At 42.8% G+C, this 243,793-nt stretch overlaps 1 protein-coding gene across 17 annotated transcripts; it reads right to left on the bottom strand.

The window, feature by feature from the left end:
* Window positions 1-1,571: 1,571 nt before the first annotated feature.
* Window positions 1,572-182,713, bottom strand: ANKRD7 (ankyrin repeat domain 7). 17 transcript variants are annotated; one of them, XR_012903777.2, is made up of 42 exons: window positions 182,223-182,710; window positions 181,279-181,393; window positions 179,445-179,618; window positions 169,454-169,560; window positions 166,258-166,395; window positions 162,929-163,077; window positions 151,586-151,636; window positions 147,861-147,894; window positions 147,703-147,772; window positions 141,474-141,534; window positions 141,157-141,356; window positions 139,042-139,168; window positions 136,285-136,346; window positions 134,481-134,580; window positions 132,359-132,387; window positions 132,171-132,258; window positions 132,016-132,060; window positions 127,517-127,771; window positions 108,920-108,960; window positions 104,686-105,732; window positions 103,560-103,810; window positions 100,640-100,798; window positions 93,398-93,431; window positions 92,995-93,136; window positions 82,712-82,928; window positions 77,783-77,966; window positions 67,625-67,771; window positions 64,467-65,423; window positions 60,553-60,705; window positions 59,286-59,461; window positions 58,926-59,019; window positions 54,214-54,291; window positions 47,824-47,958; window positions 39,421-39,533; window positions 38,807-38,948; window positions 34,367-34,657; window positions 32,060-32,295; window positions 22,738-22,984; window positions 20,193-20,297; window positions 10,252-10,309; window positions 5,248-5,293; window positions 2,886-2,905 (listed from the first exon to the last, which is right to left on the bottom strand). XR_012903777.2 is itself a non-coding variant. In XM_075929145.2 (41 exons), exons 1-40 carry the CDS (start codon window positions 182,423-182,425, stop codon window positions 5,262-5,264), a joined length of 6,942 nt encoding a protein of 2,313 aa, XP_075785260.2. In that variant the 5' UTR covers window positions 182,426-182,710; the 3' UTR covers window positions 2,768-2,905; window positions 5,248-5,261. The 17 variants fall into 17 exon arrangements, 13 of the variants coding, with proteins under 13 accessions (XP_089635298.1, XP_075785223.2, XP_014428846.3 ...); XR_012903785.2 differs by having other exon boundaries at window positions 20,193-20,294; XM_075929145.2 differs by lacking the exon at window positions 20,193-20,297 and having other exon boundaries at window positions 2,768-2,905.
* Between the last annotated feature and the right edge of the window lie 61,080 nt (window positions 182,714-243,793).

Here is a 243,793-nt window from a genome sequence, read left to right as displayed (position 1 = left end):
TGCCAGAGGTCCCAGGTGTCTCTGCCTGGCTGTCCCTGCCATTAAAGGCAGCTGGCAGGGATCTTGCTGGGGACAGCATCATTCTCTTCTGAAGTCTGCAGCAGGGGAGGAAGCCCGGCGCTGAAGAGGCTGCTGACTCAAGTCAGCTTGCAGCGACTGCAGGGCTGTATCCAAGAGGAGCATAGAAGGCGCCTCTCCCTGTCTTTTCTGGCTCTGGAGGTGAGCCTAGAGCAATGGTGGCACTTTTGGGGGATGTGAGAGTCCCCCAGGCAACGGATACATTCTGCATGGCCGTCCGAGGCAGGCATTGCCTCCTAGCAGAAGCCGCATTTTTTTAAAGCCGGTCCCTGACATTTTCCGGCAGCCTGCTGACTTTTATCTTTTGTTTTATTGAACAGTAAGGGCTGATAGCCTGGTAATGGCTCTGCCCAGGTATCTTTTGTTGTTTCTTTATCTTAACAGTCTGTTTCTTTTTTTTTTTTTTTAAGGTAAATGGAACTATATAGAGAGAGCTGACAGGAGAGCAGCTGAGAGGCGGGAGGTAAGAGCAGTCTGTGCTTTCCTCCTGATAGTTCTTTCCTTGTCCTTACTCTCTTGAAAGAAACTCTCTTTTTTTTTTTTTTACTTTATGGGGAAAAAGAGGGGAGAGAGGAAAAAGGAAATTTTATATACAAAGGGAGAACTAGAAGCAGTCTAGTTCTGTGGAGAGAGAGCGCAGTTACAAGCGTCTGCAGCCTGAGGCGGTGAAGAGGAACTGGCGGGCGGCCGGACTGCGCGACAGAAAGAGCACGAAAGCTGCGAGCCTGCGGCACATGCGTGGTCCGGCCAGATACTGCTACTGACAAGTCTCCGTCTGCAGCGCCGGGGCAAGCCCAGCACCCATAGTGGAGCACCTGCGGGGACATCCCCAAAGAAGAAATTAACGTTGCCTGTCTACACCTGCCTTTTGTGCAAGAATATTTGTGCAAGAAGGCTTATCCCTGAGCGGGAGCGTCAGAGTATTTGCGCAAGAAGCACAGTACATTAGAACGTCAGTGTTCTTGTGCAAATACTCGTGGCCAGTGTAGACAGGCGGCAAGATTTTGCGCAAAAGCAGTTACTTTTGCGTAAAATCTTGCCAATGTAGACACAGCCTATGTGTATGAGGTTTTAAAAAGTTACTCTCAGGGTGAGCAGAAGTTTTGTATTGAACTCAATAGGGGCCATTTTCCCTGGTTCACTGAGCAGCTGTTCCTTTAGTGAGAAGTAAGGAGAAGACCAGCGAGCAAGAATTATGTGGATAAACATGAACATGAATGTGAAGGAAAGAGAGGTAAGGGAATGACAGTTTGTGTGGAGAAAAGAAAGGCAAGAGTATTAGAGATAAGAGCAATTGTGAGGGAGGGGCAGAAGATAGGAAAGAGAATAAAAGATGGTAAGAGAAGGAATGAAAGAAAGATCAGACACTGAAAACACCAGAGAAAATGATACACAAGTACAGTCCAAAAGAGAAACAAAAGTGACACGTTACATTTAAAAATTTATTAAACAATTGGAATGGAGTATTTTACAAGTAAAGACAGGACACCAACTGTACAAAGCTGTTTTATTCCTTTAAAACTGGTAAGAGATGGGGAGGCATGTTTTTTTCCCACCCTGTCTAGTTAGTTTAGTTCTTGGCTATTGGGAATAGTCCACAAATTTTTCAAGTCCTGCCCATTTCAGTATAATCATTGTCCCTAGTTTTTGTAGTGGGGAGTTTTTTCTTTGTTTCAGCATCTTGAACTATATTAGTGCCACATATATAATGGCAGAAATATAGCTCTTCAATAACAGTGGATGAATTGCTGAAGTAAGTAAAATTACCTTTATCATTAACACAAACTCCCTGCAAGTCCCCTGTTTGCTAAGTTTATGATGAAGGTGTCTTCTGATTTTAGTAATAATAAAAAAAGGTTTCTTGTGTACCAACTTTGGAAAATATCAAGAAAATTGGAGGTAGGCACAAACAATATAGATATAGATTTACTCTATTTCATCCACAGAAGAGTTGTACGTGTAATATAGCAGTGATTTACTAACACCTCAGAATGCCCCAAGTTGCTATATTTTTAATTAAAAATTCAGTGCATTGTATTGATAAGTTTCCCTAACATATAAAACTACGCATCGCAAATTTCTTGGCACTATTACAGATATGTAGTATCTTTTAAACTCAAACACAATGGACTAAAAGCAATAACTATGTCAAGTGCCCAATTCTGCAAACCTAATGCAGGTAAATCTTACAGTAAATCAACAGTTTTCCCCATGTCAGGACTACAGAACTGGGCACAAACCAGATGCATCAGATATGAACATGCTAGTGGCTACTTAAGACAAAATTTAAAAACATTAAATACATATAAAAGAAAAAAGACACAAAGTCAGGGAATGTGTTGGTTAAATACATCAGAGAAAACAAATGGTACAAGACTCAGAACAGCTGTTGTAACAACTAACATTCGGGCAGTTTTGTCAAACTCAAGAACACTGGTCTGTATTTCCTTTGCTACTTACAAATGAAAATAAGGTATGGCTTTTATAATTAATTTATAATAAGACTATATAACTATGTGGTGTTCCTCTAAAGACAAGTGCAAATGTGCCTGATATTCATAAAATACCTTTATATTAAAAACTGTAATTAAGATTTTTCACATCTGAATCCATTTAATGGGAAACCATTAAAATATTATGTAAACAGTCATTTCCTCAAACTTGCTTTAGTGTTTTGTTCAAATCATATAATTTTTCTTTAAAACATCTAGATATTGCTGTGTTGCCCTGGAAACTGGATCCTGATCCACATTCAGATTTTTTGAAGATCCATCCGTAGATCCTACAGGAGAGACTCTTACAGACCCAGTTTCAAGTTCAACTGTGGCTAGAAAGAACAAGAAAAAAAAGATCATATATGGTCTGTGTTATGTTGTATAATAGTTTTATAGTAAACTTTGTTGTAAGCCTATCAATTTTTTTTCATTGACAACAGTAGGCATTATATCAGGTCCAGAGAAAGCAGATACATGTTTTAAATCAAATCAAAAGAAACACTATGAAAATGACATAAAAGGTAATTTCACAAAGGAAGAAACCAGATTTTTCAAAGTTATATAAAGATTACATTAGCCGTTTTGCTAATCATAACAGTTAGTTAGTTAAATAACTGTTAGTATTTCTAGGGCTACTGAAAATAAGAGGTCAAATCCACACATGCTGTAAGCACAAAAAATTCTAATGAAGGCTACAGCATGATAACTGCTACTCCAATGATAAATTTTGAAGAATATCAATTATATGCAATAATACTCATTAAAATATATATGAGAAGGGACGTGGTTTTTTTTTTTTGGTATTCTTTAGTGGGATCACGAGAGAGGTTTGTAGAATCTGTTGTTGGTAAGTTTTCTGGTTGCCTCCTGTTCAGAATCTGTTCTGTTCATGACGACTACAGTGCCCCCTTTGTCAACCTCTTTGATTATGATGTTAGAATTGTTTTTCAGGCTGTGTAAAGCATTGTGTTCTGTATGATCGAGGTTATATGTTATATGATGTCGTTTGCTGACCATGTCAGCTCAACCACATTTACGGAAGCAGTCAATGTAGAAGTCAAGACTCTCATTATGACTGTTAATGGGGATCCACATAGAGGCTTTCCTCTTGTGGACCCACACATCTACACTACTCATCACTGGACCCAACCACATCAGCCACCAAATCAGAGGCTCATTTAAATGCATATCCACTAATGTGATCTATGCCATCAAATACCAACAATTCCCCACTACCATGTAAATTGGCCAAACTGGACAGTCTCTATGGAAAAGAATTAATGGACACAAATCAGATATCCAAAAATGCAACACACAAAAACGTGTTGGAGAACACTTTAATCTGCCTGGACACTCATTAATGGATCTCCAGGTCACAATTTTCTTTCAGACCAATTCCACAAGCCAAATACACAGAGAAAGATTGGAACTTAACATCATTTACAAGTTTAATTCTTATACAAATGGTATGAACAGGGACATTGTCTGGCTCGCACACCACCTTTCACATCCTAGGATGTGTCTAGACTACAGGGTTTTGTCGACAAAAGTGGACTTTTGTTGACAAAACTATCCCTGCGACCAGTAGGTCAAAAGAATGTGGGAGTTTTTTCGACAGCGGTAAACCTCATTCTATGAGGAATAACGCCTTTTGTCGACAGAGTTCTGTCGACAAAAGGCGCTATTGCATCCATGCTGCTTTTTCAAAAGAGAGCGTCTAGACCAGTGGTTCCCAAACTTTTTGGCATCACATCCCCTTTTTGATTTTTGAGAAACCCTCAACTTCCCCTCCCCCCAAAATAGCAGCAAAACTTGGGGTGGGATTGACGGGGGTGTGTGTGGCTGGGTCGCCTCTCACCCCTCTGGAAGTTCTTCATGCCCCCCAGTTTGGGAACCCATGGTCTAGACTCTGTTGAAAAAGCGGCTTGCTTTGTCTACAGAACTGGCTGTAGTCTAGACACTCTTTGTAGATAGAAGCTTTGTCGACAGTATCTGTTGACAAAGCCTCTGTCGAGAAAAGCCTGTTGTCTAGATGTACCCCTAATGACTTAACCAACCAACCCAACAATGGAAGTGCTAATTGTTCTTATCAGCCTCTTGTAACTACTTGAACCATCTACTCTCTCTCTCTCTCTTTTTCTTTTTCTTTTCCCCTCCTTTTTTCCCTCTCCCCTCCTCTTCCCTTATTTATTCTAAGATCTGAACTTCTAACACTCCTGTCATCTGAAGAAGTGGGTTTCACCCATGAAAGCTCATGACACCATCTATATGTTTTGTTAGTTTTTAATGTTCTACTAGTCCATTTGTTGTTTAAGTTTTTCCTGTTACAGACTAACTGGGCTACCCCTCTGATGTGATTTTTAAAGTTTGTGTAAAATCTTAAAAGGATTAACTGTATTTATGTCAATCCTATCTGTGTTACTTGGAAGTTTAAGCAAAATTGTCCTCAAATTAAGACTTTATTTGGGAGAAATTGCATAATATTCTGAACAGCACTTTCCTAAGTGGGGAGTGCCTGCAAAAAGAACTTTACTAAATTTAAAAATCAGTAGAAACAGCAATAGTGTAGGACATAACAGCCCGATACTAATTTTGAATTACAACACAAAATCATAATGGATATTTAATAACAATCAGTTTTTGAAAAAAATGTTAACATGCTCTGACAAATTACCTTGGTCAAGTTCTTTAGTGATACTTTTTTCTAGTTCCTGCTGCATCTGAAATTAAATATTAACAATATTTAATATGTAAACAATTTATAGGATAGTTAGTGCACGAAAATAATGCTACATATTTAAAAGCAACTACAGTGTGTAACTTCAAAAAATGAAGCCAAAATCCTGAACAGAGATTTAGTTTTGTTTTGGACAATTGAACAATAGCAGCTGCATTATAAAACAATTATACCTTCAAAGACATAATAGAAATGTAAGGCTGGAAGTGACTTCAAGAGATCATCAAGTCCCACCTCCTGTGCTGAAGCAGAACAAAATAAACCAGACCATTCTGATTAACTAGATGATTACTAACTAGTCACTTCTGCCCCTATAAAGCAGTTTTAAAATTATAATTAGCTACTCCATAGATCAAGAGTATAGGACTTGTGGCTTTTCTTCCCCTTCATGCACCTTCTGCTTAATATACCATCCTCTACTAGTTGGTGACTTAATATATTTACCTAATAATACATTAATATGGTATTAAACACATACAAACAAGCACAATCAATTAATAATGGAAGATTAAACACTATCTTCAGATATATGACTAAAACTACAATTTAATTCCTCAGTGAATATATATAGCTAATTCTGAGTTTGGCCTGCTTAAAAATATGGACTGATGGGTAGGGGATTGGAGAACAAGTTCTGCTCCTTTATATTAAGTGGCTTAAATCGGCTAGAGGGAACAGAAAGGTGTTTTCCTGCCTCAAGGGAATCAGTTACTGTCACTTTTACAATTTTGATTGTAAACTCTTCCTCAGCATTTTATTTATTCAAACTCATGGTATTGCGTAGTTATTGTTATTCATAACTTATATTTCTGTAGTATTCACAATAGACTTTCCATTAAGACAGTCAATTACCTGAGGACTTTAAAATCTAAAAATATCACAACAGCCAGAATATAAGGCGGCATAATTTCTAAATATATGGAACTTGCACTCAGATGACAGTGATGAGTATCTCACAAACAGTAATTAATAATTGTACAAATTACAAGATTTACTCATCTTATATGCTTAGAAACAATGAAGGAATTTAAATACTGATTAATATCTATTTTTTTCTTTACAAGGCTCATTTAGCCACCAGTTTTCCATTTTGGGGATAAGAAACTGATTTTGTAAGGGCAAAAGGTACCTAGAGTACAGAGTCTGACTAGCACTGTTAAGAAGGTACATACGTGTCTTGTGCTGGATTGCAGGGATAACAGAAGATAAATTAAGCAGCATGCCAGTGGAAAGAACCACAAGAAAGCTAAGATCGGGGTATTCTGAAAATTCTGTGCCTTAACAGGCAAAGAAGGGAATTGGAGAAAAAGAGCCCTTAAAGCCCTTCTGTCTTATGGGCAGGAAAAAGCAACAGCAAAGCCTTGGGAAGGAAGAGGCTGTTAGAGTTGAGGAGTAGAAGCTGAAGGAGCAGAAGACAGCAAGAAGTGGGGAGTCAGCCCTCCACAAGAGGAGATTAGCCAAGATGGGTCAAATCTCTGGGAAAGGAGAACTTATGCAGTTATGCATATCCACAATCTGTTTCTAGGGTCTGCACAAACAGGTTCATTGCGTACACAGATTACTGTGTGTCTGCACTACTGGTACAGAATCATCAGTTAGGATCTTCCTTGGCCTACCCTTGACAAATTTCATCCTATTTTCTTTTTCTCTTCCCAAAGCTTGAAGTCAGCCCTCTTATTTTTATCCATATCTGTCAAAGTGGAACCACCAAATGGAAAGAAAAAGCTGAGAACAGATGGCTAATAGTTGTGTTTCACAATTCCAGGACAAAAAGTAAAGAATACCAAAAGGGTGGTCAGGGGTCAAGCTACATACATCATGGGCATTATTCTTGTACAGCCTCTCTTCTGATGCTCTTAGGTTATGTCTACACTGGAGGCTTCTTGCGCAAGAACTGTTTCGCGCAAGTGTTCTTGTGCAAAAGGTCTTCCACAAGAGCGCATCTACACTGGCATGTGCTTTTGCACAAGAGCGCCAATGGCAGTATGGACACTCTATTGCGCAAGAATGCTCGGATGGTCATTTTAGCCATAGGGGTTTCTTGCGCAAGAAATTCATGTTGCCTGTCTTGCGCAAGAGGGCTTATTCCTTGTGTAGAGAGGAATAACTCTTCTGGAAGAAGCCCTGTTTTCCAACGCTGTACTGGAAATTTACTTGTGCAAGAATGTGTGTGCACTGCAGACACTCTGCAAGTTTTTGCACAAGAACTACTGTTCCTGCGCAAAAAGCCTGCAGTGTAGATGGAGCCTATTTGTCTCTTCCTCAGCTTCAATTGTGGACTATCATCAGAGAAATCAGGGAACTCTTCTTTAACTTTATCATGAACCTGTGTGACTCAAATATAGAGAGAGTCACCTGGGTCACTTCCTATGAGATTCTTGGGGATTATTCGATGAGTATGTCACTGAAGAATTAGTACAGATGAGTCCTTAGACTCACATGATTTATTATCAGTGTCAATACCCTTAAGAACTTGAGTAGAGACAGACAGACAAAAGCAGTATTTGTATTTCTGTGGGGGGTGGAGTAAAAAATATTGAAGAAATTGCTAGTGAGGGGATAAAGGAGAATATGCAAATAAGCTTTTCGGATATGCTGGGAGAGACTGAAAAAATAATGGAAGCTAAAATCCCATCTTGAATTTAATTCTTCTTCATTGCACCCATTCAGCTTCATGAGATGGCTTAGACTCTTCCTGGTCTTTCTCTTACTATAAAAACATGGAATAGAACTTTGGAAATGTTTAGTCTTGAGAGAGATGCTCTACTACCCAAAGCTCTGGGAGCTGAGAAATCTACTTCAAGATAGCTTGCTGTCACTTAAGGCTGGAGAATGGATAAAGATGTAGAAAAACATGAGCATTGGAGATTATCAATGTTGCACTCCAACGTTGACTGGAACCATGTGTCTAAGTGCCCTCTATGAGTATTTCTGGAATCAGGCACAGTTGCAGCCATAATAAACAGGACTATGTAGCACTTTAAAGACTAACAAAATGGTTTATTAGGTGATGAGCGTTCGTGGGCCAGACCCACTTCCTCAGATCAAATTGTGGAAGAAAATTGTCACAACCATATATACCAAAGGATACAATTAAAAAAATGAACACATATGAAAAGGACAAATCAAATTTCAGAACAGAAGCGGGATGGGTGGGGGGAAGGTAAATGTCTGTGAGCTAATGATATTAGAGGTGATAATTGGGGAAGCTATCTTTGTAATGGGTAAGATAATTAATGTCTTTGTTTAAACCTAAGTGTAAAGTGTCGAATTTAAGCATGAATGACAGTTCAGAGGATTCTCTTTCAAGTGTGGTCTGAAAAGGTCTTTGAAGCAGGATGCAGGTAATCAAGTCGTTGAGACAACGTCCTTTCTGGTTGAAATGGCAAGAAACTGTTTTTTCTTTGTGATCCTATCTAATATTTGTTTTGTGGGCATCGATCCTTTGGCGAAGTGTCTGAGACGTCTCTCCAATGTACATAGCAGACGGACACTTTCGGCACATGATTGCATAAATTATATTTCTGGATGCGCAGGAATATGTGTTCTTGATCTTATAACTCACTTGGTTAGGTCCAATAATGGTATCAGCAGAGTGAATATGTGGACAAAGCTGGCAACGGGGTTTGTTGCAAGGGAAGGTACCAGGGTTGGTATTAGTGTGGTATGTCCTGTGGTTGTTGGTAAGAATCATCTTGAGGTTAGGTGGTTGTCTATAGGAGACTATGGGTCTGTCTCCCAGAGTCTCTCGGAGTTTAGTATCCTGTTCCAGTATAGGCTGTAGTTTATTGATAATGTGTTGGATAGGTTTAAGTTGGGGGCTGTAGGTGATGACAAGTGGTGTTCTATTGGTGGTTCAGAATGCAGGCTTCCCTGGGGAGAAAGGACTACTCCAGCCCTCTCTCACTGCAGCAGCCTGGGGCCAGGTAAAAAGTGTCAGTCCATGGCTGCTGCAGCTCTAGCAGGCATAGCTGGAGGAAGGGTGCATTTTCCCCAGCTGGGGCAGGTCCAGGTTCATCTGTCCCTGGGGCTCCCCAGCCAGATTGAGGAATGGAGCAAACTGTGCACTTTCTCCTTGCTCCCTAATGAAGAACAGTCAGCAATGATCCAGTACAAATGGGGGGGGGGGGAGGGCAGCTGCAGTCACCCTTCTCTGCCCTCCCTAAAGGATGGGAGGCTCAGGGCTGCAGCAGTTGAGGACGGGGGGCACCCCGCAGCCAGCCACTTTCACCTGCCTGTTGATTTTGTCTCTTTTCTGTATGGTTTTCTGTATCCCCATACAAATCAGAGGGGAAAGAGGGAAGCTTCTTCCTCCACTCGCACACAACCTAACCCTGACCTTACTTTAAGTTATGATAAGAGGAAGCTGAATACCAAATGTGGTCCTATCTCTTACTGTTTAGGAGGAGTTCTTGAACAAACAGATGGACAAACAGACTTGCTCGCTTACAAACAAAATCTTTCAAATATATAGTAGATATAGTAGACACTATTCAATACACAGTAAGTGCATGACTGATGGGTTTTTCTAGGATTCAGTGGATTAGATAAGTATAAAGCAGTGGGTTTTACAAAAGAAAGACTAAGTTGGAAAATAGCTTTTAATCTAAAGATAAAAAATGGTATCCACCAACTCCTGCAATTAAAGATAGTCACAATTCAAATATACTAAGTATGATCCTGCACATTCCATTCTTCAGTACTGATCAATGGTATCATTTTAGATATTGTTGAGTTACACACAAATATATGAAGTACAGCAGTTCTGCCTCGCTAATTTAAATAATTATGGCATTCCATTTTGTAAAGTATAGCAAAAGGATAAACTGAGCTTTTAAATTTGCAATATTATGGAAATCCAGATAAAATTTAAGCAACATAAACAGATAAATATGTCCAGTACAAAGAACTACATAATATTAAGCAATACTGACTACACACCTTGCCATGTATCTGGTTGCAGAGAAGAGAAGGAAGAAACAGACTTTTGATCAAGGAGCTGAAGAAAGTAAGAACAAAAACCATAAGTTTATAGGTTTTGGAAGTCAGAACTGAAAAATGACTCTATATAAATGAAAAATATAAAATTACGTAGGATTTTTTAATACTACAAGAGAGTACAGATGGAAAAAGATTAGAAACTGAACAGAAATTTAGAGATAAAGGAAGGTGATTTCCTCTATTTTTACAGATTAAAAGATGTGCTTTATAACTATACTAACTCATGCTTAGTGTGGTTGACAAAGATCACTATTGTTTTCCAAGATAAACTTTTAATGTTTATTTTTATTAATTATGTTTTAAAATATTTATTTACTAGCACATTTACCTAATGTTGCTCAAGTCCTTAAAGAGGAGTTCAGGGCAGAGGGTTGAGGATGTGAGAGTGGGGATGGTGCAGGAGTCAGGGTTGGGGGGTGAGGAGAGGTTCTGGGCAGACTAAACGGCTACTCCTCTGTACCTCATTATCTTTTCTTTTGTGTAGGTAAATGAAAATACCATTTTTTTAATTTAGTAGGGCAGACAAGGTTACCAAATTATTAAATCAAAGGAATGACTAGCACTGAACAAACTAATAATGGCTTCTGCAGAATAATGTCTTATTCAGTTGTATCTGGTAGTGTATTTCCATTCAGTATGTTGCCAATATAGCCATGGATGCATGTACAGTACAGCGTATCAAAATGGAACGTTAGTAAAAAGTGCCAAAAAGTTGACATATTAAGTGTCTATTTCAAGGCTGAAATCTAGGTATTTTATCTTAATTACAGAATTGTTGTCTATAATATTAGGACAATCTGCTTCCCTGCCAAGTCACCGAACCTTTCTGTTGTGCGTTAGTTGTCCCATCTTAAAAGTGTGATTAAGAATGCTTTGCACGTACATAAAACACTAGTTCATATATACATTTCAAAGCCTTTTATACATAGCTGAGCAAGCATTCTCATCTCCAATTTAGGACCTAAGCAACCACTTTTGAAACAATCTGTATGAGAGGAATGTGTCCCAATCCTCTAAATCTGTAGAAGAACCTTGGAAAATCAGAATTTTGGGAGGACTGTAAGAAGGTTAATAGCAAATAAAGGAATCACACGGTAGCTGTAGGTTTAGTAAAATCATCCTTATTTAGTGTTAGAAGAAGATACCATTTGTCATTATTTCAAGCATAGGGGTTATTATTAGTTAAGATATGGTTCTATTCTGAGCTCTGGCACAAACTTCCTATAATATCTTTGGGAATTAATTTAAACTCTGTATTCCTCAGTTACCAAAAAGGACAATAGATCCATATTTATTTGCCATAAACAAAAAGGTATTTTGATCAGGAAAGCATCCAAGGATTTTGACAAAAATATTTTCTAAGAACATAAAAATGGCCATACTGGGTCAGATCAAAGTTCCATTTAGCCCAGTATCCTGTCTTCTGATAGTGGCCAGTACCAGATGCCCCCAAGGGAATGAACAGAACAGCGATCCATTCCCTGTTGTTCATTCCCAGCTTCTTGCGCAAACAGGCTAGGGACACCATTCCCATCCATCCTAACAGCCACTGATAGACCTATCCTCCATGAATTTATCTAGCTCTTTTGAACTCCATTATAGTCTTGGCTTTCACAACATCCTATGGCAGGGGTGGCCAACCTGTTACAGATGAAGAGCCAAAATAGCATTGCCCTTTTAAGGGCGGCCATTTTGAAGTCTGCACTAGCATCCGGTGCACACAGAAATACATAGCCTCTTTTACAGCCACAAGTGCGGGTGCTGCAATTTTTTCTTTGAAGAGCCGCATGTGGCTTGTGAGCCATAGGTTGGCCACTCCTGACCTATGGCAAAGAGTTCCACAGACTGGCTGTATGTTTTGTGTAGAAATACTTCTTTTGATTTGTTTTAAATCTATTGCCTATTAATTTCATTTGGTGACCCACAGTTCCTGTGTTATGAGAAAGAACACAGAACTTTCTTAATTACTTTCTCTACAGCAGCCATGATTTTATAAGGACTTAATCATATCTCCCCCTTAGTCACCTCTTTTCCAAGCTGAAGTCATAGTCTTTCCTCATACAGAAGCCATTTCATACATTTAATCATTTTGGTTGCCTTTTTTGGAACAGTTTCTAGTTCCAATAAAACTTGTTTGAGGTGGGCAACCATGTCTGCATTCAGTATTTTAGATGTGGGCTTACTATGGATTTATAAAGGAAGCAATATGATATTTTCTGTTTTATTACCGATCTCTTTCTTAATGATTCTCAATAATCTGTTAGTGTCATTGAATGCTGTTGTACACAATGTATTTTTTCAGAGAACTATCCACAATGACAACAAAATCTCTTTCTTGAGCTGTAACAGCTAATTAGATCATCATTTTATATCTACAGTTGGGATTATATTTTCCAATGTGCATTACTTTGAATTTATCAACATTGAATTTCATCTGCCAATTTGTTGCCCTGTTACCCAGTTTTGAGAGATCTTTTTGTAGTGCTTTATAGTCTGCATGGGACTTACCTATCTTGAGTAGTTTTGAATCATCTGCGAAGTTTGCCACCTCACTGTTTGTTCCCTTTTCTAGATCATTTATGAATATGTTGAATAAGAATAGTCCCAAAACAGACCCCCTGGAAACACTATTATTTCTCTCCATTCTGAAAACTGACCATTTATACCTAACCCATCCTTTTAACCAGTTATCTATCTATGAAAGGACCTTCCCTATTATCCCATAGCAGCTTACTTTGTTCAAGAGCCTTTAGTAAGGGACCTTATCAAAGGATTTCTGAAAACCTAAGTATATTATCCACTGAACCCCCTTCAAAGAATTTTAGCAGATTGGTGAGGCATGATTTCCTTTACAAAAACCATGTTCCTTTACAAAACCCATGTTTTCCCCCAACAAATTATGTCACAACCAGGTCTGTTTGTGGTCACAGGTGAAAAATGTGTTGCAATATTTCATCATTCAGTACCCATTCAAGCTCTTGGGAAAGATATCCAGATGACTGTAACCCACCAATGTAATATGCCATAAAAAGGCAAATGTGATCCTTGGATATATTGGGAAAATACATTGCACAAGCAATAATACCTTGTCTAGAATGGTGTACACAATTCTGGTTAACCATGTTCAAGAAAGATTAAAACTAGAGTAGGTGCACAGAAAGGATAGTAAGATGACCAGGGAATAGACAGACGATATTATGAGAGGAGATTAAAAGAGCTTGACTTTAGTCTAATAAAATAAAGACTAAGAGGTAATATGACTGCTTTCTAAAAATACATCAGGGGAGCAAATACCAGAGAGACAGAAAAGTTATTTAAGCTTAAAGACCATGGTGGCAAAAGAACAAATGGGTATACACTGGCAATGACAACATTCAGGCTGGAATTTAGAGGAAAGCTTCTAACAGTCGAAAGCATAGAGTTCTGCACAGAAGCAAATTTATACCCAGGGACGCGGATTTCTGTCAATATAAAATCAGTCTCTGCAAAACCACAGGATTCTCCCAGGAACCGCAGTAGCAAAAGGAGCAGAGCATGGGTCTGTGTTCCTAGGAGCTAGTGCTCCATGCTGGCAGCTCCTCTGGTGCCATTTTTACTGCTTCCAGCCCTTCCCATTGGGTGGGCCCAAGGCTCATTAGCACACCTCTGACAGGAGATGCAGGTATGTTCAAGAAAGGGACATGGGAAGGGCTGGGGGTGGGGGTGGAGCTGTACCAGAGGAGTTGTTGGCACTGGCTCTTGGGCACTGCAGAATGAAAGGAGCAGAACATGGAGCTGCCACTCCCAAGGGAGCCCTAGAGATAATAATTTATATCTGCAGATAACTGCATCCATAGGTATACATTTTGCATCTGCACAGAACTCTACAGAAGGGGAGTGAGGTTCTAGAATAGCCTTCCAATAGGAAGAGTAGGGCAAACAATCTAACCAATGTTTGAAATGATTAATCCAACAGCAAAATTAATTACATTCATGAAACCTCAAGAGATATCTGGAAAATACCACTGATTTAAAACTTAAAGGAAAGAATTGTTTAGACAATTTCTCTGTAATAAATGCAATACAAGGACTCCCATCAAAGATGGTATGACATGATTGCCACACAATTATAGACCATGGTATACTGCACTAATTAAATGTGAAACCTGGCACCTGAAATTGAAAGCAACTGAATGCTACGGGTTCCTTCTTTCTTTAAACAAATAGGTGGTGTGGAAGCAGACTAAAGAGAGATATTCATCTATGTAAAGTACCTATCAAAGGTAACTAAGTGCATATAATAATTAAGCAGCATTGAGAATGCTAAGAAAAGGCTATAATTTCACATTTTTAGGAAGACTGACAATTGATGAATCCTATTGAAAAGGATTATTCATTAGAAAATAACTTAGAAAAAATCTCATGAAGAGCTGCATGCTGTGAATCTTGAAGACCTTTGCTATTTTGTGAAACACATATAGAAAGGAAGCTAATCACCATAGAAGTTTTCATAAGGGATCTTTAAAACATATTCCTTCTTTCTGAAAATCAACAATCAGAATATGAGATGACAAAAGGGTTGATGCTGTATTATCATTTGTGCAGACAGGTCTGGAACATCATTCTTAACAGATGACTTGATGATGCAAAGTAAGCTAATGAATGATACATTTACAGTATTTTATATTCCATAATGCATGAACAAAAATACCCCAGATTCTTAGATTAATCCAATGAATCGCTACAAGAAGTCATCATCTGATGGAGTCAAAATTCAGTTTATAAATTGAACTCCACTGCAGAGGCTCAGCTTGACTTCTATTTAGTCTCTCAGAGTATGTCTACACTACAGTGTTATTTCAAAATAAGATATTTCGAATAGCATTTTGCTATTTCGAAATAGCGGTGAACACTGAGTGGACTCTGAATCGTATTTAAGGCTGGCCAGAACCAGTTCTGGCAGGGCACCAGGTCAGGACTTACTGTGTGGGGCTGCTGCCTGAGGCTATCTGAGGTCTGTGCTTAAAGGGACCCACCCTGGACAGCCGGTTCTCAGGTTTCTCTGCCTGTTTGCATACCTTGATAAGGGACAGCAAAGTTTTTTGTCTCTGTGTGCTCTGGTTGCCCTCACTCAGGACACCCCAGCACTCCTCAACATGGAGCCAGAGCTGCCTCTGGGCACTCTGGTGCTTCTCTTGGACACATTGCTGTGAGCCTGGCTGCACTTTCTGCAGGCTGCCATTTGGGAGGTTCATCGGGGGGCTGTCAGTATCCTGGAGGCCCTGCAGGAGAGCTTCCACCCTGAGGAGCACTAAGAGCCTCCCTGGTCTGCCCCACCGGGGGCTTGTGCCTCATTCCTCCCTCACGTCCTTCCACTTACCTCTCCCTAATGTCAAATAAAATACATGTATTTTCATATACACAAACTCTCTTTATTGAACAAAAACTGGGGGAAGGGGGGAAATGAAATTCTGGTGAGACTGGGGAAAGGAGGTGGGAGAGGGGAGAAGAGAGGGTGGAAGAGAGAAGGGGAAAATCTGGGAGGAGGGAGCTGGAAGGGGGAAGCAAGGGGAACAAGGGGGAGGGGAAGCTCAGGGCTCAGGATTGGGGGGGGTCTCACTGGACCAACTTGATTTTCATGCAAACCTGCTCCTGGGTTCGCATGTGGCCTTTGGTGGACAGGCTGGCAGCTATCCTGCCATAGATGGCCACGTTCCTCCATCTAGTGCGGAGATCATGGACGTTGGGGGCATCCCCCCCCCAAACCTGAATAAGGTCCATGATCTCCACCCTGGACCAGGAAGGCACCTACCTTCTTTGGGCTCTGGCAGGCTTCTGGGAGCTGGCAGACTGCTCCTGGGGAGTAGTGGAGGGCTGGCTGGCTGTCAGTGACTTGTCAGTGGCTCATGTTTTGGGGCCACTGGATCAGGGGCAGTGACTGCTGGCTCTGGGCTGGCAGACTTGGAGCTGGCACGTACACTGTGGCCAGAGTCAACCCCTTTAAGGGCTCTGGGGAGGCAGGAAGGGAGAGGAGTGTTCTTGGTTGAGGCTGGAGTGGCCACCAGGGCTACCTGGGAAAGCTGGAGGCCCTCTATTTCGATATAAGTGTCTACACAGAACTTATTTCGAAATAGCTATTTTGAATTTGGCATTATTCCTCATGGAATGAGGTTTACCAAATTTGAAATAAGTGCTCTGCTATTTCGAATTAATTTCGAAATAGTGGTTTGGTTGTGTTGACGCTTGGAAAGTTATTTCGAAATAACGGTTATTTCGAAATAACTTTGCTGTGTAGACATACCCTCAGAGAGTCTGACAGCCTTCTATGAAAAAAATGGAGGCTTAATCTTGTTGGCACCAATGATGTCCCTGAAGGGATCTCCAGGGTTCCATGAAGACCTACCTCAGTCTTGTACCTGGCACCACAGCTAGTGTTGGCACCATTTACTGTTGATGTTAGCTTATTTAGTGTCACTTTCTTGAAAAAGGGATAAAGTGACCTCCTCTTGATAGAATAATTTCTTTTCTGTTAGGCAGTGCCTCTATGTTTGCAACCATGTCTGCTCTCTCCTCAGCCCTTCTTTTCAGCATCATCCTAGAGTTGGGACACTGATGAAGTCACTGCTGGTGTTGGAGAAGCTTGTTCTAAGGCTAGTGCCCAGTCTTTTAAGAATGATAATGAACTGGCAATGGTGCCAAAATATTGTCCTGTACCAGGCAATCAGCATGTATGCCACTGATGTCTGTTTCAACAGAGTTTATTCACAGACTTTATTTCACTGGTAGGCCCTGGGGTGATGTTTCTGCTTGGAAAAGCACTCACTGAGGTGAAGTATTTAGGTGACTTGCAGGTGAATGTCTCCTAAGGTGACATGCACCTCTTGCACAATACCAGTTGTTTCAGCAACACATGAGAGTCCACAGCAGGAGGGATTTCAAACTTATCAGGAGTAAGATGTCCCTCAGAGAGAAAAGACATTAACTATGTTCATCAAACAGGGGAGTAAGTCCATCAGAGATTGGGCAGGGCTTAAAGCCTGAGTCCACTATGGCAGTTGCCATTAGCACCTTGTCTTACTATACAGAATGCTACCTTTCTGTTTGTTTGTTTTTAAATGTCTAAATTGGAAAATTAATCAAAGGTAAAGAGGTAAATCAAACTAATTCTAAAAGATTAATCTGAAGCTACAGGAAAGTTAACATGTCAGACATCTGCTATCTCCCATCTGATTATCATATGAAATAAGAGAACTAAGGAAAAGTCACAGGCTACTCCACTGCCTTTATGCTCTTACACAAGAGCTTGAGGAAGCAGAGGTCACATATATGGCCAAGATAGACATTTCTATTATTTCTCTCTATATATAAAAAAGTTTTTCCTGCTGCACGACACAATAATGTCATTGGGTTCTCTGGCCAGAAAGGTGGCCAGAGTGGGGAGGTTGGTGAGCATGGAGCAGGATAGCCTGCTAGCCTTTTTTTTTTCTTTCTTAAGAGTAAGATTCTCCAGGGATGCCCCAAAAGAAAATGAGATCATAATTATACCAAGCAGCAGCAAGGACAATGTCTTGAGAAGTAGCTTATTTAAAACAGAGTTTTCACTCCCCTCCTTGAAAACAAGTTCTGGAAGATGAAGAATCTGAAATAGGATATTTTCCTACAGGCCAAATCCAAGCAGTAATGTGGAGAGAGTGCCAAGTAACTGTATTTGTCTGGACAGATGGAGATGTCAGTAAGATAAAACTGTGGTAGCAGCCTCACCTTGGATCAAGTAAGCCCTGACAAAGCTTTTAGGTTTGGCCAGCTGAATCACAGAAATGAACATACAATCTGACATCCATAATTCTGTCCTTGATTTCAGGGTTTTGCTGTGTGGAAATATACTGGTGCTCTACTTCTTTAAGAAAAGGTGATGGCTGCGACATCTTTAGAGGGAAAATAGTGAAGTAAAACTTCGTTGCTGCTTCCTCTTCCCATGCTACAGGAATAAATGATACTGGATTCTGCTCAAAGGACCCTCATTCAGAACAGAGATAACACCCCATCACCACCAATACAAGTTCGCATGAATGCTAACGGAAGTTTAGCTCTGATTGAGTGGGTGGAGGAAGAGTGAGAGGAACAACAGGAGAAACTAACACAACTTTGTGATATAATACAAAACAAAACATTTATTTCTGACAGTTCCATTTAGAACTTCAGAGGGTAGCAGAGTTAGTCTGTAACTAGAAAAACTTAAAAAATGATGAATAGTTTAGTGGAACTATTTTAGTGGTCCAGTGGAACTTTAATGCACCATTCACCTGAAGAAGTGGGTTGTGCCCACGAAAGCTCATGATACCATTTCCATGTTTTGTTAGTCTTTAAGGTGTTGCTAGACTATTTGTTGTTTTTTTAAGATTTTCCATTTAGAACTGTGTGGAACATTCTGACACTAGTTCAGTAGGATTTATTGGATTCCACTATTTTCCAATTTTGGTTCAAGATTGGCTCTGCTATATGCAGACACAAGCCTGATTTTCCTCACCATCTTCCTTTACATGCTGCAAAAATATTTGGGCTGGCACAAATATTCAGTCTGAAATTGGGAGACTACAGGATATTGCTGGTTGTCAGCAAACTACCGGAGAACTAGCCCTGTTTTTGTTTTCCACAGTTTTTGCATCACCTTGACTTTCAAGTTTGAATGCTAGCCAGACTGGGGTATGTTGCCTGTTTTTTTATCCAAAACCATAATTCTGGCCCCAGCTTTCTCAAAATTCAACCCAAGCTCACTGTAAAGGTTGCAAGCTAAGCTTGTGATAAGATCTGAGGTGGTAATATAACCTGAAATCAGAGAACATTTGCCTAATTTTGGGGTTCTTTGTGAAAGTTCTAGTTAGTCTCCTTTTGGTAATGGCACTGCCCAGGGCAAACAGAGCACCCCCTCAAGAAGTGCTCTCCTAGACACTAAAGGAAACTGGTGTGCTGGTTCTTTACAGAAATTTCATTATCACATGGCACATACCATTTAACGGTAGATATTTTATCTGGATGTGGTAAGAAATTAATCAAACTTTAAATCAGGAAACTGATTAGAACTAACCAACTTAAAACAGTATTAATGCTACTTAAGGTTTTAAAAATATTTTAATTGAATTTACAGTTAACTTACAATATAAAATGATATAGATATAGATCTAACCCCCATGCTGCAGTACAGCTGAAGCTAGTTATTTTGAAAACTACTGACTATGGTGGAAGCAGTCCTGGATCCCCAATATATAGTAACAAACAAATCAGTGAGCAGCTCTTGTATTCTTCGTGATTTGGGACTTGTAGCCCAAGAATGTAGATCTGTCAAGACAACTCTTAGCAGTGAAATTATTATGTCTGCTGCAATTATTAACTACCTATTGTTAACAATGTTCTCAGATCTCAGAGCCCATTAAATAGGAAAAGAATATAAACTTACTGGTTTATCACTTGGCCTCATTTCAACCAGTAATGAGTTAGTTCATGGAGAAAAAAAATCCTGTAAATGGTTTTATTTATTTCTTTAAAATAAGTTAAGAACAAAGCATTTAAATACAGTATTATAAAAACCCTTAAGGTAAGGCAACATTTAAGTAATTCTGCAGTAAGAAGCTCACCAATTCTGGTGGCTGTTGCCAAAGATCTCCATCGCATGTGCAGCTTTGAGATGGCATTATTTGGTGGCCATGTGAGTCATTAGGAGATAGGACAAGGAATTCATGTTCCCACTCAGGTCAAAGCAGGAAAGAAAGCACGTGTATTGTAAGCACACATGCACATGTGTGCACTGTCAGGAGCAGCGTAGAAGAACATCCCTTGTGTTTCCCTTCTCTGTATCTTATATATACGCACTACAAAATCTAGTAAAGCAGAAAATAATCACTAACCTAAAAGTTGCCTGTGTCTTCTCTTCCTGCTTACATGTCTTTATTCTGATTTTCTCTACTTCCATTTCCACTTTCTTTCCCTCCTCTGTCTCTCTTTTTCTGCTTCTTCAAAAAAACACACAATTCTTACCCCTGTTGGTTTAAACTGGAACAGCATTCTTTCTTTTATCTGTACAGAACAGATTCTTCCCTTCCCCTTGTTTTTCCTGTTATTTCTCTGTTCCATTTTCTCCCTGCTGCTCTTCATTCCCTCCATTCTAACTCTATTCCAACTCCTAGTCTTCCTTGTTTGGCTGCTTCATCCCCCTTTCCCTCCAACTTTTGTTTCACCCACTTTTAATTTTTGCCTTTTGAAATCCTGTTGACATCCCCTTTCTTACTTCCTTCTTTTTGGATCCTGCCTGTTCCCTAGCTGCTTGCCATAGGTTAGTTCTTCAATAGTAAACATGTCCTCTATTGTGCCCAAAATATATGCTCAACATTATCTAAAGAATTATGCCCAATGCTCCTCATTAATTGATATTAGTTTGTCCTGGTGCCATTTTTGTTAGGTACAGTACACAGACATATATTGTAACAGGAAGCTGATTAAATGGATTTTAATGTAGAACTATTCTAAAGAACTTGTCACTGAAATGAGAAAAAAAATTCTCAACTCATACCAATGGTGGTGGAGGGAAGATGGAGAGAAAGATTGGGGTGAAAGCAAAGTTTAATTCATACAAGGAAACAGACCAGTATTTTGTGAAGAATCCTGTACTCAAGTGATCTAAATATATTTTGTTAGTTCCTGACCCTCATAGTAGGAGACCAATGCATTTTTCATAGGGTGAAAATCAGGCATTGGACAAATGCTCCCAGTATCAGTAAATGCCAAGCAGTTCAGGAGATTCAGTGAAGCTATTTAAAGAAGAAAATAGTTACTTACCTTTCTGTAACTGTGTTTTGGGGATGTGCTCTCTACACAAATTCTACCTTAAGTGTGCATGTACTCCATGTGTACAATATCAGATTATTTTAAAATATCAATGTCCTTTGGGGCTGCACCTCAGTTCTGGGAGCTCTCAAATAAACTGTAGTGAAGGATATAAGGGATATGACAGCCTCAACCACTTTTCAAGTTCTTCATCGATAAAGAATCCCAGGTGACAGGACTCTGGATTAGCAATGGCAGGTTGTGGAATCAGTGTGAACAATACATCCTGAAGAACCTCGCTTTACTGATGGTAAAGTTAAATAATTTTTCTTTTCAGAGTGACTTTCTATACAGATTTCACTGTTGGTGATAAACAAGCAGTATCCCATGCCCAGATGTGTACAAAAAAGTCCTATTTAAGTATTAACTGAAGAATCACCTGACCAAAGCTTGTATCTGATCTAAAGGCCTGAGTAGTAAAAATATGGACCAAATACCAGATAGTTCCCTCCACATATCTCAGTCAATAGGACTGTTAAAGAGAAAGTTTAGGCCTGCTAGACTGGAATCAAATGAGATCAGATATGCCTGGGGAAATTTTATTCTTTAATAATATATTTCAAGTATTTATATAATTCAAAATCTATTTAGAAAATCTCTGCAAGGATATCTGTTGTACTCTCAATCTGTTCTACAAAAAAAGTACTAAGCAGTGTCAGAGAAGCTCTAATCAGTGTAGTCGTGTCCAGATAAAAAGATTGCTCTAACTATTACTTCCAGTGTATAAAGTTTTGCTTTGCAGGTGAAGAATGAGATTTGAGGACAAAGAATGGCAGATGAAGAAACTAAGATGAAGAAACTTGTCCTTGTGTAAGATGGTATCAAAAGGGCCTACCACCTTAATCACACCCATTCTTCTGGACAGAGGTATGGCTATCAGGAAGGCCACATCTTCATTGAGATGTGATGGAAGAAGCAGGTAGTCATGGGCTTGAAATAGGCAGACTTACACCAGACAATACTGAAATCAGATCACAAAGTACAGGAATTGATGTAAAAGCTTGGAAAAATCATTTTAGAAATTTATCCACAGTATAGTGACAAAATATCATGTAGCTTTTTACTGGGGAACAATTTGCAGAGTTCACAGCCAACTGGACTCTGATCAAGCACAGGGATAGTACTGCCAGATTTAACAAGAGCAAATCATCTATATTTTAGAACTGTTTAGGGAAGTGAGCAGGGATGTTGTTCAATCCAAATAGACAATTTTTTCGATTTGCATCTGCGTTAGGTGTTTCCTGTAACCTAGGATAAATAGTCTTAATATTTTTTTCTTCTTCTTGTTAGATATTAATTGCTAGATATTTTTGTTTGTGTGCATGCTTATTTGTAAACAGAGCCACATGGACCACAATATGCAAGTACAGTCTCTCTTTACCCTTTATAATTATATATTTATTTATTTTCATGATTAATTATTGTGGTTTTTACACTATTAGCTTACAAGATCTGGGATATATATCTGGCATTTAAAATGAATACTCAATAATAAGACTAAGACAGACTATGGTTTCTCAAACTTAAAATTATGTAAAATAATTTAGAGTAATACCTAGAATTGCTCACCTTAGCCAGATAAGCTTCCACTCTGTTTTTTGAAGATAGTGCATTTCCAGTTGTATTTATGAAACTTCCTCCAAGACCAAGACTTCTATTTAGCGTTAAATTATTGCCGAGATTGCCAAGCTGAGTTGGATCCAGGACTGGACTTGCAGAAAGACTCCCATTTACAATGCTGTTGGCAATTAAAGATTTGCTCCTGTGGCGCTCATGAAGGAGTTTAGCATTGGCTTCTGCTATCCTTTCATTAGCTCTGTGAAAAATATAGATGTGGCTTTTACTCATCCTTTCACAAATGAGTGTTATCCAAATTTCAAACTATTTTTATTATATTTCTATAACTGTAAATGGTTAAGAATATTAGAAATTGGAAATACTACTCAATCCTCTCAGAGTTTTCTGAGAAACCAATCTTGCAATATTGAATAACTCCTGGGAATGAACATCAGTTAGAGATGCTCAGCACTTCTTAAAATTTGACTGAGACACAATTAATCTTAGATCATTACTTGTACTGATTACTATAATCTTTAAACCTCTAGACAAAGTGCTTGCAAGCCTTTTAGGAATCTTTTTGTGATGAGATGTTCAAAAGATTGAGGAATCCGCTATCTTAAGGTGAAAAGTTGTTATAGCAGCCAAGTGTACCTTGATGGAACTATCAGCCAGGCATGATTGTTTAAGGTTCAATAAGTACTCAAGGATAAGGGGTATGGAGGCCGCTGACAGGGTGACAATTCAAGCACCAGGGGGAAAATAAGGAAGTTACCTAGTACAGTAACGAGTGTTCTTCGAGGTGTGTGTCCACGTGGGTACTCCACGCAAGGAGTAGGGATGTCCTGGAGCCATGGAGCGGAGCTTTTTCTAGCAGTATCTGTGAGTGGCTCACCATTTGAGTAATTAGGACTCTGAACAGAGGGGAGTGTGGAAGAAAACACTGTCCTCACTCTGCGTTTGTAAGCAACAAGTAGCCAAAGGCAGTTTTATTAAGAGCTGCAGCAAGGGAAAAACTGGTTCGGACGGGGGGGGGGGGGGGGGGGGGGGAGCCCCCTCCCTCTGAGGCAGATCTTCGAATACAAGTAATTATGATTCAGTTTATATACTGTCCATTAGATGTAATAACAATAACAATTAGTCTCCTTCCCATTACAAAACACCAATGGCTAACAGTTATTTTAGTTCCACCCAGATGCTCCTTATCTCAAGGTCCCTGCCAGAGTCAGCATTCTATCCTTATCTCTGTATGGAAGCGAGAGGCAAAGGCAGCATCTCATTACAGACCTCGCGTTGTCAGGCCACAGACTTAGCCTGACTCTTGCTCTCTTGTTAACAAGACCAAGATGGCTGCACACAAATTCCCTTATTTCCTTTTCCTGCCTCCACAGATATACGTTGCGTTGAGATAGGCACACCCTTTGAGTGAGGTGTGATGGATATGAACAAGCATGAAGATTTAGGGAATGATCGTATTCTGTCTATATAGAAGGCCAATGCTCGTCGTACGTCAAGTGTGTGGAGCATAGCATGCCTGGGGGATGCGTGAGGCTTCGGAAAGAATGCTGGTAGCACTATAGGTTCGTTGATGTGGAAGGACATGCACACTTTGGATAAAAATGTTGGATGTGGGCGTAATGTGACTCTGTCCTTAGTGAAGATTGTATACGGTAGGTCCACCATGAGGGCTCCTATTTCACTAACCCTCCTCATGGGGGTGATAGCTGTAAGGAATACCACCTTCATTAGTAAAAGCTGAAGTGGGCAAGTGGCCAAAGGTTTGAAAGGGGAACTCATGAGACAATCTAAGACAAAATTTAGATCCCACGTAGGGGAAGGCACTCTGACGGGGGGAAAAAGGTTTTGGAGACTCTTCAGAAGTCTTCTAGTTGTTGGGTGCACAAATACGGATGAGCCATCTATGTGTTCAGGAAGAGCCAATATTGCTATAAGGTGTACCCTCACAGAGGGATTTGATAGACCCCCGGTTTTGAGACGATATAGAGATACTTGAGAATCTGGTAGAGCGGTATGGTGTGAGGATCCACGCCGGACAATTGACACCAGGCTGAAAATCTTTTCTATTTTTGCATATAGGTAGCCCTGGTGGATGGCCTTGTGCTTTGTAGGAGGATTGCTTTTACTTGTTCTGAACATAGGGATTCCGTACCCTGAAACCAGATAGGAGCCACGTGTATAGGTGAAGTGTCTGTGGTTTGCCCGTCCTGAGATAGGATGTTGTGATGGGATGGGAGAGGATATGACATAGCCACAGACATTGCGTGCAGAAATGGGAACCAGGTCTGCCAGGCCCATGATGGTGCTATTAGTATGACTAGAGCTTCGTTGATCTGGATTTTTCATAGAACTCTGGGTATGAGTGGAATTCATGGGTGGGAAGGCATAGTGAAGTGGCTCATTCCAACGGATGAGGAATGCATTGTCCAGAGATCCCCTGCCTACTCTGGCTCGAACAAAAATGAGGACACTTGGTAGTGTCAGGAGTCGCAAAGAGGTCTATAGTTGGGACTCCCCAGTGGTAAAAAATGGAGGTGAGTATGGCTGGGTGTAATTCCCATTTGTGGTCAGATTTGAAATTGCAGCTCAGGGCATCTGCCCAAACATTGTTTATTCCAGGTAAGTATGAGGCCTTCAGGGTGATACAATGAAGGATGCACTAATTCCAGAGGCAGATCACCATGGTGCACAGTGACGGGGAGTGGGCTCCTCTCTATCTATGTAAAACATGGCTGTCATGTTGTTGGTAAGTATGTGAACAGGCTGGTCAGCGATGAGGGAAAGGAAATGGTTGCACGTATTCCTTCACAGACCTGAGTTCGAGGAGGCTGATATGTAGTGAGGACTTGTGTGCTGACCACCTGCCCTGAACTGTGTGTTGAAAGAGGTGTGTGCCCAGCTGATAATGGAGGCGTCTGTGATGATCTGCCTGGATGGTTTGGGCTGGTAGAAGGGCACACCTGTTAGAAGGTTGGTGGGAACTGTCCACCATGTAAGTGAGTCCAGCACCTTCTTTAGAAGCAGGACCTGTTTTGTGCAAGGGGTGGAGGCCAGGCTTGTAAACTGACTCTAGCCAGTGTTGTAGGGCTCTGAAATGGAGGCAAGCATACTGCACGACGTAGGTAGCAGCAGCCATGTGATCCATTAGTTGGAGGCAGGTAAGAACCGTAGTGGTAGGAGTGGTTAGTACAGTCACAAGGTCGCGTAGTGCTGAAAATCGGTGCAGGGGGAAGATAAGCTCTGGTTGTCAACTAATCAAGGCGAGCCCCAATGAACTCTATGCCTTGTGTGGGTAGCAGGGTTGATTTTTGCTTGTTTATTAGGAGACCTAGAGAGTTGAAGATCTGCATGGTATTGGAGATCATGTCGGCAGTAGGCACCTGAAATCAGCCTTTTATAGACAGTCATCTAAGTATGGGAAGATGACGACACCCTGTTGACGCAGATAGGCTGTTACTATGGCCAGGACCCTTGAGAAGACCCTGGGGGCAGACGATAAGACAAAGGGGAGGACTCTGTATTGGTAGTGGTCGTCTCCTGCAGTAAATTGAAGACATTGTCTGTGTGATGGGTGTAAGGTGATGTGAAAGTATGTGTCCTGCAGGTTGAGGGCTGCGAACCAGTCTCCTTCACCCAAAGCCAGTATAATCGATGCCGGTGTTACCATTCTGAAGTGTTGTTTCCACAGATATTTGTTTAGTTTGCATAGATCTAATATGGGTCTCCATCCCCCTATGCGCTTTTGTGTCAGGAAATATTTGGAATAAAATCCTCTCCCCCAAAAGGCGTGGGGAACCCTCTCTATTGCATCCAAGTGGAGAAGGCAGTTGATTTTCTGTCTGAGAAGCATCTTGTGAGAGGGGTCCCTGAAGAGGGACAGGGAATGGGGATAGCAGGGGGAAGCAACATAAAGGGGAGGGTGTATCCTGTGCAGATCTCCAAGAACCATTGATCTGATGTTATGACATCCCACTGATGGTAAAAGGGATGAAGTCTGTTGGGCTATGTCTAGACTACAAGCCTCTTTCGAAAGAGGCTTTTTCAAAAGAATCTTTAGAAAAAGCCTCTTCGAAAGAGAGCGTCTCGACTGCAACCACTTCTTTCGAAAAAGTGAGTCACTTTTTCGAAAAAGAGCACCCAGGATGCTCTCTTTCGAAAAAGCCGTTTGCATTCAAGAATGCCTTTTTTCAAAAGAGCACTTTCGAAAAAAGGCATTCTTCCTCATAAAATGAGGTTTACTGCTGTCGAAAAAACAGCTGAGTTCTTTCAATTTAATTTTGAAAGAATGCGGCAGCAGTCTAGAAACAGGTGAAGTTTTTTTAAAAAAAGGCCACTTTTTCCAAAAAAAACCCCCATACTCTAGACACTCACAGTGTGAAGAGATGGTATTGGCTTATTAGCAGAGGTCAAAGTGGGAGGTAGGGCAGGCCCCCAACCAAATCCTCAAACCTGCTGTTTTGTTCCCTGGGAGCCTGAGGAGCAAGTTGGAGGTGGGTGCCTCCTCTGAGGACGTTGTCTAGGACGACTGTAGTCATACTGTCATTGCTGGACTCAGTTGTAGTAGCTGTCCCTATTTTTGTTGTATGGAGTATAATGCCTTCGACAATATGGCGGGGTATACATGCCAAGCACACGGAGGGTAGTGCAGGAGTCCTTGCTACTACATAGGGCTTCATCCTTGCTACTACATAGGGCTTCATCATGGCTTCATCCATAGCCGCAAAAAGCTTGAACTTATCAAAGGGGAGGTCTTCTATCCTGGACTAGAGTTCTTTGGGTACCCCAGCTGATAAGAGCCAAGAGGCTCGTCTCATTACCATGGCTGTAGCAGTTGCCCTGGCTGCTGTGTCGGCTACATCTATGGAGGAAAGGAGTGCTATATGAGCAATCGTGTGACCCTCATGTGTGATTGCCCTGACAATGGTCCTTCTGGATTCAGGCAGGTGTTCCATCAACTCGATCAGTTTGTAATAGTTGTCGAAGTCATGGTTTGCCAGCAAGGCTGTGTAGTTGGCAATTCCTAATTGAAGAGTGGCAAAGAATAGACTTTTTTCCCGAAGAGGTCTAACTTCTTGTGTTCTTTGTCATTGGACACTGGTTTGGTGCAGGAGGCTTCTGCACATTGGTTGGCAGCATCGACGACAAAAGAGTTAGGTTGTGGATGAGAGAAAAGGAAGTCTAGGTCTTTTGGTGGTACGAAGTACTTCCTGTCAGATCTCTTACATGTTGGCTGAATCGAGGCAGGGGTTCACCAGATTTCATTGAGACCTCAATTATTGCCTCATCGATCAGAAATGTGATTCTTCCCTCTGAGGAGGGGCAGATATTTTTCAAAAGTCAGTGCTATTTCTCCCCTACCTCCTGGAGGCAGACCTCCTGTGTTGTTGCTACCCTCTTAAACAACTCCTGAAATTGATTTAGGTCGTCCAATGGGTGAGTATCGTTCGGTATTACTGCTTCTTCGAGATATGAGGAAGTATTATCGGGGTGAATCCGCTTGGCGTAACTCAGTTTATTTATCGGAGAGTTGACCTTCCTCCTCATCGTCAGAGTCTGTGGCGACTGGCACAGTGCGAGACGGGGAGGGTGGAGGCAGTCTCTGCTTTGATGTAGACAATGAAGCAGAGCGTCTTTTCCGTTAGCCCCAGTGGTCCCATGATGCCCAGCAGGGTCGGCGTGTTTCAATGCTGGGATAATGGTACTGAGTGTCACCATTTTGAATAATTGTTTCTGCATGTACTTATTCAAAACTCTCAGGTCTAAGACTGGCTGCCATCCCCCTGATTTCTTCTCAGTGAGGAAGTAGTGAGAATAAAAACCTTTTCCAAAGAACTGTGAGGGAACTGTTTCTATTGCTCCCAGGTGGAGGAGGGACCTATTATATTGTATCTCCTGTTGGAGAAAAGACTTGTGAGAGTGGTCCCTGAAGAGGGATGGGGTAGGGAGTAGGAAGGGGATATAGTCATGAAAGGAATCGTGTACCCATGTTTGATTATCTGAAACACCCATCTATCTGATGTCATGGCTAACCAGTCATGACAGAATGGGAGGAGGCAGTGTTGGAAGAATTTGTGAGAGAATGATGGCATTGGAGAAGGTGAGTAGCTTTTCAGGCCCTCGACATACATCACAAATCTGCTTATCGGTCTGCTGGGATTGTTGCGTGGTATTGGAAGGTGGGAGACGTCACTATGATCTATTTCTATTTCGCTGTTATTGCTGCTGATCTTGTCCGGGGTAGTTTTGGGTATATTAAGGGTATCTTGGTCTAGGGATATGGCTGATACCTACATTGTTGTCTCCCAGGTGCCAGATTGTGGATGCCGAGGGATCTGAGTGTCATCCTGGAATCCTTTATTGTATGCAGCACCTCATTGGTGTTGGATGCAAACAGTTTCTTGGAATCAAATGAGTGATCTACAAAGGTGGATTGGATCTGCTTAGGGAAAAAGGCAGAGTAGAACCAAGAAGCTCGCCTCATCATGACCATGGTAGCCATAGATCTTGCAGCTGTCTCTGCAGCATCTAAGGCTACCTGCAAAGCTGTTCTAGAAACTGTACGTCTCTCAATGATTACGGCTTTGTACTGTTTTTTCATAGTCTCTGGTATATCGAGTTTTGAATAATTTCTGTGGTCGTATTTACTTAGTAAGGCTGCATAATTAGAGACATGGAACTGCAACGTGGATGACATGTCAACCTTGCGCCCATATAAATCAAGCCTTTTACTGTCATGGTCAGCTGGCGTGGATTTAAAGTGCTGTTTATTTTTCTGGTGGGCAGCCTCTACCACCAGTGAGTTGGGTCCTGGGTGAGTAAAGAGGAACTCAGAGCTTTTTGGGTAGGACATAGTATTTTTAATCTGTTGTCTTGCACATGGGTGTGGCTGTGATGGGTGTTTGCCAGATGGTTTTAGCTGGTTCCATGATAGCAGTATTGATTGCTAAGACTATTTTCGAGAATGTTACTGACTGTAGGATGTCTGTAAGTTTGTGTTGGTTTTGTGTGAGCTCTTGCAATGGGACGATGAGTTCCACAGAGACCCATTTGAAGAGGTCCTTAGAGTGTGAAAAGCTGTAAGCGGTGGTAGGTAGAGGAGGCACGATGGCTTCATCAGGTGAGGAAGATGCATTTGTGTCAGGAGACGTATCTGGAGATGGGTCATTGTAGGCATCCTCTGAGTCCCGTTGGTACTGAGATGGTGATTGTGGTGAAGGATAGTGTTGCAGTATCGTGCCATGTTTTCTGGTATCCTGGTGTCTATGATGTGACTGCCATGGATGCCAATAGTGCCTCTGTGGTGGGTAGGGCATTGGCATCCATAGGTTTCCATACCTGTGTGGCATGTCTCTATGTCTGGTGTATGTTGGATGAGTTTTGGTGGAATAGATGGAGTGATCTGCAGCGAGAAGAGTTCTGCGGAGAGAAAACTACCTCCACATCATCATTGTCCTCACTTGAGAATTGTTCTGGCAAAAGCATTTGGTGTAGTGCCAAGGTGCCTGAAGAGCAATCAGGACCAAGGAAAGGTGAATTGAACATGGAGGAAATGAGTAAGTCTCTGTGCTGCATATACTACAGTACAGGTGTTGATGGTGCCGTGGTTGGCTGTACCAGTGACTTGTGGTGCCGGATGTATTCTCAGCACCGAGTAAGCTGGTAATGTTGTCAGGGGCATCATAGTACCGGCAGTCATCACGGAAGTAGTGATCGGCACTGGAGGTGCTTGTGGTGCTGTTGTGGCATCATCGGTGCCTACTGGTGCTGTTGCATGCAAGGCAAGCAACTTAAAACCTATGGCCTCGGCTCAGGTTTTCTGTACACGTAGTCTTGTAGTAGTGCTGGCAGTGCCTGAGACGCAGAGTGTGTCATAAGTACCGAGATACATAGGTGCAGCTGATCTTGACACTGAAGTTGGTGAGCACTTTTTCGGTGCCATATGGTTCTGTGAGAATGAAAAAAGCCTGCAAAAAAGCAAGCTTTCTATCTCTATGCCCCTGAGAGACCTCAGAATCTTGCCCAGGGTCAGAGGCAGGACATAATGATTTTTCTAATGATATAAGCTTGAGCCGTAGGTCTCCGTCACGACAAGCTCTTGAGTTCAATTTTGCGCAATGGGGGCACTTTTGAGAGACATATGCTTTAGGCAGCAGACACATTGTGAGTGTCCGTCTGACACTGGAATAGGGTCATTGCATCATGAGTAGTGTTTAAACCCCGGTGCATCTGGCATAATGTTAAAACGAACTACTATCTAACTAGGGAAAAAAGATGGATTTTTTTTTTAAACAGGGAAGGAAAGAACAAATAACTGACTAAACTAAGAAAGTGATGAAACAGGATTATTTATCTAGATATACACAACAAAGTCAGGAACACTGCAGTGGTTTGTCTCCAGATGGAGTCAGTAGAAAGAGAACTGAGGCAGCTCAGGATCTGCATGGCCCCAGGGACACTGCTCTGAAGACTCCGATCCACAGTGCGAGGGTGCACCAACACCTGGTGCGCCAGCACCTGATGGTACCCATAGGGACATCTTTCAAAGAAGAACCTCTCTTTCTCCTTTGGGTAATATTCCTATGGGTGCTCTACTTTAGGTAACTCCTGAGCAGTAGCGTCATAAGGAGGAGGAAGCTCAGAATTGTGTTCAGCACAGAAGAAAAATGCGCTACCAAGTGCTACATCAGCTCTAGAGACACTACCTCAGGAGCAGAACTTGGAGAAGACAGTTTTCAGGTTGGAATTATGTGGTTATGGATAGAATATTGGCAGGTAAATGAGCTGACACACACAAAATTCAGAATACATTTTAGGAAAAAATCTGGTGTATTGTAAAGTAATTTAGCTCTTGCAGAATACTGTGAAAGGAGGGTCTACTATCTCTCCCGTCTGTGGGCTGAGATAATAGTCGCTAAAAGGCTGTTTTCATGGACAAATTCAGTAAGGAGCATGTTACCATCAAGATTTCCAATTCCAATTTCAATTTCCAAGGAGTTTTCAAAAGACTTCTAAGAAAAATTAAGATTCCAGATTGGGGTGGGGATTTTCACAGGCGGGAAGAGATTATCTAGAGGAGATTACAACAGACCAGTCAGAAGACATGCCTGTTAAAATCAAAAGAATTTTATAATATACTCTATAAAATTAATTAAATTTTTTCTACTTATGGTATTCACAACTAACTGGAAAACTACTGCATCCACAGATACCTGTTCTTGTATTAATGCTTATTCCAGGGAGCAGGTTCAGGAGTGATGCATTTTAGGGAAAAAGTAATATTTTATCATTTTTTTTTAAAGTAAGTATTTTGACTTACCTATCCAGTTTACTTGCTAAGGATTTTCTAATTTTTAATTCTTCCAAATAAAGTTCTTTGTATCTTTCCAGTTCTGCCTGTGTAGACTGTTTTTGAAAGACACCATCTTCTTGTGTGCTTTTTATTCTAGCCAGTTCAGATTCTAGATCTCTAATTCTGTGCTCCAGTTGGTTTCTCAGTGAAGCATTATTAGTTGTTCTTATTTGTTCTAATGTCTCTTGGGAGGCTGCCTGTGTCTAAAGCAAATAATATAACTTTAATACACTGGGAGAAAAAGGAATTTTTCCCATCAATTAATCATATTCAATAATAGAATAGCTACCCAACATTGCTCAGGTCTTTAACTGAAGGGCAACTAAATGAAAAATGTATGTGCTTTATTTCAGTGATTGTATTTTTTTAATGATGGAAAATGAAGTCTGGAGTGAGGATTGGGGGCAATGATAGACAGGGGTGGGTGGCTTAGGGCAGAGGGTTGGTAGGTGTGGAGAGGACTCAAGGCAGGAGGTGAGGGCCTCAGGGCAGAGGGAAGGACGGGGAAGGAGGTGGGAGGGTCCAGGGGAAGGAGGTGGGAGGTGCAGGACTCAGGACAGGAGGCTGGGAGGTGCTTATCAGGGACACCCATGGTGGCGAGGATGGTACTTCTCTGGTGATGCATCCCAGGTGGCCCTGGCAGTGCTCCCCAGCCAGCAGCTCCTCCTGAGAGGCGGGAGCTGCACTACCCAGAGGGTGGCTACTCCTGGGGGAGGGGGAAGATCCAGGTCTGTACTCTTGCTTGTTGGATGGGAGTTAGGGTTCTGTGGGTTAGACCCAGCCTCCAGGTGCCCCTCCAAGGCCTGCAGCCTGTCTGGGGTGGGCAGCCCCTGGCCTGCTGGGGCTCTCCTGACCTGTAGCTGCTCCAGGGAGGGGCCTTGCATGTAGCAGTGGTCCTCCTCCTCCTCTCCCCCCCGTTGGGGGGTGGAGGGGGAAGTGGCGCTCTGCTGGCTGGCCCCAGCCTCCAGATGCCCCCTTACCCTGCTGCTGGTGTAGAGGTTGTGGTGCTTTCAGCACTACCCTCGGCCTCCAGTGGCTCCTACATCCTGTTCCTGGGGGGCTGGCCAGGCTCTGTGGGCTGCCCCCAGCCTTCAGCCCCCTGCCCTCCAACTGCAGACTATCTGGGGCAGGTTAGGCTCTGGGGGCTGCCTCCAGCTTCCAGAGGTTGCTCTATGGCCAGCACCTTCCTCCAGTGCTTCCCCCCCTCACAGCTTGTAGGCTGTCTTGAGGGTGAAGGCTCTGGGGGCTTCCCTTGGCCTCCAGTGGCCCCCCCCATGTGGTCTGTAGTCTGTTTGGGGCATGGGCGAGGCTCTGGGGGCTACCCCTGATCTCCAGCAGCCCTTCTGTGGACTGTGGGCTGTCTGGACAGTGGTGAGGCTCTGAGGGTTGCCCCCCACCTATAGCACTCCTCTGTGGACTGCAGGCTGTCTGAGTGGGGTGAGGCTCCGGGGGATGTCCCCTCCTCCAGTGCCCCCACTCCCCATTCTGCAGGCTGTGTGGGTAGGGGCCAGGCTATGGGGGCTGCTCCCCCCCCAGTAGCCAGCAGAAGCACAGATAAATGGTCCCACAGACATAGATAGATAGGTACATAGAGAACTACTCTTCCTTAGTGCCATCAACTATACAGTGAGACTTAAAGTCACTACACAATAGAAAGATCTCAGCTGAAAAAGAAACTGTCCCTTATTAAGGATCTGTTCCAGTAAAGTATGCACTACACTACTTTCAATCTTATAGGATAATAGTCTAATTGATATTGATCCCCCTGCTAGAGCCAGAATTCCATGTGATCTATATACAGATGTAGATAGTACATCCAGCAATGAAATAACAATATGGAATCAGTGCAGCTCTACAAAATATAAAGAACAAAAGCTACTTTGGTCAGGATGAAAGGATCCTATTCCTGGATGAGTAAGACAAACTGAATATCACCTCTAGGGTTTAAAAAAAAAAAAAAGTCTCGTAAGATGGAAAGTCATTCTGGGGAAGGGTTTGTGATAGAATGACCTGCAGGCGTTACTGTAAGGGATTGTGCTCAATTTTACTTTTTTTGTATTTTTTTTTCCTGCCTTCTACTGTATTTCTAGTTTCCTAACTATCAAACTGGAAACATATGTAAATAGTATATACATAGCTTTTATGATGAAAACCAACTATCTAAGATCAAACATCTAAAATATAAATTTCAACTTGGAAATCAATATATAAAAAGTGTGGAATATAAAGCATAAAGCGCCAATTTACAGAGTAGTAAGTAGTAAATAAATTAACCTGCAAAAAGAGATTGACTTCTTCCAGTTTTTGCCTTATTTCTTGTCTAGCTCGTTCTTCAATCTCCCTTTTATACTGTTCTATTTGACTGTGGTCCATCATATTAGTTCCTACTTGTCGTTTGAGGTTAGCTACTTCTTCTTCCAGCTGCCATTTGCTCTTCTCCAGCTTTTCATGATTCTTATGCAGTATCTTCACTGAAGACAACTGTTCTCGCAGATCACGATTTGTAGATTCTAACTGCATTGATTTTTTTGACTCTATATCCAGCTTTCTTGAAAGTTCATCTGTCTGTACACATTGAGAAAAATTAAACTCAATTATCAAAAAAGGAGTTCAAAATTTCTCTAAATCAATGAAAATCAAGATAATGTTACAAGTTATTAATTTTACATTTAAAATTAACATAAATAATTCCAAACTTAGTAAAAGCAGATCTTTTAAATTATTTTTCATAGGACAGCTTAAATCCTCTTCTTTCTCAACCTATATAAAGTAGTTTGTAGAAATACTTAAAAAAACTTAAATAATTAAAGACCCAAACCCACAAGCATTATACGTATGCATTTGGCTTTAAATGCATGAATATTCCCAATAAAGTCATGGGATTAGTCATATGCTTTAAGGTAAGTAGAACATAAGAGATGGGGCTTTGTTATGTATCAAAAATGCTATGAAGCCATTTAAAACTTGTAAAATTGGATTGTAAGAAGGCTTTTATTTTAGCTGAGAAATAAAATATATTTATGGTAAATCAAAAGGTAGATTGTATATAAGAATTTAAAAGAAAATGTGAAATCTTTCAGTAGGATCTGAAACCTGAATAAAACTCACTGGAAAAACTGTTAATCTCTTCTGTGATTACTGCATATTTTAAGGTTGCCTTGTGCTTTTCAACATAAAAAAAAGAAAACAGGATAATAAATAAAATAAACACTATGTAAAAATATGTAGACTGTACTGATATATATAAATTCAACTGTAAGGAAGGAAATACATAAAAATCCCCTTTCTTGATGTTCAAATATAATTTTTACATTTTAATTGCAAAGTCATATAAACACACTAATTTTATTTATAAAAATGCCCTGTTGTGAAGGCATTCATAGCATTAAATACTTAATAAAAAGGTTACTTAATTTTTAAAATATAGTACATTATAGCAACAAAGATACACTCATAAAATAAGGGGAACAGACTGTAGTAAGTTAAGCCCTAGCTTGGATGGGTGGAAATGTTTCTAAATGAAAGCAACAGAGTTAATAAAAGCTAATACTAGGACACACTTTCAGGTGTTTAACATTAGGCCAGGAAGAGCTGAAATAGCAGTTACGGGGAAGCACATTTTGCTACCTACAGGTCCAACTCATTGACTGTTGATTTAAAATATGATGGTGGAATCCCTAAAAGGCAGGTGGCATCAGAGCCCTAACAAGTGATAAGATTTAAGATCATAGTCTGGAACAAAGCTAATTATGTTCACTGGCAAAAAACTACATTAACACAGATTTAAGGTTGCTTGGGGTATATTGTCCCCATGCAGAAAGTTGAGTTAAGCAAAACTCAAATTTATGAAAGCCAAGAAATGCAGTTAAGGTTGTCCATGCAGCTTTAACTTTGCCCTCTGTCAGCAATTCCTTAATATACCCACGTCTAGACTACAGGCTTCTTTCAGAAGAAGCTTTTCCGGAAGAGATCTTCTGGAAAAACTTCTTTCGAAAGAGAGAGTCCACAAAGCAAAAAGTACATTGAAAAAGCGATTTGCTTTTTCAAAAGACAGCATCTGCCTTGATTGGATGCTATCTTGCATTTAAGTTGTGATTACTATGGATGGAGTGGCCACCAGGGCACCTGTGCTTTTTCCTGGAGGCCTCTTCTTAAAAAAAAAAACAAACAAACAAAACAAACAAACAAACAAAACCTCCTCTTCCCCTCTTTCAGAAAAAGGCTTCTTTGTAGAAAGAGGTTTACTGTTGTCAGAAAACCCTCTCTTTTCTTTCAACTTTCTGTGGAAAGAACACAATTGCAATGTGGATGTAAGTATAGTTTTTCCGGAAAAACAACCATTTTTCTGAAAAAACTCTGCAGTGTAGACATACCCTGGGAGTGGAGAGGGGAGGGGATAGGAGAAGGTTGCCCAGATCACTTGCTGTGTTTCCCTGGAGATGACAGCAGTCGAGGGGAACTATTTGCATATAAATAGTGTTAGATATACCTATGGTAAATAGTGGAAGGCATAGTGTTACCATGACAAAGGACATTGTCAGTATTGAGGGGAAATATGAGAGGATTATACTGCTTTAATTATGTTTAAATGAAAATGATGATTGAGATGATGACTTCTGAGCAAAAGGGAGTTGTAAAAGTCTATGAAATAGACTGTGCCTACATTAAGGACCTTTCAGATGTATCACTACAGCTGAGCTACTGTTAACAGAGTTAGATGAAAATCATAAGATAAGAGTGAAGGAATTGTAAATGAAGTGAACAGCTTGTACATTTCAGCACCTAAGGGATTGGCAGAGTAAAAATATGTATATTTATGGACATATTGGACATTACTGAAAGAGGGCAGAGAAAGGTTGCATTGGCTTAACTTCGCATTTCCTGATTTTTAGAAATTTGAGTTTTGCACAGTTGAACATTCTGTAAGGGGACAACATAGTAACAAACAAGGGTTAACTCTGCATGAAAAGTTTTTTGCCAATTAATTTCCTAGTTTTTTGAATAGGATAAGACACATTGTTGATAGGAGTTAGTAGTCACATAGGCAGTTGTTCATATCCTATCCTGTATTTTGCATACTGAGTCACAGAAGATTAGGGTTGGAATAAGCCTCAGGAGGTCATCTAGTACAACCCCTTGTCCAAAGCAAGACCAACCCCAACTAAATCATCCCACCCAAGGCTTTGCCATACATGGACTTAAAAACCTCTGAGAATGGAGATTTCTCCACCTTCCTAAGTAACCCATTCCAGTGCTTCATGACTCTCCTAGTAAAATAGTTTTTCCTAATATCCAACCTAGACTGCCTCCACAGCAACTTGAAACCATTGTTCCTTGTTCTTTCAGTCAAATCAGCCTGTCAGCAATCTCTATATTGTGGTGTACTCCATACTTTGCCACAAACTTCTTTGGAAGTATCACCCAGAAACTATGCATCTTGACAGAACACATTTTTCTCTTCCCTCAGCAGTCAAAGCACCTGTGCTGTCTGTTCTGTACTGTGTGTTTTAGGAAATACCATGTTAATTTACTCCAAGACCAGAAAGTAGTCCTTTGCCCTTGCTTCCCCAGATGCTAGTAAAATGAGAAAAATCTGTAAACAACCAATGTAAGGCTCACCTATCATCCATCCTTGCTGCTCTCCCCTTCTGGAACTACAACCCCTCTCCTTGTCCCTGTTCTTCCTTCTAACCCACAACTCCTCTGTCATCAGCTCCTACCTACTCTAAATAACAGAGATTGCTTAAATCAGCTAATGACTATTCTGCTGTGTTCACAGGAGACCTCCCCATAAAATACAAACACATGATATTATTATAGACAACTTGCAACAAGCAAAGTGAGATATTAAATCTTTATTGCACAGTTATATAAAGATTAGGAATAGAAACATCAGTGGAGGGCTGCTGACTGCTGTAAGGGCGTTGACTGCTGCAAGGGCATTGATACATTCCCTCAAACTATCTAAGCAAGAATAACGAAGTTGTATAGACACCGGTTCACACTTTCATCTTTACTTGGGCATTGTACACTGTAATCTTTCCAGACTGCACAACTACACAACTGAAGAAACGAGCACTTTCTTAAATTCCCTAAAGACCTCCACTACTGGGATTAACCACTGATGAACTGAGAACATTTTGAGATGTCACACCAGTAGTTTATTCTCTGTCTCCATGTAAAAAAGTTTACATAGGACTTATATATGTGAAATAATTGTCACTAATGTTCCAAAATGCCCATAATTCCTAGAAAGCAATGCAAATTTCAAGGAAATCTGTGCAAGCATGCAGATTTTAGAGAACTGAGAAGGGTAATCAGGAAGGGTAGAGGGATGAAGGAGGGACAGAGCCCTACACATCTTCCTTCAGCACAGGAGTCTCTGAAAGGTCTGAAAGTGGCTCACTCATCTCCATGTGATCATCTGAGGAGAATGAGAACATTCAACTAAGATGAGTACAATCTGAAACAATAACTGAGGCATGTGACCCTATCCATTTAACTCAGTGGGTGTCCCATCCCTCTCCTGAGTAGAGCCTGTGAGATGCATAATTACCTCATTAGGCTTTTTAGGTGGGGATCTGTATATTTCTTTAAAAACTTAAACCAGAATTAAAACAATAAAAAGCTCATTCAAAATGTAGCCACTACAATTATAGCAATTCCGAAAAGAATAAATGCAGAATAATGTGAGTTTCAAACAAGAGAACCTACCTTTGACCTTAATCTACTAACTTCATTATCCATTTCAGAATATCTGTTCTTCAGCTCTCCCTGGAAACTAAACTGGGACACACTCTCCCCATTCTCATATTCCTTCAGTTTCTTCTTAGCTGCTTTTAAAAGTTTCTTCATTCTGCATAGTAAGTATAGTAGAAAGACAAACAGACTTGTTTATGTATTTTTAGACACCATAGCCAATCCCCTCAAATCCAATTTTAATATGTTTGATAGACATAAATCTAAGGAATCATCCTCTCAGTCTCAGAAATCATTCTAAGGGCAAACTTCAACCTGTCCCAATGAGGATGTCTATATGTGTAGCTGTGAGGAATAAGGACCTTTACTCCTTCCCTACCCGAAGCATTGCATGGCAGCCTGGTTTAACATACCTGTTCACTGCACTTTGCAACAGGTGCTCAATTATAAAAACAAACAACATTTAAACTTTAGCATTATACAAGCAATTTGTGAAGTCAATTGTGTACATTTTTCAGTTAAAGTTTTAACTGTGTAACATTTGCTTGCAGAACTTTAATTTTGTAAACAGAACAAAGGCAAGTTTTGGTTAGTGGATATTTTCTTGAAAGTGCTGAAAATAACTGTACCCATTACATTCTTTTTGTAATTCACTGTTTCTCTTCATTTCTTGATCCAGCCGAACTTCCACTGATCGTTTTAACTCTACCAGCTTCTTCATTTTTTTCCTTTCACTCTCGAACTTTCAAAATGAAAAAAACCATATACAGGTTACTACATATAGTATTCATGGAAGTTTTCATTTACTCTATATGATACATACAGGAAGCAGAATTTTCCATTCCTTACAGAGAAGCTGAAATATATATTTGTTTTAAAATGTTAGTGTTTTAACATAAAAGTCTATTGAACATACATTAATGGCCAATTAGAAAGCAGATACAACTGATGTTAGGTCTTGTTAACCTTATTAATTCACTCTTCATTATTATAAAATACTTATTTCAGTGTTGCTCACATTGTGGTAGGTGATGTCCATATACATATTAAGATAACCTTTGCATCTCCAATTAACTCTCATTGAAGGTGCAGAGTTTTCATTAGCTGCTATTATTCCAGACACAGAAAATCTATTTCATCTCCTTAGTTAAAAATTACATTTTGTCTTGAATCCTTACAGTATGGACTGAAATGAATACACTGCTTTCTTCCCTGTTCTAACTGAAAAAATGGGATCAAATTGCCACAATGGAATTTTTATACTTCCTGAAGTAGTAGTAGTGAGAGATCAAGACCATCGGCCCCAAATCTTGATTACGGTATGTAGTGGGATTTCCAGACCAGGGAAGATCTTCTTAGAAATCCATTTCAGAGGAAAAGTTGCCAATTTATGTTTAATTTGGTTGCATCAGAGACTAATGGGTTTAATCTAACAGTAACACAGTGGATTCAGAGAAGGCTACCGCATGACAAACACTTTGTGTTTTCTGGGATTAACAAACTAAAATCTTCCAAATGTGGCACAAGGAGTACCTTCCATCAAAATGGTGCTGGATAGTGGAAGAGTGTGGACTGAGCACGATGTTGCTTTCTGGAAGATTTCTAGCACTAAGATAGACTACTATTACCATCAAGAAGCTACTATGGCTCTCCCAAAACATCCTTTGCCCCTGCAAGGAGCTAAAGACTTAAGCAAATAAGGTTTCTCAATATAAGTTCTTAGTCACTTAGCTACGGCAGAACAAGAAACTGGCTGCCTTCTCCAAGAATTTAAGCCCCTACTTGTAGGCTCAGTTTAGCATTGTTACATTAATCTTACTCATGGTTTATATTTTCAGGCTCTGGTGGGATATATTTGTTGGGGGAGGTCATGATCATGTAAATGGTGCCTTAGATAACATGGACAGTCCCTGGAGGCTTTTGAAGATGAGGGCTGAAATTTGAAGTTTGTTTCGGTATTTATCAATGAATTAATGAGAGGGGAGCATTATGGTGATGTATCTTTGGAGGTCTGTGGCTCTTTAGGCAGGCTGCTATTCTGAACTAATCAATTTAAAAAAGAGTTTAATTCCTAGCTAAGTATACCCCAGTAATCAAGCCTGGAGTGCATAAATGCTTAGTTTGAATCTAAAAGGATTTTTGGTCAACAGTGAATAGGAAAATCATTTTTTGGATAACACCTTCCACCGCCAAACAAAAAAAACTTGTGCCTAATGAGGTTCCAGTATAACAAGGAGATCAAGTGAACATATACATCTCTATGATCTGAGGTCAAATAGCCTCAAAGAAGCATGATGATATGGAGGTAGCAAGTTCTTGAAACTTTCTGTCCCTCTGACATTAGTTCTTTCTTGGACCCTCTAGATTCAGTTTCAATCAGCTCTTACTTTTCATCCAGACAGATTCTTGGAGAGCTGGAAAACTACACTGCTTGAATATGATGTGGTACTTGTGATTTTTTTTGATCTATGAAGGCATGGCATGACCTGACGGAACTGCAGAACATGTTTGCCTTCTTGGTATTACTGGTTTAACCTCTCTAGTCCAGCACTCTTTGGCCTGGCAACATCCATGGTTCAGCATGGTTTTATTTATCCAGAGTTTCATTTATCATGGCTGTGGCCAAATTTCCTGCGGTCCCATAAAATTTGTTTATAGCCACCAGTCCTGGATCTCAGTGTTCTGTGCAGTTATTTAGATATAATTTACCCCACCAAGCAATGGAAGTGTTGGTAATGCTGCTAGAAAAAAATCGCTCTTCTATGGTTTGGCAAATTGCTTGGTGTGGCACCAATCAGGTCCCAAAGGTACCTGACTAGAGAGATTCAACCTGTAGTATCATTAGCCTTAACTGGTTTGCATCATGAGGTAGCAGGCTCTTAAGCTTCTGTTTGATCTATTTTTGAAGGTCAGATACTTGCAGAAACAATTCATGTCTATAGGCATCTGGTTCCAGAGGGAATTGCTCTTACTGCGATATCTACAATATCAAGCAACCTTCCAACTGCCTTCATAACATTTCTAAATTCTTTCTGGTGTTCCACAAGGAAAATATATATGACCTGGCAAGACCTGCCCACTTTTTGTACTTATAGTAGCCTACAGGACACTGGTAGTTTTCTATGCAAGTGTGAAACATTGTGGACTTAGCAAACTATGTTTCTGAGGAAATCAGCATGTGGAATTATGGCAAGGAAATGAAATAAATGGGTAGATGTATTGTGTTATTTATCTGGCTGTGGTGGCATATATGTAGTCTACTGAGGTATTTACTTGCCCAGCAAGGTGGAACTGGAGAGTTTTTAGCTCTACCTGTCAGGGAATGTGCCTCATCTTCCCTCCTGAATGAGGATAAATGCAATGCCATCCTAACAATCCCTCAGTTCTTTTACAATGGAATATGGTGGATCAGGTCTCCAAGGCAAAGGGGATCCTGGCATACATGTGAAGGTGAGTCCTGGCATACAAGTGTGCAACTATATCTCTAAAGGACAATCATTACAGGTATATGCTTTTTTTCCTCCTCTGAATGGTCGTATACACATATTTCATTCAGATGCCTCAAAAGCAGTGCTATTAAGAGGTAAGCCTTGGAGTCTACTTAAATAATGACTGCAATACTCTTTTCCTAAAGTAAGCTGCAGCAGATCTTGAAGCTGTTGTGCTTGCATAATTATCACTGAAGGTACACAAGGAGGGTCAAGTAGCAGCCCTACAGCCCATAGCTCTCAGGAAAGCTACTGAAATAGCTTAAGTTCTTGCTGAATGAGCCAAATCTCTGTGGGGAGAGTTATTTGCTATCTGTTATGTCATTATGATACAGAAAATAATCCATCTGGAAAGTGTCCATGCTGAAACAGCTTGACCTCTTACTTTGTCAGAATACAGAATGAAGAGCTAAACCAAACTGACAACCTAACACATCAGAGTCACTAATACAGAGTTCAGGACCCAAAGTGGTATGTTATCTTTAACGGGAGGAAAACATCTAAACCATCCCTTTTAAAAATCTAGCAACCATTACATCCTTTCAACATTGCTGTTGGCACACACGGTGGAAATGAGTCTCTTCCATTCCTCTCTCTTATTTGCTGCTGGTTCCATTTGCTCTGTGGAGGTATCAACTATTCTGCCCTCTCTGCTAAGAGTTCTTCTTAAGATTTCTCTTGGGTACCTTTGTTTCCTCACACCAGTTGGTTTCTGCTTGACAACTTCATGTGGATGTCTGTGTTGACATTTGAAGTTCATGTCCCAGATCTGTCCCGCATTTCTTTTTGATACTAATGGAAACAAGTTGCTTGTGGTGATTTCTCAGATCTCCACTAGTGATGAAATCTCACCAACTTATATACAGAATCTTTCACAGACAGAGGAGGCACAGCTGGCTTCCAGCCTGATTGCAAGACATACCAGCAAACACAGCTACCTCAGTGAGTCCCTTCCCAATGGCTGCTCTTACTGACTGGGTAAGGGAGCCACTGGTCTGCCATCTGGGCCATGTAGCATCTGCAGTGCAGGAGTTGCTCAATGCATACCATGCCCACACTTGCACTTACCACTTTCAGCTTCAAACACAGCTCCCACTCTAGCCTCAGCCTTCTTATCTTGGAAGACCTCTACTTGGTCTCACTCTTGACTATGTCCCTGACTTCAACTCTGATTCACCCTTTACCTTAGGCTTGGGCTTCTGACCCTGGTTCTAAGCTTTACCTTGTTCCTTGATCCAGACTCTAAATTTGCTTTTGTACTGGTGATTGATCTCGGGATCTTCACTTGTGTATTACACACAATGCCACCACAACTACCAGGCAAAGTCCTGCTTTGCAGGCCCAGGGGCAAATTCACGAAATGAAAGCCCAGGTGAATGCAGTACAGAACTGAAAAGCTGCCCTCCAGGCCCAGGAGCAAACCCAGGCAGTGGCTAAAGTCCCCTTGACTCTCACAGTGATTATATAGGAATCCAAGGTTCCTGTACTGGAAAAGTTCAAGGGGTACTGGATGAAATTCCAGGAATTCTTGAATGAATGTCAAGCCTTGTTTGTAGCATTACCACACTCACACCCCACTGATTACTCCCTGAGTACGAATCTTGATTAATCAGTTTACTGGACAGACCTGGCATGGGCTTCCCCACTACTGGAGATGTCACTTTTCAAACTTTTTGAGGCAATGGAAGGCATTTTTGACATCCCTAATAAAGATCACACTGCAGAGGCTGTGCTCCAATGCCCTCCAGCTGGAGTCCTGGTCTATCACCAGATACACCACTAAGTTTCGTTGCCAGGCAGCCAACATTTACTGGATGAAAGCTGTATAATGATACCACTTCTGGTAAGAACTCAGTGATTCTATTAAAGATGAATCAGGAGTGACGAGTGGCTCTGTTTCGTCTGTGCATCATACTGATGGCTGACTGAGAATGAGACAAGGAAAGTAGTGCATCCCTTGACACTCATCTAGCCATACTTTTCCATCTTATGTGACTCTGAGTAGCCTATCATACACCGAGCCAATGTAGACTGACCAATTTCAACTTCACCTCTCCATCAATGAGAAGAACAGATGCTGGGCTCTAGGACTCTGCCTGTACTATGGGGAATCTTGGCATTTTGTTGTGGAATTACCATCCCACTGAGTCAAGAAATCCCAGAAACTGACTCAAGTAGCAGGGCCAGAGCTGGGTCAGTATATCACTCTGCCATGAACTGCTCTGATGGAATCCAGACCACCTCAGCCAGTGGACCACAACACTATCTTTTCTTCAGCACCTGTGACATGCAACCTCCGTTTTGAGGCCCTAAGATTTTAGTGTAACTTCATCAACCAGGAAGTTTACCAGGATTATCGGTACCCTACCCTCCACAAGAACTGAGATAACTGATGAGTTACACTTCTCTTTAGGATTTATCACATCTCAAATGACACTCCAGAGTCATCAGCATCAATGGTCAGCTAGAAGTCATGCAGTTTGGGGTGATCCATGACTTTCGTTAACAAGCCCTTCAGGAATATCTAGAAGAAAACCCACAGATGAGATTTATTCATCCTTCACCTCTCCAGCTGGCACCTCTCTATTCTTCATAGTCAGGAAAGATGGTTATCTTCAACTCTGCATTGACTGCTGGGCACTAAATGAAATCATGGTGCACAAGCTGATATCCTCTTCTCTTTTTAATGAGCTCCTGGAGAAAATCCTCTCAGTTCAGTTTCTTATGAAATTGACTTGGGGGGAACATAACTTCTTCAGAATACAGTAAGTGGGATGATTTTGAATATTTGTCTACACTGTCTTGCCTCTGAGATGCTTCTGCTACCTTTCAGCATTTTATGAATGAAGTCTTTAGGGATATTCCAGCTCAGTTCATAGTCACCTATTTAGCTGACATTATCATTTTCTCCAAAAATCAAGAGCTTAGATCTCTACAATTCTACACTGGTTTAGTCATAACCAACTCTTTCTCAAATCAGAGAAATATGAATGTGAGAACACCACAATAAAGTTTCTGGGTTACGTCATGTCTCTAGCAGGACCCACTATGGACTCCTGCAACGTAGTGATGATCACAGACATTTCCTTTTTTGAACGTTTCCAGTTCCTATTATTAGTTCTTTTGGGGGGAAGCCCAAGAAAAGACAGACAACTCCTCTTTCTCTAAGGGGAAAAATCCAAGTCCAGGGATCTGTCAAAGAACACTATAGTTTTGGTAGTGAACTGTGTGCAGGTGACAGAGTGTTAAGATGAGGGCCCTGGAAGAGAGAAAAGTTTCATTGGCTGTTCCATAAGGTGTTCCTTGAGGCCTAGATCTCTGGAAAATTCTGTTCTTTTCTTGAAAGAATGACTGATACTGCATCTCTCTTTAATGTATCTATCCAAAAGACACCAAGAGATAGCACATGTAGAGAGCACTATTTGAGACAGACACTCCATGATAGGCAGTGCTTAAAGCTCAGTGTGTGCTCATGCCATTGAGGCCTAGCATGGAAAACCCAAGTACTACATACTTTAAAAACAAAAAATCATAAATGAAGCCTAGCAACTGGATACTAACAGTTAAGCAACTATATATGAAAAAGGCAACATGTTCTCTCCTCACTGACTATGCAGAGAAACAACGATGAGGTAAACCACAAAGGGCATTCTGATTCAGGCCACACGAAATGAGAAGCAACAGATTATGGGTGCGGTTGCATCCACACCAAAACCTACCATCACCTCAGCAGAGGCTATGAGGAAGCATAGGGTATGTGCACCATTTCACCAGGTACTGCTGCAGAAAACAGTCTGGCTCCTGTGCATCACGCACGCACGCACACGCACACACGTCCAGATTTACACCTTAGGCACTCCTAGGCTGAGCATCTTCAGTGCATCCCTGCTAGCAGCTAACCTAAGTATAGGGGTGCAGACCAATTTGGGGTTCCCCAGAAAAATGGGTGCCTGAACCAAAGCAGGAGCTGCAAAGGGGCAGAAGGCTGACTGGAACTACAGGGACAGGGGGAGTGGAAGCCCTGAGCCCCAGCTGGAGCGGCTGGACAGAAGCCCTGAGCCTGGTGCCCAGATCCTATGCAGGAATGGGGGCAAAGGGAGGTGGAAGCTCTGAGCACTGACATCCTGACTGAAGCAATGGAGTGGATGCCCCAAGCCCATGTGCCAAGAGTCCCGGCTGCAAATGTGGGGACTGAAGCCTCAAATCACTGCTGTAGCCACGAGTTGGAGGCCCTGAGCCTGGATACCTTGGGTTGAGCTCTGGGGGAGGGTTGAAGCCCTGAGCTTGGCTGCCTAAAGCCCCACAGGCAGGAACAGGAGTAGGGCAGATGGCAGAAGCTGGCGGGGGTGGGGGAAGAGAGGGGCTGAGCACAACACTGGGACTGCTGCAGCATATAAGTTTTAACCCACTTTTAAGTGTGATGCATGTGTGTGCAGACACTCAAAGAAGAACCATATATTCTGCAAATCTGAATTCCTGGCTATTGAAGAACATTGCCTGGCAAATCTGACCAAAATAGACTCCTTTTATTCTATAAAAATAGTGTTCCCACATAAACACATTTGGAGGAAATTTGGTTATAAACCAAATGGTCTCATTTACAGATGAGCTATAGGCATTACATATGGGGAAGAGGATATAAGCCTCATTAGTCTCAAGAAGAATCCCACTGAGACTGAGGCTGTTTTAAGATCAGTGAAACAGATTGGTAAATATCTTTGAATCTCACTCCTGAAAGATTTTGTCCAGATCCAAATCCAGTATGACGCTATGAAGGATAATCTTAAATAGGAACAAAAATGGAATTGTCCCAATTTAGATGAACAGCTAAGGATGGTGTACATGTCATGCTGAAGAAATATTTTAATGCTGTTTGAGAATAATGAAATCTTTCTAATAATTTTTATTGTTTCCCAAGTATCTGGCAATGCAGATTCTGGAACAGGTTATCAGAAAACATAGGGCAAGGATCAGGATCAAAACTGATGTTGTTCCAAGGTTTATTACCTTTTGGAAAAAGAACATTTTTACGGTAATTTTTAACAAATTTATCTGTACAGAAAGTAGTATGATAAGGAAAAACTTGTTTTTATTATAAATTAACTACGAAGTATAACTGAGGCAATCATCAAGACTTCCTGGGAGTTTCCTCCAGTCTTACTGCACACAGTGAAGCTGCAAGTTTAGGAAATAAAGGGTTGCTGTGATTCCTCTCCAGAAGAGGTGCACAAAACATACTAGTCAAATCAGAGCTGCGTGACTTTCTTGGCAATCTAATACAAAGAGCATGCACCAAAGATCATAGATATATCCTATTTTGCAGCTTTACTGGCTATAGTATCATCGTATCATATACCACATCATCCCTCAAGAGAAACCACATTTTTCAAATTTTTAAGAGGTTCTCAGCCTTCTGTTATAAACCTGCCAGTTTGGCCTCCCAGATGATAGGTCACGATAAGCATGAATTTTACAGGATACGAAGAAGAGTGAAATAAAATGAAAATGTACAATACAAATTATTTGGGTATTTTGTTAACTTACTTGTTCCAACATCTCAGCCTTCTCCCTGTCAAGCTGAGATAGACGAACTCCAAGTTTGGATCTTGACTTCAATTCTTCCTCCCACATATTATGTGTATCTTTTGCAGACATTGACAACATGGTTTGCTTTTGGACCTACAGAGTAAGCAACATGTAACAAAGAAATGAAAAGATTATTGTCGTGCTGGAAGTTATAGAAATTTAAGTCATACATGAAGGCCCTAACTATCAGTACCAGTCTATTTATGGGCTATTTTTTCTCTTAAGAAGCCCATCCAACAATCTGTAACAAGAGGACTGTCTTGTTACTTATGACCAGGAAGTAGCAACAAAGTAATTAGAGGAATAAACTCACAGGGGCCCAACTCCAACTCAACTCTCCATAATGAGGTCTTCCACAGCTGAAGATCACATGAAGTACACAGTTAACTCAAGAAAGAAAACTAAGAGCAATACTGGAGAACCGATTAACTGAAATGACATGCCATATTATATACTTGGCGGAAACTCAGAAGTTGAAATTTCTCTAAATCTCATAAAGGCAGCCATTGATGATTACAGGCGAACATTAAAAACCTCTCACTCCAACTATCTCACAAATTTTGATATTATATATAGATTTCCTGTCAGCCTTACACAGACTTACAAGACTTCTGCTAGCGGTTGTATTAAACAAAGTTAAACTGATACAGCCTGGTAAAATTATGGATATGCTTGACCATGTTGTAAACTTACAAATTTCTTGTATGTGGCCCTTTCACTTGGTAATAATGATTATGCTTTCTGGGAGAAATTCCTTATGTAGTGGGCTTCCACAACAATTCCTGATCCAATTAGAGATAAAAAGCTTTGTAGCTCTGTGGCCTACAAGAACATAAGAATAGCCATACTGGGTCAGACCAAAGGTCCACCTCCCAGTATCCTGTCTGCCGACAGTGGCCAATACCAGGTGCCCCAGAGGGAGGGATCACAACAGGTAATCTTCACGTGATCCCTCCCTTGTCTCCCACTTCCAGAGAAACAGAGGCTAGAGACACCATTCCTACCCATCCTCGCTAATAGCCATTGATGGACCTAACCTCCATGAATCTATCTAGCACTTTTTTGAACCCTGTTAAAGTTCTAGCCTTCATCGCATTCTCTGGCAAGGAGTTCCACAGGCTGACTCAACAAATTATGGCATAATTTGTTGAGTCCTTCTGCATGTTCTTGGGTACCCACTTCCATACTCCAAAATTATGGAATAGATAAAAATAATGGTACATAATTTGCACTTACCATTAATTCAATGATCTCAAAATAATTAATAAACAATTATTTTGGCCTCAACCTGCTTTGAGGTATGAAAGAACTATTCCCATTAGCACAGACTAGCATATTCAATCCACAACTGAGCCAAAAACAGAATGTAAGTTTCCCCAGTTCTACTTTGTGTCTTATTTACATAAGCATTTCTTCCTTTCAAGCCACAAAACATGCTATGCATGAAACTGCTCATGTAGGTGAAAACATCATGTTTGTTTGCTGGGGCCTCATAGACTTTAAAGTCAGAAGGGAACACCCTGGGCATCTAGTATGACCTCCTGAACATTGCAGGCCACACAACTTCACCCTCCCACCTTAGGAAAAAAAAAAAAAAGGTTAAACCAGGGGTTCATAGAATCATAGAATACTAGGACTGGAAGGGACCTTGAGAGTTCATCGAGTCCAGTCCCCTGCCCTCATGACAGGACCAAATACTGTCTAGACCATCCCTGATAGACATTTATCTAACCTACCCTTAAATATCTCCACAGATGGGGATTCCACAACCTCCCTGAGCAATTTTTTCAAGTGTCTGACCACCCTGACTGTTAGGAACTTTTTCCTAATGTCCAACCTAAACCTCCCTTGCTGCAGTTTAAGCCCATTGCTTCTTGTTCTATCCTCAGAGGCCAAGATGAACAAGTTTTCTCCCTCCTTCTTATGACACCCTTTTAGATATCTGAAAACTGCTATCATGTACCCTCCTCAATCTTCTCTTTTCTAAACTAAACAAACCCAATTCCTTCAGCCTTCCCTCATAGGTCATGTTCTCTAGACCTTTAATCATTCTCGTTGCTCTTTTCTGGACCTTCTCCAATTTTTCCACATCTTTCTTGAAATGCGGTGCCCAGAACTGGACACAGTACTCCAATTGAGGCCTAACCAGCGCAGAGTAGAGGAGAAGAATGACTTCTCGTGTCTTGCTCACAACAAACTTGTTAATTCATCCCAGAATCATGTTTGCTTTTTTTGCAACAGCATCACACTGCTGACTCATACTTAACTTGTGGTCCACTATAACCCCTAGATCCCTTTCTGCCGTACTCCTTCCCTGACCATCGCTTCCCATTCTGTATGTGTGAAACTGATTGTTCCTTCCTAAGTGGAGCACTTTGCATTTATCTTTATTAAACTTCATCCTATTTATCTCAGACCATTTCTCCAATTTGTCCAGGTCATTTTGAATTATGACCCTATCCTCCAGATTAGTCGCAATCCCTCCCAGCTTGCTATCATCTGCAAACTTAATAAGCGTACTTTCTATGCCAATATCTAAATCGTTGATGAAGATATTGAACAGAGCCGGTCCCAAAACAGACCCCCATGGAACCCCACTTGTTATGCCTTTCCAGCAGGATTGTGAACCATTAATAACTACTCTCTGAGTACGGTTATCCAGCCAGTTATGCACCCACCTTATAGTAGCCCCATCTAAGTTGTATTTACCTAGTTTATTGATAAGAATATCATGCGAGACCGTATCAAATGCCTTACTAAAGTCTAGGTATACCACATCCACTGCTTCTCCCTTATCCACAAGACTTGTTATCCTATTAAAGAAAGCTATCAGATTGGTTTGACATGATTTGTTCTTTACATATCCATGCTGGCTGTTCCCTATCACCTTGCCACTTTCCAAGTGTTTACAGATGATTTCCTTAATTACTTGCTCCATTATCTTCCCTGGCACAGAAGTTAAACTAATTGGTCTGTAGTTTCCTGGATTGTTCTTATTTCCCTTTTTATGGATGGGCACTATATTTGCCCTTTTCCAGTCCTCTGGAATCTCTCCTGTCTCCCATGATTTTCCAAAGATGATAGAGGAGGTATCTGAGCCTCTAGCTATCAGCTCTTTGAGTATTCTAGGATGCATTTCATCAGGCCCTGGTGACTTGCAGGCATCTAACTTTTATAAGGGTATGTCTACACTACAAAGTTAATTCAAACTAACAAACGTTAGTTTCGAATTAACTTTGATAAGCGCTACACAGGCAAACCGCTAGTTTGAACTTAATTCGAACTAGTGGAGTGCTTAATTCGAACTAGATAAACCTCATTCTACGAGGACTAACGCTGAGTTCGAATGAAGTAGTTCGAATTAAGGGCTGTGTAGCCACTTAATTCGAACTAGTGGGAGGCTAGCCCTTCCCAGCTTTCCCTGGTGGCCACTCTGGGCACCACCAGGGAAACTCTTCTGCCCCCCTCCTGGCCCCGGAACCCTTAAAGGGGCACAGGCTGGCTACGGTGCCCATGCTAGGTACAAGCCTGCCAGCACCCAGCCAGCAGACCCTGCACCTGGCACGGCACGAGCCAACCACCCGCTGCCACCCAACCCTCCGCCTCTTCCCGGGACCAGGCTGGCGGCTCCCAGGCTCCTGCCTGGTCTAGTGCGGACATCGTGGACCTCATCCACGACCTCCGCACTAGGCACAGGAAAGTGGCTGTCTAGGGCAGGAGAGCTGCCAGCCTGGCCACCCAGGAGCAGGTGTGCATGAAAATCAAGGTGGTCCAGTGACACACCCGACCCTAAGCCCTGAGCTTAGCACGGCCATACTGGGTCAGACCAAAGGTCCATCTAGCCCAGTAGCCTGTCTGCCGACAGCAGCCAACACCAGCTACCCCGGAGGGGATGGACCGAAGACAATGACCAAGCCATTTGTCTCGTGCCATCCATCTCCAGCCTTCCAAAACAGAGGCCACGGACACCATTTCTATCCCCTGGCTAATAGCACTCCATGAACCCAGCCTCCATGAATTTATCTAACTTCTCTTTAAACTCTGTTCTAGTTGTAGCCTTCACAGCCTCCTGCAGCAAGGAGTTCCACAGGTTGACTATTTGCTTTGTGAAGAAGAACTTTCTGTTATTAGTTTGAAGCCTGCTACCCATTCATTTCATTTGGTGTCCTCTAGTCCTTCTATTATGGGAACTAATGAAGAACTTTTCTTTATGCACCCTCTCCACACCACTCATGCTTTTATTGACCTTTATCATATGCCCCCTCAGTCTCCTCTTTTCTAAGCTGAAAAGTCCCAGTCTCTTTAGCCTCTTTTCATATGGGACCTGTTCCAAACCCCTGATCATTTTAGTTGCCCTCCCCTCTCCCACCCTCTCTCTTTCCCTCTCCCACCTCCTTTTCCCAGTCTCCCCGAGTTTTGTTCAATAAAGAGAGTTTCTATTTTTGAACACGTGTCCTTTATTTTGTACATCAGGAAGGGGGACTAGGGAGGGGTAAGTGGAAGGAGGTGAGGGATGAATGGGGTACGAGCCCCCGATGGGGAGGACTGGGATGGCTCTGCGGGCTCCTCTCCTGCAGCCCTCCGATTGACCCCCCCCCCCGGATGGCAGCCTGAAGCAAGTGCAGCCGGGCTGATGGCTGAGTGCTGTGATGTGCCCAGTGTGGGTACTCTGGGCACTCCAAGACAGGACTGCTTTGCAAGCGGGGAACCCCTGAGAACTGTCTGTCCAGGGTGGGGGTCGGGACCCTTTAAGCACAGCCCTCGGCTAGCCTGAGACAGCAGCTCCACGCTCTAAGTCCTAATCTGATGCCCTGCCGGCACTGCTTCCGGCCATCCTTAACCTCGGTTCAGGGTCCACTCAATGTGGACATGCTAGTTCGAATTAACAAAATGCTAATTCGAACTAGTTTTTAGGTCTAGATGCACTAGTTTGAATTAGCTTAGTTCGAATTAACTAATTCGAATTAAGTTAGTTCGAATTAGTGCTGTAGTGTAGACATACCCTCAGTGATTTTTAACTTGTTCTTTTTTTATTTTACCTTCTAAAATTACCCTCTTTCCACTAAAATTCCTACAAACTTCTCGGTAAAGACCGAAACAAAGAAGTCATTGAGCATCTCTGCCATTTCCAAGTTTCCTGTTACTGTTTCTCCCTCTTCACTGACCAGTGGGCCTACCCTCTGCTTGGTCTTCCTCTTGCTTCTAATGGATTTATAAAATGTCTTCTTGTTTCCCTTTATTCCCGTAGCTAGTTTGAGCTCATTCTGTTCCTTTGCCTTTCTAATCTTGCCCCTGCATTCCTGTGCTGTTTGCCTATATTCATCCTTTGTAATTTGTCCTACTTTCCATTTTTTACATGACACCTTTTTTATTTTTAGATCATTCAAGATCTCGTGGTTAAGCTAAGGTGGTCTTTTGCCATATTTTCTATCTTTCCGACACATCAGAATAGCTTGCTTTTGGGCCCTTAACAATGTCCCTTTGAAAAACTGCCAACTCTCCTCAGTTGTTTTTCCTCTCAATCTCGATTCTCATGGGACCTTACCTATCAGCTCTCTGAGCTTACCAAAATCCGCCTTCCCAAAATCCATTGTCTCTATTTTGCTGTTCTCCCTTCTACCCTTCCTTAGAATTGTGAACTCTATGATTTCACAATCACTTTCACACAACCTGCCTTCCACTTTCAAATTCTCAACCAGTTCCTCCCTATTTGTTAGGATCAAATCTAGAACAGCTTTCTTCCTGGTAGCTTTCTCAACCTTCTGAAATGAAGTCCAACTTTTTGATACTGCAACTCCCTAAAATGCTCATTGAATTTGTATGACATCCCTCCCCCATCAAAGTTGTTAAGCAAAAAGAAAGAAAAAAAAAAAAGCCCCACTCGCTCTTGACTCACCCCTCCTGCAGTCACTGTGCAGCAGGGAAGCTGCCGGCGCCATGCTCTTCCTCCGGGGCTGACACTCCCTCCCGCAGTGTGCCCGCATGCTACACAGCTGTGGGAGGAAAGCACACTTCCGGAATTCCCGGAAGTGGCGTGAAGGACCCTGGGGAAGCCAGCAGCTGCAACCCCCCTGTAAGTAGGTCGCGACCGCCCTGGGTCTTTGAGAAACGCTGGGTTAAACCCATAATATGGCTCTTAAGAAACATACAAAGAAGTGATTACTAGGACACTTTGGTCTATAATAAGGTTTCCAATGCAAATTCCTCTAGGTACCTTGCAATTCCTCCCATCCATATAGAGCCTCCCAAACCAAAACACAGTTATTTAATTCCTGCCTAAAACCAGGATCATTTATAATAGTTTGAAGAGGAGATAAATTAAACAATTCATATGGCCTTAAGTTTTACCTGCTGATTTAGCTGTTCTTCTAAATTGATTTTTGCTGTCTGTAAGCCTGTTATCAAGTCTTCTAGGCGATTATGAACCTATACAAACATAAAAAAAATCAGATCTGTAACTTTCCACATTTAAGTTCAGATCTAATTAAAAAAGAAAAGTGGTATAAAGAAACAAATGATATTTTTAGGGCACCCAGAATATTCAAAGAATATTTTCCTTTTTATTACATACCAGTCATATTTTTTTCTTTAAGTGCTTTCTCATATCAATTCCAGTTGGGTGTGCAGCTGTAAGAATTTTTCCCCTAGCAGCTACCCGTTGTGTAGGTAGCAAAGCCCCCTGGAGTATGTTGGTATGGCGCACTATATATGATCCTGTTCAATCAGCCTATCTTCAGTTCCTTCCTCTCACTCAGAAAGGGCTTCAGAGACCTCAGAGAAATCCAGGGATACTTTGCCAGGTTCAGCACAGGATACTACAGTGCCCTTATGGCCTCTGCACTGACACTTTTAGATTCTGAACCTTTCATCAGGCTCAAGGCAGTCCTTGCTCATACCCACCATGGTTATACATCCACCTCCCAGACACGTAACAGCTTTGGTGCCAACTCTGCATGCCCTGTTACTCTGTGCCACCCTGGGGCTATGTGAAACCTTAGTTCTGCAAGAGCCACACAGTGAGACTCAAGGGCAGCTACAGACAGTCCCCCCAGTGGCCTCCTCCTCAGTCTCCCCAAACAAGGTGATGGCTGGAACTTTGGCATTGGGACTACCACCAATGGACTACAGGGCCCTGAGGGACCTATTATATGAGGTGACCAAAAACATGAAGATCCAAATGGAGGTGCGCATAAAAACAGAGGATCCAATGGTTGATATCTTGGTGCCAGATGTCCACTGCAGGATAGCACTTTCTCTGATTAAGACTGTCTAATCTAATTGTCGTGTCCATTGTCGACACCCATCTCTCCTCCCTTATAGCCAAGGGAATGGAGTGAAAATATTTTGTGATCACAAAAGCGTATGAATATCTCTGTACCCACCCACAGCTGTGCTCACTGGTCATCAAGGTGGTCAACAACAAGGCACGAGAGGCCAAATGCCTGGACTTATCTGGTCACAAAGTTTATTTGATCAGGGGACCGATTCTCAGGAATGCAAACCAATTGGTGATCCTGAGTAGATACAGCTAGAACTCCTGGGTTCAGTCCTGAAATTTAAGGAAGCCCTTCCATCGGAGTCATGCACCAAGTTCATGGCACTGCCAGAAGGTAGCAAGGTGGTTGCCCATATGTCCCTGTAGGCTTCTCTCCATGTAGCAGTCTCTGCTGGGTCGGTGCTGTTCTTGGGAGTTGCTATGCACCACACTTCAAGCCACAGTCCTCCCAACAATGGTCACACCCTCCAAGACCACAACAGGACTATTTGCATAGGAACAGTAGATACAGCAGACAGAATCCATCCTGTGACTCTTCTGGACATTGCCAGCACCAACCTCAACTTTCTTGGGGATCCAACAACTCTTTTGAAGGTGCGCTCAATGACAGAATACTGGATCTTTCTCCTCCCTTTCTGGACTGTTCATTCCTTTGTGCATGATCTCAAACTACCTTAGATCAATGGGTACTCCTCAGGGTAGAAGTGGGATATTCTATCCAGTTCTACTCATTCCTCGTTCCACCCCCGTACCTGTCCCTCTTCAAGGGCCCTCTTCATGAGCATCTTCTGATACAAGAGGCTCCTGACCTTATGTATGTGATCCCACATGCCAGATTAAGATTCAGGCCCATCCACTAGTGACTCACAGCAGTATATCTGCCAACCCATGACAGCCTGGACACGGTGGTGATGATTTCTCCCTACATCCTCAAGTTGCTCCACTGGTGGCTGGACATGTAGAAGGTGTGTGTGTGGGGGGTGCACCTAGGCATTATAATAACCCAGGGACTGTTGAAACTGGAGATTTCCCTCCACATCCAAGTCAGACAACTCAGAGCAGTCCACCTCATGTGCCAAGCTTTCTTCTCTCATTTCCAAAGCAGATGTGCAGTATAACAGATGGACAATATGTTCACCGTATTTTATATCAACAAACAAGATAGCACGTGATCACCCACACTCCAGTTGTGGGAAGCCCTCCAGCAATGGGAGTTCTGCAGAGCCTACTCCATCCACCTAAATGGTTTATATCTTCTAGGGGCTCAGGGCTGGAAGCTGTGCCCAGGGAAGTGGCTGCCCCAGGTTGCTTCTTGTAGGGCTGGCTGTGAGTCCCCACCTGGGGCAGAGGGAAGCTGCTGCCAGTGCCCAGGATTTGCAGGGAGAGAGGTACTGGGGATGAAGCAGTGACATGTGGGAAGTGGGAGGGGGGAAGCCAACACAGAGCTGTGGGGGAGCAGGGTGAGGGGGAGAGGAGAGAGCCCTGAGAGGCGGAAGAGAGGTGCAGGAGGGAGGAAAGAGATATTCAGGGGGCCCCAGCCTCAGGAACAGCTGCACCACAGCCCGGCTCTAGCTTTGGGTAGCCACTACGTGGCCCTGGCCACAGCTTCCAGCCCTGAACCCTTAGAAGATATAAACTCTTTAGATGGATGAAGTAGGCTATGCGGAACTCCCATCGCTGGAGGGTTTCCCACAGCTGTACTTGGGGTCTCTGTGCTGGAAGAGTATCTTGCGGAGTGACATCACAGTGGCACACAGCTGAACAAGCACACATGACCTCATTATTGGTGTGAAAGACAAACTCACTCTGCTCGTGGATGAAAAATCTTAGCGGAAACACTGTCCATTACATATAAAATCTCTTCCACAGTATGCCCAGGAAAAGTTTAATGGTATCTTCTTCCCACCCCCCAAACTACTTCTCACTGATTCCAGTGATAGAATCTTCTCCCATAATTGAAACAGACTGTGAATATAGAGACTAATTCTTCTTGGAATAGCTTGTTTCTGCTAGCATTTCTTCTCAATTTACAAATAGTCCAAAACAGGGAGCTATACGACTTTGTGATAAAAGGTCTATCTTTGAGGAAGAAGTATCATATATATAAAAGCCCAATATCTGTGGCTCTGTCACGCTGTAATGCCTCTGTAATGCTGTAATGTTCTCTGTTGCTTCTGAGTGGCGCCTGTGCCTCTATAAAGTTTTCTGCTGCCTCTGAGCGGCGCGTGGCATTGATCAGTAGACGGAGAGGAGCATTGAGCGCCATGTGACGGAGCAGGATCACCCCACGGTGGCGAGGGCGATCCACCCTGCACTCAAGCAGCACCGATCCCCGTGCTGCATAGGGATCACGGAGCCCAAACAGCTGTTTGTGCTGCTTGCTCCCGCGCGGCGGCCAGGTTGAGTGGCACAGAAGTCAGCGGAGCACCATGGCGGGAGGCAGAGGGGGACGGGGCAGTAATGTACACGGCCAAGGGGTGGGGCCTGGACGAGCGTGCCTCTCTGACGTCAAGAAAGGGTGCCAGATTCAAAAGGAGGAAAGCGGAGGAGACAAAGAGGAAGCGGAGGAGATAGAGAGGAGGCAGAGAGGAGAGCGGAAGAGACAGAGGGGAGGTGGAGGAGAGCGGACGAGAGCGGAGGAGACAGAGAGGAAAGCTGAGGAGAACGAGAGGAAAGCAGAGAGGAGGCGGAGAGAGAGAGATAGAGAGAGCAAGAGGCAGGAGGGGGAGAAGAGAAAGAGAGAGATGGAGAGAGAGGCAGGAGGCAGACGAAAGCTGAGAGAGAGGGAGGGGGAGGCAGCAGGAGGAGGTGAGAGAGAGAGAGACGGAGCGAGAGACCGGATGCTCAGGAGAGAAGACCAAGATAGAAAGGGAATAGGACGTGGAAGAGACATCCGAGGGCAGGGCGAAGAGGTGGGGCAGGGAGACACTCGATCCCCACGAAGACACACCTGTCTTATGATTTCCAGGTTCCTTGAAAAATCCTGTCTTATGATGGGCTATTGGCAAGTATAGTAAAATTATCCTATAAAACAATGTATCTTAAACAAGAAAAATGTATCAAACAAAAGGATACCTGTAAAGTCAAAATCTCATAAAAAATATTGCAAATGGTACCACAAGGATCCAACTTTGTTGTTTATTGCACGTCACTAAATACAGTATTAGGAAACAAATGGTAAAGCAGCTATACCCAGCAAAACCAACCTCTTCTTATTAAATCAGCTAACAACCTAAAAATGATTTTTCTTTTCTATTCATGTGTTATTTATCTATTAATTGCATATGTATACCTTTTGAGTTCTTTAAAAATCCTACTCATGAAATCATTAAAATCTGAGAAGCTGACATATAATACAGGAGATATAATTCTATTCATAGGTTCTGATTATATAACTTAGCATCATCAAACTAGTGCTGGAAGTATTGTGTCATCAAAATCCCAAGGGAATTTCAATTGGTTAGCTTGTTAAATGTTTTTAACTATATTCATGTTTAATTAATGAATGTTTGAAAACTTTTCTGATTTAAAGTCTTAGACATTCGCATTAGTATTAATAATAAAATATATCAAATTGAAACTAATAAATAGTCAAATTTATTATAATAATGCAGTCTCAAAATTCTCCAACACCAAAAACCTAGCTATATTAGACTGGGATTTTCATAAGGGCATGGCTCCATCAAAATTGAGAATCTATTTCCCTTACGCTCATTTACAATTCCCAGCTTTAATGAACAGATGCAATAAACTCACAAGAAAGTTAAGCCTGTGGGTGACTTACGGAAGCAGAATCCTGCAGATCTTTCTGAAGTACCTCAATTCTGCTTGTTTGCTGTTTGGTTGTAGCTTCTAGTCTGGCATTTTCAATTTCAAGTCTTAAAAGCAAATATACTTTTTAATATGTAACAATAAATTTTCTGGACAAGTCTCTAAAACCATAAGAGCAAAAAAAACTTTAAAATTGCTTTGAAATAATCATTTACATAAGAAGTTAATGATCTAAACCTCATTTAAAAATTGCATTTAGTATTTAATTCTTCCTATTGTTGTTGAAGAATTCTTTAATTCTTCAACAATCTTCCTAATTCTGGCCATATTTTAAAAATAAAGCCTGGTTTCAACATATTGGCCATTTTCTTACCTTTGTATATGTTCTTCCAGTTGTTTTATAGCATTATTTGTTCCAGAGGATGCTATTAGAAGGTCTTGCAATTTCTGTGAAGAAGCATTCACTTCTCGTTCCTTACCGTCCAATGCATTCTTCAAATCATGAACATGTCGTTCAGACTGAATATACTGATCTTCTGATTCTTGAAGCTGTAAACAAATCGAATTGAAGATAACTGACATTTAAATCACTGTGTAATTTCAGATGAAAATTCAACTTCGTGTACATACACATTTATTTTAAATAAATCCCTGGCCCATTTCCTTTATATTCTGTCCAGATCTGAAAGCCTTATCCATGCCTTACCTTCTTCCTCAGTTATTACTGCAACATTCTCCAAACTGACCTTACCAGACCCATATTGCACCTCTCCAATTTGTCCCATAACCTAATTCCTAAAAAAAGGGAAACTGTCATTGGTCCTGTTCTCCTTGCCTGCAAAGAGCACTTTGGAACTGGCTGGAGAGAAGCTAGATTTTAGCACAAATATGCATCTCTTTCTGGCTTCCAGAGCTACCTGTACTTCCAAGACTAGAAGTGTGGTAAAGAGGACTGAAGATACATGTGAAATGAACTTCCAAAGCTGCCCCATTTCTCCACACCTCAGTCTGAGGCAGAGCCAGAGTACTTATTGCTATGAGGACAGACATCTTGCAGAACATTTTTCTTGAGTGCTTAGAGAAGCAAAACTCATGTTATAAACCAGAACCCAACTGAACTATCCAATTACTTTACATTTAAAGAAAAAATATGAAAATTTTAAAAGGCCAATTTTGTGTTCTCTCATTTTGTTCCAAGTCGTTAGCATGACCATAATGGTGAAAATAAAGTTACTATTAGAGGACAAGGTATTACCTTCCCTCATAAGATTAAAATCAAAGAAAGGTGTACCTGTTTGACCACAAGGTGACTGTTGTGACAAACCATCAACAAAACAGCAGCAACAGAAATCAGCTTTTGATTATATGTGACAAAGACAGACAGTAGATATACTTATATTTGAAATATGCTATTATTATCTTTGAAACAGACTCCTAGAGAGAAAGATTCCATTTAGTTTCATGAATTACTTGGGACACTCCTAATATCCATTTGTGTATAAGAGTAAATTAATTTAAGAATACAAATGTATTGCTATTATTCTCAAAATAAGCAGAACAGGTCATGTTTTTTACCATTTGTACAATCAATGAACCAACCACCGATTTGCCACTGTATGAAGTGAATAGATTTTGTATACCTTGGTTTTAATCTTGTCTATTTCCTTTTGCAAATGTAGTTTGTCCTCTTCCAAGTCATTACGATAACGTGTTGTAACCTCAAGTGAAGCTTCTGACATTGATTGCTTTTTAAGAGCATCAGCAAGTTCTTGCTGCAGTTGTCTTACTGTACTCTAATAAAATATATTTAGGACAATATTAAAAATTGCTATAAACTTAGTATGAAGAATCCAGACCAGGATTTAAATATATTATTTGATTTGTTAGGTTATATATCTCAATTGATCTATTCAGGAGCGCATCAAATGGTAAACAATTACATCTGCTCATGATGCACCTAAATAGCTGTAAGCTTCCTCCTACCTGACCATCGTCAATCCAAGATAGTTGGACAGCTGGTGCCAATGAATATAGATTGCCATTCCTAGAGAGTTTAAATGTTTTAGATTGTTCAGGATGTTTATGGAGTATCTTTGGCTTGTGGTAATGTAAAAAGAAAGGGTTTTGGTCGTTCCAGTGATGTAAGAAAGGACTTATACATAACATTTTCAATGTTAATTCTGGTTTTGTTTTGTTTTTTTAAAGACATACCAAAATACAGGTTTCTCCATTTAGGCATAAAAGACACAGTTTGAATGAGTGCATAATTAGGATATTTAGCGCTTAATTTATTTTTTTAAACCAGATACCAATCTTTATTATCTTCCTTACCAGGACATTGAGATTGTTCACAAATTTTCTGAGCAATTAGTGACCTCGTTGGTTATAAAAAACATGAGTCATCACTTCATATTCACAATCCCTTCACTATTCCTTTCTCTAGGTTTCCCAGTCCACTAAAGAAAAAAGCTTCACATTTTAAAATTCTCCTGAGGTTTCCACAAAAAAAAGAGTGTGTCATATCAAAATCTTCTAATTTTTCTACCAGCTTATTTTAGAACAATATTGCCCCTTTCCACACGGACATATTGTACTTAAAATCTGGGTAACTCAGGTTATTCTTAGCATCTCCTGATGGAATCTATTATTTTAACTTAGCATTTAAGACCTACAAAAAAGACTCCAGGATAAAGTGGCTAACTGCCCTGCTGTGATTTTTTTTCTTTTAAGTAACCTTGACAAATTAGTCATTAAGTAGGACTTAAACACCTTAAACACCTGACCATTTCAGAATTTCTGGCATCTTAATACATAAAGGTAAATGCAATTTCAGAGTATCAATAACTTCCTAGAAGCAGGAAACTTAGGGCAGAAATCTACCTAAGAATGGCTGCCATTCAAGGTTTATTTTCAAAAAGACAAGAGATAGGAGAAATGTCTGAAAGAACATTGCCAACTTAAAAATAACAACTCTGGAAAATTTTCATGTAATCTTCTTATGCATAGCACGTAAAAAGACTACAACAGAAAGAGAATACAGGATAAAAGTAGTTCTCTCAAAGATTGTTTGTTTACTTTAAGTGTAGTTCACCCCACTACGGATGGCCAACATATGGCTTTTGCATCACTTAAATTCCAATTCTGAGGACTTAAATAGGATCTCAGATGTACACAGACTTTTGCTGGCTTCTGCTCAGAAATAATTTTCTCTCCTGTGCATTTACAAGCACTTTGGTTATGGTTAGTTTTAGCTGTTTTCCTATTCAGTCATTCACTTTCCCTTTTTTTGTTCAGTCTCCCATACAGCCACAAAAGAGTAAAAACATGCTTGAATCTCAGTGGAAAAACAAAAAAACAGTGTGAGAAGCTTGAATTGATTATGCAGGTTGTACCTCCCTGGTCTGGCACCCTGGGGACCCAACTGGTCCCAGACCAAGGAATTTGCCGGACCAGGGGAGGTCACAGCTTCAGCCCGGGGCTCTGCTCTCCTTGCAGTGGCTCAGAACTCCACTGCCGTCTGGAGCTCTACTCTCTCTGGTAGAGACTCACTGCTTCCAGGGGCTTTGCTTTCTCTGCTCTGGGCTCCACTATTGCCTGGTGGCTCTGTGCTCCTTCCGGCACCCTGCATCCACCTGGGTCTTCATGCTCCACCCAGCAGCTTTGCTTCTGCCTGGGGGATGCCATATTCCCCTTAGCAGTCCCACTGTTGCCTGCGGCTGTGCATTCCGCCCAGCAGTTCCGTGCTCCTCCCGGAAGCCCTGGAGTTTTTTATTAGAAAATTTTAAAAATCTAGTCAAAAACCAACACTTGGGGGGGGGGGGGGGTTCTGTGCTCCTCTGTGCTTTCCCCAGCACCCTCACCATGGCCCTGGGGACTCTGTACTCCCCTCCAGCAGTTGTGCGCCACTTCCCCCTACCCCCTAGAGACTGGGGACTCTGCACTCCTCCTGGTGACTCTGCTGCCCCGGGACTTGTCTCGGCACCCTAGTTTGGCAAAGCTCCTGGCCCCAGCCCAGCAGTTTATCCTGTGAGCGTTATAAGGGAAACACCCAAGGATGCTGGACCAGGGGTATTTCTGGACCAGACCATGGATGTCCAGATTACGGAGTTTCAACCTATAATACTTGAAACAAACTCATTTATGAAGAACCTTAAAAAACAACAAATAGTCTTGCAGCACCTTAGAGATTAACAAAACATGTAGATAGCATCAAGAGCTTTCGTGGGCACAAACCACTTCTTCATCACATCTGACGAATGTGGGTCATGCATCTGACAAAGTGGGTCTTTGCCCATGAAAGCTTATGCTCCTACACTTCAGTTAGTCTATAAGGACTCCTCGCCGCTCTTCACATTTGTAACTGGGTTTTTCCAGATACAGACTAACTGGGCTACCCCTATGAATTATTTATGAAGGTGACTAGATTTCAGATTGCCAGCATATTCTCCTCTCCACCCAATTCTCTCATCAATTATCTACCTTTGATTCTCAATTGATTTCCACCCATGCCCAAATCTAGTTTAATCTCTCGTGTTCAGATTCTTAATCTTTTGCTTCTCTTATTTCTCCAGTATTCTTCTCTGACCTAATAACTCACTTCCTCCCTTCTAATTTTTTGCCTCTCTGGTTTTCCTTTGTTCCATGCCACTCCAGTCTAATGCTACCTGGAACTTCTTAAATTGTTTGGCAAGTGTTACCTTCCATTCCATGATGCACAAATAACAGTAGGAAAAAAAAACAAAAACTAACCAACCAATCAACCCACACCCCCCAAAAAACAAACAAGACAAAACAAAACCCTGAAAAGAGACCACACTTGTAGACAAAATGGTTTATCTTTGAAGAGTCTGAATTCTGAAGTCATTGCCCAAATCCTCTGAGCAGAACAGACAAAATGGAAACCAGAGATGGATATATCTGCCACAAACTATAATTCCAAGAAAAAAACAACAACCAAAATCCAGGAAGTGCATTCCCCTGAAAATAATGTATTCAATTACATTTTTCCAAATGGTATATTTTAAAATTTTACAAAGGTTAATTTTAAACTTTATTATGGGACCTTTAGCCTGGGTCTACACTACACTACGGGGGAGCGGCTATTTTGAAATAGCCGCTACCCCCCGCCACCCAAGTCAAATATATATGTGGTGTTTCCACACTATCAAGCCTATTATTTCAAAATAACAGGCCGAAAATTTGAACTCTGAACTCCTGCTTTTCATCAGGAGTAATGCTAATTCTGAAATAGTAATTTCAAAGCAGCAGCAGTGTGGATGTTCCGGTGCTGCTAATTCAAACTTACTGGCCTCCGGGAAGCTTCCTCAGCTCCCCAGAGTGCTTCCTGGGGCTCTACGTCCAAGGTAACATGTCCACATTGACGGAGCCTCTGACTACTTTGATGCTTCCCTGTAGTGAGGGCACACTAGTTCGAATTTGTCAAAATTAGGAGTTCTTAAGTCAAATTTAATAATTTTGACAGTTTTCTAGTGTGACGTGACTTTAGTGAATAAATCGTAAAATTCAAATCACTGTTTGAAATTTTTACACTTACCTCTCTTTCTACTTTCTCTGTTTCATATTTAAAGATTTGCTCCCTTAAATTATTACATTTTGTGATTAATTCTTTATTTCTCTCTTCCATCATATGAATTTGCTTTTCAGTATCAGCTCTAAGTTTACTGAATATATCACTAAATTTGTCTTGGACATCACTCACTACTTTTTCTTTGATGATCCCCTTGTTTTGCATATCTTCCAGTTGCTGCCGGAGTAAGACATTTTCACTTTGAAGTTGTGCCAATCGTTCTTGCATAGATTCCTGTTTTACAATATATTTGCTCATTTGATCCTTCTCAATTTGTCGAGCATGATCATGTTCCTTTGCCTGACATTGTGCATGATTTAGATCTCTTTGGGCGCTTTCTAAAAGCAAAGTTTTTTCTCTAAGTGTGTGTGTTGCATGGTGAAGTTCATTTTCTAGACTGTTAGCTTTACTTTCAACTTTACTAAGCTGTTGAGACAAACTATTGTTGGTATCTCGCAGATTGGAGAGGTCATGATTGAGCTTGTCTTGCAAACGAAGCCACTCATCACGCTCTCTTTGTAGCATTCGTTCAACATCATTTTTTGATTTGTGACAGCATTCGAGTTCTTGAACAGCAGAATTTAGACGGGAACGGAATGATTCCATCTCTGTCTCCAGCCTATCTTTATTTTCTTTTGCATGCTCTATTTTGGAAGTTAGCATTGCAGATTCTGTCTTTAATACATTCAGCTGTCCATTGTACTGAAAAACTGTTTGTGTCAAAGCCTCCTCATTTAGTTTTAGCTCCTTCTTAAGATCTTCATTTTTTTCTTTCAAAACCTCATTTTCTTCTAAATATTTGGTTTCTTCCTCCTGGTGCCGAATTCTTATTTGATCAAGCTCTAGTCTTAGTATAGCAATTTCATCTTGCAGTATCTGATTTTTGTGTAACAGATCTTTTTCTCTGTCATGATTATCAGGTACCTGAGTAATTGAGAACATATAAACATAGAGGTGAGAGGGGGACAGAAAGAAAGAGAGGAATTAAATTTCAAAAAACTGAAAACAAACTTGCATATTATGTTTTCTACTAATCAAATTTGATTTACTTAAAATAGTGTTATAAATTACAGTCTAATTGGTTGAAAAGGCTCTGAATTTATTTTATCTGTCAGTGAATGAACTCAGAGGAACTATAAGATACCATGCAGCACCAAATCAGTAAGTCACATTAAAGTTTCTTTTTTATATAAAAAATAATATAAATCCTTGAAAACATAGGACAGTGTTACAGTATTCCATTAAAAAAAAAGTGATTTAGGCTTGTTATCCCATTTGGAGAATCAGCAACAGAATCTAGACCTCCTGAATCAATGTGTACTAACTTCCTTATTTATTAGCTCCTTTTCTGACTTCTATTTGAAAATATGTCCTATGTATTTTAACTTTATGTATTATCTTGCCATTAAAGTGTGGTTTTTCTATGTATCCTTCATGTTTCTTCCCTCTTTCTTCTTTCCCATATGCTGCTTAGGTATGTAGTCTTCCAATCATTCTAAGAATATATTGTACCCAGATAATCATCAAATACCAGACACAACTACATATGTAATCTCTTTTGCTCTGAAGAAGGATATTCATGTACTTTATTGAGAATTTTGGATAGTATGGAGTGACGGGGCAGCCCCGCCCCGCACTCAAGCCCAGGGAAACCACACAGCCGTACTAGGCATGCTCCCAGGGGAGCCAAGGTATAAAAGGCTGCAGGCCTGCTCAGAAGGGGCAGATCGCCATCGGATCCGGAGCTAGCACCCAACCTCCCGAGTTGCAGACCAGACTGCCAGAGAGGGAGTTGTCCGGACCACTGGACGTGCCGCTGCCAGGCCCAAGCCGGGCTTGACCCCAACGACGGAGCCGCCAGCCAGCCCCCTGCGACCCAGGCACCGGACCTGCCACCACAAATCCTGACGCTGACTTGGGAGGTGCCGCTACCACCACCCAACTCACACCAACAGGCAGGACCACTACAGGCCGGGGGAAAGGGGTAGGAAGTGACCCAGGGCAGGGAGCTGGAAAAGCCCCTGAGGGCTCGGCGCGTTGCGGGGAGGAACCCCCGCCGAGCCAGTGGTGGGAGCCGCCTGCCACTGATAGGGCCCTGGGTCAGGGCCTGGTGGAGAAGGAGGGCCCGGTCCCCCCTACCCTTCCTGCCCTGAACCCTAGCGAGTTGGGGCTCGGCTGAAGGACTAGGCCTCAGAGCCTGCATACAAAGGACTAGGCCGGGAGGCTGTATATCCCCTGAGACAGGGGCATCATACTTTAAGACTAGGCCAGTGGGCCATAGATCCCCTAATACAGGGGCAGCGTACTGTGAGACTAGGCCAGTTGGCCATATTTCCCCTAATACAGGGGCAGCGTACTTTAAGACTAGGCCCGAGTGGTCTAAACTATGCCCCGGACATGGGCGGCACCCCCCGAGGGGGTGGAGGAGGGGCAGCCCCCTGACATATGGTGAGGAAGCAATACAAATTAAAAGTTGGGGTAAAACTGCCAAAAAGTTTCTTATTGTGATAGCCTCAGGCATGTTAAATGTAATCATATTATTTTGAAGATGTTACTGTTTCAAAAGTGACTTTAAAAATGGTGTTGATGGATTCTACTTTTGTCTCTCAATAGTTTCTATATTAAATTTGCTCTGTTTACAAAAAACAGCTGTTTTCTCATCACTACCATTAGTAAGGAACTCAAATGGGAACTCTGTTATCTAGTATGATAGACAGTACCAGAGGCAGAAAAAAATCAAGATCAATCACCCTTAGCTTTGCACTGCTAGCAAAAGTAATAAAATAAATAATAAAATAATAATAATAATAATAATAAAAGAAAACATTTCAGAATATTGGCAGAAAAATAAGCAGATGACCTAAGTTGAGAAAAGTGTTATTTTTATTTTAAAAAATTTCTAAGAGTATTTGATGGTTTCTGTGGATTCACAGCATATCAATTTACAATTCGGAAGCAAAACGAACAAAGATAGCAATGTTTAAAATATATATAACTTTCATATATTGTAAATATTCTGGCAAAGGATTTCATTTTAAGCTAACACAATAAGCAAAACATCTTTTGTTTATACTTAATATTGAACATTGTATAATTTTACTTGAACTGGACATAACATTGCTTACTTCTGAACTCTTAGCTACAGTTCTTTTAGTTTCTTCTTCTATTTCTTTCTGTCTCCAAAGATGGCTGTTCAAAATACCCTCTTGTAGAGCTCTAGCACTCTGTTCTTGAGAGAGCTGTCTCTGGGTTTCATTACGCTCTTCTTCAACCTAACACAAACATATTTTAAACATTTTAATATTGGAAAAATACACTAGATACAATAATAATTGTCCTTTTCATCATGGTTTTCTCACCCATAGAAAAAGAGTTTCTGTACATGTGCCCAAAGAACACCTCTTTGGGATACATCAGCTTCCTTAGGATGTATATATGATGGAAGTCCATCTTGCAAAGACAGAGTTTAATATTGTTTTTAACTGACATACTTTTAACAGTAATATGGAAAGAATTTCCAATTTAGATCACCCCAAGACAATAAGAAAAACTCTTTTTTGTAATAAAATTTTCCTGCAAGAAACTAGTCACCAGTAAACATAGCTACACATTTTCAAAAACATGTCCCCAAATTGTGGGCTTAAAGTTGCAAATATAGTTACTGCACCTGCAGCAATTACTGATTCAACTCTGGATTGTCACAGAAAATACACAAATAATTGCATTTGCAGTCTTGGAGCTTTAACTGAGATCCCGCTAAGTCAGGTTCTTAATATCACTACCCAGTTATGTTAGAACAGAATTTAGTTCAAATATTGAAAATCTGAATTTAGTTCATATACTAAACTGCAAAATGTACAGCAACTTGATTTCAGTAGGACTTAGCTATGTGCTTAAATGTACATACTTAAATGCTGTGCACAATAGTGCTTTGCTGAAATGAGATTTATATATTTGTGCTCAATCCAAGACTTTGTCAAACTTGCAGATACAGGTGAGTGTGTCCATACTAGCCATACTTACTGGTACGCTGAAGTGTAGCATTTCTCACAACAACTACAAGGTACCATTGTATCATTTCAGATACCCTTTGGTTAGCTATCATACAGTTCCTGGCATAGCTTCCAGAAACAATTGATTCTAAGAGATTTCAAAATATTCATTATGCAACATAGGACAGTAACAGAACAACCACCCGAACCATATTAGTTCCATCCACATTTGCATTTAACTTGTAGAAGTTGAAACTGTTCAGACTAACCTCGTATTTATTTCTATTGAAAGTAAATCTAATCTAAATGGTACAGGTTGAACCCTCTGTGGTCCAGGTCTCTCTGGTCCAGCAACATCCGTGGTCTAGAAAGCCCCAGCACAAAGTCCATGTTGGACTAGAAAGCCCCAGCACAAAGGTTGCCAGCGGCTGGGAGCAGAGCTGTCCAGTGGGGCAGTGGAGCCCACAAGGCACCGCAGACTATAGCCAGCCGGGCTGGGAAGCTAGCAGGGGTGCCATAGCCCATGGGGGAAAGGGAGGTCAGCAGAGCTTGCAGTGGGCTGGAAAACCAGCGGGGCCATAGGAGTCCACAGGGTGGTGGGACCACAGCCAGAGGAGCTGGGGAGACTGCAGAGACCACAGCTGGTGGAACTGCAAGAGCCCGCAGGGCTGCTGCAGCTAGGGGGATGAAAGCAATGTTGCCAGTTAGGTGGGAAGAGAAGCCCAGCAGAGAGGCTAGCACCCTGCTCCCCAGGCATTTCCTGGTCAGGAAAACTCCTTTGTCCGGGACCAGTTAGGTCTTGAGGGAGCCAGACCAGGGAGATGCAACCTGTAGTTGGTAGGTTCCAATAAAAACAATATGAATCTCATATGTTTAAGAATAGGATGCGTTCTGCTAGTGTGGTAGGAGGACCACATTGTTATTAGCATAGTAAGTTTCTCTAGAGATGACAAGTCCCAAAAATTGCAATGGGGAATAATGTTTTGAGGATAAGTTGGTATGCAGGCTGAACTTAAGAATGCTCAATGGTAAAGAAGCCTTAATGTGTTAAATACATTTCAACATTGAAGGTTATAAGTCGGTCAAGCCTAATGATCCATGAGATTACGTGCAGACAGCTGACTTATATACATTGTGTACATATGACTGTTTAAACAGCTTAATTATCATATCTGAAATAGTCAATGAAGCTCTTATAAAATAAGAATAATAAATTCTACAGTAAAGCATTGGCTTATCAACTATCTGTCAGAAATAGAAACTGTGAATTTGTAGCTTTATATGTTTTGCTTTTTTTAAAAAAAATTGTTAATATTAAGCGAAGATTGGAACTGACATGCCAATTAGAAACATACAAAATTTCTGTGTGTTTTCAGAAAATAAGATAAAAAAATAAATTAAATGAATGACATTTCCAATTGAAAGTAATATTCTCAATATTCTCTGCCATGGATTTTTTAAGTTCAACTAGTTGGGACAATTTTAGATTATATCTGACACTATACCAATAAAAACAGTCCTCTCTGATGAACAAGTTATTTTGCCTGGAAAATAATTTGGTATTGAAAATGTAAGAAATCGACAACTGAACAAGTTGAGTACCTACTATTAAATAAGGGCAAATTAATTTTGCAGTGTGATACTGAATAAAGAACCATTTTCCAGGAATAGACACCCTGATACCATTTTAAAACTTTAAATAATTAGAGCCCAGCAAACATACAAAATGTGTGTCCTGCTTCCATCCATGATCTGTAAACAAAATTGCAGGTCTCTATGAATAAGAGCTAGGGTGTCAGCAAGGGATACAAAATTCTTACCATCTGTCGAACAGAATTCAGAAGGTCTCGTATTTCCTGAGGTGTTTTCCTCTTGACCCCCAGGTCTAATGTAGTTGAAGGAAAATTAATCCTTTTAAGAGAATTCTCTCTCACAGGAGGAATGGAAAATGACAGAAGAGGGGAAAGAAATCTGTTGTCCTGTCTGGGGGATACGTGTGCTTTGCACAAAGGAGTAGAGGCAGCTGAGCCTCTAAGAGGAGGACTAGAGAAAGAAGAAATGGGCTCCCGATGTGGCTGAATAACTTTCTTCATTATATTAATTTTAGATCTGGCAGATCATTTGCTACAATCCATGCAGACAAATGTCAAAAGGAAACTTCCTAGAACTCTAAATTCTGAGAATATCCATTTTCTAGCAATACAATTGCAGTCTCCACAAATATTTCTTAAGTCAACATTTTTTTCGAATTCCCAAACGAAATATTAAGCTGGCGATAACAGGATTCCAGGAAAAAAATATAAAAGAAAATACAAGACCAGGGGAACTTGACAGAGTGTCCTGGAGTGAGATTAAAAACCTTCATTAATTTCTTTATGTTTGTTCATTATTTCTACCTCTCTTTCTGACTCTGTATGAAAGAGATGAAAAATAGGCAGGTATTTCAACTATTCTTAAAACTGAATACAAACAGGGAAATCTGGCAAATTGAAAATAAAAGCAGTAACTAACAACGTTGCTCAACTTAATATTAGAAATTTGTAATCAATTTATTACAGAAAAAAAATCTGGAAATACTATGAATAATAATACATCCATATCGGCATCTGTCTCTCTCTCTGTGTTCATCTGACATCATAAACCACTAGAGCTTTGTTTTCATGGTTAATTATGATGTCACTAAAAATTTTCCACACTTGCATATCTTTATAAACCAAATTTCTTATTTGTTCTCAATCATACAGTTACAAAGAAACATGACATACATTTGTCATTCCTCTAAATTCAACTAAGCTGGATGAAATAAATATTTTTGTCAAGAACCAAAACAGAACAATCATCAGATATTAATCTTCTTCACTTTAGGGCAGGAGCAGGCAATAAAGCAGTGGCAGTTCACAGGGGTTAAACCCTCGTAAGCCACTGCTACTATATTTACCTGCATATTCACAGGTACAGGTGATTGCAGCTCCCATTGGCTGGGAACAGAAATCCGCAGCCAACGGGAGCTGTGATCCCCATACCTACAGAGGCGCAGGTAAAGATGGTGATGTGGAGGCCCACGGATCTGATCTGGCCTGCAGGCTGGTATTTGCACATCCCTGCTTTAGAGTCAATAAGAAGACTAAGGGTATGTCTACACTACAGCGCTAATTCGAACTAAGCTAATTCGAACTAGCGCGTCCACACTGATTGGACGCAGGGGCGCATTTAAGGGCGGCTGAAACCGGTTCTGGCAGGGCATCAGGTCAGTAGTTGCTTTGTGTGGCTGCTGTCTGAGGCTATCTGAGGCTCGTGCTTAAAGGGACCCCCCTGGACAGCTGGTTCTCAGCTTTTCCGCTTGCTTGCCTACCTCACCGAGGGACAGCAAAGCGTTTTTCTCTGCGCCCGTCTGTGTCAGTGCTTCCCTTTGGGGACGCCGCCGCAGGTGGCAACATGGAGCCAGAGCTCGCCCTGCACTTTCTGGTGCAGTTTATGGACTTGCTGCTGCAAGCCTGCCAGCAATGGCTGGAGGCTGCCTGGTTCCACCTGGTGCACATCAGCCCCCTGCCTCTCTGCCTGGTCACCCTGGGGGCCATGGTGCAGCTGCGGCGGCGCCCGGGCGCCAGCGTGGCCCGCTGCATTTGGCCTCTTGACACCAGCAGCGACTGGTGGGACCGCATCGTCCTGGAGCGCTGGGGAGACCAACACTGGACCCAGAACTTCAGGATGAAGAGGGACACCTTCCTGGAGCTCTGCGAGTGGCTAGCCCTGCTCTGCTCAGAAGGGACACTCGCATGAGGCCCGCCATCCCCCTCCAGAAGCATGTGGCCATCGCCCTCTGGAAGCTCTCCACGCCGGACAGCTACCGATCCGTCGGGAACCAGTTCGGCGTGGGGAAATCCACCGTTGAAGCGGTGCTCATGCAGGTACGGCACTCACCGGCCACTGGGCCAGGGGTAAGGGGGGCTGCAAGGAGGGGATGGGCTGTCCCAGGGAAAACGGGGGGAACAGGGAGGGGAGGAGGCAAATGTGCCCCGCACCGGAGGGGCAGGTCTTTCCTGGCCGTGCTACATGCCGCCCGGGGGGGTTGCTCCCGGGAGTGGGGTGCGGGGCACTGCCAGGGCACGAGCACTCCCAGCCACCTGGGCGCCCCACTGATTCGCGCTTTGCTGTGTCTCTCCACAGGTGGTCAAGGCCATCAACCAGGTGCTGCTCCGCAGGGTGGTCCGCCTCGCCGACCCGGACGCCGTCATCTGGGGGTTCGGCGCCCTCGGCTTACCCAACTGCGGGGGGGCCATCGACGGGACACACATCACCATCCGTGCCCCGGAACACCAGGCCTCCCAGTACATGAACCGCAAGGGGTACTTCTCCGTGATCCTGCAGGCCGTGTGTGACCACTGGGGACAGTTCACGGACATTAATGTGGGCTGGTCTGGCAAGGCACACGACGCCAGGGTGTACCGGAAATCCTCTGTGTGCCAGAGGCTGCACACCGGGACCTTCTTCCCCGACCGCCACATCAGGGTCGGGGACGTGGACATGCCCGTCTGCCTGGTGGGGGATGCGGCCTATCCCCTACAGCCCTGGCTCATGAAGCCCTACACGGGGCACCTCAACCCCTCCTGCCAGGCCTTCAATGCGAGGCTCACCAGGGCCCGCATCATCATTGAGGGGGCCTTCGGGCGACTGAAAGACCGATTTAGGTGCCTCCTCACCCGCCTCGACCTCGCCGAGCACAACATCCCTCCCATGGTGGCAGCATGTTGTGTGCTGCACAATTTGTGTGAGAGGTAGGGAGAGGCTTTCCTGCCAGCCTGGATGGCTGAGGCTGACCACATCACTTGCCAGTATGCTCAGCCCTGCACCGCCGCCGTCCGGGAAGCCCAGCGGGGGGCCGTCCGGATCCGGGAAGCCCTGCGGGAGAGCTTCCAGGTGGAGGAGGAGGACTGAACTCTCCCTGCATGCCCCACTGGGGCCTTCTTCCACCCTCCCCCCCCTTCCCTTTTCCCCTCCCTAACCTCCCTTCCTAATGTCAAATAAAGACACCTGTTTTGGCAAAAAAAACCTCTCTTTATTTTACATAACTGGGGTGGGGGGAGGGAGGAGTGAAGGTGGGAGAGGGGATGGGGAAACCTGGGAGGAGGGAGCTGGAAGGGGGTGGAAGGGGAGGAAGGGAAGGGAAAGCTCAGGCTTGGTGGTCCAGCTGGCTCTCCCGTCTCACAACACTGTGGGTGCGGAGGTCTCGGGGGGGGGGGGGGAGCAGGTGTGGAGGGTGCGGCAAGAGGGATGGGGGGTGCGGAGGAAGCGAGAGAGGGAGCAGGGGCAGCAGAGGGAGCAGGGACAGCAGGGGTGGGAGGAGGAGCGAGAGCTGGGGCAGCCGCAGGAGCCGGAGCAGGAGGAGGCAGGAACTGGTCCACCAGGGTCTGGAGGTGGCCTCTGAGGGCACGGCCCTGCTCCTCCAGCGCATCCACACTCCGCTGGCGCAGCCGAAGGTCCTCCCAGACCCAGTGCTCCTGGTTGCGGAGCAGCTGCTCCATGAACCGGAGGTGCCGCCGCTGGTAGTCCTTCTGGTTTCTGGCACGCCTGCTGGCCCGGGCGCGGGTGGCTGTTGCAGGCGGGGTGGTGTGCCCTGCAATCCCAGGTGCTGCGGCTGTGGTGAAAGAAGAGCAGCTGTCAGTTCTCCCTGGGGACAAGGTGGGTGAAACCCAGCCCCCCTCTGCAAGGCCAAGGCCCCTGCATGACACCCAGCTGCTGCTCCATGGTGGGCAAGGCCCAGGCGGACAGTCCCTGGGCTCCCTCTCCCCCCCATTCCCCGTACACGTAAGGGGAGCATGATGGTACTCACAGGTGGAGGCCTCCCCGTCCTTGGACAACACAGGAGATGTTGTCTGTGGGGTTCCTCGGGGATCCTGGGTCCTCGGCAGGCTCCTGGCTCGCGGCATCCTCCGGCTCCTCCTCCTCGGTGTCCAGGACCGTTCCCTCTGCCCTGGGGTCGATGACCACCCGGGGGGCATGGATGGCGTGAGCCCCCAGGATGCGGTCCAGGGCGTGAAAGTGGGGGCAGGCCTCCGGGTCGGCCCCTGGCAGGCAGGCCCGGGAGTAGGACTGCCGCAGGTCCTTTATTTTGCAGCGGACCCGCTCCTGGGTCCGCTGGTGGCCAGGCTGTCAGCCATGCGGCCGTAGACAGCCGCGTTCCTGTGGCTAGTGCAGAGATCGTGGACATTGGAGGCTTCCCCCCAAACCTCGGTGAGGTCCACGATCTCCGCACTAGACCAAGCGGGCGCCCACCTCTTGCGGCCCCGGGCAGGCTCCTGGGAGCCGCCAGGCTGGTCCCGGGAAGTGGCGGAGGGCTGGGCAGCATCGGGTGGCTGGCTCATGGCTTGCCAGGTGCAGGGTCTGCTGGCTGGGTGCTGGCAGCCTTGCAACTGGCACAAACTGTGTAGCCAGCCCGTTGCCTTTTAAGGGCTCCGGGACCGGGAGGGGGGCAGACAAGTTTCCCTGGTGTTGGCCAGAGTGGCCACCAGGGCAAGCTGGGAAGGGTTAGCCTCCCACTAGTTCGAATTAAGTGGCTACACAGCCCTTAATTCGAACTAGTTAATTCGAATTAGGCGTTAGTCCTCGTAGAATGAGGTTTACCTAGTTCGAATTAAGCGCTCCGCTAGTTTGAATTAAGTTTGAACTAGCAGAGCACTAGTGTAGCGCCTATCAAAGTTAATTCGAACTAATGTCTGTTAGTTCGAATTAACTTTGTAGTGTAGACATACCCTAAGATAGTGGTGGGAAACCTGTGGGCCCATCAGGGTTCTCTATACGTGGGCTGCGAGACATTTTATTTACTATTGGTCACACACAGGGTTGCCAGATTCCGTCTGTTTTCTGTTTTTTCACACTAGTATTACTAAAGCAAGCACACATTAGGGATGTTAAATTGTGGGTAATCAGCTAATCGAGTAGTCGATGGAATTTCCATTGACTACTTAATTGATAAGGGGGAAAAACAGCATATCCGCAGAGGAGGGGACCACTTCATGGCTCTTAATACATTTGAAAAGCAGAGGGACAGTGTCTGGGACCAGGTCTGAGCCGAGAATCAGCTGATTCCTGGCAAGTTCCTGGTCCCCAGCTATGCCTCTGCCTCCTCTGTCCCCTGGAGATGGTACTGGCTCTCACCAGCACCTACTCCGCCCCTTGATACCTCTCTCTGATAGAGGCAGCAAAGTGGGAGGAGGTGGGAGCAACCAGTAGAATCATTACACACCTATCCAATAAGCATATGCTTATTGTGTAGTTGACTAGTCGCTTACACCTCTAGCACACATAAAAGCAAGGGCACATGAAGCGAGGTGCATGCTGACTGAACAGAATATTGATTGTGAGAGTTGTGCACTCCCTTGGCACCCAGTCAAAGTGCTGCTACGGTTCAACTGGCACATCCCACGAATTCTAGGTACACAAGTGCAGTTCACATAACTATCCTACCCCAGGGGACTGTCCTGGTTACAAACATTTTGCGGCCCACTGAGATGGAGGAGAGCGACTCATGTGGTTCACTCACTAGTCTAGGTTGTCCATCTCTGCTCTAAGAAGTTCACAGAGCATGTCACCCCTGCATACACATATTTTTGAACATGGGTTAGTGCCACAATCTCAATAGCAACTAGAAAGAAGTGATCATTGGAGGTCTTAATAAATCTCCCCACAGATCAAGACAGTTGTTGTTAGATAAGAGAACTGAAGGTTGCTGGGTCTATAGTCTCTTTTGTGATTGTTTTCAATAAACAATATGATCTGACAAAAAAAAACATTAATATCGAGCACATCTGTAGAAATACTGTATTGTGAGAATGTACATGCTGAGTGCTGGAATCTGTAAAGACAGCTCTTGAAAGAGAATCATTACCTGCATCTTGAACTGGAGGGTACTTGTCTGGCTGACTGAAAGAGGAGACCAATTTTGGATGGATTAGGGAGAAAAGGGGGGATGTAAAACTGTTGGAAAAGGGGGGATCATCATGGTGGCTGACTCTGTATCCAGGAATAAGGGGTTTTAAAAAGTCAGCCGATCCTGGGTTCACTCTTTACACGGTGCAGGCCAGGCAGCACCCATCTTCCCTCCCTATTCAGGTGATAAACGTACCAGATTTGTGGCTGTATCTGCTGTAGATATTACACTAGCCACCCTGTTGAGGACTAGAACTGGAAGGGACCTCGAGAGGTCATTGAGTCCAGTCCCCTGCCCTCGCGGCAGGACCAAATACTGTCTAGACCATCCCTGATAGACATTTATCTAACCTCTTAAATATCTCCAGAGATGGGGATTTCACAACCTCCCTGGGCAATTTATTCCTGTGTTTGACTACCCTGACAGTTAGGAACTTTTTGCTAATGTCCAACCTAAACCACTCTTGCTGAAGTTTAAGCCCATTGCTTCTTGTTCTATCCTCAGAGGCCAAGATGAACAAGTTTTCTCCCTCCTCCTTAAGACATCCTTTTAGATACCTGAAAATGGCTATCATGTCCCCCCTCAATCTTCTCTTTTCTAAACTAAAGAAACCCAATTCTGTCAGCCTGCCTTCATAGGTCATGTTCTCTAGACCTTTAATCATTCTTGTTGCTCTTCTCTGGACCGTCTCCAATTTCTCCACATATTTCTTGAAATGCGGTATCCAGAACTGGACACAATACCCCAACTGAGGCCTAACCAGTGCAGAGTAGAGCAGAAGAATGACGTCTCCTGTCTTTCTCACAACACACCCATTAATGCATCCCAGAATCATGTTTGCTTTTTTTGCAACAGCATCACACTGCTGACTCATATGCAGCTTGTGGTCCACTATAACCCCTAGATTAATACAGCAAGGAACCAATCCTCCTCCCTGTTCATCATTATGCTCCACCTTACCCCTTCCTAAGAATGCGATGGTTGATAGGGACCTGGGAATGGAATTGCTGGAAGGATAAGAGTGGAAAAAAAGGGGAGGAGCACTAATAAAAGCACCTCCCCAGTTAATTATATGAGAAATAAGGGGGTGTTGCCTGCACTGTACATATTATTTACTAGGTAGTCCCAGATATTTAATAATAAAATTGTGGCCTGATTAAAACTAAATCGTTCACTATAGCTGGGCAACTGTAGTTTCAAGCACATAGACCATTATACTTCCACTGTAAATGTCTGACTTCATATTGTAAAATTCATTCCTTAAAACACATTGGAACACCATATCTGAATTGAAACAAACTAGAAGACACATATAATATAAAACTGTATTCAGTTCTGTTCTTTAAGATGTAATAAACAATAACCTGTTTCAAGTGATTTCTCAATGTTCTCAACTCCATTTCTAGACTCCTCAGAGCTAGTTCAAGCTGCTGTTTTTCCTCCATCTCTTTAGAGTACTTATCTTCTTTCTTTCTAAGCAGTTCTCGGTTTTTTTCATACAGCATTTCTGTACTCATTCTCTTTTCTTCTTCTTGTTTCAAAGTAAACCTGGTATTCAACACAATATTATTTTAAAACAAAACCCTTAAACATCCTTGCAACCATCATGCATTTCATTTGTTGATATTTCAGCCACTTAAAAATTGGTAAAATGAAATATTCCACATTATTCAGCTTGAAGAACAAACAGAATAAGCACATTTTTAAAAACACCCACCACCTTCAATTCTTATTTTGTGACTCTGAAACTGACCTCTAACACAAATTGTACCCTCCTTCAAAGCTGTCAGTTGTACAAAAGTTTTGATGAAGATACATAATACGCAAACTCACCAGTACGTTAAACTCTGTAACAAACTAAACCAGCACAATTTTTGGTTATAAAATTATAAAAGATAAAGTTGTAAACCATATTTCTTTACATAATGAACACAAAGTCGTATTTAATACTAAGGATTATCTTATGCAATAAGAGTCAAATCCTATAATTTATTCAAAACCATGGAGATGGGAAAGGAAGGGATTCTCCCTGCTCCTTTCCAGAAATGTACTACTCAAAAAAGTTAAGTCATTCTACTAATAATATGGAACAAAGCATATTAAAACAGATCAGTTAACTTAGATAAAAAACATATGGACAAATCTGCAACTAGTATAAACTGATAGAGCTATAACAGTTTAACATAGTTGAAGATACGGCTCACTGAATCTAAATAAGGTAAAACTTGAAAATACTTGAAAAATATATTTACTCTGAACCTGTAATAGTCACTAGGAATTCTAAATAGTAGGTACAGCTAATACTACCAGTCAAGTAATTAAGACAAAATTTTAAACACGACTTTTCTATAAATCAATCGTCTCCACACTTTGTAATAAAAGCAAATAGAATGTTTTCTCCTCTACGAAGTCCAACTTCCCCCCAATAATGGAATGTACTTAATAAAAATTAAGTCAATAATCTAAAATAAGTTTAGAAAAGTCTTGCTAGTTAATGTGAGAAAGTGACAAGCATTTTTTTAAACACATGTAACTAAACATTAAGATACAACATTGATTTAATTTTTGGGTTAAAAGAGATTGAAGGCCTTCAGGAGAGTTCAGCAGTCTTATTTATTTTTTAATCCGATTGCCAATAAATGTAGAGAAAGTGAAAAATGAAAAACACAATGCAGGATATTGTTCCTTGTTCCCATAAATGAATAATAAAACGTTTGAATATTGGGTGACATTTAAGATATTTTAATTTATACCACTCACTAATCATATGAACAGGAAAAATCTGATTTTATATGAGGAAATGGTTGCTTTAAATTTGTGCTAAATATTTTCCAAGTATTTGTAACTACCAAAATACAAGTAATTCATATTTCAGAGTTTACCTCTGAAAAATCTACAAATAGTAAGGAAGAAAAGATATCCTTTGATTTAAAACAAAAACCAAACCACTGACATGTAACATTTAAGTCTGAACTATAAAGATTAAGTGTTAATGCCATATTTATAGTGGTAGAAATGTAGCCGTGTTAGTCTGGTGCAGCTGAAACAAAAAACAGGACTGTGTAGCACTTTAAAGATTAACAAGATGGTTTAATAGGTGATGAGCTTTCGTGGGCCAGACCCACTTCCTCAGATCAAATAGTGGAAGAAAATTGTCACAACCATATATACCAAAGGATACAATTTAAAAAAATGAACACATATGAAAAGGACAAATCAAATTTCAGAACAGAAGGGGGATGGAGGGGGGGAAGGGAAGGAGGTATATGTCTGAGAGCTAATGATATTAGAGGTGATAACTGGGGAAGCTATCTTTGTAATGGGTAAGATAATTAGCGTCTTTATTCAAATTTGCATGTAAAGTGTCGAATTTAAGCATGAATGACAGTTCAGAGGATTCTCTTTGAAGTGCAGTCTTAAAAGGTCTTTGAAGCAGGATGCAGGTAATCAAGTCGTTGAGACAATGTCCTTTCTGGTTGAAGTGGCAAGAAACTGCAAATTTGAATAAAGACGTTAATTATCTTACCCATTACAAAGTTAGACTGAAGCCGCAGCCGCGGGGGGGTGAGAAAGCCCCGTTCGTAAGTGCGGATCCGACATAAGTCGGATCCGCGTAAGTCGGGGACTGCCTGTAGATGCTTTTTGAAAACTTTTAGTTCCATTTAAATAGCATTCGAGAACTCTTTTTGCATCTAATATGTAAAACAGATACCCCCTTCTTAGTACATAGCATTAGAAGAAACAGCAGAAAAATCAACTGACTGGTGTGAAATTCAGAAATCATTTTTGGCAAAAATCTAAGATCAGGTCTAAGAAACATAAACAGTAAATCAGCCATCAAGGAATTTAATTCACTTACCCTTCTGGTTGACATTATGGCAATAATGAATGCCATCTTTAGAGACAGATGACCTAAAAAACACTTGGGCAAGGGTTCAAAAGGTAGATAAATGCTTCATGTATGTAGATAAAACCAAATTAAGATCTCAAGGAGGGGAAGGGCTCCTTAAAGAGTGATACATTTTAGATAATCCCTTCTAAGATAGTAAACTGAGGAAGCTGAAGAAGGGAAAAGTACCATTAACTAATACTTGTTCTTAAGAATTTGTGTTAGGCTGTCAAGTGATTAAAAAAATTAATCGTGATTAATCACACTGTAAAACAGTAAGAAGAATACTATCTATTTAAATATTTTTGGATTTTTCTACGTCTTCTAATATATTGATTTCAATTACAACACAATACAAGTGTATTGTATAGTGCTCACTTCATATTCATTTTTTATTACAAAACATTTACACTGTAAAAAAACCCTTGAGTTCACCTCACTGAAGTATTGTAGTGCAAATTCTATCACGAAACATAAGAACGGCCGTACTGAGTCAGACCAAAGGTCCATCTAGCCCAGTATCCTGTCTGCCGACAGTGGCCAGCACCAGGTACCCCAGAGAGGGTGGACCGAAGACAATGATCAAGCAATTTGTCTCCTGCCACCCTTCTCCAGCCTCTGACAAACAGAGGCCAGGGACACCATTTCAATCCCCTGACTAATAGACTTTTACGGACCTAACCTCCATGAAATTATCTAGCTTCTCTTTAAACTCTGTTATAGTCCTAGCCTTCACAGCCTCCTCTGGCAAGGAGTTCCACAGGTTGGCTACAGGCTGTGTGAAGAAGAACTTTCTCTTATTAGTTTTAAACCTGCTACCCATTAACTTCATTTGGTGTCCTCTAGTTCTTCTATTATGGGAACTAATAAATAACTTTTCTTTAAAGTTGAAAGCTGATCTAAAATTCTTCTATATAATCTATATATTTGTGTCCTATTCAAAAGAGTCTTTTTTAGCTCAGCCCCAGCTGCGGGCAGCACATGGCCGGGGGGGGGGGGTAGACTCTGCCATGGGCAGTGCAGAGTTCAGGGGGCATCAACCCCCAACTGAAGGTGGCATAGGACGCGGGGTGGTGGTCAGCCCTCAAGCTTAGGGGTGGGGTCGGCCCTTGGGCTGGGGGGAGGTAGACCCCACCATGGGCAGTACAGAGTTCGGGAGGGTGGACTCAGCCCAGAATCAGATGTGGGGGAGGGTCAGTCCCAGCCCCAGGAGGCAAAGAGAGGGTGGCTTTGGTGAGCCCTGCTCGGGGGGGAGAGGGGGGCAGGGGAAACGGGCGGAGGATAGATAGTTTGGGCAAGCCCCCCCCCAGCTGTTTTATTTTAAAAAATATGGTCACCTGGGAGGGGAGAGGGACAGGTGTCAGGGGCTTTATTTTTCTTGTTTACTTCACTGGAGCTGAACCACAACTCCAATTTTTTCCCCTCTTTATGGCTGCTTTGTTTTTCCATGTACCCCCTGGTGGCGATTTGCATTACTGCACCTTACCAGAGAGGGTGTCTGAAGCAGCTCATGCTAGTTTGCTGATCCCTGAAATAACGCAAGTTAATTTTTTTAATGCATTAATTCTTCCCTGTGTTAATCGCAGGTGTTAATGGCCACTACCAACAGCCCTAATTTTTGTACACCTTTTTAAAAATAAAGCTAGCAAGTTTGACATCATGGGCTTTTTATCTGCAATCTATCAGAACACAAATGCTCTTTCAATGTACATACATGCTATGCACAGTGACAGACTTGGAGTATGGAAAGAAAGCTCTTTTTGGAGACTCTATAGGAGTCTTAGAAGGAAGTGCAGGTGAATCAAGAGAAAGTCCAATAATCTTCTTTGTTCTTTTCTTTTTTTAGGTGAAGACAATGAAGACCTTACCTCTTCTTCAAGACACTCACACCTGAGGAATGCTTAGAAGTCAAATAGTCCTAAATAGATAGCATGGCACATGTGCACCAGTACAGAGGGCACCTGAGCTGATTCCCTTATGGGTACTGCTAAGATAAAATCTTCTGGCATGAGCAATCACTTAAAGAAGAACTGTATGGAATGAGATTTACCTGAGCAAGAGTGAGCAGAGAGAGGCAAAAGGGCAGATGCATTCTTCTCCTCACTTTAGGCCCAAGTAAATCACTCCCTCCCTTTACACAATGCACCAATTAGCTGAAAAAAATATTGCATGGAAAATATCTGGTAGATAGCATTTCTGTCTGGAAAACAGTAAGATTTTGAATTTCAAAACTGTTGAATAATTTTGAGCTTGATGCTGTAAAGTGCTAAGAACCTGTCCAATCCAGCAAAATACTAACACCGAAGAACATGTTAAATGTCGTATTGACTTTAATTCCAGCATCCCTCACATTATTTGCATTCTGACAATACTAAACTGCTTATTAGAATTTAAGATTCCATACTTGAGACTGCCGACATCACTTTCCCATTCCATTTTTTGGTGATCCATCATGGATTTCAATTCTCTGGTTTCTTCCAATACTGATTGTAGCTCTCTCTTTTCATTCTCCAGCTTTTTTACTTTTCCCAATAGCTGTGTATAGCGGCCCTTTTCATGTTCTATTAATCGTTCATATCCATGAAGTAAGTTTTGAATTTTCAAGACAGTAATTGAATCTGCTTTGTGAAGAAAATCACTAATGTAAAGATATGTGCAGATTTCATTTGGTAAGAAAATTGCTTTAATTTCATATACTACATCTGGAAGCAAATGTGTCTCTTTCAGTGCTGCTATTTGATATACAATATAACAAATGCTTGTACAATACTTAGTTATAGATTTCTTTTTCATCTCTGAGAAAAAAGAAATATTTCACTGTATAATTTATATAAACTATCATTTATATTAAAAGTGCAACTTTATTTTCATTTTTATTTCATTATGCAAAGTACTAACTGGAGTATACTCACATATTGTGAGCATGAATGTATGTGTACACACAAAACATTTTACATCTCAATGACTAAATGCATGATTTAATTCCAATTCAGTAACTAATATATACTACAAAAATGCATGCTTGTACAGTTAGGGGGAGATTTTCTCAGTCATACAGAATAGGGAAGTTAGCATATAGTCATTTAAATGATTAACCAATAAGCCTGGGTTTATTGGTTAATCCAAATGACTAGATGCAGATAACTCACGTCCTGTTGCCTCTGTATCAGAGGCAAAAAGAAGTGGGGGAAGGTGGGAGCCATTACCTGTGGGGAGCTGGCTTTTAAGCTGGTACTTGAAAAGCTGGCTCCCCACAAGTACCGGCTCTGCAGAGCTGCCACCCCTCCCGCCTGGGCTGCTCAGTATCAGAGGCAGCAGGACGGGGATGGGGGAGGAGGCAGTGGAGAAGGGATGTCGAAGCAGCTTCTGTCCATGACAGGCCCAGGCTCGCTGCAGATAGCGGCTGCTCCATGGGATGCTGAAGCAGCATCTGTTCAGAGGGAGCTCAGGCCCCACGCAGATAGAGGCTGCAGTCACCCCGTGCTGCTGCGTCTGTATGAGAGGCAGCAGCGCAGAGTGACAGGCGGGACCCAGTCTGCACAAGGAATTGATTTTTAAATCAGCTCTGCCTGTCACCCAGCACTGCTGCCTCTGATTCTGAGGCAGCAGGGCGAGGTGGCAGGGGGCTTCCCTGGGAAAGGGGCTCCCCTGAGAATGGGGCTGGGAGAACACTGACTGCTGGTTCCACCCCCGGATGGGGGGAGATTTTAGTAACCGTGTAACTGCTAAAAATTGTTGCGGCTCCACAGTTACTAACATAAATGACATCTAATATCCCTAATACAGAGGACTCGGGCATCTAACTGTATTTAATGCTTTTGAAAAGCTTCCCTTAGTATCTAATAGAAAAATTCTGTGAAGAGAAATAAACTTAAAAAACAGCAAATGGTCTGGTATCATTTTATAGACTAAAAAAACCATGTAGATGATATCATGAGCTTTCGTGAGCACAGCCCACTTCTTCAGATGACTGGAGTTTTGAGTTTAGGATATGCAGACCCAAACTAAACAAAGGAGAGGGAGGAAGGGAAAAAAAAGGAAGAGGGTGGGAAACAAGGAGCAGAGGGTATGGAGATATCAAAGGGAAAAAGAAGTAGGCAGAATGATAAGCTATAAGCACCTAAAGATTGGATAGTTACAAGGAGCAGATAAGGATCATATGATAGCAATTAGATTGGAAGGGTACTAATGCAAGAATCTACACAGACAAAGAACTTTTGGCACCTTCACTGAATGTTAGGTTGATAATGTGCCTTCCATCCATCATCTCGATTGGGGAGGTTATCAGTGTGAGAACTGAATTTGTGGATGAATTGCAATTCCAACGCCTCTCTGAGTATTTGGCTTGTAGAATTGGTTTGTAGCAAGACAGCCACCTGGAGATCTTTTAAAGAGTGATTAGGTAGACTGAAGTGTTCTCCAACAGGTCCCCTTTACATATATCTGATTTGTGTCCATTGATTCTTTCTTGTAGGGACTGTTCAGTTTGTCCAATACATATAGCAGCGGGGCACTGCTGGCATTTGATGGCATAGATCAAATTACAGGATGTGCAGTTAAATGAGCCTTTGATTTGGTAGCTTATGTTGTTGGCTCCAGTAATGAATTCACTTGTATAGATATGTGGGCAGAGTTGACACTGCGGCTGACTGCAGGGCTGGGTTCCTGGATGCTTATAATGTGGTAGCATGGTGACCGGAAAGAATTTGTTTTCAGATTATGGGGTTGTCTGTAAACAAGAATAGGCTTTTCCCCCCAAGGCCTCAGAGTGAGGGATCATTTTCCAAGATGGGTTGCAGACTGTGTATAATGCGTTGGAGTGGTTTGAGTTGTGGACTGTAGGCAATGGCAAGTGGAATTCTGTTATTTTCTCTTTTGCATCTGTCTTGAAGTAGTTTGTATCTGGGTACTTTTTTGGCTCTGTCAATCTCTTTTTTTACTTCTCCAAGTGGGTATTTCAGTTTTAAGAATGCTCTATAAAGATCCTGTAGGTGTTTGTCTCTGTCTGTGGGATCTACATGTTTTGTTAGTCTATAAAGTGTTATCAGACCATTTGTTGTTTTTTTAAGTTTATCCTTTACAGACTAACTCGGCTACCCCCTGAAGCTGTGAAGAGAGTGTTATTCACCTTGTGCAGTAACGGGAGTTCTTTGAGATGTGTGTCTCCATACGTGCTCCACTCTAGATGTCCCCATGGGTGTTCCACTTTAGGGTCTGGTCTGTCCTTCAGCTGGCGACTGTAAATTTCTTTTAGCAGTACCCTGCTGTGCATGCGCAGTGGTGTTCCCTCGTGCTGTTAGTGTCCATTAGGTGTGCATGTGGCACAGTGCCTCCGTTCCTTCTCTACCTTGTTTATAACCTTGAAGAGGCTCCAAAGTAGGGGAGGAAAGAGGCTAGTGAAACACCCACGGGGACACACATGTCTAAGAACTCCTATTACTGCACAAGGTGAGCAACTCTCTCTTCTTCTTTGAATGATGTCCCCTTGGGGGCTCCACTCTAGGTGACTGAAGAGCAGTGTCCATCCTATGAAGGTGGGTTTCGGAGCCCTGCCCCGGGGACTGTAGATAAGACTTGGCCCATTGATATGGTTGGAATTAGGCCAGAGATTGGAGCATAATGTTTGGCAAATGTATGCTCAGAGGACCAGACTGTTACTCTGCAGATGTCCTCTAGTGGAACATTGTTCAAGAAGGCTATGGTGGAAGCCAATGCTCTGGTGGAATGAGCTGTAATGACATGTGGGGGTTGACTGTCACAGATGCATGAGGAGATTCATTTTGATATTCTCTGGTAAAAAAAACAGCTTGTCCCTTCAAGCATTCTGCAAAGATGATGAAAAATCTCGTGAATTTACTCCAGGGCTTCGTCCTGTTGAGGCATAAGGTGATCACTTGCCTGACATCTAGGGTGTGTAGCGCTGCCGGAATCGAATCTTTGTGAGGCTTGGGACAGAATGCAGATAAGTGTATCAGTTCGTTAATATGGAAAGATGTGGGAACTTTTGAGAGAAATTTAGGGTAGGTTGAGTGCTATTTTGTCTTTGGAGAAGATAGGGGGAGAGCGGTTCTGCCATCAAAGCTGCTATTTCCCCCACTAATCTGCTGGAAGTGATGGCTATGAGAAAAGCCAGGAGCAAGTAGCAAGTGATTCAAAGGACATGATTGAGGTCCCACAAAGAAGCAGGAGGTCTCACTATAGGGAACAAGTTTTGGAATCCTGTTAAAACTCGCTTAGTCATGGGATGTGAGAAAAGCGAGCTCCCGTAGGTTTGCAAAACACAGTCCTGACTCCCATAGCTTGAAGAGGCAATTCAGTACAATTAGTAGAAGGATGGTAGGGGTGGGATGATGTGTTTTTCCCATATCCACTCAGAAAATCTTCTCCATTTGTAGGTGTAAGTCTTTCTAGAAGACCCCATCGACTGTTGATTAATATTTGCTTTACCCTGTCAGAGCAGGATGTTTTGGCATCATAGAGCCATGAAGGAGCCAGGCTTTTGAGGTGAAGTTTGACCAGATCTGGGGGGAAGAGTCCTGCCATGATGTTGAGAAAAAAGATTGTGATGTGGAGGGAATATGAGGAGTGGAGATTGCCAACCAGTGCAGGTAAATAAACCATATCTGTCTGGACCATCATGGTCTTGTCTGATTTTTATGATTACTCAATGGATCGAAGGTCATGGAGGGAACACATATAGGAGTAGGACTTCCCATTTGAGAAGAAAAGCATCCCTGAGAGATCCCTTGCCCAGGGCTTCCCTGGAGCAGAACTAGTGACACTTGCAATTGGATATGGTCGCAAAAAAGTCTATGTTGGGTTGGTCTCACTTGACAAATACTTCCTGAAGGGCTGTTACATCCATTTCCCACTCATGCTGGTCTGAAAATAGGCGGCGGAGCTTGTCTGCCATAATATTGAGCACTTCTGGTACGTATGTTGCAATGAGAGTGATATGCTGCCCGGTGCACTAATTTCAGAATTTCATCACCTCTATGCAGAGGGAAGTGGATCACACTCCTCTCCCTGGTGACTGATATAATACACGCATGCTGTATTATCTGTCATGATGCTGATGGTCTTGTGTTTGATCTATGGAAGGAAGTGAAGGCAGGCATACCGTATTGCTCATAGTTCCAGAAGACTGATGTGAAGTGATTGTTTGTGGTAGGACAACTTGCCCTTTATCATATGGAAGTTCAGACACACTCCCTAACCCACGAGGGAGTCATCTGTTATTATGGTGACCGTAGTGGAAGGCTCTAGAAAGGGAACGCCTTCTAACATATTGTGTGGTTGCGTCCACCATTGTAGTGAGGTCAAAATGTGGTGTGGTAATGCTGACTGTCTTGTGTAGAGTCCTTGGGATATAAACAGAGGCTAGCCATGCTTGGAGGCATCTCATATGGAGTCTGGCTAGTCTCAGCACATACGTTGTGGCTACCATGTGGCCAAAGGTTTGGAGGCAGTTGCATACTGTCATGAGTGGCACTGTCTGCACAGAGTGTATGAGAGTAGCGAGAGAGTAGAATCGGTGTTTGTGTAGTGTTGTTCTGGCTGTTATTTAATCTAGTTGAGCACCTATAAACTTGAGAGTCTATGTGGGCTGTAGCATGTATTTCTGGTAGTTGATATAGTATCTGAGGCTGAGTGATTGTTTTGTTGACCATATCCTGAGTGTATCGACATGATGTGCCTTTCATGAGACAACTATCCAAATAAGGAAATATTGTCACCCCCGTACATCTAAGGTGTGCAGCTACAACAACCAGAGTTTTTTAAAAGACTCTTGGTGCTGCTGAAAGGCCAAATGGAGGATGAGGTATTGTTAAATTTTTTTTCTGACCGTGAAGCGTAGAAAGTGTCTGTATGCTGAATGGATCATTATATGGAAATAGGCATCTTGGAGGTTGAGGGCTGAGAACCAATCTTCATCGGTATGGTTGCTAAAGTGACTATCTTGAATCTATGGTATGTTACATACTTGTTCAGTGTTCTGAGATCTAGTATGGGTCTCTCTCCCCCATCTTCTTCTGCATGAGGAAATACTTTGAATAAAAGCCTCTCCCTTGGTAGTCTGGTGGAACTGGTTCTATGGCCCCAATTTGCAGAAGATGTTGAACCTCTAGTTGTAGGAGGCTTTTGTGAGCAGGGCCCCTGAAGAGGGACAGGAAGGGGTGGGTGAGTAGGGGAAAAGGATATGATAGGTGTGGAGTAACCCAGACTGATGATTTCTAAAACCCACTGGTCAGATTTTATCTCGGCCCATTGTTGGAAATGCATAGCTGGGGGGTAAAGTGAAGGTTGGATAGTGCCAGTGATGGTATGGTGGGGATGTTGCTCGAGCCCTTGACCATAACTTCAAATTTGCTGTTTTGATGTCGAAAGTTGGTTCAAATTGTGGCTGGTATTGTGGTTAGCGCCTCTGCTGTATGAGCCTTTGTCTGAAGTCATACCGTCTGCTTGGTTGTCTGGTCTGTATGACTCTCTAGGCCTTGAATAGGTGTTATACCTCTGTTGTTCGTTCACGGGCATGTACATACCCAGTATTCTTGGGGTCATTCAAGAATCTTTTATGGAATGCAAAATCTCATTGGTTTTGCTGGCAGAGAGGTTGGTTCTATCAAACGGGAGGTCCTCCACCTTGAGCTGTAACTCTCCGGGTATTCCCGATGCTTGGAGCCAAGAGGCTCTATGCATGACAACTGCGGTGACTGTGCTGCAAGTGGTTGTGTTTGCAAACTCCAGGGCTGACAGGAAAGCAGTACAAGCGATGGTATGGACCTCCTGAATTATATTCTGAAGCTGAGGTCGCTTTTGTTCTGGAAGGAACTGTAAAAGTCTTATAGTTTTGAGTAATTGGTGTAATCATAATTGGCAAGGAGTGCCGAGTAGCTGGCTACCTGGAGTTGTAGGGTGGCAGAGGACTAGACTTTTCTGCCAAGAACGTTGAGACGTTTGTGATCTTTGTCCTGATGGGTGAATCTCAATTGTAGGTGTTTTGCTCTGTGGAGTACTGGATCAACTACTAAGAAGTTTAGAGGGGGTTGTGAAAAAAGGAAAGCCATCCCTTTGGCAGGAACGAAATATTTTCTGTCTGCCCTCTTATTTGTGAGTGTGACAGAAGCAGGTGTCTGCCAGATCGTATTGGCAGGATCCAGGATGGCTTTGTCCATATTTTTGAGGCTGTAGCAGGCTGTAAAATGCAAAGGAGCCTATGCTGCTTCTCTTGTAATTCCTGGAGGTCCAGCTCCTGTGCACAGGCTACTGTCTTGAACTTCTGAAATTGTTGTGTGTCATCTGTTGGAGTTAAAGTGGTGGGAATTACGGCCTCATCAGGAGATGAGGAGGAATCGTGTGGAGGGGATCAATCTTCCTCTTCAGACAAGGAATCTTCCTCCTTGGACTGATGTTATTCCGGGGAGTTCAGTGTGGTGTCACAGAACTGGTGTGTTGGGGACTTGGGTGGCCATCTTGCTAGAGTTGAAGGAGCTGTGTCATGGCTCCTGTGGGCTGACCATGCATTCCATGGAGGCAACAGGCCAGGATATGGTGGTGGAGGGTATGGTCACTGATGACTATGCCATCCTGGCAAAGATGGCACATGGTTCAAACGCATGGATTGTGACTCCCAGGCTGGACACCTCTGTGTGGGTAAGGAATGATGCGAGGAGAAGCAGCTTCATGGCCCTGTGTCAGCCTCACCGATTGAAATTGATGGAACTGGGGACCAAGGCGAATATATAGAATTTGCAGAAAACACCAATAAATGTAGTACCAATGGGATGTGCTCAATTGGTGCTGGAGTGTGTCTTGGTGTGTCTTTATGTGGTACCGACTTGGTCAGTGGCAATGATAGTGACGACAGTACAGGAGGTGGTGTTGGAGTCCTCAGAAGCGGCATGCCAGCATGGGTTTCCTTCGGTGTCATCTTCGGTGTCAACTTGTGTGCTTTGAGTACTGCATCGGGCAATGGTGCCAATGCTGCCAATGACTTGTGCATAGGCTCCAAATGTGCCCGTTTGTGTGGCATGCTTTATTTTGTCAGCACAGTATCGGAGGTCCTGCACTTGTCAGCAATGCTCACTCTTGAGGAGGTTGGTGCCAAGGGCAGGGACTTAGCTGGAGAAATCTTGGCCTTCATCTTTGTCTTCTCTGATGACTAGGAGGGACATATTTTGTCTGGACCAGGGACATTTTCCTTTTCTTTAGACCTCAATGATGAGGAAGAGTCTTTGCAAGTTGGCTGAAGTGACTTTTCATAGAGAAAGGTCTTTAGTCGGTTGACTCTGTCCCATCTTGCCCTCTCAGTGAGGATGGAGCACAGTGAGGATGGAGCACTGGGAAGGTATTTCTGAAAGAGGTGGCCTTCTACCCAGCTTTTTATGCATGAAGAGTGGCCATCAGAGTCAGGCATGGTGTCTCTACATGAGTCACACCTCTTGATGCCTGGTGAACCAGGCATATTGAAAGCAGGGAAAAAATGCAGTAGAACAAAGAGGGTTTGGGGGGTTTTTTTGGGATGAAAAAACTGGGGAGAAGGGTTGAAAAACTTGGAGAACAAGAAAAACTGAAGAACTTTATACTTTTTTTGTTTTTTTAAGTTGAAGAAGGGAAGCTGCAGAGGAGGTCTGTTTGCTACCGAGGACGGTAGAGAAGGAACTGAGGTGCCACGTGGCGTGTGCAACTAATGGACACTAATGGCACAAGAAGACACCACTGTGTGTGCATGGCATGGCAGGGCACTTCTAGAAGAAATCTCCAGTTGCACCACAACGCACCAGCATCTAGAGTGAAGCACCCATGGGGACTTCTAGAGTGAAGCAACCACGGGGATATCACTCAAAGAAGTAGTCACTGCTTGATCGAAGTAAAGATACTGTAAAGACTATACAGTAAAACTATATGCAAACTGGAGACAGATACTTAGTTTGAGCTCAACTTCCCTTAACAAAAGGTATTACAAAAGCCACATACCCAGTATTGGGGGTGGGATAAATGAGCCCTCTGCTTTGCACTGTCTCTAACTCAAAAAAAGTTTGAAAACCATTCTCATGACCCAATTACAGAAAACTGTTGATGCCAGTGACCCAACATAATTTGCCTAGAGTGTGGGCTCCAAGGTGGGGCTGAGGACTAGAGCTTTGGGCTATAGGAAGGGAATCATGCTTTTTGCAGGGGAGAATCCAGGGCTGGGGCAAGAGGAGCTTACCTCAAGTGGCTCCCAATCAGCAATGCAGTGGGGGTGCTAACACAGGATTCCTGTCTGTCCTGACAACGCAGACCAAACTGAGCCACTGAAACAGTCAACAGGTTCCCAGCCAATAGGCATGTGGAGTTAGTGCTTAGGACAGGGGCAGTGCATGGAGCCTCTTTTCCCCTCTCCCGCAAGAAATGAACCTGCTGATGGCCGATTCTGGTGTGCAGTACAGTCTGTAGTGCCAAGACAGGCAGGAAGTCTGCCTTAGTACCCCTGCTGATCACCTTGCAGCAAAAAGACCCCAGTACCTGACATTCCATGGTCCAGGACTGCGCTGCAACCCCTAGTTTGAAAACCACTGCTTTAAGTAACAATGCTAACAGGTGACCCGTCTGTAGGTTTGGCTGTTACTTGTGGAAGCTACATAAATAATAGGAGAAAAGGAAAATATCTAGCTAAACCTCAGTATATCTATAGAAAATAGGGAGGAGATTCTGTGCTGTCTCTCTATAGATGTGTCTACTCTGCAATTAAAACGCAGCAGTTGACCCCTGGCAGCTGATTCAGGCTTGCAGGGTGTGGGTAACAGCAATTTAATTGTGGGGTAGTCAGGCTTGGGTTGAAGCCCAGGTTCTAGGACCCTGCATCCTGAGCCAAACATCTACACTGGAATTAAGCATCCCCTTAGCTTGAATCCTGTGAGCCCGAGTCTGCCGGCACGAGCCAGTTGTATGTTTTTAACTGCTGTGTAGACATATTCTAAGAGGCTCTCTCCCTTAATATCTGTGCTGGTGATTTTCCTTCCCCCTGCTTTGTGGCTGGTTCTAGGGCTTTTAGGGACCCTTTAGAAGGTAGAATAAGACACTTTAGCCAGTCTATGAGAGTTATCTTGGCTTACTATCCTGAATCAGTGCTTCAGACAAACAGGGTTCTCACTTTCTTTATGATCAAAGGAGATAATGGCTACATTTACATTGGCATGATTTTCCCTAAAATGCTTTTAACGGAAAAGTTTTCCGTTAAAAGCATTTTCAGAAAAGCATGTCTAGATTGGCAGGATGCTTTTCCGCAAAAGCACTTTTTGTGGAAAAGCGTCCGTGGCCAATCTAGACGCGGTTTTCCGCAAAAAAGCCCCTATCGCCATTTTCGCGATCGGGGCTTTTTTGCGGAAAACACTACTGTGCTGTTTACACTGGCCCTTTTGCGCAAAAGTCTTTCGGAAAAAGACTTTTGCCCAAACGGGAGCAGCATAGTATTTCTGGAAAATCACTGATGATCTTACATGAGATCGTCATGTAAGTTTTTCCGAAAAACTTTCCAGTCTAGACACAGCCAATATGTTTGGGAACAAATAGCTAAAAACACCTAGGATTTAAAATGATCTTGAATTTACAATGAGAATTCCAAAATACACAGATGAAAAACAGTAATGTCCCGATAATTGAAATCACTTGTCTTCAGTTGTTATTGAAACAACATTCTTTTACCTTTGCCATCCATATTAAGCTGTTCTATCAGCAACATAGCATCTCTGTAGTTTGAAGAAGGCAATTCAAAGTCCTCTGTAGCAGTATCAGAAGATTGAGTTAATTCATCAAAATCATCTGCAACATCCATCTGTTTGCCAATCTACAAATAAGACATAATTTCATGAGTAAAAAAATATTGTAAATTACCGTACATTATAACAAAAACAGGATTATTATTCATTTAATCAACTATTTCCCCACACAATGTGGTCTCAAACAGGCTATACTGTAAGCTCTTCAGAGAAGGAACAGTGATTTACCTATTTGTTGAAACACCGAGCCCATTTCTGAATACACAAAGTGCTTTGTAAGTGCTTAAAATTTAAAGCAATATTTTTGTTTAGTAAGCAACGTTACATACCTTGTTCTTTTCATCTACTGTTCTGGCTCTAGGTCTAGAAAACAAAAATAAATATTGGCATTTGAAAATTGATGTTAACATAGAAGTAAAATCATATATGTGTTCTGAACACATTGATCTATTTATTTAGCAAGTGTGAATTCTTTTATTGTCAATTCTGCATGAGATGTGGACAAGGGCTCACAGTCATAGTGGCTAGTTCTCTGAAGCCATCTGCTCAAAGTGCAGCAGCAGTTAAAAAAAAAAAACTCATACATGTTGGATCTCCCTGGTCCAGCACCTTCAGGACCTGACTGATTCCAGGATGAGGAATTTTTCCAGACGAGGGAAGGTCATTTCAGGCTCCCTGCTGCCATCTCCTCCCCCAGAGCTGTCTACTTCCCCATGCCAGGCTTCCTGGCCCCTCCCCCGCTCAGCTGAGCCACGCACTAGCTCCTGTTCTCCCTGCAGCCCAGATGAGCCACTTGCTAATTCCCGGCCCTCCCTCACAGCCCAAATGAGCTCCATGCTAGCTTCCGACCCTTCCCCGCGGCTCCCAGTTTCCCACCCCCCTGCAGCACACCAGGCCTCTCTGACCCTGGAACATTCATGGTCATGCTGGACCACAGATATTGCCAGATCAGAGAATCCCGGATTTTAGAGGTGCAACCTGTAGAATCTTAGGAACAACTAGGAAAGGGATAGATAAGACAGAAAATATCACAATGCCACTATATAAATCCATAACATACCACCACCTTGAACCCTGTGTGTGGTTCTGGTTGCCCCATCTCAGAGAGGGTTAACTCACCCGCTGCAGTAACTAAGGTTCTTTGATAAGGGTGTCCCTGTGGGTGCTCCACCTTCGGTTTTTGGGTGCCATAGCACGGCTGGCTGGAAGATTTCAATAGCATTGCTAGTGACAGGTAGTTTGTGCATGCGCAGCATACGCCACGTGCCAGGCAGCTCATGCACAGTCTACAATCCTTTCAGTTCCTTCTCTGCCCCAGTAGGGATGAGTGATGATACACGGAAGCAGAGGGGAGGAAGGGTTGGTGGTGGAGCACCCACAGGGACACACAACTCGAAGAACCTCAGTTACTGCAGAGTAACCCTCTCTTCTTCAAGGAGTGTCCCTGTAGTGCTCTACCTTATGTGATTATGAAGCAGTGTGTTCACTGGAGGAAAGAGCTTCGGTTGGCGTAGTGTCCTTATGGACAGCCATGAGGATAGAGTGACCAAACAGGGTTCCCCTAGAGGGATGGGTGTCGAGGGCATAATGGGTCACAAAAGTACGGGTGGACAACCAGGTAGCTGATTTATAGATATCTGACAGGGGAATGCTCTGAACATACGCAGTGGATGCAGCCACGGCTCTTGTTGTGTGTGCACGAAGTCGTGGAGGCAATTCCTTGCCAAAGGCTGCTTATGCCACTCTTATGCACTCCACTATCCATTTGGAGAGTCTCTGGGAGGAAATGGGGAGTCCTGGAGATGGTTCAGCAGTCAAAATGAATAATTTATTGGTTCTGCGGATATGTGTGGTTCTATCTATGTAGAACATGACGGCCCAGCGGAGATCGAGGGTATGGAGCACTGCTTGCGTCTCGTTGTTGTGAGGTTTAGGAAAGAAGACAGGTCAGTTGATGGGTACATTGCAATGGAACGCAGAGGGGACCTTTGGCATGAACTTGGGGTGAGGCTGAAGTACTACCTTGTCTTTATGGATGACCGTAAATGGTGGGTCTGTCATGAGGGCCCAAATTTCTCCAACCCTTCTGGTGGATGTTATTGGCACAAGGAAGGCCACCTTCATGGAGAGGTGGAGCAACAAGCAGGTTTTCATTGGCTCGAAGGGCGTTTTTGTTAGGGCCCTAAGGATGAGACTGAGTTCCGGGTAGGTGTTTTGCAGACCTTTAAGAAAACTTTTAGTTGTTATCAGGTGTGTGAACACCATTGTATCGTCTATTGATTGGTGAAGAGCTGCAATTGAAGCAAGATGGACTTTAAGGGAGCTCAGGGAAAGGCCTGAATTCTTAAGCTCCATGATGTATTGCAGGACAGCAGAAAGTGGAGCTTAGGCCACACTGAGGTTGTTTCTTTGGGACCAAGCAGAGAAGCATCCCCATTTGTACAGATGACATGTCCATGTGGATGTTCTGCAGCTGTTGAGGAGAATTTCTTGGACTTGATTTGTGCATTGTGATTCTAGTGGAGGGAGTCACTGCGAAACCATGCCTGGAGCTGGAGAGTGGTGAGCTGTGGGTGATGGAGGCGACTGCAGTGCTTGATGAGGAGATGCGGGAGCCAGGGAAGACGCCATGGCCGCTTGGATGACATTTGGAGCAGGTAAGTATGCCATGTCTGTCTTGGCCAATCCGGAGCCATGAGAAAAACGTTGGCCCTGTCCATTCAGATCTTGTTGACCACTCGATGGAGAAGTAGTATAAGTGGAAAAGCACAGAGGAGTGCTATGCCCCAGTGGATCGTGAATGCGTCTCCCAGGAAGTGCGAGCCGATGCCCACACATTACCAGTACTGCAAGAATTTTTTGTTGGTATGGGTCACAAATAGGTCTATTTGGGGAAAACCCCATCATTGTAAGATTTGGTAAAAGATGGTAGGATCTATTTTCCACCCATGGTTGAAGGAGAAGTTCCTGCTGAGAGAGTCCGATGTTATGTTGTCTTTGCCTGCAAGGTGTGAGGCAACTAAGATTATGTTGTGTCCACCTTGTCCAGAAGCGGATTGCTTCCTTGCAGAGGGGGTAAGATCTGGCCCCTCCCTGTTGATGTAGAATATTGCAGCTTGGTTGTCTGTAAAAATCTGCACAGTGGAGTTGGAGATGTGGTTCTTGAAATACTGGCAGGCGTAGAATACTGCACAAAGCTTGAGTAGTCTCTGCAGGTGACCATAGGGCTTGTGTGGTAAGAGTGCTGAGGGGGGCTTCCCAGCCTACTTGGGATGTATTCAAGGTGATCGTAGTGCAGGGGGCACATTTTTGGAAGGGGACCCCGGCGCACACGTTTTGTGCATTCAACCACCATTGGAGCGAGTTTCTGATGGTGAGTGGCACCGAGAACAGCTTGAGAAGCTGTGTCTTCTTGGTCTGTATACTGTACTGAGCCAGTGTTGTAGTGGCCTCATGTGGCATGAAGGACTACAGTGGGGGCTGCTGCCATGTGGCATAAGAGCTGGAAACATGCTGTGGCAGGTAGCTGGGGAGCTGTGGAGCATGGGGCAGAGATGCAGTGTGTGTGTGTGTGTGTGTGGGGGGGGGTGCCCTATGAAATTTTGCACCAGGGTTGGTTAGAGTTGACATTTTGAGAATGAAAGCGTTCCATGGTGGTACTGACTGCGTTTTTGTGTTTCTTGAAGGGAGTCATCCAGATAAGGGAAGATGGACACTCTGGGCCTACACAGATGAGCTGCTATTACTGCCAGTACCTTGGATAATACCCTCGCTGCAGTGGAAAGGCTGAAGGGGAGTACCATGTACTGGAAGTGGTGTCCACTCGTGGTAAATCTGAGATATTTCCCGTGCGCGGGGTGGATAGGCACATGGAAATACGCATCTTGGAGGTCGAGAGTCGCCAACCAGTCGTCTTTGTTGAGGGATGGGATGATGGTGGAGAGGGTAACTATACGGAAGCGTTGGGAAAGGACATGCTTGTTAAGGCCTCTGAGATCTAAGATTGGCCTCCATCCCCCTGACTTCTTTTCCATGAGAAAATACCGGGAATAGAAACCAGTGTTGTGGTACTGGTGGGGAACATGTTCCACTACTTTGATGGAGAGCAGGTGGTCAATTTCTTGGCTTAGGATAGACTCGTGAGATGGGTTCCCTGAAGAGGGATGGGGTGAATGGTTGGGGTTGGGGGATGGACAGAAACTGTATGCAGTACCCGTTCTTTATGATGTTCAACACCCATCTGTCAGATTTTACGAGTACCAGTGATGACAGAACGGTGCAAGGTGTCGTCTGGATATTGGAGTACCATGAACGATGGGAGGGGAGGGATGAATTTGACGACTTCCGACCTGAGCTTCAAAACATTTATCTATTATTAGAGGGCTGGGACGGGGTGGGCTGGTCGGCGGATTGCTGCCTTCTCTGGTCATACTGCCTCTGTGGTTGAGTAAAAAAGGCAGGTCTGTATCTCTGTGTATAGCCTTGGTTTTGTTTTCATTTTGGCACAGGAACCTGAATGCCCAGCTTATGAAAAGTGGTTCTGGAATCTTTCAGGGAGTGTAACGAAGTGTCGGTAGAGTCCACGAAGAGCTTTGGGCCCTCAAATGGGAAGTCTTCGACCCTTATCTGGACTCCTCTGGGAAGCCAGATATTTAGAGCCAGGATACTCTTCTCATCATGACCGCAGCTGCAAGGGAATAAACAGCAATGTCGGCAGAGTTAAGGGCGGACTATAAGGCTGTCCTGGCTATTAGTGAGCCTTCAATTGTGTTGCCTTTAAACTGCTCTTTTTTCTGTATTGGAAGATACTGAATAAAAGTTGATATCCTCTTAAAGATGTGATGTGTATGTTTTGCCAGCATAACTGTGTAGTTCGAGATGCGAAGCTGGAGGAGTAAGCTTTTATACCCATAAGGTCAAGTCGTTTCCACTCCTTATCAGGAGGAGTGGATTTTGATAAGGTATGTTTGGCCCTCTGGCTGGCAGCGTCAACTACGAGGGAATTGGCAGGAGGGTGTGTGAAGAGGAACTCCGCATCTTGTGAGGAGACATAATATTTTCTATCTGCCTTTTTGCCCAATGGGGACATGGTGGCGTGTGTTTATTGAGACCCATGAGGGCAGGGTCCATGGGTAGTGCTAATTTAACCGCTGGTGTGGTATATAGGATGCTGGTGAGCTTCTGTTGGGCGTCAGGCTGTGTCATTAATGAAATTTCTAACACTTCAGCTACCCTTCTAAAGAGGTCCTGGAAAGCCCTAGAATCATCACCTGCTGCGGGAGGCAGTGGTATGAGGGCATCCTCCAGAGGGAAAGATGACAAATGAGTTGATGGGAGTGTATTGGGGGTGGGGGAAGGTCTCCTGAAACTCTCCAATGCAAAATAGCAACCCTCCCACCATTACTATCTGCAAATCAGATGCTAAGCAAGGGAGAAACTTTCCAGCTACACCTCTGCAGCTCCCTCAACCCCAGTTCCCTCCCTCAAAACTCCTTCTCTTCCAGACCTTCTCCCTACACACATTCTCCACACAGATTCTGTCAGGCAGGACAAGTGGATAGGGATGTGTTCCCTGAAACTTTGCTGAAGGGCCAAGGTAGCAAATGGAGTGGAAGGGTGCAGTTGGGGGGGATGGGGAGGCAATGTCCCTGGATGTAACATCACAAATGTTGCTTTTACATGGGCAGCTATATTGCTGTTACCAAAAGCATTCCCAGGGGAAATGTTGCTCATAAGCAGCAGTTGTTTTTACAAGATATTGCTGTAAATAAGTGTCAACTCTATTACTGATAGCTGAAGAGTAACTTTATCACCCAACAGAATTACAGAGCAACAAAAATAAGCAAAAAATGACTGACGTTATGCTATTAATTTTATGTCATGAAATGATGTTGAAAGGGCAGCCACAAATTAAGTAAGGGCCTCTTTAAAAGCCTTCCCTAGGGAGCAGCACGGGGGAGAGCTGAGAAGGAGTTTGGAGAGTGAAGGAGTTTGGAGGTGGAGAAAGACAAACAACTGATAAGAAGACCAGAGGAGCCAAGCAGAACAGCACCAGCCCTGGTAAAGGCTGCAGAGAGAGGTGAGGGGCGTGGGCAGGGAGTGTTTGAAGACTCCCTTTTTCCAAGTGGACAGAGGAGGACTGCCTACTCAGCCCAGACTGATCCAGGGCACTGGCCCCATTACTTTGTTGTTTTGCTGCAGGACAGAAGGCCAAACGCCAAAACCAGGCAAGTGAGTCTTGTACTACAGCCTCTAAACTGTGGGATAGTGGACTGAATAGGGGTCAAGGGCCCAGGAGTGGGACTGACCCTGTCACATGCTTTAGTAATTCAGAGTTGTGGTGACTGAATCAAACTTGCTAACTGCCACTTTAAAAATGTTGTTTGGAACAAAGAATCAGGATGATACAAAAACCTAAGGTTTTTGGAGCCTGTCCTCTTTTCAACAGAAGCTATCTTGAACTGAGTTGCTGTTAGACTTGAAGACCAGAGTATGTGACTTGTTTTTAAATCTGAAAATATATATTCTATATTGTCATTCTTTGTCCTTATTAAATAATGGTTCCTAGGTGTGTGTGTGTGTGTGTGTGGTGTTTTTTTTTTTTTTTTTGGCCGTGTGATCTGTTCAACATGGAAACAGCAACTTCAAGCTGTATTTGACCATCAGACCAAGTATTTTCAAAAAAGAGAGCCGCTTTTTCAATGAGAGCACCCAGGCTGTCTGGATGCTCTCTTTCAAAAAAGCACTGTGTTCAATAACGCCTTTTTTCGAAAGAGCGCTTTCGAAAAAAGGCATTATTCCTCATAAAATGAGGTTTTCCGTGGTCGAAAAAACTGCCACGTTCTTTCAATTTAATTTTGAAAGAATGCGACAGCAGTCTAGATGCAGGTGAAGTTTTTTCGAAAAAAAAGTCCACTTTTTCGAAAAAAAGCCTATAGTCTAGACACATCCTTTGGGTTTAATTTGCATAGAACAAAGTAACCTGCTGTATTGTTTTTATTGTTTAGCTGTACTTTCTATAGCCTAGAATCTAAAGTTACTTCTACATAGACTTAATGTTGGTATCTGTACCAGTCAATCCCTTCAGTAAACTTATACCAGCTTTTGCCAAGTACCATTAAATAGGTCTTCATAGTACTTTTTAATACTTAAAGGTTTGTAAAAGCTATTCATGAAGGGAAAGCTACGCAGCATGGATAAGTGACAGTATCCCAGAACTATTTTTGTCTCCTTGCAAAGTGCCATAAGAAGTTTAAAAAAAAGGTTTGACAAGGGAAGGAAATACTTTCTATGCTGGTTTCATTTTAATTAAGATGGTTAAAAGCAGCATTTTTGTTCTACACAATGCTTCAAAGCTGTATTAAATTACTGTTCACTTATAAACTCTTGAAAGAGCAACCCATAATATTTTGTTCAGAGTTATGAATATGTCCGTTACCAACAACTTCCTTTCGTGAGATGTTCATAAACTCTGAAGTTTTACTGCAGTGATTATTTTTAATGTCAGTTCTCAAGCAACATATATTTCTAACAATCATGCATGAGAAGTACAGCATTGTTATATTCTGTACCTTCCTTCATCCTGAGATGTTTCGCTCAAAGTGCTATCATCAACTCCTTGGAATTGATTTCCATTGGTGGAATTCATTTGCTGATTAGTTCTCTGCTTTGAAATCCGCTTTTTGTTTTCATTTTTCTTTACATCCTTCACATTCAAGGCAGAATTACTACTTTAAACAAGAATAAAGAAACAAACCAGGGCTTAAGTATCTTCACATAAAAATCTTTGTAAAAGAGACAAATACAAAAATAATATAGAAGGCAATATTCAGGCACTCTGAAGCACGTAAAAGAAAATTTCTTCTATGATAAAGTACTGAAGCTGATTCCACCAAATAGCGAAGGACACGCCAACAGTCTATGCACACATAATATGTTGCCACAAGCATTAGAATTCTTGGGCCAGATACAGTCCAACAGCAGCAAATTTCACTCTTCTGGGCTCATGGAAGCATATGCTCTGGAATGGGGATTCACCTTGAAGGACAAATGGCACTAATGAAGCTCTTTATCATGGAAGAACTGCTTTTAAAACCTAAAGCAGAACATCTTTCAGCTGATTTACCCCCCCCCCCCCCATCTCCTTTTTGACTAGCCATACTACGATGAGTGATCTGCATGGCTCTAGTTCCCCTGCAGAACAGAAACTGTAGGTGTTTTGCATCATTCTGTCCACCCACTCCACTGGTGGATTTTCTGCTACTAAGGCCAAATAGCTCAGGTTCCACCAAGTAAATCTAGCCCTTTCTATTCCAAGTGAAACAGAGAGCCATTTTATTAGAATGGTGTGAAAAGGATTGATTAAATTATTTCTTCTCTTTTGACATTCATTAATAAGAGAATAAAAATAACCACATGATAGATTGATTAAAATAGCAATTTATAAAAACTAAGCACTGCTTATATTTGAATAAAAAAAGGAATTCTAATAATCTACAAAATATTTTAAGAACATAAGGATGGCCATACTGAGTCAGACCAAAGGTCCATCAGCCCAGTACCCTGTCTGCCGAGAGTAGCCAATGCCAGGTGTCCCAGAGGGAGTGAATCAAACAAGTAATGATCAAGCGATCTCTCTCCTGCCAGCCATCTCCACCCTCTGACAAACAGAGGTTAGGGACACCATTCCTTACCCATACTGGCTAATAGTCATTTAGGGACTTAACCTTCATGAATGTATCTAGTTCTCTTTTAAATCCTGTTATAGTCCTAGCCTTCACAATATCCTCAGGCAAGGAGTTCCACAGATTGACTATGCGCTGTGTAGAAGAATTTCCTTTTATTTGTTTTAAACCTGCTGCTCATTAGTTTCATTGGGTGGCCCCTAGTTCTTATATTAAGTGAACAAGTAAATAACTTTTCCTTATTCACTTTCTCCACACTTGTCATGATTTTATAGACCTCTATCGTATCCCCCCTTAGTCTCCTCTTTTCCAAGCTGAAAAGTCCCAGTCTCTTTAATTGCTCCTCATGTGGGACCTGTTCCAAACCCCTAATCATTTTAGTTGCCCTTCTCTGAACCTTTTCTAATGCCAGCATATCTTTTTTGAGAAGAGGAGACCACATCTGTACGCAGTATTCAAGATGTGGGCGTATCATGGATTTATATAAGGGCAATAAGATATTCTCTGTCTTATTCTTTATCCCTTTTTTAATTATTCCTAACATCCTGTTTGCTTTTTTGACTGCTGCTTCATACTCTGTGGACATCTTCAGAGAACTATCCACAATGACTCCAAGATCTCTTTCCTGTTTAGTTGTAGCTAATTTAGCCTCCGTCATATTATATGTATAGTTGGGGTTACTTTTTTCAATGTGCATTAATTACTTTACATTTATCCACATTAAATTTCATTTGCCATTTTGTTGCCCAGTCACTAGTTCAGTGAGATCTCTTTGAAGTTCTTCACAGTTTGCTTTGGTCTTAACTACCTTGAGCAGTTTAGTATTGTCTGCAAACTTTGCCACGTCACTGTTTACCCCTTTCTCCAGATCGTTTATGAATAAGTTGAATAGGACTGGTCCTAGGACTGACCCTTGGGGAACACCACTAATTACACCTCTCCATTCTGAAATTTACCATTTATTCCTACCCTTTGTTTTCTGTCTTTTAACCAGTTCTCAGCCCATGAAAGGATCTTCCCTCTTATCCCATGACAACTTAATTTACGTAAGAGCCTTTGGTGAATTTCTTTTATATAAATAGATGGAAATTGGCAACTCTTTTAGACATCTATTTCAACTTAATTTTAGCTAGAGTCCCATTAATGGCTGTGTAAAGAATTGCATCATTATTCCTTTCCTGTACAAAAATCTCAGAAAATGTATTAGCAAGTTTATCAAATTGAAGATAAGTTGTTCTTGGAATTTCCCAAACAGTAAATAAGAGTATATTGTGGAGTTTGAGCCTACAAGCTGCTGAGTCTTTTCCAGCAAAGTAAGGCAAGTGAGTAGTCCCACTGAAGTGCTATTGAAACTATTTAAAGCCTGAGTGCTCAGCATGTTGCAGGATTGAACCCATTACATCTGTAAGAGAGTTCAAGGGGGTTATTATAAACCAACTATAAAACACTGAAACACAATGAATATTGATAATGAAGTCAATAAGAATTTTTAGGTGGTTCATCATTTAAAAAGATCAAGCAGCTAATTTAGGGTATTAACATTATATTAAGCATCGAACTTTTGGCAACCATTTTTTAAATTCTTGGTCAATGTGTTCATTTATTCAATGGGCAGGGCTCAAATTATTATGTCCTTAAATATTTTAGGAAGGAAAACAAATTTAGTGTCATTTGTAAGCCAAGACATGTGTACCGTGTTTCCACAGATGGAAGACTATTTCATTAAGCTACAGAATAAAAAATATTTAAGATAATTAAGTTTATATGCAAAAAAAATGAAGCTTAATGCTTATTTTTATCATCTTACCCCTTCAAAGGTATTTGAATTAACTTTGTTCTTTCCTTGGAGGAAACACTGTTCTTTATGGGGTTTTCTTTTTTTGTGGTTTCTCCACTTTCTCCTATAGAATATTGATTCTCCTGTATAGTAAGCTTCTCTTTCATTTGCTGATCAATACCATTTCCAGCCAAATTTTGCATATTTGACTTATAAGTATCTTCTTTTTTCTCTGTTGCCAACATTTCACCACATTTTTGCTTTCTCTTTTCCTCTTCTACCTAGAGTATAAAAGTTTAATGCTTAACATTTTTGTCATTATTTTCTTGAATTATTAAAGAGAAATTCAGGATGTACACTAAATTGTGCTCCTATGATTCACATAAAGAATTAAAAGGAGTTTTTAATTTTAAAGAACTATATTTACTAATATACTACTACACAGGATAGCAAGTGAATGGGAATACTGTCACCGTTAGGGGGAAAAAAGATGAATTCACTCATAATTAAAAAGTTTTAATAAAAGCGTAACTTTTAAAACAAACACTATTTACATCTCATAACATGAATCAATGAAGACCATAACCAGATTAATGACAGGAAGTTAGAAGGAAGGAATAGTGTTTGTTATGTAGACATACATGTAATTAACAGAAATGTGTTAAGACAATTATTGTTTAATGAAAAACACCTAAATCAGAGAATTGTTTCACAGCAAACTGAAGTGTTTCAGTAAAGGGTTATGAAAGATGTATATATGAAGAGCAAATGCAAAGAAGAGTCAATACCCTGTTCAGAAGCTATTTTCATTCTTTGGTTCAAAAGTGAGAACCAATGTAAATGTGTGCCTTTTCTTTGACGTTAATGGTGTGGCAACTATTTACACTAGAATTGAATATGGTCCTTTATGTTTGAATTTTAAACTACAATTAAGAATAACTAAATTTTAGATTTCTTAAACTTTCTAAACACATAATGGAGGAAATGAAGATTCTCTCCACTTGCCCCTCTTAAGAGAGAAGAAATATATTTGCACTGCACAAAACGCCAATAAGCACAAGAAGCCCTTCTGTAATGATGAATAGCTGAAGTGAACAGGATGGTTGATGCGGAGGAAAGACCAGTGAAAATGAAGCAGCAGCAGGTGAACCTCTACCTCTTTTTGTAGTTGTACTTTCTCTTTCTCCAAATTCAGGAATACTATCTGCAGCATTCCTACCTCATTCTTAAATCTTTCCATATCTTGTTCCAGTTCTTCATCCAACTGTCTTTTCAAAGTATCATCATGAGATTGTCGAGAGATTTCTAAATTACTTTCAATTTCAGTATTACTAGTTTTAGTATTGCCAACAAAGCAGTCTCTGGGAGTATCATTCTTAAAATAGAGTGAGTCTCTCTCAAATTTGTTTTTTGCTGTAGCAAGAAATGTGTTTTTATCATCTGTAGAAACAGGCCTTACAGAATCTGGAATATTAGGTTTCTTGTACAAAATGTTTTCTTTCAAACTCTGTTTTAGTGTATAACCAGGACTAGTCTCTACATTTAAAATATTTCCATCCACATTTTCTTCTATTTCCACAGCAGCTATTTGGTCTTTCCTCTCTTTATTTACAGCTAATTTTGTACTTTCTGCATGGTTAGTAAAACCCTCTTCATTTATATTCCATATATGTTCAGTACATAGTTTGTTATAATTTTCACATGGCCTCATAATATATTGATTGGATTGCTCATGAGAACTGGAACTTAAAGCATAAGAAATTCGGTTTTCATTGCTGGATTCCTGTTCAAGCACAGATTTTAGGTCCATAAATTCACCTCTTCCTTGTATATTACTGATGGGTTTTGTCAAATTATTTGGTGCTTCACGTATGCACTCTTCTTCACTGAAGCCATCTTGTAATGTCCCTTCCATGCATGTCATTTTCTCAATAACATTAATTTCACCAAACATTTGCTTTAGCTCTGCTGTAATATTTTTAAAATTTGTTTTCAATTCCCTTTTCTCATTTTCAACCCACATTCTTTCATATCTTTCTTCCCAACATTTTGGATTTAATTGTGTGTCATCAACATGTGATTCCTCATTTTGTTTTAGTACCTCAGATTTCATTTTCGGGTGTGGAAATGAAATTTCTCTTTTGTCAATCTGATTATCAGAGTTTTTTTCTGTCAAGTTGGCTGCATCTAATATCTGTTTATCCTTAAGAAGGCAGGTATGGAGAAAGAAAAATTAGCAAAAAAACAGCAGTTACAATTAGTTTAATAAGCTTATCTTGCAAACTTGCCCAGTATCACAAATCTGTCCAAAAACATCTTGAAAATAACTGGTCTGTAACCAAATCTTGTAAAAAATCCCTGAATATTAAAAAGGTTTACTTAATGTTGTTTATATAAAATAAGTCTTAATTTTTATTTTGTTGAGTCTTATTTTGGCTGGATTGAATTTATCTGAGCAATATGATTTCTTAACCATTTTAAATTTTCAACCATCTACTTTCTGTAATTTCAAATATATCCATTTCAGAAGACAAATTGTGTCTCTGAGACCTAGGTGGGGAAAGAATCTCTCCCCTTTTCCCCATGATCTTTAGGGGTACGTCTACATTGCACGGTTATTTCAGGATACCAGAGGTATCCTGAAATAGCTACCCACACATACACAGGCCTACACTTTTTTCAAAATATTTTTTTAAATAACGGGCACGCTATTTCAGCTTCCTGGTAACCCTCGTTCCATGAGGGTTAAGGGATAACTCGAAATAGCACGTTATTTTGAAATCTGGCACTGTGTAGACATGCCAAATTTCAAAATAAGCTATACTGAAATTGATTCGAAATAAGATACACAATTTGCATAGTGCAAATTGCGTATCTTATTTAGAGTTTAGGGTGCTATGTAGATGCAACCTCGAAGGGCTTTCTACTTAGTCCCCTCTCTCAATGGTCCAGAGACTGCACTGTAGGAGACTGAGGACAAGAAGTCAGGACAACAAGAGACAGGCTGGCACTCAAGTTATTTCCTTAGGGAAAACATTCTGGCTCAATGTCTCCTTTCAATTATTTGCAATTAAAGAAAATTTCATCATAGAATTCGCATGAAAAAGTTTGTACTGCCACAGACTGTGCTAACTATTTCTCCTCATCTTGAATTCCAGGATCTGTCACACCAAAATGAGTTCATAATAACAGATCCAAAGATGTGATGCGGTCACAGTGACATGCACCTGCATGGATGGCCTGTTCTCTCTCTCAGATCCCCTGAATTCCTCTACGTTTGTGGGGCAAATTTCCTGTGGCGATGTAGCAAACTCCAACTCCCGTTATGAAATAATCCCTGTTAGGGAATCATTGTGGATTTTTCTTTATAAGAAGTTTCCTCCCACAGCTTTTAACAAAGAACGACTTATATATTTCTAGTTACTTGCTAAAAACACCACGTTGTGGAGGTTGGTTCTGCTCCAAGGATATGTCTATATCCTCCTCATTTGTAATTTAATATACCTTGGATTTTAAAGTTGTAAAAATTATTTAAATGAATGACAATACACCCAAAGGGCTTAAACACTGCCACAAGATTTCCAAGCCATGCAAAATGCACAGGCCTTAATTTATGTGCAATATTTGTTTTTGGCTTTATTTCTACTATAACAATAAACTTGTGTTTTGACTGCCATCACCTGGTTAAATGAATATAGTAATTATTACTGCACCATTGTTGAACAGGTGTTTTCCTCCAGGTACAGGTGTTTAAAATTGTTTATATTGAGTACCTATGTTTCATCAACAAAAAGTAGTTGGAAAGTAAGATCAAAGTAAAATCTTGTGCAATTTGAATAGGCAGGCTGAAAAGAGAGCTCTCTTAATGAATCTAACAGGATTACACACATAGTAAAGCAGGCAGAACTTGGCCCCTAATTTCTATGATCTCTTTTAATTTTTTCTCTCTTACCATATATGTTTTGGCCAATGGGTTTCACAAATATTTGCTGAAGAATGGTGCCACTCAGTATCTTGAGTTCCATTCTAGCCTCCACTGGCAGTGTGCGCTACTAAATGTACACAGTTACCCCAAGTGAGACTTTTCTGCACCATCTTTTCCAGGATGCCCCAGACCATCTTTTACCTACCCTTTGCTCCTTGTTCCAGGTCCAGTCTCTATTCTTCAGGCATCTTTTCTCAGTCCCAGTGTTCTTGTTCAACCAGTTCTAGTCTCACTCCCCAAATCCCCAGAGTCTTTAGCCCAGTCTACTGATCCCAATTCTTTTCTTGGCTCCTCTTCCAATCTATTTCCTGCAAATCTGCCTATAGTTACCTCTCCTCTCCCCTGTCCCTTAGACCCGATTTTCCTTCCAAGGCTCCTAGTCCAATCTGACAGACACACAGCAGCTCCTTGTATCAGTCTCTTTGACCAGCCAATCCCAGTTCTTCTCACACAATCTGACTCCTCTCCCCTATTATGCCATTTCTCTCAATCCGTGGGTTCACCAGTCCCAGTGACCCCTTGGCTCTTCATCTTATCTCAGTTTTCCTGCCATCTATTAGCTACAAGTCCCTCTCTCCCATTTCCAGTTTTCAACCCCTTCAGCCACAAATCGCAGTCTCTCCCCCATCTGTTCAGGCTTCTTGTCCCAATCTACTACTCCACCACCCATAGGTTCAGTTCTTGTATTCTCTGCATTCTGATCAGGCAGTTTCCTCCTCCGCAATGCCCAGGCCCAAAGGGAAGGGAGAGGGAAGAAACAGGATGAGTGGTGAATGGGCTTAAGAGCACAGTCTTTCAGCCCTCAGTTTGGGTACCCAGACCAAGAATAGACTGCAGCAGACCAGAACTGGATTTGTAAAGTAAGTCCTGCTCAGATTTTTACAGGGACAGCAAAAGGAACTTCTCCTTCCTCCCCACAAATTTAAGTTCCTTTTTCAGAGCACAGAACTTTTTAAAGAAAGGGTTGTCAGAAATTTTTTAACACGTGCCAAAGTTTTTCTTCCTAGCCTTGCTATCAGAACCATTCTAGCTAAAATAAAATTAAAAAAAAAAGTCAGTCTGTGGCACACATCCAGCAAGGACAATCTCATCCCCAATGGTTAAAATATAGCAAAGTTATGAGCATGTGAGAACAGGTTCTTTCATTGGGAAATGCTGGGCACCCTTCATAAAAAGTGGCACTAATAGCCTTACCAAATAAATGATTTTAGTCTACAAGGCTGAACTGATTCATGGGCTCTAAAGTTCGTTTATAGTTTTTAAAAAGTACTTAGGAAGGGTTTTGTTGACATTTACTATCCTGTCATTAAGCACGTGAAATGTCAATTTTATTTGGTACAACATTAACATTACACAATTTTCAAGACAGCCTTACCTAAATTAAAATAAATTTTGTTTTACACACCTGCTTCTTGCACTTTTCATTTGCATCTTCTTGTTCTTCACCTGGTGATGAAATATTAAAAAGTGGTTCATGTAATTAATCTATATTATAATTAAATTAAAAGTTTGTGATTTTAACTTAAAGACATTAGCCTATAACATTTACTTTCCGCCTATATTGCTTTGCAAAAGGTCAATTCTTACAGCTACTATTGACACATTAAATCACAATGAAGTTTTAACATCAGTAGAAAACTGAAGATTCTCAAAAAGTTATGCAATTCTGAAGCAGAAACGGTCACAAAAGCACAGATTTAAGATAGAAATAGTTTAGTTTTGAATCTTCTCTTCTAATTAATTTCCTTTTTGTGTGTATTTTATATATATATATATCATTAGAATAAGAGATATACCACTCCTACCTCTCTTGGAAATAGATAATTATGTGTATCATTTCTCAGTTATAGTGTTCATGCCACTTTACTTCTGCCCTACTGCATACATGCATTATGACACAATCTAATTACAAAATCACATTTTCCCAAAGGATGCCTGCCTCATTCAGTGCACAGAATAGAATCAATCAAGGCTGCATAATAATGGAAGATGTTTGCAGGATCCCTACCTCATTTGTTGTGGAAATTGGGTATAGGCTCAAAGAACTGATTTTTTATATTTTCAATAAATAACATCAATATCGATCTTTAAACATTTTTAATTATTTATTTACATTTTTATAACGACAAAATTTTGGATTGTAAATAATGTTGCCTTCAATTTTTCCCCATTCATATGTGGAATAAATTTTATTATATGCACTGAGGCATGTGCAGATGTGTACCACCAGTAGACACATATGTTGCTGGGCACTCTTCTAATCAGCTGAACAGCACCTGAATCTCTCCTGGGAAGCCATCCAAGCACTCAGCTTACAGGGAATACTGGTTTAAATATCTCTTCCAATTTTATTGATTTAAATTTTCCACGGTTGGAAGAAATTATTGGGGGGAGGGAGGGAGTCAAACAATAATTATTAAATGACCAATAGAGATTCAAAAAGTTAAAGCTTTATAATAATTAAAAAAATAAGCTGCCAACATCATATGTCAAAATATATAAAGCAAATATCTTTAGAACAAATTCTAATACATTCTCAATCAGCATTTTACTTAGTTATCCTAGCCGTAGATTTTGATTTTCATAGCTGGAAATACTTTTTCACTGGTTTGCATGTGCATGGTGAAACTGAAGTTAAATCAACAAAAATCTAATCCTTCAAAACTAATAAATGATGAAGCAGGGGATTGCAGAAAGAGAAAAATAGTCTCATGCCTAATATAGTTGAGTGATGTGCCTTCACAGCTGCAACTGAAATAATCTGAAAAATCAGGTCTAGGTATTTCAAATTGTGCACCCAAAGGTTAGTGGATACTTTTGACCTTAATTTCTCTGTATCTCAGTTCCCGATCTGTAAAATAGGGATACTACTACCTTCTCACCTCACAGGAGTGTCATGAAGATCCATTAATAATGAGTGTTTCACAAACAATTATAATGATGAGAGCCATAGAAAAGCCTATGAGGCAATTAATAATTCTGTCTTCAGAGCATAATTTGAATAGTGCACAATAATTAATACCTAGGGCCAAACAATCAATAGTGAGAAAACAAAATATTGAATAGCTGCTCACTAAGGGAACACCAATCCCTGTGTGCCATAAATGAGGCTGAGATTGTATGAAAAAAATAGTACATCATCACATAATTCCAGAATGTATTATAATGCATATGCACAGGAATCCAAATTAGGGTTACCAGGGAAACCTTAGTTCTGGCGTTATCTAACTTAGCAATTTTTATGATCTTTTTATGATACAAATGCATGTGTGCAGTCATGTATACCTGCATAGAATTGTAATAATAAAATGAAGGTTATTTAAAGTAAAAATTCATATGAAAATATGGGAGCAGAGGAAAGGCAGAGGAGAGGAATTTGCCATTCTATTTAAAAAAAATGTATTATTAAAAATATGAATTCCACAATTAGGATGTCTGGAGTAAATAAAAAAATATTCCTACAGACATGTTATAGACAAAGCAAACTTAAAAAAAAATTAAAATAAAAAAATAGTTTTTTTTTTTCAAATAAAATTGTTTAAATTAAATAAATATTTATTTTTAAAATACATCTATTTATGTATTTTGTCAATGTATAACAAGGCCTAAATTTACTAATTTATTAAAATAATATACATTAAAAATATTAAGCAGTATGTTCTTTTCTGAAGATTTTTAAAGAAAGCTAAACTATGGAACTGGCCGAGCACATGGAACAAGAGTTTGCTGAAGTGCCAACCTAGTTTCTGATAGATGGGGCAGAGCAAATATTTTCTTCATGTTGGACTATTCAAATAATTAATTTGGACAATTAGCCCCTTTAATGTTATGTAGACACTGGGAGTGGGAAAAAAACAGGAAAGTTTGGTTTCTTCCATTGTATGAACAAACATTAAGCAAGAAAGGAAAAGATTTATTAGTACTAAACTCTTGAAGGATACTGGTGACCAGGAACAATCAGTTAAATTAACAAAGTAAAGATAATGCTATTTGTCCGATGATGTTTTAAATGCAAAATGTTTTGACACAGGTTTTTTTCTTTAGCTACCCAGCACACCGAAGATAATTATTTTTAACTGAATTCTAATTCCCATTCAAATAAAGGACTATGGGTTCTTTCAAAAAAGGGTTTTTTTCCCCAAAAAGAACCCCGTCTAGACTGTGGTTTCACTTTCAAAAAATCCTTTTCCGAAACGCCGATTGGACACGAATATGCTAATGAAGCACGGGATATTTTAATCTCCACTTCATTTGCACTTTTGATCGAGCTCATTTACATTCCTCTTTCAGAAGAGGAATGTAGTCTAGACATAGCCTGGATCTACACAGCAGTGTTAATTCGGAATAATGTCAGTTCATGAGGAGTGAGGGAAGTCAGGGGAAGAGTGCTCTATTTAGAAATAACTGCTGTGTAGACAGTGTCAAAAGTCAAAATAAACTGTTTCGACTTAAGCTATGCAATTAGCATAGCTCAAGTTGCGTAGTTTATTTCGAATTTAGCCCTGCTATGTAGACATGCCCTAAAAGACTAATTTAGCTGAAAAATCAACATGTTTTATTGGTTACCAATCCTTCATTAGAAAAAGAACTAAAAAGTACAAATGGAAAAGAAGAAGTTACTCACCCTGTGTAGTAACGATGGTTCTTCGAGATGTGTCCCCGTGGGTGCTCCACTCCAGGTGTCGGGTCCCGTCCCGGCGCCGCTGGTCGGAAGTTTTCCATAGCCGTAGTTGGGCCGGACCGCGCATGCGCGAGCGGAGCGCGCGGCGTTCGCGCCTTTGCAACGGTCCGGCCCCCCCCCTTGTCAGTTCCTCTCACCGCTCGGTCCCTGAAAGACAAAGCAGAGAGACCCGGAGCGGGGAGGAGGGTGGGGCGTGGAGCACCCACGGGGACACATCTCGAAGAACCATCGTTACTACACAGGGTGAGTAACTTCTTCTTCTTCTTCGAGTGGTCCCCGTGGGTGCTCCACTCCAGGTGAGTACAAAGCAGTAACCCAGAACGCGCTCCGGGTCAATTATTTTCTACCGTGGACAGTACCGCAGAGGCTACTGCAGCGTCTGGAGCCCACCGCTTCGTTATGGCATAATGCCGTGCGAAAGTTATACTAGAAGCCCAAGTAGCCGCACGACAAATATCCGCCAGGGGAACTCCCCTTGCAAATGCAGTGGAAGTCGCTACAGCTCTCGTGGAGTGAGCCCGAGGTAATGAAGGAAGAGGTTTGTTTCTAATTGAATGACATTCCATAATACAGAGTGTGATTAATTTTGCAATGCGTTGAGTGGAAAGTGCCTTGCCTTTCGATCTAGGTGCCAAAGATACCAACAACCTGTCAGTTCGTCTCCACTGGCGCGTTCTGTCTATGTAGAACGACAGTGCACGTCGGACGTCAAGTGTGTGGAACAGAGCGTCTCTACTGGAGGAATGAGGTTTGGGATAAAAGGTCGGAAGAACGATAGGTTCATTGATATGGAAAGAAGAACAAACTTTGGGGATAAAGTCCGGATGTAATCGGAGCGTTACTGTGTCCTTGGAAAAAACAGTGAAGGGGGGGCTTGCCATCAGCGCCCCCAATTCCCCTACCCGTCTCGCCGATGTAATTGCAAGCAGGAAGATTGTTTTCATCGTTAAAATATGTAGCGAAACCGATGCCAAGGGTTCGAAAGGTGGGTGCATAATGGTATCCAGCACTAAATCGAGATTCCAGGAAGGAGAGGGCGCGCTTCGTGGCGGATATAAGTTTTGAAGTCCCTTCAAGAACCTTTTTGTAATTGCGTGAGAGAAGAGCGCAGAACCCCCTACTGGTTGATGAAAAGCACTGATGGCTGCCAAGTGCACTCTTAAAGACGAAAGCGTAAGACCTGACTCTCGTAAATCAAGGATGTAGTCCAAAACGTTCTGTAGAGGAGATGATAGGGGGTGTATATCGTTCTGAATGCACCAGTCAGAAAATCTCCGCCACTTTGCCAGGTAGGTATTCCGTGTAGACTGTTTTCTACTATGAAGAAGTACTGTCTTGACCTCTTCGGAGCATAGATTTTCATCTCCTTTCAACCAGTAAGAAGCCACGCCGTCAGATGCAGCGACTGCAGCCTGGGGTGTAACAGTGTCCCCCCTTCCTGAGTGAGGAGATCCTGATGGAGAGGAAGAAGATAAGGTGGTTGAATTGACATCCTGTGTAAGAATGGAAACCAGGCTTGTCTGGGCCATGCTGGAGCTAGGAAAATGACCGTTGCTGCCTCTAACCTGATTTTCTCCAGTGTTCTGGCGATAAGCGGCGTGGGAGGAAACGCATACAGAAGTGCTTTCTTCCACCTGATCAGAAACGCATCGCCGAGAGAGCTCTTGCCGAGCCCCGCTCTCGAGCAATATAGGTGACATTTCTTGTTGTCGTATGTTGCAAATAGGTCTACCAGTGGAGTACCCCATCTCTGGAATATGGCAGATAGAATGTCTGTCCTTACTTCCCACTCGTGATCCGTGGGAAACTGTCTGCTGAGGGAGTCTGCAATCACATTGGCGGTGCCAGGTAAGTACGATGCTGTTATGCTTACGTTGTTCTGTATGCACCAATTCCAGCACCGCACTGCTTCGGCGCATAGGGAACGTGATCGTGCTCCCCCTTGTCTGTTGACATAATACATCGCCGCTACGTTGTCTGTCAGTATCCTTACTGTAAGCCCTCTGATCTGGGGAAGAAAGTGTTTGCATGCGTAGAAGATTGCTCGAAGTTCCAACAGATTTATATGCAGACGTCTCTCGTTGAGCGACCATTTGCCCTGTATTCGCTCGTTGTCCATATGGGCTCCCCAGCCTATGAGCGAGGCATCCGATGTTATCTGCACTGTTGGTTGCTGTCGATGGAATGGAACTCCCGTGAGAAGGTTTCTCGCTTCTGTCCACCACTGCAGCGATCTCTGAACATGTGGAGGTAACCACACTAGCTTCTGAATGTCGTGCCTCACGGGGACGTAAACCGTGGATAGCCAATGCTGAAGGCTCCTCAAGTGGAGGCGTGCATGAGGAACTACTGCTGTGGCCGCTGCCATGTGCCCGAGGAGACGAAGGCAATTGTGTACCGATATGGTCATGTTGCCAGTGAGTATAGTGACAAGATCCTTGATTGCCTGAAATCTTTCTTGCGGTAAGTAAGCTCTTGCCATGCGTGAGTCTAGGTTTATCCCTATAAACCTTATAAACTGAATTGGAATAAGTGTCGATTTCTGCTTGTTGAGAAGGAGGCCGAGTGATTCGAAAGTTTGTTCGACCATCGCCACCATTTGTGACGCTTCTCGCTGCGTGGCGCCTTTTATTAAACAGTCGTCCAGGTACGGATATATTATCACCTGTAACCGACGCAGATAAGCTGCTACGACGGCCAGGGTCTTTGAAAACGCTCTGGGCGCTGACGCCAGCCCGAACGGTAGAACGCGATATTGAAAGTGATCGTGGCCTATCATGAATCGTAGAAAACGTCTGTGCGCAGGATGTATTGTGATGTGAAAATACGCATCTTGTAAATCGAGGGCAGCGAACCAATCGTTTAAATCGAGGGACGGTATTATGGAATTCAGGGTCACCATTTTGAAACGCTGTCTGCGAAGATAACGATTCAAACCTCTTAAATCGAGAATGGGCCTCCAACCCCCCGTTTTCTTTTCCGTTAGAAAGTATCTGGAATAAAACCCTCTTCCCTTGAACTGATCGGGGACCCTCTCTATTGCTCCGATATCCAGGAGACGATGAACTTCCTGTTGCAAGAGATTTTCTTGAGATGGATCCCTGAACAGGTACGGGGAGGGTGGGGTGGTGGGGGGGATGGAGGTGAAAGGAATGGTGAAGCCGTTGTTTATGACTTCCAGCACCCATTTGTCCGTTGTTATCTCGACCCATTGGTGGTAGTAAGGTCGTAAGCGGTGGTGGAACATGGGTTTGTCCAGGTTGATTGGTAGTGTGCGCTTGCCCTCGACCAGGGAGTCAAACTTGCTGCTTTGAGGCAGCCGTGCCTGTCACTCTAGGTGGTGGTGGACGCCTCCGCTGGGGGCGCTGTCTCGATCGCGCTTGGTCGAAGGGGCGATTCTGCTGTCTCCTCGACTGATAGTCATACCGTCTCTGGTATGGGAAATAACGCCGGCGACGGAATGGTGGTGCGTACATGCCGAGCGTGCGAAGCGTTGTTCTTGAGTCCTTCCCAGTATGAAGGATCTCATCTGTTTTCTCCGCAAACAATTTTATCTTATCGAACGGGAGGTCTTCTACCTTGGAGTGCAGCTCCTTAGGTACCGCGGCCGTGGCGAGCCAAGAAGATCGCCTCATTGATACCGCTGTTGCTACTCCCCGAGCAGCTGTATCAGCTATATCCATAGCTATCTGAAGATTGGCCTTTGAACACGCATAGCCCTCCTTCAGAATAGACCGTAGTAGCTCCCTGTCTGTCTCTGATGATCTCTGAGACAGCTCAGTAAGCTTTGTTATACTATCAAAGCTATGATTGGCTAGGAGAGCTGTGTAATTCGCTATGCGAAGGAGCAACGTGGCTGACGTGTAAACCTTACGGCCAAAGGCATCCAGTTTCTTCGCCTCCTTATCAATGCCCGCATTTTTCAGCTGCGGGTTCTTAGCCCTTTGGAGAGCTGCGTCGACCACCAGCGAGTTTGGTTGCGGGTGAGTGAAAAGAAATTCTGAATCTTTAGACGCTATAAAATATCGCTTTTCTGTCGGTTTTGACGTTGGTAGAGTCGAAGCCGGGGTACGCCAGATTTCCGCAGCTGATTGGAGGATAGCCTCGTCCATAGGCAAGGCGACCTTAGATTGTTGTTTAGGGTTTAGGTTCCTCCAGAGCTTGAATTGTTTCGTTGGAGTGTCCAATATCTGAACCTCCTGAGATTGGGCCACTCTCCTAAACAGATCTTGAAAGTCCTTTGTGTCGTCTGGGGGAGATGGGTCCCCCTCAAACAGTGCGTCGTCAGGGTAGGATGACGACATATCTTTTTGTGACATATTGTGCAGCTGATCGTCCCCATCCGATATCTGCCCTTCCTCAGGCTCAGATAGCTGGACTGAAGGTGAGTGGGTGTGCTGTCGAGATGACGCCCCCTTCCAGTCCTTAATTGGTGATAATTGTCGCGATTCATGAGGGGTATGACAACAACAATGGTCAGGACGATAGTGATGCCTTTCATATTCGGATGCTTGATGGCCCCTATGATCAGGATGATCAGGCGAAGACCTTCGGGAGGAGTATCTACTGGCATACCTCCTATGATAGGATCTTGGGGGGGAATAACTTGGTGAACGAGATCTATATGATGATTCCCTATAGTAACGATGACATCGCCCGTGACGATCAGAATAACGAGACCTTGATCTGCATCGCGGGGACCTTGTTTGGTGATGAGAAGATGTGCGATGAGTAATGCTTGGTGAATGAGAGGGAGAGATTGAAGGCTCGAGTGAGGGTGAAATTGAATGCCTCGTGACAGATTTCTTAGCAGCCTTAGTGGGGACTGCAGAGACAGAAGGAGTCTCTCCCCTTTGCACTGATAAAGAAGAATGGGCAGGGGGAGGACTAAGCAGGACTGCTTCGTCCTGCTGTGTTACTGCCCTAGCCGGCACCCCAGGCAGCTGTTCTTGCGGTGCCGTTGCAGCTGCAAGCTGATCGGCCGGTGCCGAGTCGGCACGGAGGGGGGCGCTCTGTTTATTATGCTCACTGAGCTCCGCGGTGCCGTGTGGCAGGGTTGCATCCGGTGCCGGACCCGGTGCCGGCTTACCCTGACTCAGTGCAGGCATTTGCGGTGCCGTTCTGACTCGCGGCTGGGCAGACTGCCGCGGCTCCAGCCCTTGGAGCGGTGCCGAGCGCTGCGTGTCAGTTGCGCTCTCAGCGGGACGTATAGCCGGTGCCGATGACGTGCGGCTTGATGTTGCCGCCTGCGGCTTTTTTGATCTCTCCGGCTGTCTCGCGGCCCCGGAGGCTCCCTGTTTATGTCCCTGAGACACACGGGACAATGAGGGGGGCGGGAGGGAGCGGGCAGGGGAAGCCCTTTTCTTTTGCGTTCCCGTTGCCGGTGGAGACTTCGCTCTGTTACCGTGCCCTCCGGGCGCTCCTGATAGATGTTGCTCAGAAGGCTGTAGCGCTTTATCACAGAGGAGGAGCTTTAAGCGCATATCTCTTTCTCTCCGCGCTCTGGGAGTCAGCTTTGCGCAATGAGCGCATTTTTGCGGGACATGCGACTCTCCCAGGCATCTAACACAGGCTTCATGCCCGTCAGAGGCAGGCATAGCCTCCTTGCAGTGTATGCACCGCTTAAAACCTGGTGAGCCAGGCATAATCTCCCTCTCTCGTCCTCTTCTTGTTTTGTTTTGTTTTGTTTTTTTTTTTTTTTTTTTAATTAACTACTATTCTTTATCTTCGTCTGTTTTCTTTTTCTTGTCTTTCTTTTCTTCTTTTTTTTTTTTTTTTTTTTAGACGGTCCTGTGAGGAGAGAAACGGCGTTCCGCCAGCGACCACGGGCGGCTGAGAGGAACTGACAAGGGGGGGGGCCGGACCGTTGCAAAGGCGCGAACGCCGCGCGCTCCGCTCGCGCATGCGCGGTCCGGCCCAACTACGGCTATGGAAAACTTCCGACCAGCGGCGCCGGGACGGGACCCGACACCTGGAGTGGAGCACCCACGGGGACCACTCGAAGAAGAAGTACAAATAGCAATTCCAGTGTTCCTAAGAACTTCACAAAATTGGCCAATTCAAGTAAGGGTACGTCTAGACTACATGCCTCTGTCGCCAGAGGCATGTAGATTAGGCTACCAGACACAGTAAAATGAAGCAGCGATTTAAATAATCGCCGCTTCATTTAAATTGACATGGCTGCCGCGCTGAGCCGACAAACAGCTGATCAGCTGTTTGTCGGCTCAGCGCGATAGTCTGGACGCGCGGGTGTTGACATCAAAGGTATTTGTCGACCACCCAGGTAAGCCTCCTGATCAGCTGTTTGTCGGCTCAGCACGGCAGCCATGTAAATTTAAATGAAGCGGCAATTATTTAAATCGCCGCTTCATTTTACTATGTCTGGTAGCCTAATCTACATGCCTCTGGCGACAGACGCATGTAGTCTAGACGTACCCTAAGAGACAACCCAAAAAGAAAAGATCTTTAAAGCAGGCATGTCAAACTCGAAGTCTATTGAGGGCCACACTAACAGAAACTGATAGCTTTCAGGGCTACCAATGTACTTCTATCGGAAAGTCATATTTATTTATTATTGATTATATTTTAGATATTTTGTATAATATTTTTTCAGGTCTTGTTTGAATATAATACAATAATTTGATGTGTAAAATTGTTGTAATTTCCTCTTATATAATAATTTTAAATATACATTTAAGGTACTGTTTAATTATTTTTATGATACATAACTTGTTTTGTTGAAATAAAATCAAGTATAGACCAAAACAATAAGGGAGTGACTCATATTTCAGAATAATTGTTTCAGCCTGGCAAACAATAGCCTTTGAATTTTCTTTAAAGAAATACAGTGTAAAGCAAGTACATGCTAATTCTTTTTTTCCCCCCTGGAATTTAAATATGACATCTATTTTGGCTGCCTTATTCTGCATCCATACCCTCCTCCCCCACCTGCTCAAAGTGTCTATTTGTCCCCAGAAGAGTTACCAAAAAGAATCAAGTGGCTTGCAAAGCTGGCCTTTATGCTATCCTTAGGATTTCTTAAACTTTGCACTTTCAAAGATACATGTAATATTCTTACACAAGATAATCCATGCAAGACTAACAAATTAATTGCCCTTTGGCTGACTGATGTACAAGTGCATATTTATTAGAAATATTGGTATGCCCCGGTTACCCTTGACTGACTGGTACTTCTTCGATATAAAACTGGGTAATTTCCTTTCCCTTTTTTATCTTTAAAGCAGATGTTACTTAAGCCAAATGGGCTTCCTTCAGAAATTGGAAACTCATCCCAAGTTAATAGAGCAGAAAATGAAATAAGGATAGGTAAAATGTAAGCTAGATATCAGGTGTACAAAGCGGGAATTGATGAGCAAATAGACAAAACATGACCAAAAAATTGATAAAAGGAAACTTTTTTTACCCAATTCATCTGTGGAACTCATTGCCATTAAATATCAGTGAGGTCAAAAGTTTGTAAGATTTTTAAAAGGATGAAGGCTTATTGATAATAAAAACATCTAAAATACCATAGGTAGGATAAAAAAACAGATTAAAACCCACTCATGTTTCAGGTCATAAGCCAGCTACAAACTGATAGGAGTGAAGAAGAAACATTCCCTGTCTGGAGATAACTGTCCACTGTAATTTCTTGTGGACATGTGCGAGCACACTCACACCCCATCCTATGACACATCTTGTATTTGCCACTTTTGTAGCCAGAATGCTGGACTAGACTAGAGGGTCCCATCAGCAGATTTGCAATGCCTACATTCCAAGGAAATAATATGACAAATATTAACACAGTACAGTTAGGTACAGGCAGTCCCCGGGTTATGTACAAGATAGGGACTGTAGGTTTGTTCTTAAGTTGAATTTGTATGTAAGTCGGAACTGGTACATATTGTACCCCAGGTGTCCCCGATTCAGCCGCTGCTGAAACTGACCAGCAGCTGACTACAGGAAGCCCGAGGCAGAGCTGCTTTTCCCCGGGCTTCCTGTAGTCAGCCGCTGGTCAGTTTCAGCAGCGGCTGACTTAGGGACGCCGGGGCAGAGCAGCTGGGGTGCTGCTGGGTTGGTCCAGTAGCGCCGCACCTTGGCGCCATGGGACCAACCCGGCAGCCCCCCAGCTGCTCTACCCCAGGCGTCCTGATTCAGCCACTGCTGAAACTGACCAGCGGCAAGAAAAGCCTAGCGGCGTCCCCCGCAGCAGACCAGGGAGACGCGGGTGGCGGGACCGCCGAAACGCGCCGCGGTCCTGCCGCCCGCGTCCTCCGCGGCTTTGCTCCGCGTCTCCCTGGTCTGCTGGGGAGGGGCTCCCCCAGCAGACCAGGGAGACGTGGAGTGGCTTTTCTCGACGCGGAGGATGCGGGTGGCAGGACCGCGGCGCGTCTCGGCGGTCCTGCCGCCCGCGTACTCCGCGGCGAGAAAAGCCTGGTCTGCTGGGGGGGGGGGGGGGGCGCACTAGCTGCGCCCCCCCCCCCCCAGCAGACCAGGGAGACGCAGGCGGCAGGACCGCCGAGATGCGCCGCGTTCCGCCCGCATTCTCCATGGCTTTGCTCCGCGTCTCCCTGGTCTGCTGGCCCCCCCTCCCTTCCCCAGCAGACCAGGGAGACGCGCAGCAGCTTTTCTCGCCGCGGAGGACGCAGGCGGCAAGACTGCCCAGACGCGCTGCGGTCCCGCCGCCTGCGTCCTCTGCAGAGAGAAAAGCCCCGTTTGTAAGTAGGGATCCGACATAAGTCAGATCCACGTAACTCGGGGACTGCCTGTATTTAAAACTCACGACATATGAAAATTAAACTGGGAACCACAAATCAGCCCCTTGCGTGTGTATATACATTACAGTACTCTTGATTCCATTCCATTCGGTGGAAAAAAAACTTATCAATAAATTACAGAAATACAACTGAGATGGAGCTACTGTAAGATGGGTGCATAAATGGTTGGATAGCCGTTCATAGAGAGTAGTTATTAATAGTTCACAACCATGCTGGAAGGAGTCTGTTTGGGACAAATTCTGTTCAATAACTTCATCAACAATTTAGATGATAGCATAGAGAGTACGTTTATTAAGTTTGCAGATGATACCATGCTGGGAAGGGTTGCAAGTGCTTTAGGGTCATAATTCAAAATGATCTGGATAAACTAGAGGACTGGTCTGAGGTAATAGGATGAAGTTTAATAAGGACAAATGGAAAGTACGCCACTTAGGAAGGAACAATCAGTTTCACACACACAGAATGGGAAGTGACTATCTAGGGAAGGAGTACTGCAGAAAGGGAACTAGGGGTCATAATGGACCACACTGTTGGAAAAAACAAACAAACAAACAAAAACAAAAACAACAACATGATTCTACGATGCATTAACGGGAGCATTGTGAGCAAAACACAAGAAGTCATTCTTCCACTCTACTCTGTACTGATTAGGCTTTGGTTGGAGTATTGTGTCCAGTTCTGGGCAACACATTTCAAGAAAGATGTGGAGAAATTGGAGAAGATCCAGAGAAAAGCAACAAAAATGGTAAAAGGTTTAGAAAACATGACCTATGAGGGAAGACTGAAAGAACTGGGCTTGTTTAGTTTAGAAAAGAGAAGACTGAGAGGGACATGATAGCAGTGTTCAAATATCTAAAAGGGTATCACAAGGAGGAGGGAGAAAAATTGTTCTCCTTGGCCTCTGATGATAGGACAAGCAGCAATGGGCTAAAATTGCAGCAAGGTAGGTTTAGGTTAGACATTAAGAAAAACTTCCTAACTGTCAGGGTAGTTAAAGACTGAAATAAATTGTGGAATCTCCATTTCTGGAGATGTTTAAGAGCAGGCTGGATAGACCACTATCACGGATGATCTAGACAGTGCTTGATCCTGCCATGAGGGCAGGGGCCTGGACTTGATGATCTCTTCCAGTTCTAGTATTAAAAATCAACTGGAATATAACTATTGTACAGTAATTACTTTTCAGTATTTAGTATATAGAGCAACATAAAGTAACTGTAAGACATTTTAATTTGTACTGTCTTCTTTCATGTTTTTATGTAGCCTATTGTAAAACTAGGCAGATAACTAGATGAGTTGATGTAGCCCATGGAAAACCACTAAATACCCCCAGGGGAACATATACAAATGGTTGAGAACCACTGATCTAAGCAACAGTACTTAGCAAAAGTGTTCAGAAACAACCACATGACTTCTTTGAAAGTATCTTCTATTACAGTATTAAGGTTGGCAATCAAAGCTACTCTGGATCAATGAGAACCATGTTCACAAACTGACTGCAGGCCTGCCCAGTCACAGTAATAATACAATACAATATTAGACAAATATTTATATTTGGTTGTTTTAGTAATGGCAGTGCTCACAGAAATGGTGTGAAAAAGCTAGGTTGGTTTAAATGCTTTTTGCTCCTGATTAAAAGAAAAAAAATGCCTTGTGTCAAATAAATTATGGTGAATGACTCACCTTGGGATAGAGATGAAGGAATGGAAAAACAATATTGCCAGGATAAATTCTCATTAAAATAGTATCTCATCCCTTATGGAAACAATCTTGACTGGATCTACTCATACCATAGATAGTGATTGAGTTCCCCTTTAAAGAGAAATCATCTTGCTATTCTTGCTGAAAACCTGATATAAGAAGAATTGATCACTGAGCCTGAAAAGATAAATTCATTTGCAGTTTCTCATCAAATCTTGTACCTGACCAATTAAAGCAGTTACAACTAGAAACTTGAATCCAAAGTTGTCTCTATTTGAATAGTTGAGCAGGGGTAAAGTAAGGCAATTCCAGAGCCCTTCTTATATTCACTCTGTGCCATTAGTGCTTTGGTGGTGCTATACCTCATTTGAGGAGGTGAACCACCAATTACTCCTTAGGGAATTCTAAGTGTCTGTGGACATGCAGCAATTCATGCATCTGCACATCCTCCAATGTGACATATGCCATCACTATTTTCAATTTGTTGACAATTTATACTTTCAAGTAAGTAGCACAGCTATGGGTACCCGAATGGCCACACAATATGCCAACATTTTTATGGCTGACCTAGAACATTTCCTCAGCTCCTGTCCCCTTGTCCTTTTCCTCTACATATGCTACATTGCTGACATCTTCATCATATGTTCTAGGGATGCAACAGTGTAGTCAATTAACTGATAAGCAAAAGCTTATAAGTTAATGCTACAGACTACACTCATTTCCCTTTCCCCCTTTGCCAGTATATTTTTTAGCAGGCTGGCCAGCAGCCCAGCTCAATCCTGGCTCATGCCAGGTCCAGAACCTATCCTCACTGCAGCTCTGCATTTAAAGTGTATTAGGAGCCCAGCTCAGCTCCAGCTCACGCCAGGTCCTGTAAGGGGTGCTTTTTTTAAAGTGGCTTCCCTTGCAGACCAGCTCCCGCCACCCCGTGCTGCTGCCTCTGATACAGAGGCAGCAGTACAGAAAGGCAGGGGGCTCCTCCGGAGTGGGGCCAGAGAACACTGGCTGCTGGCCCTGCCCCCAGGGACTATAGAATAGTCGACTAACGGATAAGAATTTGTGAGGTTACGCAACTATTAAATTAACTGATATTTAACATCCCTAACATGTACCCACAGGAATGAATTCTTCAAGGGTCTCCACAAAGATTTTAACAATTTCCACCCCACTATCAACCTCAGCCTGGACCAGTCCTCACAAGAGATGCATTTCCTTGACACTAGTACAAATAAATGATGGTCACATAAAGACCACCCTATAGGGCCACTATTATTATCTGCATGCCTCTAGCTTCCTTTCAGGACACATCACACAATCCATTGTCTACAGCCCAGCCCTAAGATACAACTGGATTTGCTCCAATCCCAAAGACAGAGACAAACACCTCCAAGATCTTTATCAGCCATTCTTAAAACTTAAATACCCACCTGGGGAGGCAAGGAAACAGATTGACAGAGCTAGACAAGTACCCAGAAGTCACTCACTTGAAGGCAGGCCTAACAAGGAAAATATCAGAACACCACAGGTCATCACCTGCAGCCGCAGCTTAAACCTCTCCAGGGCATCATTGACAATCTATAACCTATCATGGAAAATGATCTCACACTCTCAGACTTTGGGAGACAGGCCAATCCTCACCTACAGACAATCCCCTAGTCTGAAACAAATACTTACCAGCTGCCACACACCACATCTCAGATACACTCACTGAGGAACCTATCACTGCAACAAACCCAGTTGCCAACTCTGTCCACATATCTATACAAGCTCTGGATGTTAGATATTGATTAACTGAATAATAGTGTAACCACATCAAATGTTAGCGATTACACGATTATTCAATAGTCTCTGGAGGGTGGGGCTGGCACCCAACACTCTCGGCCCCACTCCTTGGGTGCCCCCTGCTACCCAGCACTGTCTCTGTATCAGAGACAGCAGTGTGGTAGGGCAGGAGGGAGCCAGTTTGCAAGGGGAACTCTCAGTGCTGCTCTGGCATCCCATGGAGCAGTCTCTGTCCAGAGAGAGCCTGGACTAGCTGCGAACAGAGGCTACTCTAGGGCAGACTCCCCTGACTTAGATTCATTAATACCAGTCTGACAATTGACAGGTAAATGCTTTTATATGATTCTGTTATTTCCACTATAACTCATCTGATAAAGTGGGTTTTACCCATGAAAGCTCATGATGCCACAGGACTTCTCCTTGTATAATTTTATACTTTCCTATATGAAAAACATTTTGCCTAAGAAGCAGCCGGGTGTTCTGACACCATAGCGGCCTCTAGTGGGCTGCAGCATTTCATAGGTCAAATGTTTCTTTATGCAGAAAAATACATTCTATGCCCAGAGCAGCAGAATTCTCTCATGAGTAGAAATTTAGAGCCAGGTTACGATAGAGTGCAGGCACACAGGGCTTCTGGGGAGGTGTCACTGACAGAAGTTCAGAATGGCTAGTGGGGGGGGGGAAGGGGCAGATATGCCTGACAATGTGAGAGGCTTGGGGTCAGCCAGGTTCTGCCTGGGGGAGACTTCCTAAGAATTCCCTCTCTTCGCCCCAACCAAAAAAAAAACCGCCCTCCACCCATACTCTCCAGGTTCACTCCTAGACTTCCTTCCCTCTCCCTAAGCGACCAAGTGACCAAGGAGCTTGCAAATAGGACAGCATCGATGGATGGTGATGGGTCTGCTGTTGTTACCTGCACACCATGTGCCATGATTTAGTTGGGATTGGTCCTGCTTAGAGCAGGGGGCTGGACTTGATGACCTTCTGAGGTCTCTTCCGGTTCTATGGTTCTAAGCAACTGATGCAACCACAGGATGAAGCCTTTTTTTTTTTTTTTTGATTGGTATAAATCTTTGTAAGGTTACTGAGGAAGCACATTTTGTTGAGCCTGAAGCACTGCTAGGACTGAACGAATACTAAATCTCAGCATCCACTTGAAAGATACTACTAATGTCACTGCTAGCAGGAGAAATTCTTTAGAAGTATTCTAGGCGGGTATGTTATCAACTACAGGATTCTCTCAAGTGCCTCAAAGAATAACCCCATTTATTCCCCACCAGGAAATAAAGTTGCACCTTCTCCATTAGGTTGCTGTAGATATATCAGGCCCATATTCAAATCCTCTCATTGGCCTACAATCAGCCAGTTTTTAGCTTTATTTCTAACCCTCATAGCGATTAATGTAAACGCCCATTACATTAAAGACGAAATTCCACTCTATCAAATGCTGAGAGAGTTGTACTCCTTGATGCCAGTGTGTGATTGTTGAGCAGAAGACTGCAGAGTCAGCCCCTTGCCACACTAGCCTAATTTACATGAATAAAATTGAGCTGGCTGGAAAGAACCTGGCTTAATTGGGGAAGAAGATCTAGTTGCCAGCCCAATTAGCTTATGGTTATGTAAGAAGTTGGAAAGAAGAAAGCTAATGTGGTGGGACAGAAGAGAATGAGAGAGCACAGGCAAGGAGACAGCACTTCTATCCTGGGTTCATACACAAGGAACCCAGACCTGTTTCTGGTGGGAGCACAAACTTGTAAATAAAAACACCTGAGGGTCTCTGGTCGACTATCTGAGCCTATCAAGAGGCCAGCTGTGATCCATAGCAGGGATGCTGCAGATTACAATAATCAGGACTAAATACGCAAGTATTGAGGATAAAACATTAGTTCAGGGAACACAGGTACAAGCAGTCTTTCACCTGAAATCAGTTGATATATGGTTGGCTTGGCTAAGCTGTGCAGCCACTGCCCATGCTACTGCAGCTACACTACTATTTATACTTGTGCTAGCTCAAAGTGCTAGTGCAAATATGTGTGCATGTATCACAGCCCTGACTCATAATGCAGATGAGACCTAAGAGTGCTCTCAGGCAATTTAGCTTAGAACACTTTAAAATGAACTAAGCTTAAGTGCACAAAGGTATTTTCAGTGATTTAGTACAAAGGTATTTTCAGAGTTTTAGTACAGAGCAGCTAGCATGTTGTAAATCCATAGTCTACCATGCTGTTCCCTAAACTCCCATGCAGATAAGCCCTAAACACAGTGGCAGGCGATAATTTTTGATGGGGAGGGCCACTACAAGAATTTGTTAAGTGGTCAATGGCTGTACTCTTCCATGACATTAATGGAGGAGATGTGGGGTTTTGGAGGGAGGTTAGGTGAAGGAAAAGGGTGTGACCTGGGGCAAGGGACTGGGGTGCAGGAAGAGATGCGTGTCTCTGTGCTGTGGCCCCTTGAGGGAGAAGGGGTGCTCTGCGTGCTGCCTGCATTGCAAGCACAGTCCAGGTAGCTTCCACAGGCCGGGAGCATGTAGTGCACAGAGATGCACATGGCCCCCGCAAACAACCATGTCCAAAGCCTCTTATTTACGAATGACTTGCACCATGGTTCAACCTTTTCATCAGATATATTTATTTTTGAGCTGGTGTCAACTTTTAGACTGAGACTCATATATAAGCCAAAAGACTCAGTGACAATGAAAAAGAAATCAATGTGTGAAACAGTTTATCAAAAAATTGCAGGAATAGCGGTGCAAAAACAAGACATAAGGAAAAACAATATAAAAAAGGTAGAGAGATTAAAAAACATTTTCAAAAGCATCTAAAATCTAAGTTCCATTGACTTTAAATATGATTTTGTACCTGTGAGATGCCTGAAAATGGGATGCAGGAACTTCCCTACTCCTTCCCAAAGTAAAGTATAGAGAGTGTGGAGAAGAACAAGATAGAAGGATCATAAAGGTCTTCCACACTCCAAACTTCAGTTTTCAAATAAGTTCTTCCTCAGTAATTGCAACTAAAAACAACTGGAAAGAATTATAACAGGTAATATTAACAAATACCTTTGCTTTTTAATATTGGCAGGAGTTGTTTTTGGAGAGAGTGTAAATGGGTATTTTCTGGTGCAGTCACAGTTTGGGCTTCTGACATTTCTTCAGATCTTGGAGGAATAACTTCAGAATCCTTGGCTGCTGCATCATTCTTCGCTGTTAATGTTGATAGTAAAGATGAAGGATTCCCAAATGTCAAGACCTTGGGGCTTTTAGTATCACATACATTTTTAAGTGAAATGCTGGTAGAATCCCAGTCTGATGCATCTACAATGAGTATTAGATTTAAAAGAATAAAAATGCAGGCATTAATGCTAAGTTCTAGTAGCATACTCAGTCATGCATAATCACCACATAACAGATTACATCTTTCTACCCTCAGATGCAGATGTAGTGGTCAGAATTATCCCTATGGTGTCAAAGCTACTTAGACATATCCCAAGGCAATCTGTGCATGTCTACTCTAACACAGCACAATTTGCGTGGATCTAAACAAGCCACAAACATTTATTTTTTATGCTCTCTCATGATTAAGGGGACAGATTTTTTTTTCTATCCTGAAATTTCCTTCCTAACCCACAGAGGGATTCTTGCAGAGGTCACAGAGTGAAGGAGAAGAGGATTACTTAATTTGAATAAAAATACTATAGAAAATTGATATTTAACTATAAGCTGAAAGTTGCATATTCTAGAAACACGATTTGAAAATCAGTATCTATGGAAGCAATATGGAAATGTAATATCTGTGACTCTTTTGGTGGTCAAAAAGTATTACCATTTAAATAGTTAACTGATAAGCGCCAGCTTATTATTTTCCATTATGGTTACATGCTGGCTCCCTGGGAGCAGGGCCAGCAGATCCTGTTCCCAGGGAGCAAGTTTCACTGTGGGCTTTGTAGTATAAAGCTTTATACTGTGGAGTCCATAGTGTGTGAACCTTTCACTTCAGGAAAACGCTGGTTGGTTTAGGGCAAAAACCAAAGTATATTAACAAGAAGTCAGGTTTAAGTCAGGGGTGGGAATAATTTTTGCAGGGAGGCCACTTTGTGAATTAATGGGTCACAGGCTAGTTCCTGCTCCAGAAGGGATGGGGTCTAGGGTGGAAGGCGTGGGACCGGGGACTAGTCTCCCCTCAGAGTTGTCTGGGGCCTGAGGCTTTGAATTAAATACACAGTTCCTGGCCCCACCAGTACTGCATTGTTGGGCAGCCGCAGCTATTTAAAGGGCTTGTTGCTCTGGCTCCTGTCAGGGTAGCACTGCAGCCTGGAGCTGTGAGCCATTTAAGAAGGATCCTGTTGCCTGAACCACTGCCTGGAAATTTGGTGGCACAGGCAGCAGGATAGAAATAGAAAACAGCTGATGCAGTCTGAGGACTGGATCAAAGTGTTAGGTGGGTCGGATCTGGACTCTGAGCCACATCTTGCCCAGCCCTAGTTTAAGTGATACCAAGTATAAGGAATAAGATTAGAAATGTTGACAAAGGGCAGGGGTATGTCACAAATGCCCATTAGTGGTTCACTACTATGTCAGCAACTTTTGTCAAGCCTGAGAATCTCACTAGATCTCACAGGCTATGTCTAGACTGCAGAGCTTTTCTGGGATACCAGAACTATCCCAGAAAAGCTCTGCCTCATCCAAGGAACGCATTTACTTTTTCGGAACAGTTTCTGAAAAAGCAGAAATGTTCTTTTGGCATCCCTGGATTTCTCTCAGTAGAGGAAAAAGGGATGTTCTGAAAAAAAAAGCATTTTTCAAAATTTGGTCCTGTGTAGATGGGCCAAATTTTAGAAAGCCTCTTTCGGGGGAAAAAAAAGTAGAAAAGGGTACGCAAATTTCCATTCGCAATTTGTGTATCTTTTTCCAACTTTTCTCAGCAGTGAAAACATAGCCGCAAAATGTTGTTGTAATTTGTCTCTAAAAGATATGGCATGTAAGGGATCATATAAAAACTGATGACACCTGGCCCTAAAAATCATTCTGTGGTAAATGTATAGGGTGTATAGGAGGAGTTATAAATAAATACTAGAATTATGTTCTTAAAATGTTTGACAAAAAATGCACAAACCCAGTCTATCCAAGACAAAGAAATGTGTATTTGCTTGTCTGACTAGCCTGATTACCAGGCAGAGACATTAAAGACTCAGTTACATACAAGGTAAACAAAGCTATCAAGCTAAAAAGTGGAGGGGAAGTTAGCAGAGCATTTACATCATAACAGGTGACAGAAACTTTGTCTGAGCTTATGTTTCAAAGAATACATTTCAAAAGTTTCTGGCACACAAAGAAAGAAAGAGAACCCCATCATTAACCCTGACCCGAACAGTCAAAAAAACCCAAACACTTTGAGCTCTGTGTGTTGGATCCTGGTTAAAGAATTGGCTGGCCACACTAGAAGACTGCCAGTCATGAGACAAAGTTCTTTGAACAAACTAATCTGGTTTTTAAGTTGATTTTTAGTCTCTGAAGTGTATTTTTACTTTTATTTGTAACTGTTTCTATTTTATTTTTATAGCTGGTTTCACTTAAATGTATGTCTTTTTGTTAATAAACTTGTTTTATTTTTACCATAAATCAACTTAGTACTTTGCTTGAAGTGGAAGGTTTGTCGACTAGAGTTAAATAAATAAATTGTTGTTAATTGTCTCATTAGTGGAGCAGCAAACTTGATAAGGTTTTGTGGCTGCTACAATAAGAGGGGCTGAACAATGCAGAGAAAATGATTTTTAGGTAAAGCTCAGGTGTGAAAGGATTGTTACAGAGGGTAACTGGGCAGTGGTATGATTTGCATGCTAGCTATTGGTGTCAGGACTACAAGTCACAGAACCACAGCTTTTAAGGCACCCAAGTTCAAGGGTAGATGTTGAATGAATGCTATAACTGGTCTGAGTGACCCTAAAGTGTAACACTGACATAGTCAAAAGGATTCACATACAGCTTGCTGTTTGAGAATTATACATCAAGCAATAGTAAAATGGCTTTCAGGTGATTCCCAAGTAAACGTGTTGAGAATAATCAAAGAAAGGTTACAGCTTTATTATTTTATGTTTATCTCCAGTGTGGTAACAGAATAAAGGACATTTAAATTAGCATCAATGAAAAATTGCAAATTTAGGGCATAGTACATTGGAAAAGGAGCAAAAGGCCCAAAACAGAGATTGAGAAAGCTGCACAAGAACATCAGAAATGAGAAGCCAAACGAGACATTTTTGGGGGAAAACCTCAGAGCTCAAAGGGTTGTTAAGATTTCCTGGAAAAGAGTAACTGGGCAGTGGAAGCCAGAGCGTGACTTGCATGGTTGTATACTGGCTGTTGGTATCAGGGCTGTGCACTGCAACAGCATAGAGTTTAAGGTACCCAGAGATCCAAGGGAGGTGTTTGACTGAACTCCTTACTGAGTTGTGAGAACCCAAATCCATCACAGAATCTTCATTCTGTCTTTTTCAGGTTTGGCAAATGCAGTACATTTCCTCCCTCCCCTGGATTTACAGAGTAATTAAACAGGAGCTCCTAGGCTTCTTGGATACGGGAAGCCTCCAGCCAGTAGTGACACAAGACCATCTCCATGCACCTAAACTCTGCTTATAGCTGCTTTGAAACAATGATTGTAGATAAACAGTCACAAATATTTCTTACTCTTGAAATAATAATAAACTGGAGAGAATAAGGTTTCATGAAACTTGTTCATTTGTTCAATATATTCCAATAAAAACCAGCAATTTTTTTTTAATAACTCTCCATCTGTTTGTTCTGTATTTGTAACAAAAAGGGACCGTGGTCTATTATTGGGCTCTGTAGTACTACTATAATACAAATAATGAAATTTCCAACACTTTCAGCTTCTTCCAAAAAAGCAGATACTGTAAAAAGAAGAGAAAAATGGAAGCTTGTATACTTTTAACACATTTTCTGCTCTCAAAACTACAAGCACATATTTACAAATTCTTCTAAAAAGAAGCTTAGTCTCCACTGAATTCAAAGCGGGAAGAATTGAAATACCTTTTAAAAATTAAAACAATCTGAGATCCTAAATCATAAACAGACTACATGTATGCTATATACATGAATTACAATATATTTCAAATTAATTAATTACAATATATTTCAAATTCAAAGTTATTTTATTTACCTTCCTAGGCTGAGCCCAAGATTTTGTATTGCCCTACTGCAGTTAATATTTTAACATGTAATTTTTGCACTAGGAACACAGAACCCTTAATTCAGCTCTTGGCTGATTAATAAAAGGGAAGAATACTACAAATAAATGTAAATTAACATTAAAAATATGTATTTTTTCTATACAAGGTTTAGGCTCTAAAATGGTGGCTGTACTTTTGGATCAGTTACTGTGTGTCCTTCAAGAAAGCATTAGCAAATGTTATAAGATATGTTGTTAAAAGTACAGAACACTAACAAATTAAATACGGACGCTTATACACTGAATATACATCATTTTTATAAACTGCAATTAAAATACATGTTACGCAGAAAAAAGGACAAAATCATATAAATACCTTCAATATCATCTGCATCATCTAAACCAAGTTCTTCCATTAAATCTTCAAAACAAAACAAAAAAACAAAAAAAGCAATGCTTAAGGTAAATAGTTTGTTAATGAAGATGCTTAGTCCACTACCCCCATTCCCAATTTGATGTAGTGAATATTACCTGATTTTTGCCTTTTGTCAATCTCCTTTCCCTTTGCAGGACAAGAGGTGATATCATTTGTTTCTAAAATTGCTTGAGTGTTCTTTAGCTATTACAGACAGAATCGAAACACACAAACATAAAATAAAAATCAAAATAACTATGTATTCTTTAATTACTAAGAATTTCTGAGCATGAATGACACTTACCTGTGAATCAGGCTTTTTTTCAGACAATCCTAAAAAGAAGGGAGGAAATATTAGCTAGGTGTCATTTAAAATCCTGAAGTGTAGAAATTATCAACTTCATGCAAACATATTACCTTATGCAATAGCTATGTATTGCCAATTTGCAACCATCATTTTAATTCCACAAGACTCACTTTTAGTTAGGGTAAATACATCATAGCATGTTAGTATTATAGAAACACATGACTATTTAAGATTGCACCTAAAATGTCAAGTGACCAAACTAGAGTAATTCATGTAAACCAGTAAGACTGTGCTAATTAACAGTACAAAAATAAAAAACTTTATTCTTTCCTAAAAGGCAATACAGGCAGTCCCCGGGTTACGTACAAGATAGGGACTGTAGGTTTGTTCTTAAGTTGAATTTGTATGTAAGTCGGAACTGGTACATATTGTAGGGGAAACTCTAGTCAAACATTTTTTTTTAGTTTTGGATAGCATAGGGAAAGGTCAACTCCCCTCTAATGTTTGTTTTGCTGTCTGTTCCCCTGTTCAGAAGATTTCACATCTATTTCTGTCCCTGTGACAAACTCAGGACTAAAGGAGTAACTCATCAAATACCAAACAGCTCTGCACCATGCTTTGAGCTAATAGCTTTATTTCCACACACCACCCAGGGTTCTAGGAGGAGGGTCCTTTTTTTGCTAACACAATGAGGCCAGCACTTTGTTTGTTTTGGTGGAGTCTTTGTTTGCCCAGGGAGCCCAGCATGTATAGGGGGAGGAGGGGCGGAGAGGCTGCTTTTGCCTGCTGTTCGGCAGCCTGTTGCTCAGGGGAGGGGGCAGCCTGTTGCTGGCAGGGGGGGAGGGGGGAGGCGTGCAGGATGCGAGGCCGCGGGGGGGGGGGGGGGCAGCGGGCGTGTGGAGGCACTTTTCCTCTGCCCGGCAGCTCTTCGGGATCCCTGTCCCTGTGGCCAGCTGCTGCAGGCAGAGACCAGTTGGAGCTGGCCGAAGAGGAGGAGGAGGTGGATTCTAGGACCCAGGTGAGCGAGCCCCGGGGACGCTGCTGCGCTCTGGAGCCCGGCATGTATAGAGGGGAGGAGGGGCAGAGAGGCTGCTTTTGTCTGTTCGGCAGCCTGTTGCTGGCAGGGGGGTGGGGGGGGCAGTGAGCGTGGGGAGGCACTTTTCCTCTGCCCGGCAGCTCTGCGGGACTCCAGTCGGAGCCGGCCCGAGGAGGAGGAGGATCCTAGGACCCAGGTGAGCGAGCCCCGGGAATGCTGCTGCGCATGTGCGAGAGTTGCCTCACCCCGTTCGTATCTAGGGATCCGACGTAAGTCGGATCCACGTAAGTCGGGGACTGCCTGTAATCCATTCCCTGAGTGGAAACTTGCAAACAGCAAAATGGAGTGGAGTAGTTTGAAGTGTCATATAAAGCAGTGCAACTGTACTATTAATATGATTGTCCCACAGGTGTTTTTGTGTTGAAGAATCTCTATTTTCTGTAGATTGGAGAATTAGGAGGAGAGTTGTAGGTAAGTAAGAGGTTATCTCAGTTCGGTTATCTAGCAACAAATCATCAAAATACATCTCAATTCAGTGATCTACAGATCATTGTGCTTTGCTTAACAGTAATTAAAACAAATAATTCTTCTGTTTGGCTGCATTTTCTACCTGTAATGTAATTCTTAGTAACAGTTTCACCTTTGGTTTCAAAGTTGGATCCTAGGTCTGCTTCGATAAGCCACTTGCAGACCCTGGGCCCACTTTCAGAAAACTGCTAACAGGCCACTCTGCTTTGTTTTTCTAAAGGCTCCGTAACCACAGATTCTTGCAGCTCCCATTCTTTCTGGTTTTCCCGCGCAGATTCCCATGGCTGGAAACAGCGAACTGGAGCCAACAGAAGCCATGAGGCTCTCTGGCCACTGAGCCCTTAGATAAACAAAGCGCATTAGCAACTCACTGATTTAAGTGTCTGTAGCCACAGAGCCTCGCAGCTCCCATTGGCTGAGGTTCGCTGTTTTCTATTGTCACTGACAGAGCCACCCACTTCTTTTTTTTGAAGGATTCTTATGGAATACATATAAAATTAAGCTTATTGTATAAAAGCTTATGAAGTATTGGTAACAATAAAATGATAAAAATACCTTCATTTGGTTCCTCAAACACACTCTGCATGTGTATTTCAGTTCTGTCAGATGAAATTAACTGGTTGGCTGGTAGTTTTCTTGGGCTTTCAGAAGCACACTGGTTAATTAAAAATGTACATGACAACTTGGATACAATTACCTTTTAATTGCTTTACATAGAAAAATTATCAATATTTTTAGTTATTGGTTATCAGCAATGATTTACAATTAAACACTTTTATGTGTTACCAAGTATACATAGTACTCATATCTCTGAAAAAAGTTTTGGACAAGGAATGTCATATGATTTTAAAATTGTTTATACTAACATTTATAACAGTTTAAAAGTATTAGTAAAATGCTAGTTGACATAAATTTTAACTAAAATGTCTTGATGAACTAGCTTTGATAAACCCAGAAATGGTAAAATGGAGTAGGAAAATTATTAGATTAAGATAACAAATCAAGAAAATGAAAAAAAATGATTGCTAAAAAAGAAATGAATAATAATTGCAATTCTTTACAATGACTGTTTCTTTGTATGTGTACACTATAGATACTGGTGATGTTCACGTCCTCAGCAAACAAGTCTATGAAGGCTGTGCATGCAACTTACCATAATTAGAATGGCCCATAATTAGAATTAGATGCACAGGTAATGCTATGAGAAGGATTAAAGTCCAACAAGGCTAAAAAGTTCACAAAAGACTATTTTGGCTAAGTAGTTTGGCACCATTCACACTAAGGGAAGTTAAAGGGAGAACACTCTCCCTTCAGCTTCCCTTACTCCTTGGAGAAGCAGGGCTACTGGCATCGACAGGAGCACCCTCTCAGTTTGACTTAGCGCATCTTCACTAGACCCGCTAATACTTAACTATTCTAAAAGTTTAAAAGGAAAAAAGTTATAAAAATTCTCTCAAAAGGAGACTAATAGAGTGAAATATTATTATATTCTCATTGCTGCCTAAAGCAGTCGGCAAGAACTGAGAATACATAGGACTATTCTCTGGATATGGCATAGGCAAGTGATCCTAGCTAGGGTGTATATGCTGCTGCACTGATTACAGCTTTTTGATAATGTTCATCAGTTTAAGAGAGGATTCTAAAGAAGCGATGCTTGAAGACAGAGACAAGGGGCAAAACCTTGTCCCCAAGTGCATTCATAAAGGCTATGTCTACACTACAGATAAGACTGAAGCATCCACAATCAATATTCTGGGGTTCGAATTACCAGGTCTAGTGTAGACGCATTAATTCAAACTGCGAGGGTGCACCTGTCAATTCCAGTAGTCTGGCTTCTTCAAGGAGTAAGGGAAGTCGAAGAGAGAGTGTTCTCCCTTTAACTTCTCTCAGTGTGAATGGTGCCAAAATTTGAGTTAAGATAAAATTCGACTTAAGATATGCTATTAATGTAGCTGAAGTTGCATATCTTAATTTGAATTTATCCCCTAGTGTAGTCCAGGGCTAAGAGTTTTACTGTTGACTTAAATGGAGTAAAGATTTCATTCAAGGTATTTTATTAAAATTAAAAGAAAACAGAATTAAATACCTAGTATTTAAAACTATTTTGAACAACTATATTCTATAATAATTCAACATGATGCTAGAAATACAAATTTAATCTGGGCATTCATTGCCAGGCAATCTAGATTATTAGCAGTCTTAACTAGTCAGACCCTAATATAGCAGTACTTGAAACTCAAAGCATCAAGCCCTAAGATCCAGTAAGCAGCAAAAAAGTCAGGAATGCAACAAAACTCTTCAGAGGTACTGAATTGAATACAATTGGTGGGATCAAAGAAGCCACATTCATGGAAAATACCTCTGAATCCCAGGGTGATTCCGTATCCTCTTCGTCCTCTAATCCTAATGCAGACATCATATCTACAGAATAAAACAAATATAAAATTTTACTTTTCTCTTAAACATTTCACATTAGTTTTCACTCTACAAGTCCTGTATTCATAAATAGCCAATAGGCATACATAATTTCTCTTAATCTGTAAACAAATAATTCACATGTGCTCTTAGGTAGCTGCACACACCAGTGTGTCACTGTTTTCTTTAGCCTTTCACCTTTCTTTCCTACTCCAATAGGAGGCCACTCCACACCTGGGATATCTACTGAAAAAAGAAACTGAAGTCTAAGGTCTTATGTACCCTTAAAAATTACATTAACCTAACTATGTCCTTCGGGGCTGTGAAGTATTTTGCACCTTAGGCACAGCACTTAATCTGACCTACCACCCAGGTGTAAACACGGTTAGTGTAGCAGAAGAATCCTCCCATCAATCTAGCTATTGCCTTTCATGGAAGTTGGTTACTTACACTAATGGAAAACTCCGTACAAGTTCAGCCTCTCTAAACCATGACTCTCTGGTTTGGCAACATCCGTGTTCTGGCAGAGACCACGGATGTTCCAAAACCAGAGAGTCCCAGTGGAGGACTGGTGTTTGGGAACCCTGCAGCAGGGCTGGAGTCCAGCAGCAGGGCTGCCCTGTCACGTTGAAACTGGGAGCCTGGCAGCGGGGCTGCTGCCCAGGTGTAACATTACCCAGCAGGGCCTGGAGGTAGCAGAACTACCTGGTGGGGCTGGAGTCCAGCAGCAGGACTACCACCCAGTAACACAACTGGAGCCTGAGAGCAGGGCTGCTGTTCGGTGTCAAAAATCCCAAGTGAAATTGGGAGGCAGCAGGGCTGCTTGGTGGTGGGGCTGGGAAAGGCTGCCGCCCGGTGGCATATCCAAGAGCTCAGCAGCCCTGCTACCGTGCAGTGGTGGAGCTGGAACCCAAGTGGTGCACTTGTCTGACGGAACTGAGAGGCAGCCAAAAACTTGGCAGCAGCGCTGCCCAGCAACTGGGCCAGGAGCCCAACAGCTGAGCTGCCCAATGAGGCTGGAGCCCAGTAGTGGAGCTTCCACCCAGTGGTGCTTCTGGTCCCCAGCAGCGTGACTGTCTGGTGGCTGGGCTGCCATGGTGGAGCCAGTAGCCCTGCATGGGGAGGCACCGAAAGCATGGGAGAAGATGTCCAGGAAGCTGGCAGGAAGGCTATGGCTGCAGGAGCAGGCAGTGGAAAGCAGGGGGAGGAGGGTAGAAATGACTTTTCTTGGTCCGGCTAAATCTCTCATCTAGGACTGGTCAGGTCCTGGGTGGCAACCATGCAGTACTGCAGGTGAGTACCTATAGTATAGACATACCCCGAGAAATAACTAAATCCTATGTCTGAAAGTATGATGATAGCCTAAAAATTCAGTGTTCTGGCTCCATCTGCTGTTTGGAAGGAACTTTTACAAATATCTCTTTTACAAATACCAATATCTGTACTGGTAGAGAAGATTCAGTAAAATAAGAATTTTGAGAGAGAACTGCTACTGTATGCTGCCATTGAGGAGCTCCACTTAAACATTCTGTACTAGCCAATGTTTTAAGGTAAAGATCTATTTGCAGTATGTTGCAGTACTTTAATCTCAAAGATTACAACGGCATGGTGATGGATGCTATATCCCATTATCTGAACTCTACCTGCCAGATAAGCAGAAAAACAACATCAGTTCTAGCCATTGCGGCTATCTGATCATCTAAAAGCAACTGAAGGTTGTGAAATTAGATAATTTGTGGAAATAAACTCTCATCTAAAAGGTAGGATATAATATTAATTCTTTCTTCTGAATGATGTACTCAACATCATTTTAGACATGTCTGTGAGGTGATAGTTGACTTAATTAAAAAAAGATAGGCTATAAAAAAAATCCTAATTTATTCCTTTTTCTAAAATCTATAATATTCCCAATCTACTTCATGCCTTTTTTGCTTGTAATGCTTCAAGACATAGACTATCCATAACAGGGATATAAAATCCCATTGGTTAACTAGTTAACTGGGGCACAGGCAGGGGAGGGAGGTGCTTCTGCCCAACTGAAGCAGCCCCTGCTTGTGGGGCGCCCCGGCCCGTCGCAAACGGGCTGCTCCGGTTCCCTGTCCATGGCAGGCCACCCGTGAGGCTGCAGCAGCCCCCTGCCGACAGCATGCGGGGAGCTGCTTCAACCCCTGCTGGTTAATGATTAAATGGAACCAGTAATCATCACCTCCTAAGGGCAAGGCTTACTGGTTAACCAGTTAACTTTTCACATCCCTAATCTGTAATGTATATCTTGTACGGCAATGAGCATACTAAAAAAAAAAAAAAGAAAGCCAAAAAACCCTGATTTAGCCTCAGTCAGTTTCAGCCATACCTCCACCGTAAGCAAGACAAAGACAAATTTGGTCGCTATTAGCATTCTGAAGGCAACACAGTTCCCCCACTAACCCGCCTAAGAACCCCAAATAAAAAACTCAGGATGCCACACAATATTGCCTTTTGGACAGAAGAGCAATTACCTAATATTACCTTTTAGAGTCCCTCGGAAACAGGGGAGTAAAGTGATTTATCAAATGAATCATTCCCTGAAAATGTATCAGTGCAAGTGAAAAACATCTCATGGTTCACAGTACCAAAGGCAGCAGATTATGAACTTTTCTTAGTACATTCACATAGTAAACTAATTCAAGAAAAACATTTGGATTACTAGTTACTAATTTACCTTTTCTAACAGCAATATCTTCTGTGGCATTCTGTGCTTCACTGTTGCCATTACGTATTAAACTTTTATCTACAGCATTTGAAATGTGTGGTTGTTCTACCTCATCTTCCTCTTCTGACGATTCTTCCTAGTAGAAAGAGATTGTATGAAAAAGTTTTCCCAAAGAAAAATACTAAACAAAAAACAAATTATTTTCTATCTACTTTAAGATGTTACACTCCTATCCATTACTGTAGAATCTGAGAGCCTAACATCAAATCAATAAAAATAGCAGTGTCACTTTTTGAGGCAAAAGACTTTGCTTGGACATGGGGTTTGTTGGGCAGATGATTCATTTGTTTTGATGGATTTTGTTTTTTTTTTGGATGAAGAAATCAATGTGGAGAGTACAATTTTTGCTGTGGTGAAAATTTTTTACATTATCTCCTAAAAATGATCAGATTCATCTAATCTCCCCTGGAATTGCATTTTTGAGGTGATCACCTCAACCAAAAATGCTTTTAATCACAGATCTCACACATTTAGCCATAGGCTTTGCGTATATTGGCCCACAGGAGCACAACTGACCTTCTGATTCTAAATGCAGTTTTATAGTCCAACCACCGTCACTCATTTTGCAAAACAAAACTAATTGTTTATGCTATTAGTTCAGTTTACTTTTCATAACTCATCTGGATTGTGTCAGAGCCCAGTTACTCTTGCAAACAATACCCAATTCATTTTAAGCATAATTAGTTAGGCCACAAATTATACTGACTTCAGAACAATGAGTCTAACATTCATCCTTCTATATAGCATCATAATCACATTAAATAATTAAAAAAATGCTTCTGACTACTATCCTAACTAATGCATGAAAAATATGCTTTATTAGTAACACATTTATGGCCAGTCATTCCTTTATTCAAGGCTGAAGATCAGATTAAATTTGAGTTACATTATTATTTTTATTAATCTTCCATTAAGGTTTTTCATTTAACTTATTCAAATGATTCAACTACAACAACCTTGAGTCTTATCTTCTTCCTTTCTTGCATAAAAACCCTTGCTACTGGATTTTGCCCCTTTTACTTACTTTGATGCTTGGTTGAAACTCTTCTCTCAGATTTTCTTCACTACTATTTAAATGCAAATTCTCACTTTCTGGTTCCAGTGTTTCACAGACCTTATTACTAGAGTCCTTGGAATTCTTGCATTGCTCCTTTCCAGCATTTTGATCACCCAAAGATCTAAGATTCTCTGAGTCCTGTCTTCTGTTCTCATGCCTTTGATTTTCTGCCTCTGGCCACGGCTCATCATCACTTTCAAAGATATCATCTGCTAGGTGTGGGTTTTCCTTCTCAATATAACAGCTATTTAAGACAGATGAAGATGCATCTTTTTTCTGGGCTGTCATTTCAGAATCTTCAAAAGAACAGTGGGTCTTCTTGTATCTGATTTTCTCATTTCCATCTGTACATAATTTATTTGTATTCTGAAATTCATCAATTTCATGTTCATTACCATCTTTTTTTGATGAATTACATGGTTGTTCATTATTTATTATCTTAGATAATACGGAAGTTATATTTTCCTTTAAACCTTCATAATGTCCAGCTATAAAAGACACCGGAATATCAACAGATTCCTGAATTTCCTGATCTTTTTCTTCACATGTTTCATCCTGCGTACTTTTGCTTCTACATTTAAATTCCCTTTCAAATTTAACAGCATTGCTAAAGATTTCCAACTCTTGATCACACTTATGTGCCAATTTTCCAATATATTCCTCTTCTTCATCCTCTGTGTAATCATCTTGACTTTCTTCTTCATCTTCTGTATTTTCATCCTCCTTTTCTTCCTGACTAAATTTTTCCTCATCATCTTCCTCATCTTCTTCATCCTCTAATTCTCCTTTCTCCTGTTGGCTTGCTTCTGAAATATCTTCAGATATCAATTCTTTACATTCTTTTTTATTCAAATTTGTGTGTTTTCTGGTTAACTGCTTCAGGTATTGCCTTGATGACTGAGGACTTCCAATTCTAATATCCTTGCCATCTTCATATAATCATAGAAGAATTTGAAAAAGAAAAGACACAATATAGGAACCAACAAATTAACTGAACAAATATTTACCTGTTTAAGCCCCAGGAGAAGAGGAGTCATCTGGGAAGGTTTTGAAAAGGAGCCAGGTGAGGGATGGATAGACCGAGGATAGGACTTGACTTGGGAAAAATTAGGAGGGGATTCAATAACATCTTCAGCTTCACAATCTGATTTATTTTGCAGTGAAATGTCTACATGTTGTGTTTTCATAATGCTACTTTTTTCACCTACTATAATAAAAAAAGATTAAATAACTTAAAAGAGGAAGTAAAATACATAATACATCTACAATTTTCTATCAACATATAACATAATAAAGGAGATTTTTTCCCCTCAAAATTGCTTACTGTTTTTCTTGAAATGCTGGGAAGAGGTCATTAGCAGAGTCAAACTTGGCTTTGGTGGTTTCTGTAAATAAAAGTTAACTTTAAGCACACTAAGTTTTTACATGAATAGTAAATAACACCTATCTGATTGTATCGACTATTGAAGACTAAATTCATCAAATTGTTTTAATGCCAATGTCAGGCAAGGTCTGCATCTGGTAGATCTTACTTAGCCAGCACTCTCATTTAAGTCAGTCAATGGGAGTTATGCTCAAAATATTTAGCCCATACAACGTTAAATAAAATATCTCTAAGGGTATGTCTACACTGCATGGCTATTTCAGGATACAGGAGGTATCCCAAAATAGCTACCCCACATCTTAACAAGCCACACGGTATTTCAAAATATTTTTTAAAATAACAGGCATGCTATTTCGGCATCCCTGTAACCCTCGTAGTGCAAATTACGTATCTTATTTCAAGTTTAGGGTGCTGTGTAGATACACCCTAAGTGAATTATATTCTACAAAATCTTTAATCCTGTCAACGTTAGCCTTATTGGCATTTAAGATAGTTTTAATTTTATGTTTAAAAGTCTTTAATAACTGATGGATTTTCTAGGATTAGTCAACAGATTAGTCACTTAAAATGGTCCAGATCGCTGTCTGATGACGCCAAAATTCCTACAGCATGATGGGAAGATGTACAGCTTCTATTTTAACACAATGCATATGAAAAAAAGTGGCAATTCATCCTCTGAGTGGAAAAAAGAATCATCATGTTGATACAAGTAATACTTACCACAGAGGTTAGCAGCAATTTCGGTAAGAGAATAGTAAGTCAGACAGGTCTCATATAATGACTGTATTTTAGGGTAAGTTTTTAAAGAGAGAGAGAGAGAGACACAGAGAGAAAGACAGAGAAACTCTCGAATGTGGAATCTACTTCTTGTCTCAGGGATGGCGATGAGTGAATTCTAATAGAAGATAAGGTTGACCTTCACTGATAGTGAGTTTTTTTTTCTTGAAACGCTCTGAGGACTCTTGTTGCTAATAATATGAGACGCTGACCTTTGCCTGGAAAATACTTAAAGTGTAACATGTCTCCTCCTCTAGACTACATTGTAGTGATCTTGGAACCAAAATATCATTCTGTAGTCTTTCAAAGAATAGAGGACTTAATGTATGACTTTAAAAGTTCTGATCTGTCATTATTAATATGGATGAAATCAAAATAATCTGTACAGATTAAGAGGGACTGATTACAAAACTCAACTGACATGGTACCAGTGCTGAGAAGTTTGCACCAGACAGTAGAGTTGATCATCAGCAGCAGTCAGGCTTTGAAGGAGGAACAATGGTAAAATCAGTAAAAGAAGGGCTCCTCATTTACTCTTTGTACCAAGGAAAGGCGATTGGAGTATTTTTTGGTTTTGGCCTTTGTCAGCAGAAAAAACCCACCTGCAGAAATTTTTACTGATCAATCCTGATTGGTAGATAAGGTCTGAGGTCTTTTGGTAGTTGTTGTGCCCTGGTTGCTAGAGATTTAGTGTTTATGTTTACCAAAGAACAATATGAATGTGGTTTCTAAGTAGTTGAATGACCTTTTAACTCCCAATTCTCTGAGGGTATGTCTACACTAAAATGTTAGTTCGAACTAACGGACGTTAGTTCGAACTAACATTCATAGCCGCTACACTAGCGCTCCGCTAGTTCGAATTTAATTCGAACTAACGGAGCGCTTAATTCGAACTAGGTAATCCTCATTCCACGAAGCTTAAGCCTAGTTCGAACTAGCTAGTTTGAATTAAGGGCTGTGTAGCCCCTTAATTCGAACTAGTGGGAGGCTAGCCCTCCCCAGGTTTCCCTGGTGGCCACTCTGGCCAACACCAGGGAAACTCTATGCCCCCCTCCCGGCCCCCTTAAAGGGGCACGGGCTGGCTACGGTGCCCGTGCCAGGTGCAAGCCTGCCAGCACCCAGCCAGCAGACCCTGCACCTGGCACGGATCGAGCCACCCACCCGATGTCCCCCAGCCCACCCCCTCTTCCCGGGACCAGGCTGGCATACCCTCTCTCTCTTGTTCCAAAAGGAAATAAAACGTTAAATGTTAAATTAATCCTAACATTAATTGAGGGAGTTACTGTGTGGCAGCCCAATGCTACTGAATTCAGTCTTGCTGTGATGGGTAATAAGAGGAATTGGGAGACAGATGGATCTGCTTTACCCACTAGATCTTCATATGGATTGGGGCAAGGGTATGCAGGATGAAGAGGCAACCCCAACAAACACTGCTGGTCAAAAGAATCTAATTATCACACACACAGCACACACACATCTAGAATGATATCCAATCTGGTTCCCGCTGGTAGCACTGCTCTGTCCAGGGTGCTGGCTGTCTTCAGCCTGCAAGGCAATGTTTTCTTTGAAGAGCTGCATGCAGCTCGTGAGTCATAGGTTGGCCACCCCTGATGTAGATGGTATCATGAGCTCATAATACCAGCTACATGTTTTGTTAGTCTATAAAGTAATACCAGACCATTTGTTGTTTTTTAAGTTTATTCTGTACAGACTAATTCGGCTACCCTCTGAAGCTTCTGATTAATAAATAAGTCAAAACTTCATGACCTTTTCCAAAAAAAAAAAAAAAAAAAAAAAAAAGTCTGCCTCAAAAAATTTCAGCATGTTGACTTCACAGAAGGATCTCAGATGGGAAGAAACAGAGATTAGGATTTGTTTAAATATAAATTATTTACAATAACATGGAAGAATTATAAAAATGAGTATTAAATATATTTCAAAATCCCTGATGTAGTTTTCCCAGTTCTCTTTTATTGGAATATGAGACCTGGTTTTTACTTAAAATGTAGATTGACCTAGCTATTTTGGGTGTGTAACATTCATACTAGGGATGTTAATTATTGGGTATTTGTGTAAATGTGTAACTACCCTCCTCTTCCCGGAAGCTGCCTCTGATAAAGAGACAGAAGCACAGTGGAAGGCAGTCAGCTCTGTGGGAACTGATATGCACAGGGGGGCCGGCTTGAAAGCTGTTTCCCATGTGTACCAGCTCCCGCCTCTTCCCCTCGCCTCCATGCCACTGCATCTCTATGAGAGGCAGCAGCAGGGGGAAGGAGAACAGGAAGCTACATAGGAGCCGGTGCTGTGGGAAGCCAGCTTTTAAAGCAGCAATGGGGTGGGAAGGAGGGAGGTAGCGCCACAGGAACTGGAATGCTCAGGGAGCAAGCTGGCTTTTAAGCCAACTCCCCAAGAATATCAGCTCCCACCTCCCCCCAGATACAGAGGCAACAAGGGCGGGGAGTATGTGTGGGTTGATTGGACTTATTGGTTAATCCTGTCTTATTTGTTAATCACGTGGTCGACTAATGCTGACATCTCTAATTCATAATCCTGAATGCCGCCAGTAAATCAACCCAAACTTCAGTTTAAAATGTGATTTGGCTAACAGATTTATTTTTTCAACTTTTTTTTTTGGTGTTTGTTTAATATGTACTGTAAAATCTTTGCTAATCTTGGATATTTCTGGAAGTGTTTTCTTGCCTCATGAAAATTGATGTGATCCATGTAAGATTGATAAAGATTTCTAAACTGCTATAATCAGAATTTTTGCTTAGCCTGAACAAACTAATATCCCAGAACTTATCAAAAAACAGAAGAGTATATATTTTTAGTTATAACTAAGTAAAGTTTTTCTACATTTATAATTTCTTTTTCATAGCATACAGGGGCATGAATTAAGATGGATTGTTAATGAGACTTAAGGATATGGGAAAGTTGTTCCACATAATGAGAACGGCAGAAAAAAAGGATCTTGTACTAACAGTAATGAGGATGTAGAAAGAGACAAAGAAGGAGTATAGTGGCAGTCTGGAAGGAATGGCGAAGGAGGGAAATGAAGTTAAGACTGCATTCATGGACTGTTTTGTATTCATGGAGCATTTCACTATCAATTAAATTGAAGGGGGAGTTATGGGAGGATAAAATTAGGTGATTAAACTTTTTTAAATGACTAAGTAGAAGGGAACAGTATTATAAACACGTTATAGCCTGAGAAAAAACAGATATGAAATATACAACAACCAAGGTAAAGGCAGAGATGAAGACTCCAGAGGAAGTAAAACTTAGGCATTGGCACACATGGGGAGTATTGCAGAGAAGGCAATGGACAGATTTTCAGAGATTGGAAATGGAAATATAGGAGAAAGTAGATGAGATTAAAGTTAAGGACAATGCCAACATCATTGAAAATTCCTAGTCAAAGGTATGGTTTTCATCTTGATATCATAACATTATGATTCTATGTCTTCTGTCTTCTATTTAAATTTCATGACAAACACACACTAACAAAGTGGGCTACTATCTTTCACAATCATAAGGAAAAATTAGATATGTATAATATTTTACAGGCATAAGACAAGGTTCCTGTTTATAAGAGGTAAACTGGATAGCTATCACATGAAAAAGTGACAGCAGACCACTGACGTAAAGAAAAGGAAGAGGTAGGAAAAAAGTGAGAAAAGTGTCGTTTACGAATAACATTTCTTGATGACAACTAACCAGTTGTTTCAATCTCATATTATCTCTCTTTTAAAAAAAAATTCATTGTCTAGTATGAGTGTGGTAACAGACAAAACCAATGTGAAGATTATAAATGAGAGTCTAACCAGAAAAAAAATTAGATTTGAGAAAGGCCTGGGAATCTGAATGCAATTTCAAAATAGCTTGCTACACAGAAAAGAGGCTATTCCAAATAGAAGGTCAATGAGAAAAAAATGGTGGAAGCCACACAGGGAGAAACAAAGACATTATGGAAGCAGCAGGGGTGCACAGAAAATAGGTGACAAGTGAACTATAGAGAAAATGAGATAGGAGAAGCAATCAAGGCAAGCTGTGTAAATGCCTGATGTTGAAGTAATGGAGTTTAATGTTGATAAACCATTAGCAACTAGTAAAGTATTTTAACAATGGAGTGCTCCAAGGTTAGCATGAGCAATATTATAACAAAGTAGAAAATACAATCACTTTAGTGATTAACCCACTGACCCCACTTTAGGAACAATTACTTTGATGCTGAGGAAATGCGAACCAATCAAGATGGTGAAACATTTAAGTAGAAATGAATACAATAAATATTTGATGGAAAGAACTAGTAAATAAACAAAAAAATGTTAATGCACTCTTTACCCTGTCATACAAGTAGTAGAGTTCAAGATCAAATCTTAATTCTGGAAGGTAGTAGATATAATTATGTGTTTTACAGAATTTACATTCGTTCTCTTGAAACCACAGTTCAAATTAGCAGAAAATACAATCAATGAGGTGGTTTCTATCTCACCATCTACTGAATATTTATCCAAATCATAAGATCTTCATACACTGAGCCACACCTAAAAATCTTTTCAGAGAGGGCTCAGATTAGGAACAGAAAAGGTACAGATCACAGAATCATAGAGCTGGAAGAGACCTCAGGAGGTCATCAAGTCCAGCCCCCTACCCAAGGCAGGACCAATCCCAATTAAATCATCCCAGCCAGGGCTTTGTCAAGCCAAAACTTAAAAACCTCTAGAGATAGAGATTCTACCACCTTCCTAGGCAACCCATTCCAGTACTTCACTACCCACCTAGTGAAATAGTTTTTCCTAATATCCAACCTAGACCTCTCCCACTGTAACTTGAGACCATTGCTTCTTGTTCTACCATCCGTCACTACTGAGAACAGCCTTTCTCTATCCTCTTTTGCACCTCCCTTCAGGAAGTTGAAGGCTGCTATTAAATCCCCCCTCACTCTTCTCCTCTGCAGACTAAACAAACCCAAATCCCTCAGTCTCTCCTCATAGGTCACATGCTCCAGGCCCCTAATAATTTTGGTTGCCCTCCACTGGACCCTCTGCAATATGTCCACATCCTTTCTATAGTGGGGGGCCCAGACTGAACACAATACTCCAGATGTGGCCTCACCAGAGCTGAATAAAGGGGAATAATCACTTCTCTAGATCTCCTGGGAATGCTCCTCCTAATGCAACCTAATAAGCCATTAGCCTTCGTGGCTACACGGGCGCACTGTTGAATCAAGTCAGATGCAGCTGTAGTTTGGGAAATCTTGCACTATGGCTTACTAGAAGTTTCTCAATCACAGCAACAAAATATTTGCTAAAATCTCCCAAATATTTTTTAAAAGGTATATATGCTTCATCTTACAGTTTAGAAATATTTTTCCAGAAGATCACTATACCTTGGGTGTAAAGTCTAGCTCCTCTTCCTCTGACGTAAGCCAACTGTCATCCCCTTCTTTTTCAGAACTTCTTAAATAACAAAAACCATAAAACAGTAAATCTCTCTCTCTTCCCCCCTCCCCAAGATTTGCTAAAATACTTTTTAAAAAACTCTTACCGTACTGAATCTTCTTGGGAAAGGTCATCTTCAACTGTTCAAATATTGATTACAAATAAAAAAAGAAATTTATAATTTTAGCATTAAAAGCAAAAGACTTAGAAGTTGCCAAAAAAATAAGCAAAAACATTCAGCATGAGCAAACTACAAACAATTCAAGGTTGAAACTTAGTATAAACCTCTTAATCAAATGAGTATGAATGTAAATATATTTTCTATTTTCAGTTGAAAAATCTGTGTTCATAGCTCTTTTGTATTTCTGTTCAAAATATTAAATACAGTTTAAAAATAAAACTAATGAAATTAGTAAACAACTGGAACACAGTTAATAGTTTTTGGTGGCAATAATGTAATGAAAGGGAAGTAAAAGTGCTAAGACTATAAAAATAAGAATACTGAGAAATTCATATGCATAGAAACTTTGAGCCTTTTTGTATTTACAGAAATACATGGTAATATGTTGGTCTCTGTCCACAGCATCACTCTGTTGTCTTTGCATTACTCTGCCAATGTAAAGGCAATGAAAAGCAAAATTGCCAGGTTTTGCAATTGCTGATTGCGCCAGTTCCACATCAACCACTCTTGACCCTCTGAGTTAGAGGCATTACAGGGACAGAAGGGATGGGAATAGAGCATATTGCACTGAAACAAACCTTTGCTAATGGAATGGCACTAACATACACCAGGGGACAAACTAAACCCGTACTACCCTGAGGACTGGGAAGGCCAGAAGATGGAGAAAAACCACTTGTGTGTCCCCATTCACAGCTAAGCAGAGTACAGCTTTACATACCCAAAAACTGGACCTATGAAATAGTCAGCACAGAGTCCTGTCAAAGACACTAAATTACAATGAAAATGGTTGAGATTCTCCATCTCCCCCTTCCTTTAATGATATTTGAGGAAGCTCTAGGCTTTCCAGGATTAGAAAATAAATACTGTTCTATGTTCAGATTGATATTTGAGATACCACTGTGTACGCTTATAATTTTAAGAGAAGTGATGAATGTGCCTTTTCTGACTTTCCATTAATTTTATTTTTTGAAAATATATTAACATGAAAATCAAATAGAAAATAATTGACTTATATAAAAGATTGAAATAGACATGATAAAGTCACAAAACTGAAAATTTACAGCAACACCATGTCAGTTAATTATAGGCCAAGTTAATCTCAGGAAATACATTCCTTCTGTTTGACAGAGAACCAAACAAAATACAAATAATACAGCAATCATATTCCTCAGAATTCCAGAATTAATGTTGGTACATTGATTATTATTTTTTCATAATTTGAGCAGAATTTTCTTATTTTGCTTTACTGTTTATAGCTAATATGTTGTTTTTGCTAGACAACTGAATGGTTGTAACTTCAACTCTGAGTGTAGATGAAACACTTATAAACAAATTCTGAACAGCAATAATAGCAGTGCTAGTATCTTTATTGAATGTTGTGCTTTTTTCAAAAATAACTCAAAAACAATCTCTCTCCCTCCCCCAAAATTTTCCATTTGATTTTTTAAAATTATAAATTTGTTAATTTAGCTTATTGATTGTTCTTCAAAATCTTTCTTTTTTTGCACTGCAATTTTGACCACTCTTTTAAATAGCACAATGCCTTTTAAAAATCAGAAGTTTTATTTACAAAGCTCACTTCAAAAACAAATAATATAATATAATAGACAATTTAATTTTTTTACTTTTTTTTCCTGAAAACGTTACAATATAAAAAAATATATAGGAATTCCCATAAGTTATATATTTTTAATCAACTTATGTCTTTTGTGAAGATCTCTTATTACTCAGTTTTTATCCTATTAATAGATTTTATATTTGCAAACCGACTTTGTGATTGCTGAGCTCAATGGTTAATTTTAAAATAAACAAGTTTAAAATGGTGGACAATATATCTGGTCATCCTTTGTTTCTATTTTAAAATTCTATTTTAAAGAACAGCCAGCTTTGATATCATAACATTTAAAGAATAAAAACTCTGTATTAGCCCAGAACTAGTCAAGTAAAAGGATTATGTTTATAGTAGAGCGTACACACAATGTTTTCATACTATATATTATCATATGCATTAATTAAATGTATTTCTGCCTTTCAAAGATAATGGAAATTGAGAGTACAGTACAAACTGCTCAATATAACTGATATGGCTACAGCATGGTTATTTTCTCTCCCCATCCCAGTATCAGTTAATCTTCCAAAACTGATACAAAGGCCATATTTGAGCTCTGGGTGCCTAGAGAAAGAGCAGCTCTGAAGTAGAGAGTATTACCCTAGTGGGTTCCACTTCTGCTTGGAGTTTATTATTATTATTATTATTATTATTATAATCCAAGTATTTTAAACTGAAAATACTCTCAATTTTTGATGATTACCTATAGTTAATTGTTACCAATTTTACAGCAATAATGAATTATGATTTATCTTTAAAACACAAGAGACAAACTCATGCTGCACGTTTTGGGTGTACAGGCAGTCCCCGAGTTACGCGGATCCGACTTATGTCGGATCCGCAATTACGAACGGGGCCCTCTCCCTGGTCTCCAGCAGACCAGGGAGAGGAAGCAAAGCGGCGGAGCACGCGGGCAGCGGACAGCCCAGACGCGTCTGGGCTGTCCGCTGCCCTCGGACTCCGCAGCTTTGCTCTGCTTTGCTCCCCGTCTCCCTGGTCTGCAGACCAGGGGGATGGGGAGCAAAGCGGCGGAACACGTGGGCAGCGGACAGCCCACACTGTCCGCTGCCCGCGTGTTCCGCCGCTTTGCTCCCCGTCCCCCTGGTCTGGAGACCAGGGAGACGGGGAGCAAAGCAGAGCAAAGCTGGGGAGCCCGAGGGCAGCAGGACAGCCACGGCGCGTCTGGGCTGTCCCGCTGCCCCCGTGCTCCGCGGCTTTGCTCCGGACGCCTGTGGTACAGCAGCTGGGGCGCTGCCGGTTGGTCCCATAGCGCCGCTCTGGGCGCTACTGGACCAACCCGGCAGCACCTCAGCTGCTCTGCCCCAGGCGTCCTGATTCAGCCACTGCTGGTCAGTTTCAGCAGCGGCTGAATCAGGACGCCTGGGGCAGAGCAGCTTGGGTGCTGCTGGGTTGGTCCAGTAGCGCTGAGGAGCGGCAGCGCTACTGGACCAACCCAGCAGCACCCCAGCTGCTCTGCTCCAGGCGTCCCCAAGTCAGCCGCTGCTGAAACTGACCAGTGGCTGACTACAGGAAGCAGCGGCTGACTACAGCAGCAGCTGAATCTGGACGCCAGTTCCGACTTACATACAGATTCAACTTAAGAACAAACCTACAGTCCCTATCTTGTACGTAACCCGGGGACTGCCTGTATTAGACATCTTGAGTTTGATTTGAAATAGTTATAAAGTGCTAATATAAAGCCAAACTGTATTTGAAAGTTGCTCATATCCACAGTTCTGGCTCAAGCCCAACTCAAGTTTGACACAATATCAAATTAATAGATTTAAATAAAACGCTATCACTTAATGACCCATCACAACACACATTAACAATACTTTCTGGACTCTTCCATGACAAATGCAAAGACTAATTAGTTTCTTAAAGATCTACAAAACAACAAAATCTATAACACCATCACCATAAAACAATTCAAAAAGTAAAATCAAATCATTAAAGAACTTTTGAAGTCACATAACTACAAAACATGTATAAACACTTAAATATGGCATTTTCACACTAGAAGTCTTATTGTATGGAATACCTTTCCCTGAATCTCTTGTTCTTGATATCTTGTTGGGAGACTGTTGCATTTCTATTTCCATTTAGGGAAAAGCATTAAAGGGACAGATGAAACAATGAAATCAGAAAATAAAAGTTGTAAAGTAGATACATACATACATGAAGATGAAACAAAGAAATGCATAACTTCTGACTGTTAATAATCTTTGATAGTGCTGAAAGCAAACAAGAAATGTCACAGATATAGACTCTTAGAACGTTGCCAATACATTTCCTTTTCATTTTATTCTCCTTGATTTAAATGTTCTTAATTCAATATTAAAATTAAAACATTTATCTATCAGATTTGTACTTTACTAGTGGCAAACACTAATCTCTAATTCCTGCCTCCCTAAACTCATGTGGTTTAGTCTCTCAAAAACTATTTATTTTATGTTTTCACATTTATACATGTATTGCAGATATGTTTATTGTCACCATATATATGGAATGCAGGGATAGCATCAGTGCCGTACATACAGTCTGCCAGATGGAAGGCCTAAATTTCCTTCACAAACACTTGCTGAAAAACTGATGCTGTGTTTGTGCCAGAAAACTAAAACTGAGAGCTCCATAGTTCAAAGCTAGTGCAGGAGACCTTTGCTTTGCAGACCTCATAAAAGCATACTTAAGATCAAGGCACATTCTCCAGTTGTTATGTGGTTTGAAACCATTTTCCCATAGGCACGATTAAGTACGTTTCTAATATAGTAAAACTTGTGTTATCCGGCACACTTGGGGTATGTCTACACTACCACCCTAGTTCGAACTAGGGTGGTTAATGTAGGCAACCAAAGTTGCAAATGAAGCCCGGGATTTAAATATTCCGGGCTTCATTTGCATCTTGCCGGGCGCCGCCATTTTTAAAGCCCCGGTAGTTCGGTCTCCGTGCCCGCGGCTACACACGGCGTGGAGTAGGTAGTTTGGATTAGGCTCTCTCTCCACGAGGAGTAACGGTATTTCGGATTAGAGAGCCTAATCCAAACTACCTACTCCGCGCCGCGTGTAGCCGCGGGCACGGAGTCCGAACTACCGGGGCTTTAAAAATGGCAGCGCCCGGCAAGATGCAAATGAAACCCGGGATATTTAAATCCCGGGCTTCATTTGCAACTTCGGTTGCCTACATTAACCACCCTAGTTCGAACTAGGGTGGTAGTGTAGACATACCCTTGGGGATTAGGGCATTCCGGTTATCTAAAAATTCCAGTTATCTGCGGGTCCCATCAACCTAGGAAAAAACAATGGACAATAATAGTAAAACTCAAGTTTTTAATATTGGTAGTTTTGTAGAGTGAGGCACTTGGTCTGACATTTCTATTTTGAGTTAAAGATAATTAGTACAGTAAAACTCCAATAATCCAGCATCAAAATGCCAAGCGCTCCTGACCAGCTGATTAAAAAGCCTGCTGCTCAGCACACGTGCTAGCTGTAACCGAAGGGAGCATAAGGTTGGGGGGGGGGGGAGGAAAATGGGATCGTGTTACAATATGAAGAAGAGCGTTTTGCTTCAGCGACGGGGAAAGGGGAGGGGAGGGGAAGGAGGATCAGGTTACAGCATGGAGGAGATGGGAAGAGGAAAGGGGAGGGAGATTGTGTCCTGGCCAGCTGTTAAGCCGTGCAGCTGTACCGGCACCTCCCGATTCTCCAGCAAATCTGATAATCCGGCACCACGTAGGTCCAAAAGGTGCCGGATTATCGGAAGTCTACTGTACTTCTTAAATAAAAAATTGTTAAGCCAATCATGGTAAACCAAGCCAGACCTGTGCACCTGAACATGTGACAGTACTGTAGCTAGGGGCAATGCCAGTTAACCAAGTTTTCTGGTTAACAGAGCGCCAGATAACAAAGGTTTCATTGTACTTGCTAACAAAGTCGTAGCTTTCAAGGAGCTCATCTTAACATGATGTCGATTATTTGTGTGCACCTGAAACCATAAAAAGATCTACATTTTGTCCCAGACCTGGAGCTTACATATAGGAGACCCTTATATAAGAGGATCCTCTTTACATGTATCAGTCAGTACATGACTATGTGAAAGTGGTGAGAGAATTTCTCCTATCCCAGATCCACAAATGGAAAGAGTGAACAGTGTGCAGGATGTGAGGGGAGCAGGACACATACTGACTTCCAACTCCATAGGAAATACTATGAAGTAGTAATTCATGTTGCAGTTATATTAGTATTTTTAAAAGAGTATTCTATGCTGTGGAAAGAACTCCAGAGGAAGCCATAAGCAGAAATTAGAATGAGGCAGCAATCACAGAGCCAATGCTCTTAACCAGCATGCAAACCGCCGGGGGTGTGATGAATGGGAGGGTGCTAACTTTTTCTTGACACCCCAGCCATTCAGTTAACTAAATTGCCTGTCTGTGGTTTTAACCCTTACAGTGGGTCCTAGAGAGTCTCCAGGAATGATAGGGAAGCAAACTGCAAGGAAGACAGGAGAGCCAATGAAGACAGAGGGGTCGGTTTTTTAATTGGAAGCAGTGGCCTGTTCCAGTCTATGTGAAGAGCTGGGAGACAAGAACTGAGCCAGGGAGTAAGGCATAGAATATCAAGCAACATCGTGCCTTGGGAAGGACTAAATCATGGAACAACAGACATGTGAGTAGAACTGGGAATATTCAATCAGATGTGATCAGGTTATTTTCTTTATTTTTGGGTTTGTTGGACTTCTCCGTGTTGTGCACTTCTACTACACCGCCCTTACACTGTCACTCTCCAAACTGAATACCAGGAAAGCAATTTTTGTGTATTAATCTTTCTTTTTTAGTACCACTGTGACACCTAGAAACCAAGTAATGTTTTCTTTGTTCTGCTACTAAAAATTACCTTTTAAAGACCATGAACCGATTCCTGTGTCTTAGAATGCAGGAGGTTTTGTGTGTACGTGACTAAAACTGAAAAGCCAACTATTAAGAAACATTACAGTTTTTTCAAGCACTCTCCAGAAGGAGAGTTAAAGAGCTTGAGGGCACCTCACAGTAAGAAAATTCCCAAATGTGTCTTCCTGGGTTTTCAAAGAAGTTTTTACACTTGGGTGGAGGCAGCAATACTAGTCTAAGGTCAGGGAATTTCTGACCTTGGAGAGTTTTTAAAAACAGAAACCTTTAATGACAGGGTATTTTAAAGTCTCTTTCTGGGCCCTCCTTCTCCATTTTAAGTACCAAAGTGGGGAACAGGCTTGACAGGAGGAAATTCAGAGGAATCACTGACAGGTTTCCTCTCAGACTTTTTTCCCCCCAGGCCTCTGTAGTGGGTTTTCCCAAGCAATAGGCAATACAGCAAAAGTTAGTTACTTCATCAAAATTACAGAAACTGCAGTTCAAAATATAGCAGGGGAACAAGGACATGCTATTTGGCAAGCACTATGCACATATAGCCTTTCCAAGTTATACTTTTTTCTGTGACAGAGCAATGAACTCAGAAATTTAAAATCTGGTAATTAGCTTGACACTAGTGTATTTGACAGCATCATTTAAAGGTGTTTTTTTTTAAGAAACTGAACAATTAAATAAGGAAAAATTAAGGCTCATTAAGGATCCTAAAAATAAACCAAATAAATAATGCTTACAGGCTCTGAGATGAAATGATATCTAATCAAGCACAATCTGTATAGCATTAGATTAATTTACACTATAAAGTGATATTAAAAATTAGCAGAATTTGTCATGACCTGTACAAGGTCTGTATTCTAATTAAACATGTTTCTGCTCAAATGGAGATTTTATTGAATCTGGCCATGATCAATCAAACAGTACATTTAAGAACTGTTTTAATAAAAATTTAAAACATTAAAAACAGGCATGCTAAAATATAAAAATAATTCAGTGTATTAAAACGTCTTTTCCAACAAGTAGTAAGGGCAAAAGAGTAGAAGAATGTAAGGAAATAATGTCATAGATGCTACAAAAGAGGCTTTTTTCAAAACATATCCAGACAGTTTGGATGCTCTCTTTTGAACAAGCACAGTTTGCATTACATAGCGCCTTTTTTCGAAAGAGCACTTTCGAAAAAAGGCGTTCTCCCTCATAAAATGAGGTTTTCCATGGTTGAAAAAATTGCTGTGTTCTTTTGATTTACTTTCGAAAGAACGTGGCAGCAATCTAGACGCAGGGAAGTTTTTTCCAAAAAAGGCCACTTTTTCAAAAAAAACCAAAACAAAACCCTGTAGTCTAGACACACCCAGAGTGACAAACAGGCATTTTTTTGGTCTTTGAACCACATCTATTTTTTTTCTAATTCCTTACATGATTTCTCCCCTGCCCCAAATCTTTTAATTAAACTACAGACACTGTTTCCCATATACTTTACAGAGCATAGCTGTTAAAGAAAAGTATTAAAATCTAATTCCACTTTATTTCTTTAATTAATCTTCCCTGAAAAATTATAAGGACGTTTTCTGATCCTACAATCATTTGTACTTATTTGCCAGTCTAGTACAATTTCTGGATCTTTAAAGGGTATAAAAATGGGTGATATAAATTTGTAACTATTTTATCCAATTTATATTTTGATGATAATTTTCCCTACCTTAAACATGAGAATAACCCGATATACAAAGAAGTTAAGGCCCAAACTGTTTTTAAGTATCCACCATATTGGGGTGTGTCAGTTCTTAAATGCCCAACTTGAGATACCTGAAAATCTGTGCATATTATACACATATGTATGTTGCATGCTCACAGCTCAAATTGACTTAAAAAGGGAGGTGGAGGGAGAGAAAAGCTAATGATATTAATGCAACAAAGCAAACACTAAAAAAAAGTAGTTTTTGAAACACCGCCCGACCCAATTGGAAGGCAGGGTGTGCCTAAAAAAAGGATAACTAGATGAGGCATCACTGGTATTCAGAAAAGAGACAGAACAATAGCAGATAAGACAAATTTGCTGTGGGAATCTCTTCTGTCAACTTTGGGGAAAAAAAACCCACAACACACCACACACCCTAAGCTACATTTGACAGGGGTAGGTGATCAAATCCAAAAACATGGAGATTTGGGAGATGAGTCAGAAATTGGGGTGAACAAGGGCTGTAATAGCAGGGATAAAAGAGCAACAAAATAGATGTGGGGTCTCAATCAAGTCAATATCTGAGTTGTCTGTATACTAATGCAAAAAGTATGGGGAAAAATTCAAAATACTAGTAAAAAACACAACCATGACACAGCTGGCATCCAGGAGACTTGGGATAATACACGATTGGAATATTGGTATAAAAGGATACAGCTTGTTCAGAAAGGATAGACAGGGAAAAAGGAAGGTGTTATCTTGTATATTAAAAATGTATACCCTTGGACTGAAGTTGAGATGACAAAAGACTACCGCGTTTTGTTGACGGAAGTTTTGTCGACAGATACTGTCGACAAAACTTCCGACGACAAAGAGCGTCCAGACACATTGAGTTCTGTCGACAAAGCAAGCTGCTTTGTCGACAGAACTCCGTAGTCTGAACGCAATGTTACAGGCAATAACACCTTCTGTTGCAGAGTTCTGTCAACAGAAGGTGTTATGCCTCGTAAAATGAGGTATACCAGCGTCGACAAAACTGCTGAGTTCTGTCGACGTTATGTCGACAGAACTCAGTGGTAGTGTAGACGCTGGTATAGTTTTGTCGACAAAAGTCCACTTTTGTCGACAAAACTAGGTAGTCTAGACACACCCATAGACTTGTGGAGAGTTTGTGGGCAAGGATAAAATAAAATAAAATAAAATAAAATAAAATAAAATAAAATAAAATAAAAATAATGGATTTCAATAAGGCAGACTTTAACATGCTCAGAGAGTTGGTAGATAAAGTTCCATGGGAAACAAATCTAAGCAGAAAAACAATTGAACACAGTTGTCAGTTCTTCAAAGACACATTATTAAGGGTGCAAGAGCACATCATTCCACTTTAGAGGAAAGAAAGTTAAGTATGGTACGAGACCACCTTGCTTCCCAGATCATGAATGATCCAAAAATCAAAGAGAAGTCCTATAAAAAGTGAAAACAAGGTCAAGTTATAAAGAATGAAACAAAAAACAGAAGTAAGTGGGGCAAAATTAAAAAGCTGAAGGCACAAAATGAAGTCAAATTACAGTAAAACTCCAATAGTCCAGCACTCAATTGTCCGGCACTCCTGATACTCCGGCATCAAAATGTCAAGCACTCCCATCCAGCTGATTAAAAAGCCGGCCGGCCGCTCAGATCACATACCGGCTGTACCCGGACCGAACATACGGTGGGGAGGGGGATCGGGTTACAGCATGGAGAAGAGCATTTTGCTTCAGCTACAGGGAAAGGAGAGGGGAGGGGGAGGGAGATCAGGTCCCGGCCAGCTGTTAAGCCGTGCAGCTGTACCAGGACCTCCCGATACTCCGACATATCCGATAAGCCGGCACCACCTAGATCCCAAAGGTGCCAGATTATCGGAAGTCTATTGTAGCTAGAGACATGAACTGTAACAAAAAAAAATTCTACAAATAGAATTAGAAGCAAGAGGAAGACCAATAACACAGCTTGTCCATTATTTAAAGAAGAGAGAAAAAACAATAAGAAAAAGTGGAAATGGCACAGGTTTTTAATGACTTCTTTGTTTCAGTTTTCACCAAGAAGGCTGGTGACTGGAGGCTTAATGTAGTAAATGCCACTGAAAATGAGGTAGGTTCAAAAGTTAAAATGGGAAAAGAAGAAGTTAAAAATTACTTAGAGAAGTTAGATGTCTTCAAGTGACCTGGGCCTGATGAAATATATCTTAGAATACTCAAGGAGTTGATTGAGGAGATACCTGTGCCTTTAGCTATTATCTTTGAAAAGTCATGGAAGATGGGAGAGATTCCAGAAGACTCTGAAAAGGCAAATATAGTGTCCATCTATAAAAAAAGAACTAATGACCCAGGAAACTGCAGACCAGTTAGCTTAACTTCTGTATCAAGAAAAATAATGGAACAAATAATTAAAGAAACCATTTACAAATATCTAGAAGATAATAAGGTGATAAGTAACTCTCAGCATGGATTTGTAAAGAATAATTTAAATCAAACCAATCTGATAGCTTTCTTTGATAGGATAACAAACCTTATAGATAAGGGGGGAAGCGGTACATGTGGTATACTTAGATTATAGTAAAGCACTGGATATTTAAGCACTCTTATGACCTTCTCATTAATAAACTAGGGAAATATAACCTAGATGGGGCTACTATAAGGTGGGTGCATAACTGGTTAGATAACCATTCCCAGAGAGTAGTTATCAATGGTTCACAGTAATGCTGGAAGGGCATATCAAGTAAGGTACCACAGGAATCAGTTTTGTTCAATATGTTAATAAATTATTTAAATAATGGCACAGAGAATACCCTTATAAAGGTTGTGGATGATACCAAGCTGGGACGGGAGTTGCAAGTGCTTTGGAGGATAGGATTATAATTCAAAATGATCTGGAAAAACTGGAGAAATGGTCTGAAGTAAATTGTATTTATCCTCGTTGAATTTCATCCTAAGTATTATACATAAGAAGGAACAATCAGCTGCAAACATACAAAATGGGAAATGACTGTCTAGGAAGGAGTACTGCAGAAAGATACCTAGGGGCTATAGTGGACCACAAGCTAAATATGAGTCAATAGTGTGATACTGTAGAAAAAAATGGCAAACATTCTGGGATGTATTAACAGGAGTAAGCAAGACATGACAAGTAATTCTTCCTCTCTACTTTGCGCAGATTAGGCCTCAACTGGAATACTGTGCCCAGCTCTGGGTGTAGCTTTTCAGGAAAGATGTGGAGAAATTGAAGAAGGTCCAGAGAAAAGCAACAAAAACAATTAAAGGTTTAGCATACATGACCTATGCAGGAATAAACAAATCCAGTTCTTTCAACAGTCTGGAAAAGAGAAGACTAGGAGGAAATATGAACTTTTAAGTGCCTAAAAAGATTTATAAGAAGGAAGGAGAAAAATTATTCTCCTTGACAACTCTGATGATAGGACAAGAAGCAATGGGCTTAAAATTGCGGTAAGAGATGTTTAGGTTGGGCATTAGGAAAAACTTCCTAAATGTCAGGGTAGTTAAGCACTGGAATAAATTGCTTACAAAGATACCACAATATCCAGCATTGGAGATATTTAAGAGCAAGTTAGATAAACACCTGTCAAGGATGATCTAGACAGTACTTGGTCTTGCCATGAGTGCAGAGGACTGGACTTGATGTCTTCTTGAGGTTCCTTCCAGTTCTATGATTCTATGGCTGTTTATAGAACTGTATTTAAAGTAGGCAGAGGTGGTGCTCAACAGCCAGTAAGGACCTAGCTTCTGTTCCAACCTACAAAGGCCAAACATCTCAAGAGCAAAGGGAGGTCTATTAGTCTTGAGATAATAAATCCTGCAAAATGTTTCTATAAAAGAAAATTTCTTTATTCGCAACAACTGTTTGCAAACAGAGACAAGTAAAGAAAGAAGAAACAAGGCAGAGATGACCATATCCCTTTACTACAATAAATACTTGCTGCTTTTAAATGCAGCTGCCTTAAAATGTTTAATGGCATTTCCAGTATAAACAAGAATATGATACTGCAGACCGAATAGCATATTTTCTACTGAAGGACAAATTGTGAAATTGCCTCCTTTTACACCTAAAAGACTTTATTAAATGTCAAATCCAGTCTCTTCTAGGAGCACATTGGCTCCCAATACTTGATTACTGTAGCTTTACAACAGTGTGAAATCCTAAGCAAACATGAGCCAGTCCAGAACAGAGTGTAGACAGGATCCATCCCTGCTTTAGAGTCACAGCTGCCAAAACTGCTAAGGAGCAATTCAAACTTCACATCTCCAGACAATCCTTCTGTTTTTCCATCAGTCAGTGCCCTCATACACCTGCACTCACCACATGACAGATACAATATTAGGAGGAAAGCGGTCTAGAAAGATAATGAAAGTGCCGTCAAAAGCAAGGAAAAAAAATGAACTCTTGATAACTGTGCTCAGTATATTGGGGAATGGTGTATTCTTCCCTGAGCCTTTTCTCCTAGTTGTAATGTTTTTATTCAGGTATGTGTTTGGATACTAAGTCTTCACCCATGTTCTGCTTATCTTTAACAGCAATATCAGGTGGTTTCACAAATGGCAATAATTGCCCCAGGAGATGGAGAGGTTATTTGGCCCGATTGCATCTTTCTCTCCCAGCCAGTAGCTCTATTTCGGAAGTATAAGATGGCATTCTTTGAATCACAGTGACTGTCTGGCTATGTCTAGACTGTAAAAAAGTCAGAAAAAGATACGCAAATTGTGAACCTCAATTTGCATATCATTTTCCGCTTTTTTTCCCCTGAAAGAGGCTTTTCCGAAAAGTGGCCTGTCCGCACAGGGCCAAATTTCGGAAAAACCTCCTCTTTCGGAACATTCCTATTCCTCATATAATGAGGAATACAGGGATGCCGAAAGAATGTGTCCGCTTTTTTGGAAACTGTTCCAAAAAGGTGGACATGTTCCTTGGATGCAGCAGAGCTTTCTGGGATACCTCTGCAGTGTGGACATAGCCTCGGTTATTGAGATCTGTCACCATAGGGTCAGTAGGCATATGCACTACATTTTGCCACCAAAACCTAAAAGGCCACAGGAGCACCACAGACCTTTTGGGAGGGAGTTACATTTTTATTTGTGGGGCTCTACACAACACTCCCACAAACACAAGATTTAATTCTTCAATCACATACACAATGAGGCAAGACCAAGTAGTTCAGCTCTCTGCCAGTGAGCAGGACTAGAACAGGATTTATCCCTAATTTTGCTTTATTTTTTGGGGAAGGTAAAAAAGGAGACTAAGAGTAAGGCTACTGTGTTTTACTTATTTATATACTTTCTCAAAAATTGTGTGATTTGCTGCATTTGAATATCAGCTCTGTTCATTTACTATACTATTACATTTAATAATTATGTATTAATATCATAAATCAGAGCTACTCAACATGCAGCCTGCAAGCAGTTTGTTTGTGGCCCACGGTACAGTTTGGGTTTAAGTGGGGTTCAACATGCAGCTCGCGGGGGGGGGAGGGAGGGCCAAAACAAAAAAGTAGTCAATATAATGGTTTTCTGTTGATATGCGTTTTAGTAGTTACATTCCTGAACTGTCATTGTTCATTAAAAGTACTGTCATATTTGTGGAAATATTGCATTTTATTAGTATCAACAGAACTGACTTAAATGGGCCCTGTGTGTTGTAAAGTATTGCCTTAATCTTTGTGTTCATGCCAGTCAATGTGAAAGAAGCTATTTGCATAAATATTTGCATGTATATGCAATCACACTTATGTTGTGGCCCTCAACATGTGTATGAGTTTCATTGTGGCCCTCGGTGCTTCCAAAGCTGAGTAGCCCTCTCAGAAATAATATACAATCTTAATATAAAATTAAGACAAATCTAAATGATTGATACTGCTTGTACTGCACATGGTAAAGGGGGATTTGAAGGTGAAAAAATATTGTTTCTTTATAGAACCCATTTTAGTGTTTCAGGGGCTTGTAGTTGTAGATGAGATTTTATAAATTCCTTAATGGATTGTTTTGGCATATGAAGATGTTTAATATAATTTCTGTTCATGTTACTACTCATAATTTGTGTTTCTATTCAGCACATTACTTAAGTTAGTATCATTTCGTAAACTAATATTTATATTAGAATTAAAAAAAAGCAAAGACTTGTCCAACAATGTACCTAATAATTTTAAAAGACAATGTATAAACAAAAACTAAATTTTGTAATATCATAAAAAAAATTCACAACAGGTTTGTTATGAGAGAAACCGAAAATTGTGACTATAAGGTGACAAAAAAATTTAACCAGCTCCTCTTATTTCAAACGGTCTAATTAAGATTGCACATATATTTTACACACACACATTAAATGGGTGTGAAATAGAGCCATGTGTTCTTAATTGAATTTATCTATCACTTCCTTACTGTAAAAAGAAGAAACCTCTGGACGTAATGTATAAATTAATCTGAAGTTTTCTGTAAGAAGATTCACCACATCAGAAGTGACTAGATGGCAAGAAAAATTAATTGCCTGAGCTAATACTGTATTCAGTTTCCTTATTTAAAAAAAAACAACATACATTTTTACGTATTCTAATATGATCTGATGGGGAGGAAGCTACAACCTTTTGGCGGGACAGATTACTACTGACCACAGGAGGTGCACCAAGAACCTCTTGAGATCCATAGACAACTAGTGAGAGATGGTAGCATGGTTCAATATTTCCTAGGTTTCTCACTCTGTTTCCTTTGATGGATAACTAAATGCAGTTTTTACAAGACATGAGTGAACTGAATTTTTTAAAGACTCTGACCTTCTTTATCTGTAGCAGGTGCGCCCAAAGTAAAACCAACGTCTCCAGCCCTGTCTGGACTGCTAAATACCGACATGCCTTTTCTAGTGTTTGGAGAAGGTTCTTCTACATTTTTCCAGTTGGCATACTCAGAAAGTTGTTTACTCAGCCTACGCATAAAAAGAAAGAAAATGTGTTAGGGAAACAGTAATGTGATATTTAAATATAATGTATATAATGTTTAGTATAACAGTAACATCCAGTAATTATTCATGGTAAGCAGTGTTCCCTCTAAACTGCATGGCAGCAAAACCCTGCAGCTGCTTAATCAGCTCTGCCCAGTAAGAGGCTCTGTGTACAGAGGTGACTTAACTGGGAAGGGCTGAGTAAGCAGCTGTGGGGCTTTGCTGCCCGGCAGTTTAGAAAGAACACTGATGGTGAGGTCTGAAAGGATTATGTACAATATTTCACTGTATCAAATTATTGTTAAAATTTTAACTGACGACTAATATTTTATATATATTTTAATAATTTAGACAACCTGAAATTGTATTTGCATCCATGAACCCTTAAACATTCATAGAGTTCCACTAATGTCAATCGAACTCCTCAAACAGAGACCAAATTGCAAGATCGTGATCTTGGTTGACAGGATTTTCTTAGTGTGAGTTAATGGAGAATGTGGTTAAAATTCTCCAGAGCATGTAAATGCCTTATTGAGATTTAGGCATTTTAAAAAAATCTTTAGGTAATTAAAGCATAAAGACTTTAACCTTTCTGTTTTAAACATAAGAAACAAACAAACTATTTATTTAGGGTATTAACAGTTTTGCAGTTCTTTTCATATAAATATCAGAAACAAAACAATCATTACAACAGTGAGCTTTTGTTTAAAGAGACATAATACAGGAATATGCTTATCAATATCAGGTGTCTCTATTTCATAAGGTGATACCATAACAGAGTATCATTACAACACCTAGGATTTCTTGAGAGTAAACTCTCTGATGATGCATATTTAACAGACCAGCCATGTCTACCAGATCTTAATATATGAAAAAATAGGAGTGTTTTGCATCTGAAATGTATTTTGAGTATTGAATAAAAGGCTATCCAAATTAGGGATTTAACATCTTGGTTCATCAGTTAACCAGTTAAACCTTAGGTTTAAAATAGTAACCAATTAAATTATGGTTGGTATGGTAACCAAGTTGTTCACATTCCTAGTTTAAATATTTATGTATCTATTTCTTCTCTATTTTGCTTTGGACATAATTGGTGTTAACTTTTCATAACCACCTCTCATATTTTTGAGCTATTCCTCTATGGTTGGACTATTTTTGTTTTTACAATGAGATGCTATCAAGCAGATATTAGCCGATGAGAGATTCCTCATTTTCTTTAGTGTGATTATTTCCAGGAGGACTAAAGTATCATTTGATAGTACATATTCAAAAATATGTGATATTTGTTTATAGATTGCATTCCAACAGTCTCTAATGACTAGACTTGTCCATAATATATACATAAAAATCTCCTCTTATGTCACAATTTAGCCAACATTACCCCAATTCAATCTCTATATATTTTTAACGTGACTGGTATGAAGTACCACTGACCCAGTAAATTCAAAGAAAATTTTTTTTAATGAGAGAGAGACTGAGGTTATTGGTCCTCTTCTGCGGATCACTTTCCTCTGGGATAATTTGCCTACTCAGGTACTTTTCCTAGTGTTATATATGGACTTTTTTAAAAAGGAAAGCTGTCTGCAAAGATTCATATAAATTAGCTATAATTTTATTTGTTTTTAATTGACCAGATGCCACTCCTTATGTTAAAGTTGGTTTTCTATGCAAAACAGCTTTTCTAAATGTTGAGAAACATAATGCCTAATTCGAAACTAGTGGTACAATAGAAGTATGGGTCTGTTAGTTTTGCTCTCTAAATAAGTTAGAAAAGTTTTCTCATTGCTCAATCCTTATAGCTCTCTCATTTGTGATTTCAGTTAAGATTTAAATTATTTGCAATGGCTGTCATCAATGAAGATAAAAAAATTGTTTTATATCTACTTCTATCCTGTATCCATAGACTAGCCTTTGCTAAAGGATATGTATACACTTCTGAAGGGCATATTATCTTATGAATCCACAGTTGTCTAACAATTTTACACAGCCAAAATTTTCTTATTCAATAAAAACCCATGTTTGGCTGGGCTAGAAGGCCCTTGAACACACTATTTCTTTGAGCTGTATAGCTTGACAGTACCACAAAATATTTGCAAGAGGTAGGACAGCCTGTTTAATGGGTCTGTACAACGTATTTGCATTCAATCTTGGTCTTTTAGATACTACATAAATTCCAACAATCCCATCAAAAGCTAGCTGGGGTCTATCTGAGATGATCACAGAAAGATCTGGAAACAAGCTATCCATGGATGTTCTTCCCAAACAAGAAACTAAATACTTCTATCAGCACTCCAGATCTTTTTTCCCCCGCATTTGCTAAAGTAGTGATTTGACATTTAAATCTTGGAGTTCTTCTAGACCGGTGATTACCAACCAGTAGATCAGGATCTAGTGGTAGATCTTAGAGCCTCTGACAGGTGATCTTGACTAGTTTGGCCAAGAGACTATCAAGTGCTAGCACTTCAGCTGCCCCGCCCCACACTGTTCATCTCCTGCCCTCTTCCTTGGAGCTGCCCCTCCCCCTGGGAAACCTCTTACTTTCTGGGCAGGGCAGGGGAGGGAGGGAAGGGGTGCTGATGTCAAGGTGCCCCTTCTCTCACCCGGTATCCTGTTCCCACAGAGAAGGGACACAACAGAACTTGAGATTCAGTTTGCGGGCTGCTTTAGGGAGTGGTCCAGGGCTAGGACAGGGGTCAGCCTGCCTTAGTCCCATTGCACCATCACCCAGGAGCCACCTGAGATAAGCAGTGCCCAGCTGGAGTCCACATCCTGAAACCCTACCCCAGTCATGAACCCCCTTCTGCACCTCAAGCCCCTGCCCTAGCCCCAAGCAACACTGCAACCAAACACCCTCACAAAGCCTGCACCTAGAAGCCCCTCCTACATCCCAAATTTCCTAAGAGCTGCTCAGAGCTCCTCTTGCACTCCAGATCCCTTAATCCAGGACCAGAGCCTGCATCCCAACCCTCTGCCTCAGCCTGATGAAAGTGAGTGAGGATGGGCAAGAGAAGGCGAATGGAGTGAGCAGGGGCGGGGCTTCGGGGAAGGGGCAGGAAGGAGGCAGGGCAACCGTGTTTATATTTGAGGTAGATCTTGGATTGCACTTAAATTTAAAAAGCGATCTTATGCTTAAAAAGGTTGGCGACCACTGGTGTAAACACTTACTCAGAATATCCACCAATAAGAGCATAATCCTCAGATGTCCATCCATTTATGTCTTTATGAGAAACGTCAGCACCATACCGTAGGAGAACTTGTATTAATTTAAGCTCTCCTCCAGAGGCAGCAATCATGAGGGGTGTTCTGAAATAATCACAAGAAAATATATAACATATTCATTTATATGTTCTTTCATCTTTATGTTTTAAAACTATTTACTCTCAAAACATAATTCATCTCTTTCTCTAATCAAAATGTGACACCCCCAAAAATTCTCAGATTCAAGCTTAAACAGAAGAGAAAACAAAGAGTGTACTCAGTCTTCTTACAAGCTAGTATAACACTAACAGTATAGAAGGTATGTTTAAATTAGGGAATTTTTCAAAAAAAATTCTCACGCATACTAACATCAATTCAGCTCAATACTAGGCCTTCCACCAGTTTGGTCTCTTTATAGAAAAATAATAGTTTCAGAAATCAGTGGAAGAGGATTTATTGCATGATGAACCCAAGGTAAGAATGGCTGTTCAATTTTCAGAAGTCAATATGAAATGAGTTTGCATACTTAACTGCTTAATTAACTTTTATAAGTGCCTTCCCATATTCCTAACTAAGCAGAATGTAAGAATATTAAGGGGACTTGTTATAGTCAAACCATTTTTATGTGCAATGAACCAAATATAGGATCTGAAATTTCACAATAATTTAATCATGAGGAAAAATCTTTCATCATGATATATATATGGCTTCCAAGTAGTACTACTTTCTGACAAGGAACCAAGAAGTTCTTGTCACACTGACATACATGTCTTATATTAAATGTATTCTGCAAACAGAAGGTTCCTTCTGAACTTATCACTGCACAAGCACAAATAATATAGCAGCCAACCCCCAGAAATATAATTTCTCACAGAGGTTTGATTTTCTCTATTTTGCACTTGAAATGAGATATCATCAGTCACGAGTCTGATGTTAGGCAGACGTGCCAGCAGCACACATTAAACCCATATTAGGAGCATGATCACTTGCGAGTTGCACATGCTAGGATCTTTTCTCTGCTAAAGCTTCATTAGGATATCACAACACGCGTATGAAGTAGGGATGTGAACAAGTAGTCGACTATAAGATTAATTGATATACCTAGGCTTATTGGTTAATCTTGTCGACTACTCACATTTCCCCCCTTCTACTTGCTGCCTCTGTATCAGAGGCAGCAAGGGGCAGGGAAGCAGGAGCTGGTGCTGTGGGGAGGGGGCTTAAAAGCCAGTTCCCCGCACCAACAGCTCCACGGTGCTGCCTGTCTCGAGTCAGCAGAACGGGGGTGAGGGAAGCAGGGCAGGCTGTCTCAAACAGCCTCTGTCTGCAGTGGACCCAAGCTCTCCATGGTCAGAGGCTGCTGCTCTGCGAAATACCTCTGTCTGTGGTCAACCTGGGCTCACCACAGGTAGAGGCAGTTTCACGGCAGCAGCCCATGTCCGCGAGGTGTCTGAGCTCCCTGCGTAGCAGCCTCTCTTCACAGCAAGCCTGGACCCGCCATGGACAGAGGATGCTTTGCGGCAGCAGCCCCATCTGTGGGGGGTGGGGACCCCAGCCTCACCACAAACAGAGGGTGCTCCATGGGAGGCAAAGCAACTTCTGTCTGCAGGGAGCTCGGAGCCCCCAACGGACAGGGGCTGCTGCCAGACCAGCCTCTGTCTGTGGCCAGCCCAGGCCACTGCAGGCATATGCTGCTTCACAGCAGCCTCTCCTTTCCCCCTTTCATCTCCTCCCCCGCAGCAGCCTCTGTCCATGAGGAGCTCGGACCCCCGTGGACAAGGGCTGCTACCACCCCACGCTGCTGCCTGTGGCAGCAGCATGGGACGGCAGGCAGCTGGTTTGTATGGGGAGCTGGTTTTTAAATTGGTCCTCCTCACGGACAGGCTCATGTCTATCACCCCACGCTGTTGCCTCTAATACAGCAGCAGCAGCAGCAGCAGCAGCAGCATGGTGTGGCAGGGGGCTCCTTGAGTATGGGACCAGGAGCACACTGGCTGGGGCCCCATCTCCAGGGACCAGTGAACAGTCATGAAAGATTGTATGCAGTTACATGATTATGCAATTACCCGGTATCTAACATCTGTAGTATGAAGGTCACATTATCAAAGCTATTAAAGAGCTGCCATTGCTGCAAGCATTAAGTCCAGCTCTCCTAGGCCTAACTATGCAGTAAACTAACTCCCAACCAGTGTTCCCTCTAAGGTGCACAGCAGCACAGCTTCACAGGTGATTTATCAGCCCCCATCCAGTCAGTCAGCGCTGTGCATGAAACCCTGAGTCTCTGACTGGGCGAGGCTCATTAATCACCTCTGAAGTTGTGCTGCTGTGCATTTTAAACAGAAAACTGCTTCTAACTATCCAAAATTGGGGTTTCTTCCACATGGTAGAAAAGGAATACATCTCAGATAAGTATGATCACAATTTAGTATAATCTGAATTCTTTATTCATGCAATCACCTTCTGCTAAATATTAACCTGGCTGAGCGAATACAAAATTGGAGGAGTAAACATTTTAAAAACATATTTGTGATGGTTATTCATGATCATGGTTATTCTCAAAAGTAGCCCTCTAGCCAGAAACTAAGAGACAGATTATTTTCCAATTTGTGGCTATGTCTACACTACAAGTTTTACCGGAAGAGGCAATGTAAATGAAACATGGATTAGCATTTTCCTCACACTTCATTTGCTCTTCCAATCCATTTTGGCACTCGGGATTTTTGCTCAAAAACAAGCAGTGTGGAGGTTTCATTTCTGTGCAAAAACCCCTTTTGGATCTGGTGCAAAAAGGGGTTTTTGCACTTCATTTGCATTGCCTCTTCCAGCAAAACTCGTAGTGTAGATGAAGCCTGTGACACATCACCAGCAGAATTTAGTGTAGCAAGTACAGTTCTGATTCTACTTAAAGACCAAATAGGTTTTCTTATAACACAGTATCTCTCTCCTGCAAATTGAACAAAGAAGAGTAGCCAGGGCCAGAAAAAAAATGCGTATATTCAGAGCACTCCGCATCATTCTAATCACTGGGCTGTCTGTAGGTTTTACATATACATCTTTTATCTCTGCTTTGTGAGGATCAGCTTCTGTATTACTTTTTCAGCATCCACAATTTTAGGATATTGCTTATTCTGTAGGTTAGTCAAAAGTAGTTTGACCTATACTTTACCTTTTAGACTTGTCTCTAGCATGTACATCAGCTCCTTTTTTAAGAAGAAACTCTACCATCTCTTGGTGATTTTCAGTTATAGCAATAGCAAGCGGTGTATACCCCTCCTATGAAATAAAGATAAATGTTTTTATAGATCTATTGTGTACATGCACATCTCTTACTTTCTATTTAAAATACAAGTTAGATTTTATATGAATAACTAAAGAGAGACAATGTGAGTGAGGTAATACCGTCTATTGGACCAACTTCTATAGGTGAAAGAAACAAGCTTTTTAAGCTACAAAGAGACTGCCCATTGGAAGAGCTCTGTATAGCTCAAAAGCCTGTCTCTTTCACTAACAGAAGTTAATCCAATAAAAGATATTGGGCAGTTCCAGCCAGTAATGACTCTGTACAAATTGGGGGAGGGAGGCTTCAGCTCCTCACATTCACCCTAAAGGGTGCCTGGGGAAGTGGGAGGCTCGGGTCCAGGACAGTACCCAGCCAGACCCTTTCATCTGCCTGGTGATTCTGTCAATTTTCCATATGGTTTTATGAGAAGCAATCCCATTCCAGGCACATCCCATTCTCCTGACACAACCAAACCCTTACTTTGCTATGATATGGTAAGAGAAAGATGTATACCAAATTTGGTGATCTTAGCTCTTACCATTAAGAAGTGAAGCTACAGATATCAGGAATAATTTTATGGCTTGCAGGACTAAGGATATCAAGGAGTTTTTAAAAGAAAATTAAGAACTAAAAAATTCTAGCAATTTTATTACAGTAAAGGCATATTACTAGAGGTAGAAGGTGACATTTTTTAATAATGATGCAGGAAGTATTCAATAAAGATCAGCAGACTCTACTAACTTGCACCCAGGAGTCCTAAAAAACTTGGTTAAGGAGAACTCTGTTCCAGTCCAGGGAAATTCCAGAATACTAGAAGACTACTAGTTTATGCTAATATTCAGAAAGCGCAAGTGGTGTAATGTGGATAAGTTTATAAGGCACTAAGCCTCAATCCCAGACAAACGAAAAAAAATGCTCATCTGTGATTCAACTGCTAAAGAATTAAAGAACAGGCATGAAAATAATTCCAATCAACTTAAAAATAAAATGAAGTTTGTTAGACAAGGCTTTTTTTTTTAAATTACATCATATTGCCCAATCACATTAAAAAGAGTTTGCAGCTACAGTGCAGTCTCCTTTGATTAAATTTACACATGCATAAGTTTAGGGATATACCTGGATTCTTCCCTTACGCTAAGCTATCAGGTAGCAGCAGCTGTGAGTTATGCATTCTAGGGATGTTAGCCTGCAGTTGTTTATACAATTAACTGATAAATATGGGTTTATCAGTTAATCCTAACGATTATACACACATACTCCTTGCTGCCTCTGTATCAGAGGCAGAAGGGGGTGGAGAGGCAGGAAAAGATGTCTGTGGGGAGACAGCTTTTAAGCTGCCTGTCCATGAGTGCCAGTTCTACAGAGTCACCTGCTTCCCTCTTACTGCCTCCCACAGAGGCAGAAGTGTAGGAGAGGGATGCAGGAGATGGTGCTCCCCACCCCACTGCTGCCTCCGACAGAGAGGCAGCAAAGCAGAGGGTGGGGGGGGGGGCAAATGGAAGACAATACACATGGGAAGCCGGCTTTCAAGCCAGCTCCCCACATGTATTGTCTCTTATGGAGCCTCTTGCCCACCATGGTGCTGCTTCTGTATCAGAAACAGCAGGGGGCTGAGTGATAGCCAGGAGACAGTTCCTGGCTTTAAACCAGCTCCCTACAAGCACCAGCTCCCACCTAGCATGTAAACATGTAACCGCTAAAAAAATCCAGCAGTTACATGTTCACACAAATACAGGTTAGTTACCATCCTTAAAGCATTGTGCCCTTCCCACACAGCTATGAGATTCCATTCTATCCTAGCAGATAATGACTTAGCTTCAGTTATTCATACTTCGTCAGCACTCAGATGAACTATAGCAATGTGATATATTGGGGGACAAAGACTTCCACATTTTGAACATTCTATCTAGTACAGAATGCTATAATGCACCTCCTCAGCAACAAAAGCTATTGTGAAGGCATCGCATGTTCCCTCGGTTCTTTACTCTGGTTTTACATAGAATTTCAAATCAAGTTTAAGGTCAAGTAGCTCAGTGACATAGACCCAGGATAGCTAAAATATTTCCTGTACTCCAAAACGAAGAGAATGGTCAACAATTCCACTCCTCAAGCACAAAGGAATTCTGCAATAGGTGAGGGCTTGTCTGTGCAGTAGATAGCATTCTTTGTAGGGCTAGTCCCACACTGTGGAATGAATTCTCCTAGGAACTAAGAACCATCACAAACCTCACCATTTTTCACCCAAATAACAAGGCTTATGTTTTTCGTCTTGCTTTCTCTAACAAAAACATATAGCACCAGGTGTGTTTAATAAAAGCAAAACTTACAACATACCAAAATAAGGCACTCCGCTACATAAGTTGTGGGGAGAATGAGAGACCAACCACACAAACATATAGTCACATTGCTTAATGCACTACTAGGAGACACTTAGGGTGCTTCTACACAGTGGCGGTAGCTTGAAATAAGCTATGTAATTTGAGCTACACCATTTGCATAGCTTATTTTGAAATAGTCTATTTTGACAAGTCCCTTAATCCTCGTGGAACAAGGTTTACCAGGAGGTTGGAATAGCAGGCCCGTTATTTCAACTGCCCTTTGGAATAAAGGGCATGCTGTTAAGACACAAAAAACGCTATTTTGGGATACTGGACGTATTCTGAAATAGTGCCACTGTCTAGACATACCCTTAGACACTGTGGTGTTGAATGCAGTGTAAGCACCTCTAAGGAAAAGGATATAATATATTTGGATTTATTTACACATAATATTCCAATTAAAGAACAACACCTATCCAGTGGGGGACCGTTCTGGAAATCAATGATTCTGAAAAGTATTTAGTGTTCACAGAATCAAATCTTAAGAGGTAATCTAGTTCAACTCTTTCTGCAGGACCAACTACATCTAAGCCATCCCTGACAGGTATTTTTCTAACTCACTGGTACAAACCTCAACTGACAAATTCCCTTGGTAACATGTGTCAGTGCTTAACTATCCTTAAATGTAGAAAGCTTTTCCTCAGTAACTTACCTAAATCCCCCTTCTCATAGATTAAGCCCATTATATCTTGTTCTACCGTAAGTGGACATGGAAAACAACTGTTCACCATCCTCTTCGTTACAGCCCTTAATATATCTGAAGACATGTCAGGTCTCATTCTTTTCTCAAGAAATAAACATACCCAGTGTTTTTAAACCTTTTCTCAGAGGTTAGGTTTTGTTAAAACTTTTTATAATTTTTGTGCCTGGGCTTTCTCCAATTTCGACAATTTAAAAAAAAATATGGTGTACAGAACTAGACACATCACTTCAGCAGAGGCCTCACCAGGGCCAAGCCAGAGCTGAACAATTACCTTCCATGCCCTACATACAACACTCCTGTTAATACAGCCCTGAATTGTGTTTGCCTTTTTTGTCACTGAGTGACATTGTTGGTTCATATCAATTTGGGATCTGCTATAATCTGCACATCCTTTTCTGTAATACTGTTGCCTACTCAGTTATTCTCCACTTAGGAAGAAAAGATCAAACATACAAATATTAAGTGTAGTATTTTCGACTTGTCTTTACTTAATTTCATCTTGTCAATTTCACAGCAATTTTCCAACTTGTCAAGATCATCTTGAATTCTGTCACCAAAAGCTTGCACTCTCTTCCAGTGTGGTGTCATCTTCAAATTGTATATCTACACATCAGTATCCAAGTCATTAATGATGTAGACAAGCAAGTGAATATCAGTTCACAGTGCGATTCTTTGTTAAATTGGCTAACATTATCCCTGTACATATAAATAGAAGTAATGAGAAGGAGCAAGGATGTGATTTTTACCAATTTTTATGCCATTGGTGAGATCTGCACTAGAATATTACATACAGTTCTTTTGTCCACATTTTAAAAAGAATGTTGAAATAATGGGCAGGGCAGAGAAGAGTGCCACAAAAATTATTTGAGGAATGGGGAAAATGCTTACAGCAAGAATAGAAGAGCATCACCTGTTTAGTTTATCCCAAAGAAGACTGAGACATGACTTGATTATGATATGTAAGTATCTTTATGTGTACACAAAACTGGGTACTGAAAGAAAGGCAGAACAAGAAATAATGGCTGGACACTGAAGCCAAACAAATTAGAAATCAGGCGCACAATTGTAATAATGAGTATGATCAACCATTGGAATAAATTATCAACACAATTAATAAATTCTCCATCTCATGAGATCTTCAAGCCAAGAGTGAATGTCATTCTAAAAGATATATTTTAGTCAAACACAAATTGGCATGGGTCTAAATACAAAGGAAGATGGATACAATTTTATGAAAATACACAGGAGGTCAGATCAGATGATCTAACAGTCCCCTCTACGAAACCCTGATATTAAAGCATTCTGTGCACACATCTTTATCATCAGAATTTCCCTCTCCATGTGAATGTTTGTTGAAGTAGTTAGCTAGGTAAGGATTACAGACCATAAAAACTTCTTTGTGGGTGGTAAACAGCATAGTTCCCGCTAAGGCAGTGGTCTCCAACCTTTTTACACCCAAGATCACTTTTTAAATGTCAGAACAAGCCAAGATCTACCACCCCTTCCTTGAAGCCCCGCCCTCTCTGTTCTCCTCTCCATCACTTGTTATCCCAAGTCCTTATACACTCTCAGGGTACGGCTACATTGCCGCTTTTTTTCGATTCTTCTGTAGGAAGAGGTTTATCCAACATTTGTCCTGTCTAGACTAGGCCAAATGTCAGAAAAAACCCTTCTTTCAGAAGCCCCCTTATTCTTCGTGGAATGAGGAATACAGGGAATACAAAAGAGCATGTTTGCTCTTCCGCTAAAAAAAAGCGGAAGAACAAACATGTCCCTGGACGTGGAAGAGTTTTTCCGGGATACCTCTGGAAACCCGGAAAGACTCCTATAGTCTAGCCTCACTGGGTTGAGACAAGATGTGTGGGCTCTGAGGTAGGAATGAGGGATTTGGGTGTGGGAAGGGGTGAGAGGTGCAAGCTCCGGGAGGGAATTTGGAGGCAGGAGGAGATGAAGAAGGGGATGCTTGGGGAGGGGGTTCCAGGCTGTGGAGTGTTGGGGTCAGGTGGAGAGTTGGGGTACTGAGTGAGGGTACAGGAGTTTGGGTTGGGGTATGTGAGGAGCTCAGGGCAGGGAGATTGGGAGTATGATGGGCTCAGGACACAGATTTGCAGTGTGTGGATGATGCAGAAGTATTGTGGCAGAAGACTGAGCATGTGGGGGTGCAGGAGTTTGGGGATGTGAGAGGCTCAGGATAAGGAGTTCCAGTGTATGATAGGCTCAGATCTAGGAACTGGAGGTGGGTGCGTGCAAGAGTGTTATGATGCTGCGGTGAGATGGAGGCTTGGCCCCAACTGTGGGTTTGTTGGCCAGGCTTCTTTTTTAAATAAAATATTATGTCAAACACAAAAGGTTTCAGCATTGTCTTTATTTATGAGAAGTGCGGGGAACCTTTTTGAGTCAGGGGTCACTGACCCACAGAAAAGTCAGTTGGGGCCACACAAGTGAGATTCAAAAAAATAACTCCTCCAAACCGCCCACCCCACCCCGCAAGCCTCACTAATGTGGCCCCAACTATGCTGGTGGGAGCAGGGGACAGGGTGCCAATGGGGACAAGGTGATAGTGGCGACAGGGGGTCCCCAGCATATGCCTCCTCCCAGGACTCCTACCCCCTCCACCCCCCCGCAGAGGAGGGAAGCTCTGGAGCACACCTCCTCCAGGGACTCCCTCCCCCCACCCCCCAGAGGAGGGAAGCCCTGGCGCGCACCTCCTCTGGGGATTCCTACCCTCCCGCCCCCGCTCAACAAGTCCCCAGTGCACCACAGACCTGGTTTGTGGTACCAAGCCGGCTGTCTGGGAGAGGGGGAGCAGTCAGCGCTCTTCCTGAAACCCCCGAAGTGGCGCACAGCTGCCGGACTTCCTTCCACCCCTCAGGAAGCTGGCACTACCTCCATTGTTGCTGGAGGTAGGTAGTGGGGCTTCTTGGGGGTGGGAGGAAACACCTCGCGATCAACTGGTTGAGCCCTCCCAATCGACCAGTTGATCGCGATCGACGGGTTGGTGACCATGGTGCTAAGGTGTGCGCCTGCATGGCCATGCACAAAAAATTCTTCCCCACTCACCTTCTCTGGAGAGTTGTGCAGCAGAACTCGTGCAACAGGCAGCTGCTCTGGCGAGCGTGGCTGGCTGAAATGGCATAGTGAGGGTGCCACTGGGGCAGCCACATGGCAGAGGGGAGGCCTATTCCAGTGGCCGGGGCTGCCACATGGCAGAGGCGGCTGGGGCCGAAAATGGGACTTGCCGCATGGCTGGGGGCGGGGAGGTCTGCTCTGGCAGCTGGGAACGGGACATGCTGAATGGTGGGTGATGGGAGGTTTCTGTTCCAGCGGCCAGGAACACGTATGTGTTAATAAACTGGGTGCCATGGTGGCACATATCCAGACCACCACATATGACCTTAATATTGGTGCACAAGCCAAAACTCACTCCACTCATGGTTGAAAAATTTTAGAGAGAACACTGGTAGACAGTAACAAGTTAGTTAGAAATTCATGAAGAAACTTTCCTTTTATACAAATCAGTGTCTTATCACACAAATTCTTAGGAATGTTTACTGATCAATATTAACAATAAGAGTATCTGATGACATGGTTTTTACCCACGAAAGCTTATGCCCAAATAATCTGTTAGTCTTTAAGGTGACGCAGGAGTCCTCATTGTTTTTACAAAAGCAAAAATTGCTCAAGTAAAATGCTGTATTACAAAAAATAGCTAAATATTTACTTATTTCACAATTTAAGAATTAAAGTAAACAAATGCAATGGATTACGTTAACGGAGTAAATCGTTTCATTAGTGGTGAAACATGCATCTTACTCATTATACTTGCAGATAAGTCTAATCACAAGAAAGACTTAAAAAATTAACTCTTGGCTACTTCCTTCAGCAATTACTTGGTATAATATCAAGTACTCTGAAAGAAAACAAGATGCATTTTGAGGCTATATATCAAAGTAGTGATCTTCATATTTTCAAATACCATTAACTGACTATTCATATAAAAATGAAATGCCCCTAGTCCAGAGAAAAATTTCACCTGACCTGTCAGCAGCATTATACAATATAACTTGCATACATATTAATATTTAAAATAAATGCTGCAAATACTAAATTAATTCAACAGAAGTGATCTACATTATTTGTGTAATCAGTAAAGTTAATTAAAACAAAGATGTTATGCAGGTTGCTGGCATAAAATACAATACTGGGAATCATTTTGTATGTTCCCACGAATTTGCTCAACCCTAGGACTGGAATTTCTATGACAGAATTTTAGAATTAAGAAGAAAAGAGGGTTGGCAGATAGAGTTTGGCAAATTCCAGTGAAGTGTACCAAGCCATGTTACTGCTGTATGACAAACTCTCTCAAAATATAAAATAAACAAACATGATTATTTGGGAGCCAATTGTTTCCATACAGGATCTTCAAATTACTTTTGTTGTATAAACTCTAACAAATGTTTTATATTCTTAACAAAATTAAACCTATTTCAATACATTTAGCCATTTTTTCCTATTCTTAATTTGTCTAACACACCAAAGTTCTTACTGGCACTTTCTCTTGTAACTATCATAGAATTTCTATGAAAACATTACAGCTGAATTCACACAAATTCCTTCAGTATTAATTTTTGTTTATTTTTACATGTCTATTGCATGTTCACTAAGAAAGAACACACAAAATAAAAATTTGGTTAACATATTTGTCAGACCTAACAAAGTTAATCTCTAAGGCTGTGTCTAGACTGCAGGGTTTTTTAGAAAAAAGTAGCCTTTTTTCGAAAAAAAACTTCACCTGCGTCTAGACTACAGCCGCGTCCTTTTGAAATTAAATCGAAAGAACGCGGCTTTTCTTTTGACAGTGGTACTCCTCATTTCACAAGGAATAACACCTTTTTTCAAAAGTGCTCTTTGGAAAAAAGGCGCTATGTAATGCAAACTGTGCTTTTTCGAAAGAGAGCATCCAGACTGCCTGGGTGCTCTCTTTCGAAAAAGCGGCTTGCTTTTTCGAAAGTACTGGTTGCAGTCTAGACGCTCTTTTTCGAAAGTATCTTTTGAAAAAGCCTTAAAAGTGATATATCCTTCTTTCTGCAAAACAAAGGAACAGTCTCAGAAACATGTCCCAATACATATTTTGCCAAATACAGCCAATCAAAACCCAGTTCTTTATTCAAACTCTACATATAATCTGGAATTGGGGTGGCAATGCAACATGTAGCAGAAAATGGATAATAAACTAAGCTTGATGTCAGCAAATGGCACAGTCTTGTTATTTCAGACGTGTATAACTCTTCTAGACACATGTCATTTGGTGTGATCTGAGATTTATTTTAACTCATACAGTCAGTTAAAAGCCAGCTCCTTACTGAAGCTCCATTTACAACATGGAAGTAGGATGAGGGTTGGATATTTAGCAGAATATCATAAAAAAGTGGGTCAGATCAGACATGTCACAGATCCTTCAAAAAGTCTGACAATCTTGTATATCTTGGGGTGACCAAGACCCCATTTTGTCATTTATTGTCTGTAAAAACTCATAGAATCATAGAATACTAGGACTGGAAGGGACCTCGAGAGGTCATCGAGTCCAGCCCCCCCGCCCTCAAGGCAGGACCAAGCTCCACCTACACCATCCCTGACAGATGTCTATCTAACCTGTTCTTAAATATCTCCAGAGAGGGAGATTCCACCACCTCCCTTGGCAATTTATTCCAATATTTGACCACCCTGACAGTTAGGAATTTTTTCCTAATGTCCAATCTAAACCTCCCCTGCTGCACTTTAAGCCCATTACTCCTTGTCCTGTCCTCAGAAACCAAGAGGAACAAATTTTCGCCTTCCTCCTTGTGACACCCTTTTAGATATTTGAAAACCGCTATCATGTCCCCCCTTAATCTTCTTTTTTCCAAACTAAACAAGCCCAGTTCATGAAGCCTGGCTTCATAGGTCATGTTCTCTAAACCTTTAATCATTCTTGTCGCTCTTCTCTGTACCCTTTCCAATTTCTCCACATCTTTCTTGAAATGTGGCGCCCAGAACTGGACACAGAACTGGACACTGAACTCAGTCCCTTATTCAAGCTTTATGAATATGGAAATAGGGTGGAAACATGAATTTAGCACCAAACTGCACAAGAACAAAGTTTTGGGTCAGTGATGGTATGTCCCAGCAACTTCAGAACTGTCTGACAGTCAGAGGGATGTGTCAGTTGGGAGACCTGAATTTATTTCATTATGTACAGCTACTGAAATCCTAGCTCCTTGATTAACTAATAATTAAGAAAGGAGGAATTTAAATATTTATCACAATCTCACTGATTTAGTGACATTTCTAAAAATTTAATCAAATATTGATAGATTTTTAATTTTGGCCTTGGAATAAAGAACAGGGAACCACACAAGGGCTGGTACCACAAATAAGAAATTGGGACAATGGAACCAGGAATAAGGAACCAACTTCAGCCTCTTCATTGATCCAAGTAAAATTATGTTTAGGGATCCAGGCCACACAGTATTCCTTGAAAGGGCCACAAGAGACTGCTGAGGCGATATCTCACAAAGTCTTGGATCTGTAGCAAGCCTTGGGGGAACGTGTGGTTAGTCACTCTTCCCTCTCACAGGGTGCAACTTTTCTGGTAATAGTTTATAAACCGAGATTCTGATAAAAATAGAGTTTAAGAGGACATTTTAAAAATAACTTTTAGACACAAAAATGAGAATTATTCTTCAAAAAAACCTACACAAACTAGAAGTTGAAATCTACACTTTTTCTTGTTCTCTTTCTGAAAATAAGCAGTTACCTTATTCTGTGCATCAATATGGGCATTGTACTCAAGCAATTGTACTGCTAGAGATATATTAGCAGTATGAGCAGCCAGGTGAAAGGCAGTGTTGCTATTAACATCCACAAGATTAGGGTCTGCACCATGTTCTAGCAGTAAGGTTACACATTTTTCCTGCTGGCACTGTACTGCCTGTAAATGTAATAGAAAAAGAGTGAGAATAAATCTGGCAAACTAAATTCCATCTTATTAAACTGCCCATAACTTAATGAAATCAATTAGTAAAAAATGCATTAACATTTTGTTGATATAGTATACTAGAAGATTTTTCCAATGTTGCTCAGATTTTTAACTCAATTATTTTTTGTTTTCTGGAAATAAAATGATAAATGTAGATGCTTCCTTTAAATCCTTGCTCTGGGGTGGGGTTGGGGTGAGGGGTTCAGTACGCAGGGTGCCCCAAGGAGAGAGTACTGCTCCGGCCTCTCTCATTGCATCAGCTTCAGAAGCACTTCTCCATGGCTGCTGGAGCTCCAGCACGCACAGCCAAGGGAGGGGTGCATGTCCCACAGCTGGGGCATGTCCAGGTTCATCTGCCTTTTGCCCTCCCCAGCCAGAGTGAGGAAGGCAGCAAACTGTGTGCTTTCCCTTCACTCCCTGACGAAGGAAATAAGCAGTAATGTGCTCATTCAAATCAGGAGAGGGAGGATGAGAGGGCAGTAGAGGGGGGAGCGTCAGCCTCCTATGCCCTTCCTACAGGGAGCCTGGTGAGAGATTTGGGGCAAGAGAGTGCACCCTCAACCAGCCCCTTTTCACCTACCCAATGAGTCTGTCTTTTCTGCATGATTTTCTGAGAAGCAATTCCATTCCAGGCACATCCCATTTTCCTGGCATAACTAAACCTATATATTGCTTTAAGTTACGATAAAAGGAAGCTGCATACTGAACTTGGTGGTCCTAGCTCTTATTGTTTAGGAGGAGTTCTTGAAAAAACAGACAGACTCTCTGAAATACATACAGATTGGAGCTCCCTGGCCTGGCACTCTCGGGACCTGAGGTGTCCCAGACCAAGCAGTTTGCCAGACCAGGGAAAGTCAGTGCTTCCCTGCTGACTGCCCCACTCCTGGGCTCCTCTCCCTTGTGCTCCCTGCCCTGCTGCTGACTCCACTGAAGTGGCTCCCCATGTCACTGCTGGCCCGCTACCCCAGGGTCTCCTGGGGTTCAGGGACCACTTGGCTGCTACTGGATGTTCCCCAGGGTTCCTAGTTGGGGCCACCTAGCACTGCGAACCCTGCTACCATCGGGGGTTCCCCAGCCAGAGCCGCCCAGCCATCCTGCCCTGCTGTTGGGGCCACCCTGCTGATGCTGGGGATTCAGCAGGTTCCCTGGCAGAGTTTGCCTGCCTCCTCTAGCCCTGCTTCAGCCAGGGGTTTCCAAGCAGAGGCTGTCCGGTCTCTCCGACCACTGCCACCAGGGTTTTGCCAGGATTCCTGGCTCGGGCTACCAGCTTCGCTGTAGCTGGGGGTTTCCCAGCTAAAGCCAGGGCTCCCCAGCAACATGGCCCTGCTAACACCAGGGGTTCCCCAGGTGGGGCAGGAGCTCCCCAGCCACTGCCTGGCCCCGTTAATGCTGGGGGTTCCCAGCCAGGCTGGGGGCTTCCCAGATGCTGCCTGGTTCAGCCGAAGCTCCCCAGCCTCTGTTGCTCCAGCGTTCCTTGGTCCTACCTAGAGAGTCCCAGATTTGGGAGGATCAGCCATAGTAATGTAATTGTATACATTCCATAATACAGGGTTTGTAGTTAAACTCAAAAGTAGTATCAGTACATCTTACATAACTACATAACTGTGCATACCTTCATCAATGGAGATCTGTTATCATTGTCACACAGGTTCAATTTGCACTTATTGTCCACTAAGTAAGAAACAACATCTGAATGTCCATTAGCGCAGGCAAGATGCAAAGGTGTCCTGAAAAATAAGTTGATACATCAGATTAAAAAAAAAAGTTTCATGCTTATGTTACAGGAATAACATAATGTCAACTTAATTTTTTCCAAAATTTCAGATTCTGTAAAAACAAGAAACTATTGAAAACATTTCTGTGCTTTGAAACATTATAAAACGAAGACTTGGAAACTAATAGTAGCTATGAAAAACACTCAACATCATCAAAGTAATACACATCTTAGATGCCAACCCCGCAATGGAGTGGTACAGATAGACTTTTGTGCCCAACTGGAGTACTTAAAAGGGAACCTAGGGAAACCAGGATCTGCCCATGCAACACAAACTGCAGGGTTGGAATCAATCTTTAACAACCAACCCCATAATTTTTCCTTATAATTAAAATGCCAAAGCTATGTAAAAGTGTGAGGATATTGGTTTTTGTAATAAAATGTCTATCTAGGCCAGTGATAGAAATGTAGCCGTGTTAGTCTGGGGTAGTTGAAGCAAAATACAGGACAATGTAGCACTTTAAAGACTAACAAGATGGTTTATTAGATGATGAGCTTTCGTGGGCCAGACCCACTTCCTCAGATCAAATAGTGGAAGAAAGTAGTCACAACCATATATACCAAAGGATACAATTTAAAAAAATGAACAAATATCTAGGCCACTGTGTGCCGACTGGGGCACAGGTTGCCTACGGAGCGAGGGCTGAGACCCAGTCCTCTGGATGTGACAGTTCAGTTTGCCGTAGCAGGAAGCTCGGTGGCGATCCACGTGCTGTTTCTCTGGAGCAGTCCGGGCACTGTCCCGAGGAAGGGAAGGCGGGTCACCGGCCCGCCCCCGTTACCTGTTCTCTTTATCCAGCTGGTTGACGTCATGTTTCTTCAGCAGCTGCTGGAGCCTGCCCAGGTCCCCGCCGGCGGCCGCTCGGTGCAGCTTGCCCAGGTCCCTCTCCCGCAGCTCGTAGCCGCCGCCGGGGAGCGAGGCGCGGCTGGAGGGCGAGTGCCCCGGCTGCTTCCTCTTCTTCCCGAAGCCGAAGATCTTCTTCATCCTCGGCCTCAGGGGGCGGGGCCGCGGGGACTCCCCTCGCCCATTGCAGGCCTCGGCCCCACGGGCCCCGCAGACTCAGGAATTTCCCGCCCGCGGCTGCGGCCAAGCCGGGATTAGCCGGCGCCGGGCGCTCGCCGCGCGGCCCCCGCAAGCGTCTGGCTGAGGGAGCTGCAGGGGCGCAACCCCTCTCGGTGGGGCGGGCGGCCCAGGGGCTCAGTCAGTCACTCAGCGGCGTTGGCAGCCACGGCAACGGCTTCCCAACCTCGAGCGCGCATGCGCAGAAGACAGCGGCTGCCAGCGCGGGTGGAGGGGGCTCCAAGCGCAGGCGCAAAAGACTCTTTGCGGCTGGGTTTTGCTTAGTGGCTCCCACTGAGGTCCGCAGCGCGTTGTGTGCAGCCTTCAGCGGCCGAGGGAAGGCCCCGTATCGCCCCTTCCGTCCTCCCAACGGGGCCTCCGCTCAGCCAGCCGGGTCCCCAGCTGCACGTACCGGAGCTGCGGGGCGATGCTAGTAACGTTAAATGCACCTCTGGATAGTATCGCCCAGTGCACAGCCACTCGCTTTCGGCCTGTTTGACTCAGCCCTTGCATTGGGCCAGGCAGCGGAGGTCACGCTTGCCAAAGGAGGCTCCGAAACTGATCGAAGTACTGTGCCACAAACGTGAAAGAAACTACCTACCATTTCCAGTGCCTGTCTTAAGGCGTCATTTAAGTATTCCCAAAGGGATACTTTTCCCCCTGCACATGTAAATCATCTGTCAAAACAACCCACTTGTTGTGGGGTTTTTGTTCACTTCAAGGGTATATTATATGAGCCACTAGTTCATGTAGTATTTAGGGTCTTATGAAAATCTGAAAGTATGTTTTATTACATAATTAATAGATACAAAATGGCAATAAAAGAGCATTAAAGTTATGTAATCAAGCACTGAAAAGATAGGAAGTGACACATTTAAGTTTAAAACAGAAAAAAACAGTCATGTTGCACTTTAAAGACTAACAAGATGGTTTATTAGGTGATAAGCTTTCATGGGGCAGACCCACTTTCTAAGTTCGCATATGAAGTCTTATTTTAGTCTGTTTGTGTATATGCATTTTGATACGCTCTCTAATTATCTGATCACAAACTCTTGTTCCACAGGATCTTTGCCCCATTCAGTGCACATCTTCATGCTTGTGCAGAAATTCCCACGTGCCAGTTTCAATTCCCTGATCCAAACCAAAATGCTATTAGAGCATCCCAGCAAAAGTGATGTAAGGATTTTTTAAACCTATATAAAATGTATTTCCTCAATCTTTTCCACAGAAATAGGTGAACAGTTTGGCTAGGTGTTTTTTGGGGTGGTAAGGAGTTTTCTTGGTGAAATTTAAACATAAGTTTAGCCTAAGGTAGACATCTGACATGAAAAATTTAAGACCAAATGACTAAAGTTTGGCAACTATAAGCAACTGAAATCAGTTTTATAATGGCAAATGTTTTGCCACCAAGTCTTTATTACTTATATACACATACATTCATGACCACTTATTTCAGTCAAAATCAGAGCCCCGTTTCACTTGGTATGACCCCTTCCTCAAATACAAATATTAATGAATCAAACCAATAATCTTGCTAGATATTTTTTATTCCTGTTTTAGAAGAGAGGGCAAAGGGAAGAGAGCAGTTAAATGCTATTCCCATTTCAGTGGCAAAAACTCCCATAAACTTCAGTAGAATTAAGATTGGGCCTCAAATAAAGCATGGTTGATCTATTTTAACTATATTTATTTTCCTCATGCCCTTTAACTCATTACATCAGCTTCTCTTATTTGAACCTTTTCATGTTACCAAAGCAGCCCTTGCATGGTGCGATAGGCCTGACTCAAGCAGCCCCTGGCCTGGCTGGAGCAGCCTGCTGTGGGCCTGACCAGTCTGAAGCAGCCCTTCATCTGTGGGACCCAGTTAACTGATTAAATGTAACATTTAACTTTTTGAATGGGATTTTACATCCTTATAAGGAGCTGTATGCCTTACTTGGTGGCAACTCCATTCCACTGTCAAAAAGCCCTATGAATGCCTCAGGGGGACTAGAAATAGCAGACTCAAGTGGTGAATGAGGAGGTCAAGCTGAAAGGCAAGATGTGACTGAGAACAGAATCATCCAGTACTGTGGTGAGTCAGGACACCTCGACCCAAGAGGATTCAAGCCAGATTCAACACTTGTTCTCTGGCACACAAGATGCAGGAAAGGGGAGCTCTGGTCAATGATCTTTTTGAGTTACGCTGTTCAGTTATGAAGTAGAGCAGTCCGTTGCCTTGTTATATTGTAGAAGTGGGTTAAGGGATAGACATATACCAGAGTAGCTTTATGTGCTTCACATTCCCCTATGCACAGAAGCGATGCATGGTCGGGGGGAACAAGGAGGGTAACATTTCTCTTCAGATTGGCCTGCCAGGGGAAAGAGAGAGGCTCTGTTTTTCTCTCCTTGGCTGCGTCTAGACTGACATGATTTTGCGGAAATACTTTTAACGTAAAAGTTTTTCCGTTAAAAGTATTTCCACAAAAGTGCATCTAGATTGGCAAGTGCCTTTGCGCAAAAGATTTGCTTTTGCGCAAAAGCATCCGTAGCCAGTCTAGACACGATTTTGCACAAGAAAGCCCCAATCGCCATTTTAGTCATCGGGGCTTTTTTGCGCAAAACAGTTCTTCTCTGTCTACACTGGCCCTCTTGCGCAAGAGGGCTTTTTCCTGAGTGGGAGCGTGAAAGTATTTGCTCAAGAAGCACTGATTTTGTACATTACAAAGTCAGTGCTCTTGTGCAAATTCAAGTGGCCAGTGTAGACAACTGGCAAGTTTTTGTGCAAAAGCAATTGCTTTTGCGCAAAATCTTGCCAGTCTAGATGCACCCCCGGTGTGTCCTCCACCCCATATTTGGCACTTTTCCTGACATTGGGGTGGGGAATGGGACAGAGATGCTTCTACTTGAGATAGTCCCTCATACTAGGAGGCAGCCATGGCACACTCCCTGCCTGGGCTCAGCTGCCAGAGTCAGGGTCTGAATGAGCTGGAAATGTGTGAAGCAGAAGAGGGGGCTCTAACTCACTCAGCCTCTGTCTCTATCAGCTGGAGTGGCAGCAGGTTGCCCTCCACCTAAGGATGTAAGCGACTAGTTGCTTCCCCCTCACCTTGCTGCCTCTAACAGAGCAGGGTCTGCTTCAGACCCCGCTTGTGCTGGTTCCCACTGCAGGCACTTCTTCTTTTGAAATGTACAAGAGCCCCAGAGGGCTCTTGTACATTTCAAAAGCAGAAGTGTGGCAGGGAGCACAGGGTGAGCAGGGACACAAGCAGTACCCACTTGTCCCATGCTCTCAGCAGCACCCCTCCTTGCTGCTTTTATGAGAGGCAGCAAGGGGAGGACAGGATCCAGTGCTGGGGGAGCCAGCTTAAAAGCCAGTTCTCCCCAGCACCTCTCCAGGATGTCTCCTGCCCCACTCCCACTGCCTCTATTTGAGGCAGCAGGGGGGAGATAGGGGATGCTGCTGTGATGCAGTCCCTGTCCACAGTGTTCTCAGCAGGAACTTGGGCTCCCCACAGACAGGAGCTGTTGCTGCCAAGCAACTCTTGTTTGTGATGGCCAGGGCTGGCCACAAACAGGCCGGTGCCAGAGTACCAGGGGTGGCCGCCTCAAACAGAGGCTGCTCTAGCATCAGCCCCTGTTCATGGCAGAAAGGGCTGTCCTCTGCAAATAGGGGCTGCTGGATACAGTGCGAGCCAGGACCAAGCAGTCCTGGCTCACGCTGATCACTGCACCTCTGCATTTTAAATGTAGTAAGAGCTCAGAGGCTCTTACTACATTTAAAATGCAGATCTGCAGCGCGGGCGGCTCCAGAGCTGGCATGAGCCAGGATTGCTCAGTCCTGGCTCAAGTCGACTCCTGGAGCTCCCCCGCTGTGGCTCTGCAGAGGTGCTTATTGATTAATTGTATAGTCGATATAAATTGTATTTACTATACTATTAGCCAGATAATAGCATTTTAACATCCTTATTCCCACCCCGACCCTGCTGCTGTGGATATAGGCCAGATGAGCTGGAATCATGAAGGGGGAAAAAGGGTCTCTGGCTTGCTTGGCCTCTGTCTCTGGCAGCTTGGGTGGTAGCAGGCCATCCCCCCTTCCCAGGACCTGCAGTGGGGGATAAAAGCCAAGCTCCCTTTTCCTCAGCATATTGGGCCCTTGTCCCTGGCAGCCAAAACCCAGCAGAAAGTGGGCCACTGTTATCCACCCCTCATCCTGCTACCCCCCGCTCATCCTGGGAGAGGACAGAGGCCCCTCCATAAGTTATACACTCCCATGTTTAGGGCATTCACTGAGCAGTGTGCTGGCTAAGGGAAAATGAGAAACTGATTTGTATTTTAACAGAGGTGTATTTTACTTCTATGATTCAATGCCATGAGTGCACTAACAATCATGCTACTGTTTATTGTTTCATGTGCTTTGGCAGCTGATAAAAACAATGGAGGAACAAATGGAAATGTTGAAATCCCTAATCATGCTGCAGGCAGAATATAAGTATACTCTCCCTCTCCTTCCCCTGTTCCTCTTCCCCCGCAGCCAGTACAGAATTGCTTGGCATGCCCTTCTCAAACTCCTGGCACCCATTCATTGTGTCTAGAGCTGGCCTTAGGGAAAATGGTATCCTGGATTAACTTGCTTTTTGGTGCTTCTGGCCCTTGTGATTTGGCTTCTCCATTGAAAGGGTGGCTCTCATTTTGGTGTCCTTGACTGTAGTGCTAGCTAGCGTAAGCTCTGCACACAGTTCCAGGAAGATGGATTTCCTCACTGGCAACTTCTTTAGACACTGCTTGCTGGCCACTGCCCCTTATTGGCTATCACCTTCCCTTCACTCCAAAGGCCTGCTCCCATTCCTGCAACCCAATCCCTGCAGCCCTTCCCTCCTATTCCCTGCACTTTTCCCTGCACCCAGGAGGGAAAGCTGACTTGGATGCACAAAACAGCTGGCACTGCTGCTTGCTCCTCCTGGGGCTGTTGCTCCTCTGCTTCGGAACTGAGCCAGACTCGCATCCTTCCCTAGCCCAGGCATGCTGGTGAGTGAATGGAGCAGGGCGAACAAGGTGAGGCCCAGTCTCCCCCAAGAGTGCTGGTGGAGGGGATAAGGCAGGGAAAATTGGGTCTCCATTTCCTCTGTGGGGCCTGGTCCAATGGGGCTTACCTGAAACAAGGAGCACCCATGGGCCAGGGTGTCCATCCATTGGGTGCCAGTGCCACTTCTTGCCCAGTATGATTTGGGATTCTGTGCTCCCCTGCTTCCACATTTGATTAATGGTGGGGCAGGAGCAAGTGCCTGGTGGGGAGGAGGGAGCTTCATGTGCAGCCCCATCCCACAACTGTTGCCCTAGGCCCGGAAGAGTCCTGAGAATTCAATGAGGAGGTGAGGCTTGAGCACTGGGGAGCCCAGCTGTCCATGGTATTCAGCAACCAGACCTGTTGCTGAGCTTCCCACTCTGCCCTGTCATACCACCAAATGGTATGAACTGCTGGTGGAAGGAGATAGGGCTGGAGCAGAGCTACAGAGCCTAAGGACTCCTCTCTGCTCCTGTCACTGGCAAGAGCTCTCAGATGGTGGCTAGCTGGCCAAGAGGAGCAAGAGGGCAGGTTAGGGGGAGGAGGCAAGGGGAGAAGGAAACCCTGGACCTGCAAACCAAGAACATCTGTGGTGAGGGGCTCAGTCGGAGAAGATCCAGGGGGGAACCAGTGCCACGGCTGCTTGGCTGTGGCACACATGGAGCATTTCTGGGTCTGGCCACCACATGGTACTTTCTTTGGCAGGCTGCCCTGGGCACTCGCCAGCCACATACCCCAAAAGGGCCATCCCTGGTTCTAGTGGTGCCCCCACATTTTCTGGTGTAGTATGCAGCGGCGTGTGTCCAAGGATGGCCATGCTTGTATCTTCCCGGCCATCTTAGTACTCCATTCACTCCTCCCTTTTGGACAGCTTTCATAATGATAGTTGGAACTGCACACAGCTCTCAAAGCCCACACACTATCATCTTCCTTTCTACCAAGCATTTTCTGGATGTTAATTGGTATTTAATAAAAAAAATATTCTCAGAAAGATAATCAATCTTTATTTGTTTTCTATACAAATTGCAGCTGGAATCAATACATGGTGGCAATCTGGGACACTTGCAGACTACAAATCACAATCAGGAAGCTGTCATCAAATTGTTGATGCATGGTGGCATAACTGGTGCATCAAAGCTTCCCTGGTTCAAATAGCCCCCTGAAGTGCCCCTCTAATGGCCCCACTACCTGGCTGCTCAAAATCAGCCACTAGGTGGTTTGGTCCCAAAGTCCACCCCACTAGAAATTTTTCAGCCTTAGTCTCATAAATATTTTAGCACACAGTCGGCTGCTATGACCATAGCAATATTTTCCTCGTTTAGGTCTAAACTGACATAAAGGCAGCGCCTGCAAGCTTTTAATCTGTCAAATGTTGACTCAACAGTCATTCTGTACCTTGCTCAGCCTATTGTTGAATAGCTGCTGTCCAGGTTTTATACAATGTATCATGAGCCATGGAAGTAGGGTGTGCTGGAACATCCAGAATAACTATGGGCATTTCAACAGCTGCCATTGGAATCTTCCGGTCTGGAATGAAAGTTCTTGCCTGAACAGCTTTTTCTGTACAGGCCAGTGTTCCTGCAAATATGAGCATCATGAACCTTCCCTGACTACCTCACATTGATGTCAAGACATGACCATGGTGATCAACAAGTACCACCAATACAATAAAGACATACTCCTTTCTATTGTTGTACTCTCTGGCAAGATGGTCTGGGGACAAAATTGGGCTATGTTTGCCATTTATTGTTCCACTGCTGTTAGGGAATCAAATTGTTGGAAAGCCTCCACTATTTCACACATATTTTCAAGAGTCACAGTCCTTCATAGCAGAATACAATAATAGCCCTGCTCTTTTGCATTAACTTAGCCCCAGTGGCAGACTTCCTGGCTGTCAACTATTTTGTAAATGACCAGTAGCAGACTTGAGTTGTCAGCTTCTGCACAGTGAGTGCTTCTCCACTGGGAAGGTGGCTCTTGTTTTGGTGTCCTTGTGCTGTAGTGCTAACTAATATAAGATCTGCACACAGTTCCAGGAAGGTGGCTTTCCTCATTGGCAAGTTCTGCAGACATTGCTTGTCATCCTAGACCTGCATAATGCTGCAATCTTTTCTCCCAAGCCCACTAGCGATGGTCCCACCCCTGCAGCTGCTCCATGCATGCCAAAAATTCACAATATTATTTTTAATACAAATAGTTGCATCCTTACTCAACAGTGTTCATTCAGAACCACAGACATCTCTGTTCAGAAGCTTGAAGATGTGGGGCCTTAACCATTAAACCATATTAACAAAACAGTACCAATTCACATACACACAATATTGCAAACAACTTTGTTAGCAAGAGTGGTACTCTATTTTTCCCGTCTATCTGGGTTCTGACATGGTTTGTAATTGTGTTAAGTGTGAATGCCAACAGTTATGAATTTACTTGGTTGCAGTTGTGTTTGGAATAAGATTTGCAAATATTAGTGGGGACAGAGCCTTAAAATGTTCCTGCTGGAAGCCTCACTCCCAACCCCCAAACAATAATATCAGGTCTACTTAGCATACTGGTATTTAGCCAGACAGCATTGTGAGCAATACTTCTGCTTGGCATGTGTTAGTTTCATCCAAATGTCACTACTATACAAATGAAAATTGCTTGGCACTTGTCTCTTGTACACATCCTGAATCAATAATCTCATCAACCTGTTCTTTCCCTCTCCAGTAGTATTCTTTGCTGCACAGCATGCCATCTAGTGGACTAAAGAATTATATACACTTTAAAATAAATCACTGCTATAACAATAAACAAGAATATGTAGCACTTTAAAGAATAACAGGATGGTTTATTAGGTGATGAGCTTTCGTGGGCCAGACCCACTTGCTCAGATTAAAGAGTGGAAGAAAATTGGCATGACCATATATACCAAAGGATACAATCAAAAAAATGAACACATATGAAAAGGACAAATCACATTTCAGAACAGAAGTGGGATGGCAGGGGGGAGGTAAATGTCTGTGAGCTAATGATATTAGAGGTGATAATTGAGGAAGCTATCTTTGTAATGGGTAAGATAATTAGTGTCTTTATTGAGACCTAGGTGTAAAGTGTCAAATTTAAGCATGAATGACAGTTCAGAGGATTCTCTTTCAAGTCTGGTGTTAAAATGTCTTTGAAGCAGGATGCAGGTAGTTAAGTCCTTGAGACAATGCCCTTTCTGGTTGAAATGGCAAGAAACTGTTTTTTCTTTGTGATCCTGTCTAATATTTGTTTTGTGTGCATTGATTCTTTGGTGAAGTGTGTGAGACATTTGTCCAATGTACACAGAAGATGGACACTGTCGGCACATGATAGCATAAATTATATTTCTGGATGAACAGGAATATGTGTTCTTGATCTTATAACTGAATTGGTTAGGTCCAATAATGGTGGTAGCAGACTGAATATGTGGACAAAGCTGGCAACGGGGTTTGTTGCAAGGGAAAGTTCTAGGGTTGGTATTAGTGTGGTATGTCCAGTGGTTGTTGGTAAGAATCATCTTGAGGTTAAGTGGTTGTCTATAGGAAACTATGGGTCTGTCTCCCAGAGCCTCTTGGAGTTTAGTATCCTGTCCCAGTATAGGTTTTAGTTTATTGATAATGTATTGGACGGGTTTAAGTTGGGGGCTGTAGGTGATGACAAGTAGTGTTCTATTGTTATTCGTACAGTAGTCAGACTAATGAGAGCCTGATACTGACTAGTACCTTTGGATGCAACTGAAACACAAATATTAATTATCAGGTATCCTAGGCAAATACATAGATATGTAGAATGATCCTAACTTAGGGTATGTCTACACTACAAAGTTAATTCGAACTAACAGACGTTAGTTCGAATTCACTTTGATAGGCGCTACACTAGCGCTCTGCTAGTTCGAACTTAATTCGAACTAGTGGAGCGCTTAGTTCGAACTAGGTAAACCTCATTTTACGAGGACTAACGCCTAGTTCGAACTTACTTCTAATATATTTGTAGAACTTACTTCTAATATATTTGTAGAATGTATTCTTGTTACCTTTTATGTGTCTAGCTAGACTGAGTTCATTTTGTGTCTTTGCCTTTCTTATCTCGCTCCTGCATAGGCATGGTTTTGTCTGGAAACAACTTCGCCACTGTGCCTGTGAGTTAGGTTGGATGGTCTGTAACTCTCAGGCCATTGTATTTGCCCTTCTCTATTCCTCTGAAACATAACCTATCTGCCTTGAGTTCTTGAAGGTAAGCACTAAATTTTCAGAGACTACTTCATCTACTTTCTTGAATATTATAGGATGAATTATTAGGCCATGTCAATTTTAATAAATCTAATTTATCTAAATATTTATTAATCTGCTCTTTCCCTTTTCTAACCCAAGGTCTGTCTCCTTTTTTAATATTAATTGTGTTAAATATCCGGTCACTATTTAACTCAGTTATGGACAACACGGCCTGTCCCTATAGTCACAGGAGACTGTTGAGTGGGATCCTGGAGGGCACTGACCATGTGTCCTTCCACACTCAAGGACAAAGGGCTGGAACAATCTCCTTCTGCCTCAAACCCCGCCTCACCTCTTCCCCTCAGCCAAAGCAGCCCAAAGGACTAGTGAGTCTGGAGGGCCAGCACCGGCATCAGGACTCTATTAGAGTTCTTCCTGAACTCTAATACTAACCTTGTTATAATTTGGGCCTTTCAACTATCTCCTGGCAAAGAATTCCACAGGTTGACCATGAAGAAATAATTTATTTTGTTTGTTTTAAATCTGCTGCCTATAAATTTCATTGGGTGAGGTTCTTGTGTTATTTTAGTAAAGGAGCAAATAATATTTTCTAATTCTGTTTTTCCACACCACTCATGATTTAGTAGACCTCTAATATATCCACCTATACTTTAGTCATTTCTTTTCCAAGCTGAAATGTCCCAGTCTTTTTAATCTCTCCTTATATGGAAGCTGTTCCTTATCCTTGCCATTTCTATACCTTTTCCAAATCTAATGTATATTTTTAGATGAAGCAACCAAACCTGCAAGCAGTATTCAAGATGTGAGCAGGATCACTGGATGTGATTCAGACTCCATCTTTTTGTATAGTTGGGATTATGTTTTTCCATGTGCTTTACTTTGCGTTTATCAACACCGAATTCCATCTGCCTTTGTATTGCCCAATCAGCCAGTTTTGTGAAATCATTTTGTAACTCATTAGTCAGTTTTGGACTTAACTCTTTTGAGTAATTTTGTATCATCTGCAAATTTTGCTGCCTCCCTGTTTACCCCTTTTCCAGGATCATTTATGATTAAGTTGAACAGAAATGGTCCAAATGAAGATCCCTGGAGCACACCACTATCTAATCGCCCTGTCTCTTCCCTTTATAAACAAACTCCCTGCCCCAAAGGCAGAGCTGGGAGCATGGCAAGCTCGGTTGTAGTTAAGAGCTGCCTCTGGAGCTAGGGCCTGGACTTTAAGAAGACCTCAAGTGTGAAATGCAGGAATTCAAACTTTGCGGCAGGGAAGGGGCAGGGGCTACAGACCCCTTTCCTACCAAATGGTGCCCTCAGGAGCCCTGTTTCACACAGTTCTGTGTCTCCTCTATCTTTCTCAGGCAGCATTATCAGAGACTGTCTGAGAGACTGATGTGATGTGACACTTTACCCCGCCTCCGCCTCCACAGCACAGGGATGCACATGACTCCTGATGGTCCCCCCCCCAAATATTGCCTACACCTGCAGTGTAGCACTTTGTGCTTGTTGGACATCAACCTGAGTCCATAGCTTCTGTATGGTATCCACTACCACCAACAGGGAGATGCTGGACTTAGTGGGACCCATCTGAGTAACAGACTCATTTCTACTCCCCTTATCTATCTCACATTTTTGTTAGGCAGCTAAAACTACTCTAGAGCTCTAGAGCATTGTGTATGAGCCTTTGCTGCATGAGCTAAAAGCCAACTCCCTATCAGCTAAGGTTGTAGATCAGACTACATCCTTGTCATCTCAGTGCCACTAGATGGGACAGTACAGCACACCCTGGAGGTGTGTGTTACATAGCCACAGCCAAATGCTACTGCTGGGCATAAGAGCAGTCCTAGCAACACTGCTCAGCCAGTCAGGCAATCTGACTGATGGAATGTTTCTGCAGTGGTTAGCTATCTGATCTGAGACCCAACTTCAGGCTCTCATTCCTGACACTCCCATAAGGGTTCAGACTCCTTGACTGAACTACAGGCCCACTTCTTGTTGAACTATCCTGAGAAAACCATGACCACAATGTATCATTGAAAATGTATTCCAGAGAATATTCAGAGTATGGGGCTGTCATGCTGTCCAGAGTTCCTCACAACTGTGAATGCTTACCTCAGAGCAGACACCCTAACTCGTGGGGCATTCTTGAATTAGATTTCAAATAGCACATGTGAATGATGCCTGGATCATGATACCAAACTCACCATGGAGTGGCAAACAGTCCCATTAGACACTCCAGTCTACCTTGCTACCCAGACAGATTGGATTTTGTGGCAAAATGGTTAGTTACGTCAAAAATCGCATCATATAGAGGTTGCATATAGACAGTGGTGCAAGTAAACAAAACTTTTACCAGTACAGGAGGGGGAGAGCACACTAGCTAAGGGTGGGCACTTGACTTCCTCACATGATGCTCCCCCATGTGACTCTGCCCTGTTCCCAACCTGGGACGCACAAAGTCTTCCCTCATCCCATGTTACCTGTGAGTAGGAGTTGCTGGTAGTTCTCCTTTTTCCACTGCTCCTCTCAGCAGGGAAAGGAGCAGAACTTTTAGCCCCAGCACCTCCACAGAGCTGGTATGTCTCCTTGTCAAGTACAGGTCTGGGGTGGGGGCTAGGAGTTCTGCTTCTTTCCCTCCTGGGAAGGGCAGTGAGGAAAGGAGAAGAATTCCAAGCCTGCCCCCAGCCTCTCCACAGAGCTGTCGCATCTCTGGGGGTATGTCTACACTACCCCGCTAGTTCGAACTAGCGGGGTAATGTATGCATACCGCACTTGCTAATGAAGCCCGGGATTTGAATTTCCCGGGCTTCATTAGCATAAGCGGGGAGCCGCCATTTTTAAATCCCCGCTGCTTCGAACCCCGTGTAGCGCGGCTACACGGGGCTCGAACTAGGTAGTTCGGACTAGGGTCCTATTCCGAACTACCGGTACTCCTCGTGAAACGAGGAGTAACGGTAGTTCGGAATAGGACCCTAGTCCGAACTACCTAGTTCGAGCCCCGTGTAGCCGCGCTACACGGGGTTCGAAGCAGCGGGGATTTAAAAATGGCGGCTCCCCGCTTATGCTAATGAAGCCCGGGAAATTCAAATCCCGGGCTTCATTAGCAAGTGCGGTATGCATACATTACCCTCCTAGTTCGAACTAGGAGGGTAGTGTAGACATACCCTGGGGGAGCAGGGCTGGAAAGGAGCCATGTCAAAAGGAGCAGCTCCTCCAGCTACCATAGCGCTCCCAGCCCCAGCCTCTCATGCTCCAGTGGGACACAGAGATGCAGCAGCATAGTGGTGTGGCTGGTGATGGTCAGGAGGATTTCTGGCACAACGTACTGACCTGTACTAGCCCATTTGAACCACTGCTTACAGACTCAAACCAGTTGCTTACCCCAGATCTCTTTCCACAATGAGAAACTGATAGCCAATTCTACAGTAAACTAACTAAAGTTTTATTAGCTAAAACAATAAAATGATAATTATTGAGAGGTTACACAAGGTAAAATATATTCACCGTTGAGTTACAGATTGCAAATGGTAGCAGTGATATAATAAATTACACATTTCCCAAGTCTCTTCAAGTTACTCAAATTGTCCATGGGGATTGCTGCTTTGCATCAGGTATACTTCCCTGTAAGAGTCAAAATAGACCAGATATTTGGGATCTTTACTTGAATCCACATTTATAGCTTCTCACAGAAAATAAGCTGATGGTATCATTTTCTGTGTGGACTATTCCTGTGAAGGAAAGTGAGGAAGCATTTTGAGTCTTTGACCTCTGATCATCACACAGCACTTGCTTTGAATTAGTATTTTTCTATTCTTCATTTGGGGCCTCTTTCCTCTTTGTACACACCCCCTAACTATATAATCCATCAATGTAAATATTTGCTTCTACATTACAACAGGATACAGATAAGTGAAAACAATGCAAATATCCCACTTGTTTTCTTTTAAGTTTAGACACCAAATACTTTTATACACATAACAATCACTTTGATCTAAAATAATACACAAGTGAATTGGCCTGGGGCTCTAGAATGAGCTGGCACGTGGTCTGCAAGCATCACAAAGAAATCTAAACTACCACTCCTATTAGGCACCACAGGAGCTCAGTTGGATGCAATTCAGTGTAAGACTGAGACACAATGAAATGGTTTGACATTGGTAAATCAATATTTTTGGAACTTTCTGTTCTACGAAAAAATTGTGATATTTTGATTTTTTCATCCTCATTCAGGAATTAGGAATAAGAGTATCACAATGTATCAAGGAATGGAAATTCTGATTTTTCTACCAGCTTTAATAATAAAGTTTTCCAACTGTAACTGAAAATATTCACTACTTTGCAAAATATAGCTTTAAATTCTAGAAATGCTAGTACACCATAACCATTTCAAGATGCAGCTTCAAATTAACAGGAGGTATTCATTTGATCAGATAGCATGCTTGCATCAACCAATATAAAAACACAGATTATAAGCATTCTAGCAGTTTTAATTTATTCTCATATTGAGATATTATGCCTAAATTCTGACAAAAATGAAAACATATCCTAGTATTCTGTAGCTCTTAGTGAATATTCTTTAATAGTATATGAAACTTCCATAAGCAGGTGTCTCTTTGTTAACATGTTTCTCTTTGTTCTAAGATGCATATATTTTTGCAGCATAAAAAAATTGTACTGATTAGTAATTCACTTGGGTAACTTGTCTTCTGAACTGAGGGTTCATCTTGGCCATTGGATTTGACATGCCTGTGTTTTGTGAGTATGCATTATGCTCATCAATTAAAATATCTAAATCAGAATAGGTTGTTGTAATATGCAGAAATTAAATATATGCTTGTGTTACAGGGCAGAGGACTGCTGAGGTAAATATGTGAATAACTAACATACTCACCTTTCCTGTGCCCCAGTCTAAATCTCTGCTGATGTACTACAGCTCAGAATTCTTAAAAACCAAGGAAAAAAGGAATTAGAGTTAAAGCTTGGAAAAAATATTTCACACACACAAATATCAGTGAATATTTTTTTAAACAATAATTGTGCTCTAATTCCCTTGGTAGTTCCATACCGAATTTTCCATTTTGTTGCTGACAAACTTTTGTCAGATGTACCTTAGTACATGCACATACATACACAGTACTCTCCAACTGTCTCATGTAGATGGCATCAACATCACTTTGAAAGCCAGTTTGTAGCAGCCTTAACAGAGAGATGATCTTTCCCATCAAATAGCCTGCAAAACCCTTCATTTAGTTAAAAAACACTATAGAATAAAACTGAAAGACTCAGTAGACACACAAAGTTTTTATAGGCTGGGAGCTGGGATATTTTTCAGACAGTGTCACAATTGTAAATGGCACTAGTTCTCATGTTGACTGGAGTAGACCACAGAGTGAGTGTCAACCTTAGGGCAGACTGTCAAGGAACAGGCCACAACCACCAAATTGGTGTTATAGTCTATAATTTCACCCACTAAGAATCAAGTGTGAATTTCTAAGTCACTATAATAGCTTTGATAAGACAGTCATCTTGGGCACTCTGCTTTGTCTTGCCACACAGGAAAGAATGCCTTTCTGATAGATGGATAGTAATAGAGAGGTAGCTGTGTTAATCTGATCTTGGTAAAATAACAGGAAAAAAATGTAGCACTTTAAAGATTAACAAGCTAGTTTATTAGGTGATGAGCTTTTGTGGGCCAGACCTACTTCTTCAGATCATATTCTGAAAGAGAATTGGCATGATCATATATAACAAAGGAATACAATAAAGAAAGTGAACACGTTATAAATGTGGTGTGCCCTATGGTTGTTAGTAAGTATCTTCCTGAGGTTAGGTGGTTGTCTAGGCTAGTTCAAACTAGCGGGGTAATGTAGGCATACCGCACTTGCAAATGAAGCCCGGGATTTGAATTTCCCGGGCTTCATTTGCATAAGCGGGGAGCCGCCATTTTTAAAACCCCGCTGGTTCGAACTCCGTGCAGTGCGGCTACACGGGGCTCGAACTAGGTAGTTCGGAATAGGAAGCCTAGTCCAAACTACCTAGTTCGAGCCCCGTGTAGCCGCGCTGCACGGGGTTCGAACCAGCGGGGTTTTAAAAATGGCGGCTCCCCGCTTATGCAAATGGAGCCCGGGAAATTCAAATCACGGGCTTCATTTGCAAGTGCGGTATGCCTACATTACCCTCCCAGTTCGAACTAGGAGGGTAGTGTAGACATACCCTAGGAGAGTATAGGTCTGTCACCCAGGGCCTCTCGGAGTGCAGTATCCTGTTCCAGTATAGGCTGTAGGTTACTGATAATAGGTCGGAGGTGTTTAAGTTGGGGGCTATAGTTGATGACAAGTGATGTTCTATTGTTGGTTTTCTTGGGCCTATCTTGAAGTAGATGGTTTCTGGGTATTTGTGTGGACTTTTCAATTTGTTTTTTTATTTCCTCCAGTGGGTAATTGAGTTTTATGAATGCTTCGTAGGGATCTTGAAGTTTTTGGTCTCTGTCAGTGGGATTGGAGCAGATGCGGTTGTATCTAAGAGCTTGACTATAGACAATGGATCATAGGGTGTGTCCTGGATGGAAGCTGGAGGCATGTAGGTAAGTGTAGCAGTCAGTGGGTTTTCTGTAGAGAGTGGTATTGATTTTGCCATCAGTGATTTGTACTGTGGTGTCCAGGAAATGGATCTCCCATGTCGAATGATCCAGGATGAGAGTGATGGTGGGGTGTAGGTTGTTAAAATCTCTGTGGAATGCGTCCAGTGTTTCTTACCCAGGGGTCCAGATCATAAAGATGTCCATCTCAGCCTGGACCATTCGACACAAGAGATCCATTTCCTGGACAGTGCTTGTTGGGGGAAGGATCCCCCAGCCTTGGTGACCGGATCCAGCCCCTGGGCCTTAGGTTCCTCGCCCCTGGACTAGAGATTTAATAACTAAGAAAAGAAATGAGTTATTTAAAAGATTAAAATAAGTAAACACAGTAAACATACACACCCAAATGAGTTACAGTCTTAGGTTTCAAAAGGTAATAGCTGCTTCTCTAATGTCTTTAGGGCTAACTTTAGGGTTTCCTTGTTAATGCTTAGAAATATTTCCCTCTCCAACGAAGCAGCATAATGCTAATTTCTCTTCGACAAATATTGTCTTGTGCTCCCCTCAGCATTGAAGCTGTGATGAGATGAAAGCTTGTACATGTGCCCTCTTCACTGATGTTGGGGAATCAGTCAACAAAGTCTTTGTCCTTTGATATTCCGTAGTGGTTTGTCTGGTATCGAGAGGCCTTCTTTTACTGGGGAGATGACATCTCCTGTGGTAAACTAGTATTGCACACTTAGTAATGCATCTGTCCTGACTGGGATTTTACAGTTTTAAAAACATTTTATAGTTACAGAACAAATACTTAAACATTACAACATGCAGTTTAGATATTATAAGTAAGATCAATGCATGCAGCAACTTACAAGCATTTCATAAAGTCTAAACATTAAACACATATTTATATCTATTTTAACAGTAAGAACCAACAGGTAAGTCTGAGTGGTTTCCAGCTGTGATTAAAATGAGTTGGAAACACTCAACCAGTCCTCCACGAGTGGATGGAGCTCAAATAGCAATATCTGGAATACTCATTGAAAAACAATTGTTATATTTTGTGTTGCTGCTTATTATACTGATCATAATTGTCTCTGTTAGCTTGTGCTTCCTCACCCCCTCTGTTTGTGGCATTCACCTGTCATTTCACCTTCTACATTTAGATTAGGAGCAGAACTGTCTTTTTGTTATGTGTGTAAAGTGCCTGGCTCAGCGAGGTAGAGCTACTGCAGCACTACTGATGAACAACAATAATAATTTCCCATATGTGCTGTGCTTTTAATTTTTCAAACAAATGTGATCTGTTGTTGAGTAAAACAAACAGCCTCCACAACACAAACCCTCATAATTTTGCATACCACGCTGCATTTGAAATAACCAGTGTACAAGGAGAATAAGTAATAAATATACTCCTGCTACTAACATGGACAAATGTTGTGCAGTATCTTTTTAAACTGTAGGGGTGCTGATAGCATCTGCATTTCATCTATAAAATTGAAAGGCAATTAAGAAAAAACACCCATACAACTAGGAATGTAAAATCCTGGTTAATCAGTTAACTGGTGAAACCTTAGGTTTCACCAGTTAACTGGTAAAGCAGAATCCTGCTCCTGCACCCTCACCCACACAGGTCTGCATTTTACCCCCTCACAGGAGCCAGCCACCCCAAGTGTGTGGGGAAAGGCAGCTTCTGTTCCCTGCCATGCCATGCTTGGGGCTGCCAGCTGCCACTGCTGGCAGCCCCAAGTGCAGAGGGGCTGGCTCTTGCTCCCGGTCCCTCAATGCATGGGGTGACTAGCTCCTGCTCCCAGCAGGGTGATGCTTACTGGGTTCATATCCATGCTCGCAACACAATACTGGAAAATGCAGGTTAAACCTTTTTTCATCATAATGGTTTTAAAACATTGATTTATATATTTGTGGATACCCCAGCATAATGATATGAAATACACAGTATGCAATATTCATGGGTTAATGGAAAGGCTTCTTGTAAGGTTGAAAATATGAAGTGTTTTAAGAAAGGTATATTTTTTAAAATAGTATATGGAATCACTGAGTGCACTTCTTTGTTTTATCTGTATATGGTTAGTTTCTAGTAGCATAGATTTAAAAAGAGCTATCATATGTGAATCAATTTCTTGTCTCTGTCTTTTGCTATAAATTTCAAATCATAAATAACTGACTTACTGGTCACAAAAGCTCATGATACTATATATTGTATAGGCAGTCCCCGAGTTACGCGGATCCGACTTATGTCGGATCCGCAGTTACGAACGGGGCCCTTCCTCTCCCTGGTCTCCAGCAGACCAGGGAGAGGAAGCAAAGCGGCAGAACACGTGGGCAGCAGACAGGGCTGTCCGCTGCCCACGTGCTCCGCGGCTTGGCTCTGCTTTGCTCTGCTTTGCTCCCCCGTCCCCCTGGTCTGCAGACCAGGGGGACGGGGGGGACGGGGGCAAAGCAGAGCAAAGCAGAGCCAAGCCACGGAGCAGCGGCCAGCTGACAGCCCAGATGCATCTGGGCTGTCCTCTGCCCGCGTGTTCCGCCGCTTTGCTCCCCATCCCCCTGGTCTGCAGACCAGGGGGACGGGGAGCAAAGCAGAGCAAAGCCACGGAGCCCGAGGGCAGCAGGACAGCCACGGTGCGTCTGGGCTGTCCCGCTGCCCCCGTGCTCTGCGGCTTTGCTCCGGACACCTGTGGTACAGCAGCTGGGGCGCTGCCAGTTGGTCCCGTAGCGCCGCTCTGGGCGCTACTGGACCAACCGGGCAGCACCCCAGCTGCTCTGCCCCAGGCGTCCTGATTCAGCCACTGCTGGTCAGTTTCAGCAGCGGCTGAATCAGGACGCCTGGGGCAGAGCAGCTTGGGTGCTGCTGGGTTGGTCCAGTAGCACCGAGGAGCGGCGTCGCTACTGGAGCAACCCAGCAGCACCCGAGCTGCTCTGCCCCAGGCGTCCCCAAGTCAGCCGCTGCTGAAACTGACCAGTGGCTGACTACAGGAAGCCCCTGCCCCGGGCTTCCTGGAATCAGCCGCTGATCAGTTTCAGCAGCAGCTGACTTGGGGATGCCTGGGGTTCTTAAGTTGAATCTGTATGTAAGTCAGAACTGGCGTCCAGATTCAGCCGCTGTTGAAACTGATCGGTTTCAGCAGCGGCTGAATCTGGACGCCAGTTCCGACTTACATACAGTTTCAACTTAAGAACAAACCTACAGTCCCTATCTTGTACGTAACCCGGGGACTGCCTGTATATAGTTTTGTTAATCTCTAAGGTGTCATAGGACTACTTGGTTTTTTATAGTCTTTTGTTACGTTTGCAATGCAGTGTTTGAGAATTTATCCCTATTTAAAACAAAATGATTTAGGTAGGGATTTTCAAAAGCGCGTCAGTGTCATTTATGTACAATGGGAATTATTCTCTTAAATTACTTACATGCTTTTGAAAATCCTTCACTTTTTTGCTCATATAGGAAAGAATGTCTACTACAAATGAACTAGCCAGAGGCCTGATCCTGTACACAAAAGTCTCACATTTGCTTCTATTTCAAGAGGGTGTTGCCCCCCTATATAAGAACCACAAAATGTCAGATCACTCAGAACATTCCAATCTTAGGGTAAAGTCACATGTGACAAACCCCCTAATTTCAAACCTGCCATGTGAAGCTGATAGTCATTGAAACCTGAGGTCAGTCCCATAAGCCTGACTCCACTCAGCATATATCTCTTTCCATGAAGTTCACAAGGGTGTTTCTTTGGCTGTTAGCTAGGGGAAGATTTTTAAGGATATTATTTTTTTAAACTGAAACAACTGTCCCTTTGGGCAAACCTAGTAGCTGTCTCTTACATCTTGGCCTAGGGCAGGGGTTCCCAAACTTTTTGACACGGGGACCAGTAAATCCATTCACAAGCTTTTGGAGGACCGGCAACATTTATTTGCATATCTGCATATTCATTACGCAAATGATGAATATTCAAATAAGTTGTTTCTGGTCCTCCAAAGCCCCCAGTGCCAGCTTTAGCAAAGCTTTTGATACGGTCACCCACAGTATTTTTGCCAGCAAGTTAAGGGAATATGGATTGGATAAATGGACTGTAAGATGGCTAGAAAGCTGGCTACACCAGGGTTTCCCAAACTTTTTACTTTAGTTGGAACCCAGTTTTTTTCAGTACTGTTTTTTTTCAGCCCCAAAATATAAACGCATATATATAAAGTATTTAAAATGAATAAATTTTCAGTGTTTCACCTGGCTGCATCCTCCGCCCAGTCTGGGCCAAGGCTTGGAGGACCCGGCACTGCATGGGCACTCCAGGAGGCGGGAGCAGGAGCAGATTGGGGGTAGGGTATCTGGCTAGGAGGGAGGGTACAAGGAGGGGTAGTGTTGTAAGGTGTCCGGTTTTGTACCGGACAGTCTGGTATTTGAGGGTTCTGTCCAGGAAACAAATTGAGAAAATGCCGGACATATAAAATGTCCAGTATTTTCTAATTAGGTAAGTTTTATTATTATTAGGTGTATCAGTCCGTAGCTGCGAACTGCCTGGGTGGTAGATGTGCTCACACTTCGCGAGTGTGTCTACCAGCCAGGCAATTCGCAACTACTCGAGGGAGGGTATGGGGGGAGGGTAAAATGCTTCCTGCGGCTGGTTCTCCTGTCCTCCTCCTCCCGATCTCCCCCGGCCAGCCCTCCCGGCCCCTGTCCAGCCCTGCTTCTGCCTGCCGGCCACCCGCTCCCCCCCGATCCCTGCCGGACAGCCCCGCTGCCACCAACCCTGCTTCTGCCGGCTGCCCGGCTCCCCCCATCTCCACCGGACAGCCCCGCTGCCCACAAACCTGCTTCCCTGTGGCCAGTTTCCCACACACACACACACCTTCTTCCAGCCCGCCCTGCCCTGCTCCCCTCTCGGCAGCCACGCTGAGGCCCGGTATATTTTTCCCGCAGCCCAGTACTGGGCCACAGCCCATAGTTTGGGAAACGCTGGGCTAGGATGTAGGGGAGTTACTCTGGCCCAAACACCAGTAGGAATTTTCATAAATTCTAGCAGAGATGGAGAGGGCCAGTTCAGCATAAGGGAGCTCTCCTTCCCTTATAGCTCTGCAATACTTCAGGCCAAATTTCTAGGCCTGGTTTTTTCCCCCACCTTAGTTGTATTTATTTCACATCATCATGACCTTTGGGCATATCATTGATGAAAACAAACATACATCAGTTATAACCCAGAAGTCTGAGCATTGTTAGAAAGACAGGCCAATGCTTCAGTTAAGGCTTGTCTACAAAAATAAACTCTGCTCTGACTATTCTCAAAGGCTACGTCTACACTACGAGTTTTCTCGGCAAAAAATATGCTAATGAAGGACTCGTTTGCATGAGTCACAATCTCATTTGCATATTTTCTGCCGATCCGTTTTTGCACAAAAACAAGCAGTGTGGATGTTTTCTCTTTGTGCAAAACCCCCTTTTTCCGCAAGATCGTTCCCTGGATGTGGTGGAGTTTTTTTCAGGGCATAAGGATCTTGCGGAAAAAAGGGATTTTGTGCAAAAAGAAAACAGCCACACTATTTGTTTTTGCGCAAAAACGGATTGGCAGAAAATATGCAAATGAGATTGTGACTCATGCAAATGAGTCCCGCATTAGCATATTTTTTGCTGAGAAAACTCATAGTGTAGACATAGCCAAAGGGAACAAACAAAATTCTATAGTTCAAGTGTATTTGAAATTGTAAAGCCTTTGGCATGGAGTGGTTCATGAATGGGGCATGGGATTGGGATCCAGGATGCTTGGGCTTTTTACTCGGTTTTGTTACAATTTAATGGTTAATAAATACAGAGTAAGGATATTACCTTGTAAGGCTCTTTCACTGGTAATCGAGTCCGCAAGCCCACAGAAAATTACACCCTATGCCTTGGAATTGAGTAAAGGTGTGAAGGTGTGTGCCCCTTGGCTGTGTCTATGTTGGCCCCTATTCCGTAATAGGGAATCAAATGTAGCACTTTGGAACAGGCAAATCCGCGGGTGATTTAAATATCCCCCGCGGGATTTGCATTTTCATGGCTGCCGCTTTTTTCCGGCTTGTAGATAAGCCGGAGAAAAGCGCCAGTCTGGACGCGATCCTCCGGAAAATAAGCTCTTTTCCGGAGGATCTCTTATTCCTACTTTCAAAAGCTTATTTTCCGGAGGATCGCGTCCAGACTGGCGCTTTTCTCCGGCTTATCTACAAGCCGGAAAAAAGCGGCAGCCATGTTAATGCAAATGCCGCGGGGGATATTTAAATACCCGTGGATTTGCCTGTTCCAAAGTGCTACATTTGCATCCATATTACGGAATAGGGGCCAATGTAGACGTAGCCCTTGAGTGTGGGCGCGACAGAGATTTTTGTGTGGGTAACATAGCGACCTGCTGTCAGATGGGGCTCTAGACACAACCATAATAAAAATTATAAATAATAATCTGCCAAGAGATGAATCTTTAATATTCCTGCCATTTCCTCTAGCTGTTTCTCTATACCTTAGCATCACCTCCATTTCATTGGGAATGAGCTTTAGTGTAGTTTACTCTGATCCTGACCCTTATTTTAGCTAGACAATTGAATATCAACTCATTCTTCTCTCTTTTTTGAGAAAAAGTGAACAGACAAACAAGACGACAAAACAAAAGACAGGACTATGCAGCACTTTAAAGATTAACAAGATGGTTTACTAAGTGACGAGCTAATCACCTAATAAACCATCTTGTAAGTCTTTAAAGTGCTGCATAGTCCTGTCTTTTGTTTCAACAAGACCAGACTAACACGGCTACATCTCTATTACTAAGAAGACAAAAGTTAGGGATAAGGAAAAACAAACATATAGCGATGTACATTTCAGGTAGAATCGTAGTCAGGGATATGGCAGAAGTGGATCTAGATGCACTCTAGGCAATACATTAAAATAGGGACATTACAAGCTTTTCAGGGCCACCAACCGGGGCAGCAGACCTGGGGCCCAGTGATTTAAAAGAGTCCAGGGCTCCTGGCCACTGCCCTTTAAATTGCTGCTGCTAGAGCCCTAGATGGCCTAAGCTGGGCAGTGTTGAAGGGCTGGCTGGAGGACGCAATTCTTTCTGCAGCCCTGCAGGCCTTACTTTCCTTACAGGCCTTATGGAAGAACTGGGTATAGATTCAATGTACATGAAATGGCAGAAGGGGTTCCTCAAGAGAGATATGAATACAGTTGTTGGAATCACAGAATCATAGGACTGGCAGGGGCTTTGCAGTCCCTGCACTCATTGCGGGACTAAATAATATTTAGATCATTCCTCACAAGTGTTCATCTAAGATTCCACAACCCCCTAGGCAATTTATTCCAGTTTTTAACCACTGGAAGTATTTTTTATAAAGGAAGCATTTTCTAATGTCAAACCTAAACAGCCCTTGCTACAACTTAAGCCCATTGCTACTTGTCCTATCCTCAGAGGTTAAGGAGAACATTTTTTGCCTCCTTTTTGTAACAGCTTTTATGAACTTGAAAACTCTTATGCCCTCTCTCAGTTTTCTTATTCAGACTAAACAAACCCAGGCTATGTCTAGACTACAATGCAATTTGCGTACCCTTTTCTGATAGTTTTGTCAGAAGAGGTTTCTCTGAAATTTGGCCCATCTACGCTGGACCAAATTTTGGAAAAACCTCCTCTTTCAGAAGAGCCTTTCTTCCTCGCAGAAGGAGGAAGACAGGGCTGCTGAAAAAGCGCCTCTGCTCTTCAGCAAAAACAAACGGAAGAGCAGACGCGTTTCCTGGATGCGGCGGAGTTTTTTCCAGGATACCTCTGGTAGTCTAGACGTAGCCCCAGTGATTTCAATCTTCTCTTTTAAGGTTTTCTTGATCTTTACTCATTTTTGTTGCTCTTCTCTAGATTATCTCCAATTTGGCCATATCTTTTCTGAAGTGTGGCACCCAGAACTAGACATAATACTCCAGCTAAGACTTAAATCAGCATGAAATAGAGAAGAATTAGTTCCCATGCCTTGTTTACTACTTTCCCAGAATGATTGCTTTTTTGCAATGGCTTACACTATTCACTCATATATAGCTTGTAATCCACTATGATTCCCAGATCCCTTTCCACAGTGCTTCTTCATAGGCCACCATTTCAAGAAACCTCTCTTCTGAACAAATGATGATATATGCAGATTAGCAAGAGCGCAAAGTTCAGCTGTAACACTTCTTTCCAAGATATGACTTCCAACCTGGTACAATACTGAAATAGTAAAGTAGAGATTTAGTCCCATAATAATGTTGGGCCAAAGATGATAATTAAATGTAAATTATGAATGATTGATATGACTGAATACTTGCTTTGAAAATCTCCATAGGAAGGGTTAATTATAGAAGGACCATGTCCTAGCCTGAGCTGTTGCGTAGCTAGCTAGAAACAACTAATGAGAGGAATCCAGAAGGATTTAACATACCTAGATAACTGGGTAGCAGAGTGGCAGATTGTACTCAGTTTTGACACGTTCTAGTTAATACATACTGGAAGAAAGGGTGTGTCTAGACTACCTAGTTTTGTCGACAAAAGTGGACTTTTGTCGACAAAACAATACCAGCGTCTACACTACCGCGGAGTTCTGTCGACATAACGTTGACAGAACTCCGCGGTTTTGTCGACGCTGGTATACCTCATTTTACGAGGCATAACACTTTCTGTCGACAGAACTCTGTCGACAGAAGGTGTTATTGCCTGTAACACTGCGTCCAGACTACGGAGTTCTGTCGACAAAGCAGCTTGCTTTGTCGACAGAACTCCATGTGTCTGGACGCAAATTGTCGACGGAAGTTTTGTCGACAGTATCTGTCGACAAAACTTCCGTCGACAAAACGCGGTAGTCTAGACGTACCCAAAGAATTGGAACTCATACACCCAGGTCCACCGATGTGGGGAGGGAGGAGGGCAAAGTGGGCAATTGCCCCGGAGCCCAGTGATAGAAAAGGACCCGGAGCTCCTGGCCACCCCACTGCTGCTGCCCTTTAAATTGCTGCCAGGTGGTCCGTGCCACTCTGAGGGAGTGGGGAAGGGCAGTGCAGCATTCTCCAGGGGGCACTGAGGGCTGCCTAGCTCCAGTTCCTCCCCTTCCACGAGGCCCTACCCCTTCTGGGGGTGCAGAGCACAGCTCCCCTCCCCCTGAGATGTAAAATCCTGTTTAATTGGTTAAACATAGTGTTGAACTGGTTAACTGATTAAAGGGGGGAGGGTGGATGGAAGGGTTATTGGCTCCCAACCCCTGTGCGGGCCTAGTGGCTCCCAACCCCACATGAGATCCCAGCAGGTCTGGCACAGCCATGTGCTTGCAGCAGGCCACAGGCAGGGGTTGCTCCCAGGTGCCAGTTAACCATTTCCCAGTAAGCATCACATGTTAAGGTTACCTGTTCATATCCCTACCCCCCCCCCCCCATTTTGCCAAGGGGCCCTGATGAAGATGTCAGCCCTGCTGCATACATGTCACTGGATTCTAAATCAACTATACTCTTGTAGATGAAAGACTCTAAGGGTGTGTCTACACTACCCCACTAGTTCGAACTTGCAAATGAAGCCCGGGATTTGAATTTCCCGGGCTTCATTTGCATGAAGCCGGCCGGCGCCATTTTTAAATGCTGGCTAGTTCGAACCCCGTGCCTTGCGACTACACGCGGCACGGAGTAGCTAGTTCAGATTAGGCTTCCTAATCCGAACTAGCTGTACACCTCATTCCATGAGGCATACTGCTAGTTCGGATTAGAAGCCTAATCCGAACTAGCTACTCTGTGCCGCGTGTAGTCGCAAGGCACGGGGTTCGAACTAGCCCGTATTTAAAAATGGCGCCGGCCGGCTTCATGCAAATGAAGCCCGGGAAATTCAAATCCCGGGCTTCATTTGCAAGTGCGGATTACTACATTACCCCCGCTAGTTCGAACTAGCGGGGTAGTGTAGACATACCCTAAGTGTCTTAGACTGTGAGCTGCATGAGGCAGGGGGGCTATGCCCACTGATCGGATTGGAAAGCATCTAGAAAACTGAAAATTTACCATAAATAAATCATAACTAATAATAATTCTAAAAAATAGCCAGGCTATGTTTTGGGGTTGTGTATGATAAATCCATTACTTTTATCTGTATATACACATTAAAGAACATTTACTAGGGTGCTGTATGTGGTATTATCATAAATAAATATTATAGCCTCTTTTGACCTGAGTGTCTAGCCAAGTTTAAAATCCCATGGGTTAAACTCAAGTTTAGAACCCCAGTTGGAAGCAGAAATTTGTAATAATCAGGCACTTCTCTGATGCAGTTTTGCTTATTTACAAAAAACATACAAAGTTCTGTGTCACTGAACACAGAAGGAATCAAATAGCAGGAAGCAGCTTCTTTATTTTGTTGCATGAAAAGCACAATTTTCAGCCTGTACAATTGACCCAAAAAATCCTCCCCAGGTTTCCTTCGAGGATCAGCCACTGTGCTTTCTGCTACTCCCTTTGGCTCTTTCTATTAGGGTTTGTCTATACTGTCCTGCAGTTTGGGCTAAAGGGATGTGAATAATGCTATGTACCAAAGTGCTGTGCTATACTCCCTCATGTGGATGCTTCAGGAAAAGCTAAAAGTTTCCTAGTTCACATTAATGTAATCTGACAGACATACCTATCCAAAACAATACTTATTCAACCTCCTAGGCTAGTTCACACCTTCTGTTTTAGGTGGGTTTTACACTTACATTTATGTTAATTGAAAGGTGAGTTCACACACAATCCCACAATAAGGCTTCATTCTAGCTAAGAATAATTTTTACTACCAAACTATACTTATCAAATCAATTTACAAATATGTTTCAATATCTTTGCTTTTTTAATGTGTTCAGTTACTCCAGTCATTAGTGCAAATTAGGTAGGTTCAGCTGTACTTTCAGGAATGCCCATGATACATTTTCAATATTTAGTTTAGTTTGTTGGCTAACAGCTACAGTACATTTCCAGCAATGCTACAAATCCACTTTTACTATATATATGCAGCATTCATATAAAGATAGGATATACATTTTCCTTTATATACCAACACTAAATGACACCAGAAGTGTATGGGAGTGGAATTTTTTTGCTGGCTATTGAATCATTAGGAAGAGCAATTTCATAACTCAAGCACAGTTTATAGATTGTTTTTGAGAAATGGAAGAAAACAGAGGACAAGAAAGAGTTATCCTGCATAGACTGACAGATGTTGCTTCATCTCCTGTTTTACTTGCACTGCTGAAATATTAGCCACTAACAGCTATAAGTGTACTTTACCATAATGGTTCATAAGACTCTTAGAAGGTATTCTTATCCTTTGGATAAGGAAAGGGGGCTGCTGCAGGGCGGTCCTCTCTTCTCTCTCCAAGGGGGTAGGATCCCCTGTCCCTGGGCTATTTGAGTCTGTGACCCACCCCGCATTACCTGTAAAGTACTTGTAGTTAGGCCCCCTTCTCGGGGCTGGATAGCCTAATGGCCAGAGTCAATGTGTGGCCTTTTAAAGCAGGGCAGGTAGGCCTACTAAGCCAAAGTCCATACAGCAAAGTCAGAGTCTTGCCCTTTAATATCGGGCCAGATGGCCCAATAGCCAAAGTCAATAAATTAAAGTTAAAGGCTGGTCCTTTAATATTGGGCAAGTCAGCCCAATGGCCAGAGTCATGGCAGGAGAAGGGGGCTATGCCCCTGTAAGGGGACCCAGGCCCACCCTACTCCAGGTCCCAACCCAGGGCCCTGTGAGTGACAGAACGGTCCACCGCTCCCTCAGCGGGGAGTCTGACCGAAATGTGCTGAGGATATCAGGGTGGGAGAGGCTGCTCCTGCATCCTCCCTGGGCTGCTTCCTACCAGATCCAATGTGTCGGCATCCCATGTAGCCACTGGGATCTCTGGCTCTTTGGGGTCCACATATGCCTGGGAATCTGTGGGGGTTGCCTCCCAGCCATCGATGAGGCCTCTGCTGCTCTCAACTCAGGTGGCTTACAGCAGCTGCTGCTGCTGCTCAGGAGCTTCACACAGAGGTCCTTCTTCTCTACCAGCCAGCCCAGACTGCACCTCTCCCCCAGGCTTTTATACCTGGGCTACAGTCTGGGTATGCCTAGCAGGGCTGTGAGGGTAGGGCTCCTTCAGCCATGATCACCTGGCTAAACCCTGCTTGTTCAGTGTGGGGCTGGTATACCCCATTACAGGGGCTAAGAAGAAAATTAAGTCTCTTTTATATTATCGTTTCTGATGCTTTTGGCTAATTGGGTTCCATATAGACAAACTAGGAGGTCGCCTAGGGCACCAAGTTAAATGGGGCGCCAGATGGTGGCGCAATATCATTGAGGGGTTTGGAAGTGGGGGAGCTGATTGCATGATTCGCCTAGGGTATGCCAGAGGCTGCACGCCGGGACTTTCTTCCCTGACCGCCACATCAGGGTCAGGGACGTGGACATGCCCGTCTGCCTGCTGGGGGATACGGCCTACCCCCTACAGCCCTGGCTAATGAAGCCCTACACGGGACACCTCAGCCCTTCCCGACAGGTCTTCAATGCCAGGCTCAGCCGGGCCCGCATTGTGGTCGAGGGGTCCTTCGGCCGACTGAAAGCACAATTTAGATGCCTCCTCACCCGCCTCGACCTCTCCCAGCACAATATTCCGCACATGGTGGCAGTGTGCTGTGTGCTCCACAATTTATATGAGAGGAAGGGGGAGGCTTTCCTGCCAGCCTGGATGGCAGAGGCTGACCACCTGGCTGGCCAGTACACACAGCCCTGCATGGCTGCCAGCTGGGAGGCCCTTCAGGGGGCTGTCCGCATCCGGGAAGTCCTGTGGGAGAGCTTCCAGGCAGACGAGGACTGAAGTCCCCCTGGCGTGCCCCACTGGGGCCTTGAGCCTTACATTCCACCCCCACCTCCTTCCCCTTTCCCCTCTCTAACCCCCCTTCTTGATATACAATAAAAACACCTGTGCTGCCACAAAAAACTCTTTATTTAACATCACTGAGGTGGGGGGAGGGAGGGAGGGAATGAGGGCAGGAGAGGGGAGGGGGGAAACCTGGGAGGAGGGAGCTGGAAGAGGGAGGCAAGGAGAGGAAGGGGGACGAGAAGCTCAGGGTTGGGGGTCTTGCCGGCCCTCCTGTCTCGCAGCACTGCGGGTGCAGGGGCCTTGGCATTCCCGGGGGGGGAGTGGGTATGGAGGGTGGGGCAGGAGGGATGGGGGAGGGTGGAAGAAGCGGGAGGGTGAGCAGGGGTGGGCAGAGGAGCGATAGCTGGGGCAGCCACAGGGGCTCGAGCAGCAGGAGGCGGCAATTGGTCCGCCAGGGCCTGCAGGTGCTTGCAGAGGGCACAGCCCTGCTCCCGCAGCTCCCGAAAGCTCTCCCGCCACAGCTGCAGGTTCTCTTGCACCCACTGCTCCTGGCTGTGGACCTGCCATCCCTGTAACCACAGCTGCTGCCTCTGGAGCTCCTCCTGGTTGTGGGTACACCTGCTGGCCCGGGTTCGGGTGGATGTTCCAGGCGGGGTGGTGCGTCCTGCACTCGCAGGTGCTGCGGCTGGGGTGGAACAAGAGAAGTGGTCAGTTCTCCCTGGGGACACAGTGGATGAAACCCAGCCCCCCTCTGCAAGGCGAGGACGGCTGGTCTCCGCACCATCACATCCTGCTATCCCCGGGAGTGTGAGCGGGTCTAGGACTGCACCCCAGCCCCTGTACTGCCTATAGTGTGGTGTGGGAGAGGGGAGGAGGGGAGATGTGCCCTGCCTCTGTGTAGAGAGGGTGTCTGGAGGGAGGGCAGTGTGCAGTGTCTCTCCCCAGGGTCAGGAGTCTGTCATGTGCCTTCATGCGTAGACGTGTGTAGGGAACAGGCCAGGGCCCCTGCATGGTACCTAGCTGGGGTCACATGTCCTGGATGGCACTGCAGATGCACAGGTTGCCACCTGCTCCATGGTTGACAAGGCCCATACGCACGGTCCCTGGGCTCCCCCTCCCGCCCTGCATAAGGGGACCGTGATGGCACTCACATGTGGAGGCCTCCCCGGCCTTGGATAAGTATGCTGACGGGCTCTCCAGTTCGGCTTGGGGGTCCTGGGTGCAGGGCACTCTGCCCCGGGGTCGATGATGACCAGGGGGGCACAGACCATCTGACTCCCCAGGATGCAGTCCAGGGCCTCATAGTGCGGGCAGGCCTCTGGGTCAGCCCCTGTTGGGAGGCCCTGGCATAGGCCTGCCGCAGTTCTTTTATTTTGCTGCGCACCTGCTCTTGGCTGCACATGTGGCCTCTGGTGGCCAGGCTGGCAGCCATGCGGCTGTAGATGGCCACATTCCTGCGCCTAGTGTGGAGATTGTGGGCATTGGAGGCTCCCCCTAAACCTTAATTGGGCTCACGATCTCCGCAATAGACCAGGAAGGCGCTCGCCTGTTGCAGCCCCTGGCAGGCTCCTGGGAGCCATCAGCCTGGCCCTGGGGAGAGGTGGGGGGCTGGATGGCAGCGGATTGCTGGCTCATCCTGTGCCACGTGCACGGTCTGCTGGCTGTGTGCTGGCAGGCTTGTAACTGGCACAGGCACTATGGCCAGAGTCTGCCCCTTTAAGGGCTCCGGGGTTGGGGGGGAGCAGACGAGTTTTCCTGGTTGTGCCCAGAGTGGCCACCAGGGCTCCCTGGGAAGAGCTGGAGGCCCCCTAATTCGAAATAACTGTCTACACAGCACTTATTTCGAATTAGCTATTTCAAATTTGGTGTTATTCCTCGTAGAATGAGGTTTACCAAATTCAAAATAAGGGCTCCACTATTTCGAATTTATTTTGAAATAGTGGTTTGGCTGTGTAGACGCTATAAAAGTTAATTCAAAATAACTGCTGTTATTTCGAATTAACTTTGTAGTGTAGACATACCCTATTAGAACAATACCTGTAGGTATTTCACCAATAACCATCGAGATAACCAGTCTATTCTTCTCACGTATGCTTAGTTTACATATAACAACACTGACCATCTCACTACAGGCCAAAGATCCTTTTTCACCAAAAATGGATTTACTCCCTGATTTCGTCTCCTATTCCCACCTTCTCCAAGAATCCATCAGCTTGCAATACGATCCAATAAATTCACTAAACAGGAAGAGCTCAAGCAACATCCAGCAGTGGCAAATCAAGCCTGTAAGCACTGCAGCTCACTGGAGAGAAGAGAGCCTGAAAAATCAAGGTTGGGCTCTCAATCCACTTCTTGAAATCATCTGACTGACCCATAAACTGATCATGGTATATCAGATCATTTCAGATTTGCCAGCTAGTTAAATCCATCAGCATCAAACTCCATCAACCTAAGTTGCCCAAAATATACCCGTTTTCCATATCTCCTAAGTGAAGCCATTAATTGAATATCTGTTTCTGGGCTGAATGAAACCACCTCTACCACCCATCCAGGTCCAGGTCCATGAAGAATACCTAGTCTGAGCCATATTGGATCAAGCAGGGTGAAGTATGGTATCTTATGGACTCATAGGGGTGTGGTTCTCAAGGAACAGTCCTTGGAATTGTGGGTTGGAACTACCACATATTTCACCCCCAATTTTATAGACTTTCCACAAAAAGTGTTCCAAGGAGCCAAGCACAATGATGCTCCTAGGTCCACCCGTTGGGGTATATGTTGTAATGCATGGAGCAGCAGGTCTAAAACCTAGATCAGCAGACTTTCTGGAAAGCAACTACCTTCTCCTAACAGTTTTACTTACGGAAGGACTTGGCAGAGCATGAGTATCAGGGATGCGCACACCCCAGAGGCTGTGCCAGCCACAGAAGACCCACATGTACTTTTTAAATCCCGAGAGGTTATAGGAAGTTTGTGCAATTATATGAAATCTCAGTTAAATGCTACTACAGACTCTGCTGCCACATGCTGCTCCTGGTCCCCTACTCCTGATTTTGCCTTTACCGTCTGAGTCCATTACCTGGTTTCTGATTTGTCTTGTCTCCTGCTTCTGACTTCAGGTTCCTGACCTTGGTCTTTTCTCCCTTCAACAATGTGACCTTGATGCCTGCCTGTGGCCCCTAATGTCTAACCTTAGATAGATTCATGATGCAGGTTCTTGCATCTGATTTTGTCTCTAGCCAATAGACAAGCTGCCCACAACTTCATCTGGACATACTATGTCAGTATATACCAGGTGAGGACAGAGCGCTATATGTTTAGATCTTCATGTTTTAAAGCTATATATGCCTAGGTGAGGAGGGCTGGAATTGGAACTGAATCATTTTCTGTGATATCATACATACTCCTTCAAACTTGCAGAGATTTCCCTGGGTAACATTGTTCTTCTCTGGTATCACTCAAGCTATGAGCTGTCAAACTCCCCAGAGATTAAAAGGGGTTTGGGATACCACACAAATCCCCTAGTCCCCAGTGGATGCTTTGAGATCTGCAATTTTCCCATGTTCCTCTATGTGGTTGAAAGACAATATTCCCTGTCCCCATTACTAGAAGTTTCCCCCACTATTTTTGGCCTTCCTGTGGATCTTTACATGGAAGGACATGATTAAGTCATTTCATTAGCTAGAGAATCTGTTTGCTAGCTACAGTATAGCAAAATCATTATGCATTATAAGGCATGTGTTTAAAGTTATAAGTGGGACTATTGAAATCTATGGGGCTATTCTCATAGGTCCAAATTAAACATGCTTAAATGCTTTGCTGGTTGAGGACCAAAATGAGTACAGGTTTTGCATGTCTCTACTTAAGATATGAGACAATCACAGATATCTTTCTGAGAATCTCATTTGGTTACTAAATTACACACCAACATGCACAAGGATAATTGTATGTACTTTATCTAAAAGAGTGTGGATATTAAAATATCACACACAGGCCCAGCAATCAGTATTATAGTACCACCAACCCACTAAGTGTGATGACCCTATAACTCTAGGCAGTCAGCATTGCTGGTTCTGCCTGACAGGAGCCAAAGTGTAATTATGCTAATGATATGTGGGCTTAGCATTTGTCTTTTCCAAAGTTATAAAACTCATTATAACTTCACAGTAATTGTAAAGGCAAGTTGTTTTAAACAAAGAATTTCAGGATATATTGTCTTTCAGTGGTGGAAAGCAAGAAGCGCACAATAGCAACACATCAAAGGATACACAGAAGAACAGATAGCAGAATATCTATAGGTCAGAGGCTATCTCCCCTTGTGCATCACACAACATCTCTAAAGCTCAAATGCCAGTTATAAAAATACTGAGGTTATTCTGTCAATCCTCAGCATTACAGCGAAGCATAACACATTTGCTTGATAGTTACAGTAAGTAAGGAATTGCAGGTATAATTATTTAGTGCAAATTAAAGCAAAAGCAGAGCTTTTGTTGAATAAACAATGGAAAAACCTGCCCTTTCCTCCGGGGTGAGAAAAGCTGCTCCGGGTCTCCCTGGTGTGCTGGGGGGGACTCCCCAGCACAGCAGGGAGACCCGAGCAAAGCCGCACAGGCAGCGGGACCCTGCTGCCCGTGCGGCTTTGCTCCTTTGCCCCGGAGCAAAGCCGCACAGGCGGCGGGGTCCCCCGCCTCTGTGGCTTTGCTCCTGTCTCCCTGCTGTGCACAAAACCTGCTGTGCACAGCAGGGAGACAGGAGCAAAGCCGCAGAGGCGGCGGGACCTCTGCACCTCCGCGGCTTTGCTCGGGTCTCCCTGGTCTGCTGGGGGGGGGGGGGGGGTGGAGGGGGCGCAGCTAGTGCGCCCTCCCCCTCCCCCCAGCAGTCCAGGCTTTTGTTGCGGGATGCCTGGGGTAGAGCAGCTGGGGTGCTGCCGGGTTGGTCCTGCGGGGACCTACCCAGCAGCGCCCCAGCTGTTCTGTCCCAGGAGTCCAGATTCAGCCGCTGTTGAAACTGATCAGCGGCTGATTCCAGGAAGCCGGGGGCAGAGCAACTCTGCCTAGGGCTTCCTGTAGTCAGCCGCTGATCAGTTTCAGCAGCGGCTGAATCTGGAGCCAGTTCCGTCTTACATACAAATTCAACTTAAGAACAAACCTATAGTCCCTATCTTGTACGTAACCCGGGGACTGCCTGTATATGCAAGAACCAGATCCTGGAAAGGACATGAGATGTCTATATCTCGATTCTAGCTGTATGTATACAAAAAGGAACCTACATGCCCAGAACATTTTCAGATAAGCCTATGTAGGCATGCTTAAGCAGATGCACGAGCTTTGTGTGTGCAGGGTATTGTCTACAAGAGTCAGAGTTTCCAAGCAGTATATCTAAAGGCCAAGTGGATTAAGCATTCTAGTGGGCTACGTCTACACTGGCCCCTTTTCCGGAAGGGGCATGTTAATTTCACCTATCGTAGTAGGGAAATCCGCGGGGGATTTAAATATCCCCCGCGGCATTTAAATAAAAATGTCCGCCGCTTTTTTCCGGCTTTTAAAAAAGCCGGAAAAGAGCGTCTACACTGGCCCCGATCCTCCAGAAAAAGCACCCTTCAAAGTAGGAATAAGAGCCTCCGGAAAAGGGTGCTTTTTCCGGAGGATCGGGGCCAGTGTAGACGCTCTTTTCTGGCTTTTTTAAAAGCCGGAAAAAAGCGGCGGACATTTTTATTTAAATGCCGCGGGGGATATTTAAATCCCCCGCGGATTTCCCTACTACGATAGGTGAAATTAACATGCCCCTTCCGGAAAAGGGGCCAGTGTAGACGAGCCCTTTGTGTGTAGACAGAAACAATAGGAGCAATCACAAAACTACTATCACAGCCGACAGAAAATGTCCTTCAGCATAGGGTTAAGGACTCAATAGGCATGGAGACTGACTCAAGTGGCAATGTAGTTACTTCATGCAGGAGTAAGATGGTGAACAGATATTCAAAATTAACACCAGAAGCAGCAAGAATAGGGCATAGGAAATGGCTTTGGAAAAGGTCATAGAGGTGCACACAGGAACATGCTGGCAGCTAGGAATTATGAAGAAACAAGCATTTAGGCTTTCAGGTTTTTGGTTGATTGGTTTTCCCCAGAAGGGCATGTCATTTCAGGGTGATAAACTAATTTGATTGCACACCAGAAACATTATAAGGCTTGTCAATATCTGTTATTACAGAACATTCTCTCAGACACAAAATCTATACAATCAAAATGTTTTTTGCATGAAGGCAATTAAATACTGCGAGTCTTATTTAATTGAAGGATATGCTATAGCCAGTCCGTGTTATTTAAAGCTACAGAAGTAACATGGACATGAGCACTCTAATTACTGACAACAGTTATCCAAGACAGTAGGCAAGAGCTAACTCACAAGCAGTTCAAAACCAGGAAAATTATGAGGAAAAGACATATGGTACAAATTAGATTGTTTGTGTAATTCTAATTATTCATATCCTGAACCAATCAGTGTATTTTGTTCATTACATGAAAAATATGCTGTTTGGATTACTTTTGTCTGACTCAGCAGAGGCACAAACAAGACCATTTTCTTTTGTGAGAATTTGTGTATTTTAGGGGGTGGATCAATTAAAATTTCCCTGTTCTGTTAATTTCCACTGGCACTGGTTACTTGGCTACTGTCACTGGCTACTGTCTGAAACAAGATACTAGGGTCAATGGACCATTGGTCTGACCAAGTATAGCAGGGGTGGGCAAAAGTCTCTCAATGGGCTGCATCTGGCCCACTTAGGGCTTTGATCCAGCCCGCGAGGCAGTTCCAGGCCCTGCCCCCTAGCGCTTTGATTCGGAGTGGGAAAGGGGCGCAAACCCTTTTAATTGCTTCTATTTAAAGGGCTCGTGCCTAGCAGAAACGGTTGAAAGGACTCGCATCTCTGGCTTCCTAGCAACGCGCCTGAAGTGCAGGGAGCTGCAAGCCCTTTTAAGTGCTTCTATTTAAATGGCTGGGGCCTTCCTTGTGCCGCTCAGGCAATGCGTTGCCTAGCAGCCATGGGGAACACAAGAGCCCTTTTAATAGAAATAACTGAAAGGGATCGTGGTCTCTGGCAATATGCTAGAGGTGCAAGCCCTTTCAGCTGTTTCTATTTAAAGGGCCCTTATGTTCCCCGTGGCTGCTAGGCAATGCATTGCTTGACAGGCACAGGAAAGGCACCAAGCCTTTAAACAGAAGCACTTAAAAGGGCTCGCAGCTCCTGGCACCTCTAACACGTTGCTAGGGACCCAGAGACACCAGCCCTTTCAACTGCTTCTATTTAAAAGGTTCTCCTGCTAGGTGGCTGCCAGGCACCAGGTTAGCAGTGGGGGCCAAGAGCTGGGAGCCCTGTTATATATATATAGGTGAGAGGATGATTCTAGCAGTGGGTGGGTGAGATTCTGTGGCCTGCATTGTGCAGGGGGTCAGACTAGATGATCATAATGGTCCCTTCTGACCTTAAAGTCTATGAGTCTATATGAAATCTAAGTCTCCATCCCGGACAACTCTGGGAAGAGGCTAGCCCTCGGCACCTTCCCCTCTACTCCAGGTCCCTTCCATTGATAGTCCTAACCTCCATGAATCTATCTAGCTTTTTTTTTTGAACCCTGTTAAAGTCCTAGCCTTCACCACATCCTCTGGCAAGGAGTTCCAGAGACTGACTGTGCATCGAGTGAAGAAAAACTTCCTTAAAACCATCCCTCATAAAAAAAAAATCCTCAATGCATCAATGCACAGTACTGCACCTCAACATTTTCATTGTTTCTCTTCCTGAATCTTAAAACATGCAACTTTCAAGTTTGTTTCTTTCTAGTGAGCATATTATTCAGGACTAAGGGACAGAGAGAAGTTACTTAACTGCACCTCAGTAGTGTATTTCCTCCCCTCCCCCAATTTCTTGAGTAATGTGTCACCATTGGTTGCTCAGTCACATCATGTTCCATTATTTGGAGTGATGCATGGTAATTATGACAGCCAACTGTGACGTGTCTCTAAAGGAGATATAACCTGGGAAAATGGGGAAAAAAACCTCATTTTTCTGAAACACATGACGTTCTTAGAAATAAAGTAAAAAAAAAAGTTTTCTTTTAAATAACTCCTCCTCCTTGTAGAAAAAAATTGAGGTGATTTTCGTAGCAAAGATTGTAATGGGAGCAGACGCTAGCACACAATTAATCCATTCATCTAATCAAGTTTTAATGAGAACAGAAAATGGCTCGGAATTCCATTCTTCTTACAAAAATTGTAATGAGAACAAAATACAAAAAACTAGTGTTAAGATTACAATGTGAACAGAAATTATACAAACTGTATCTATTTGACCAAGATTATAATGAGAATTCTGGGACAAGTAAATGGAATAAATTTAATCAATTCTCTTGGCAGTATGAGCATGGCAATTTTATTGTTCTCTGTTGATGTTTTACCACACTTTAGAGGTATAATATGTTCAGAGCTAGGCTAAAAAAAACCCTCAGCTTAGTAAGGAAGATGCAGATAACAAAGGAATGATGGAAACTACACATGTAACAACTGATGAAAGGAAAGCAGAGCACATACATATACTTAAAACAGGAGGTGGGGGGAGGGAAGTAGTCGGTAAGATTAAGGGAGAGAGAAAAATATTCTTCACTGTGGGTAACTGCCAAAGGATTTTTTGTGATTTATTGAGGGGAGCTGTCTAGGGAAAACTATTAACAGCTTGTTCACATTACTGTACCTGGTAAACACAAATGGAAAAAAAGATAGTTCTATAAATAGCTAATGGCTGAGCACAAGTAACACCAACTATTGTTCATTGATAGGGTGAGGGATTTATATTTCAGCTGTGCTAACCTAATGGAGGAACAGATATAAATTATTTGTTAAGATGTTACTTTCAAATACATCAAGATTCAATCTGGAACAAAGCAGAGGGCTCTTACTGAACTTAAATTAGGGGCACTAATTATATCCAGAAAAGAAGAGAGAACTCATTGCCTCCCTGAACTGTTCCCTATATTCTAGGACACAGCAGTTAGACAGTGCAAATCTGTTTACTCATGCCAATAAATTAGATCAAATTGAATGTAATAATGAGTTTCTGGAAGCACCCATTATAATTTAAGCAACATTATCAACTAGGTTTCAGAGGTAGCTGTGTTAGTCTGTTTCAGCAAAAACAAGAAGAAATCCGGTGGACTCTTAAAGGCTAACAATTGTACTATAGCATAAGCTTTCATGAGTTGTAACTCACTTCATCAGATGTATGAAGTGGAAAAAAAAATAAGAAACAAATAGTAGGGATACAGAGATGTCATTACAAGAAGTATTAATTCAGTTTAGGTATTCTCACCTTCCTACTCACATCCACTCTGAATTATCTCTGGTGTTACATTCCCATCTCTGTAACCCTACTATCTGTTTCTTTTTCTTTCACTTCATGCATGCCATAATAAATTTTTAGTCTTCATAGTGCCCCCAGAACTTCTTGTTATTATCAACTAGTTATCTAGTCATTTTCAAATGTGATTCAGAAATAGCCTAAGGTACCCCTTAAAATTTCGGTAGTTATTCAATCACATTTTACTATATCTTAATAATGTTTTAATCTCCTCTATTGATATATGAAAAGTCCATATAAACAGGGGAAACTAAGCCCCCACAGTCCTACAAACATTTATACATGCTTATTCATAGCTTTATATAATAATAATCCCATTGTTGATGGACTTGAACTAATACACAAATCTTCCCATCCATCCTCAAACCATTTCCTGTAACTCTATGGCTGTGTCTAAACTAGCAAGTTTTTCCGCAAAATCGTCTGCTTTTGTGGAAAAACTTGCCAGCTGTCTACACTGGCTGCTTGAATTTCCACAAAAGCACTGACGATCTCATGTAAGATTGTCAGTGCTTTTGCAGAAATACTATGCTGCTCCCATTCGGGCAAAAGTCTTTTTCCAAAAAACTTTTGCGCAAAAGGGCCAGTGTAGACAGCAGAGATTTGTTTTCCGCAAAAAAGCCCCGATCACGAAAATGGCAATTGGGGCTTTTTTGCGGAAAAGCGCGTCTTGATTGGATACAGACGCTTTTCCGCAAAAAGTGCTTTTGCGGAAAAGCATCCTGCCAATCTAGACGCGCTTTTCCGAAAACGCTTTTAACGGAAAACTTTTCCGTTAAAAGCATTTCCGGAAAATCATGCCAGTGTAGACGTAGCCTAAATGTATCTCACTTACCAAAGGACTAAAAGGGTATGTCTACACTACACACTTATTTTGGAAGAAGCTATTTTGGAATAATAACTCCCAAAATAACTAATTTTTAAATAGTACATCCACACTTCAGGGAAGCCTTGAAATTAGTCTGAGGCAGGCTCCCCTAATGTGGACGTGCTACCTTGATTTAGAGTCCCAGGAAGCACTGGGGAGTAATTACTTTGAATGGCCCTGGGGAGGAGCTATTTTGAAATAACGGCAGTAGCGTGTCTACATTTCCGCTATTTTGAAATAGAAATTTTGAAATAGGCATTATTCCTTGTAAAATGCCTTATTCCAGAATAAGAAGCCTGATATTTTGAAATAATTTTGAAATAACGGGCTTGCTGTGTGGACACTCACCTTGCTATTTCGAAATAACACTGTAGTGTCGATGTTCCCTAAAAGGCTAGGCAGGTTGAGTCATACCCCTGAGTGTGTCAGTGTAATTTTTGTAGCACATATCTCTGCTTCCTTGTAGTTTCTTAAGAAAGATTCATCACCAACTAGATCGCCCTGCTCTTTCTGTTTTCCATGATGTTTATTTACGGATAGGAATCTTTGTTCATTTAGGTTTTCTGATATTTCCTTTGATAATTCAGAGCAAAAATGTGTTTTGTTCATTTTTTTGGGAATCAATGGTCTTTGCTCATAAACTTGAAATCTGTAGTCCTTAAATTTTCATCCGCACACATAATTCTTTTTATTGTAGTTATATTCTCCAGAGTCAAAGCATAAAGTGCTACTTTAATCATGCTGCAGTTTCAAGAAAAATTACCCGTCATCTTATATTAAATAGGTTTATTTTCATTTTGGAAGCAAAAGGCAGACATTATTTTTGCTCTGAAATTGTTTCTGAACCTATCCTACTTTCCCAAAAAGAACAATTGTTTAAGTTCTGCAACATTTAGAATACAAAAACCCACTATAAACATGAAAAAGTTTTTATCTCCACAATGTAGCTGTATTGCTTTTCTGTCGCCTATGATCACTGAAGAATTTTCTGGCTATATTTGTATAGAATATGAATAATGCATGTTAATCTACCACCCATATGCATGTTGAGTAGTCCTCACTTTTCCTATTGTCCAGGTTATTTCAGCAGAACCACTTGAGAAGTAAAGTGTCACTCGAACTGATTAACGGGTCAGAGAAAGCAAATTGGAGCTTTGAAAATGTGAAGAGTAAATGGGCTCAGATTAGCTACACATTTCTGGGGAATTCAGTTTTATTGTTCAAGCAGTAATTTTGTTTTCTCTCCTATCATGCAGATAAGTTAGTAAAATATAGTAAAGGACTGTTTTCTTTAGCACCACTTCAGTAGGGGCAAATCTCAAAGTCCTCATTAGCTCCTATTGTCTCCAAAGGGAGTTGTGATTATGGAACAATTGAGTAAGAGTTGTAGGATGTATCCCTTCATTTTTAAATGAAAGAAAAAAAAGGCCAACAATTGTGATGCAATGTACAAGAATAAAAAGAACAAAAGCCATATTGTGCTTCTCTTTGGAGTCAGTCAGGGTTTTGCCTGATTTGGCAATCAAGCAGGATCCAAATCCTTTGTAGACTGTATGGACCATATACTCTTGCTAAACTCAGCAGATCTGGGCCTGCATCTCTTACTTATACAAGTAGACTAGGGTTGCCAGGCACCCAGTTTTTCACTAGAAGTCTGGTCAGCAGCACAATGGGACTAAGTCAGACTCCCTTTCTATCCTGAGTTCACCCTGCTCCCAAAAGTGGCTGGCATGTCTAGTGCCTAGGTGCAGGGGCAGACACAGAGGCTCTGCAGCTCTCATTGCCTGGGAATCATGGTTAATAGAAGTTTGTAGGGGTGGTGTTGCAGAAAGGGTACGGCACAGAGCCCTCTGGCTCCTTAACCTGGATGTTGGAGGGACAATCCACATAGAGCCAGGGCAGGCAGGAAGCCTGCCTTAGCCCTACAGCACCACAGACTGGGAACCACCTGAGGTAAGTACCATCCAGTTGGAGTCTGCTCCCCAAATCCCCAGCCCACCCCAATCCAGAGACCCCACCTGTACCCAAACTTCTTCCAAACTCTTTCCTGGAGTCCGTGCCCCAACCTTCTGCCCCAATCTTGAAACCCCACCTACATGCCAAACTTCTCATCTCTGGTCTCACTTCAGAGCTCACATCACAGCTGGAGCTCTGACTCCCTCCCAAGCCCTCTCCCACATTTCAAACCCCTCAGTCCCCTTATTTCTGGCCTCACCCCAGAGCCTGCACTACCAGCCAGATCCCTTACCCCATCCCAAATCCAATGCCCCAGCCCAGTGAAAGTGAGTGAGGGTGGAGGAAAGGAAGTGATGGAGGGAGGGAGGATGAAGTGAGCGGGGGTGGGATCTTGGAGAAGGGATGGAGTCTCAGAAGAGGTGGGACAGGAAGAAGGCAAGAGTGTTTGGTTGTGTGTTATTAGAAAGTTGGTAACTCTAAAGCAGACCCATTGAAGCTCATGGTTTACTCATCTGAGTAAGGCTGCAGAGCCTACTCATCTGAGTATATTTACTCATATGAAGAAATATAGTTCTAAAATTTGACCAAATATAATTTGCATGCTACATATAACTTCAAAATAGACTTAGTTCAAATAAATTGAAGTGTGTGAAATAAATCGGTAATAATTTCAAATACATCAAATTTCAGAAATTTTGCATGTGGAGTCAGCACTTTTCAGTCATGATGTCTATCATGGGGGCTCAGGAGGGAGTCTATGATATGAAACTGCATCATTTTCACTACAGAATGCAGTAATGCTAATACTGTACAGATGTGTATGTAGTAAGTTTGCTGCAAACCACCATGTCCTCTACTGCAGGTGCATACAACCTAACCTTAGATATGAAGAATAGCTTGTGATCTTGCTAGCAACATATTAAACATTTATTTAATTTATAATTCAAGTATTTTCCGTACATACGTTCAACTGACTGGGAAATGTGTTGGTTTTGCTACATCTGTTTACAGTGCTAATCCTGCAGTGGAGTCCACAGAGGCCCAGAGCTCTGCTCATGCATAAGCCATTAAAAGATTGAGGACTAAAATGATAGCCTGTTTTGAAGATATTGTAAAGCTCTGTGACAAGACATTAGCCATTTGGGTATATGAGACATTAAATGGGACAAATTTGACAAGATATTAGATCAACAATTCGGTTCTGAAATGTGGTTCCTGGAACTGGTAAAAAAAAAAAAAAGGCATGGAAGGGGAGAGAGAAAAAGAGAAACAGTAAATTGAAATAAGTTAGAGAATATAAAACAGCGTTATTAATGGGGTATATTCAAGCTGGTAGAAAGTCATTAGTAAGGGACCCACAGGGAGCTGTTTTAAGGCTATTAGAGTGCCTTATCTATCATAAATGACAGAAATAAGGGAATGAAGAATTAGATATCTAAATGTGCTGATGACAATAACCGAATAGAAGATCAAATATTAGTAACAATCACTAGATTCAGCAAAATTTTTGTCCATTAACAAAATGGGCTGTTAAGAACGAACATCATTCATCAGATTATGTGAACATGAAATGGACTGAGTTCGTTCCCCTAAAATGATTTTTTCTTTGTTGATTGTATACTAAGCAATGACACCAATTTATATATTTCTTGTCAGACGGGACAAATTTGGCCCCCCTCAGAAGGTATCCTGTTCCAAACCTTATTTGTCCCTCTTCCTTTGTCCTGTAGGGACCTGGGTTTCCTTCAGCTATGGGAGTAGAGAGAGGGGGAGGGTGTTTCTCCTCTCTCTCTTGCCCACACAGTGCAGGAGCCAATGCCACTCCAAGTCAAATTCTTGGCAGCCTTTGCTGTGCCCCATTGTACAGAAACAGATTCTCTGTGCACCAGGTCAAACAGCACTGCCAGCCATCCAGCCATTTGGACAGAGTTGTGCCTGGGCTAAATTTGAGTGGTATGGTGATCCTTTGTCACAGTGCCTTTGTATGAAGGGGTGGGCAAATTTCAGTGGAGTGCAGCAGGCGCAATGTTCCAGACTGCTCTGGCAGCAGCCATACTGATTTAGTACAGGACATTGTGTAAAAGTGGTCTCAAGGCTGTTCCCCACTCTGGCACTGTAAGTGCAGAAAGTGGGTGCCCACAAGAGACTTTAAAATACCCTACAACTAAAGCAGGGGTGGACAATAATTTGTGAAAGGGGGCCCACTTCACAAATTTGTGAAGTGGTCCCGGGCCACCTGGAAGGGGCGGGGCCTCAGGCAGAAGGGGTGGAGCCAGGATACTTCCCATGCTCCCCTGCCCACAGACTCTGATTGGCTTGGGACTGGGGGAAGTACTTGAAGTCTTTGCCCCTTGCCCCCACCATGAAAGGCTGTGCAGCACCTATAGAGAACCACTAGCTGTTTTGAACAACTAGTGGTTCCCTCTAGATGCCGGGCACCGCTGGCAGTGGGAGGAGACTCCGTGTGCTTCCCCTACCCCCAGGCCAATCAGGGCTGGGGGGCAAGAGGAGCACATGAAGTCTTTGCCCCCCACCCCACAACTGGTGGTTCCCAGTTCCCAGGTCTTGATTGGCCAGAGGATAAGGGAGTAGAATGGCGGCCCATGTGGATCAACTAGCTTGGCAGGCCAGATCTGGCCTGTGGAGGTGGTCTTGCCAACCCCTGCACTAAAGGCTTCCAATTTAAAAAACTGAGGAAGAATGGCTCTTGAGCAAGAGAGGTTTTTTGCGGAAAAAGGAGCTGTCTACACTGTTATTTTTTGCACAAAAGCCTCTTGTGCAAAAACGGCTGCTCATCAATTATGCAAATGAAGTACGGTGATATTCCACTCTGAACTTCATTTGCATAAGTTTCTCCGCAAGAAGGCTACAGTGTAGACGTAGCCTAGGTGCCCATAGCCACCGAGCCTTGCAGCTCCCATAGGCTGTGGATCACCATTGCCAGCCAAGGGGAGCTGGTGGAAGCAGCAGGCTAGGCCATGCCACTTCCCACAGCTCCCCTTGGCTGGAAATGGCAAACTACAGCCTATGGGAGCTGAAAGGCTCTGTGGATATGGACAGCAGTTTACCCAGACAGGCCACAACCTTACTTTGAAAACCACTGGTGTAGATCAGGCCTGAGAATCTATATCCATACTGAAGTAGATTGTGATGAGTAGGGCTGAATGGGAGTGCTGGGAAGCAGAGAAGAGGTGTAGTCACTGTTTTTACTTCTGCCGCCCTTTTGGATTGCTTTGCTTGTATATTCATTAAAGTTAACTGTACAGGCAGTCCCCGAGTTACGCGGATCTGACTTATGTCGGATCTGCAGTTACGAACGGGGATTTTCTCGCCCCGGACGACGCGAGCGGCGGGATGCCCGGTCCCGCCGCCCGTGTCCTCCGGGGCGAAAAAAGCTGCTCTGCGTCTCCCTGGTCTGCAGGGGGAGGGGGGGAAGAGGAGCCAGATCAGCGCCGCGGTCCCGCCCGGGTCCTCCGTGGCTTTGCTCAGCGTCTCCCTGGTCTGCAGACCAGGGAAAGGCTGAGCAAAGCCGCGGAGGACCCGGGCGGGACCGTGGCGCTGATCTGGAAGCGCCGCGATCCTGCCCGGGTCCTCCTCCGCTTTGCTCAGCATCTCCCTGGTCTGCTGGGGGGGGGGGGGGGCGCATCTAGTGCGCCCCCCCCCCCAGCAGACCAGAGAGACGTGGAGCAAAGCCCCGGGCCTGTGGTAGAGCAGGTGGGGCGCTGCCGGTTGGTCCCGCAGCACCGCTCCTTGGCGCCACTGGACCAACCCAGCAGGACCCCAGCTGCTCTGCCCCAAGCGTCCCCAAGTCAGCCGCTGCTGAAACTGACCAGCGGCTGACTACAGGAAGTCCGAGGCAGAGTTGTTCTGCCCCAGGCTTCCTGGAATCAGCCGCTGATCAGTTTCAGCAGCAGCTGACTTGGGGATGCCTGGGGTTCTTATGTTGAATCTGTATGTAAGTCGGAACTGGCGTCCAGATTCAGCCGCTGTTGAAACTGATCAGTTTCAGCAGCGGCTGACGCCAGTTCCGACTTACATGCAGATTCAACTTAAGAACAAACCTACAGTCCCTATCTTGTACGTAACTCGGGGACTGCCTGTATTGAAATCTGTGTTCAAATGACAAAGTCTCATTTTAAATCCTGTGGGATTTCTTGGCCTTGTTGCAGGCTTGAGAGGGCTCTGGAGGAAGCCTGCAATTTGGGGCTTCCATAATCAGTCTGCTGGTTTGGAGCAAAGTGGATTGAGTTAGAAAGCAGCCTGCTCTGTGTTTCTCTGCTCTGTGTCTCTCAGAAATCTAGTAGTGCTAGATGCCACCTTTCAGGAAGAGTATTTATGTTTTGTTTCTTACTATTTGTGTATAGATAGGGCCCTACCGAATTCAGGATCCACTTTGATCAATTTCATGGACATAGGATTTTAAAAATAGTAAATTTCATGATTTCTGCTATTTAGATCTGAAATTTTAGTGGTGCCTGGAATGCCCACAGCCTGCATCCCTCCCTCATTCACACTCCTCTCCCCTGCCTAAGGGTCTTGGCGGGCGCTTGGATGGGGGAGTGTTGTGGGCTCTGGGAAGGGGTTTGGGTGCTGAATTCAGGCTCTGGGCTGGGGCAAGAGACCGAGAAGAAGGAGGGGTGCAAGGTGCAGGCTCTAGAAGGGAGTTTGGGGTGGAAGAAGGTCTGAGGTGTAGGCTCTGAGATGGAGTCTGGGTTGTGGGTGCAGGCTCTGGGTGGGGCAGGGTATTGTGGTGCAGAAGATGGTGCAGGCTTTGGGATGGAGTTTGGGTGCAGGAGAGGCTAGGGGTTTGGCTCTGGGAGGGAACGTAGATGCAGGAGGGGTAGGGGTGCAGGCTGTGGGAGGGAGTTTGGGGGCAGAAGAGGGCATGCAGGGAGAGAGTGTACACTTTGAGAGGGTGGGATGTGCAAGGGGAGGAGCTTGGGGGTGCAGTGTTTACCTGGGTAACCCTCTCTGGAAGTAGCTCCAGGGAGAGTCTGGGGTCTCTGTGCACTGCTGCATGCCACCTTGCAGGCACCTTCTCACATTCCCTCCCCGTGTCCTATAGCTCTGCCTGTTGCCCCCAGGTGATTTAAAATGCTCAGCAGTTCCTGTCGCCATCAGCGGCAGCACAGTGGGGCTCAAACGTTTTCTTGCCACTCGCTGCACTTGACTGCTGGCACGTCCCTGCAGCCCTGGAAAGGTGGGTATCTCTGTGCATGGTCCCAGGTCTCTGAGTGGGGGCAATCCATGGAGACACCTCCCCTCCAACTCAGGGGCAGCAGGGATACATGTGTTGGCAACCTTGTGGAGCAAGCATCTGAAAGCTGCTTTAGCCTCACTCTGCTGCTGCTGCTGCTGGTGGTGGTAGTAGATCATTTTAATCAACTCAATTGGGCAACAGGTGGGCTGGGGGACACATGGGTGGGAGAAAGCATGCAGGGGTGGTAGACAGGGCCAGGAGTCATGGAGTCAGGCCCCTGAATCTGGAATTTCCTGATGCCCATATACCACAGGCTCATAGAGCTTACCATCTGTCCAATGGTTTCCCACACACCTGGGTGTGGTACAGTCCTAGGTAATGGCACTGAGACCATGTACAGCGAGACTAATGAGTCTGCTCTACAGCCTTAATTTAGAGCCAGCTGGCTTTTAGCTCTTGCAGTAGAGGCTCACACACTAAGCTCCAGAGGTCCCGAGTTTGATTCCACCTGCTGCAGTTACAGCGTTTCTTCCTGTCAGGTTGCTTGGTGTGTATGTTGGGCCTAGTGTTCTGGAAGCTCAAATTCCTATCAACTCACTGGTGAGTGGAAGAATTGTCCAGTGATTAGCGTATTAGCCTTTTACTTCAGAGGATTCCTGTGGAAAACTTTGGGAAAGTCCCTTAGGTCTCTCTGCCTCCATTTCCTATCTGTGATCTCATTTGCTGATCTTACAAGGGTGCTGTGTGAGGTGAGGTGTTCAGATACTATGGTATTAAGGGCTAGATAAATACCTTAAAAAGGTACATCAGTGTATTGCATTGCCAGTGGCACTGCACCATTCTCAGCTGTCATCATAGTAGCTCAGCAGTGTTCTCTCATGTATCTTATCTCCCCCCCCCCCCGAAGTCTTAATTCCTAAAGTAATTCTCAGTGGGTGGGGGATCAAGCAGCTAAAGGATAAGCCAATAGTGGAAAGCAGAGCTGTCATCAAACATCACCCTAACTCTATTTTTTGTGTATCAAGACTATTTTTTTAGTAGCCAAAGCAAAACAACAACAACAGTCAGGGATATGTAAATAATTACTCTACATAGATATAATCAGTCACTGAACAAGATTAATTATGCTGCTTAGCTCTGCATAATTGGGCCCAAATCTCAAGAGTAACATGCACCAAGCAATCCACAGCATTTGAAATGGCTAATACATCTGAGCTGCCTCCCACCAGAGAAACGTGCTTCAATAATTATGATGCTGTGTCTTTTGTACCATAAAGCTCTACAGCATTTCATCATCCAGGACATTAGTAACAAGAAAGCCCAGTACCAAACAAAGAATAAATATTTCTCTTGGTGAATGGAATGTCAACCGAGGTGACTGCTGCAACCAGTGAAAATATAATTATTTGTGTTGAAAACCTACAGACTTTCTATTGAGTTTCCAGCATGTCCAAGTGTAACACTAACCGGCACAATGGAACTGAGAATCTCGAGAGCAGAGGTGGGCAATAATTTCTGATGGGAGGCCACTCCAAGATTTTGGAAAGTGGTAGAAGGCCACACTCTTCCATTATATTAATGGAGAAGTAGGATCTGGATTGGCGGTTGGGTGCAGAAAGAAACTTGGGGTAAGGGACTGGGTTACAGAAGGGAGACTGGAGTCTGGGAGGGAGTTGGGATGAAGCAGGTGGTTGTGACCTAGGGCAGGGGACTGGAGTGCAGGGGTTTGGGATATGACCTAGGGTAGGAGGGGATTGTGATCTGGGGCAGGAGATTGGGGTGCCAGATCTGGCAAGAGGTATGGGTGTAAGAAGGGGAAAGAGAGTTTGGGTATGTTGAGTGGGAGTGGGGGGTGGGAGGGAGAGAGTTGGAGTAAGAGAGGGCTGGGATGTCAGAAGCAGGCTGTGGCCAAGAGACTTACTTGTCAGCTGCCAAACTAGCCCGCCTGCCTGCAGAGTTTAAAATGTTTCCCAGCCAGCCAGCCTCCTTGCCTGGCCACGTGCTTCATGAATAACTGAACCCAGGAGAGGGAGTGTGATTCTTCTTAGCTGCCTGTTATTCTAACAAGCAGCTCATATTGGCCAGTTTCTGCCAGAAACTGTGCTGGAAGTGGGGAATGTGCTGGAGGTGGGGCAGCTCTTAAAAGTTCCCTCCTCTCTTCCAGTTTCAAAACAGAAACAGAGCCCTGCAGCCGCTTTTCTGCACAGTGCATGGGGCTGCAGAGCAATCAGAGGAGCCTGCCTGGGGCTCCCCGCTGCCTCCGTAGGCCAGAGCCGGTGGCTTGACGGGCCGCATCTGGCCCATGGGCCGTATTTTGCCCAGGCCTGCTCTAGAGCCTAGTGCATGAGCTCTACAACTTGAGCTAAAAGCCAGCTCACGCTCAGCAAAAACTGTAGAGGGAACTAATTCTTCTCTTTCTGTAAGCGATGTAAGGGTGTAAGTGCCACTACCTGGGACAGTGAACCACACCTCACAGGTGTGTGGGTTACACAAGTTCCATGATGTGCTGGAGCCCCAGGCCCATCTCCCAGAGGCAAAGCCAGAAACTCATCAGTGAGGAGGGATTGCTATTGGAGGTTTGACTAATGGGCCAGCTAGTATTTCCTCCAACCCCATACAAAAGAGCACAAATGGGCCTCCAGACCATCCACCTTAAGTCATGACGTAGGACTAAGCCTCAGCTTGTCCACAAGGGGGCAGGGCCAGACCCCTGAAAAATAAAGACTTTTCAATCAGGAGAAGGAGCTAAGCACTAGACAGATCTCCATCTTTAAACTCCTGGTATTGAACACAGCAGGAAGTGATTAAAGACGCCAAGAATCCAGGGGTTTTTCTTGAGAAATATCACAGGAGGCTCGCTGCCAAGGCAACCTCACAGAAGAAGAGCCAGACCCTCAGAGGCAGACAGGAAGTGACTCCCCAGCCAGGAAAAAGAGTTTCTAAAGGGGCTCACCATAACTTCTTTAGAAGCCCCTATGATGGCATCAGCACAAGCTGTCTGTATATGCAGAGAAGGATTGTCTGCTGGGAGAGAAGTGGGAAGATGAAACTCAGAGAGGATATGAGGTCTTAGTGTGGAAGGATGAGGTAAGGGAAAACAAGTGTTTAACTGGAGGAAATTAATGGCCTGTATTGGTGAAGAAAAAAGCTTAGGTGCTGAAAGCAAGTGAGAAATATGGACAGAGGAAATGATTATTCTGGGAAAAACATGAAATGAATAGAGTTTGATTTGTGACAAAATAGGAAAATCAGAGTGAAAATATATACAAATTCAATACCAAACTAATCTTTTATTTTTGTTCTAGTCCCTACTTTGTGCATTGCCTGCTCCTGATCCACCAATCATCTCTGCAGACAGAACCCTGCCCCTGCACTAAGCCAAGCTGAGCTCACACAGTTCTATTCACCTGGAGCTCATGTCAGGATTGGGGCCACAGAGTGTAAGATTTTTGGAACAAGGCCCTGTCTTTCTAGATCTGAAGTAACAAGCATGTTTGGGATGTTATGCATAAATATATTAATAATCCCACTGAATACTGTTAAGTTCATAATGGACATGATGAAATGAGATGTGTGATTAGACTCTGTGGATTCTGACTTTGGGAGCATTCAGGCCAGCTACACAGTTCAGAAATTGTTACCTAGCTTACTTTCTCTTGAACCACAATGTCAGAAATATAGCAGTGAATGTCCTTCAAGGTGTTTTCCTTCCTATGTTGTTTTCTGAAACCCAATATTTGCACATGCCATTGTGAAAATGGCACCTGCAGCTCGCAACCTTCAGTCTCTGAAATTTAAGAAAGTTCTCATAACACTGCTACTGGAAGTCAGCTGACTCTCTCTTCCTCACCTTTCTTCTTCTTTATGGAAAACAATGTGATATGAATGATTATTGTAAAACAAAAACTTATATTCCCATGAACCAGTGTCCAAAGTGATTCAAAATAATCACTATTCTTCCTTTACTTTTTGTCAAATCAGTATTTGTTCCCATGTTATTGGGGAGAAATGCCACCATTAGGAGAATTTTGTAGAGTTCAGTGGCTGTCAATAACAGATACAAGTCTTAATGGATATAAAGCCTATGGTATTTAACAGGCTGCAAGAGTCTGCTGTGTGCTATCACTGGGAAACAGTGGCATGAAATAAAAATCTTTACCAAACAGTAACTCTGATTTTCCCAAACTTCTTTAACTAATACTCCCATTTCTCTGGAAACCACAAAAATCCCTCAAGATTTTCTGCCAGTGCCAGGCAGCTGAAAGAGAGTTTGGTGGAGGGGGAAGAGTGAATTTTCTTTAGCTTCTGTATTAGCCAGCTTCCTTAAATTTAACCAAATGGAGATGAAGTGAAACCTGTACACTTTCTGAGTATGGTGCTCTGTCCCATAAGTGGCACTTAGACCAGTTACAGAGAGGGAGAGAGAGAAAGAATGAGTTTCCTTAAAGCCTTCACTGGGAGCTTTTCGCTCAAGCAGCAGAGGTTCATGCCCTGAGAGTCAGAGGTCACAGGTTGTGTTCCTCTTGTTGGATCTGTCAAAGAGGTTTTATACATATATGGACATGTAGCTAAAATCTATTGCACAGCAGCTAGCTGACGTATCTGGTCTTGGCTCTGAATGGATATACAGTTGGGAAGGAATCATTTCCCCATTGGGTGGAGGACATGACTGTCTGTGTAGTGTAGGAATCTCTGGGCCCCGTGGCATACATATTTGTGGGCCCCCACTGAGGTAACATCGTGTGGCGTGGGGGGCGGTGAGACTGCACCTGACACAGCCCAGGGGTGGTGGGTATAGGTAGGGCTGGGGGAGGCAAGTTCCCAGTCCCACCCCTTCTGTCCAGTCCCTGCCCCCCACTGGAGCTGAGTCCCACCCAGCACCACGGGGAGGAGGGGAGACATGTGGCCTCAGCCTCCCAGTTTCTGAAGTAAGGGGAAGGTGGAGGGCATGTGGCCCCAGCCTCCCCAGCCCCAGAGCCCCAATACCTTCCCCTGCCTATTATACCTGCCACCCCTGGCCAGACCAGCTCCCAGAGGGTGCCATTTCAAGAGCAGGAGGGACGGGGGGAGGGGACAGCAGCCAGGTGTGAAAAGCATGCATGGAATGCAAGTGCTTTCTCCTCACTCCCTGACAATCCAGGGAATGGAATGAAAAGCAAGCCTCATCCTGGAGTGCATGGCTGCTGCCCTCCGTACTCTTCTGAAATTGTGCCCTTGCCTGCCCCTGAAACACCTTGGGGCCCTGCCCCCGTATTCTAGGAGCACCAGATATGGGCGGGCATTCTCAGTCTGCAACAGGATACAAGTGCAGAGTGACTAAGGCTACGACTACACTGCCATATTTTTTTGGCAGAAGATATGCAAATCATGCTCGCATTTGAATATCTTCTTCCGATTCTTTTTGCGGAAGAGGTTTTACTGCTATTTGGCTCCATGTAGACGGGACCAAATGTCGGGAAAAAAGCCTCTTTTGCAAGACCCTATATTCTTCGTAAATCAAGGTTTATAGGGCCTTGCAAAAGAGGGTTTTTTCCTGACATTTGGCCCCCTGTAGACGGGGCCAAATAGCAGCAAAACCTCTTCTGCAAAAAGAATCGGAAGAAGATATGCAAATGCAAGCACGATTTGCATATCTTCTTCTGAAAAAACCCCCCAGCAGTGTAGCCAGAGCCTTAGTGTGTGGGGATCCAGGTGGAGGTAAGATGGATCTGGGACAGTCTAGGTGTGGGTGGCTCAGAGAGGCATCTGCATGCACAGGGACTCGTTGGTAGGTTCCATGTGCAGGGGCAATGGAACTCTGCAGGGGGCAGCAAGGGAAGGTGATTGGGACTCAGCAAGGGCTTCGTAGGTGTGGAAAGCTGAGAAAGGGGGTAGGGTGCAAGGGAGGTGGGGTTCATTTGAGTGGGGGTCCAGGTACAGCTGGTTGGGCTCAATGAGAATGGTATCTCAGGGGCTCATTGGGGAGTTCCAGCTGCAGGGGAGCTGAGGCTTGTCAGGATAGGGGTTCGATGGGCCTGCTTAATAATGGATCCCCAGCTGCTTCCAAGGTGATGCCACATGCTGGGTCCCTTCTTCCTTCCAATCCCTTCTCTTCCCTATCCCATGTCTTTTCCCCACTGCTCCATCTTCTCCCCAGCCCACCCCTTCCTTGCCCACTGCCTCATTCCCCCAGCCTCTGCCCTGTGCCATGATGGCCACTCGCTGTTGTACAAAACACAGTCTGGCTTCCAGCACACTAAAGGGAAGCACAAGCAGCACTAGGTCCCAGAAGGTGGCATCCAGCTGCAGAGTCAGTAGAGCTGAGCAGCACTGTTTTTATCCCTGGGCAGCTCTGCATCCACAGAAGTGGAGGGAGTAGTATGTGAGATCACACCCTATGTGTCCCCTACCCTTGGCTCTTTCTGGGGGGCAGTACCCTCAAATTACACCCCTTTTGCTTCCCTTTGCTTTTCCCTCACTTTCTGCAGGGAAGCAAAGACATTTTCAGGGACATGTTTTCTTTCCTCTGGGCCCAGGAGTACCCCACACAGAGACCCCTGCTGCCCAGCACCTACCCCCAACAGACCCATTTCCTCCCAGCCACACTCACCTGCCCACTAGCTGGTGACTATTTTCCATGCCTGGGCTGTTGGCTGTAGATCGTGTCTCCCCACTCACAGCATAGCTGGGGCTGGTCAGGGATTGCTATGGCTTCTGGGGAGCAGCACACTCTGCCAGGCCAGAGTGGGAGGTGGCCTGTCCAGGCTCCTAGCCCCTTCACCTGTGTGCTGTTCCCCTCTGCTGGCTGAGAATGACCTGGTCCCAGGAGGCTCAGCCCTGGGAGGTAAGTAGGATCTCACAGGTGACTAGCCTCAGAGAGATCCCTGTCTGGATCCAGAGCCACACTGGGAATAGGCAGACCTCTGAGGAGCATGAGTCCCTAGAGTCCATTCAACCCAGCTGGCTGAGGAGCAAGTGGGTGAAGGGGAGGGCAGGGGGGAGGGAAAGAAGGGGATGTGGGGAGGGGAAGGGGCAGAGAGAAGACTGGGATGGCCAGCTGGCTGAGAAGAGTGTGTGGGAAGCATCAGAGAGGAGAGGAGTTACTGTCCTATATCCCCTGGGCTGTAACACAAGTGGAATGCCAAACCAGCTGGCGGGGCCCCTATTGAATGTGGGCCTGGTACGTCTGGTGCCATTGTAAATCCAGTTCTGTCTGGCCCTTGCCCTAGTTCTGGCCCCATCTGTCCTGACACTAGCACATTTTGTATAAGGAGGCCTGTGCAGAGATGAGCTCCATGCCCCACAAGGCATCAGGCTTATCACTTGTGCACAAAAACTGCACAGCGTCTGCTTCTCGGATAGCCACTGAGCAGAGGAGACAGAGCAGGATCTTAGCCTACAGCTGTGATTGTAACAGCTTCAGTGCATAAAACCAGCTCTACTTAATTAACCCTCATTATTCAAAGGTTTCAGTTGTCCCATGAGACCTCTAGGTAATTGAGGTTCTACTGTCATTTGTTTTAAAGGAGGAACTTTCAACAATCATCATAAAAAACACCCACTCTCAGATGAATAGTCCTTGATTTTAATGGGATTTGTATTGGAATTGACTTTGGAAAGAGCTTGAACTGCTCAACCTGTCAGGAGTAAGTATGTGACGCACTGACAGATAAGCAAATAAGTGGCCTACTCAGAGGAGCGCATCCGGCCTCAGAAAGACTTCAAGTACAGCTAATGGTTTCATCTCATCTATAAATGCAACGGAGCAGTTGAAGCCAGCTTCCGAAGCTTTCCTGTACAAATTCTATTAACATAAATGAGTGAGAGGTATCAAATGGCTTTTTTTATCACTGCACAACTCCAAGTTATGTACTGTGCCTAAAGGAATAAAAGCACAAACAAGTGAAGAAAACTCTTCAGCAGCAGTGAGTCACAATTAAAATGCTTATGCTGTGTGCTAATATTACAGGCTAACTTTGGGTGAGCCTACCAAAGATGCAGAAATGTACATTTAAGGATCATTGGACTTTTTACATTTTCCTAATGTATCAAAGCTCTGGCAAACATCTGGGCTGATTTGAATAATGTTATGCTGATGTGCTCTGCAAACTGGGTGTTCAATAGCCCTCTGTACTTTGAGTAGTTACACATTGGATTATAGCATTTAGCAGGAAGGGTTATTTAAATGCCATTGGGCCTGATTCAGGAGGTTTAACCCATGTGAATAGCCCCATTAACTTAAGTAGGACGAGTTGTAAGTGGAGCTGTTCTGGTTATTTGGGATATTTTCTGTACGAATATATTGGTTTAGTAGCAGGGACTGTGATAGCAGTGAAACTGCCATGTAATAATCTAGGAATATAAAGTAAGAATAAGTCAGTGTACAGCAGTAGTGGGTTATTAGAATTTCCTGAATGAATATATTGGTTTAACTTGGTAGAGGGATGTAGGAAGAACGAGGAGGAAAACAATGCAATGGCTCCCTGGATAAACATCCTTTGGCACACACTTGAAAAACAACAGAGAAAAAAAATATAATCTTTAAGGATCTTGCATCTTGTTTTCAACAAGTTGCAGGCTTTGTTTTGCCAGTGCGAGGCCCAGTCGCAGATCAAAGGGCTTTAAATATTTAAAAAGTTACTTGTCTCAGGAAAAGGAAGGATGAACAAAACTATTTAGAACGATTTATAGGACACTGTCCCTGAAGCTCAGGGATCTCAAACTCATGGACCACAGGCCATCTGCTATCTAAGCATTTTCACAATCTGGCCTGGAAATCCCTGCAGCCCTTGGAGGGTGTCCGTACCCATCTTCCAAGGCCCACTCCTGCCCTGCCCATTGCACCCCTTGCTACAAGCCTTCTTTCTTGAGGGGCATGGTCTTGAGCACCGGGGGGCCTGGCATGAGGTGGCAGCAGGGATCAAAGTCCTCTGCATTCACCATGACTCCTGCTGCTGCGGTTGGTGTGGGGGGCCCAGCCCAGGCTTCTGCCCTACACCAGCCCCTCCCCTCTAGTAATTCCTGAGGCTGCGTACCTGGAGGGCTTGGAGGAAGGGGTGCAATGGGGGGGAGCGAGAACGGCAAGAAGGAGCTCTTTTACCCTCATCTGCACCTGTTCTTGGGTGCAGATGTGGCCTTTACTCCCCAGGCTGTCTGCCATGCTGCCATAGACGTCTGCATTCCTGCATCTGGTGCGGAGATCCTGGATGTTTGTCTCGTCCCCCCAAGCTTCAAAAAGGTCCAGGACCTCCGCACCAGACCAGGAAGGTGCACGTCGCTTGCGACCCCTGGTAGGCTCCTGGCTGGCACCATCCTATCTGGCTCTTCTTGGGCCGAAATGCTGTCGGGGCAGCTGCAGGGTGGCTCAGGGCTGTCGGGCCTGCTTCGAGCCACAAATCCTGCCTGCAGAGTCTGCAGCTTTAAGGGCTCAGGGGAGGGGGAAGGGGATAGAGTTTTCCTGTGTGTGGACAGAGCAGCCAGCAGGGTACCCTGGAAAGGGCTGGAGGCCCCCTATTTCAAAATAGCCCTTATTCCCTGTTTACACCGTGCCTATTCCAGAACTCGAAATAAGCCGTCTGCTATTTGGAAATTATTTCAAAATAGAGGTTTGGCTGTGTAGATGCTCACAAAATTATTTTGGAATAGCAGTCATTATTCCAAAATAACTTTGCTGTGTAGATATACCCTATGAAAATATGCTTATGCTATGAATATGTGATAACTCAGATATACTTGATGCAAGATGGCTCATGTCACATATCAGTGGGAAGGTTTTAATTTACTGAATATGATTATCCCATTTGCCAGCAAGTATCATTTTAGTAGACTAAGTTAGGAATATTGACCTGTGTATCTGTAATTTCATATTTGCTGCTTTGGGTCGCACGTTAGGTACAAACAATGAAAGAGGCTGCAGTGCTGATGGTCTATAAGTAAGGGACAATGAATTTGTAAAAGAGTTTATCTTTCCTGGTCACATGTGGGTCAGCCTGTGAACAAAGGACTCCTGCTTTACTAAAATCCTATTTAATGGTGGGCAGTGAGGTAATCCTGGTCTCCGTTCTCTCCTGGGACCCCAGCCAAAATGATGGTTGGAAATATCTAAGGCTGAATAGGGGGAAAGATGACCCAGCCATGTGCTACTGCAGCCCATATGCAGCAACCAACTGCATGGGCACCGTGAAATTTTGAGCAATTTGGTGCCCCACACAGCTATGGTGTTTTGTGTATGGGTAGGAACAGGCCTGCTCAAAAGATTGAAAGGACTGAAACTATTTACTAAGGATGCTTTCTCAAGACAGGTGAGTGGTGGTGGATGATAGTAGTTTGGAGAGCTGTTTAGGAAAGTAGACTAACATGAAGAGATACCCACTGGGGATATCCAAAGAAGTTAGACCTGTGTAGTCAACCATCAGGAGATGCAACAAGGAGACCTGTGGCATGTTATAGACTAACAGATAAGGTGCCACAGGACTCCTTGTCACTTTTGCAGATTCTGATAACATGGCTACCCCTCTGATACCTGACATCAGGAGATGGTAAGATTTTAGGTAAGTGTGTATGTTTTCAAATGTAGTAGTGTGTATGTTTTCAAATCCCCTGCCTCCAAATGCTTTGATTCTACTGTTGAAACAAACAACACTTTGATTTGTTTTAATAAAACAAACAATATTTTGGTCCCTAGTTACACAACTGGCCACAGACTCAAAAAAGGAAGCCCACAAGTGCTGAACCCTGACAGACTTGCCCACTGTGCGGAAAGGATATACAGTGTACACAAAGGGCAGCAGGTCCACATGGTCAGTTAATGCACTGCATGCTAACATGCTGTACATTTATGCTTCAACTTGCCATGCACTAACTCTCTCTCTATACAAACTCTTTGCTACTCTGAGTTCTGTCTCCTTGCCCACTAATGAATAGTTCTTGCCTACATGGACAGGGAGTTGGTTGTTTCAGTTTACAATACCTATTTAGCACTCTCTGTCATAATTTTTAGTTCAACTATGAGCAATATCCACAACATCCCTATTACACTGGATTTGTCACACTTTCATTGACAACGCACTGTGTTCATGGAGTGTGATCACAATCCATTTTAAAACCTAAACGATTTCCTGTCCCTAGGTCCCGTTAAAAAAAGATCCCCGAGTCTGTCTCTTTTCTTCCCATCCTATCCGCATTGCCTCACTCTGCAGTTTTGCATTATGGTGCTCAGGGAAAGGCTTCCCTTTCACTAGGAATGTTAAAATGTGTTTTAAAATTTTCTAAGTGTGTAACCACTGTAAATTTCAGCGGTTACGCATTTACATGCGGGGGAGCAGGCAGGAGCTGGTGCTCATAGGGAGCCGGTTCAAAAGCTGGCTCCCCATGCGTACCATCTCCCACCTGACCCCTCGCCACTGCCTCTGTATCAGAGTGCTCTGTAGTAGACCACACCATGACATCACCTTTTAACCTTACCCAGCAATTTTTAACAACTCTGTTTCCTATTTCCATCTCAGCCTCAGTCCAAGTGTATACATTTTTGATCTATAAGGCAATACCTACTCCTTTTTCTCCCTACTTACCCTTCCTGAGTGAGCTATAGCCTTCTATACCAATATTCCAGTCATGTGTATTATCCCAAGTCTCTGTGTTGCTAACTGCATCATAATTGTTTTTATTAATTAGCATTTCTAGTTTTTCCTGCATATTCCCCATACTTTCCTGCATCCATATACAGACATCTAAGCTTTTTCTCTTCTATTCTCCCACATCCTTACTGAAGAGTGTACTCACACCCATTGGAAAGAGGAGTGTGATCCATACAGTCCCCCTCAGGAAAACATTACAATTACAAGTATGCTAGAAAGTAGCTGATCATCTCACTGATGCTTCTCAGTCCACCCAAGTGTTAGAAAACCTTTTCACTAGTGTAAATCTTTGTGTAAAAAAGGCTCAGTGGAAGACACTGTCAGGACAGCCGGTCTTTGATTTAATGAAGCATTGTACTAAAAATATCCTTATTTGTCTAAAGAGTACCGTGCTTTTTGAGAATTGCTCCATCCCTATACAGGTTTAACGTACAGTATTGTTTGACGTGTTGGAGAATCCCCACTCACATGTTTCAGCTGGCCCAGTTCTTCACTGTGGCTATAATCCTACCCTTCACTGCTGCAGGCGGCTCCCTGTGCAGAGCCCCACTGGCTATGTCTGTATAGGAAAGAAAACCCACATGTGGCCTGTGCCAGCTAAGTCTCACTCCTGGGGCTTGAGATGCAGGACTGTGTCATTGCTAAGTACACTTCCAGGCTTGGGCCAGATTCTGGGTTTGAGGACCCTGCATGCCAGGAGGATCCCAGAACTCAGGCTCCAGTCTGAGCCCAGATGTCTACACAGTAATGAAACTGCCCAGCAGTCCAATCCCTGCAAACCTGAATCTAATGGCATGGGCCAGCCTTGGGTATTAGTTTGCTGTATAGACAAACCCATTAAAGTCCGTGGGGCACGAGAGGTGCAGAATCTGCATGCTTGTGACAAACTGCAGGATTAGGCCTTAAATTGCTCATTTGAGATCTACTTACCAGATCTGATGACAGAATTGGTCCGTTAATGTGGTTTGTGATGTTTTTAATTACAAGTGTCATGTGCAACAAGGAAAGAGCAAGGCACTTAGTATTTACAATCTCTCCCCTGGGCTAAATACGCTTAAGATGTCTAAGCTTCAGTTGTTGAAGCAAGAGAGAGCTTGAGATTCAAGCATTTGAAACTTATTGGAAATGAAGCTAGAGATTACTGTTAACTTTATCCCATATAGTGCTATCTCATGGTGCAATGCATCCCAATCTTGTGAAGTGAAACATCTTAAAAACAACTTTGATTACATTTGATAGCCCCATGCTCTGAGTGATTTGAAGTTATTGTACTTGTTGCAGTGCTTCCAAATCTGGCACTTCTATTTTTATCCTGAAAATTCACTGCCCTCTCTTACATTGCTGCCTGTATCAGAAAACCTAAAGTCAACTATCTACCAGTTGATATACCCTAACAGGGAAACTGTCACAAATTAAATTCATGAGAACTGCAGGCTGCAACTTGTCTTGTTATTATCACATAGGGAAAAGCTAATTCAGTTGTCTTAGCCATAGATTTTATAGATATTATTGATCTATTGTGATGTTTCAAGTTTTCGAAGAGTAATACAGGCAGTCCCCGGGTTACGTACAAGATAGGGACTGTAGGTTTGTTCTTAAGTTGAATCTGTATGTAAGTCGGAACTGGCGTCCAGATTCAGCCGCTGCTGAAACTGATCAGTTTCAACAGCGGCTGAATCTGGACGCCAGTTCCAACTTACATACAGATTCAACTTAAGAACCCCAGGCATCCCCAAGTCAGCTGCTGCTGAAACTGATCAGCGGCTGATTCCAGGAAACCCGGGGCAGGGGCTTCCTGTAGTCAGCCGCTGGTCAGTTTCAGCAGCGGCTGACTTGGGGACGCCTGGGGCAGAGCAGCTGGGGTCCTGCCGGGTTGGTCCAGTAGCGCCAAGGAGCGGTGCTGCGGGACCAACCGGCAGCGCCCCACCTGCTCTACCACAGGCCCGGGGCTTTGCTCCACGTCTCCCTGGTCTGCGGGGGGGGGGGGGGAGGGGGTGCACTAGCTGCGTCCCCCCCCAGCAGACCAGGGAGACACTGAGCAAAGCCGCGGAGGACCCGGGCGGGACCGCGGCGTTGATCTGGCTCCTCTCTTTTCCCCCCCAGCAGACCAGGGAGATGCAGAGCAGCTTTTCTCGCCCCAGAGGACGTGGGCGGCGGGACCAGGCGTCCCGCCGCTCGCGTTGTCCGGGGCGAGAAAATCCCCGTTCGTAACTGCGGAAAGTCGGATCCGCGTAACTTGGGGACTGCCTGTACTTTCCTGATAATCAGAGGAAGGCTGATACTGTCATAGTTTGAGCTTTAAGTTTAGTCCAGTTTTGCCTGTCATAATTTGGGTTTCAGACACATTTGCTGAAAACTACAAAACAATTGAAATATAATGCAGATAGATCCTCAGTTCAACTCTCGAGGTAATGGAAAATAGTGGTGTCTCTGTAGTATGATGATTAAGACTGGATGTTTGTTACAGCCAGACTCCTATGACCAAAAAATAGATGATATTTAAATTGTCACCCACTCTCTCAGTCAGCTTGCAGCTGAGCACCCCTCTACTACAAGTGTTTACAAGTCTGGCTACAAATATCTTCAGTGCAGAGGAATGTGGGTTTATCATGATTTTAAATATGATTAAAGGCTTTTCACCATTTTTACTGCCAAGTAAAATGTATTGAATTAATTTTTCTCATAATTCGCTATTTTAAGAGTAAAGGAGGTTTTGTCCTGTTTCTTTAACCAAAGTTAGTGGTTTTGCACTTCTCATCCTCCAGCCAGCTTTTGTTATGAAACACCCTCAGCATATAAATAATTCATTAGCTAATGTAATTATAGCACTTCATTTTCAAAGCATTGTGCAGACATTATGGGGATTGGCCCTCGTTCAATAGTCTGTGCCTAATCCATGAAACAATTAAGTCCATCCCTATTCAGCGAAGCACTTAAGCATGTGCTTTGCATAGGGATGGACTTAAGCACATGTTTAAATGCTTTGCTAAATTGGATGCAGAGAGAAATGCTGCATAACAATTTCAACTCTAAATCCATCGTTTTAGATGCTCAGCTCTCAGCTGTGGAAATAGACATCAGGATCCACAGATCCACAGAGCTCAACTCCCAAAAGCCACTGAGGCCAACGGAAAGGAGTGTGGTCCCGTCACTCCCGGAAGCCAGTGTCCCACACAAGCAGCCCCTCTTGGCAGGGAGTTCATTTTTTTGTGAGTAGATAGTTGACAACCCTAACAACTGGGACACCTGAAGGGGTGGACTTAGGATGATGAATGGGTAGAAGGTCGAATGACTATTGGCAGGGCTCAGTGAAAGAGCTGCTATACTATGCCTGGGCACCAGGGGACACTTGTGGTAGTACGACTCATCTATTAAATTAATTTGCATGATTAATGAGTCTTTCAAAGCTCTTGAATATGCACATTAAGATGAGATCATGACTCCATTGGTTGCAATGGAAACAGGATTTCACTTTAGGATTTGAAGTGTTTTTTGTTAGTTTGTTTTGGTTCCTTTTGTACAGGTTGCAGCTAAGGAATGATTCCTTAA

Source organism: Pelodiscus sinensis, chromosome 1 (genome assembly GCF_052426305.1).
Source record: "Pelodiscus sinensis isolate ZL-2025 chromosome 1, ASM5242630v1, whole genome shotgun sequence".
Classification (NCBI taxonomy): domain Eukaryota; kingdom Metazoa; phylum Chordata; order Testudines; family Trionychidae; genus Pelodiscus; species Pelodiscus sinensis.
The sequence above is the reverse complement of the archived record's forward strand: the minus strand, read 5'-3'. Positions and strand labels throughout refer to the sequence as shown.

Excerpts from the sequence above, each read along its gene's own strand:
- ANKRD7 (XM_089779172.1), bottom strand. The coding sequence starts at position 182,425 with ATGAAGAAGATCTTCGGCTTCGGGAAGAAGAGGAAGCAGCCGGGGCAC. Across the intron at positions 166,396-169,453 it reads GCTAGAGACAAGTCTAAAAG|AACACCCCTCATGATTGCTG; the intron begins GTAAAGTATAGG and ends TGATTATTTCAG. Across the intron at positions 82,929-92,994 it reads GCTTAATATGGATGGCAAAG|CAGATTCAATTACTGTCTTG; the intron begins GTAAAAGAATGT and ends TTCTTCACAAAG.